General features: G+C 47.1%; 2 protein-coding genes across 4 annotated transcripts; one reads left to right on the top strand and one right to left on the bottom strand.

Moving 5' to 3' along the window:
- The first annotated feature begins 37,185 nt into the window (after positions 1–37,185).
- On the top strand, positions 37,186–169,546 carry SPNS2 (sphingolipid transporter 2). Of its 3 annotated transcripts, XM_032707477.1 has the most exons (13): positions 37,186–37,606; positions 73,298–73,363; positions 98,338–98,474; positions 118,339–118,490; positions 120,369–120,435; positions 122,989–123,131; positions 124,247–124,399; positions 126,035–126,224; positions 131,786–131,851; positions 139,023–139,121; positions 149,923–150,086; positions 164,607–164,653; positions 166,397–169,546. In XM_032707477.1, exons 1-12 carry the CDS (start codon positions 37,312–37,314, stop codon positions 164,647–164,649), a joined length of 1,575 nt encoding a protein of 524 aa, XP_032563368.1. In that variant the 5' UTR covers positions 37,186–37,311; the 3' UTR covers positions 164,650–164,653; positions 166,397–169,546. The 3 variants fall into 3 exon arrangements, with proteins under 3 accessions (XP_032563368.1, XP_032563369.1, XP_032563370.1); XM_032707478.1 differs by lacking the exon at positions 131,786–131,851; XM_032707479.1 differs by lacking the exons at positions 139,023–139,121; positions 149,923–150,086; positions 164,607–164,653; positions 166,397–169,546 and adding an exon at positions 132,395–132,492.
- A 3,952-nt stretch (positions 169,547–173,498) lies between these two features.
- MYBBP1A (MYB binding protein 1a) lies at positions 173,499–230,221 on the bottom strand. The gene is made up of 27 exons (XM_032707732.1): positions 229,876–230,221; positions 229,628–229,723; positions 228,425–228,508; positions 228,001–228,075; positions 227,473–227,580; positions 226,482–226,672; positions 226,022–226,189; positions 225,746–225,863; positions 223,036–223,325; positions 222,233–222,340; positions 221,507–221,632; positions 220,576–220,779; positions 219,829–219,937; positions 219,353–219,440; positions 218,177–218,328; positions 217,420–217,509; positions 216,628–216,756; positions 215,748–215,912; positions 214,569–214,726; positions 213,612–213,746; positions 212,291–212,396; positions 209,876–210,007; positions 207,965–208,033; positions 187,899–188,012; positions 176,530–176,631; positions 175,298–175,422; positions 173,499–174,151 (listed from the first exon to the last, which is right to left on the bottom strand). The coding sequence occupies exons 1-27, from the start codon at positions 230,074–230,076 to the stop codon at positions 173,620–173,622; spliced, it is 3,975 nt and encodes a 1,324-aa protein (XP_032563623.1). The 5' UTR covers positions 230,077–230,221; the 3' UTR covers positions 173,499–173,619.
- Between the last annotated feature and the right edge of the window lie 466 nt (positions 230,222–230,687).

Raw genomic sequence — 230,687 nt, 5'->3', positions numbered from 1 at the left:
TCTCCTTTTAAATGACCCTAACACATGAGGAGAACATGGATTTAACCACTGGAAAACCCACTGCACAATCCCCAGGAGCTACCTAAAGACATGCTGAGCCTTTCAGGATATTTTGTCTCTTCAGCTGAGATTGGTACACTTTTGGGCAGCATTCCTACAGGATGGATGTGCTGGAAAATCTGGTCACGTTAATTGGGGGCTGGTGGAGGAGGGAATTGAGTCTTGACTGTTGCTTCCAAACAGTTGGAGCTGGAGGGAATCAAACTCTTACTTGAGTTCTTGGTGGTGCTCAGACAGGCCATCTGTCCTTCTGTGACAGCAGCAGGGACACAGGGAAGGGTCAGGCAGAGCTCCTGCTTCTGAAAATCTCATCTGGTGAAAATCAGCCTTAGAAGTATTTTTGTAGAGCTTCAGTGGCAACAAGCCCATTTTCTGAACTATAGGATAAAACACACTGTAAAGGACATGTGTTGATTAATTTTAAAAATACATAGAGTGACCTGAAGGAGAAAAGGAATTACTTCAGTGGGAAGATGGAACAGGAATGAAGACTGATTTCCATATGAAGACTGATTTCCATAGGTGCTGGAGTGTGTCTCAGCCTGGCAGGAATAAAGGACCATCATCCCTGCAGGGAGACTGGCCAGGCCCAGGGTCACTCAACACCCTGCTTTAAAAAATGAAGAGTCTGGCTCTGCTCTGAGGTGGAAAGGCTTGGACTGATAGAGGCAAAGGGCAAATAAATCCTCCTGCTTTTAGACCCCTGACCTGCTGCAAGGGAGTGAAAGAGCTGCACACTCCCAGCAAGCCAAGGGGTGGTACTTTAACGTGGCTATGTGAGTCTGTCTGTCTGTCTGACTCTCTCCAGGGTCAGAATTCCTCACCCGTGTGGCAAAACCCTGGTTTAGCACTGCTGGAGTGGGAACTCTGGGTTCTCTGTGTCACTGGGAGGCTCCCCATGAGGGACTCAGGGGTGGCACTGTGTTTATTACTGTGCATTTAGCACAGGACATTCTCCTTAAAACAGCCTCTGAAAGTGCTGCCACACAGGGCAGTTAAACATGTCATTTAATTGCATTTCACCGCCAGAAAGTTCCATGAACATAATGTTACATTAGAAACCAGAGGGGGATGTTTTAAAACTCGTGTTTTAACATCCCAACCATTGCAGCATCTTGGTCTCCTTGGCTTAGGGATGTAGCAGGAATGTGCATTCAGCACTGATCTCTCTGCAGGGAAACTGCTGAAACCAGAAGTGCAGCTTTTTAATACATATATTACATATTTGACATAGCTGAAAACTGCACCTTGGGTGATGTATTTGCCTGCATTTAGTGCATCCGTCACTTTATGTTGCACTTGCATTACTCCAATTTCAAAATGTTATCAACCCCACCACCTTGTCCAGCCTTAACTTTGGAGTGGTTTATAAAGGCCCAGGTGCTCAGACAGCCTTATTGGTGTTTACAAGTGCTCTGAATGCCACAGGTGACTAATGGTGCTGATGACTCCTTTAACAGCAACCAGGTGTTCTCTCATTTTAAATTAGACCACTGCAACCTCACTTTGGTTTTGTCCCAGGTGTAGGTAGGTCTCTGAGTCTTATAAGAGCTCACAGTGGTTTAGCTTCCTTGTTGTTTTATGTCTGCCTTAGCAGAAGGGGTTTATTGTAAAGGACAAATACTCTAATACAGCTGTTGCTTCATTATGAATCCACTCAGGAAGTGTTTCTGGTTGGATCTCACTAACTGGAGTCTCCAGCAACAGGCATGTGTTGGGATGCTCAAGGCTGCTTTTAGATATACAAAAGTATTAAGACAGAAGTCTGTACCCATGGAGAAGTAGAAAGTCAAAGAGCTTCAAGCTCTCAGCCAGCTGTGGGAGATAGAAGGGGTAGGAAGTATTATGGCATGAGGAACAGTCCTGGGAAGGAAGAAGAAGAAAGCCTCTGTCAGGACATGCATCTCTCCAGCTGGGAGAAGGCACCGAAGGGACCCCGTGGTGATGCTGGTGAGTTTGTGTTTGTTGCCTGTGCTTTGGGAGGTGTTGGCCTGTGAGTGCTCCATCTGGGATACAAACCCTGCAGATGAAATGTGCAACTGCCTTTTGTGTGGGGGTGACCTTGGGTGGCTGTAAGAGTGCCCTGGTTCCTGTATAACCTCCACAGCTCCAGGAGTGCTCCTGGTGTCTGTCCCCACCACCCTGGAGGTTTGTCCCTGCTTGCAGGGGGCTTGGAGGAGCTTCCCTTTAGATGGAGGGAGCTGAGAGTTGGACACTGCTGGTGCTCTGTTCTGGTCTCTGTGTGGTGTAAAAGTAACCCCAGGTGAGCAGCACAGGGCAGAGGACAATTGATATCCCCAGAATGGGCACAGCCTGTTTGTCATTTGTCAATGAAAGGGTAAACTGTGCAGGGAATCTTTTGTCACCTCCGTGCTTTCAGTGCCCCCGTCCCCACCTGGGAAGGGGCTGTCTGGACATGCCTTGGCACCACTGGGGGTTTGCAGAGCACCCAGCATGTGTGGAGGTTGGAATATGTGTTCCTGAGGGACAGAACTAAATGTTGGCTCTGAGGAGACAAGTCCTGATGTCCTGTGAGAAATGACAATGTCAGTGCTGAACAAAGAGACTTGAAAATGTAGAGCCCAAGTAAATGTGGGGCTGGTAAATGGGGGGGGGGGGGTGTTGTATCCATGGCCTGGAGTGCATCCCTTGTGGGACTTACTCCTGAAAACTGCATTGGATCACTTATTCTTTGCTGGTGCCAGGTTGTTTCCTATAATCTTTTTTCCCTTAAACGTTGTGTCTGCTTATAACTTTTAATTCTCTTCGTTAAGTGTATCTGTGTGTTCATAAACAGCCTCGTGGATTTCCCCATAAATTTATTCTTTGTCTGATACTCATCCTTCTTAATGTTGTCATACAAACCCCACGTGTCAGCCTAAATATTTCCACATATACCTTTCAAACCCCTCATTCTCCCTTCCTAACCAATCCCTCCAGTCCTTTTAATTACAATTACAGTTTGCATATTTAGTTTGTCTCTGCTCTATAGAACTGTCGGAGCTTTCAATGGCAATCTTCCTTGGACTGCAGCTCTCCAAACAGCCTGCCAGCTTCCCATCTGCTCAGGAGCCTTTCTGTCACATGTAAATCATTGTCAATAGGCTGTGTTTGGGAACGAGGAGATTGCCTGCAATCCCTGTTTGCCTGACAGGCCCGTTTTCTGTAACATCTTGTTTAACTTGTGCCGTGTGTGACATTATCTCAGTGAGAATCCATCGTGTGGCTGAGATCACGTGCTGCAGCCTTGCTTTTATTCTGTTTGCTCCCCAAGCCACTTCACTAAAAATTGCAGGGCTGGTTGGGGTGTTTGGGGAATCTCTTCTCCTGCAGAATTTTTTTTCTCCACGTGGTTTACCAGAGACTTTCTCTGAGTATGGTTTTTGTAACATAATGCTTTTGCTTTTGAGGGACAGCAAGGTCCCTGGGGGTCAGGGAATGAACTGAGTTACATACAAAGAAAATAGGGTATTTCCCAGCCCCATAAGCTCCAGGTCCTCTGTGTACCTGGGTGGAGAGGCTGGACAAGGAGCTGGGATGTGCTTTCCCGTTGTGGAGCACCGTGGAGTGGCTGGTGGTGTGCTGGGCTCTGACTGCAGAGCAGTGTGAGGGGAAGATTAAAACGTGACAGCCCCTTCAGATCTGCTTCATCTTGCTGTGTAATGATCACTGCGAGGCTCTTCTTCCTCTAATGATGAATAACAACAGATAACTGGAGATTACACTGCTCTGCTTCGGCTGGAAACAGGTCTTGAAGCAGCTTTTCCCCAGTAATTCCTGATGGGCTCTGCTCTGGGTGTGCTGTCACTGAACAGCAGGAGGGGAGATGCTGCTGCTGGCTGGGGAAATGGGCTGGAATCCAGCATTCCTGGATGTTTTTGAGACAAGCTGCCAAGTTTATTGTGTTTTTGTCCCTTACTGGAGATAGATAATGCTCCCTGTTCAAATCACTGCACCTGCCTGGAGTTTGTTTGATAGTCCTTTGGTAGAAAGGGAATGGAGTCTCTCATGCTCTGGGTAAGGCAGGGCCTCTCCAGGTACAACTACCAGGGATGGATTTCCAGTTTTGGTTCTGTCACGGACAAACCTACACGAATATTCTACACATTGCCCAGCCTGTTGAAGGGGAAGATCGTTCTGTGCCCCACAGGAGCCCACAGCACTGCCGGGCTCTGCCTCTCCAGCTCTAACCCCAGGGTAAGATAACAGCTGGGTGCAACAACCCCAAACTTGTCCTAAAACGTTTGTCAGGTAATTACTGACAAGGGAATTGTAACGACCGTGCAGATGAAAACAAAGGACTGAAAAGGGCCGCTGTTGCCGGGCAGAGGGCACGGGCAGAGGGCAGCTGGAGCAGGGAGGAGGGTAAAGCCACCGGGCTTCACGAACCCTGTCACTGCACCCGCTCAGCTCCCAGCCAGGATCCCCGCAGGGAATGCCAGCGGAGGAACAAAGAGGTTCCTTTAGTATTCGTGTGGCTTTTGCAACTTCAAAGTCTCTAATCGTGCACTGCTGAGGGGGGTCCTGGTCCTGAATCCTGCAGGGAGAACACGGGAGTGTTTCCAGGGCAGATAAAGGTGCCTGAGGCAGGTGCCAGCAGGACCATTCCCCACTCGTGTTTTTCATTGCTTTGCCCTGCATCCAGCTTAATTTTGGCTCTTATCATAGCGCCCTAAATTAAATATTGGAGCTTTGACAACTCCCTACTGGTCACATTTGCACTGGTTTTAAAAACGGGGCAAAACAGGAGCTGCTGGCTCCTGAAATGAGCCCCAGATAAAACTTCACTGCTGACTCAAAGCTGGGGCTGGGGAAGGGACCTGGAATGTGCCAGTGATTCCTGGCACACAGGAGGGGAACTGATGGCTTCTCTGTTGATGAAGTATGAGCTGTTTTGGGGAGCAGAGCAGTACCAGTGCCCTCTTTATAGGAGTGCCCCCAGCACCTGGCAGGGAAGGGGATCAGCCCAGGCTGGGGCCTCAGGAGATCACTAGTGAATTTAAAACCTGACAGAGTTACTCTTGCATCCTTCCTCTAATGTTAGACTGGTCTCTCCAAAGAGAAAAATTAAATTTGCGTTCCAGACTTTGGTTAAAAGTGAAGAGACAGTTTTGTGTCACACACAAGTTTTTGCTGGCAAACACTGAAATGAAAACTGGATTAATCTCTTGATTTAACTTTGCAATTGAACAATTTCTGGAAGGCTGCAGGGCAGCTTCCTTTTCCTTTAGTGGACTTGTCCTCTCTGCAGTAGCTTCTTTTTACATGGTCAGTCAGTGGTGCTGCTGCAGCAATGAGCCAACTGCACTGCCTGGTTAATTAAAGGGTTTGTTCATCAGGGGATGAGATCACAAAAAAGAACTCATTTCTGAGCTGAGCTCTCAGGTGATACCTGGTGCTGCTGCCTGACAAAATGCTGGATGCTGCTTCGGAAGCAATCCAAACAACTCCACTCTCTGACATCAGCTTTAAATGTTATTTCCTGGACAACATTTGAGTAATTAAAAAAGAAATTAGATTTCAGGAATCTTCACTGCTATTGAAAAGCTCTGCTCAGGAAGGGAAGGGCTCTCTTCATTGTAGAGCACAGCCCAGCACATCGTGCTCGTGCATTTGGCTTTTGGATTTAACCAATACTTTTCCTATAGTTTTATTTTGTTTTGCTTTCTGAGATGAGCTCGCAGGTGAAAGCTGGTCTGAACCCCAGCACAAAGGGGACCTGGGGTCAAATCTATCACCCTTGGAACATTTGAGACCTTTAGAAGAATAACAACCTAGAGTTGCTGGTAATTTATTGTGCTAACAGTGATTGACTTTAGTGTCACAGTCTAAGTAACAATTCCTCTCACACATTGCAAGTATTCTCTTTGGTCTTGGTGTTCCAGCACTCTGGAAGTCCTGGGCTTTTCTCCCATTCCTATTAAACCTCTGCCTTCCTCAGAATCTGTGGTTGTGAGACACAAGACTTGGACAGGGACAGTCAGACCCTCCTCCAGCCAAGCTCCTCTCTGGGGGTGCCACTTGCTCCCTGGCAGATGGTTCCTGCTGGCCTGGGAGTGTTCAGAGTGCTGTCCTGAAGGGAACAGGATCCAATATAAACGAAGCAGATGGCCCAGCAGGAGCTGGGCTGAGGGCTGGAGATGTTCTGGGATGCTCTGGAGAGCTGCCTGAGGAACAGCTGAGCTGGGCAGGGAGGGACGGCTGCCCTGCCCTCCTCCAGAGCACTGAGGATTTACAGCTTCACACACACTCAAAGAACAAAGTGAGATAGAAATACCTCCTGTTCCCTTCTGAAATGGGCTTATCTGAGCCTGCCCCTGCTCCCCTCTCTGTGGGAAAGGCTGTGCTGCCAGGAGGGCACCACAGTGCCCAGAACTCCCCTTGAACCCTGTGGTGTGGGGAGTGCTGTGCCTCCAGCACCCCTCGCTCTGCACACTGGGGAAGGTTCAACACCCCCTCATGGCTTGTGTCTGCCTCGAGTGTTTAACCACTGAGGCACCAAGTTTAGTGCTTCATTCCTCTTTAACCACACCAGAGGGGCTTGGGGGTGTTTTGGCAGGGGAATGCTGCCTTGTCACATGCACAATACAGTGTTGGATCCAGCCTGGATTGCTGGACAAATTCACCTGTGCCAGGCTTGGGACATAAAGCTGCTGTTGTTATGGAAGAGAGAAACAACTACCTGTAAATCCTTCTGGTGCCTGGCAGAGCTTGCACACTGAGTCAGCAGCTGCTGGGGAGTGCACGGGGTGAGAGGATCATGGAAAGTGCAGGGGAGTCTTATTTGCCTGGCCAGGCCTGCACCCCAAATGTCTGCTTGTGCCTGCTCTGCAGCTCCAGTGTGGAAGCAAAATGGATCAGAGAGATCCCATGCCCTTCACTGGCATCAACTCTATTGGATAAAATGCTGGATGTGAGGCTGTTTTCCTTGGCTTTGGCCAGCAATGGGTCCATCTTGGAGCTGGCTGGGACGGGTTCCCTTGGACATGGGAAATCTCCAGTAGCTTCTCCCAGAAGTCACTCCTGTACCCTCCTGTTCCCAAAACCCTGCCATGCAAACCCAATACATTGTTAGGCATAAAGAGCCTTTTCCCTGTTTCTATAAAGAAAATGTTGGTGTTGAATCCTTAATAGTAAGTGGATTTAGGAAAAAACAAAACAAAACAAAAAACCAACAAGTTATTTTAAATGCTTTCATTTCACCACTGTTCTGGTGATTTGTAATTTTTTAGCCCCCACAATCTGTTGAGGTTCTGCCCTCCCTGTCACAGCGAAGGGTCACACACAGAATGTGTCAGACAAGCCTGTTCCTGCTGATGGCACCCATCCATCTTCCCTTTCCAGCAAAGTGCCCCCCTTGCACAGTTTTAATTTAAATCCAGGCAAAAGCCTTTCTCTCCTGAGGGATGTCAGAGGCCTCTCCACCTCTGGTTTTGTGTCTCTGTCCTCACCCTTCATTCTCTCACAGCACAGGTGTCTCCTTCCTTTTTGCTGTACAGAGTTTCAATGCCTTTGACCTGGGAATGAGGAGGGGAATAGAAACCTGATCTTCCATTGCAAAACACATCCCACTGCTCCTCACTTTTCCCCTTCAGACAGGGAACTGCATTTCCTACAGCTGTGCTTGTGTGGTGGAACAGCTTTGTGCTTTCTATGATTTCTTCAGTTCCTATTTTTTTTCTAATTTCATTGTTTTTATTGACTAGTTTGGTTAAGATTTGAAGCCTTGGCAAATCTTGCTTGCAAAGTTGGTTTGGTGCAAATGGAGAAAACAGTTTAGAAATCAAAGCTCTGGACAATTATATCCATATAAAGATTATGCTGGAATGACAATTGTGGAAAATCCTGGACGGTAAAGACACAGTGGGGTGTGTTCAAACACAGGAACCTTGAACCATTCCATGTCATTCCTCTGAAGTTCAGGCTTCTTAATCCTGTTGTGCTGACCAGAAGATTTAAAACAGACCAAACCAGGGATTGCAAGGGGCTCCTCAGATCCTGAGTGTTGGTAGACCTTGATAGCTTGAAAAATGTTAACAACACAGATGTGAAGGATGTGTCCTTGTCTGTGCCTTAACCCCAGAATGAGATGGGAATAAGAAACCCCATGGCTGTGACCCCGTGGCACATGCCTCACCAGCTCTCCTGCCATTTGAAGCAGTTTGCCAACAATTTTAGCTCAAAAGGACAAAGGGCAGCACTTTTAAAATACCAAAGTGTTTTTCTGCAAGACTGCCAGTTGAAAAACTGACTTTCATTTAAGAAATTTGAAGCTTGAAATGGGAAAAAAAATTAAGAGTTATGTAAGTCTTGCATCTTACAAAGGCAAAGGAAAAATACTTCATTTGGGCTGCAGAGATGCTCTTTGGTCAAAAGCTGAGGGCTCTTTCTGTGCACCTGGAAAACCTTGTTCACCCCAAAGCAAATCTGTCTCTCTGCTTCCCCACCCTAAAATTTCTCTCTCCCACCCCCCAAATTCATATGTATGTGCAATTCCACTGCTGGAGTAAAAGAAATCCTTAAGCTGCTCCTCTCTGGCTCTGTAGGACCTGCAGAAGTGACTCAGTTGGTGTGTCCTGCTGACAGATGGGACTGATCCCACTGCCAGGGTGGTGGGAGGTGTCCTGTGGATGGTTTGCCAAGGCCCTTCTCTGCCTGGTCCCATCTTCATTCTGGGAAGAACTACCAAGTCAGTGATGCCTAAAGATTCTGGTGGCCAAAACAACCCCACTTTGCTCTTGTCCTTTGCCTTTTCCTGGTCCTGTGCAGCTGGAAGGTTCCCTTTCATTTGCTGCTGCACAATGTGAGGACACTGTCACATTTCTGAGTGTTGCTGCCCTATGGAATCTTCAGGGGTGGAAGCACAGGGCTGGTTATTTACCAAGATCCCAGCAGCGCTGCACTTTTTCACCTTAAGGTGATTTTATAAATCATCCCTTTCCTGGATTGGTGCCATGGTTTGGGTGGATTTGCTTTCCTCCTATAATTTGTGCAGTTCTTTGGAGGAGGAAGTGTTGCCAAAGGAGTCAGGCTAACCCCCATGTGAACCCTGGAACATTTATTTCACAGGTTGCTGTGTTTGGAAGGTGCTGTCATGCTGAATTAAAATAAAGGTACTGCAGTTCTGGGAAATGGCTGTGGAGTGCTCAGCCCTGATCCCAGATCCCTGTGGCCTTGTCTAGACTGGCTGAGGGCACGGTGGCTGTGCTGGGTGGCTGAGGTGCATTAGCAGAGCAAATTTTCGTGCTTGTGTTCAAATGCACTTTCCTTTTCCGTGCTAATGTCAACAGCCCAGTTCCCACCCCAACATCTCTGTCTAGACAAGCTAATGGCACAGATTTGTGTGCCAGAGGCACTGGGGGAACCGGGAAAGGCTGGTGCATCCAACTGCTCCCTCACCTCGAAAAGAATTGGAGTTTTCTAAGTGAAGGCAAAGCCTTGGTGAACTGGACAGCAGGGAGAGGAGGGGTGAGGGCTTGGGCTTGGCTCTAAGTGGGTACCTGGAGCTCTGATCAGCCTCTGCCTTTTCTCCAACACAAACTGGCCCAGGAATGCAAAAAGGTCCCTCCTTGCTCTGAGCACAATGCTAAGGAGGGGTCTAGACTACCCTAAGAGATGTATCTAAAGCTCATTAGCTGAAATGACTTAATTAGCATATGAAGCAGGTGATGATCTGTGCTCCGAGGCTGCAGCCTGGGAAGGCTGGAGTGAGTCCTGGCAATGGGAACCTCGGGCTCTGCTTGGGTTGGAATGGCAATAGTGCTGTGCAGAGGCTGAAGCAGCTGGGCCTCACCAATCCTTGGGGAAATCCGAGGATACAGGATCACAGTGCTCTCCTTCAGAGCATCAGTTAAGAATGTAAATAGCTTTGTTTGTTCCCTGCCGTGGCAGGTTGTTGGGTCAAATGGCATTTTATGGCCTTAATGGCTTGTGAGCTTGCTTAATATGTCAGAATTGGTGGAACAGGCTGTGTTTAAAATTCAAATAATCCATTTTCCTATGAAATCTGTGTGGGATTTGAGCAGTGGCCAAATTAATGCATGGCACATTTGAATACCGACTAATTAGACTTAACAAATCAGTAAGAATTGAGCACTGGTGAGAACTAAACCTATTAAAGAAACAGAACAGCAGTTTATTAAAAAATAAAACCCAAGACAGACAAAAGCCCTGACATTTGATGTAGTGTTTTCCACTCCCAGAGATTTTGAAATGCTGATTAAAACAGTGACCTCTGGGATAGACCTTGGCTGTGATATGCAGAGCAACAAGGTAAAGGCTGAGTGAGGAAACAACAGAATTAGTCCTGACTGATGGAGCACAAAGCTCAGCTCTGTGGCTGCTGAGGGATTTGTTTTCCAGACAGTAACAAGAGAAATGAAGTAATTGCTTAAGTGACAGAGCCTGTGCTATTGATGTTTTGGAGTGGCCCTCTCCATCCTGCCAGGGCACGGGGAATATTGGATTCCGTGCTATGCCAGCCTGTTTCAAACATCTCAAAGGTGTGGGCCAGGGAGTTCCTGCTGTGTTTGCTCAGTCATTCCTGCAATGCTGAGATGCTCTTCTAATAGCAAATGCTCTGGGACCCAGGATAAAGTCTCACAGGGAGGGACCAATGGAAAAACACTTCGAGAAAGCCTCATTTTCTGTTATTAACAGTGTGGGCTTTAGAGCTGCTGTCAGAACGTGTCCTGTTCCCAGGATATGATGTGTCTGAGGCTGATTCACTCGGGCTTCCTTGGCAGCAGTTCTGTGGGAGAGGTTCTCTCTTTGGGGTTGGGCTGCTCCAAATCGTGACAAGGAAACTCTGCATCTTGGTGTCCTTGTCTTGTCCCAGTGCCCTGGGAGCAAAGCCTGGGAGCAGCCCAGTCCTCCCCTTCCAGCTGTTCCTCCTCTGCCAGGTGTGGCTTCTCTGCCATTGGGAGCAACCCCAGGCATTTGAGAATCCCTGCCTTGTGTCTGGAGCTGCAGTCTGGGCAGAGATTTTCGTGCTGTAGAAATGAACTCTCATTGTGCTGCTTTGTAAGTCAGCCCTTGCTGCCTCCTACGAGTTTGCCAACATTCAGTTCTTGTGAGTGGTTCATGTCCTGGCACGGGAACACTTCAGACTGGCACTGAGAGCATTCCTGGAGTAGGAACCACACTGAGGAGCTGACATGGAGTCCTCAGCAAGGCCTTTGCCTTCCCTGTGCTGAGGGACTTCTGTGCCTTCCCACAAAATATCAGAATGAGATGAGAGTAAACCTTTGGTGATATCACAGGGGCATTGCTTTGAATTAAGCTTTTTGTCTGCTTACTGTTGCTTTAAATGCTGGCATCCCTGGAGGATCCCAGCTGGCAGAGGCAAGGCAGGAGGCTGTTGGGTGCATCACATTTTAAAGGAAACAATCTCAGCAGGGACACAGGGGAGCTCTGCCAGAGGCCACTGGGACTTCCCAACACATAAAGCTGCAATGTTCACCCTGCTCCTGTGAGGGGGCAGCCCTGGGTGTGGAATGGGTGTTGGCATCGTTACAGGATGGCAGGAATAGGGTCCATCTGTACCTCCACCCCAAGGCTGGCTTCTCCTTCTGCCCTAGTGCCAGATGTGGGTGTTCTCCCTGTGCTCCCTGCTGGAGCCCTAATGGAGCAGAGGAGCAGATGCAGGTGCTGGGATGCAAAGAAAGAGCCTGAGTTGTGACCAGAATGTTCCACCTGCAAGGGAACCCTCAGGGGGACAGACCTGCTCAGCTCTTCTGCAAAGGAATCTAATTTTTGTCCCAGCAAAAAGAGAACCCTGGTGGGTTCCTCTCACCTGGGCACTGTTCTGGTTGTCTCAAGAGGAATTCATTTTGGCCTATATAGACCTACTGGTTTTTGTTAAATTCCTGTTAACTCTTTTGCCCCCCTGATCTCCCTGGGTGAGTCAGGTGATGTAAAGAAGCACTTTATGTCACTCTAAAGCAGGAGTGACTCCAAAGCTGCCCTTCAGCTTCAGTAAGGAGACACAATTTCAATGAGATTTCTGCCTTGACTATTTCCCCAAAGGCTAAACACAAACTCTTCCCAAACCTGAGCTGTAATCATGGTCAGTCCCTGCCTGTCAGGGGTCAGCACATGTGAGCAGCACCTGCAGGGAGTATTTTCACAAGCACAACCCCCTTACAAATCAGGGTTCTTTTCACAACCAGGCTCATTCCCAATACCCAGAGGATTGCTCCAGCTCAGGATGTGGAGATCCAGCTGAGGATGCTCATCCCAGAGGTCCTTTCTTTTGCACTAGACACAACTGAGCCCAATTCCAGAGGATAATTGTGCAGCTTTTGCTTTCTGCCTTGCACAGAACTTGCAATTGGAGCAGTGAGTGCAGTGAGGTTTGGAACACAGACTTGGAAAAGAAATGTCTCTATTGTATTTAACTCTGTTATGTGCCTGGCACTGCAGAGGAGATGCTACATGACATGCAAATAGGAGTTTTCAATTTTACCTTGGGTACATTTGTCTCGAAAGCACATGTCAACTAAGTGTTGGACCCCAGATGCCCTAATGAAAATAAAGATACTTTAGGATTAGGCAGGGAAAAAATAGAGGGTGAAAAATACAGCTTTACAAATTCAAATTATGGAAGAGAAGCAGGGCAGATACCAGCCAAGGTCGTGAGGATGCAGTGGAGGAATTTCATGTATTATGTATGTAAATAGCTTGTAATGGCTTTGTTTGGAACGGTTTGTATGCAAATCACACTGAAATAGGAGCAGTGAGAACTTGGTCATTTATAGACCTTGGCTTTAGAAATGCAGAGGCACTGGGGGAAATCTGTGCCCTAAAGCAGGTGTGATGCCACCCCACCCCTCAACTGGCATCTCCCCAAACCCAGCGGTGTGAGGGGAGCACGGGGGCCCTTCTGTGACCTGGGGCTGTCACCCCCCCACCCCTTGCTGTGGTTTCTGCTCATTCATTGCTTTGAGGCTGCTCCCGAAGGGTTGTGCCTTCATCCCTGAGGGCAGAACATGAATTTTGAATGAACAGGCACCGTGTGTTACTGCCTGGCTTCCCTGGCCCTGAGGGGAGTCTCCCACCCCCCAAGGGCACAGCAGGTTTGCACAGTTCCCAGGCTTCCTTCTTAGAAAGAGATGTTTGGGACACACTTTTCCTCGTACCAAGAAGTCACAGGATTCTGCTTTTGCAGTGAGGCACTTAGGTTGCATCTGGAGTTCAGTCAATCTGCTCTCATAAATAGTCACAGCCAGGAGATTTTGGCATCTTGTAGGATTTGCTTCTGCCTTCATCTAGTCATCCATCAGTGTGTCAAACTGCACACTTCCTAACTGTTTAAGGGCCTTTTCCTTATTTTTTCCAATCTGATACTTGCAGTTTAGAAAGAGCCTCGAGTCAATTTGCAGCTTCTGCCTAGGAGAAGCACAGTTACTGCAGACAAAGGGAATCAGAACTGCCTCTTCTCCTGGTTAATGACATTTATGCAGATATTTAAGGATTGTATTGTCCAAAATTACCTGAAGAAGTTACAGAGAAGTTACATTAGCTCAGGGTGATGATGCTTCTGCCAGGTCTACTTAGTCCCACAAACACTGACCCACTTCAGTGGGGTTTGTATCTCCAGACATTATTGATCTTAAGGGCTTTAATCCTTCCTATTGTAAAAGTGACACTGCTCATAAATCATAAATGGGCTCTGACAGTGACTGTGGGCAAGAAAAAGCCAAGTCAGCTTAATCATAACTCTACTCCTTCCCCATCCTGCAAGGACAACCCCTTTGGGATGGGCTTCATGGGGATGGAGCTCATGAGAAAGGGATCAAAAGCTGCCATTCTGCCCCAAAGTGTTTAAGAAAAGATGCCCAAGCTTCTCTCTGTGTGGGTAGAATCCTGTTGGTCCTAAGTGATAGAGGGTGGGCAGTGCTGGGAGAATGTCAGGGATCATCTGGACTCCTCTGGAATCTCAAAAGGCACAGCATCAGGGAGAGAGGGCAGGGTGTGCTGAGGGGGTAGTTCTGTCTAAATCTTTCCAGACAGCATAAGGGAAACTAAACAATAATTGGTTTAGAACCCTGAAACAACCTTTGTTTGACAAATTCTAAAGGATCCTGGTGTAAAGGAACTGTCAACCCACAGTGCCTTCCATCCTGGAAAAAGGGCAGGGAGGAGGAATTAGCACTTGTGCCTCCTGCCTGGCTCTAAGCCAGAGCTGCCCCCAGCCAGGGCACAGCCCGAGGGAGGCCTGAGAAGGGGGCAGGACTGTGGGGGGAAGTCCCTCAAGGTCTGGGACGGGGCAGCTGTGCCTGGCAGGGACCTGTGAGAGCTGGTTTAGCCTTGCTTTGGCCCCTCCTGGCAATTGGGGGCTGATGTGACGTGCCAGGAGCTGTGGCTCCCAGGAGCTGCCTGTCAGACTGGATTTGTGCACAGGAGGGTGAACCCCACCCTGTGTGGGGGATGGGGATGGCACAGGCAATGGAGCACTTGGAAACTTGCACCTGCTGTCACTTAATGTGCACTGACCCTCACCTGGTAAGAGACTGAACTACCCCCTGCAGATCTGTGCCAGGGGACTTCTGTAATTCCCTTGCACGGAAATCGAGGAGCTGAAGGGATTTTCAGTGTTGGAGTCTGGACTTTTGGCTCATAATGGTGAAAACAGTGTAAGCTCAGAAGCAATCCTAGGACTTCAACAGGGCCAGATGTGGAAAGGAACACCAAAGCTGATCAACATCTGCCAGGAGGGACAGAGCTGAGCACTCAATTCAGTGCCATGCAGAAGAGAGCCCTTGTGAAGCTCTATAGACTGCAGTCCTTTCCTGACAGGGCAGAATGAATTGGGACAGAGATGTATTTATATCACTTGATATTTTATTTAGTGCACATACATATTTTAGCAAACCCCTGATTAGCTCCTGGAGCATGTCCTCTGTAAACCTTTGCATTGGGCCCGTGTGAGGAACTCTTGCTAACCCTGTGCTGCTTGTGGAGCAAAAGGGGATCGTTTCTGCCTCAGCCTTCAGGGCAAACTGTCTTTCCTTTCCACTTCTTCACTAATTCCCTTGTCCTCCTGTGAAGTGCAGAGCACATGGAACACACCTCAGCACAGGGGCTGCACCTCCTGTCTGCCAGGCAGCTGCTCTTCACTGACCTCTTCCCCTGCTGCCCGCTCCTCTTTCCCTTGGAACAGCAAAAAAGACAACTACTGTGCTCATACTGTTCCTTATTCCCTGTTCCAGGTAGGAATTCTCTGTTCTGCCAGTGCAGACCACTGGTGCTGCCTTCCCTGTGCCCACCCAATTCAATGTCATTTATTAGACTTGCAGGGTTTTCTGTAGAAAGAGCAATATTCCTTGCTGGGTAAGTTGTGTTATTCTCTTCATAGCAAAACTGCATCCATGTCAGGATGGAATGGTGAGAAAATCCTATTGCTGGGCAGTGGTGAGGGATTTGGAAGTCTGGAATTCTACTGAGGGTAAGGTATCATTGCCACCTACACAAAATAGTTGCATTCTCTCTCAGACATCCCACAAATGAATGAAGAGGTTTGCAATCCCAGCTGTGATTTCTGGAGTTAAATGGGTGCAGTTCACACCTTGCAGCTGGTTTTGCTGAGTAGCTTCTCATTGTAAGCAGAAATAACCCCCCAAAAAACCCCAACACAGAAATCCATAACAAACAGTAAACTTTACTCTTGCCTTTCTGCTTTTTTCTGTGAAAACTTCTTGAGGAAGAGCTGTCAGATCTGTCACTGAGCACACAGGAGCTATCAAAACAAAATGCCAGGAGGAATGTGCTGTTGTCCCAGCCTCCCTCTGCACACTTTTTCAGAGCAAAGCTCCACGAGGGCAATGTTTCTATTTAGCTTTAGTGGGGTGAGAATGTGCTGGTAGACTCCAAATGAAGCTGGAATTGAATTGTGTGGGGGTTGTTTGCAACCAGCAAAAGTAAAAAGGGGGGGGAAAAAAGGAAAAGGTGAATTATTTTTTTGGTAAATGTCCCAATTCCATGGGCTGTCTGCACATGGGTTTTGGTGGAAGATGATGATGTTCAACTTCTGCAGAACCTCAAACACTGCAGCAGCCCCAATGTCTTGGCTGAAGTTCCATCAGATCTGAGTCCGAGGGGCATTTCTGCTCCAGCCTGGAATGTTCCTTTGCCCTGGGAGCAGATGGAGCAGCTCAGTGCATGGTCTGCCAGCTCGAGCCCAGACACTCAGTGGGCCAGCTCTGCTCTGGTAACTCTGCCAGTGAGGTCACACGTGGAAAGAAGCTTCTCATGTATTTCTTTTGCAATTATTATTTTTCGAAGAGTTCACCCCTGGTACCCCTGACTGGCCCCTGCTTTACTGAGGCCTTTTTCTTCCAGACAGCACCAGGATTATGAGCAGCTCTGAACTCCATCCAAAGCTTTAAAACAAAGCTGCCAAACTGCCTGCAGTGTCACCCTCAGTGGCCCATGTTCCATCTGGGAGTGGGATATCCCAGCCCTTTTTTAGCACTTGTGTGGATCCAGTAGCCCTATTTCACCTCACACCTTTTTTTTTCTATTATACTTTTTCTGCTGTGATAACAGAAAAGTCTCTCTGTGTCTTTGTAACCACCCTTTTATAGCACAGAAAATTGTGTCACGGGGTTGATTTCTGTCCCAAAGACATCCTGGCTGGGGTACTGTGATAAAGAAGGATTTCTTTAGATCTCCTCTGTCTTCATGATGATGATGCCACTTTGTGCATCTCCCTGTAAACATGAAGAAGTTCCACTTGTGGGAAGGTTGGGGACTGTGGCTGTGAGCAACAAAACTGAGGGGTAATAAAAATACTTCATGAACAGGGAAACTTGTTGAAATATGACCATGATAAGTTAAATAAGTTAATAACTGGTGCTGGAGTGTATTGTGTTGATGTAGATTCTATTAAGCAAGGGATGGTGAGCCAAGGCATCCTTTGGATAACAGCATTGCTGTTCTCTTCTCTCCCTTTCCACTACAGCTTGCCCAGGACAGAAAGAAAGGGGAGAATAGGCAGGGAGAGACTCCCAGATAGTTGCATTAACTATGGGTAATAAAAATCCAAAGTGTCTGGCACACAGAAGAGGTATCAGAAACAGATGGTGGAAAGAGAAATGAATGGGAATTGGCAGCTCACTGCGAGTAACCCCAGTCTCATGAAAACAGGGAAAGAGAAAGAAAAATAATCACCGTGTACCACATTGAAGTGACCACAGGGAATCTCTTCATTTGCTGGAAGGCTTCCCAAATCCAGTCTCTAGAAGCCTGGCATGTAAATTAACACTGCTGAGGATGCAATCTAGTCCAGGACCTTCTGGTGTAGAGTGAACACCTCTCTGGGGTGTGTATTATCAACACCAGTGCATGGAAGCCTCTTCCCTGACTGGTTTCCTTTATGGGAAAGGGGAGTGAAAAAGATTATTCCCTTCAAAATCTTTACATGTATCTATTATGATTTCAGAGGAAACAGCAAGATTGCAATTAAATTTATCCTTACTAGCATTAAACTCCAAAACAATCATGACAAAATAGATCTGAACAGGAGTCCCCCAGGACTATGACAAACGAGGAGGAAATGGTTCCTACATTCCTAATTGTGGCTGTTGGCTTTGGTCTCTCCTTCTGTGTCTCTGTGCTGAAGAACTGTACATGTTGAACAGCAGGATCCATCTCCTCCTGAAAAACTCCTCAATGCAGTTGGTAGGCCCTTCCCCCAGGTTATTTTTCTTTAAAGGAATTATGGTAGAGAGTTAAGTGGAGGGAGTCATTTGCATAGGTCTCAGAGGAGCCCTGCTCTGCTATAACCTTCCCATGGGATAGTGTTGAGTCTCTTAAAGCCAGTTCTAAGTTCCTGAGGCACCTCCCTCCCTCCCCAGTCCAGCAGAGCCATGCTCAGCATGGCTTGGGCCTCACTGCTGAACAGGGGGACACCAATGACACTGGGGAAATACCTCCAAGGACAGGGAAGAGAGAACCACAGAACACTCTGAGCTGGAAGGGACTCACAAGAGTCAGCAGAGCCCAACTCCTGGCCCTGCACAGGGACAGCCCCAAGAATCTCTCATGTGGTAAAGGTAATGAACCCTGTGTAAATAACAGGGAGAAAATGAGTTTAGTAACAAAACACAATGGGCTGTGAGAAGTGGCATTTTCTAAAGCATTAATGACCGAGACAGTGTTCCCATTATTAGGGGCATTTAGGAAAATCCCCTGATAAAGTCTTTGAGAATGTGTCTGACTGGGAAGAGGGAGGCCAGTGGGAGTCTTTCTGTAGCTGTGATGAGTGGATCAGACCCTGGGTCTCTATGGCAATTCACAGCAGTGAAATCTTACCAGCAGCATTAACTGAGCTAATTCTGCAGATCCTCTTTGTGAAATCAGGGTATCTGCTGCCTAGTTAAATGTGCACAGCCCACCCTAAACCTCCTGCAAAGGCTGCTGTGGGGGATGCTAAACCCTAATAGGTGTGGATGATGAACCCTGAATAGTCAGGGTTAAACTGATTCAGATTAGGAAGAGATTTTGATGTTCCCATTAAGTGGTGCCATTGGAGCTCATTGGGGTGGTGACATTTCTGTTTGTCCCTCACTCAGATATGTAAAAACTCATAGAAATAACCAATGCTACTTTTAACCCAAATGAATAATTTTCATTGTCTCAAAGCAGTGTCTTGAGGGGGGGAAAAAGGAGCAGAAAAGAAAATTGGGCTCATGTCAAAATCTCTCTTGGCCTTAAATCTGAGACTTGTTCCTCTCAAAAGGCACATGTGGCCAAAGCAGCCCTGCAACAACAAACCAGGGCAGGATGAATTTTAGGAACAGGATGTGCAGAATGTCAGGATTTCTGCACGTGATACAGGGCAGTTCTGAGAGGGAGTGGGGACTGATGAGCAGTTGCCAATTCCTGGATATCCAAATCCAAGAGCTGGGGAAAGCACAATCCAGGCTGGGACAGCATCATGACAGGGATGGACAATGTCAGCTGGAAATGCCTGGAAGGCTCTGGCTGTGCTTCCACTCTGCAAACCTGAGCTGAGGATCAGTTTGTGAGGAGGAAACTTCAGCTTTTAGGACAATGTGGTTGTTCTTACCCATCTGAATGGGTTGGGTAGAAGAGAGTTGAAAATAACAATTTCTTCTGGGAATGTTCATGGAGGAAGACAGGCTAATAAAATGCACTGCTGTCAAATTAACACTCTACTTCTGTTGAAAAGCTGGAATACTTTGTACTCCTCCATGCACCCCCTTTCTGTAGCTTGGATGATTTAGTTTTTCCATATCTGGGGTTCAGTGGTACCTGCCAAGCCCTGTGTGACACTGGATGTTCTGCAGCTGTGTGACTGATGTGCAGCTCCAAGCAAAGAGCCTGGCTGTGTCTCTTTTATTCTGATATCAGGCAATGTATTTTATAGTGGAAGATAATTTCTCTCTGCCTCGAGGAACTGTGTGGTGCCAGGAACAGGGAGTGGTTGAAAGACTGGCTGCAAAGAAATTTTGGTGAAAATCTTTGTCCTCTTTCCGTTCACAAATGGATCCTCATCCTGGCAAATGGGTTTATTCTTAGCATTACTGACAAGTGCAGGCAGGGCTCCTGCTGATACCCTGATGTTTTAGATATCACCTGGAAGGGCTCTGAAGGTAGTTTGGGATCTGTTTTTTGGCTGAAGCTCCAGACTTGAAGCTGGGAAGGAGAGCAGGTCCTTGGAGTTAAAAATAACAGGGAAGACCGGCTTTGTCTTTTACTGAGCAATAAAACATCTTTTCTAGGTTCTTTTTCCCACCTTTCTCTTGCTATTTAAAGCATCCTCTGTACAAGGAGATTATGGGAGATCCATTTTTAAGTCGATAGCAGATGATGAGCCATTGCCCACCTGGAATTATTCCTGGTTAGACAAAGCAGAGTCGATTCCTGCTGTAATCTTTCCCACATGTTGGCATGTCCATGTTTGTGTCACACAGCAATGGGAGCTGAGGCACAATGACCTTGCAGGTGTCTTTGTAAGCACTGCATCAATTCAGGACAGACACTGGATATTGGGCATGTTCTGCTTCAAGTCTTAGTGCTTCATAAAGCATCCAGACTTCCCCAGGTGTCCTGCACACTTGTGCAGCAGCAAACAGGGCTTTGTGTGTCTATGGCAGCCTCCTCCCAAAGCCCAAACCTAAAGCATGAGGTGCTTTTCTCCCATTACCCATGCAAGGATATTTCATAGGCACTCGTGGGTTACAGGAACAGGGATGTTTTAACTGGCTGCTGCTGTGCTGCTGCAGTCTCTGAGGACACTGGCCCAGGGCTGCTGCCCCTCTGCTGTCGGGGTTTGTAAGGCACCTCCTGAATTCCTCCCCTCCCATGTTTAGTCTGTGGAAGGAACAGACCAATCCCTTCCAAACCTGCATGTGCTTGAGCTCAGAAGGGCTAAGCCAAGGTTAATATTCCCTCTGAAAAACCTTCTTTGCTTTCTGCAGGAACAGGCTCGCAAATAGTAAAAACAAACCAGGCTTGCCTAGTTGCCAACATCATTTGGAGGCTGTCAGGATTCAGGTCCTGTTTACACACCTGTTCTCACCAGAGAAAGAAACTGCATTTTACTGGGCCAGAACTGGCAGAGTCACTTCTCACTTCGGCTCAGTCACTCTTCTCTTCGGACAAAGCCTAAGCCACTAGAGGTCAGGGGAGGGATGGACAGGAAGATCTGAAAAATGGAGCTAAGGAGAGAATTTGCCAGGGAAGGCGTTTTCTTCCATGCCTGCATCACGGGGGTGAATTTTTAGAGCCTGATTTTTAGACAGTCCCCTGGGGAAAGCAAGAAGTATTACTGGCATTTGACATCTTTGTTCTGCCCTTGGTTGTGCTACAGCCTTACAGTGACACCTTCAGTAGGTGATCTAATTGCTCTGTGCCACAGCCCCTGAGGATTCCTCCTGCACCTTGTGTTCTCTTAGTTCCCACAGAGCACCTTGTGGCAGTGATTGTGTTTCACCAGTTGGGAAGAAGGGCCCCCACCATCCACTGGGGCTGACTGAAACACAGACAACTCACCACCTCTTTTATCTCCAAGCATTTCCTTCACCTGGGAGGAGTATTTGCAAACTAACCTGGCCTGAGGTTGGGCTGAGGGTTGTCTGGCTTTGACGAAAGATTTACCACGTGCTGTCTTCTAATTTTTTCCTATTTTTGCTTTTCACGTGGAGCTTGTTGGCTACATGCAGAGGAGTCAGTCTGTGGTTGTCAGATGAGCTCCCACAGGACTGGGGAACTTGGTCCTCCTGGCGCTGTGTCCGCAGGTGAGCCGGGGGTGGCAGGTGACCCTCGACCAGGAGAGGGAGCTGCCTGCCCTCGGAAGGAGCAGGAGCGGCGCTGTGGATGGTTATACGGGAACGCGGGACCTGGGCAGTGCCCTGTCCCACCCTCCCTGCAGAAGGACACTTTGTCACCTGCACCTTCAAAGGCTGGAAGGAGGCCAAGAGGAAAGGGAAGCAGCGAATATGAACAGGTCTTGCACGGGCCTTTGTCAAGGCTGAGATAGGTGTTTGTTCCCACCATTGTCCTTGGAGCCAACGAGGCTCCAATGGAAGTGACTGGTGTTCTCTTTGCCTGCCTGGCATGGCCACAACAAAATCAGTGGGTACGGGATACTGCAGGGTATGAGCTTTGGGAACCCAGAAAACATGGGAAAGGAGTGCCAGCATTCACCAGGATACGCATTTAAACTGCTGAGACTGAGCTGATGTAACAAGTCTTCACTATACCAATACTTTCAAATTGCTCTGAGTAGTTTTCCCCCCTGTTTTCTGTTCTGACACTTTTTAGAAGGAATTTGGGCTGATCCAGGGAAGCCTGACTTGTGCTCCAGGCCGAGCACGGCCGTGAGGGCAGCGCAGGGTTCCACCCCGTGGCACATTCCCGGGGAAGGTTTGCTCTGCACCTGCTGCTGCCTCCCGGGCTGAGCACTCTGCTCCTGGATCATGGACAGGGTACATTCTCCAGGCCTCTTGGGGGCTGGGAAATGAAAGGTGAGGAAGCATCACAGGGGGTTTTAAGATGAGTCACGTGTGGTGAGGATCTGTGACTTCTAATACATCTGCTTGCTCACGCTATCCTGCCAGAAACAGAGCATTTCCTTGTTCCCACAAGGTGGTTTCATTACAATACTCAAAGCCTTCTTCCCCCTTCTCCCTGTTTCATGCTAATAGGACTGTGACCTGTCCCCTGGGGCTGGAGGAAAATACTTCACATATTTTTCCTCATCACTGCTCCTGTGCTGAAACTCTCAGCCCTGGTTGTGGCAGGAGGAGCCCCCTCCAGCTGCCCAGGGAGCTCTTGTGAAGGGTATTTTCTGGGCGGTTGTGCCAGGGAAGGACTCTGGCTGTTGCAGGACTGATGGTAAGCACACTTTTCAAGTAGTGATTGCTACTCAGAGGAGTATTAGGCACGTGTGAATGACTGCACCCACAGCTCAGCCTCAGTGCTGCTCATTCTCCATCTGCTCCGAGGAAGATCTAGGAAAGCCGCCAGGAAAACAGTGGTAAATAATGTTTCTATCGCACCTGCCATCAGCGACTTGCAAAGTGTTTTGCGAGCTCTGCTGAAGTCCTGCTGCCGCCAGGAAACGGGAGCCCGTTCTGGTGCTTTCTGGTAACGTGCAGAGCGGGAGGTGTGAGGAGCACGTTTAACCCCGGGCAGCACGGCCCCGCTGCAGTCTAGCTCCGCTTCCAGCCTTGCAGCGTGAGCCCGGCTACGGCAGGAGCATGGCAAATTAGCTGGATGCCTCCCGGCGATGTGAAGAATCTGGAAGTGCTACCAGACTGCTCAGTGAGGTAAAAACGCTGCAACGACAGAAATGTTTGTGCTCCTGGGCTTGTTCTACCCCGAACGCCCACGGGGCGGGACCCTGCGCCTTCCTCCCGGTGCCGGGAGGGTGGCACTGCTCCGGTGGGACCGGAGCCGCTCGCAGGGATCGCTTCCCGGGAGGGACCTTGTGACTTTGCGTGACTCTCCTATACTTTCTTTTATCAAACATCCAAATACTTTAACTGGAACTCCTTGCTACTTCTCTGCCCCTGCGTGTAAATCTGCAGCTGGAGAGTGTTTGGTCCTTGCAACAAGTCCCACGCAAGCGGCTTGCTTTGACTCGCTCCCAGTGCTTTGAAACAAAAGCCTCCCGACACAGCAGACCCGTGTCCCCGTGGGGCCACAAGCAGCATCCTGCACCCAAAGGTCAGGGAGTCAGCTCCTCGCCACGGTGCAGACCCTGCCTGTCCCCTAACAGAGAAATAATGATGAAACAAATAATACAGAAAAATGGAAGTGAAGCTCTTGATGTGAAAGGCCTCGACTAAGGAGCGTGGCACCAAAGGTGTGAGGAGCAGGGGCTGGCAGCAAGAAGCCTGTGGGTTCTGTGCTTTAGCCAAGCTCATGTCACAAGAGTTGGGCAGCAGCCTGTGGGGAGCTGGGTTCAGAGGGAATTCTCTCTCCTTCTGGATAGTAATATTATTTTTTAAGTTGCCTGTGAACAAGCAAGCCTTCCATAGGCTTACCTGTGCAAAGCCTTGCACTTGTCTGGCCTCATTTTTTGGCCACGTTTCCGCCAAAGTGGTGCTTCTTATCTCTTTGAGGACACTTTACTTTTATTGGGTGACTACTGAATGGAGGAAGAAAGGAGTGAAGTGCCTTGTCCAGGGACAGCCATGGAATCTGTCAGAACTGCTTTTATCTGTCTGGTATAATTTTTGCTGATGCTGTGCCAAAACCACACCTCTCCAGTGAGCTGGTTACACGGAGCAGGGCATTCTTATGGCCTGGAGTCAGCTCGGGGTTTGCTTCCTCTAAAACTCGTTTTTCCTCACCCTCTTGGTGGTAACTGACAAAAGCAAATCAGCTCTTACCTGTGAGACCCAAACAAGCTGGAAATCAGCGTGGGAGGAGGATGTTTCCAAGGGCTTGGGAGGAAAGCTGCAATTCAAGAAGTCAGTTACTTAAGGATGTTGTTTTTATGGCACACTCCTCCGTGGGCTGGATGTGGAGGGCAGGGCTATTCCCGTGGTGCTCAGATGTGAGAAAGTTCACTGCATTCCAACACCCATTCCTCAGGGAGTTCAGTCCACCAAAAATCAGGGAAAATCCACATGCTAAAAAGTATTTGTATGGAGAAGAAAACCCACAGCACATTCATGTGGTATCAAGGGCCAGCTGCTCTGTGGGGATAAAAGTGCTGTGGCTTGTGTATTGTGAAGGACTTTGCAGTTCAACAGGTTGTGGTTTCTTCAGAGAGAAAGATGTGGCAGCTTTGTTCAACAGTAATATTTCCAAGGCCTCGGTTTTGCTTTTATAAGCAAAAGCTGAAAATTTAGATTCAAGGGTATCACTGAGCCTATTTTTCATAGTGGTAGAAAGTGGATGGATCAACAGTGATGATAAAATCAGCTTTCTCAGCTTTTCCCTTCTGGCTGGGGCACAGTCTAACACTCATGCAAACAGAACTAAGGGCAGGCACTGTATTATTTGTTTATTCCAGCATAAAAGGTTGACTCTGTGGGGCAGTTTCAAACTTTTCAATCTTCTCTGCAACCTGAGTGTTGTGTCAATTATTTCTCTGAAATCTATTTGCATTATGAAAAGTCCAAGCATGACAACTGCTTTTCTGTCTTGTGCTCAGGACAAGGCAGGGGGTAAGGAACCAGGAGGGCCAGCATGGATAAAAGGTTCTGCTTCTCTCTTTAATTAGAATTATATCTGCATAACATCTCTGTGGTGTTATTAGGGAGCCATATATTACTGGGGGCTATCACACAAAGACAAACCTCCCAGATAATAGACTGGAGAGCAAATGCTCATTAATGCGAGGTCAGATAGCCCTGGATATAATATCTAATGGATTTTCCTCATCAAAATATGCCTGAATCAACAAGGGATGATATGACTTCAAAAATGATTCTTCCAAGTGTTAATGATATGGTAAAGAGGTTGCTGAAAAACATTCTGCTGGCTGGGGTGATCATAGATTGATTTTATTTAAATTAACTGAAAGGATAAACAAAAGTAGGTTTGCGATTCAGATTTTCTGTTTCAAAGGGAGAACTGATTAGGGGAACCAACACAGTTGAATATGGAAAAGGTCTGGAATATCTTTGTCAGCTGTTGTACAATTATTGCCAGGATCTTACCTGAGTACAGGACTCTCCACTCCAGCATTCTGAAAGAAGGGAATATAGGAAAAACTGTTTGAACAGATTTGCTCTTTGAGAGTAGAACCACACAGGTGGAGGAGAGGGACACAACCAGTGAAGTGAGCTGAGGGCAAAAAGTAATGATGTTCCTAACAATACATGAGATCTTATTCAATATTTGCAATGATTTACATTCATGGAGAATTGGAAAATGGAATTGAAATGGATAAAACTGAGCAAGACAAAACATGATGATGAGCCCACAGACCAAGAGGGATTTCTGCTGGACACAGCAGGAGGGGGCACTCCCATGAGGAGAAGGATGTGAGAGTCAGGCCAGGGCTGGATCTGACCTGCCAGGTGGGAAAAATGCAATTGCAGTTCTAATAGTCAGGAAGGATAAGGGGGTATTGATGATTGCACAAAACAGGAATGAAAACTTACCCAGTTTTGCAGGTTCTTAGCTCTGAAACAAGTGCAGTAAAAGTTTATCCATTTCCCAGTCGCCTCAGGAACTTGTCTGATGAGAGAAGGAAAGAGTTCTGCTATCTATAAATACACTGCAGGAATGAACATCAGGAAGAGAAACATATTTAAGCCAAAGGACAGCATTAGTCAAAGAGCCTGGGCCAGGCATGACCTTGGTCTGGAAACAAGATAAAAATTTATAACTCTCAGAACAGGGAAGCTTTAAAAGAGTCTCCAAATTGGAGCTGTTGGGGGAGAAGAAGCTTATTTTAGAAAATGGAGGTCTAGAAGGCCTTTCCAAAGCCATGTTTTAAGGAGAGAGTAATGCAGATACACCCAAGCTAGTTGACATTAAAAGCACCAGGTGCCATCAGGAGATAATAATTTTGTTGTAGGTGGCAGGAAACTGAACTATTATTTTAGGGGCAGCATTCAGGTGGAGTCTGGTTATCTCCACCAGTGTTTACCAAAGGCCACTCACCTCTATTTTTGTGATAACTTGGAAACTTTCTGGCCAATACACATTTTGCTACAGTGCTTTCAGACCTGCCTGTGACCCAGTGTTGAATATCTATACTCTGGTAGAACATGTGCTGCACCACCGTCCCCTCAGAGCAGAGAACACGTTTCCTGATTCTGCAACCTGGCCCCAATTCAATTAAAGGAACTGCTGGTGGCAGTTTGTGCAGCTTGTGAATGGCAGGAAAACCTGAGTTACAGTTGCATTGAACCAGAACCTCTATTGCAAGGCATGGACCTCACTTGCAAAGGGTTTACTTTTAATGTTCTTTACAGTGATACTGATGAATGTGTGGGATTTGTCAAATAAGCCATAGGATACATCTGTGTGAACATTGCTGCTTGAGTCATTTTAGGAAGTGATGCAGGTTGGAGACCTTGCAATATTCTTCCTGCTGGAGTGGGTTTTTCCAGTATCCAGCCCAGCCCTCTTTGCAGTGAAGTTGTCTGCCAGTGATCTCAGCAGTAAACTGGGATGGAGCAAGAACTGATCTGTCAGAACTGATCTGCACGACCCTGTGTCTGGGATCTGCTTGAAAGGGCAGTAGGACTCTTGCAGGTGTCCAGGCAGATGTTCCTGAGCAGCAGGAGAGCGGCAGTTTCCGGCGTTACAGGTGCAGACACAGAATTACCTTGTTCTTTTTACCTTGCAGGGTTGTGTGATTGGCCTTGCTGCAGGTTACACTGCAGGGTTACATTTCAGGGTGAGCTCAAATGAGCAGTAGCTATGCTGAGATGCATCTGAGAAGAATTAGGTGCTAAAAAGAGCTAGTTGGAAAGAGCAATCCTGAGAAATTTGTTCTATTCTTGAGAATTAAGCGCTTAAGCAATGCCCTCTAGCTTTGTTCTGACTTTGTAATTCTGTGTTATTTAGCAAAGCTTACAAACCTTGCCCTCTTGCCACGTATCAATTGTGGTTCATTATGTTTTGCAGCAATGAGCACAGAAATAGAGAAGTGATAAGAACAGTTGGTATTTAGGCTCTTCAGTAGCACCACTTGCCACTGCAGTTAAAGCCTTTTTTTCCTGTCTTTGCACTTGCTCAGAAAGAAAAAAGCATTAGAACAAACAGAAACGCTTGCCCTAAGATTTATTCTTATTATATATATATATATGTGTATGTGTGTGTGTATACATTTCAATTTGACTATATTTAAAAACAGACTGTCAGGGCAGATGAGATCTTTTCTGGCAGTTTAATCTGATAGTCTGTGTGGTTTAGATTTCTGTAAATTAGTTCCTGTTTGAACAGGTTTTGGAAAAATATCGAACTTGAATAATTTTTGGTAAAGTAGAACTGCTACAATTGCTGGTGAATTGCTCCAGCTAATTATCCTTGTTACTAATAAACGTGCACTTTGTTTGTTTGCATCCAGCTGGTCAGGGGTTTTTTGCAGTTTGGTCACAGAGACAACTGTAACAACTGAATTAGTTTTCCTATGTACATGCACAAACCCCTGTGCAAACCAGCCCTTGGCCTAAAAATCTGAAGCCACGTGTGCTCCTTGAATCTGCTGCTATCAAACATCACTCCCAGCCCCTTCATCTTTCTTGCAGCTGTTTCCTGAGTGCTCTTCTGTTTATCAACAGCCTTCTCGAGGGGGAGTCAACAAAGCTGCACTTGCTGTGTTGGGGTGGATGTGACACGGTGACAGCTCCCTCAGCCTGCTCCAGTTCAGAGGGGCTGAGAGCCCCTTTGCCCCAGGCATTGTCCTGGGAATTCCTGGGGTTTGGACTTCTCTCTGTGAGCCTAGTCACCTTTCCAGAGGCACTGCTTTCCAAAGTAAAATCATTTGGTCTGTAAGACCCGTGGTCTGTGTTCCTAGACATTAAACAGATCATTCCAACTCGCTGAGCAATCCCATCCCTGCAGCAGTGAGCTCTGCTGTCCCAATTCACTGACAGGGTAGCACTGGAACACGGCTGTTGATCGAGTTCTCCCCTGTCACTAACAATGTATTAAAGTAAACAGAGCTGAAATTCCTGAGGGACTCCTTCAGAAATATGCTTAGGAATATTTCCCCTCTCACACTGTGTGCCTTGTTACGTGGCCAGGCTGAATTCATTCGATGTGCCATGGTAAGGCTCAGCAGCATGGCACCTAACCCCACGTGTTGGGCACAAGTCCAGTGCAGTGACACTTTCAGCAGGCAAGCAAGCTTCTGATGCCATCAAAATAAAAACCAAATTCCTTTGGCAACTTGTACCTTTTTAATAAACTCTTGTTCATTGGTACTAATTATATGCCCCCCTGTTTTTCTATGAACTCAGTCCCACGTCAGCCCTCACACTGTTTCACTCAGGACTGTGCCAGGCTGGCAGGCCTTTGTGTTTAAAACATTGGCACAACATGAGCATCCTTCTGGGCCCCTGGAAGTTCTCTCTGGGGACACTTATCAGCGTGTCTCACGTCAGCACAGCAGAGCACCCTCGTCCAGCCTTTTTAACAACCTCTGAAGGTCTGGCTTAACAGTTTCCAGGCCTCAGTAGGCTCAGCCTGCTGCTGACAGCTCTGCCCCGTTAGCTAATGAGGAGGCAGGGTGCTGTCAGCAGTGCTCTTAGGGTAAAATGGACTGGGAAATGAAAATACTGCTTACAGAGTATTCTGTGTCCTTTTGCTGCGTTCTCAATTTGTTTTATTTCTATATTCCAAGTTACCAAAATTTTTTTCCTTCCTGTGGTAATAGTATGGGTTTCATAGCCTCTTTCTCAGGAAGTGAGTGGCTTCCTAATTGTGTAGCCCTTGTCTTGACTAATTGGACTCATGATTGTTCCAGCTTTGTGAAACAGTTCCTGTTCAGACACCAAGCACTATACAGCAGTCAGGTAATTACTCTGTGTTCTGTTTGCATACAAGAAAGATGACCCAGGTGTGAGCACACCTTCGTGAATCACAACCAACGTTAGTTATGTGATCTGTTCTCCTTCCAGCTGAAAATGAAGCCCAAGTTAAATCTTCTCTGACTGGGATACAGGAATATTTGAACTCAGAAACAGTAGTGGCTAATAGTGTCCAGAGTTGCAGGTAACTTTGTCACTGCTCGTGTCCCTTTACTCTGCATCTATCTTTATTTTATTTTTTTTTCCTTTTCCTTAACTCTCCATCCCAGCTTAGTAAGCTATCCAAACTTAAGAGATAAACTTAAGTGCAAATCTACCTACTCCCTACCCCGTGCTGTTTTCCCTAGGCAGTGGATTGAGAACCTCCTTCTTCCTCTTTTAAGACATGAATGATCCCAGAATAATTTGGATGTTCTTCTTCAAGTCACTCTTAAGTTCCCTGATCCTGACTCCATTCAAACTGTGATCCCTTCAAAGCATCTCACTAGTACCTGCAACCACTCCTGCCTTGGGTAGGAACCCTGCTCAGCTTTCTAATTTTGGAGTAGTGCTTTGGCTTTGAAAAATGACTGCCTTTCTTTTCCTTTCTTCTTGATTTTAATGCTCATGGTATAGAATTTGCTGTGATAGACAAAGAGCTCTTTGACCAGTGTTCTTGGGCTCCTTACAAGCTGGGCAGGGCAATCCACTAGTGAAGCAACCCCTGCATGGTCTGTTCTGTTTGATCAAGTGGATCAGTCACCAGTGTGGACTCGGAGCTTGAGACTGTTGAACTAAGTGTTGAAGCACTAGGAATAACTAGGATGGTTCCTTCCATCCTGCATATCTAGTTGTCGAATGCTGTCCCATAGAATTGCAGGCAATCATTCAGTCCCAGGGTGTAATTGCTGGTAGTCTAAAGAGTGCATTCCCAATGTCCCATCATAAACCAAATGGCTTCACTGTAAATGATGAAAAGGCACGAGCATTCTTGTGTCTGGAATAAAATAAACCCCTCTTCTGGAGGCACAGATCCACCCTTTGGGTGCTGAGGCTATAAATGTTTTGGTTTTTTTTTAAACTATAAATGCTTTGGTTCACTTGCAGCCCTATAAATTCCAGTGACCCTGATGATGTACTGACATAAATCACGTGACATTGTAATTTTGGGGGTGATGTCTGGGACAATGGATGCTCAGCCCTAATTACAGCTGCTGGTATTAGTCTGGAGTTTTCAAAGTTGCTCGAGGAAATTTGGTCTCGAAATGAGTTAAGTCAACTCGACTGCGAAAACCACACAGAGCTGCACAGTCCCAGCCTGTTCCACTTTGTGTGACCTCATCTTTTATCTGTCCCCATGTGGGCAAAACCAAACAGTGGAATCGTTCCTGTTACTGTTGTTTTTGCAAGGATCCCCTTCTCATGGCTTGAGCCCTTTTGTAAGATGCCAGGCAGCTGTTTATGAATTGGTAACTGCTGGGTCTGTCCTTATTGTTTTGGGATTCCTCTGCTCCCACATGGACCTGGCAGTCCCTTCCTAAAATGCTGGGGTAGTGCAAGAATGCTATTTCTGTAGCTACCCATTCCACACTGGCTTCTTAAATGCTGGTTAATCAGACCTCAAGAATGTGGCTGTTCTGAGAAGTGGGATGCTAAGGGCAAAGATGCATCTTATCCTCTGCAGAATCTCCAGTGGGTGGAGGCACTTCAGGCTCTACATCCTTTATTCAAACAGGGGACATAACTTGCCAAAAATGTGGCGTATTAGTAACTGTAGTCCCTGCTGGGACCTGAGGTGAGACCACAACCTCTGTTTATTTGGAGCATTGAGACTCCTCTGAATATAACAAAGGCCAGGACCTCTGGAGATGGACCATTGCATCCAACAATCCTGAACATCAAAGGCCATTCCCTAAGAAATCGCTAAGGACAGCGGTGGTGTTTGCCTGCTGTACCAACTGTTTGGGGAGAACAGGGTTCTTTGGAGGGTTTGGGGGTTTTTTTGGTGTGGGTTTTTTATTTTAATTTGGGTTTGGTTGGCACGAGCTATTCTATGCCAGGCAAGCTGGAACATTATACAAATGTTGTAACTGAAAAATTCACAAACAAATATTCAGGCACTTATGTAGGATTGTAGGGGAGGGTGAGAGCAGCTGCTTGTATTGTTGCAAAAGCTAAATGTTTTCATGGAAATACAGCTCCTTTTGCATCCAATTTGCACAACAGTGCAAGGATCAGGAAGGCACTGGGCCTTGGGATGCCAGCTTCTGTTCATGGATTTTTCCTCTGTCTCCACTGTGTTTCTGTTGAATTCAAGGATTAAAACACTACTATACTTTCAACATCAAGTCTGATTTGCCTTCTGAGAGATTTTTAAACTTCTGTGCATTTTAGGGGACTGTTCATGTCTTCCTTGCTTAATGAAATTGCTCTGGAGGTGACATGGTCAGTGCCCAGAGCTCTCAGTGAGATGGATCATATGTGAGTGTAGAGGGAAAAGGATGATGACCAGGGGCTGATTCACATCCCTGAGTGTTGAACACATTAAATAGCTAAATGCAGGGCTGGTCTCCATAGGTGGTTTAGGGTAGAGAGCCTAATTTGAGAGAGTGACTGCTGGAAAACATGGAGATCTGTGCTAATGGATACCCTCCTTCACTGGTTTGGAAGAGCTGCTTGATGCTCATCACATCTCCCTGGTCACACGTGTCCCAGGAACCCTCTGAGCTGGATGAGCTTGTAAATGCTGCTGTGTAAAATCAATTGGCAGTAACAGTTAATTCAGCTGAGAAGTTTGTGAAGAAAAAGGAAGCCAAGAGATAACAGTGGGGCATAATGGGAATGGAGGTGTGTAATTGCAGGGTTGGGATTCTTGTTCCACAGAGCTGCAATCTGTCTGAAGCCCAAGAATGCACAGGGCTGGACAGACTCCTGTCATTGTCCCGTGTTTTGCTCTCACAGCCTTGATCACCACCTGATGATAGGACCTTTCATGAAATGTGGCCAGTTTAAGGCTTATAACCCCAAATCTGGGGGTTTGTGATCCTGTAGTTTGGTGTTCTGTGTAGCTCTTTTTTTCCTAAACGAGAAGCTCTCTGTGTGTGTGTGTGTGTGTGTGTGTGTGTGTGTGTGTGTGTGTGTGTGTGTTTGAGTCCTAATTTTGAATCACATAAAGGAAAATCCTGGAAAAGGACAAAAGTAGCTTTGAGTCATAATTATTTACAGTTGAACATGTTAGATTATTGAAGGCACTCACTGCTCCTGATAATGGTAGTGGCTACACTGGTGCACATTTTGGCAAAACCTTATTTCAGGGAGACTCCAGTCCTTTGACAGTTACGGTTTAGAGATTATTGTGACTTTCTGAAGTACAAAATTAGGGTTTTTTTCCCCAAGATCTTTATTAACTGAAGAAGAAATCTGGATTTTAAATAAGCTGGGTTAGAGATAATTTCCTTTATTTCCAAAACAGCCATGTGATGTCCTCCTGATGGTCCAGTTCCTCAGGCTGTAGTAACTGCTAGGACTAGGTAAGGTCCAACCTGGTTAAAAACAGGACTCACATTTGGGTTTTCCCTTCTGTGGGTGGTTCAACCCCCTGTTCCCCTCTGCAAACAGAGGGGAGAGAAGGTGAGAGGCTGGTCATGAGCTTCCTGCAGGCCAGGTCTGGCCCATGGACCGGCTGGATTATGGCACTGAGTGAATATTGGTGCACTGCAAAGGTGGGTTTGTTTGCTCCAAGGTAAGTTATAGCTGTTGTCAGCCAGCAGCGCTTCTGCTCACACTGACCCTCTCTAGAACTCTGGAGGCGAGGGAAAATCAATAAGTGCAGACTAGGATAAACTAAAATAAACATTTTCAAGCTTTTAAGATACTAACAAAATAACGAAAGGAAGAAAATAATCCCTGAAGGGATAAGCTCTGTTGACTGCACTGGGAGAGAGCAGGGCCACCAACAACTGAGTCTGTTCTTGCCTCACTGAATATGCAGCCAAGTGCCTGCAAGGTCCCTCAGCAGAGCCTGGTTAAGGACCTGTGCCTGCAGTCCTTTGGTGTCACCCACACAGTGCATTGGGTTTGTGGCCACTGGGACCAGACAGTGATGGGGTCCGGGCTGAGGGGCTCTCAGGGACGTGCACAAGGCTGTGTCACTTCTCTGCAGGAAGGCTGCTGATTCTCTTAGCCCTTCTAATGCCTGTGAGTGGAATCTGCAGAGACTGGTCAGAGCTCCTCCTGGAGCAGAGATGACCTGCATAACCTGGAAGAAGCAGGAGGATGAGTTACCTAAGTTCAGATTTGCTTTTCGTTGTATCCACACACCTCCTGATGGTGATCCCAGCGTGAGGGAGCTTCCTAGCTTTTAGACAGACACAGTATCCCCAGTACCTGGGAAGATGCCACCCACCTTCATCACCAGGGCTGTGGGGACACTCCTCTTCCGTGACCACCATTTCAAGACTAGCTTGGTGTAATGTGCTTTCCCAGGGGCTCAGAGCCATCGAGCGACTGAAGCGAGTGCAGAAAATGTTGTGTGCTTGGTAAGCAGAGTAAGGACTCACATCTTCAGGTTTGGGACTTTAACCCACCCAGCCTGACCTCCTGTCTGATGAAATTACCCCCGTTCTCTCTGCAGGGAGTGCAACAGCTCATATTGAATTCAGTAACGCACTTTCTAGAAAGGCAATCAACCTGGATTGAAGGAGAGAGAGGGATAGAGGATACACCCCTTCTTTAGCATTTTGTTCCAGAGGATAATCACTCTGTAACAAATGTGAACCAGATGATTCATTAGGACTTTTCTAACTCCAGCTCTCAGCCATTGTTCTGGTTCTTGCTATGCCTTTTCCCTCTTGATTAGAGCTCTTAAAACTGGCATTTTTCTCCCCATGTTACAACTTGCACACTGTAATCAAATTGCCTCTCAACAACCTGTAACAGCCAAACCCAGCAATGTCTCTGAGCTAGAATCCACGCTGTTCCTCTTAAGAGGTGGTAACCAGTGATTTTAGCAGTTCAGTCATATGATTCATCCTGCCACTAAAGACAATTCTATCACGTTTTTTCCAGTTCCCTCTGTTTTTCCTTTATATAAATCTCATTATATGGATGCACTGGCATCTGCTGTGTTTGTGAGTTTTCCATGTACAGTTGAAGGTGTTAGGGTTGGCTGCAACACCCTGTGTGTCCATGTAACTCACTGCCCGAGCAGTGCCTCTTTGTGCTATATCTGTGGATGTCTCTGAGCTGGAACTCCTCTCTGTGTCAGAAATAAAAGGATGCTCTTGCGACCTTGGTCCTGCATTGCTCCACGTTCGATGGCCTGCTCGAACTCTGGAGCATATACACTGACCTTAAGTTGGTGTTTGGGATGGTTTTTCTTTTTGGGGGGATTTGCTGGATCAAGGGGACTTGGGGAAGTCACTCCCCAGCCTTCTTAGGCAGTTATTTTAACATACAGTAAACCACCTTGGCTTCAGTGTCACCTCTGTCTTTGTGCTTGGTACTGGTTAAATGGAAAGAAATAAAATTAAACTTCAGTTCCTTGAGAAAGCTCTGTTTTCTTAGCTGCTTTCAGGAGAACCACTAGATCCATAAGACTAAGGTCTTTAATTCTGCCTTGCCTTTTAATCTCATTAACATCTCCTGAACATTGCTTTCTGTGTGCAGAGCCCAGGGGCAGCCCAGGCAGTGAAAAAAGGAGAGTAGAACAGACAGTGGATCAGCCCATATGTGTCTGAGGGCTCCTGGACACTTTGGCTGGTCTCTCTGGAGCTCCTTGAACCTGCAGTTCAGCTCTGTTTAATGCCTGATATGTCTGGCTTAAAGAACACGGGAGTTTTGCCTCCACTGCTGGGCAAGTTGGGGGATCCTTGTGAAGGCATTTCACTCCTTTTCCCTCTTTCCTTCTTATTAATTCTACTGGTTTCTGTTCGGTTTTTGTTTTGGTTTTGTTTTTTGTTTCCTTTTGAGCTATCTAATACTCTGGGTGACCACTGTCACTTGCCCAAATTACGTACACCCCTAGAATAGTGGAATTAGTGGGGATGTGAACAAGCAGCTTTGCCAGTATAACCTCTCCCATACAGTCAGTCACATTTGAACTGCAGATGCTGCTATGGAGTAAAAAATTATTCCCCTAGACTTCAACAGGTCAACCTGAACATTATCATTAATCCAGATACGTTGTTTCTGTCACTGAAATGAGCTCTGGAACATCTGTGCAGGCCCACTCTCAGCACTAAAATGTCATTTACTGCTAGGGAGTGTCACACGTCACCAGGAAGGGTGTTTGCTCCTTTCTTCAGAGGCGTTGCTCAAACAGCCCTGAATTGCTGCTGACTCATCAAAAAGTGCCCTTTCACCCCAGCAGCATCCCCGGGGTTCCCTTGGTGGTATCTCTCCAGATTTCTGGCATAGTCTGTCCCTGGTGTCATCAGTGGCAGGGTGTGACACAGCCAGGTGTGCTGAGCACACACACGGGCTGAGCTGTGAGAGCTCCACGTTCCACAGAGGAAGGCGATGGGGGTTTGTTTAAATGTGTATCCTGGAGACAAAGACTTTAATCATGACACATTTTCTTAGGTAAGATCAACAGACTGAGAGAAATCCGAAATCCTAACGTGCTGTTCTTGGACAAGCGTGCGTTGGCTCTCCAGCAATCATTTTATTTCTCTGTTTTTAGTTGCCTTTTGTAGTTTTACGACAGGTATGACAGGCTGGAGCCACTCTGGTTCTGAACACTTTTATCTCTTTGAAGACTCTTCCTTTTGAAATGAAATGTCTCTTGGCCGTTCTTAGCTCAAAGGTGGAACTTTATAGGGAGCGGGATGGAACTGTTTGCAGTGAGGGGAGCTCTGGAGCAATTTTACTTCCTTTGAAGATGCATGTTGCTCCTGAAGCTACTTCTGTGCAATAGGAAAATCGTCTGGGGCCAGGCAGGGAGCTGCAAGGTTGGTGGCACATTCCAGGGAGCCTTTGCCTTGCCTCAAATCGTCCCTTCCCTGACAGCCCCTGTGCCTGGAGACAGCCCTGGGCGCTCAGAGTTTTTGTTTTTTCCAAGTAACTACACAGTTCTGCCCATCGGTGTGTTTGAAGCCCGCTGTGCAGTGCCGTAGAATAATAAAGGTAGAGAAAGGGAAGTCATTACTTGGTCCCACCGTGCTGGTGATGCCGGGCAGGTAAGACCCGGCTGCTCCCGGGCTGAGGGGGCCGGGCTGAGGTGAGCTGAGGGGGGGGATGCCCTCAGGGCCGGGCTGAGGTGAGCTGAGGGGGGGATGCCCTCAGGGCGAGGCTGAGGTGAGCTGAGGAACCGCCTTCATGGCTGGGCTGAGATGGGCTGAGGGGGAAGCCCTTGTGGCCGGTCTGAAGGGACCACCTGAGGGCCAGGCTGAGGCAGAATGTGGGGACCCCGTCACGGCCGGGCTGAGGCTGCTGAAGAACTGCCTTCATGGCTGGTCTGAGGTGAGCTGAAGGGCTATCCCCTCATGGCCGGGCTGAGGTGAGCTGAGGGGAGACCACCTCATGGCCGGGCTGAGGCTGCTGAGGAACCGCCTTCATGGCTGATCTGAGGTGACCTGAGGGGGAATCCCCTCAGGGCCGGGCTGAGGTGCCGAGGAACCGCCTTCATGGCCGGTCTGAGCCGCGCTGAGGGGCCGTCCAGAGGCGGGGTAACGGACCCCGTCACGGCAGCTGGGGCGGGCTGAGGGGGGCTGAGGGGGGACCCCTCAGGGCCGGACTGGGGCCGCCCTCAGGCGGGCTGCGGGGACCTCCTCATGCCTGGACTGAGGCGGGCTGAGGGACCCCCTTAAGGGCCGGTCTATGGGGGGCTGCGGGGCGGCTGACGAGCCGCCCTGAGGGGAGCCCCTTAAGGGCCGGTCTGTGGACGGCCGCGGCGGGCTGAGGGGACACTCTCGGGGCCCGTCTGAACACGGCTGACAAGCCGTCCTGCACCAGGCTGAGGGGCCGCGCTGAGGCGGACTGAGGAGACCCCCCAGGGGCTGGTCTGTCCCCGGCCGAGGAGCCGCCCCGCGGGGCCGCCCGGGGCGGGTCTGACGGACCCCTCGGGGCCGGTGGGGCGGGGCGCGCGCGGCGGGCGGGGCGGGAGGCGGAGTCTGCGCGCGGCCCCGCCCCTCAGCCCCAGCCCCGCCCGCGCTGTCAGAGGCGGCCGGTCCCGGGCAGGCTCGGGGCGGCCGCGGGGATGCGGCGCTGAGCGCTCCGGCTGCCCGTCGGTCTGTCCGTCCTTCCGTCCGTCACTCGGTCAGTCACCCCGCACGCCGAGATCCCCTTCCCGCAGCCCATGATGTGCCTGGAAAGCGACGGCTCCTCCGGCAGCAGCCCGGGCTGCGGCGGGCGGCTGCGAGCCGGCGACGAGGAGGAGGAGGAGGACGGCGAGCGGGGCTGCTGCGGCCGGGGCGCCGAGGGCGAGGTGCAGACCCTGTCGGGCAGGATGAACCCGCCGGCGGGCGGCAAGCACCCCGACCGCCCCGCCGCCCTCCGCAAGGCGCCGAGCCTCGGCCGGGCCCGGGTGGCGGCCGCCGGCATCCTCAGCGTGGGCAACGTGCTCAACTACCTGGACCGGTACACGGTGGCAGGTGAGCGCAGCCCCCGCCCTGCCCGTCCCCGGGGGCGGCCGCCGCCGTGCCCGGCGCTGTCCCGGCGCGGGGGGCGGCGGGGATGGAGCGGGGCCGGCGGGAGGGATGCGGTGCCCATTGTGCGGCCCCTCCGGTATTGTTCTCTAGTTTGTGAGAATTTTATCGAAAATAAGAGGAGAGTCCTTTGTTCGTGCGGGCTGGATGGCGGAGCCGGCGGGGTGCGGGAGGGGAGCGGCGGCGGGCAGAGGGTGCTCGGGGAGGTTCGGGGGGCGGTGGCAGCCGCGGTATCGATCCCGGCACAGGGTGACAGGTGCGGCCGCGGGGACACGGGCTGTGCGAAACGGGGATGCGAGCGTGTGTTCGGGGGCGAAAATCGCAGCGAGGCAGATCGCCCTTCGCTTTGTTCCTGCGGAGCGCCTGCAACACCCGGCTGTCCTTCAGCCCTGTGCCAAGGAGGGTCCCTTCCCTGCAGAACTCCCGGGCAGGTGACAGCAGAGCTGGCAGGAGCGGGCGCAGGAGGAGCCGCCAGGCAGCTGCAGTGCACTTTGCAAAGCTCGGTTTTCTGGAGGTAAACACTTTAATATGATGCGCTGAGGGATGCGTGACCAGCAGCGCTGCGTGAAGCGCTGTGTGCCTCGGTGGGTACTACTACTATGAGGCTCAGCTCCGAAATAAATGTGCATTGGGATGTTAACTGTGCCATCCCTAGAGAGGACTCCTCCTTCGTTCCTTCCCAGCAGGGAAGGAGATCATCACTAAACTTTTCCTGATTAGAAACGAAGTAGGCTTGTTGGTAATCAACTGTCTCATGTCATTAGAATATAATGCATATTCTGTGTTTGGCAATACTGATAGTTTTATCTTCAGAGTTTATAAAGGGGTTTGTGCATGTATAAATTTTGCTCTATGCATATATATGTTTTAATCACTAGGACTCGATGTGGTGTTAAGCAAATCAGATATTTGTTTATGCTGCATTAAAATAATGTATGTTTGTAGGGCAGTGATAGAGTGCAAGGGACATAAATCTAGTCACTGTTGTCAGAATAAGTTGGCCAGGCTGTATTTGTTTTGTCTGGAGTAGGGAGATGGGGAGGATTAGAAGGAAAATTTAGCTGGCACTGTTGTGGCTTTTTGTATTATTATTTGCAGACAGGGCTTGCTCCTTCAGGAAATGTAAAGGCCAGTATTGGGAGGTATTGAGTGCTCGGCTGGTAGTCAGTCTACTCCAGGAGGAAGCTTGAAGATACGAGGTTAACCTGTTATTATTGAAGGAAATCGTAGTTTGCTCCCTTGCCCTCAAATAGGAACCTCTCTAGCAGAGAGTTTTACTACAAAGCACCATTTTCCTTCAATGCACTGAAAGTTTCCTTTTTGGGAAGCTATTTCCCCCTCGTGCATGCTTGAAAAAAAAAATCATAACTCATTATCTAGTTCATCTATTTGCTGTAGTACTTTCAGCAAGACCTTTGTCATCTGATTTTTTTCCCCCTGCAAGAAATGAAAGCAGCATCTTTTCTGGGAAGGCTGGAAAGTGCCTGACCAAGCAGAAGATAAAAATGCCTGCCTACTGCAGTGTGGCATTGCCAGTCCCAGTGCTATGATTGCCAGTGTTTGCAGGATAAACTCTGCTTTTGCAGTGCTCAATAACTGCCCCGTGGAACTTATCTGTTAGCATTCAGCCTGATATCAAAGGTTTGAGATCTCAGACATCAGACTTGCCCCTGGGGACAGAATCAAACTTTGCATGGCCTTTTTGTCTTCTGTCAATTGGTGTTTACTTTTCAAACTGGTGTTTTATAAAGTGCTAATCCAAAACATGGAATAATTTAAATCCAGTCTAATAGGAGAGCCGTGGTAATAAAAATTATATGTTTTGAGCTCAAAACTGACTTGATTATAAAGTCTTCTCTGAAAGCAATCTTTGCTTTTGTGTTTTGACTCTTAGTGCATACCACATGCTTATGTGATGTGCACTTGCAGATGAATCAAGCTGGCACTTTGAATATTCAGCTCATGTCTCAAGACAGGTAATAATTAGTGAATACAACTCTCCAGACCTTCAAAGTACATTTCAAATATGAATTGTTGCAGCAACGTAATAAGGGATTTTAACACCAGCCACATTATGGCAGGGGAAGTAGCATCAGAAGTTATGATTTACCTGAGGCCAGTGAACTGCTGTGAGAACTGGAGTTAATTTCTGGTTCCAGCTCCATTTGAAACAAGTGTTAGAAGAGCATCAGTACCAATGGAAACAGGTTCCTGAGGATTTGTGTCTCAAGGGTGATCCCTCCTGTGGGTTCTCTGACGTCAAACAGGAGTTGACCTTTGTCATTAACCTTTCTCTTCTTGTCTTATGAGAGTCTCGCCTCTACCCAACCTTTTTTTTTTTTTTTGTAAATGGAAGTGTTGGGAGCTTTGGGACTTCTTCCTGCTGTCAAATTTAGTCAAAAGCAGGTCAGTGGCCTCAAAAGCAATTAGTAGGCAGCTGACAGACAGAAAAAAGCAAACAGAGAATCCAGTTGTATGGGCACAGTACTACAAGTACAATTTCTATTTTACCTGAGAACTTGACTGCAGTCATTTTGGCCTTCTAAAAATAAATGCAAGTATAAGAAAAAGTATATATTTAGTGTGTATGTATATATATAACAAGTGTATGCAAGTATATATTTAGTATATGTTTAGTCACTAGGAAAAAAAGATCATATACAGAGTTATTTGGTCCAAATGTAGTTCCCTGGGTACCTTCCACTATTTTTTAACATCTCCACACAGAAGCTGGATGATACATATCCAGTCAATGCAAGAGCATCTAATGTAAGAGAAAGAACTAGGCTGACCCCTGCTATAGCACATCTTGCTTTATTTAAAAATAAAAGCTTTTGCCTTGCTACAAAGCAAACAGCAAATGTGGTATTTTGCGGTGTTTGTGCTCTGGACACAAGAACATTGTGTATAATCAGTTGTTCTTGGGTGACCTTTTTTCAGGTACAAGACACAAGAAAGTGGCTGCCAGTTTTCCTGGTTTGGGCTTAATGACTTCCCAGTTTGGACTAAATGAGTTTAGGATGGGATGTGACTTCTGGTGTCTGGGGCAGAACTTGGGGGCAGTTTCTGAGACAGAGGACTTATCAGCTTCACACCTGACAGTGAGTTGCAGCTTTTTTGGGAATACATGGTGAAACTGGGCCTCCACCAAGGACTGGCCTGCTTCTTGTGGTTTAAGTTTATTCCAGTACTTTAAAAATAAAAAGCCTGCACTGTAGCAGTGGATATTTCAATAATGTCCTTATTTTTACATGGAGTTGGGAATTTCCTCTGTGTGTGGAGTATGTTAAAATACAATGATATTTGGGAGAAGCTGTCCCAGACAAAAAAGTGAGAGTGCCTCCACTGTGGCTCTTGGAAAGGAAAGATTAAAAACTGTGCTGAGCATTACCAACTCGAAGGGAAATGGTCCTCTGCAATTTTCTTAATAGGTCCCTGATCATCCTGAAAACAGTTGCCTGTGGAAGGAGCGTTCTTTCAAGAGCTGTGATGTTTTGCTGCTGTTAGGAAAGCCAGGAGTGAGGACAAGGGAGAACAAGCAGCAATGAAACCATTGTAGGTTTACCTGTGAAGCTGCAGCATTTCAGCCACCTGGCGATGCTGGGACGCATCTTCTTCCTTAATGAAGTTTTGGGAAAAGTCATCTTCCTTTCAGAAGCTTGGAATGCGGTTTCACAATTATTCCATGGGTGACCTTTTACTGGTGACGATGAAAATAGTGTTGCTTCATTAGGGTGTCACCTCCACCTTCTAATTCAGACGCTCCTTCCTGGCATTTCTGTAGTGCCTTTAATTTAAAGGTAACGATTTAATTAAGCTGGAGAACTACCCAGCTCAGTAAATGAGTCTTACTCTCCCACTACAGAAGGGGAAACCGAGTTGTAGAGCCATTTGCCTGTGGTGATGGAGTTAGTGGCAGAGCCTTGGCTGGTATCAGCTCATCCTTGAGGTTCTCCACTCCTGTCACACAGTAAGGCACAGGCTCTGGTCTGCTGGGTTTGTCCTTCAAGTGTCTGCAACTTGCTAATAGCCATATTTGTGTTAATTAGCCTCTCATTACAACACACAGTTGCAAATCAAATGCCATTCTTTGAAGATACACGCATGCAAATGATCGTTGAAAGTCGACAGTCGAGTTTCAAACTATGTTGTAGGAGCCCCAGCCGAAGGGTTAGGAAAGGTTCAGCACTAACTCTCAAGTGCCAAGACATTCAAGAGGTTATGAGCCAAAACTGCTTCTTTTTACTTGTGAACTCATGTTTGTGATAGTAACATATCACCTGAGAGTGTGCTTCCTACTGAATGAGCTTCGTGCAGCCTGAGATCCCACACGGAACGGGATAAAGAGAGCCTTGTAACAAGACTCAGTGCTTACAGCTTCAGGCAGGAAACCATGAAGTGGCAGTGCAAGCTCTTCATTCTTCTGTCTCTTGTTGAGCTAATCTCAGCCCAGGACTGAGCTGTGGAAGGACTTCAGTGCTGGAAAATATTAGAAAATAATATTGACAGAATGCACTCGAGCAGCAGTGCCAGCAGCTCACACATGGGAGAGCTTGTGAAAGGATGACAGTGTTTCACTTGGACAACAGGTACCTGTGACTGGCTCAAAATTCAACAAGTCCTGCACTGGGAGCAGAATTTAGGACTGAACCTCCTGCACTTCAAAAGCAGGTGACAAGAAGTGCTCAGCAGCACGATGAGGGGACTGTGTAGCAGCATCTAATTCCCTACTGCTGTGTTTTCCCTCTGTGATGGGCTTTATTGCAGAGTCTGCTCCTTCCTGTTTTCCAGTTCTTAAGTGAGTTGGCAGAATTTGTTCCAGAGTACTTTACATTTCAAGTGAAGTCTTATTATGTTTAATCACGGTATTTTTTCTTCCTTGTGCTGTAACTCTGCCAGATTGTGACTATCTTTGTTATTATGGGCAGATTTTCCTGTTTGACTCCGAGATCCTCTTTCATGCATGTTGATTAATTTTATCCCCAAAGCATCCAAGCCATCACAGCCAGTGAATGTGGCCCTTATTACATGGAGTTAAGATCCTCATAAATATTGAGGGTGTTCTTAAGAATAATGTGATGATCTTATTAGTCCCTTGATCTCCCCGACTGCCAGTATCAGAAGCTTTTTGGTCAAAAGTGTGGGAATTCTGTAATCATTCCTTCGGGACTTTTCAAATACCAAACCAAGCTGTAATAGGGTTAAATTCCATCAGCCAACTTGTATAATTAATAGGAACAACTGAAAATATTTAGTCTTTATTTCATCAGAAGCAAATGAGGTGCTGGTTAGGGAGCATGGTGGGTTACAAAATTTAGCAGATGTCGTTAAAAACTGGCAAATTTTCCCCTAATATGACATCTCATAGGTCTTCCCTGGGCTTTCAAGTGCTGAGGAACTTGTGATTGAAAGGTGTTATAACATTGTGTGAATGAAACAAGGTTTGTAAAGGTCTTGACGTTCCTTACAACTGTTGCTAAAAGCTCCTGGTACCTCCTAAGGAGATTCAACGGGAATTTTATTTTACAGATAGAGAGTAGGAAATTTGGAGACCTGAACTCTTGCTTGTTTGCATCATCATTGCTTGGTGTGTTTTATAGACCAGGACATGATTGTGCAGCTTCTACAGGAGCAGGTGGTGCAGCCAAAGTACTTCTGATCCACATCTCTCAGATACTGGAGAGCTGTAGGCCATGGATGGGAGAGTCTGAAGGAGACAGGAGGCAGCACTGGTTAGTGAGGGGCTCCAGGAGATGAGCAGATATGACTTATTTTGTGGGCAGCACAGCCAAAGGGTGAGGACGGATTCGAGGGAAGTGTTTGCATCTCCCAAGCACCATGAGCATCATAAAAACAAAGGATGGAGCTGTCTGCTGGGAATGGATAATGGAGGATGATGCCCTTCTGGCTGAGAGAGTTTTGTGGAAATTGGAATTATGGATGTAGGGTGATGAGTGTTCTGGCAAAAAAATCATGTGTGCTCGAAATGAGTTCCACAGAGGACCTGTGAAGTGCCTGAGGGGACATGGAAGCTAATAGGACTTGAGCAAAATGGGCTTGGGCTCAGAGCCCAGAGAGGTGTAAGTGAGGTGAACAACACCCCATGGTTTCCAGAGGACTTTGGCATGGCCATCTCTTGGAAACTGCATTTTTTAGGGAATTGATCTGAAAGTCAAGAGGCAAATCTGAGACAGGTACAGGTAAAATAAATAAAAAAACCCCTCAGACAATGCAAACCAAACAACAAACCCCCAAACCAAACCATTACTTGTGAGTCCTTAACTATTAGACCCCACTTTGAGCTTGGGGCTGTAAATCAGCTCACCCTGTTCCTGGACTGGACAAGTACTCACCCTGGAGTTGGTGAGCACAGCAGGCACCTCGCGCACCTTTCTCCTCGACACATCTGTTTGCATTGTTATTTTGTGGGTGTTTCTGTCTGATGTAACCCAGCTATTTCTGTAGGGTTGCAGGGAAAGGAAGTGAAAGGGAGGGAGCACTAATTTCCCCGCTCCTGGTTTTACAGCAGTACATAAATAATCAGGAAAGTGAGAATGTATGGGATCCTGGGAGACTGAAGGGAGATACAATCCAGCACTTCTGTGGCCATGACCTTGGACTTGTTGCCAGTCAGGAGTGGCTGAAGGTCACTTTTGGAGGGCTCTTGAATGAGCTGTTCAGGGTGCTCTGGTGGGCTCTCCCCGCTCCTCATGGTGCTGTGTTTCACAGAAGCCTCCACACAAGGCATGGCTGGGAATCCCCACGTTATCTCCCGCTGTGTAAAACCACAGAGTAAGGAATTGGGTCCTTCTGTCAGGCTGATCCTTCTGGACAGCAGTGGAGCATGTCATGAGAGCAGTGCAGGAGCTCCCACTATTCCCTGCTTCTGTTTTTTTAAGGGAATAAATGTCAATCAACCTTCTCCAGAACTCCTGATCTCCTACCACAACTGAAATCAGAGAGCAATTTCAACTGAAGAGAAGGGAGAGGAAATACAGAAGAAAAACTCAGCTTTATGCCTTGCCAGACCTAAATTTAGGCTTCAGAAATATGAACATACCAGGGTTATGTTGTTGGTGAATGATATTATCTCCTACAGAGCTTTTCTGTTTGTTTCTTTGTTTATGGGTTGTTTTTTTTTTTTTTAATACCTTTCTTATGCTTCTGCTGGTGGCCAGAACAGAAGAGCAGAGGGAAAAGCCCAGGGTTTATCCATGGAATAGCTGCAGTAGCAGCTTGGGGCTTGGCTGGCAGAATGAGAGAACCCTGTGCTGGAATGAAAATCCTTTCAGCCTTGGCATGTGATGATTTTTTTTTTCTTTATTATTATTATTTTAAGGCTGTGCTGAACCAAAACTGCAGTAATCCATCTTACTCCTTGTTCAGGCTTCTGCCAATAATTATGTAAATAACAGATCACAGTTAATTATTTGTTTCATAGCTTCCCATTTTCTGTATTTGTGTTAGAAACATGTCATTATTGTGTTAGGATGCCAGGCCTGGGTTCTTGGCCACATGGCAAACAACCAGAGTGGGTGAACTGACAGTGGCAAAGGGCCTCGTGTCGCTGTGAAACCTGCAGGGCCCGACTTGAACCTGCCTGAAGGTTGCCTCTGATTCCCTGCCTGTGCTGGGATTTGCTGATCTGAGCTCTCTGCATATTCCCCTTCCAGAGGAGGGATCCTTTGGGAGGCTTTGCCAGCACAGCAGTTGGGAGCTGGAAGGGGGGTCTTGCCCTGTTGCTGATTTGCAATTTTCCCTTCTTTCTGCCTGTCACCTTTTGCATTTCATGATTAGTGCCCGTGTGGTGGTGATGACCTTGGGTGTTCTGCATTTATCCTGGCTCAGGTAGTTGCTTTAGTCCAGCTTTGCCACCAGGAGGGTGGGTTGGGAAGCCCACAAATCACTGTGTGCTCTTGCTGTGTTCCTCTGCAGCGAGCCTTTTCATTTGGAAATGTGAGACCGAAAAGATTTCCTAATAATTTTCCTTAAGACACTGGATTTTCGTGTTTACATTGCCAGTTGGTTTTCTCCAACACACTTGTGCTTGTGAACTCTCTCCCAGCCAGAGCCACTGTGGATGGGCAGGGGGTAAATACTCTGATGTGACATCAGCTGCCCAAGTGCCACTGCTGTCCAGGCTTTGGTCCTGGGGCAGGTTGGTGTATGAAATGTCGGTTGAGAGACACTGAATCAGGGCTGCTGAAGTGCCTTGGGCCAGGCACTAATTTTGTGCAGTTTCAGGCCTGCTGTCGGTGCTAAATAATAATTAATATGGAATTGCAGCACTATTAATAAATTCCAACTGTGCAAACTATGCAATGAGGAGAAATTATTTCTATTGCACCAGCGTGGCTCATAAAGAGGGGTCATTGCCCGGGTTGGTGTGCTGAGCTGTTAGAACTCAGGTGCTGCTGCAGTTAGACCAGTGTGGAAGCATTTCTAATAGTCTTGTTATTTCCGTCTGGCAGCCTGAAATGCTGACTAACTTTCGGGATAACAATCTTTTTGTATATTCAGGAAACAAAATACCCAAGGGCCACTGGTGACTGACAGCTCCGGTGCTCTGATTAAAACTGACAGTTCCTGATCAGCTCCGTCTTGGATGTGTTAGTTCCTCCTCTCCTGGGGAGGAGAAGAGGGAGGACAAAAAATGATTTGATGTGGTAGTATTAGGATATGAGGCTTTTTTTCTTTTTTTTTTCCCCTTTGCAGTTTTTCAGGAATTTGTCAGTCAAAAGTACCCGAGCAAGGTACCTGAGTATTAGTGCTTGGAAGGGCAAACATTGATCTCTTGGTGATGACTTTCCTATAACAAAATACAGCAAATACAGAAATATTTTCCTATATATATTCCTATAACAAAATACAGAAAATATCTGCCCTTCTTCCCAACAGCGTTTCTTAGCTGTTGAGGGAATAACCAACTTTATTTCATTTACCTCTGTGTTTATTTAATCTAGTTTTTGTACACAAGCAGTGAGCAGCACTTCCCCAGCACGTGCTGCTGTGGGCTTGTGGGCTCTGTGGTGTGCTTTGAACTGTACTGAAGTGCTGCAAAAGCAATAAAATTAACGAGTTTTTCCTTCTCTTGCCTATTTCATTGTAGCAGGGTCTTGGTAGAACTGCTAAAGTTTGGTGTCACTCGCTGTTCCCTTCATAAAACTTGTATTTTTAGGGAGTGGAAATTTGCACCTCTTACGTGTTGGCAAATTCCAGCTTGGCATCAATGGGTGTTGCTCACAGTTATTTTGTAAGGTGGGATGTGTGACCAGCTCTGGAAGGTAGTGCACTGTTTATATGTGGTTTAACATATTGGGTAGACCTTTCAAGACTTAAGTAAGTTTTGGGTCATACTCTTAAGCCCCTGAGCTTGGGGGCACTGGAGAAGGGGGGGCTCTTAGAAGCTAAAACACCTTTTCAAGTAGAGTTAGAATTACCTGTGTTCTTAAAGGTGTGCTGAGATGCACGTGGTATTAAAGCACATTTTTATTAGCATTTTAAAAGTGTGGAATACTTTAAATTATTACAAAGCTACCAAAATTTTCTTGTACTGTGGACCAAGAGAGTTGCAACGGTAACTGAAGAAGAGAGAAGTAAATCACTTTTCCTCTGCATTTCATTGTGCTTTTAAAACTTCTGTTTGGAAGTGGCTCAAAATTATTAATGCTCCTGTAGTCCCATTATGTTCAAAAATATGTGATGGTTTAAATGTCAAACTGCACCTCACTGCAAGCTTACATTTGCCTCACAAGTGTGCATTTAAATCACTTGCATTGCTGAAAGCCACTTAACAAGAATAAATTAGCAGTGGAGCTGATGTTTGAATAAAAACAGGAGTTGTGTGAGTGGCTGGAGAGAGCTTTCTGTCTGTAAGCACACTCAGCACAGTCTGAATCAGGATTTAACATTCTTGATTTAAATATTTAGTCAGGCTCTACTTATACCATTTTCTGTGTGAATGGGAGATATGGTCACCCCCATTTAGGAATTCCTGGGCTTTGTAACCTGATGGAGTTTGGTTTTATTCGCTCAGACTTGAGCAAATGAAGCACAGGCAGCTTCAGTCCTGAGTGGGAGAGGTTTCCTGGGCCATCCCCCCCCGCAGCAGGAGGTTTGTGTGTTCAGCAGTGGGAGAGCTCGGATTGTCCAGGCAGTCAGAGATGTTCAGCCCCTGGTCTCGGTGCAGAGACTGCCAGAAAACAACAGGCAGGCTCAGCCATGGGCTGGCCATCACTAGGCAGTAGATTTGAATCACTGATCTGATAATTAAGCTGTTTGTAAATTCAATTAATCGCACTTTCAGCTGGCGAAACTGCCATTTTTCAGCGCTTCGGTTTTCTTGGTAGCTTAAGACAAATAAAACTTTTGCTTTAGTGAAAGAAGCCGTTGAGAAGAAAATTTTTTAACAGCACAGTTTTCCCACTGTTTTCAGGGCTTTCTTTATTCTGCAGGAGCAAGGTTTTTTTAGTTTTTTTATTTTTTTTTTTAATCAATGCCTTTGACATAATATAGAAGATCCCTGTTTGCAGCTTCCATTCAAACATGTGGACTCCAGTTGCCTCTGCTGGTGTTGAGTCATAAAGGCAGGAGACCTAAAACACAGCTCTTACAGTCGTGCAGGAAGTTTCTATTTTAAAAAATAGGTTCATAAGTGTGGTGTTTCTAAAATATATCGGCTCCTTTGTAATTACACACTTCGGATATTAATACATATAATTTTGAAAGTATAATTTAGACTCCGGTAGGTAGTGTCATGACAATTTTAAGGTAGATTTAAAAATATATCTAAATATCTCGAGAGAAATTTTTCTTCTTTAGTGATATTCTTGGGCTTAGTCTGGAGGACCTGATCTAGACCCTGGGTGGGTTTTTTTTTTGGTTTGGGTGTTTTTTTTTTTTGCAGAATGCAATAGAGACTGAATTGTTCTGTCTTTTAAAGGAACAGTCCCCGGGTGCTTCTATGAGATTTCAGGGCTAGAGGGAAGCAAGAGCACACTTTGGATAATTTTAGGTTACGAGTTCTGGTTGGAAAAGTCTCTTGGCAGTTGTTAAAAAGCCAGACAGTAAAAGACTTGGCTGGTGGGGAGCTGGAAGAGTGTGGCACCTACAAGTGCTGTGGGCAAAGTGTCAGAGTGTGTGTGTGTGTGTGTGTGTGTGTGTGTGTGTGTGTGTGTGTGTGTGTGTGTGTGTGTGTGTGTGTGTGTGTGTGTGTGTGTGTGTGTGTGTGTGTGTGTGGTGTTCACACCAACTCCAGACCCTCCTGCTCCAGGATCTATGGCTTTTAACAGATTGGTTTCTCTTTAAATTGAGAATAGTGTCCTTCCAGCCAGAGCTGCTCTGTGGTGTGTGGTTTGCTGAGGGGAAAGCGAGTCACTGTTTGTCTCCCAGAGGCCCAGGCCGTGTCAGAGTGCCCCTGTCATCTCGCTGGGGACCCTGCCCAGGGCCCTGTTCGTTCCACACGGGTGCCTGGGGGGTCCTGGCTCCTTCCCTGCCCTCCCTCCCCTCCCTCCCCCCGGGCTCTCACTCGTGTGTGATCCAATCAAGCAGTGGCACAGCCCCAGTGCAGAAGAGCTGCTCTGTTTGGAGCCGTCCCTCTCCCATGTGCACACGGGTTCCGTGCCGTGCACCTGCCGTTGCTGGCTGCTGCTCTGACCTCGTGTGCCAGCAGCCTGTGCTGATAAGCCTTCCCTGTTCCTTCTATCCCAATTAGTAGTTTTAAGGACATTTAATTCCTTGCCAGTCTTCTAAAGCTTGTCTTTGTCCACCAACGCTCTGCGTTATATTTGTAAGGGGGCTGGGGGCAGAGAGCTTTCAGAGCACAGAGCGAGGGCTGGAACAGGCAGTGTTAGGAGGTGTCCGTTAAATAGAGAAAGGCAGCAGCCCAAAACACCAGCAATTGCTGGGCAGTGCTAGCTGTGAGGCTGCTGTGTCATTGGAGCTGTAGCAGCCACTTGTGCAACGCTGCAGATTTCTCTTGGAAGGTCGGTTAAAGCCTTTCTTGCCGTTTCTGTTCGGCTCCTTGGGCATTGTGCCTTCTCTGGGGCACAGGGCTGCTGCCCTTCTCCTCTGTGCCAGCCCCTCCTGCCCGAGCAGCTGCACCCTGGGCAGGGTCGAGGGGCAGCCCCTGGGCTGTGGGACTTGCCAGGGCTGCCTGAGCCCTCCCTCTGTGCTCCTCACAGGCTGCTGAGTCCCTTGGAGTCACACCAGCTCTGAAACCACTGCCTGCATCACTGCCTACAGGGTGTCTCCTTATCTCACGAAGCCATCTCATTTAAACATTTTACACTTCAAAGTATTGACTTGTTTCAATCCAGAGTTGTTTGGTTCCACACAGACTTGTATCCACTCTCTTTCTAGCACTGAAGATTCCTGAGACAGCATTGGGCAGGGGAGCTTTATGAAAGCCCAGCTTAGATAAGCAGCAAACTGTGGAGTTTGGTTTCCTTTGGGGTTCATTGCTGCAGCCCCCTCACTGTGATGGATAATTTTCCCATGATGGATCATTTTCATGTGATGGACAATTTTCACATGATGGATAATTTCCATTTGGGCAGTGGATGATGCCCCTCTTGCTGGTGGGTGTTAGAGGTAACAGTACCCATGGAAGGGAGGATCTCTGCTGGAGTTGGAGAACACTGGTGGAACCAAGCAGGGTGCAGCCTCCCTCATTGCTTCTGCTCTTGCATTGTTAAAAACGTGATAATCTTTTTAGCTGCTCAATCTCTCCCATTGATAATTGCTAAATGCAGTTACTTATGTACAAGCAAGCTCAAACAATGGGAAATATATGAAATATGAAGCCTTTCTTTGTGCTGGGGTGGGAACATACATCTTGCTGTGGTGAGGAATGTTCACCTCTTGTTTCCGAACATTGTGTTCAGCAGATGAGCTGTTTCCTCCTTCTCCTTCAGGTTTTGGTCTCTCCATTGGAGGCAGGGGCTGAGAGGCTGTGCCTGGATGGGCTGTTAGAGTAATTATCCCAATGAACAGGCATGGCTTTAAAGATGCTGTGGTGTGATTTTATTGTTATTGAGTGGAGCAGGGTGGAAATTGGCTTGGTTCTTGTTTTGTTTTTCCATAGCTCAGTCTATTGACATGTAGATAAGGGAGAGTCACATTGAGAAAGAGCTGCCTTTTGACTCCAGCAGTGTCCCCAACTGGGGAGAAGGCTGAAGAATGCAAGGGAACCTAAAAAAAAAAATAATCCCATAGCTGACAGCCTCCTGTCAAGCAGCATGTTGGCAAAAATGATGGAGTTTTACCTCTGCTGGGTGACTCTATCACTGTTGAATAGTGAGAGAAACCCCCTGCACAGGCAGGGGCACGATTTTACACATCCTAAGGTACAGGAGTAAGTTATGGGGAAACTCTTGAAACAGAACTTCTTAAACAGTTACTCTCAGCCCAATTTCATGGAAACTTTACCAACAAAACAAATACAAAGTCTCTTTTTTAAAAAAAAGCCCTTAAAATAGAGACGAGGTTAAAAGGAGACCGTGTCTAATTTTGTTAGAGTTGTGGCCCTAATTTGTCGCTTCTGGTGACTTGAATTCCTCACAAATTGCAGGTTTGTCTGCAGCTCTGTAATTCCCACATGCTGTAATTTTGCCCTTGGAAACGCTGGCCAGGGGCAGCTCTCCCTTTCTGAGCTGGAATTTGGAAGGCTTTAGGCTCATCAGCGTGGTCTTCCTCCGTGCAGTGGAGGGAGGGGGGTGGCCTGGCAGGGAGGACTGAGCAGCTGTGGGTTGTGCTGGGACAGAAACCCCCCAGGATTCCCCTGGGAAGGCTGTGGGGAGGAGCAGGGCTCTGGGGTGCAGGAGGTGTGAGTGAAGGCAGCACCTGGGTTGGATGTTGGCTGTAAAGGTTGTGTTCTTTGGCAGCAGTGTAACCATCCAGCAGAAGGATGGCCTGGAGAACCAGGCTGTCTTCTTCTAGGACACCTCAAAATGTGACTCTGAGAGTTGCTGCAGGAACAATTCTGAGGTGTTTGCTATGATTAAAAAAAATCCAAGAATCTTCCAAATCATGTTTTCTGCTCTTTAATTCTTATCATTTTCACTCTTGTGACCAGAGACAGGACTCAAGGCAATGTGGGATGAAGCTGAGTCAGGGCAGGGTTAGGTTGGATATCAGGAAAAGCCTTTTTACCCAGAGGGTGGTTGGGCACTGCCCAGGCTCCCCAGGGCAGTGGGTACAGAACCAAGGCTGGCTGAGTTCAAGAAGTGTTTGGACAACACTCTCAGGCACAGGGTGGGATTGCTGGGGTGTCTGTGCAGGGCCAGGAGTTGGACTGGATGATCCTCGTGGATCCCTTCCAACTCAGCATATTCTGTGATTCTCTCAGCTGCTGGAAGGGTCAGATATTGCTGTGAGCCTTTGGCTGGTTTGGAATCACTAACCACATGCTTTGAGGTTGAGCTCGCACCCAGTCTCTTCATTTTAGGCTGTATGTTTAACTGTTGTGTCACAAACTGAAGGAATATATCATTTATTATCAGGTCTGGGAACTTGAAAAGCTGAGATGAAAGGAGGGATGGATCTCAGTTGCACTTTTGGGTTTCACCTTGGTTTGGAGTCCTGAGAAATTAAACCTTATTTTTTGTTGTTTGCTTTTTCCATCAGTTTTATCCTTTGGGCATCCCCTGTTTTAATGATCATTACTACACTTGGTATGGATCTCTCAAGTAAGAGGACATGGGGATATGAACTCCAGCTCAGCCAGAGCCAATACACCAGTAAATGGAATTAACCAATTATTCAGATCTTTAAGGGCTTATGATGTAACTGAACCTGTGGATGGAAGTCACTCCTGAAGTACAAAGATAATTTAAGCTCCAGATATTTTTCACTTTTTTACTCAGCTCTAAAATTTAACAGAGTGTTGATGCTTACTAAAGTAGTCACAGATGCTGCTTAAACAAATCTCAGAAGCCTAGGGAGGGCTTTTTGGTTACACACTAATTATGTATTATTTCCATTTACAGTTATTGCAATTAAGGACACAGTTTGTGCTGGTTATGAGCACACAAGTAACAGTCAGGACTGTCAGGAGGCTGGATCTCTCTGCACATGGATCACCTGTTCCATCCCTATGGGCACAGATTCCTTCACTGGCCTCTCCTTACCTGTAATCCCTGCTGTTGGCAGCCCTCAGCTGATAAGGGTCACCATCATTATCTCTGCTTCTCAACACTAATGGGGTTCTATGTTGTTTAATATGGAGCAGAATCTGGGCCTGCAGTGTGCTCCTGTGCAGCCCCAGGCATGGCAAAAAGGCAAAAACCACACTCTGGAATTTTAGGGAAGACTGTGTAATTTAAGCAAAATGCTCTGCCTGATAGGCTGCAACTGTTTATTTTTCAAATGTGCCGTGGAAATGTTAGTAGTGGGTTTGTATAAAGACATTTGATTGTGAAGGAGGAATGTTTATTTGGGGCTGAAAAGTTTCAGAAAGGAAAGGATACACATATCTTGATCAGAAAGGAAGATAGCTGGGCTCAAGTCTCTTCACGTTGGTGTGAATCCAGGGCAGTTGCAGAGTGTTTACACTGCACAGCTGAGGCCCAGGTTTTACACTTTATTTCCCTATGGTAGAAAGGATAGATGGAAGAAGGAAGAAAGAGCTCAGGCTTGGTTTGGGCACTGCCATGAAGTGTTGCTGTTCGTGTCATCACAGAGCAGGAGGGGATCCTATTGCAGAAGTCCCTGTGCTCTTCAGCTGCTGCACCCCCATCAGTGGTGCTGGGAGCAGGAGGGCAAGGAAAGAGGATTGGGAAGAGGCTCAGCCATGCCAGGCACACATGGGAACCACAGATGGCCCTTCTTCCAGAGCCACCATCCTGCAGACCTGCCCTATGCCCTGGGATAACTGGGCACAGCCTCTGCTTTCCCACCCAGCATAGCACATAAAAACTCCTCCCAAATAATCCCTGCTCACAGTGGAGCTGTGACTTAGTGGTTATTATTAATATCATAGTGTTGGGGAGGATGCTGATGGGCCTCATGCTTGGAATCCAGGAGCAGCAACCAGAAGGGGCCAATCCCAAAATGTCTTCTCAGAGAAACAAAGGGATCTTTTCATCTACCTGCTCCAGTGGTTTCCAGGCTGCTGGGAGAGCTCTGATGCTCCCCTTGCTGCCTGTTGTTTGGCAAGGCCTTCCAGTGTGTCAGAGCACCATGCCCCTACAAATGAATAGGCAGTTAATTTAGGAATGAGTTGACTTGAATGCCTTTTTTCCTTTCACACCTCTTGTTTGCAGTTGATCTTAGTGTGTACTAAAACATGGAGCTTTCCCTGCATTACTCTGAGAGAGTGTGTGTGAAAGGGAGAAAGAAATATGATGATGATCCAAAATATGATGATGGGGAGCTTTGAAATACCTGTACTGTGACAGAAATCGAGGATGTGATTCAGAACTTAACAGCTGATATGGACTCAAAGAGGAAATAAATGCAACTCAAAGAGCTGTAAGAGGCTCTGGAACCAGGTTTGGATCAGGACATGCTGCAGCTGGAATAACACCTTTGGTCATTTCTGGAGGCTCGCTTGGATATTTGTGGGCAGTAGCATTGTTAAGTTTGTCTTCTAAGGCAAATAAGTAGTAAATTGTTTTCTGAAGGGAGGAGAAAGTAAAGCAGAAGCACAGCTTCCCCTTTCCTTCCAGGTGCTCCCTTCCCGCTCCACTCCGGGCATGGCCACACAAGGAGCTGCTTTGGCAGGTGACTTGGGGAGCAGCAGCAAGTGGATCAGGGCAGGGCAGCTTTCTGGGAATAAGCAGCTGATAAGGGAGGTACTGGGACACTGCTCATTGCATAAGGAAGGTTAGGCAATTAAATTTTTGTGGGGGTAAAACCCCAGACAATGTCCTTAAGCCATTGGTAGTATTTTGGCAGCCAAGCAAAAGGCAGAGGATTTTATTTACTTGTAGTTTTACAGAGGGCTTGTTTCCCAGCAGTTACATGATAAAGAAGAGCATTGAGTTGGTCAGGATAGAACCTGGAAAAGCCCTCTAAGCTCCAGTTGCTCCCCAGCACTGCCAAGGCCATCACTAACCATGTTCCCAAGGGCCACATCTACATGTCTGTTAAACCCCTCCAGGGATGGGGACTCCAGCACTGCCCTGGGCACCTATTCCAAACCCTGACAACATTTTCAGTGAAGATACTTTCCCTAATATCCACTCTAAACCTCCAGATACCTGTCAGAGGGACAGAAATGATGCATTGCTTTCTTGTTCTCCTTTCTCTGTTAACCTGTGGCCTTGTTGTCTTATGACTGAGCGAGGTGTTTGTATGGGAAATCATCATTGTTCTGTTTGAAAAGAAATAAATAATAGTGTGGTGGCAATGTCTGATGGCAACTCACACCCTGCAGATAACAATTGCCACAACTGTGGCCACAATGATGAGTAGTTTGCCATGAGACTTAGAGCTAAGTAGCTTTTGGATGTGATTGAGTTGCATTCTGGATTTGGAGCCTGGCTTTTTTCTGTTTTGGGGGATTTTCTGCACAACCATGTGGTTTTGCAGAGTTTAGTCTTAAGGCATTCAATAGCAGCTGTTTTGAGGAGAATGCCAGATCTCCCAGGGGTAAACAAACCCCCAGGAGATGGCAGTTCTTAAATCCTCCTTCTTCAAAAGTTGGGACTGATTCCGTAAGCGTTTCCTCGTGGAATGAGGCAGAGCTTGTGCTGCTGTCAGATGGAAACTAAAGCACAACAAATGTCTGCTGAAGGCTCTGAAAGGATTTGCCTTCTGTGAAGCTTCTGCCTTCCTTGCTGAAGTTGGGGGGGATTTCTCAGAGAATCTCATAGGATTGTTTAGATTGGAAAAGACCTTTAAGACCATTGAGTCCAACCCTTAATCCAGCACTAACCATGTCACCAAATGCCACATCTACAGGTGACTCCCTCTACCTTCATTAACCTCCTTCCTTCAGTCCTACTTTCACTCGAGCTCATACTCTTTACCTTGAATTGGCCCAACTTCCTGCAAAAATAAGTACTTAAAAATTAGATAAGCATAAAGTTTATTAGAAAGTACATAGTGGGGGATGAAGAAATCCTTTGCATATGTTTAAACAGTGCTTGCAGTGTGACTGCCATTAGGCTTAGACTATTTTGTGGCTGCTGCTGCTCCACCACGGCAGAAATCTCATTCCAGCTGCGTGTGTGAAGGGTGTAAATATCAGAACCAGCAATTTTCCTCAAGCATTTTCTTTGCATTTGAATGGAGCCCAGGAAAAAAAAAAAGCATCTGATCTGACAAGCAAACCTGATGATAGCTCCGGGAAAACAGGGTTTTTGGTTTTTTTGTTTTCCAAGCAATTTCTGCAGTTTTTCCTCCACTCCTCTATTGCACCATTTAGCTGGATGGAGATATATTCTGCCTCTAGCACCCAGCAGGAGCCTTCTGTCTATAGATGTTTTATGCAGTCTTTTCTTTTTGCAGTATCCTAGGGTGCTGTGCCTGAGGTGAGTAATTTTTTTCCTCCTCGCTCTCCCCCAAAAGTGGCATTAATAACATAAAAGGAGGAAATGATACCAAAAAGAAGATAGGAGAGGGTGGAGCGTGTCTGCATTTGACAAATGTCTTTGTCATCTCCAACACCTGCATCTCTTAACATCTAACATCTCCTGTTGTCCCCAGATGTCTGCAGTCCTCCTGTGGGCCCTTAAAGAAGACAGGGAACAGCAGTTTGTGACCCCACAGGAGATGAATTAATGGTGTTCTCAGAAATCACAGGCCATTTTAAATGCATTTAATTGCAAGAGATTTCTCTCAGTCTCTGCCATTGCAGATATCAAGCTGTATTGCAGACACTGATATGGGCACAGCCAAGTGAAGAAAGAAATCTGAAGTTAGTTCCAGGGTGGACAAGGTTCAGTGTGTGTGTTTCAATAATGGCCATTTAAAGACAAACTGCTGGTCCTGTCTCTGAACACACAAGGAAAATCTGCTCTGTTTGGTTTTGGCTTCAGAGTGCAAGGAGCAGTTCTGATTCCTCAGAGTCAGTCCCATCACAAACCCGGAGTGAAATGAGCAGGAGACAAAACAAAAATCAAATCCATCGCTTGGGAATTTGAGTTGACACGAAAGGCAAGTTCCTTCATTTTGGGAGGAGCAGTCCAGCTTTCTAGCAGCAGGGGAAAAAAAAAAAAAAGTTAAGCTGATTTAGGGAACAATTTTCCTGAATATATATATATATAGATATAGATATAGATATATATAGATATATATATAGATATATATATATCTCCTGCAGTCCTGGTAAATATAGGATTTTAGGATTTGATTCTACTTACATGTAGAAATCTCTCATGGTTAAAACAGTGCCTTGAGGAAAGGGATGGTGGCAACTGTTTTTCCAGCCCAGCTTCTGCAGTGAATAAATGGGTGACTGTGGCCCTTCTGGCTCCTAGCAGGGAGATATATTAGGAGGCTGATATTTTCCATGTGTTTGCTGCATGTCTTGGATTTCATGCTACAAGTGCAGCACTGAGATAGGTGTTTAAAAGCAGCAGATATGTGACAGGCATTTCTCCAACCACTTCTGTTCTCTGTCCAACTTTTCAGGAACAACCAGCTATGTGACAGTTCCTCAAAACTGCACCAATTTCCATGGGGAATACCAGGTGCCCTCTGAGCTTGCCTGGAGTATTTAAGTGAGGTGTTAATCAGACTCATTTCCCAGGCAGCTCAGAGTTCCAGGGCTATTTGTGCATTAGCACAAATTATTTTCCCCTCGGTAAATTCCAGTTTTCTATACTTTTTTTTTTTTTTTTGATCCTTATGAAATTTGAGGCTGTGGTTGGGGGTTGCAGGAGTCTGAAGATGTATGAACAAGACTTTCAAGGTGATCTACTTGTGAGATTGTGCTCCTTGTTGTCATTGCTGTAATGAGCAGGTGTAGAGTGAGCAGGAGGAGCAGTTTTTAATTTTTCCCCAGATTGGATGGCAGGTAAAGAAAGTCTCCTGGCTTGTTTCCCTTCCCAAACCACTTCCATTTGGTCCTTCCTCACTTCCACTTTCTCTTCCCTGCCAAGCCAGGCAGAGCAGTGAGTGCTCAGCTTTGCACTTGTGCACAAAGCACTTCCAGCTTTGCCTGAGAGAGGAAGAAATTGGACAACATAAATGGAATTCTCTTTTGTTTTATTTCCTTCCTCATTGCTGCCGTCATGAACATGTGAAAATTACCTCTAGCAAAACACTTAAGCTGAGATATAATCTGCCAGGGGAATTTGGGCACACAGTACCTGCTTAAAATAACAATAAATTAGACAGTTGGATGCCCTATTCTCAGTGCAGCTTTGAAAGTCTCTGCCTTTAACTATAATTACAAATGAGACTTAAACAATGTCATTTATTTACACAAGCTGGCTGTGAGTCATGGATTGCATCTTCCTAAATTAATGAAAAGATTAATTTCCTCCTGTTTTCATTTCCATCCCCCCCAGAGCTCGCAGACCAAACCGCTCCTGGGGACCCCGGGTGGAAACCACCCCAGTGCGGAGGCTGGGCAGGAATGCTGCAGCTCCTTGGAGTGTGTTCCTGCTGGGAACACCTGGCTGCCTGTTCAGACCTGCTCCCAGCTATCTCCTGGTGGTTGGGTGGCACTCACCAGGGGTGTTGGACTCACTTGAAAGCGCCCTCGCCAGCTTGGCTTTGGCCTCTTGGAAAACAAAGCTCTTTGTGCTGGGGCAGCTCCCCTGTCTATCTTGTCAGGTCCCTGTGGATTTACCTGCCATCCATATGTGCTCCAACACGTTCAGTGGGGAGCTGGATCCCTGTGGTGTGTTCTCCACTCCTCCCCAGAGCAAACCTCTCTCTTGGGTCAGCGCTGGGGGACTGACACGAGCAGCAGGTGCCCTAGAGCCCAACTTCCCAAATACCCAGCCCCAAACACCTCCCACACCGTGAGAGTACTGGGATCAACACGATTCCAGCCAGTGCCACGAGCAGGACAAAGTCTCTGGGACATGGCACACTCACACAGGATCTCTGCCTGCTCTCCACCTGCAGTGTGTGTCCCCCCCCAGCCGAGTGCTTGTTTTATCTGGGAATCACTTTGTCAGATGGCACCGATCTTTGGAGTTATGACTTCAGTGCTTCCTGAATTTGCTGTAAATCCGTATCAGAATCATTTACTGTAAATTTACTGACCACACAGGCGTTTTGCAACACTCCTGTGCGTTGCTTTCAATACCCAGACAACACTGAGGTTTGTTTTCCCTTTTGCCTCAGACTGGCACCGCTTTTCTTTTATTTCATCCTCTCTATATTATGCAGCACTTTAATGGGCTTACAACTCAGGTGCTTTGTTTTCTGGTCAACATCTATATCAAGAATAAATGATCAAAGGGATTGACGTGTGTTCTGAAAGAAGAACCCGTGGTACCAGTGACTGAAGTGCAGGAGCAAAGAGTGGGGGTTACTGGCTGTCCAGAGTTAGGACTGAGTTGCCTTTTAATTTTGAAATGGATTTTTTTTCTTTTTCTTCTCTGTTCAGTGAGAAGGGATGTTCACAGGACCCTAACAGGCTGTTTCTTCAAAGTGCCTTGTGTTCCATACAAGCATGTTCTTCCTGACCCCATCTCTTCAGCTGTTTAGGTATTTCTATGCAAAAGCTGGGTGTGGGTAGGAGGGAAAGATAAATTCTCTTTGCTTTAGTTCAGTGATAGTCCCTTATGTGCAACACCTGTGGCTGATCTTGATTATCTCTGAAGATTTAACAGCTTTCCATTTCACACCTAACATCCTGAGATAAGGATTGGGAGTTAGGGACTATCCCAAAAGCCACGTTTTATTGGCCAGTTATGGAACTGCAGGTTATGAAAAATCATTGCAAGAAATTCTGTTAGGTCTGGTTTTCACCAAAGCTGTGGGGTGTTTTATCTTACAAAAAGACTGACAACGTTGATTAACAGAAGAGAGAGTTGTAAGAGACATGGATAGCACACACATTCCTGAGGTTATGGGTGCAGTGGGATAATGGTGCTGGATTGCTTCTGCTTGGAAAGGAGGAGCTGCTGTGGCTGGCTTTGGATCAGTAATTTCTGTTCTGAAACAGAAAGTCACTATGGCACAGAATGTGGCCACTATGACCAAAATACAAAAACTGCAGCAGTTCCAGTAACCGAAGACACGAATTGCAGTGGAAGCAGTTTCTTTTAAACAGAGGCTGTTTTGTAAGCCTTTAGGTTGTTCTTTATCCTCCTCCCCCCTGACTGTTTTAATCCATTGGCAATTTTGGCCACACTTGAAGAAGGAAGACTTCTCAAAGGTACTACACTGCTGGAGGTTTCACCGACGTTGGGAGCCAGGGAAACGAGGGAGTCCCTGTAACACGAGCTTCACGTTCATGAGGTGGGAAAGAAACCACGAAGGCAAAAGGTTTTGAACATCTGCCACCTCTGAAAAAGCTTCGGGAATGCTGTCTGGAGACAGAAAGCCATAGGAAAACAGGGATCATTAGCTCCACTTTTAGGAAATAACCTTTTGCTATAAACTTGCTGTGAACTGGCTGGTGGGACCTCGCCAAGGCTTTCCTTGAAAGAGATGTGGTTTCTCTGTTGTTGCCTCCTGATCTGGTGATTGCTGTCCTGACTCTGAGGTGCACCTGTCATTAAGGAATTAATGCACATTTCATGAGCAGAAGCTGAACAAATTAGAGCCTTTTGCTGTTTATAGTTGAGGGGTGAAACTCCTCCTTTAGCTGTATTGCAGTGTCTCCTGAAACAAGTGGAGGCTATGTCCTTTATTTCTTCTACTGCGTTGTTAATTATCACAAATTAAGGTGTAGGTGACTTGCTGGCAGCAATTTTTAAAGATCTGACTCTTTGAGAAATGAAGGATTCAATACCACCCTATTTTTTTAAAACCTGAAGACTTTCTGTGCAAGGTGAAAGTGAGGGGGTTTGTGTGTCCTGGAAAGAATGTGCAGTTACTAATTTTTTTTCCCCAGGTTCCTGTGCTCATCTATTTTTTAAGAAGTTCATTACTGAATGCCCCGGGGGAGATTTCATGGAATTTGTATCACTTTGAAATTCACACAAGGAAGTTGGAGTTGGAACTGTATTTGTCACTGGATGATGTTGAATTTTAAGTTTGAGATTCACTGAGGTCCTGGAGCGTGTCCAGAGAAGGGAATGGAGCTGAGGAAGGGGCTGGAGCAGCAGGAGCAGCTGAGGGAGCTAGGGGTGCTCAGCCTGGAGAAAAGGAGGCTCAGGGGGGACCTTCTCCCTCTCTCCAACTCCCTGACAGGAGGGGGGAGCTGGGGGGGATCAGGCTCTGCTCCCAGGGAACAAGGGACAGGACAAGAGGACACTGAAGCTGTGCCAGGGCAATTCAGGTTGGACATGAAGAAGAATTTCTTCCTGGAAAGGGTGGTCAGGCATTGGCAGGGGCTGCTCAGAGAGGTGGTGGAGTCCCCACCCCTGGAGGTGTCCAAGGAAGGCCTGGCCATGGCACTCAGTGCTCTGGGCTAGGGCACAAGGTGGGGATTGGGCACAGGGTGGACTGGATGATCCTGGAGCTCTTTTCCAACCTCAGTGATTCTGGGATGTAACACCCTCAGCACACTGTGGGAAGAGTGAGGCTTCCTCTTTGGCAGAGGAGGAAGCTGTTCCAGGGGAGAGCAGCCCAGGCTGAGGCTTGGGGAAAACTCAGTTAAATGTATGCTCAGATGTATCCCCTTGTGTTTCCCTGCATCCCTTTCCCCTTGTTTCAACAGGCAAAAGTTCCTAAATGAGAAATGCTTAGTACTTCCCAAGACAAAAAGCACTGTAGAAAAGATGTTTGCATTTGCACAAGTTTTTGTTAAATACCCAAGTGCTTGTTAACACAGTTTCATTGCAGTGTTTCTCACTATGTGCTCACTGTGGTGTGTTTATCCACAGGAAATGTTTCCTTTTCTTCCATCCTGGTCTTTCCTTCAGAATGGCGGTAAACTTTTGGTTCCTTGTTTTGCCTCAGAGGGGTAAAAAACACTGTCAGTTCTGTCATGGCACAGACACTGGTTCCTGTGAAATCAGACCTTTGATCAAAGGTCTGTCTGCAGTATCAGAGGTTCAGCAGCCTTTTTCACCTCCCCACAATCTACAAGTAAAGTTTGGACATGGAAAGTGGTTAAAATGGGTCTTCTTTACCAACAGAGAAATAAAAGCTGCCCTAAATCAGAGAGACTCTCCCCTAATAACAGCAACAACAGAAATGTCCCTGTCTGTTTTTATTTGGGATGCACGTCTTGTAATTAATCTTCCTTCTCCTAATTTCCCTTTCATCTGGGGCTCTTCTGAGCACTTCACAAGAACATAATAACCAAGCCCAACTGTATCTGTGACACACATGATTATTGTTATTATCTTCATTAGGCTAATGCAGACTCTGAAATTCTGCATGATCAAATAACTTACCCAAGGTTAAATAGTGATGTAGTGTCAGGACTGGGAACAGAGCAGCCCTGTCTCCTAAGCCTGGGTTAAATGCAGGTTCTGCTGTGTCATTTGGGAGTGTGCATCACTGTCCTGTTAGCACAGCCCTCCTCACAGAGGTCCTGTGGCAATGCAGCTTGGCCAAATCAAAAACCTTGCTGTGGAGGGTGTTTTAGCTCCAGAAATTGCTGCAACTTGCACTGAATAAAACATTCTGTGAATAAAACAGGACAAGCCCTGTTTGTGCTGTGAGGGCTTCCCAGTCTCACTGTAGCCTCGTGCCCACACCACTGAGCCCTTCCAGTTCTGGACAAGCCCGAGCTGTCATCCTTATTTTAGTGCTGCCTTTCTCACCTAAGCACACAACCTTGTGCAGCTATAAGGTTTTATCCACAGATTTTTGCTATATCACCTATGGGGCTATTGTAGAACATAGTAAATTCTTTACTTGGTCATTTTAAGAAGTTGGACTGATGCACTTAAATATCTCCTGTGATAACTGGTTGCTTTTCTTTTTTCCCTAATGGTGTTGTGGGTAAGCTATGGGTTCCATAACAAGCTTTTGTGCCCTACACAGATCATCTTTGAGTACCTGTGTGTCTTATAATTACCTGCACAAAGCCACTTTTCTTGTCAGCCAGATGAATTTAAAGACACACTTCTTAGAATAACTAATGTGGCCATGGACAGTTGAGCACTGTGATTGATCCATGGCCTGGCACAGGTTGACCAGGACCCAGAATGAAATAAAAACACTTAATGTGCTTCTGTGGGAGATGGATGGATGTGAGGAGGAGTTGTCCCATTGCTTTGTGCTCAGGGAAAGGTTTTTTCAATCCGTGGGCAGGGACAGAAGGACATTTCCACTCAGATTAAAAACACACAGAGTAAAAAATGGGCCCTGGTTAGAGCAGTACAGTGGCTGCTTTACACACTGATGGGAGGAAGCACAAGAGGAGGATGTTGGCAGTGTGTGATGTGTCCCGAGCCTCACGTGCAGCAAAAACGTCTCCCTCGGGTCATGTGAGGATAAACCAGGACCTGTGGATTTATTTACATCAGGCACACGGGAGGATCCTTGCACAGACCAGTGCACCTGGGTGGGAGAGTTCCCCAAATGAATACGGGAATGGAGAGAAGGAAGGAGGAAGGGAGTATGAGTTGGGTATGAGAAGCTGCTGAATGGATCTGCAGATGAGGAGATGGGGGAGGAGACCCAGAAAATCCTAATTATGGTGCTCTAGAGAGAGGAAAGGTGGCCTTGGAGCAGCTTTATCCTCCTTTCTCTCCTGGGGAGACAGGTTGTTCAGCCTGGAGAAGAGAAGGCTCCAGGGAGACCTGAGAGCCCCTTCCAGTGTCTAAAGGGGCTCCAGGAGAGCTGGAGAGGGACTTGGGACGAGGGATGGAGGGACAGGACAAGGGGGAATGGCTTCCCACTGCCAGAGGGCAGGGATAGATGGGATATTGGGAAGAAATATGAGGGTGGGGAGGCCCTGGCACAGGTTGCCCAGAGAAGCTGTGGCTGCCCCATCCCTGGAAGTGTCCAAGGCCAGGTTGGACGGGGCTTGGAGCAACCTGGGCTGGTGGAAGGTGTCCCTGCCCATGGCAGGGGGTGGAATGAGATGGTCTTTAAAGTCCATTCCATCCTGAACCATTCCATGATTCTTTATGGATCATGGACTGACAGACTCATGAACCTGCTTGCCATGTTCAGCAGCAGTGCCCAAAGGTGTTTAAAGATATGTCTGAGGGTAAGGGCCATTCTGGGATTACTAAAGTTAGGGTAGGTGTTTTTATCTGTCTCTAAAAGCTTTTTCATCTGGAATTTAAAACCAGGTTTAGGTTGCTACTCAAAACAGTAAAGTTTGGGTATTTTTATATATTTCCTGTCGTTTTAGAAGTGGGTGGCAGCACCAAGTTTGCATCACAGTTCTATCCAGGTTTTAATCTGTGGTAGAGATGCTATAGACAATTCCAGCTTTTCCAGCTTGTGCACTTAAAGCCTCATGAGCCTGTGCAGAGGGAGGTTTGTGTAGTGGACATTAACTCCCACTGCAGAGCCACCCATGAAAATCAGGGTGCAGGAGCACTGGAGGTGTGCTCAGACCCCCCGTGCTGGCACAAAGCTCCTCATCAGAGCTCTTTGTCAGCCCAGGACCACGAGAGGGGACGTGTCAGCCTTTGCCTGAGCATCTGGCACAGCAGAAACCTGCCTGGAATGTGCCTGACATTCCCTGATGGGCTGCTGTACTCCTGGGTGCTGCCCTTCTGTGCAGGGCACCTCTGCATCTGGCATCTCCCCTGTGTTTTATAAACATGGTAAAAAAGACTAGAAAGCTCCTTACAATTACAGACAATATACCAATGTGCCCTGGACAGCTTGTGATGTTCCAAAATAGCTCCAGGGCAAAATGCAAATGAGGGATGAGACGCAGTCACTTGGAAGTGTGTCCAATCTGAGTGCACATTTCTCCACATTTGATAGAAATCTTCCTAACTGGAGAAATTAGCTGTCATCTGCTGTAAATCATCAGTCACTAATTACCCCTGTTGTTCGCTCATATCTCAGTTTTCTGTGTCACAGAAAGTGTGTGTGGGGCTGTAAGAGAGGTGGGAGGGGGTGAAAAACCCTCACTTGCCCGAGTGTGATATCAGAGAACATTGAGCCTCCACAACCCCGAAATCTGTGAGCAAATCCCTGAACAGTTTCTTCAGTTTAACATTTTGAATTGAATTTTAGTCTCGTGACATAATATTGAGAGCCCCAGAGACACAGCTGCTTGAGCAGGAAATGCACCTGAAAGCCCAGGGGTTTTTTTTGGTGGGATTTCTGTTCCCAACCTGCCTGAAAATCTCGAGATAAGGTGGTCTCCAGCATTCAGTAGAGTGTGGCAGTGTTCTTCAAATGTGTTTGGTTAAAACATACCAAGAAGTTGTAAAAGTAAAGGGCTCACACTGAATCTGAGAACAAGAGCCAAATCATTATGTATTGTCTCTAGAACTCATAAATGGCTCTTTTCCTTTGTTGATCTTGTCTGGCCAGAAACCCATGAGATTAGAGCTGTGAAGCCCATAACCACATCCTTACCAAGCCAGCAAAAATCTCCAGAATCTCTCCAGAAAGAGATTTTGTAGATACTTATTTTAATTTCCTTGCAATTTGTGGCTCATGCCAGTTCCCTGACTCATCATCACCCCGGTGTGGTGATATGCCAAGTTTTCCAATAAGGAAAACAAGGGAGCAGTGAGTCACTGCCTGGATTCATATGCACTTGATTCGCTCTATCATTACCCAGGCTGGTTTTATTTATTTTAATTAGTTCATATACAAAGTCTCTGAGATATGTTTCACTGCATGAATTAGCTCGACTTGTTAGTCTTGTGTAAAGATTAGAAAGGCAGAAGATGAGGAGAGCTTTTGATGGCAGGCCCAATTTTTCCTGCCATCCACGAGGAGACTGTGAATGGGGGGAGTCTCTGAATTTCCGGAGATTTGAATAATTGAAATAATAACGTTATTTTTTGAGGCTCTCCTCTTTGATCTGAAAATCTGGTGAGGCTGCTGCTTAGATCTAAAATGTCCCAAGAGCAGCCTTTTCCCTCGGTGAAGGTTGTGTTTAATTCTGTGTTCGAGCAGAAGTGTTTGCATGAGATAAAAAAACTAGAAATTGGGTCTGAAGCGAGTCCTGAGCCAGAGGTGCTGAGTGTGGAGAAGGGTCTGGCCAGCATTGTCTGAAAGCTGTTCATGATTCCAGTCCTTTCAGATGACTAATAGAAACCTCAGCTACTACTTCTGGTTGTTTGTTGTTCAGAGTTGTAACAAGTTCTGATTCTTCCCATTCCACACAAAGGAACCGTTCCAAGTCTCAGTGAATAAGTTTGGGTTTAAGTTCAGGTCTAGGTGCCAATTCATTTGAGCCTGTCCTTTGAGCCAAATCCCCTCACTTATCTCTAATTGAAGTCTTCCCTTGGGTTGTAGGAATTGCCAGGCTGATTAGATTGGCTGAGCAGGAGTGAGATGAGGCAGGGGGGAAATTAGGGATCTCCTTGGAGGGAGCTGCCAGGGTGGAGAGGAGAGGGAAGGGACACTGAGCTTCTCCTCGGATTTGGCCCATGTAATTTTGCAGTCTTACTGCTGAGAGCTGTTGTTGAAATGGATAATCTTCCATGTTTTGGAATTTATTTAAGCTGTTGGGCCCACATTGCCCATGCTCCCCCTTTGACAAGGACATCCATCCCAGCCTTGGTCCTGGGAACAGACCTGCACTGTAATTAGGGAGATGGAGGATTTGATTAGGGTGTGGGTTTACCATGAAGCACCCAGCATTTGGCAGCCATGGTTGCATTCAAACTCCTATTTGTTTTGGTTTGATTTTTTATTTTTTTAATCCCAGCAGGCCCAGGTGTCCTGTGCTGCCCTCCCCAGACACCCTGACCCTGTGCTAATGATGCCTTGTGCTAATCGACCCCACACCTGATGAACATTTTTATCTCCTCCCAGTCTTGGAGGCAATTCTGTGCTCAGACTTTACATACCACATTACAGTGGAGTTTGAGCTGTGTTAGAGAAACCGTCATTTATTGCTGCCAGAGAGAGTGAGAAGTTGTTTTTTTTTAATATACATCTTCTCCAAGCCTTTGCTTTATTGCATTCCCTATTTTTTTTTCCTGATGCTTAATTACTTGTTACGTGCCGAGCAGGTAAACCAGCAGCCTTTGGGAATGAATGAATAGCTCAGATACTTCCCCACTGACATTAAAATAATGCCAAAAACATTGAATGGAAAAACTGGGTGTGACAGGTGGTGTGAGTCTCCAAGGATAACATTGGTTTTGATTTGGAATAGGAATGTCACCTCAAAGCAGAGAGGCATTTTGATTTCATTTTCAGAGCAGGAGTGTGCTTGGCAGAGCCCACAGCACCTCTCTTTCCAAAAACCCTCTGCAAAGGCTGCTCAGAGTGAACAGCAAGTCCCATGGTGTGTCAGAGCTCCAGGAGTGTGTCCCACAGTCCAGCAGATCCGTCTGACAGGAGCCTCCATCCCCTCACCTTTGGCATGTGCAGGGAATGGGAGGCTCCCAGTGTCTGTGAAGGCTTTGAACTCTCACACTGACCTGCTCTGGGGTTTGTTAGGGAACAGCTGGAGCTGTGCCAGGGCAGGGTTAGGTTGGATCTCAGGAAAAGGTTCTTCCCCCAGAGGGTGGTTGGGCACTGAGTGGGCACAGCACCAAGGCTGCCAGAGCTCCAGGAGCGTTTGGAGAACGCTCTGAGGGACAGGGTGGGATTGTTGGGGTGTCTGTGCAGGGCCAGGGGTTGGACTGGATGATCCTTGGGGGTCATTCCCAACTCAGGATATTCTGTGATTCTGTTCTATGATTTTTAAGCAGCTGTTTCATTCTGGGAGTGACACCACGCCCCTGCTCACTCTGACCTTGCCCCTGAGCTGCTGGGACTGCTCTTCCCAGCCCTCTGCTTTATTACCCAGGGAAACCCCTTCCTAAACCCTCTGCTGTGGGTGTTGGCCGTTGCTTTTCAGTGCTTTCTAGGTCACAAGTTTCATCCGTGCCAGCGTGAGCAGGTCTTGGGAAACCCTTGTTTTGATTTCTCTAATTGCTGGGTCTGTTTTGTTTGTTTCTTTTTAATCCTGCAGCACTATTTCAAAACCAAAGGCTGTTTCCCCAGTGCCTGTTGTCGTGTCAGGCAGCGGTGGGAACGAGTTTTGCAGAGGGAAACTCGGCGTTTGTGTCCCAAGGAAGCTCCTGGCAGTGTTTGCGAGCCAGACGTCACCACACATTTATCAATACTCCACCAGCAGGCAGGGAAGGCTTTCATGGCAATCCAGAGAAGGTGGTGCTTCGTTTATATTCTTCTAGACTTGCTAGTTCTGGCAGCAGTGGGAATTTATCTCGAGCTACAAACAATCAGCAGGGCCACCACGGTGGAATATTGAAACAGGGCCCGAGTGGTGACGCTGGTGTTTAATAGCAGTGGGTGGCTGAGCTGAAGGCAGCTCGTTTGAAGCTCAGGGCTCGGGGTGTGAAGTGCTGTCACACCTTGGGGTTGCAGGGAAGATGTAATCACAGAGACCTCAGAATAAACTTCTCTCCACCTAATCTTTTCTCATGTCTCTGAACAGACAGGTGTGTGCACTACTCCTCTGCCTCCCTAATGCTTTGTTTGAAGGAGGTTGGATATGGCTGCAGGCATGAGGAAGAGCCTGGTGGTAGGATGCCTTTAATGGTTAGAAGGCCAGGGCTTGGCTATCCCTGCTTAGTTACTTCCTCCTGGGAGAGCTGGTCCTGGAAGCACCAGGGGAACACAGTCTGGGAGGGAAAATGCCTTCCTGAGGAGGAGGGGAAGGTGGCAAGAGGTAGGGGAAGAAACAGAGCTGTGGGTACAGAGTCTGCTTGGGCTATCAGAGGGCTGAGTGAATCTGGGTTCTCCAGCACCTCCTTGGAGGCTTCCCCAGGGAGAGGTCCAGGCCTGCAGTGGGGCAGGAGGGAGGGTGCTGGGGGCACACAATTGCTGTCAGTGCCCGGCCTGCATCCTGTGGAAAACTCTGTGCTGGTTCCCTTCAAGCCACCATCATTTTTCCCCATTAAAAAATACCTTTAAAAATGCACATGCTTTTCAAGTAAGTGGTTAGGTTGGCCAGAGGTATTGCAGCACACGCACACTCAGTGCTTAAAGAATGTGCACTGGCTTTACTGAGGCAAGGCTGGCTGAGCTGAGAACCTGTGGCTTTGCTTCTGTAGCTCTTCACTCTGTGCACAGGCCAACTCTACATTTTACACCTGCTTTGAAACCAAATCATGATGTTTTGTTTTGGTGACTGGAAAATGGGTCTCTCCCAGGGAAGCTCTAAAGTCTTTTTGCTTTGAAAATGTGATTTCACTGTGGTTTAGCTTATGAACACTGTTTCTTACTCTGTATTCACATGTTCAGGCAGCAGTAAATGGGTGAAGAACCCCTGTTGAATCCTGCAGCTTTTGAGTTGTAGCTCTGGTCAGGAACACAGAACCTGTCTGGTCATGCCTTATCTGTACCACCTGCCCCCCTGTTCTAAGTATGAACCACACACTTCCAGGAAAATTTGCCTTTCCCAAAGTATTTCCCTTAAATCAGAGATAACTTGGGCCATTAAATGTGGATTTGCATACCAAAAGCCTCCGAATTAGGTCTTTTGTATTCAGTGAAATGGTCATTACCAATGTCAGCAGTACCCTGGACACCCTCTGACCCCGTGAGGGGATGAGGTCAGCCAGGTTCCTATTCCCATTTACTTGACGTGCCCTCCCTATCTCTAACACTCCACACCCCAAGCCCTTTTATCCTCCAAATTGCTCTTAAAAGTCCTCTTCGTGCCCAGTGCCCCCAAAAGTCCCGTAACTGCTGTGGTGTCTTTGTCAGGTCCTTGGACAGCAGGCCTAGAAAGGGCTGCAGGAACCAGTCCCTGCTCACTCTGGGTGTCCCAGGGAGCCCTGTCTCTGTGCCCATCTTGATCAGCACTCCTGGCTGGTGCTGCCCGGGTTTCATCTCGAGTTCCAAGCTCTACGTCAGCATTAACAGAGTCTGGCTCAGCTGCTGAGGTACTTTGGGAGAAAATACAGAATGTGCTTAAGAAATAATAGGTGCTCTCACACCCTGAGCCGTGTAATCACACAGACATCCCCGATGGCCAGCAGCCCTCTGGAGAGGTTGTCTGGGGGAAGGCTGGTGCCTGCTGGCTGCTCTGGGCTGTTCTGAGATCCTCCTGGGACACAGGGATGAGCTTTGATCCAAGCAAGGCCTTGCCAGCCACATGTGGAGGCTTGGCTTCCTCGGGTTGCGTCAGGTGCTGGGAGACACCTGGAGCACATCTCTGCAGGCAAAACATTGTCTGGGGCCTGGCTCCAGCCCTCTGCCTTCCCATCACAGACAAGCAGAAGGGAAAGTCAAAAGCTCTATCATTTTCCTGTATTCTCCCCTGGTCTATCATTGCTTAATTGCATCCCTAAATCTTATTAAAGTCTGGGCTGAGTCACTGCCACGGTGAGGTGGAAACAGAGCTGAGTAAATTTGAGGAAGGAGGAGGAGTGTCTTCCCACATGAGTGTGCTGAGCAGGAAAACTCCCACAGCAGAGGAATTACTATCACTTCATGGATGTGTTGCATCATCTGCCTGCTGCTGCCTCTAATTGAATGCTCTAAACCCAAATCAAAACACCTGTAGTCCAAAGAGAATATGAAGTAGCCTTGGAGAAGGAAGTCCATGCCAATTAGACATGCAGATCTCTCTTCATCTTCTGAGACCTTCTTCCAAGCTCACACAGGACTTATAATTGTGGTTCTTCGTTGTCCTGTTGCTCTGACTCTCCACGGAACCCACTTTCCACCACCAGAATGAGGTTGTAGGATTAACCCAAGGTGGCTGCTTGTCAGGGTCCTAAATGTGTTTTATTTGTGGTTCCAGGGGTTGAAGCTTGTAAGACACACAGTGGTCTGTTGTGTGAAGAATCACTGTAGGACTGTGAAGCTGTTGTCACTGGACAGATAATTTGTCACAGACTGGAAACCCTCCTCTGCTTTGCTGTGTAGGCATCATTATATTCTCCTGTACTTTCTGTTCTGGTTTATGATGCAAGTCCATAAAAATCTTCCTTCTGAGGCGATGTTTTCCATCGCATCCCAGGCTTCTGTTCCTCACAGTTTTTGTGGTTTAATGTGCCTCCTTGGCATTGTGGCATGGCTGGGAATATGTGCTGTAGGCAGGGTGGGCACCTTTCAGGGTGGTGGAGGGAGCTTTGGCCTTGTGTGTGTATATTCCACCATGGAATGTATTCCATCTAGTCCAACCCCCTTTCTCAGCTGCAGGGAGTGAAAAGGGTGTTTAGTTTCTCTGCACAACTGAGTGATGATAGGAGAGCATCAGAAAACACAGTATTCAATGTTTCTTCCTCCTTCCATGTTGTCCTTGATGGGTTTATTGTCCATAAAATTGGGATTATGGTGCCTACAAGTCGTTTTGACTTGCTGAGCTCCACCTGACGTGGGCAGTCTGGGACCCAGCAGGAAAGGAATACAAAGTGCAGGTGTTCAGAGCTGGTTAAGTCAAGTGAGGTTTACAGGTTGGGTTGCAAAAGAAACATTTTTTTTATTATTATTTTTGTTTTGTGGAAGAGTGGGACACCAAGGGGAGGAGGTAAGTCAGCTAAGCCATGGAGGGGTTTGCTAGGCAAATGCAAATTCATTTTTGTTCATCAGATATAACCTGGATAATGATATCCCAGTTATTAATGGAGCAAATGAGGGAAGCACAGCAAAGAAATGCCAGGGCACTTTGTAAATGGAGTTAAATCTGCCATGTGAGAGAAAGCAAAGAAATTCCTGTTGGAATTACAGTAGACAGCAATGCTCCAAAAAAGAAAAGAAGGGCCAGGGGGACACTGTGTCAGGCTGGAGGCAATCAGACACTTAATGCTTCAGGCAATTATAGAATCACAGAGTAATTGAAGTGGGGAGTGACCTCTGGAGCTCACCTAGACCAAGGCCCCTCCTCAAAGCAGGGCCAACTAGAGCAGGTTGCTCAGGACTGTGTCCTGTTGGGTTTTGAATATCTCCAGGGCTGGGAACCCACAGCTTCTCTGGACATCAGTGTTTGACCTCCCTCACAGTAAAAAGGTTTCTTTCTTATGTTTGAATGGAATGTCCTGGATTTCAGTTGGTTCCCTTTGCCTCCCTCACTGGGCAGCAGGGTGAGGAGCCTGGTCCTGCCCCTCTGCTATCAGCACTGTTGTACATTGATAAGATTCACACCCTTCCCCACCCTCAGCTTTGTCTGCTCTGGGCTAAACAGTCTGATGAGAGAGCAGGGAAGTTGGGGAATCTTGCAGGAGGTTGCACTGATGTTTCTGGGCAGATCCTGATGGTCTAAAGCCCACTTGAGTGCTGCCCTGAGTAAATGGTGAGGTACAAGTAGTACAGAATAGCTCAAACGAGCTTTCTTACTTTTTTTCCCTTCTCTCCATTTTTTTTCCCTTTAGTACCTTTAATTTATGACTGTTTTCTTGGCATTGTCCCACATGTCTTCTGGGAATAGTTATCTCTGGGTGTTTGTCATTAAGTGTGATCCTGCCAGTCCCAAAAGACAAGATATTTGTGGTGAGTGAGTTCAGGTTGATGCTCAGTTGATTCCTGTGACCTGCAGTGATGAGCAGGAGCACTTTGGATAAAGCCCTGGATCAGAATTTGAGCTGGAGGTGAAGTTAGAGTGTCGTTAGAGAATGATGTTTCTTGGCCTGTTTTTATTTGCATATCCTCAGGTTTGGGGAAGAACAGGAGCCTAAAGAAGGAAGTCCCAGATATTCAGAGAGCAACAGTGCCTGTTCCAGACCCAGGGAGTCAGATGCAGGTTATTTAGACCACAAACAGACATCCAGGCCTGTGGATCTGCATCTGAGACAAGTGGGCCATGAACAGCTTGGCAAATGTGGCCAAGGATGAGCTACCAAAGCTCTCCTGTGGGTTTTCCTTTAGTAATTGGTTACAAAAGCAGGGCTGTTCCTATATACCTGATGTTAAATGTGTTAATATGTTTGAAACAAAACCATCACATCTCACTGAAGGTGTGAATACTGCAAAACCTGTTGATTTTGCTTGTGCCAGTTAATATATTGGGGATTCAGGGAAGAGAGGACCCTGGTACTGGTTCTCTGTGTAGCTGCTTTAAAGTTAAACATTTGGTCACTTTTACTAAGCTCTTTTAAATTTAATTGCTGCATTTGTTTTGAAAGTAAGAACTCCCCAGAACTAGTTAAATATGAAAACTTCCATCATTGCTCCTATCAATGTGTCATATCTCCTTCCAGCAGAGATGTGTTAAAACTTGTCTTGGATTCAATCTGTCTTGTCAAACCATTTCAAGGTGCAGAATCAGTTTCTCTGGATTTCTGTCAAATAACAGAAGCAATGGGTCTGGATTCTGCAGAAAACACACGAAAAGAAAACCCTGCTCTTATTTAAGTAGAAAGGAAAGACCAGTTTCTCATTCATGAGAATTTAATTCCCCAACTCATTGTATGATCTTATATCTGCCTACCTGGATTTTTCTTGTAATAGCCCAAAATTACTGAGTGTGCATGTATAAGAAAGAAGCCAGTGTGCAAACTTTAGAAGTTATGTGTCTGAAATCCTGGTGTTTAAAGCTCTCTGTTTTCCTTGTAGGTGTGTTATTGGACATCCAGCAGCACTTCGGAGTCAAAGACAGCGGGGCTGGTTTGTTACAGACAGGTAAGAGTGAGTGTCCTCTTCTCCAAAGGGTGCTTGTGGATTCCTATTTGTGTCTCTTGGTTGTGGAATTTACTCTTACTAGGAAGGTGAATAAATACACTCTTACTAGGAATGTGAATGAACACGAGGGGTTTTTTTGGGCTTTGATTTGCTGCTGGGCAGGAGGTCGGGGCTCAGGATGACTTGAGTGTAGAATGGGCCAAAAGCAAACAAACCTAATGATATGGTTTGACAACTAAATTCAACTAGGAGATGGCTACTTCCCCTGGAAATGATAAACCAACAGTAGGATCCTGTTGTTCTCCCTGCTTTAGGCTGGTAAAAAGTGTGATATATGATGCCCTTCACGTGCTCTACAGAGAATCTGCTGAATGGACAGTGGCCTGAAAATGTAAAACTCATCAGGTCAAGTACCTGAGGCTGAAAGCTGCAGGCAGGGCTAACAGTCACTGCATCCATGGGAACTCATGGATTAACAACTGCCCTTGGGTACTGTTGCCTTCAGACATGTCTCTGGTTGTGGTCAAGGAAGGATTATTGCAGTTGTGATGTCCAGGGATTTTAATGTCCCAGAGCCCTGCAGACAGAGCTGCACAACCCCAGGACACACCCAGCTTCTCTGGCCTCTAGTGCTGAGGTGGCTTGGAGGAGTGGCTGTGTCCCTGTGCTGGGTGTGATGACACTGAGTGCTGTCTCTTGACAGCACATTTGATCCTTATGGAGAGCTGAAAGGAGTAGCCAGAGAGGAAATGCAGTATTTTAAGGAAACAGTCTGGTTTGGAAACCTCCTGCAGAATTATTAGTTGGAGTCTCAGATTTGTGGTGCTGTGGTTGTCTTGTCACTGTTGTCTGTCTGAGGGAACCACTCTGGAACAATTACATCTCTGAAAAAAAAGGAGAATTCAATCAGGTTTTGAACAGTGTGCCAGAAAGACACGTTTTCCATTGCTATCACAGTGGATACCAAATTCCTGTCAGGAGCTTGTCTGTGGCAAACACTGGACTGTATAAAATCCTTCATTCTTTAAGATCACACCGGAGGTGAGAAGGTTCTGGAGCTCCATCAATTGGTCTTTGATTTCAAGCTAAGGGAAGCACTGCAGCATCTCTTCCATGGCACAGCAGGGTCCTCATCTGTGGCTGCAGCTTCTTGGTAATGTTGGAACACAAGCAACTAATACCAGTTTGTATTAAACCTGCCCAAGTGCTGCCCCTGTGGGCAGAGCTCAGCTGAGCTGGTGTGTGCAGCACGTGGCCAGGATGGGCTGAGTTGTACAAGTGTCACTGATTATAAGGAGCATCAATCAGTTCTGCCCAAAGTGGCACTGCTTGTCTGTCAGGCTCCTTTCTGCAGCAATCACTGGTGTTTATTTATTGTGCTCAGAGGAAGGGGTCCTCAATGTAGCGTTAGACACAAAGTGCCTGCAAGAAAATATTCTGCTGGTAAAAGGACACTTGCCAAAGCTTGTATTTAATCTTCATTCCCCTCAGTGGATGAGGTGCTTCTGCAGATGATTTATGGACAGCTAGTAAAAGCTAAGCTTCAACAGGGCATTCATTTGTTAATTGCAAGAAATGTTATTTATTTCTCCAGCAAACACACAGGGCATCTGAAAACAGCATCACTGAGGTATTGCAGGATTGCTCCTGAGTGTGTCAAGAGTTTTCTGACTGATAATTGTTGCTTTAAGGAAAGCAGTATTTTCTCTTGATGGGTGGTTTTTTTTTTTCTGATCTGAAAACTGAGGGCTTGACTTTGCTCCTGCAATATAGATAATAATGCCCTAATCACAGTACCATCAGAGGAAAAGAGTGCTCACAAAATAAAGCACCATTTCACGTAAGAGTAAGGGTAGGGGCACATAGCTGAAAATGTGTTAAATATATTACTCAGCTTAGCAAATTTCTGTGTTGGCAGCTGGCCCATGGCCCAGGTCCCCTTAACCCTGGAGAAATAAAAGATGCTGCCCTACACCACCACAAACACTGCTTTTAATCTTTGCTCTGTACACTGCTTTTAATCTTTGCTCTGTTCTCCAAGTCCGACCTCTCTCAAAGTGCAAATCAGGGAAAATGGGTGCAGAGTGTAAAAGCACTTGCCCAGGGTGGCAGAGGGACCTGGAGCAGGGCTGGGGCCAGGACTGGTGTCTCCCACATCTCTGCCTTAACCTTGAGCAGCTCCTTTGCAAGCAGGGACACAAATACCATTTGCTTCCCCAGAGATGGTCCTGCTGAACTGAGTGATGTGAGATGAAACTCTGCTCATCCTGAGGATGCCCTCTGAATAAAGAGTGGGTGAGTCCTCAGGTTGTTAATCCTGCATCTAAATGAGTCCTAAATTAATTTACAATGTTAATGAGGGGGAGTGAAATGTAGTATTTGCTGGCAGTTCATACCATTCATCAAACAGGCTTTAAAATAAATAATTTAAAAAATCCTTTTAACCGAGAAACAAAGTTGCACCCGTTTTTTTAGGAGGAGATGATTCTGAAAAGTCAAACAGCAAGGGGGAAAGAAATCCCCAAAGGTAGTGTTTGACCCTCTGTTCATCCCATACCCCATTCCTTGCAGGTACAGCCAGTCTGGTACCTCTCTCCCTCCAAACATTCAAAAGCCAATCCGTATACTCTCAGCTCCTGATGCTTTCTGGAGAGCAAAGGGCACTGGTTCCTTAGGAATTGCAAAGACACAGTTTGAATTTTTGTCTTCTTTTTCACTAATCCTGAGATACAAGTGGCTCTTTGCCCAAGAGATATAATGAAAACTGGGTTGGAGGGACACTGTTAACTCCCTGTACAGAAAAGTCCCTGGACTCTCCAGCCTCATCCATAATGGAAAGGAGCAGGAGGTGGTGGTGTGAGCAGCAAGGATCCTGTGACAGCAGAGGACATGCTGACAGATGGAGCACAAGTGCTGCTTGCTCAGGAGCACTGTAGAGTAACACACACTGAATGTGTTGGTTCCAGCCTCACTCAGCTCTGGCTGATGCTGTAATTCTGTGCTGATCTTCCTTTTCAGAGCACTACATATGCAGTTATAGAAATACTGGTTTAGTTCACTGCCCTTCAGGTCTGCAGCCAAGCTTTTTTTATGCTTAGTGGATAATCCTGACTGATCTCAGAAGGTGATAGAGCATCTCCTTGCCTCCTTGAGCTGTAGGCAGTCAATATATTTATAAACCAGACCATCCAAAAAGCCTTTTCTATGTGTGGAGTTAGGTGGGAGCAGCTACAGAACTATAGGCCTCTAGGAACACAAAGACTGAGAAGGTGGACAACTGGATGTTGTAAAACTGCTTCAAAATAGTGTTATCCTTCCATAGATACTTAGGCCATGAGAGTAATATCCCAGTGCTGTACTCTGGTTTTCACTAGATTTTTTTCCCCTTCTTTCTTCATTTTTTTGTGCTTTATTGCTCTGTCTGCTCTCCTTGCCCTTGGATTTATGTTGCTTTTGTGTCTCTTGCCAGTGTCTCTGTGCCACCCCAGAGCTCTAATAACAGTAGTGCCTGGCTTGCAGTGCAGTTTGTCTTCCAAAGATCTCAGGATGGCAGGATGGGGGGTGGATAATGAGGCTGGCCCTTTTCTACAGATGGGGAAACCAAGAAAGCCAGAGGGGAGAAATGGCCCAAAGTGGCTCAGCAGGTGTGAGGCAGAGCCAGGGTGAGAACTGTGGGCCGGTTCCTGAACACGGAGCGTTCAGCCAGGTCAGTGCCCAGACCCAGGGGTTTGTCCTCCTTGGTGGGCACCTGAATCCTCCAGCTCAGGGACTTCAGCAAGTGGAAACTGGGAGGGCACAGCAGGGATTCCATGGAAATGCAGACAGAGAAAGTGTCTGTCTTCAGAAAGAGCAAAGGGGTGTCACCAGAGGAAACCCTGGTAAGCAAAAGTGTGTAGCACGAGGTCACACACCAGGAAAGGTCAGGAAGTGAGGGAGATGGGAGGACTCATTAAAGGTGAATAATCAGATAACGGGGCTCTGAAAGAACTTGTCTCTCCTCACAAGCAGAGATGGGCACTCCCCCAGATGCCTTTCAGCCCCTGGTTTCCCTGGAAGCCTCTCAATGCCAGGTACTTTCTTAAGTCTCGTTGGGAGCTCACTTTTCCTGTAAGGGTCAGTTCCAGCTAAAACCTCTGTGGATTTGAAAAGTGAAACCTTCTATCTCCCTGGGTTGCTCTGCCTCTTGAGCTGCCCTGGTGTAACCTTGTAGTAGATTGCAGCCCTGCAAATCAGACACCTGATGGGCTCTGGTGTGTTGTGGTTGTACCCACCGAGCTCGTGCAGTGAGAATGGGGCTTGAAATAATGGGAAGGCAGTGATGGGATAAATCAGACTTGCTGAATTCAATTCCTTTGACTCCCATCTTCTTGTCATTGGCTTATGATGCTCTAACATTTCTATTTATTCCACACAGACCACCCCCTCTGGGGGCTACCCTTGAGTTTGTGTAGATCAGAGTTGCAGGTGCTGCACATTTCTTTTCTACCATCTGCTTTTACCTGAATAGATGCTGCCTTGCTCCTCAGCTGTGCTGTGCAGAACTGAATCACATCTTCATCTCTCACTTCCTGCTTAACTTCTCGCTAGAACAGAGGAAATCATATTCTAGATACATTGTTTTCTATTTAAAATTCATGGGCTTTCATTCTGAGTGAATGAGTTCTTACCCCAGAGCACCTCCCAGGGTGCTGGTACCTCAGGTGTCCAGTCCAGGAGGGGAGACAGAATGCTTTGTGATTGCTCTTCTTGACTTTGGACTTCAGATGGTTTGGACCACCAGGTCCTACCCACTGTCATCTTCCCTCCTTCCGACTACACTCAGCATTCCTAAATCCAGGTTTCTTCTCTGGCAATCTGGGGCTCAGAATCCCAGGACAGGGTGGAGTCCTCTTTTTGCCAGGAGATCCTCTGAGTCATGTCAACCAAAAGCCTTTTTACCCAATTCTCTTTTTGTATCTGATTTTGTGTCATTTTTTTTCCTGAACTTCTTCAGCTTCCTGTAGGATGCTGCTGATCTAGGGATTAAAGAGGGACAGTTTAAACAATAAAGAAGAAAAAGCAGGGCTCTGTGTTCAGTGTGCCTTGATTAATCTTGTGACAAGTGTTGGCTTTTACCTATTTTGCTAGAGTGAGCTGAGATAGTCCAGAGCCTGATTATTTCCCACCTAAGTCCTTTGCAAGTTCCAACAGTCCTTTATTCCTGTGTACTAGAACAGTGTCTGATACACTAAGAGGTCACAGCAATCTGAGGGGCTGATTCATGAAAGCAGTTAAGCCTCTGCAATCAAGAGTGAAAGTATTTTCTTGAATCAGTGAGCAGGTCACAGGAAAATGTGTCTGTGCCTCAGCCCAGTCCCCCACGCACCAAGGACCAGACTGTAAAAGTGCCACTTGCATCCTGCACTCTCAGTGGGCAGCCCTGGATTGCCAAGGAAATCATCCTTGTGGGGGGAGAAGGGGCAGGGAAGGGAGGGAAGGTGTCCTTGCTTCCTGCTGAGGGGAGGGAAATGCTCCAGCCAGGGTTGCATTTTGTGTTTCCCGTGTCAGCAGGTGAGTGCAGGCTCAGCATCTACAGAACAGGGAAACTGCAGATTGCCTTGTCTTCAGCAATGCCTTCGTTTTATGATGCTGCATGGCCACTAACACAAGGTGACAATTCATTTTCCCGTCCCCTCTTCCTGCTTTGCAGAAGGAGGGTTTGTCCTTTTGGCCTTTCAGACAGGGCAGGGGCTTGGGTTGGTTGTGGCAAGTGAGCCTTGCACTTGTGCTGCCCGTGGCAGGTCTGTTCTGTCAGCAGACACTGGCCTGGTTCCCTTCAGGCTGTAGTTCAGGCACCTCTTGCCAAGGTCCTCTTCACTTCTGTAATTTATTATAATAACGAGGGGAAAGGTTTCCCACAGATTTTAGAGAAGTAGTTATTGTTCCAACAGTCTGAACAGCTTCTAACACAGCCTGTCCATCCCCCCAGACATGGTCCTCAAACTCAGAATTCCATTCAAGCTCTGTGTGGTGGAAGATGGCATTTTTGTTGGCATTGTGCAATTCTTTGAAGCAACACCTTCCTCTTCCTACCAGCTGTGCAGTCTCATGTAGTTGGTATCTGCACTGTGTTGTGTTTCATGCACAAATAGTTCAGAAGGGCTGCCTTGACTTTTTTCATTACCACTGTATTTGGAATATTGGATGAGGGATGTAACATTTGAGTTACATTATCAGTTATCAGATATTTAGTGACTACCAGTTTGTGGACGTGTGTACTTACCTTCAAAACCTTACAAGTACCTTACTTTTTTCCTCCTCCTCCTCTGCAGTGGCACTAAAAGCTTTTGGTAAGAAGTGGAAAACCTGCTTAGCTTTAATTCTTGCCTTTCACTGAGCCTGTTAAGTTTAATTTACAAGTGTGGTGACTAGGGGAGTGTTTGTGTGTGTTCTGAATCAGGAAGAGCCCTGGATTTCTCCTCTATACCCTGATCTAGATCTGTGCATACAGTTGCTACTGATACCCAATTCAAAGGTAAGTGTTAGCTCAGAGGGGAAGATTTTTTGCCTTTGCCCTTAAGGGAAGTTGGATCAGGGTCTTCTATGAACTAGGGGTGAGAAAACAGAACTAACTGTTATAGTACACTTTTATAGCATATTTAATATGCTTCATCCCAGGGGAGCCAGAAGGGTTCTCTCTTAGAAGATTTATTTTAAGCTTGCTTTGGTTTTGTCTTGCCTCCCACCCCTGAAGAACTCTCATTCTCTTAGAGCAGGGACCTGCAGTTGTGCAGGGCAACGTCCCACGTGAGAAGTGTGGGCAGCCCTGCTGGCACAGGGTGAGATCAAGTGATACAGAGACCAGGCTTGGTCTGTGTGCCCTGGGAGATTTCCAGGGTAACACAGGACTGTTGGAAGCACTGCTTGGAGGAGGTGTTGGATTTGAGAGAGAGAGATCATTTGGATAAACCAGATAGTCTTGACAGGGTGTGAAGAAGCTCTGGAGCACTGAAGGTGCTGTCTGGCAACGCAGGGAAGGTGCTGGGGTGAGTTGCTGTAAGAGAGGAAGTTTCCAGAAGACTTTGGAAGTACCCAGGGTGTTTTTGTAGTAGTGGGAATGTTGGGGTCCTGGACCAGTCCATGCTTCTCTGACATCCCATCTGGAGTTCCAGGTGGCTTTTCCTCCAAACCAGTGCTTCTCAAACGTTTTGTACCAGACTACTCTGCATCCCTACAAGCAAATTTGTACAGTGATTCATCATCAGACCACTAAAAAAGTAACACTGCTGCATGTCTGGCTGCAAAGAACTTGCTGTTACCTTGTGGACCACGATTTTGGGAACCACAGCCTTGGCAGAAGGAACAACATGTCAGCAGGGGCTGCAGTGATTCCCATATTTAGACCCACACACCCCTGAGCAGTGACTCATTTGTCACCTGGACCTGGCTTTGCAAATGAATTCCAGGGCATCACTTCTGTAAAAAGTGAACATTCCTCGTGGTGTTGGTAGGGTGAGCAGCCTGCAGAACTAGATTCCAATTAGCACAAGTAAGCCTGAGCTGCATGAATGGTGTATTGTTGCACCAGTTCAGAAGAGATCTCCCCTTGCCCCCAGTCCATGCACATATTCCAGGGTGTTTCCTCTGTGCTGATGTGAGATTGTAGAGCAAAGACCCGTTTTCTGCTTAAATTAAGCAGGGAACTTGGTTTTGGAGAGAAAATATTGCTGACCACAATCATTCCTTACCCCAGTTCAGAGTCAGTTCTATCACAAAATGTAAACACACATCAACAGTTTTTGCTAAAACTCTCTTTAGTTGTTCCAAGCTTTAGTCAAATGACTGAGGATGGCTCAGGTGTTTAAATCTCAGATGAAAACCAGTTATTTGACAGGATGGTAGAAGGAGGAGGGGTTCACACACATCCTTGTGTTCTTTGCTGCTGCAAGCAGGGAAGTGCTTTGGTTTTCAGTGGAAAGGATATTTCTAGGGAAAGCTCAGTCCTGACATCTTTTATCCCCCTGCTCAGTTAGACATCAGGCTATTCCTAATTAAACATTTGGGCAGTTTTAACCATTTCCTCCTTCCAACCTTTTCGTCCACTGATGTTTACAGAAGGAAGATTTATTTTACATATTCTCCTACTGCATCATTCTCCTCCTTCTTTGGAGTTGAGCTGAACTGGAGATGTGGCAACTCTAATTTATTCCCCTATGGGACAGTTGTGTTGAAGTGAGAACATTAATTTTAATACACCTTTCCTGCAAAGAGTTGCCTTAAAGAACTAAGGAGTTCCAATGACTTGCTTATTTGGAGCTGCACTAATTTTAAATGGATGGCTACAATAAATTACTATTGGGGTGAGCTTGGAAGTGAATTAGGGAGGCAGTGCAGGTAAAGCAGTTTGAGCTTTGATTTGTATTTACAACTCATAGAATTGCAGAGTGTCCTGAGCTGGAAAGGACCCACAAGGATCATCAGATCCAACTCCTGGCCCTGCACAGAACAACCCCAAGAATCCCCCTGTGTGCCTGAGAGTGTTCTGCTCCCAGCACTGGCCAGGGTGGGCTCTCCTCTGGCTCTTTTCCCTGCTCCCTTCCTTCTCTAGATCATCAGTTTGTAGAGGCAATATGATCCATCACCTACCCTGTGATGGATTCTTGTTAAAACCCACCTTGGTAAGAGTTACACAGTGACATTTCCAGCACAGGATTTGTCTGTCTGGGGTTGAGTTGGATTTGTTTTGTTTTCCTTGAAGGATGTTTGAAATATGCTCTCAAATACTTGTTTTTAATTCTGCTGTCATCACAGTTCCTGGGTTTGTGCACCCTGGGATGTGAGTGGTCCTGGTCACTCAGCAGTTGATGGTGTTAGTTGTGAGCTCTGTGCTTGTGTCTTCAGCATCCTGTGCTTTTTGTCCAACCTACCTGGCAACATAGATAACAATGAAATTTCCTTAGTACCCTTGGCCACACCTTTTGAGCACTGGAAATCATTGACAAGATCTGACAAAGGCACTATTTCATGGCAGCCTCTGTGACTGGAATGAGTCATGTGAGAAAGATGGGTGAGTTAAAGAATAACTTTACCACCAAAAAAAAAAAAAAAACCCAAAAAACCCCCAGAAAAGAAAAAGTAAGGTTTGACTGGGCTACATTCAATTTAAGCATATGGCCTGTTTTGAAAAGCAGCCTTCAATTTTACAGGTGTAGTTTGGGGTGTATAAATTCTCTAACTTACTAATCGTGCCTGCAAATCAAAGTAGTTAAGTGGCACTAATTCTACCAGAAAAAACTCCTCCTGGGGTGAATTGCAAGCTCAAAATTAGTGATTGAGTTGAGGATCTTTAAAAAACTTGATACTAAAAATACATATTAGTTCAGAAGGGCTGATGTAAAGAGCTGTTATGGTGAGAACCACGCAAGAGTTTGATCAGATAAACTCATTTCCTTGAAGGTAAAATTGCAGAAGAGGAGCGTGAAAATGGCTCATCATTTTTCCTGGTTTAGTTTTAGGGAAAACTATTAGAGAATGTGACACTTAAATATGTCATATTGGGAAGGAAGGCTGGCAATCAAAGAGAAAATATTAAAAGAACATATATTTCTGGAAAAAAATGAGAGGGAGAACAGATTTTCCTGAAAAGCAACTTGTCCAAAGTTGTCCTTGTTCTCACAGAGGATGTTTTATGGCAGCACAGTTAATAATACAGGATATTATACAATGGATGTTGAGTTTTCACTGAAAGCTCCCCAGTGAGATGTTCCTACCAGCTGCTGATGTGGCACCTCCCAGGGACTTGGACAGGGTATGGCACACAGAGCAGAGAGAATGTTTGCATTGCAAATAAAGGACATGGTAATTTTCATTGTTTGTACTTGACTGAACTTGTTCTTTATGGGATCAAAATCCAGAAACTGGACTTCCTTGTCGAGTCAGCAGACAAAATTCTGGCAGCACCATAAGTTTTCCCCCAAGGCTCAGTTTTCAGCTGTACAGGACTGCTGATGGCAAAGCTCAGCTGGTTCCCTGGGACATTTATGGTGGTGTGGTCCCTTGGGAGAGGAATGGAACAGCCACTGAACACAAGCCAATGTCAGATGGGCCACTGGTCACTCCTCAGTCTCACCTCCTGCATATTTAGAGCTGATTGAAATGGGCTTTTTTAATACCTTGACAGTGCCTGGATTTCCCAAACATTTTCTTTACTTCTTTCCATGGATGCCATCGATGGTGCAGGAAGGCAGGAAGGCATTGCATTTGCAAACCTTTGCACACTGCAGGATTCATTTGGGGATATTGTTTTCAATGGTACTCGTTCTCCCAGAAAGATCCTGGTCAGAAGACATTTAAACTAAGGGATTATTTAAACCAGGGTCCAGCTCCATGGCTGCTGAAACTGGGGTAAACCCTGGGATCTTTCACAGAGCTCGTGTTCTTTTACCCACAGGAGCAGGTTCAGTTGCAAAGCTCACTCTGGGAGCTGCAGCTCAGCTTGGCATTGGAGTGTTTTTCCAAGTCAGGAATGACACATGGGTGATAATCTCAGAAATAACAACTGTAAGACACACACAGATTCATTGTCCAGTGTAGTTATGATCCTTTTCCAAACCATGGCAAGTTAAACACTGGGATATGTCAGTATTCCAGCAATTTCCTGAAATGAATTTGTCCCTTTTTGAAGGCCACCCAGCCACTGTGAAACACTTGCTCTCTGTCTAAATTAACAAGTATAACAGCAAGAGGCAAAAATATTTCTAAATACTGCCAGTACCATTGAATTAGCAAATAATTTATGTCAAATAGCACTTACAGTGCTGTGAGAGGCTTCCCTACCTGCTGGGATGCCTCTTTGCTGTGGGATGAAGGCTGCTCCTCACTGTAGGTGTTTATTTGTGGTTGTTCAGCTCTTGTCCCAGTGGTCAGTACACAATAACAAATCACAGCTGATAGGGATGTTTCTTGGTATTTACTTTGTGGCACAAAAGCCTATTAAAATATTGCTGGCATTTGGAAAAATAGATGGATAAGCCCGTGGCTCCATTCCCTGGCAGAGTTGTTTAAGTGCTGATGTGGGGCATTGGAGAGGAAGTAGAAAGTATTTATGGCCCCTGTCCTGTGCTCAGACTTCTGGTGCTTAAATGATGGTGAGACTCCCTCTGTAGCCTAAAGCTGTGGGAGATGAGGGTATTCTGGATGTCCTAAGGTCACCTCCCAGATGCCTCTGGCTCGCTCGTGGATCTGGTTACTGTGGGGTTTGGTGGTTGTCTGGAAAGCCTGTTGTATTTTAAAACAAAACAAAACAAACAAACTATATAAATAAATATATCCATACATATATCCATATATATATATATATATATATAAAACTATGTTGTTGTTTTGGTACCAGACCCCACGAGGAGAATAGGTGGAGTTCCCTGTGTGCTTTAACAGGAGAAAGCAGCACAGCAGCTGCTGAGGGGCTGGAGCCGTGCTTTCTGCCAAAGGTAGCTCCTGCTGCCTGGTGGCTCCAGACTCCTGCCTGCCCCTGCCTGTGCTGGTCACCCAACTGGGGCAGCGCTTCAGCAGTTTGTTCCCCCTCCCTTGCAGTTGTTTGTGTCTAAACACAGGGTTGCCGTGGCTGTGTGAGTGTCATGGCTGGGGTAATAAATGAGAATCAGTAAGTGAGAGCTCAAACAGTTCCTTCCTTGCTTTTTTTGAGAATTGTGATTCATAATGAAACCAGACAGTGAGAGCCTTTACCCACACCCCACACTGGGCCAGCATGTCTGGTCCAGGCCAGCCCTGGCCCTGCTGCACTCACACTGTCCCACACACCCACCCTCCCCTTCCTCCTCGAAGGAGAAGGTTTAAGGATCACCTGTGTTATTAATTTGCTTGTCCTTAATAATAAGGGAGGGTAATGTAAAAGCACATGAAGTAATGAACACCCTGCAGAGGTGGGGGGGTGTTTCTCTGATGTTTTCCTCATGATGCAGAAACAATCAGCAGAGGCCGGTTGGCTGGAAAATGCTCCAAAAACTTCTCAGGGAAGAGTGGAAATGAATGTCACGAGGAGTGTTGTCAGGACCAGAGAGCTTGGAAGAGCAGGTCTTTATGTGGATAACACATTACAATTCTTGGGAGGGCTGAAGGCAGTCTGTGAGTGATTCAGCTGCCTGGGTAGGAATTCTGTGTACTTTCCTCGGAAGGATCTGGTTGCTGTCCCTGTCACAGACAGGATGCAAGACTACATGGTTTTCTGATCTGTTGTCATTGTTCTCCTGTTCTTATGAAGTGGTCTCCTGAGGCTACATGAAAGAGATTTTACTGGGGGACTTATTATTTATTCACTGGCAGTGCCTCGGGCAGAAAGATGGACACGGCTGTTAAGGAGAAACTGTGAGATTCCATCAAGGGATGATTTTTTTTCTCCTCCTTCTGCTGAATCGAAACCCAGTCAGCACTGCAGACATTTCCTCTGTAAAGTTTTGGTCCAGTCCCTAATGGGTGGCAGTGAGAGCTGCCATTGCATGAGACACGCTTGCATTTTACAGGCAACTCAGGAAAAAGTAGGTAATTGAGCAGGACAAAATACTGACATTCCCTGTGTGACCAGCAAACAGCTTTTTAGAAGTAAGGGTTGGGTGGGCAGTGCTACGAAATGTGTGTGTTTCCCACACAAACACATGTGTAGCTGTCAACAGCACTAACATTCCTGGGAGGGGGGAGGAGTTGGAGGAAAAACTTTGAGGGAAATAAGACAATCCCATGCTGTGGGATTAGCACCGAGCACCGAGCAAAAGCAATTACCTACAACTGCTTTTACATCCATACATTCTGTGGATTTTGGCATATTCCCATTCCAGGGTGATTTCTGGTCCTAAAAAATTGAATTAGCATAAGGCTGCAGATGGCAGGATTTTAAGAGCAGAACCCCTTGCTGGTGCTGCCTGAGTCTTAGAGAGAGTGAATAGCAACCAGATATTTCACGTGTCCTCTTGGAGATCTCGTGATGAGAAATAATATATTTGCACCCCTTAGAATTCAGTTTAATTTGACAAATGTTTGCTTTCCTCCAGATAACTAGAGGCAGACAGTGTGAGACCAGGGTGAAGTCAGTCTGTTTAGAAATTCAGAAAGCTCCGATCTGACCTCTGGGAAGGAATTTAGCTGCAGTACAGAGATGAATCTGTATTTTTCCCTTCAGATTGGTAATTTCCTTCGTTATTGAGTTTTACTGATTTTAAAAGATGGCATTTTACTGCTCAGCTAAAAGCACTCTTTGAGACATATGGCTCGAGTTGGAAAGGGAGCAATTTTGCAGAAGAGTGGTGTGGAAGGAGTTTGCTCCAAACCCTGACACACTTTTATCTGCACGTGCACAAACACCCGCTGGGAACAGGATCCCTTGTCCTTCCCTGTCCAGGCATCAGTGCCCTGCTCCTGTGCCTTAGTGATAACACCAGAGCAGGATCTGGGGTGCCCTGGGTGTCTCTCATTCACCCCAAAGTGTTTCCTGTCCATTTGCCTGTGTTTGTGCTCTGCCTGCTCCAGAAATTCCTCTGGAATCTGCAGAGATGTCTTTAGTTTTAACTCTCAGCAGGACAACTTTGGTGGCTGTCCATGATAGACATTAAAATTGAGAGCAAAGGCTCATTTCATACCTGTGTCCTGCCAGAGGAGATGTTTGTCCCGAGGCTGTTGGTGCTGGGACAGCTGAGAGCCAATTCCATCATTAAAAGCCAAGTGTGACCGTTTTCCCTTCCAAAGAGGGAGCTTGTGTTTGCCAAACCCTCTGTAGATGGTACAACGGCCCCCTAAAGCACTGTCATAACAATTAAAAAGAAATCAGTCAGTCCCACTGGCTGCCTGGAGAGAATGTCAGCCAAGAGCTGTGTTCCCCTCCCCATTCCCAAGGCAGAGCTCCCTGGATTTGCAAGGCTTTGATGCAGCTTTTCCTCGCCACCCTCAGCATCCCCCCTCAGGACTGGTAGCTCCAAAATCCCTCCCCCTGAGCTTGTGGCCCTGGTGGGAGGTGATGGCTGAGAGTCTCTTTCTGACCAAGACTGCTGGAAAAACCAGCATCTCTGCACCAGCCTTTCCCAAATCCCTCGCTCCGTAATGGAACCGTGAGCCAGTGCTCCTGAGCCCGGCTGTGTGTGGCTCCTTTGGGAAGTGTTGGGTTGGTTGCTGCAGTTTCTCCTGCTTTGTGAGTGCAACCAGCAGCCACTGGGGGCTGTGTGTAGAGCTCAGCGAGGCATTCCCACTCTGCAATTGTCATTTATTTGGGAATTTCATCTTAAAAACAAACCCAAACCAACCCGAAGTCTGGTGAAATCTCTGGGGTAAGAGTGTGTCAGATGAACATCTCCCTCAGCAAGTTTCCATGAGTACCATGGCTTGAGGAGCTCTTGATTCCATTCTTAGGAGAAGGGGAAGCACTCATTTCCTACTGCCTTGTTTTTCTTAGGAAGCTGCTGCTGTTGGTAAATAACACGTAACAAAGAATTTATTAGCAATACACCACACAAGAGTCTCCTCTCTCTTGTGTTCCCTATTGCTGCAGGAGGTGGGGTTTGAGATTCATTTCTCTTTGGAGACAGAAACTGCAACCACAGATAATTATTTGAAATTAAAACGTTGGTTGAGGAAGGATGCAGGATTAGTGGTGCAGTTGTAAAGAAGGGGTGGCCAAACCTCATTTTAGGATAAAAACACTCCTCTCAAATTGGAAACAAGGAACGCTCTGTCTCTTTATGCCAGATACAAATGATGCTTCATTCTATTATGGGAATAACAGATTTAACGTATTTTATTGCTCGTTAAATCTAATTCATGGTACTCAATGCAGATTTCAGGGATCAAGGGATTTAGATTATTCTGCATTACCGGCTTTGGGCTGTCGTTTCTCGGTGTGTTTAAGTGCACACTGGTTGGAAAGGCTTTGTGGGCAAAGGTGCACATCCCTGTTCCTGCCCTGAGGGAACTCCTGTTCTCCTGGCTGCAGGTCCCTGCTGCCTTCCCGGCTCTTGGGTCAGGGAACTTGCCAGAAGAGATGCAAGGTTAGTTTTCAGTCCTCAGCATCACCTGGATTTTGCTCTCCAGATGGTCACACGAGCTCTGTGCTGGCACAGGGGAAAGTCTGACCAGTCCTTTGAGGAGGTGCCACCTTTGCTTCCAAAGGCTCCTGCGGATGCGGTTTTGTGCGTGCCTGGTGTCATAATTGCAGTGGAAAAAGAAAGGGCTCAACTAAAGGAAGGGAATAGAACAAAATAAAGCTCTTTGTGTTTATTTAAATGCTTTTTTAAGACACCTTTCTCTGGCTGTGAGCCCTGGGTAAAGGTGGCTCATCCTCCTGGCAAACGGGAGCAGCCTCCTCCCAGCCGGAGGGTTATTTGTGACTGCGGCTCTTGGGAGGGGGTGGCACGTGGGCAGAACTTTGGAAAACTGCACGGGAAAGGGAAAAGCAAAACTGCTGTTTGTTCAGGCACACTTTGCTGAGCTCCAGGAGTGATTCCTGCCTGCCTCTGGAACAGCAGCCGGGAGGGTTTTGGGGGTGTTTCAGTCGCGCAAACCGAACCTCGGGGCAGCGCCGCTCCCGGGGCTGCAGAGCTGCTGACCAGCCTGTTCACCTCTAGGATCTCATGTGCAATTCAGGATTGACCAGAATGGATACAGATCCATCCTAATTGGCTAACTAAGTTAATGAACTTTCCCTGCAGCTGATTGCACGAACCGCCCCGTGTCACGCACTGTGTGAGCACCGAGGCCGTGGCCAGGCAGGGCTGGGACCAGCCAAGCTCTCAGTCACTCAGAGCTGCTCCAGCCAAATGGAGAAGAAACTGCAGGAGGACAAAGCTCTGACTGGGAAGTTATGATTTTACCCTGTGCTTTTAGGTGCAATTCAATAATGTGTTAATAAGCCATTGCCTAATCAAGCTGGTGGAGATGATGCAGATGCAATTTTGTCTTACTAATTTTTAATTTTTGGGGGGAATAATTGTACCAGTCCAGACCAGAGGTCCTTTTAGTATGTCTGTCTTAGGTTATGATCAATAGCACATATATATGGAAAAAAAAACCACATAAAAGAACATAAATGGACAAGATTATGGTGATAGTTCCCTGGTATGAACTGAATAGATGAGGACTTTCTGAACAAGAGGAGCTATCTTTAACAGTCTTTAAATTCATATTCTCCCAGGTCTTTGTCTAATTCTGTTTTGAAATAACATAAACTCTGAACTCCTGGGGCCTTTGTGATAAAATCCCAGTGTTTAGTTAAGTCTTGTGCATGAAACCTTTCTTTAATTTGCATTTTTCAGCTGCCAGTCTTATTTGATGCCACCTGGTCAGTCTTCTAAGTGAGGAGGTGATTCAGTTTTCCCCTTTTCCATGCTACTCATGGTGCTAGATCTCCCCTATATCCCACATCACCTGTTCCTTTTCCAATATGTTTAATGTTTTACTGTAAAAGGACTTGTTTTGTCCTTTTGACAGTTCTTTTCGATGTCCTCTGTGCTTTTCCCAGTACTAACCTTTAATGTTCCAGGGAGGCAGCAAAGTTACAGGCACTAAGGTGTGTTTGTTGGCCAAGAGGTTCTGATCTCTGCTGCCATTAGAAGTCACAAGCAGTTCTGTCTAAACAAAAAACTCAGCTCTAATGCCCAGTGAATCAAGGAATCAGCTTTGGCCAGGAGTCTAAATCAAACCACACAAAGCATTTTGCAGAAAAATAACTCCAAGTGGAAGTGGCTGTAAAACAGAAGTAGCCTTGGCTTATTTGTCCTTCACTTATGAATGGTAAGAAATGCAAAACCAGGGTTTAAACACTGCCAGACAAGCACATTGGCTTTGCTGCCAAGTGCCAGCAATCTGATGCTGTCCTGGGCAATAATCTGCTGGCTTTGGATGGCACTGCCACGGAAATCAAACTGTCACAGCCCCTTCCTCATGGAATGAACCAATTTGTGGAACCAACCCAGATGTGAAGATTATTTCTTTAATTGATGGGGGGGGGGGGGCCTGTCTGCTCCTCCTCAGATGTTCTCATGTGTGTGTTTTAATGCAGCCACAGAAGCCATTCTGCTACAAACACACTATCATTTCATTGGAAAAGCTGTTCACTGGGGCTGGATGGCTCCTGCTCTCCCAGAACCAGCTCAGTGCAGGGTCAGGCAAGCACCAGTTCAGGCCCAAGGGAAGGGATGGACTGGGAGCTGTTCCCTGGCCCCATCCCTTTGGATTGCTGCTGTGGTATGGAGCTCATCTCCAGGAACACACCACCTGCTTTATTGATGTTCAGGTTGCCCAAATCCCTTTAAAACAGCGGTAATGTGATCACTGTAATTCCCAACACGAAAAGCAGAAGAGGGGGAGTGTTTGGGTTTTTCCTCTTTTCTTTTTAAATGATGATGTCTGTGTGGACCTGTTCCAAATTGAATCTTGTAGCAAGTTAGCTCCTGCTCCGAGTAAATTTGCTGGACATCCAGAGAGATGGAACAGCACAGTAAAACAATGGCTTTTGCATGGTGCACTTAGATTAAAACATTTTGAAGTACAGCAGGATAGAATTGAACTTCAGTAGGTGTAGAAATAATAATTGTGAGTAACTATCTACTTATTGCTTTAGCAATAAGGAAGATCTGAACAGCTGAATCTTTAAATGCAGCTTCTTGGACATGATATAGGAAATTAATAAAAAACAGTAAAAAAATTGAGTGCTGGTTTTCTGGCTGCTCTTATCTGATTTTCTGTTTCCAGGCAGTGGATTTCCCAGCAATTCCCACTGAAGCAATTATTCCTGTTGGTTAAGGTGAACAAAGCAAGCTTCAGGATATCCTTTGCTGGGAATATAAGGGCGAACCCTTGGAAGAGTCTGCTCTCTGCAGCGAGGAAAAGGGCTGGAATTATCAGTGCTGTGTTCTTCCAAGGGCTGCATCTTGTGTATTGTTGAGTGAATTGTGAACTTGCCAGGCAAGCTGTGCTCAGGCCTTGTCTGGCTTCATCAGTGGGGTGTTTGTAACCAGGTTCTGACCCTGTCACAGCAAATGGAGCTGGGTGGTATCGAGCCTGCTCGATGTAAGTGTGTGTGTCAACTGTGTGTGTACATAGCCATCCCAAACATGTTGTTTACATTTTATATCAGTTTTGCTCTGAGGAGACAACTGGCACCTCATGGTGCAACATGCTCCCTATGGAGGAGATTGGAGCTTGAATACTGATGAGTGGCATCTGCAGGGAGGGAAACGCGGTCTCGAGTGTCCTGGCAAACAGACACTGGAGGAACACTGTGAGAGTAGTCAGGTCCACACCTTTAAAACACTGCTCTTCTCATTATTAATTTAGAATAACTGAATCATTAAGGTTGGAAAAGGCCTCCAAGATCATTGAGTCCAACCTTTGACCCATCCCCACCTTGTCAACCAGAGCAGAGCACTGAGTGCCACGTCCAGTCGTTCCTGGGACCCCTCCAGGGATGGGGACTCCACCACCTCCCTGGGCAGCCCCTTCCAATGCTTGACAACTGTTCCAGTGAAGAAATTCCTCCTGATGTCCAACCTGAACCTCCCCTGGTGCATCTTGAGGCAGTTTCCTCTTGTTCTGTCCCTTGTTCCCTGAGAGCAGAGCCTGACCCCCCACCCCCAGCTCCCCCCTCCTGTCAGGGAGTTGTAGAGAGTGAGATGGTCCCTCCTGAGCCTTCTTTTCTTCAGGGTGAGCCCCCCCCCAGCTCCCTCAGCTGCCCCTGGTGCTCCAGCCCCTTCCCCAGCTCCGTTCCCTTCTCTGGACACGTTCCAGCCTCTCAATGTCTTTTTTGCAGTGGGAGGCCCAAAAATAAACCCAGGATTCGAGGTGGGGCCTCACCAGTGCCCAGCACAAGGGGATGGTCACTGCCCTGCTCCTGCTGGCCACACTATTCCTGATCCAAGCCAGGTGCCATTGGCCTCTTGCCCACTGGCTCATCTTCAGCCACTGTTGACCAGCAACCCCAGTTCCCTTCCCAGCTTTCCAGCCACTCTGCCCCATCCTGGAGCATTCAGGGGGTTGTTGTGACCCGAGGGCAGGACTTTTCACTTTGCCTTGTCGAACCTGCGTTTGCTGAGGACACAAGCACGCAACGAGGCGTTTATGAAACTCTCTGTTCCATCTTGTCCCGTGTCTGTCCTCATGGGAGAGCACTTCAGACCAAGCCAACCCTTTGCACACCTCAGCCCAACCGATTTGGTGCTTTCTCGGGCCTTTTTTCCTTTAAAGCTCCCGCGCTCGACGCCGTCAGCGTGCGACAGCTTTGCGGGACATACGGAACTGATGGTGTGTTTCAAAGCTCCTCACACTTGTCAGAAACTCCCAATCTCTGTGATAGTCTGGAACCCTCTGATCCCGTGGTTTGCACTTGGCAAAGCGCAGTAACACGATCCATCTGCTGGCTGCTGAATTAGCAATGAAGTAAAACAAAGTCCCTGTAACAGGGGGGGTACCTACAGGAGAGCTTGTGACAGTGATGATCTTCAGGGCGATGTTTTGTAGAAACAATTGTATTCTAAGTCATCTCCATCAAAGGATGAGTGTTTTAAATCTCCATCAAAGGATGAGTGTTTTAAATCTCCATCAAAGGATGAGTGTTTTAAATCACGCTGCTGAGATTTCCCAGGGCCTTGGATTGTCCCACCACAGGGTACCCATTTCACCTTGGTCACCTTCTTACAGTTGTTAAAGTTGGAGAAGAACCTCTAAGATCATCAGGCTCAACCATTAACCCAGCACTGCCAACTCCACCACTAAACCATGTCCCTAAATGCCACATCTACACATTTTTTGAACCCTTCCAGTGATGGTGACTCCACTGCTGCCCTGGGCAAATTGTTCCAATGCTTGATCATCACAATGCTGTGCCTGAACTGTCAGTAGCACGAAAGGATCTTTGTTCTTTCTTGGCTTGAATGGTGCTGTAAGAAAAAAAAAAATCACTTTTAATTGTGATGGTAGACCTTCAGAAATCCCTTTAACATAGAGATGATGCTGTAAACAGGACACTGCTGAAGCTGGAAAACCTGTGTGGGTTCCAGAATTCTGTTGCTCATCACGGGCAGGTCACTTCCCTGTGTCTTAATTTCCTTAGCCCTGAAGTAGAAATTAATGTTTAACTTCCTTTCTAAATTGTCCCAAACCCCACTGTAATTAAATGTGCTGTGTTGTATGTGCTGATATTTATAGCATAAGACCATAGTGAAAATGAAAATTAAAAGTAGCATTGCAAAACCATGTCTTTGGAACAGAGGGGATGGTTGGGCTGTTGGAGAGTGTTTATTCACCATTGCAGGGAGATGGCAACTGGTCCCACAAGCAGCTTGGGAAACACGTGCACTCAGGCCTGACAGTCCCTGGAGTGGAAGTGGCTCAGCCAAATCCTTGTCTCACGCAGGCAGAGCAGGGCTGTGCTTGCACACACCCAGAAATTATCCCATCCACGGCGAGCTGCCTGCTCAGGTGTTCCCATTGTTTGGAAATTTGTTGTTGGGAAAATATTCCCAACCTCCCAGCACATAGTTCTCAGCCGTGTCTCCGTGGATTGCCAGTCCCTTGAGGCAGAGGCTGCCTGGCTTTGCCTCCCACTGTCAGCACTCAGTTAAATGGGTACCGACGGTTTCGTGCTGACTCAGAGCTCACAGAGAGCCACTAGTTTTTTTCTCATGGAGCATCCCTGTGTAGAAAGAGCTATTTTTACCTGAACCTTTCTAGCATTATTCCTGACAGGAAAAAAAATAAGCCCTTTGTGCTTCAAGTCAAACCCAAAAGAAGGGACCTTTCCTCGGAGGTGCCTGTGATCCTCTCAGCCTTCCAGGAACTGAGGAACGGCAGCCTCTGAATGTGCCTCTGTCAGTGCCTCTCTTCCTTCTTGGTTACACTGGGTGGTGACCTGCTGGCAGGAGAAACCCCTCTCTGAGGTACAAAGGGTTGGTGAGTCCATGTAAGAAAAGAGCAAGTGAGACGGAGGCAGTAGTATCTTCAGAATTGCCTTTTCAGGGAACAGTTGTAGGGTCAAGCTGGTAAATTTTTATTTGGAGGGAATGAAGAGAAAAATAAGAGCAGTGGAGTCTAGTTCCAATACTCAGGAGCTTCTTGTGGCTGTTAAGTACCAAGTCTACAGTTCTCCCCCTCCCCTCCTCTCCTTTGCCTCCACTGTTGGGGGATTTACTTTTCCACTGGATATACACAGGCAGCTCCTGAGCGTGGGAAGTGTGGTTTGAATAGCAGCTCCCTGGCCATAACCCCTGCCAGATGGCTGAACTGCAGGACATGCAGCAGCAATTGAGGCTGAGGAGGATGGTTTCCTCCTCTGGGGGGTGTTTGGGTGGGAAGCGCAAGGGTTTTTTATTTTTGTGCTGCTGAATTGTTGTAATTCCAGCCATGCACAGCAAAAGCTGGGCAGTGCTGGCTGTGAAGGTGCTTGTGCACCTGTGCAGGGTGGGACAGGCATCCAGAGGCAGGAATGGACACCAGGCCATCCTGTTTGGGCAATTCCACTCTTCCTGCCTCCTCACCGCAGTCGGCGTTTCAGCGGCTGAGCCACAAAGGGAGGAATAAAGACAAATGAGTTCTCCTTTTGAAAATACCTGTACTTAAAAGAGCCTCCCTCCTCCGTGTCTGTTTATTCATCCCTTGCTCACATGGTAATTTGCTCCTGCAGAAATGGATCTCAGCTCCACCCTGTGCTGGGACTGAGCCACCTCCGCTGGCCCTGCTGGAGGTCCTTTACCAGGAGAAATTATCTGTGCACATCCATAATGGGACTGCCAGAGCTACATCTGCCCACAGCTGCTCCTGGTGCCATCACTGCCTTTGCAGGAGCTCATCCCAAATCCCAGTGGGTCTCTAATTCTGCCCTGGCTTGTGCTCTCCACCTCTTCAAGAGCTGAAAATATTCTGAGATGTCCCCAGGTGAAAATGGGAAGAGGAGCTGTTGATTGGGAAGAGGCCAAAGCAGTGTCAGTGATCCTCTAATGTTAAACATTTGTGGCCGTGGGTTGAGCTGGAGCAGCAGCTGCTGTGGTGTCACTTTGGTGTTAACTGGGGAGTGGGTGAGTGCAAGGAACAGAAATTGCTGTGGAAGAGGGGAGAGAAGCCAGGGAGGAAGAGGCTGGCACAAGTGCCAGGCTCCTTCACTGCAATGCCTTGTGCTCAGCCCTCCTTCCTACAAACTAACCCCATTTCTGCTGCCCCTCTCTCCAGCTGAAGGTGCTGCAGGTTTGTGTCTCCTGGGCAAGGGGTCTCCTTTATGGTGTTTAGTTGTGCCAGAACCTCAGCTCCTGGTCTCAGGTAACTCAGGTTTCCATGCCCACCTGGAGCTGTGCCCTGCATTCATTCCCCTCTGTTGTGCCAGCCCAGGCTGGGGTTCAGGAGCCTGGGCTGTCACTGGCAGGAGTAATTGCAAAAATTGATTCCTGGGGAATGCCTGTAGCAGGCAAATCCCTTTGACAGACCACGCAGCCATCAGATTCTGCATTTATTTGAGTCAGTCAATGCTCTCATGCATATTTGGGTCATAACTGCTCTGATATAAATTGCATTTATTCTTGTGACAGCTGTGTTCCGTTACCTGTTATTTATTTGGCTCTGCTGTCCTTTGGTTTTACACCTTGTGGAGCTGTCAAGTCAGCTGCTCCCCACTGACAGAGCTCACAGCTCAGAGCCTTCCAAAAATAACCCCTCCAAAGGGATTTCAGCAGCAGCAGGGTGGACGTTGTTGGAAAGTCATTGGACGATCTTTTTTTGGGGTTGTTTTATTGGAAAGAGGAGCTTTGTGCTTTTTGCCTGCTTTTTTTTCCCAAATTCCAGAATTAGACTTTTCATTTACGATCCAGAGGTCATTGATGCTGATGATCCCACTGACTAATGTGAGTTTTGGATCACACCCCACGTGTCTCAAGGCTGAATTAATCAGGTTATTCAGCATTTGGAATGGTGGGATGCTGACTTGGACGTTCCCGATTTTCCCTTGGAAGCCTTTTTAGCTTCACATCTTTTCACATTGTAAAAATGGCAGAAGATGTGATTTGGAGATGAATGAACTGCAGTGTCCTTCCAAAGGAAAGGTCAAATTGCAATGGGCACAGTGCTCTGGGCGAGTCACAGGCATTTTCTGCCCCATACCCTTCATGCCAGGCTGCTGCACCAGCCTTGCAAGGTGCCAGTGGCTTTGGTGTTAATTCAGGAAAGCATTTAATCATGGAATTGATGGCTCTGAAGTGCCCAATACAAGCATGTGCTTAAGTGCCTTGTTGGAGCAGGGCCAGGGCAGATGTACCTTTGCAGAGCAGAGATTTGTGAGCCACTTCTGGTCTAGTTTCTGTGTAAAACAGAGATGGAAACACTCGTAGTTTTATTCAACAGGTTTTGTTTGCACAAGGATTTTGGGATGGATGCAGGCACTGAGTGTTCTGTCAATAGGGTTTATGTGTGAGCTAAACAGCAACACTGTCCATGGCATTACTGCTGAAATATGTGTGATATAAAGCTGCACGTGCTGCTTTTCAGGTATTACCATTTTTCTGTTATCTCCATTTATTTTACTCTAAATGGAAAAAGAGTGAATCTGTAATTTAGATCAAATATCACGGTGGAAAATAGAAACACACTCATATGGCTCACAAAGTATAGATACAAATGGGTATGTATTATTTATAAAGCAGCTTTGACATCTTAATATACTGAAAAAAGATGAGACATTTAGTCATAGTTCAGCATTCTACACGTTTTGGAACTACCTTAAATCATCATCCATGAAAAATTTGTAATTTGGATCTTACTTTAATTTTATGCTCACATTCCAATGGGGGGGGGTGTCCTTTGCTCTTGTCTTTTTTTTTAACCTATTCTATCCCCCCACCCTGTTTTGTACAATTAAAAGCAGACAGCTGGGGTTGGGCAATGCCAAAGGCCCACCCTGCCCTCCAAGAACTACCTGATAATTAATGAGAACCAGAACTCTGACTAAAGAGGGATCCCCAGGTGTTCTGGTGTCCCACCCAAGTCCTTCTGGGTTTGCTGAACACAGTGAAAGTTAGAAAGTTCGTGCTGCACAGCAGTAAAACCCATGTAGTTCCTCTAATGTGGACAGACAAAATCCAGGTATAAATCAGCTTAAAACCTGCCAAGTTGCAAATGAATCAGGAATGTGGTGTGAGTGCCCCCTTTCAGGAGTTCTCAGGGGTGTCAGTGCTCAGGTTGTTTTGAGCTGGGCTGGAGGAGTGAGCTCTGAATTGAGGTGATGCTGCAGAGGTCACTGTGTCAAGAGCCTCATTCCTACATGACAGAAGATCCTGGGTTTATGCTTTGGGGATTTTTTTGGGGGGAAGCAAAGGGAAAAGGTGAACTTGTAGTCCTTCAGCTGAGGCCATTCCTTTGTTGCTCAGTGATGGGTTTGGATACAAGCTCAGTGTTGGCAAAAGGACCTAATGAAGATATGGGAGTTTTTAACTACAGGGCTGATGCCAGTGGGGTGCCAGTGGTGTTTACTGGTTTCCCTCACTCTTTCATGGTTTCTTTAAAATACTGCTTGGAAGGATGAAAGAACCTCAGTGTCTGTAGCCCATTTCTCTCAGGTCTCTGCTGCAAGAGCCAACAGGGAGCCCTTGTTTTCTCATTGCTTGAAACTCCTTCCAACCTCCACTTCACCTTCTCAGTAAGGTTTAGGCAGAAGCTCTTGATTTATTCTGTCCTGGTTTCGCCCATCCCCAGATCCTGAGCTCACAGTGGACTCCCAGGGGGTGGTGCTTTCAAGTAATACAAGTTCATGGATCCGAAGTTTCTCTGGGAATGAAAGATCTGTTTGATTAAGGAAACACTGACTTCTGAAAGCCCATCAGCCTGTGCAGCTCCGTGAGGCAGGGCTGCAGAATGTCTAATTAAATGGAACTGCTCTCTGGAGGATTTGGTTTGCAGAAAATTAGTTTTCATGTTCTCGGTCTGATGTTTATTAAACGTTTCTTCCCTTTTTCTCTCCTGTGCAGTTTTCATCTGCAGTTTCATGGTGGCGGCGCCGATCTTTGGTTACCTCGGTGACCGTTTCAACAGGAAGATCATCCTCAGCTGTGGGATCTTCTTTTGGTCAGCTGTCACTTTTTCCAGCTCCTTCATCACTGAACAGGTAAGATCCTTTGCAAAGGCACCTTGTGTCCTGGAAAGGCGGACGGTGTGTTCCTGAAAAACTCCCCGTCCCGGAGCGCTCGAGGGGAACGTGTCCCCCTGGTGTGCGTTTAACATTTAGCACGTGGCATTATTGCATTAGCTGACCTTTTGTGGGTGAAGTGTGCTCTGTGTTACTGTGTTTGCTTAACTGTGAAAGCTGCTGTTCTTTGATCGTGCACATTCATAAAAAATAACAGATGAAGCGTATCCGAGCAAGAGTTTCTGTTGACATAAGGGCTTTGTTTTGAGGGAGATCCTAGAGAAGCTTTAAAAAGGCTTTACAGAAGTCCTGGGAAAAGAAGCCCAGGGCTGTAAGTGGTTCTTTTGTCTTCTGATGTGTAATAGAAGCCATTGGAGTTTTTTGGGGGGGAAGTCTGCTCGTGGTTGTGGAATAACAAAATGCAGCCAGCAGTGGTTTTACACGTGGACTTTGGCTCCTGTCCACAAAGGCAGAGAAGGTGGATGATAACACAGAGATTAGATGTAGTTTCAGCTCCTTTAACACTAGCTGATGGGTATATCTGGGGAGCTCCTGGTGGAATTGTCAGGCTCACTTAATTTGGCCAAGCTCTGCACAGCTCCTCTGCTGCTCCCAGGACAGCCCCAGGACCCCGTTCCCAGGACTCCTCACTGCATCCCTTTTCCTGCCTGTCAGAGCCACTCAGAGGAAACAATGATCTGGCGGTTTCTGGGGGAAAATATCCTCTTGTTTAAATCATATTATAGAGGAGATTTAATTGCTGCAGGTGGCAACATTCCTGGTGAGACAAATCACAGCTCCTGGCATCGTCAGCCTGGTTTCCCCCAGGGAGGGAGGGACATTCCTCATCCTTTCTGCCCAGCTGCGTTCCAGGGATTGCAGCGTTGTGGTCACGCCTAAGGAGTGACAACCTGGGACTGAACCTCCCCACCCTGGTTCCTCCTGCCCACCCACGGGCTCTGCAGGTTCTAATAAAAGACAATTGCCACCCAAAGCAGGCAGTGGCTCTCCCATGTAGGTCTGGCTTTCACCTTGGATTGGCTGGTGCTGCATTTCCAGAGCAAAATGCACGGTGGCCAAATGTGGAAGCCCTTAACTCAGTAAATTATTCTGGTTTATAGCTGACCAGGAAGCATCATTTCCAGAGGAAGAGAACCTCTCATATAAACCAGAGAGGCATTTTTGGGTTTCTTTCTTTTTTTCCCTTTTTTTTTTTTTTTTTTTAATTCTTTAAATGTCTCTCATAACATACTGCAAAAGCAGCTGTGATCAGAGCCCAGAGAGAGAAGCATCTGTGAAAGAACTGATAACCTGCTTATAAACACTTCTTATGTTATGGACCTACATCATGCTCAAGATTTCCTCAAGCTCTCTGCAGTGGACATGGTCCCACAGCTGGAAGTAGGGTGACACTGGAACTGGACTGATGTTTTCAGAGTTGAATTTCAGTTTAAGGATTTCAGGCTTAATACCTGAAGTAGTTCAGGGATTAATATATACAATTAATATATATAATATATATTAATATATATAATTAATATATAGGGTTGTTTGTATACAAGAGCTCAGGGTGGAAGTGCATACTGTTAGCCAAAGAAAGGAAGAATAATGCTTTTAAAGCTGGATTATGTTTGGAATCCAAACCCCAATGTTTTGGATGCCCTAAGAGAGACAAAATCAAAAGAGCCAGGCCTGTGTCAATTCATGCTGGATTTGCATCAGCACTAACTCTGGACCCAAACTACCATTTTGATAGAAACCAGCCTAATACTTAGAAAAATCCCATCCTGATTTTCCTGGGATCCTGAACTCCACCTGAAGACTTAGCTATTAATCCAGAGGTCTCATGCTCAGCTTTTGTAATCGACTCCAGGAGATGATGGAGAACTTTGCAGCTGCTGTAAGGATGTGCTTTACCCAGTGGTTCCAGCAGTTGATTAAGGTCATAGGAATAATCCCAACTTCCCATAGCATCCTTCCCAATTTGGTATCCATGTTGGAGGCCTGGTCTCTAGTGGGGAGGTCATGCTACGTTGAACAAGGTGAATTCCTGACACAGTGATGAGAAAAAGGGGTAGGGAAGAGCTGCTGCAGCTTTTTTCCTCCTGTAGTGACTAACTGGGCATCTCTCCTGATCTTTGTCCTCTGGGATTCATTTAGGGAGCAGAACACTGGCTATTCTCTCACATTTTTTCGTCCTTTCCTTTAAGGCTGTGTGTGTTTGTCAGGGAGGAGGGTTGGGAGCTGAAATATCAAAACCTTTGCTGGCACAAATAAAAGCAGTAGTAAAACCACTGTGGGTAGAGAAGTGCTCTCATCCAAGCCCACGTGAAAACAGTGCTGGAAGGAGCAGGTTGGCAGAGGCTGAGCCTGTTGAAGAGCTGCACAGCAAACTCCTTGATGTGGCAACACCAAAAATCCTGAATTAGGTGAGAAACAGAAGCCATTCAGCATAAACAGCAAACTGTCTTCAGGGATTGTCTTTCTTCAAATTTGGACAGTGGCTGGTGCCTCCTGCCTCCTGTCAGTGTGTAATTAGATAGAACACACAGCCACGCAGCTCAAATTTGGAGGGCAAATGGGAAGAGACAGCTTAACAAAGGCACAAAGCAGCTGCAGAGCTGCTGAACTCTGAAGGCACCCAATTTGTGAAGGTTTTTGGCAGCCTGTTGTTAATATTGGTTCCTGGCTAAAATTTGGACGCTAAAGGAAACCAACAGAAATGCTGTTATATTATGTGAGTAAATATGTACATTATTTGTAATTCATTGTGCAAACAAGTGCACAGCAAAGGACATGTTAATTATTATCTGTCCTGCTGCCTTCCCACAGCTTCCCATGGGCTCTGGAGTATCCCTTGGGTCACCTGTCCTGACTGTGCCCCCCAATTCCTGGTGCTCCCCAACCCCTCGCTGGGGGGATGAGGAGCAGAACAGACCCTGACTCTGTGTAGGCACCTGAGAACATCCCTGTGTTACCAACACTGTTCTCAGCACAAATCCAAATCATAGTCCCATAGAGCTGCTGGGGACAAAATTCACTCCATCCCAGCCAAAACCAGCACAAAAGGATTGCAGTTTAACAACAGTGCAGCTAAAGTACTGTCTAAATGCTGTTTTATGCTGTTTGGTTTAAAAAGAGTCACTGAAAACTGCCAGGTAAATCAGGAATTGGGTGTATGTGCTGTGCAGACATGTAGTTGCTAGAGAGCACTGCATTATTAAAATATCCTTAGTTATTTATTATCAAACATATCTTGGTTCTTAACATGGAATAAGGGCCATCAAATAAATGAAGAATGAATCTCTCATCTGCTGGCAGCTACTAAATAATAGGCTCTCACAGGGAAAAAAATGAAAATCAGGCCAAAATTTCAGGCTTGTTCCAGAGTATATAGGAGGTGATAGAGAAAACAGCAAAATAGAAACAGGACAATTACATGTTTGTAAGTTTGGTTACTGTTCATGAGGTCTTAAATTACATTTAAAACAAATCAAAATAAGAAACCAAATAAGCACTGTATCACAGGGTAATTCCATAAATACACCTGGTTCCATGGATAAAAATAGCTCATGGCAAATGTAGCTGAAGAATATCATCAGAAGTAACAAGGCTGAGACAATATCGAAAAGGTCACCTTTTATTCTGTCAAATAATGTGATCATTTATGTTAGTGCAGAATTCCTCTGTAGAAAAAAAAAGATGTGAGCCCTCCTTTCCACTCTATAACACTGTTTAGCACTTCCTAAAATAAAAGTTCCATCAAGAAATCATTAACAAACTTGTTAATTAGCCTAAAATTAGGTAAAGTTGGTACATATTTAGACATATCTGTAGATTAACTCCATTTATAGAAACATCAGTAAAGTATGTATATGTCTTAATTTGTATTTTGGAAGTACAAACACCTGCCTTTTAATCAGTCCTGCCTCTGCCAGCTCACGAATTTGGGCACTTTCACCTGCACATTTCTGAGTCAAAGGGTTGCTGGTTTACCCATGAGCAGAGGCTTCTGCTCAGGAGAGATGCTCTGTGAGGTTGGGACACCCAGGGTGCCTCAAAACCAGCCAGAGCAGGCTGTGGGAACGTGGGTTTGCTGGAGCTCCACATGCCAGAAAGTTGGGAAATGGCAAAACAAGGTAAACCAGGAATGTGCTTTTGAATCCTTCCATTCTTGGTCGATGTTTCTGTTCAAATGTTGATATAGTTAACAGGATAAAGCCTTTATGCTCCCACTGCAAGTGAGCCTGGATAGGTATTTCTTCTTGTGTTGTTTTCTTTTCCTTTCCTTTTGATTTATCTCTGAAAGAGGAAGCAAATAGTCCACTATGGAATTCCACTTAGCCTGCAGTGCTTGCTCATGTCCTGTCTTTCAGACTTGCCAGATGTATTTTTATTTCCAAAGCTTGTCTTTCGAGGGGAGCCTAAAAGAGAAGCACCAAATGACGTGCAGTGTGGAACAATTGGTTAGCTGGGTTAATTTTAAAAAACATAAACATAAACCAGCCACCCCCCTACACACAATGATTCACTCCAAGGGGGAAAAAAAGCCTTTAGTCTTAAGTGCCCTGGCAGAAGTTGTAACATAAAACACACTCCTGTGCCTGTGCTGAGATAAATCCACAGTTTGAAAAACAGAAGCAAACAACACTAAAATCCCCAGGCTGTCCTTTTGTGTGTAAGGAGGGCACTGGGTGTTTTCTTTGAAGTCACCATGAATTACTGGAATGTTTATATCCCACTCTTCCATCCTATTATTTTGGAGCAGAGCTCTCTTTTAGAAAGGAGGCAAAAGGGGTTCTCCCAGAGCTTTGAGCAGTCAGCACGTGTGTTCAGTGCAACTCAGGCAGCTCCTGACAGGTCCTGTGGCTGCTGCTGAAGTGGTGCTGGAGCTACCACAGGCTCTTTGTGGCCAGAGCTCTTGGTTGGCTCTGCTGTGCTTTGCCAGCCTTGGATGTGGCACTGGAACCCTGCAGACCAGCTGGTGCTGTTGGCATTTGGATTTCTTTGCCCTTTGCCAGTCTGCTCAGGAAAAACATTATCCACTGTGTCTCTCTGAGCAGAGAGGAGATGAGGTGGGTGATGCAGAGCTCCAGTGCTGCTGCTCTGCCAGCCAGAGGTGTCAGCTCCCAGATGAGTCAGGGCTGCAGTTATACCCCCCCTGCTCTGCCCCTGCTCTCTGAGGGGAGAGATGCAACCTGTGCATCTTCTCCCTGGTTATCAGAGCTCCAGGAGAGCTGCTGTGCTGGGGGGACTGGGAGCAGCAGGCACCAGGTGAAGGAGGTGCTGTGCTGGGTTAGGTGGCTCTGAAATCCCAGAAGAGGGAAAGAATGAGGGCTCTCATCTCTGCTCCACACTGCAGAGTGGAATTCTTTATGGACTGATTCTGCCTCGTGTCCCTCTCCCATATGTCTGGAAGCAGATGAAGAAAGATAATTCCTACAGCCCCCTTTAGAATTAAAGAATTGTTAAGTTTGGAAAAGTCCTCTGAGATCATCAAGTCCAGCCATCAACCCAGCACCACCACCATGTTCACCGCTAACCCACGTCCCCAAGTGCCACATCCACAGGTTTTTTCAAAGCTTCCAGGGATGGTGACTCTGTTCCTGCCCTGGGCAGCCTGTGCCAGTGCCTGACAACCCTTTCTGTGAAGGTTTTTTCCTGATATCCAACTTAAACCTCCCTGGTACAACTTGAGGCCATTTCCCCTCGTGCTGTCACTAGACCTGCACTAGGTGTTGTCCATCAGAAGAGATGGATCTCCCTCGAGTCTGGATGTACCTCCACCTGCTGGAGACGGGGCTGGGATCTCCAAAGATCTTTGGGTGTAGGAATTTTCAGGTTCCTGCAGCAGTTCTGCTGTGATACACTCCCTCATGGCTGTTTTAGTCTCCAGCTGCAGCCAGGACTAGACAAGACAACAAAATCCATGTGCCCCGGACAAGGAAGTGTGAGGGTTTCTATGGGAATTGAAAGGCACTATTTCTTTGACCCCTCTCCAGCAGAAAGGCTCCTGCTGCTCCTTCCCAGTGCTACTCCCCGTTCTCTTATAAGTTTTACTACCTTGCATTTTTTAATATGGATTATATGAGGTGTACAGTAAGAAAAAATACACTATTGCTTATTCATTTAATAATGAAGGACTGACTGAGCTGGTCTTAAGGGATACTGGGCATCTGTCAAGTCTGCTCTAATCTTCAGCACAGCTGATTCCAGATACTATGTGGGAAACTCTTTTCCTGCAAGAACAACATCTCTTGCACTGACAAGTGTAATGATTTGAACTCTTGGATCTTGGGTCCTCGTTGTTCCCTCAGATTTTGCTGACCCGGGACAGAAGAGTTGGGAAAAGATTTATATAGATGAAATAGTTGCAGAGTGCAGAATTACTGTCACATATTTGTCTCCTGGTTGCTTTATATTCCTACCTTGTCCCTTTGCACCTGTCACCCTTCCAAGGGAAACTATAAATGAAAACCAGATTAAGGTGTTCTCAGAGCAGCAGCCCCAAAAAAGCCAATCTATGAGAGGAGTCAGCTTTTCATAGGTGTTATCAGAAATTGGAACGTTGCATTTTGTGCTCAGAGTGTTGGGTTTTTTCCATCCACTATCTGTGCCTGTGTATCTGTGAAGCATTTGGGAAGAGTTATTGAAAACACAGCTGGTGATGAGCAGGAGAGAGACAGAGCACCGCTCCAAAGCTTACTCAGGAAGCTTATTCCTGTGATGAGAGAAATGAACTACAAGGAACTATCATAAGGAATATCTCTGCCATACATTGCATTTCCCACCTGCAGAGTGTCTGGAACAGGACTGGTTCTGTTCTGCCCTCTGGGACCTGAAAGCAGTCAAGATACAGCCCCCCCCAAATCCCACCTTGCCCACACAGGGTCAGTCTGGCACCAACCACATCCCATTCAGACTTCTCAAATCACCCCAGCTGCTGTGTCCATAAATGTGCCTCCTGCCCTCTGCCACCTCCTTTCAGGTCATTAATTGGTTTGAAGTCGTGCAATATCTGAATCAAACCCCGTGGATGCTGAAAGAGGAGCTGTTTCTCTCGCTGAGTGTCAGAGCTCAGCTGCACTGCCGTGTGCTGGCTGGAATGGAGGCAGGGGCTTGCACTGAAGTGCCAGTCCTGCCCCTCAGGCCTCAGGCATTTTCCAGAGCAGGTGGACGGAGCTTTGTGCTGGGACAGTGTCAAGAAACAGGCTCAAAGCTCAGTGCTGATTTGGCTCAAAGCTCAGTGCTGATTTGCAGAGGGTCTCAGTGAGGACCCCTGTAATCAGAGAGCTGTTGGTTATCTGGGTTACTGAAGATATTGAAATCATTATCACAGGGTCTGTGATTGTGGTTCTGATTCAGCTCCTTCTCTGGAAGTCTCTGGGAACCTTTTGTGGGAATTGAGTCAGACCCTGCTTCTCTTTAAATCAACACACATTTGGTGCATTTTCATCAGGTCATGAAAATGCTTGGTGACAGCAGCTGGGGGACTGTGGTGCAGGAAAGATCTTCACAGGCCAGAGACCTTTACAGGTTTGCCCCATTTTTATGCAGAAACCTGAATGTATTGTCTCTGTGTTGAAGAGTAGGAAAGCTCAGTTGCTGTGCCAGTTAATGGGTGGTGTGGAAGCAAAGCCTGCCTGTGACATCCCACCTGTCCTGCTTTTGTTGTGCCTGAGCAGGAAATCTCACTGGCACTGATTTGCTGAGGAGGCAGAGGGAAGAAGGCATATTTATTTTATTTCCAGGCTGTGTGTGTCTTGGAAACATTCCTTCTTGTTGTGTTGTCTATGAAAATGTGCGTTCTGATTGTCATGCTGCAGCAGAGGCCTAACCCCAGGGCATGCTGATGGAACACAAAAAATGTCTTCTTGCTTCAACCCTGTCTTATTGGAAGTCTCTATAATGCTTTAGCATTATGTTTTATAAATAATTATAACAGCATCTTAAGCTCAGCCTTGTTCAAGGCATCCAAGGAATGGAAGAAAGGGAAAACGCTCCTTAAATAGTCTGGGATTGAATCAGTTGGTGGGGGAAAAAAAAAAAAAAGAAAAAAGAAAACAAAAGAAAACAATAAAGTAGTAGTGCTGCATGTAAGTTTTCAAACAGTGCCTGGGTGGCACCACGTGGTCCTGATCCTTTGGAAAGAAGCTTTCCAGGTCGCTGTGTACTGAAAGCACCAAGTTGGTGGTGTAGAACATGTCCCTTCGTGCTTCACTGGGATGTTCAAATGTGGGTCTGGAGGCTGTTGAACTGGCACGTGTTTAGTGGGGGATATAATTGAGGCAGTTTATGGATTGTGTTCCTGGGGCTTTTGCCTTGGAAAAAAGCAGGATGCTCCAGGAGGGTTTGGTAATGATGCCTCCCAGACAAAGAAAAAAATCCATTCATCCCAGTTTTAGGCTCGTTGGGAGGCCTGGAAACAAATGGAAACTTTCTTTTAGCAGGGCCCTGGTGGCTCTTGAAGGTTGTGCTTATTGTCCTGAAAAACAGGATGCAGGAGAGAGACAATGTGTTATTCAGGCAGTGGATTGTGTTCAGATGCAAAAGTATGGATTTGAGCCTTTCTTTGGCTGTCCTGGTTGCCTGCTGATCCAAAAAGCTGGTCCAAAGGCATCAGTCACTGTAGGAAGTGTAAGTGCTTCCCAATGGCCACACAGTCTGTGGCCTCCTGGGTCCTGCATAAAGGCTGGAAAAAGAACCATTGTGTTCTGAGTCATGTGCAAATAGTGGGAAGATGGGAAATGTCTTACAGTACCAGGTGCTAAATTAGTCTTTTGAAGTGTTGACATGTCTTTTAAATGCATAAAGTTCCCAGGCTACACAAAACACTGCATTTGCAATGCAGATAACTCGAATTAGAGTACTAATCTCGACCCTGTGTAATAGATTTTGAGCTGGAAATCCCTGGGAGTGGTGCTGATCATGGAGTCTGAAAACATGATTGACGAAGTCTCGGGAGAAGACAGTCACAAAACATGCAAATGTGTTTAGTGTGGTTTAATAGGGTTGTCATTTTGTCAAACAGGCTGGGTTTGGAGAACAAAATGAAGCTGCAGCATGACAAAAACGTGTCAATTTAATAACACTTCCAAAAGGGACATGACAACTGTTCAAAGATGATCATGAATAAGAAGAAGCTCCTGGGTGCAAGGAATTGGTAGATGCATCAGTTCCTCTCTGGGAATCTGATGCTAAAAGTGAGGCATCTCTCAGATGTGGGACAACATCTTGCAAGGTCAGCCTTCCACACAGTTCTTGGAGGCTTCTGGGTCTTGATTGAGTCAGCAGGCCAGGGAAGCCTGAAAACAGAAAGCAGGAACAAAAAAATGCAGAGTTTGGAGTGATCTGGATGGTTCTTCAGCAGAGCTGCCTGGAAGGACTGACCTGCTGGTGCACTTGAATTTTTAGCATATGCAAAGTAAAATATGCCAAGAATCAGCAGAACCAGCAGCGTGGGGAAGGATGCTGGGACTGTAAGTTTGTGGTCATTTCATTTAAACCTTGAGGAATTCCATTAAAATGTGTCCTTCACGGCCTCTCAAAGCTTGTTCTACCCTTGAAAATGCATATAGTGAAGGCAGAGCACTCACACCTGGGTGTGTCATCAGCTGGCTGTTGCTTTTTCCAAAGAAATCACAGTTTCTGCAGTGGTTTCAGGAATAGGGACATGGGGTTGTGCTCTCCAAGAACCTCCAGTCCAACCTGTCCATTGGATTTGACTCAGCTTTGTGTTAGGAATTGGTCCAAACCAAAGAGTGTGAGCCAAGACAGCCCATGGGGTTGGATCTCACACATTCCTGTGGACATCACTGGAGGTGGAGATGTTGGTAGTGTTGGGTATCAATTCCTGCAAGTGTTTGTTCTGAAAAATCTGGGATCTCTTTACAGCTGGTTGCTTGGATTCAAGGCTTTGGAACAACAGTAGCCTGTTACTGCCCGTCAACATTTGGTTCTGTGTCCCCCAGCCCATATTCCAGCTGCATTTCTGAACCTGTGCTGTGTCAAGAACCTTGCAAAATTACACTGTATTTCTCCCAGTCCCTATTTTTGTGGTTATGGTCGTGTTTGCACATCTCAGGAAGGGAATTGGTGATAGTGCCTAATGCCAGAGATGTTTGTGGCAAGTGCTGGTAAGTGTGTCCCACCTGACAGATCTGGAACAAAAAGCAACAGTTTGCTTCCACCCCAGGACTGTTAAGGTTCTCAGGGGAGCAGTTTTGGAAGATCCACTCTGGCTGAGCTGTGTGTAATGGTTTTGTAACAGGGATAAATGACCACTATTTCAGCCACGTGAAGTGCCTGGACTCCTCTGGGCCTTACACCAGAGCCAGGAATGGAAAGAAGTGCTTTAACTCCGTGTTCCAGCAGGCACTGGGAACACAGGGCTCTTTATGATCCCTGGGATTTATTTAAAAACATCAGCCTTTTTCTTTGAGGTCTGTTTTACAGCAGTGATGCTGTAGCACCCCACGGGATGGGGCTCTGGTGAATAAGCAAAACAATCTGGTGTCTTCCTTCCAATTCCATCCCAGGCCCCTGTAATTAATGCACTATTAATGACCAAGGAATTGTGAAGAATGTAAATCCTCCCATTTGCATGCCATGTCATATTTTTACCACGGGTCAATGGGATGAGGAGCCCTTCAATTAGGGAGCTGAGGTGCTGCTTTGTCTCAGCTGAGTTTTTTGTCAGGACCTGGTGGAGCTGCCTCGTCACCCAGAGTCTTGTAATGGCATTTCCTAAGGGATGGAGAATGGGAATTGGGCTCATTCTCTCTTTGTGCCACCCAAAACCGACTGAAAAGTACCAGGAGGTTCCCTCAGGTGGGTTTTGGAGGGAGGGCAGTGATGGGAACCTGGATTTCGGAGCCTGCGGTTTTAGCGCTGGAGGGAAATTTCACCTTCGACATTTGCAAGTAGCTCAGAAAAATCTTGCTCCTGATTTTTTGTTCCTGCAAAGCACAAAACAGCTCCCTGCTGGCTCTGGGGAGTGCTGTGGGAGTCTTGCTACTTCCAGGGTGGTTTGGGGTTTGTGTTTTTCTCCAGAGCACTTAATTAGGTGCTTCACTTCAGAGCCTATCTGTGGGTATGCAGTTGTTAAACACTTTAGTTGCTGATTGAAGGGTTTGATGAGTGAAAAAAAGGAGTATCTTACAGCCTTTATTGGTTATTTTTATATATTAAATAATAATAAAATCTCATGCAATAAGGATGCTTTAATCAGCCAGATTCTTAAGTGCATTTCCAAATAAAACCCTCCATATTCAATTAAGTGTGTCTGAACAGGCCACCTGGGAGAGCTAAAGCCATTAACAAATACTAGAGACAATCAAAGGAGAGGTGAGTGGACTTTGCTTCATCTCCCTTGCTCATTTCTATATTTAAATATGTATTTTGGTCTCTTTCTGCTGGCTGTAGTCTCTCTTGTAGTCTCTCTTCTCCTTGCAGGGCTCCGAGTACCAGCTGAATTTTCCCAAAAGGGAATTGTTCAAAGGTGAGGTGTTTGGAGCTGAGAATCAGGGGGACACTTAATGCATCCAAATGAGCTGAAGTTTGTAAGTCTTTGACAAAGTGTAACTGGAGGCTGCAGAGGAATCAGAATAGGAGAATCAGACCTGCTTTAAAAGCTGTACCATAAGTCCATCCTAACTGCAACAGGGTTTCAATATTGACCCTTGAGCAAATGATTAATCAAATACTAAGGTTCAGTAACTCAGCAGCTTGCTATGAAATCTTGGTGTAGTGTAGTGGTCTCATCTGTAACCTGGTTATAACCTCCAGCCAGCACATAAACATATATAAATATATAAAAAATAAGCATTTGTGAATAAAACAAATGTGAATATGTGAATAAAATGTGTGAACACTTGAAGGCCCAGGGCATTTGCACTTCAATATTAGTGACTTGCCTGCCAGAGTTCAGAGGACCTTTGGGTCAGAGAAGCCTCCCTTGTTGGACACAAATATTTATACTTCCCATCCCAAGGAGGCTTAAAGGAAAGGGAGTGAAGAAAAACCTGGTTAGGGTGAATGCAGCAGGGACACAGCAAATGAGGTGGCATCTGCCCTGTGGATTTAACTGAGTTTAAATAGCTTACCTTTGCCAAAGTGGCATCATCACTGCAGAGCTGTGCTTCTGTCCCTGGAGAGCCTGTAGTGCTGCTTTGGTACCTGATGGGAGGTGTAAGGATGGAGCCAGACTCTTCTCAGAGGTACCCAGGGAAAAGATGAGGCAATGGCACCAACCAAAACACTAGAAATTCCAATTAAACATAAGAAGAAATATTTTTCCTGTGAGGGTGGTCAAACACTGCAACAGGTCATCCAGCAACAGGTTGTCCAGCACGGTTGTGGCTTCTCCATTGCTGGGGATATTCAGAACTCAACTGGATTTGATCCTGATCAACCTGTTGTAGTTGATCCCACTTTGAGCAGGGGCATAGACCAGACTATTTCCAAAACTCCCTCCCAGTCTCAGCTCTTCTCTGATCCTGTGACGGGCATGCAGAGGAGAAGAGCAGTTTGCAAATGGTGATGGAAGATGGACTTACCACCAGGAATTCAACTTGAAGGGAGGAGACTGTAAACTTAAATAGAATCCAGTGGTGATGGAAGTTACAGGGAATGTTGTGTGCAGTGGTGACTTAAAAGGCAGCTGGGATTGTAAAGAGATGGGGAGTGAAAGGTGGCTGTTGGGTGAGTGATGACGCAGATTGAGGGAAGAGGAGTCCAAACCCAACCACTTCCCTGCAGTGGGACAAGGGGCAGGAGAACCAGCAGCTGCAGTGAGTTCCCCAGGCTGCCCTGCCTGCTTGACTCAGGGCTGGTAAGGGGAGACCTCTTGTTGGGGGTGAGAAAGGGGGTTTACAGTTATATTTATCTGACTGGTAACTGTAGCATGAATTTCTAAGTGCACTCATCTCTACAGAAAATGGATAAAACACTGATAGCTCTCAGCACTGACTCAGACCTGATAACTTATCAACCTGTCTCCAACCAGACTCCCCCCCAGCCTGTACCCTGGGTGCTCCCTGAACAAAACCTACTCCTTTGGCTGTAGGAAATCCTGACACCAGTGCTTGCCCAACCTCTGAACAGGGGACAAATGTACTGGCCAACCAAACCCCCCAGGGCACTGTTCTGCCCCCGGGTTAGTTTGTGTTTTGGTCTCTCAGCTGGCAGTTCCCAGGAGGGATAAGATTACTTGTAGACCAAGATAAAGATATTAATCTTCCTTTGTTCCTGGACAGTAAAAAAACAATGGCCAAAATTTGGAATGAATATTCGAAATCCAGGCTGGACTTCACAGGTAGACATGTTCTTCAGGATTGATATGGAACAACTCACCAGTACTGACTACTGACTACCCTCTGTAGCTCTCTACAATATTTATTCTCCTTTTGTTAGAGAGGAGTTATATCCACCAGGTGCCTTGGTTATATATATTCAAAATTTGTAAAGCCTTAGGCATGCACAGAGGTGGAAGGTGTACTTAGGCTTATCTGTTCTGCTGTGGCCTTTGTCATCCATCCAGGCACAGAATGGAATTTAAAACATCAACATTATTGTTTAATGTCATCCTGTCTCTCATGCTACGCCGGTGTCCCTGTTTGACTTGGAAGCTTTGACATTCTTCAAGGTGACCCCCTCATTCCTGGGAGGGCTGAGGGAACTGGAGTGTTTGGTGTTTAAGCAAATATGTCCCCTGCTTTTGTAGTGTCATTCCATTGCTCAGCTCTTCCAGTGAGTCCCAGCTAATGAGCTGGAATTTGCAGTGTGAGTGTGCAGGAGCCAAAGCTCTTAGTCACCACCCCGATACTCCCAGCGTGGTCCTGCTTTGGGTGACATCATGGGAATGGGGCATCTTTTCCTACCTGTGTGAAAGGTGTGGTGTGACATTTCTAACCACTTAGATCCTGCAAAGCACTGCCACACCTGGGAAAACTTACTGCAATGGAAGGAGAGGTGTTTGCCTGGGCAGAAAATGCAGGCTGTGCTCAGGGAGGGCAAATGTTTGCACATGAGTGTAGCTGTCAAAGGGAACCACTGCTGAGCAGCCCTGGAACAGACTCTGGAGCCTGTGGGGTTTGCTCTGCTCATCTCACCCCCCCAGTGTGTCACATTTATCACTGATCACTTGTGACTGCCCTGCTACCCTGGATGCTGTAGAAACACAGCACAGCTCACCTGAGCTTGCTCCAGAAACTCAGGGAAATTAAATCAATCCCAGTGCTTTCTCCTTAGTTTATTGTCACTCCACACACGAGTCCTTGAGGCTCTGTGTGGCAGTCCTAGCTGCCTAGTGGCAGGAATGGCTTTATGCACATCTTCTTTCCAAGGGTGCAAACCCTGATTCTATACTCTTGGGTTTTGGCATAATGTGTATATGATAAAAGAAGGAAAATATGGCAAAACTCAGCTCAAATGTGGAATTTCATGATGCTGAGCCCTCTTTTACAGAAGCTAAATGTAGAATCCATAGGAGTTTAACTCAACATCCTCACAAAGACACAGGTGCAGGTGCTGTAGCAGTATACAAGATCCTTCTTTTAGACCAGCAGCACCAGTTCTAAGCATGGTTTGTCCTGGTGCTGTGCCCACACCAGGGATTTGTGCTGGGTTGGCTCTGTCTGTGGGATCTCATCGGTCCATGTGTCCCTCATCTGAAAGCAGCATCTGTTCAGCTTCTTTTGAGACCCTTACAAGCTATTCCACATTCAAATGCAAATACTTAATAACCAAAGCTTAGGGATCATATGATCCTTTAGACAGTAAATCTGGTGGTTCAGTTGTACACATATTTGGCAGATTATAGGTTTATCACTGGCAGCTAATCTTTTAAAGAACTGGGGCTTAACTCCTTTTGTTAACTAATTAAAAAAGAAGGAACTTGAAGCTGTAATTAGACCTATTAAAACATGTATTACTCACTCAATGGTCTATACAGCCAGGATAAATGTATAATTAGGAGGTTTCACCAAACATGATTAAAGCCAGTCATGTGTCCTAGGCCATCAAACATTTATGTGTGTGTGAGATTGAGAGTAAAGTCAGTGTGAGATACAAACCATAACATACATTCTAGAGAAAATACATGGACTACCTTGGACTTGATGTTCTTGGAGGTCTTTTCCAAGCTAAATGATTCTGTGATTCTGTATCATAAATATTTAACTCCAGTCATGAAAGCTTTTTTTTGGGTGTGAATTCTGGAAGGACTGTGTCACACCCATAACTTCTCGTGTGTGGTGACAGTGATGGGACCAGGTCCTTCTGAGCCCGTGATCTGTCACTGTTGTTCCCTACAGTCTGCTGATAACTTAAGAAATTTAGAAGTTAGTGAGTGGAGTATTCCTGTTCTTGATCAGCACATTCCTCAGGGCATAAGGATTTGCATCCCTTCCAAAACTCACGTCTGTTCTGGGAGATTGGGTTTGTTTTTTGTTTGGGTTGTTGGTCTTCAAATGACAAAGGAGTAAATTCTCCAGCTTTATGGTTAGAGGGTATTTTTCCTTCCACATATTTAGGAGATGGGAAGAAAGGCAGGTCCACTGACCTTTTGTGCCTCACATTCATAGGTGTGAGTGCTTTCTCCCTGCACTGGTTTCAGGTGATGTCATTCCTTGAAGGGGAATTCCCAGGAAGGCTGTGGCAGTTCTGGGTCTCTGCAGCCTTTGTTCTGTCCATGTGTGTGGATGGTTTATTGTATGTTGGAATCTTCCCTGGCTGGTGTCTCACCAGCCCTTTTGTGGCACAGGCAAGCTGGAGAGAAGGACTGGGAGCACTTTTGCATCCTGAGTTGCCACCAGTCACATTGTATGGCTCAGGTGTCCCTGTAATAACCCCTTCCCAGGGGTCCCATCCAGGCTGGTGCCTCGGAGCAGGGAGTGGGATTGATGCCATGAAGTCATTCCAAAAATCCCATTGCATCTCTCCAAACCAGGAGATGCTGACAGCTCTCGTGGAGGTGCAGACATCTCTGACATGACTGCTAACCAGAATTAAAGACATAAATAAATTGTTTGCTGTCATAGCTCTTTGTTTCAAAAAAACTTCGGTTTCAAGCACTTCATGTGAAGTGTTGAGGTTGCTGGGCTTAACCTGCAAGGAAGAAATTAGCTCTGGTCCTGAAAGCTGACTCAGATATTTCCAATTTTCTTGCCAGAGACCTATTTGCACTGATAAACAAATTACAGAAGAGTTTTCAAGTCATATAGACAGGAACAAGCTTCTTCAATATATATCAATTTCTGCTCAGGGAACAGTGAAATGCAGTTAAAGCCTGAGCTGCCTGTTCTGCTTTTCAGCACAGAGATACTGCAGAGAGAATTGGGCTGGTGTCAGCCCTTTTGGTGCCACTAAACTGCTGAGAACCCTGGGGTCAGACAGGGAGGAACGAGCAGTTGGGGGAAAAATCCAGTGCCGAGGAAATGGTGGAGGTGTCCTGGAACAGCTGTGGAGGAGAACGGAGCTTCCTCTGCGTGTGTCACATCTGCCTTTGCCATTTGTTTGTGCTGGTTGTCATGTCCACATCCACTTGGAGAGGAAGGGGGATGTTCCTATGGATGTATGTGCATAGATACACACAAAAATAGCAGTTGTCTGTCTTGCACACGTGGTGCTTTCAGGGCCAGTTTCTAAGCGGTTTGTGGTGTTCCCGTGGTCCAAGTGAGCAGCACCACAAGAGTTTTGCAGTCGTTTTGTTGTTTGTGGTTTTTTTCTTCCTGTATGAAAAGCAAAAAGACAAGGCCCCTCATGGAAAGGACCAGTTTTTGTCCCAGGGGGCTCCTCAGCTGTGCCTCTTCAGAGACAACTAAAATATAAGTTTTGAGTGCCTGACCAGGGATGGAAGATGGGGGGGTCTCATCTCACTGTAACAAATTACTGCTGACTTTTATTGTGTGGGTTCCAACAGGGTGATTGTTAGGCAAAGATCCTGAACAACTGGATAAGAAGAGGTATTAGCTCTTTAATCCTAGACCTAGAGCTCCAAAACCAGGCAGAAGAATTCCCTAAATTGTTTCAGGTTTTTGTATGTTTTTCCTGGTTGTCACACCTGAATGGCTGCACAGGCCATAACCCTGAATATCTGATCTCAGAAGGGCAATACCACTGAGGTCTTTATGTGGACTGTGCTTTTGAAGACTGTTTTTATTCCCAACTGCAGTCGGAATCTCATGACTTAAATTTGGACACCACTGCTGCAGAGAACATAGTTTAAATATTAAACAGATATGTGGAGTGTGTCAGCATGGGATAAGCCAGGGAGGAGGAGGATTTGAGGAGGAACTGGGAGAGAAGAGTGAATGTCTTACTTGTTGCAGATGATTTCATTGTATTGGGCATCTGATTCCGTGGTGTTGATGAACCGAGTCACTCTTTTACCACAAAAGGAATCCTTTGTGCAGTTTTCCTGCTTTACACAAGGATTGTAAGAGGAGCCTTCTAACAACGCTGTTTGGAGGAAATTCCTGTCCAGTGCATTCCCTGGGAGTGATGCTGGCTGGTGAGCACAAAAGGGTGTCATTTTTCTGTAGGTATTTCAAATTTGAGGAACATCCAGTGCATTTCCAAACCTGTCATTCTGCAGGTGTAAGGAGCGCTGTCCATACTCATCCCAGGCCTGGCAGGTGACTGTCACCCTCCCTGTGATGCACATCTGAACCTCTTTAGAAACCACAGTCAGCCTCCAGTTCCCTGCTTTCTAATTCTGCATGACTAAGCCTTTCAGCATGCAATAAGTACTGCTGCTCATCCCAAATGCATTGGTTACCTGTGCACCAATCACTGTCAGCATATTTCTGCACTGGGGTGGCTGAGTGTTGGGGAACTGGCATAAATTAAATTAATCTGAGTCACAGTATTGCCCTTTCTGTTCCACCCACGTGTGTGTCAGGTGTGGGAGATGTGTGAGCAGCACTGCACACGCCCTGCCAGCAAACAAGGAACTTGTGTTCCCTCAGAAAATGGGGACTGGGGCACAATTCACACCAAAATATGAGGAAGTGAAGAGTGCACACAAGTATTTGTTTCGTGTGACTGTAGGAATCCCAAAAGAATTCTTTTCAGCCGGGGGATTAGAGTGAGGAGAACAATGCACACACCTCACTGGCAGATTTGTGGCTGCTGCTGGATGTATTTATGAGCCAGGCACGTGGCTTGGTGTCTGCATGGCACTGTCCATGTTTGTGAGGGAGGGCTGGACTCTGGCTTGGCTTTGCTGAAGGGCACAAAGTCAGGCACTTCCCTTCACTCAGCTTTTTCCCATCTGAAGAAGGAGAATCAGTAATTGCTCATTATTCTCAAAGCACTTCCATGTTTAAGGACGTATCATAAGCACAGAATCATGGAATGGTTTGGGTAGGAAGGGATCATAAAGACCATTGAGTTCCACCCCCTGCCATGGGCAGGGACACCTTCCCCCCTAGCCCACGTTGCTCCAAGCCCCATCCAACCTGGCCTTGGACACTTCCAGGGATGGGGCAGCCACAGCTGCTCTGGGCAACCTGTGCCAGGGCCTCCCCACCCTCACAGGGAAGAATTTCTTCCTAATATCTAATCCAAACCTCCCCTCTCTCAGTTTAAATCCCTGCTGTTCTTCTCACAGATGATCTGTAGAATAACAACAGTAAGCTGAGGATTTGTAGAGGTTACATTTGTAGGAACAGATTGCCCTGTGCTTACAACTTTTTGCATTGACTGTTTAATTTCTGCCCCTGCAATTACTCCTGGGTGCAGCTCAGGCTGCTTGGATGGGCTGAGAACTTGGTTGTGCTCATGTATCAGGAATTTAGGCATCAAAGCATTGTGCCTTATTCCTGCACAGGGCAGCACCCAGAAAACTGCAGGTGCAGTGAAAGGTCAGGTTGAAAATCAGGTCTTTGCAGTTCACAAAAGTGTTGCTGAAATAGGGAAACGGGCCATGAAAAAAAAATCTGTTAGATGAACAATTCCTTTTGGTCCATTTTAGGCTGAGTTGTGCTGAATGTAAAGTATATCCTCGTCCTGTGGGATTGAGCTTTCCTCAGAAAGGCCTGGAATTCCCTGGGCAGCTCAATCCCTCCCTTGCCTTGTGTGGCTCTGAGTCGTTCACCTGCAGGTCCCGCTTACGGAGCACAGGGATGTTCCTGGGGCTCCCAGTGAAGCTCAGGTCTCCTCTTTGTGCAGCTGGAACTGGGACTGAGGCTTTTTAGGACTGTTCAGTGCCTCTTACTCTGCCTCCCTGCTGTGAGGGGAGGTGTCTGCTGCTGTTCCAGGCAAGTGGAGTGAGATGGGTGCTTAGCACCCTTGAAAGATTCCCTCATTCCGTGGCTTTTAATGAAGGAAAACATTTGTTTGGGGGATTGGGGGTTCAACTCTTTCCCAGCTTTGGGCTTTCACAGTCAGAGCGTGTCCCTTGGCACCCTGGGGAGGGTTGGATTGGCCTCAGCAGGTGTTGCTGTTTCTGGATTTCAGAGCAGGGTTTGTTAAACTCACCTGCCTCCCCAAACCTTCAAAACTTGGGCTTAGCAAGACTGAGCTGCATCCTGGGAACAGACTGAGGGTCTTCTGCCTCTTTTAAAATGTATTCTTGAGTGTCACCGAGTAAACATTTTATTATTACTTTTCTTTCATGCCTATAAATCTTCACAAAAATTATAGTCCCTTTTCCTCCCAGCAGGAGACAAATGAAACGAGTGTGAGGCTTTAAAAAATAAATGGGTACAAGAGGATCATTTTCCAGTCACGGGGCTTTGTATTTCCCTGTTTTCCCAGATTTTGCTGCCATCCATCTTGAATTTAAAAAAAAAAAAGAAGGCAAGGGGATAGCTGGTAATGTTTTTCTTTGTTTCCTCAGTATTTCTGGCTCCTGGTGCTCTCCCGGGGGTTGGTTGGCATCGGAGAGGCGAGTTACTCCACCATTGCCCCGACCATCATCGGAGACCTGTTCACCAAAAACACGAGGACCCTCATGCTCTCTGTCTTCTACTTTGCAATTCCTCTGGGCAGGTAAGTGGCACCAAAATTCCTGGGCCTGGTTTTGCCTTTTCACTTAAACAAACTCCCGCAGATCTGAAGTTGCTAATGATGATAGTTCTTGTCTTTGGTTGGAATGGTTTAGACAGGAAAATATTGTGAGCTGTGACTAATTAGTAGCAGGAATTAGATTCTTTTTCTGGCCCTGTTACTGGTTTGTGTGTGACTTTTGGGAATTAGTGGGAAGGATTTTTTTTTTCCCCTCTTTTTTTACAGCAGTGGGGTGGAAATGGAATCAAAATATTTTAGCTGACTGTTTCTTTCAGTTGTGTTTCCTTATCAGCCCAACACAGTATCTGATTGTTGGGACAGGAGGGAATCTGTCATTATTTTTATTTTTTTAAAAATAATGGCTGACCCTCTATTGTGAGGTTGTAAGCAGGGAGGGCTTGCATACTTTGCATTCCAGTTCCCAGAGTGGGACAACATCCTGTGCAAAAGGGGCATCAGGGGTTCATTTGCAGCAGGGAATACACGGGTAACATGTCCCAAACTCAGAGAAAAACCTCTGGTGGTGCATTTTACAAGTTAGAGCACTCATCCCTGAGACAAAACTCACAACCATCCCTTTGCTCTTGAGGAAAAAGAGAGAAACAGGTCCTTAATTGATGAAAAGAATATTTTGCCAAGAGGACCAAAGATTCCAAGTATTCACATAGAGAATTCAGTGAACTCTGGCTAGCAAGAAATCACAAATACTCATCCTGTCGAGCCTGATTCTGGCACTTAAATATCTCAATATCCAACAGTGACATGGATTACAGGGGCATGGAGTGATAGGGCAAGGCTGTAAACTGAAAGAGGGTAGGGTTAGATGGGATATTAGGAAGAAATTGCTCCCTGTGAGGGTGGGGAGGCCCTGGCACAGGTTGCCCAGAGAAGCTGTGGCTGCCCCATCCCTGGAAGTGTCCAAGGCCAGGTTGGAGCAACCTGGGCTAGTGGAAGGTGTCCCTGCCCATGGCAAGGGGTGGAACTCAATGGTCTTTATGATCCCTTCCAACCCAAACTATTCCATGATTCTGTGGTGATCCACAGTTTGATTTTGGGGCCTGTCTGTGTAAAAAGCTCAGTTTTGGGGTACTTATAACTGGCAACCCCCAAAGCTCAGCAGGCTTCAGTAAAGTCGGGTGAGGGCTCAGCTGCCCCACACCAATCCTGGCAACTTGTAGCCAAGGCCATCTCAGCCACAAATGCAGCAGTTTTGAAAAGGGATATTCACATTCTTTCAGCTCATGTGGAGAGAGGTGTGGCTGCATTCACCTCCAGTGTCTTTGAGCCACCTCCTGTCTTAGGGCTGAAGGTCCTGTTGCTTCTTAATCTCCAGATGTGACTTCACAGCTTCAGGTTTGATTTCTCCCACCCCACTGTCTTGCATGTTCTTCTTGGTTCTTCTTGCAGGCTTATGGGAAGTGGCCTCTTCCTGAGTAATTAGGACCAAGTACTGTTGAGTGACAAGAAAAAAATTAAATGATGGAATATGGTGTGTCCTTGAAGGGCACTTTTTAACTGAGAGCTTGAACATGAAATTGTTTAATATTCATATTAAACGGGAAGGCCTGATGTAGAAATTACACTGGGAAATACATTCCTTTTGAGGCTTTGCTTCCATGCACTGTAGATTGAAAGGTCAGCTATGAACTTCCAAATTTCCATTGGATTTGAGCATTTTTAGATCAGCAGTGCTGGGAAGAGTCACATATTGGCCACCATCTGCTTCAATCCCCATGTTCCTTCCTGCAGGAGAAGAGAGCCCAAGAGTTGGTTGTGCCTCTCTTTATCTTTGTCTAAGAACAGCTGTGACTGTGCCACTCCTAAAGCTCTGACCAACCCTCATCTTGGCATTTCTTGCAGTGGCTTGGGATACATCACTGGGTCCAGTGTGAAGCAGGTTGCTGGAGACTGGCACTGGGCCTTGAGGGTAAGTCCCTGGTAATCACATCTTAATGAGAGTTAATTGATTGATCTGTGTTAGGAAGAGCTCCATCACGCAGTTGTTCGACCTGTTATTATATCTGGAAGGTAAAGGACTGGAGATTACAGCCATGGATGTTCAGTGCATAGCAGATACACTCCCTAAGCAAAGGGGAAAGGTGTGTGGGCTTGGCTTGTGGTACTTGGTGTTTTCCTTGCCTGGGAGCAAGAATTTTCCAATCTCTTTATTATCAATCACCCGTGATTTCTTGATGGGGATGGGAAGATGAGGCATTGGCCTTAAATCAACTCCACAGTCTTTCAGTCCCCTGCTGTCAAGAAACTCCGAGAATGGCTTCCTGCTTTGAGGAAAAAACACTTTGTTCCAGTTTCCGCTTGTTTTTCTGCCCTGAGACAGTCGGTTTCCTTCTATTTTAACCTCTTGGGACCCTGATAAACGTGCTGAAAAGATAATCCACTCCAATCACATGCTCACAAACAGATCCTGCACACAAAGATGTCTTGAAAGAGCGGAGAGGAAGTGGCCCAGCAGAACTGGCTCCTGACCTTTGGTGGTGAGGGTGGCACGAGCCCACGTGAGGTGCATTCTCTGCCTCTGGCACTTCATCAATCCCCTGGAGCTCAGGCCAACACCATTTATACCAGCAGGTGATGAAATCCATGGGTTCCCACCTCGAGAAAATGTGCCCTCTGTGACACAGGCCATGCCCAGGGAAAGCAAAGCCAGAGCACGACCGGGAGGGTGGGAGGGCATTTCCCAGCTGGGAACCTGGAAAGGAAAGTGCAGTGTCCTACAGCTTCACAGCAGCAGGATGGCTACAGCATTCAGCAGCAGAAATACTTGAGGGTAAAATTAGCTTTTGAGCAGAGGCCAGCACAAGGAATGAGCTCCCCAAAGCCCCTCCTCCTGCTCAGGGGGCTCTAAGGAGGTTGAAGTATCAGAGTGCTCTTGTAAAACCCAAATCTGGCCGTAAAACCCAAGTGGGTAATTTGTGCAAAGGGATCCTCACCTGCATTTTTCTCTTCAGATGGTGTCTCCAGAGTTATCCTGAGAAATCCAGGCTATCTGCAAGACTGTACCCTTCTAGAGTCATGATTTCCACTGTAAATGACACACTGGTGCATGATTCCCTGAGTGTAAAATCATTGGGAATCTGATGAGCTGCACGTGCCTGGGGTGGTTGCTTTGGACAGCATTGCTCAGTTTTTGTAGTCACACAGCACACACTGAAAGCTTCCAGGCATCAGTGTAAAGCAGTTTTTTCATCCCTGTGGCAATTATTGTGCCTCTTGCAAGATGTGAATGATTGCCCAAGGTGATGCTTCCCTCTGTGATCTCCTGTGGGCTCCAAATGCAGGAGAGGTCAGGAATGATCTGTACTTCAGTGGGCTGAAGAAGACAGAAGGACATGTGGACAAGTGGCAGCTTTGTCTCTGGATGCAACAGTAATGTGGGTGTTTCCTGGGAGCATTACTGAGTGTCCATGGATGTTGACAGTGGATGTTGTCCTCGTGGGGGCTTAAGCCTTTAGATAAAAATCAAGGAGACTTGAAATTATCTGGCCCTAAAAACCAGCAGCAATTCTGGTTTTTTTACCAGTGCTACCTTGTGTTCAGCTGTCATAAGGAAATTGTATCAGCCTTCATTTATTCCTGGATGAGGGGTTTTCCTGACTTTCCAGTTCTGAAATACTTTTGTCTTCTCTTTCCTAGCAGAACTGTGATTTTGTCATCTTTGGACATGAAACACTGCTCAAAGTGTAAAAACCATTCTCAGGTTAATAATGGAAGCATATTTTTTGGAACAGGGATTTATTTTTAAAACAGCATGTCTAAATGGGATGATAGGTCAGTGAAAATCCATGTTCCTGTTTTCCTAACAGAGCTATTTTCCATTCTATCAATAGTGGAATTTCAGTGTCAAAACAAGAATAGTGTTTGTAGCTTGCAAAGCACTGTGGGATCTTTGTATTTTTGTCTAGTGCTTGGGAGAAGGGATTGGACACTGGGAAGCCTAATCCTTGAATGTGTCCTTTTCCTGCCTCCTGGCCTGAATTTTCAGTGTTTCTTGGTCTGCTGTACACTGAGGTTATCTGAGGAAGATGCCTGAAAATGGGAAGCCACTGTGGGTTGACTGGAAGAAGGAGGCATGCCAAGCAAGGGTTTTCAAAGCCAGAATGCTCCCTACATCCAGAAATCCTTCACCCTTGCCTTGAAAAGGTTTCTGCACTCACCCAAAAAGTCTCTCAGCCCAGCTGGGAGCAGCTTTCCAAAGAGCTCAACATCACTGAAGAACCAAAGAATCTTTGTAGTTATTAACACAACAGACTGCCTTAATCAGGGATTGTCAAAGCTGCATGTTTCCAGAGTGAGATAAGAGTCCAGGGAATGACAGGGAGGAAGGAAAGGAGTGGATGCCTCGGGTGCTCACAGATTCTGACTTGAACAGTCCCTGAAACCAAGCCAATGTAATCTGCTTCTCACTGACCAGTCAAACCCTCCTGGACTCCTGTGCTAATTCCCTGCCCCTTTCTTGCAGGTATCTCCACTCCTGGGAATGATAACAGGGACACTCATCTTGATATTTGTTCCTGCTGCTAAAAGAGGAAACGCTGAACAACTCGGGGGGCAGCTGAAGGCTCGGACCTCGTGGCTGAGAGACATGAAAGCACTGATTAGAAAGTAAGAGCACTTGTAAAAACCATGCTTTGCCTCTAGTGCTTAATTGGAACATCCAGTGGCCTGGATTTAGCACTGGAAAGTGATGACATGCAGGGAGTTGCAGAAAGTTTAGTCTGTGGACCTGGGAAAGAAAATGGTAGTTACATGAGGTATTGACTGCAGTGATGATGCTGCATTCCAACTTCTGCTCTAACCTTTCCAAGATTGACATCTAAGAAAGAGTCTGCTTTGTTTGGCTCGTACTTCACACAAATCAAGCCTTTTGAAGTGGAGAAATTGCTGTGCTCCTGTATTAATTGTTGTGGCACTGTTGTTCAGACACTTAGATCCTTTTTCTTCCTTAAAAGAGCTACTTTACCAGGGGGAAAAAAAGAGTTAAATGCCAGAAAAAAAATAAGAGGAGAAAATACACAAAAGCTTACACTACATGGCAAGTTTAAATATATGTTTACACAACCACTTGTGACTGAATCTGTGAGCATTGAATGTGTTTGGGTGCTTGTATATGTGCATAAAAGATCACATGCTCACCAGTGTTTAAGCAGCTGTGCTTCCCTCCAGAAAGCTGGGCTGTGAATGTGCAAGTACTTGCACTTGTGAATTCAGTGTTACATTGGAATTCTGATGGGAAACTGTGGTGTCCTTCATTTTTAGGACTGCTGGCTGGAATGCCTTCCTGGTATTGTCATCCAGTGTCAAAGGACTATGAGAAGCGATGACGGATAATTTGTCAATATTTCTGTGTTACTTCTTTTGGTAGTTTATGCAAGTGGCAATCACATGATGGCATGGGTGGGGAGGGGGAAGTGAAACAGGTCTTCCATTTAAACAAGTGACATTAGGGTGACAGCTCTGTAATTCACACATCATGACTAAGTACTGATTATCTTCTGAAATGGTCCCGTGAAAAATGGCCTCGGAAGAGTCCAGTGCATCACCTGTGAATATTCCATGCTTCTTATTCTCCACTGCTTTATACCTTGTGTTATCCCTGCCTTGGCAAAGGGAGGTGGCAGGTGTGGGGGGACACTGTTTTGTGAAGCCCTGGCTCCCGTGTGGGGCTCCTGCTTTTCTTCCTTTTCCCACTAAACCTTCCCTTGGCTTTGCCTCCGCAGCCGCAGCTACGTGTTCTCATCCCTGGCCACCTCAGCTGTCTCCTTTGCCACGGGGGCACTTGGCATGTGGATCCCTCTGTACCTGCACAGGGCACAGGTGGTGCAGAAGACAGCAGAGACCTGCAGCTCCCAGCCCTGCGGCACCAAAGATAGGTGAGAGGCAGACTCAGAGGGGGGAAAGGGGGATGGGGGCTTATTTACCAGAGGAAACAGGCAGGTCCCACAGAGTCAAGTCACTAGAATGTCTGTCATTTCCTCTAGGCCCTTGTAACAATGATAGGAAATGCTGAGATTGTAAACTAGGTTTTATTTCTCTTCTTCATTGCATGAAGTCAAACGCAGGGAGAAGCGATGACCTCAGCTCTCTTAGTTCCCAGGCTGGGGTGCAGGGTAGAAAAGAGACTTTTGTCTTTGCCTCAGAGGATGTTTGGAGAGCTGAGAACGTGGCTCCCTAAGACCCATCTGTGACAGAGCAGGTAACCCCAGTGGTGGCTGTAATTTGGAGGTTGGAATGGTTCCCCTGAAGCTGCAGGGACTAACCCTGGAGGCTTTTGTTTCTGTGTGAGGCAGGACTTCACTGTGTTCATTGCTCTGTAAACTGCTGTGCCTGCTGAGTTGTGCTGAAGAATGTCACAGAGATCTGGGACACTTTGGGCTGAAGTGCTTGATGCTGTGAAGTGGTTTGGGTTTTTGGTCCTGGTTATGTAATATCACTTGCAGCACATGAGCTATGAAAAGTAATCCTTCACTTTGTGCCCCAGCATGATGGCACAAACCAGAAAATGCTATAAAAGCATTTCTCCAGGTAAATAAAAGATAGGAAAAACTGCCTTTTGTCAGCTCTTTTGCTTTTTAGCTCGTGAGGGAAAATAATATTAGGGAAACCTTCTTGCTCTAGCTGAATAATCCCATCTCAATAAACTACTGAGTGGTTTGGAGTCCCATCAACCAGTGTCCAGCAGGCAGGCTCAGGCTGCTCTGCAAAAATGCAGTGAGCAAAAAACACAGCCCCAGTCTGCTATTTACAGAGAGTTTTCCCCTCCTTGATGACACCTCGATTTTGAGCTGCCCTGGAGCTACTCTAATGGAGTTGCCAAAGACTCTGTAATCCAAGTGCTGCACATACAGTACAGAGAATCCTTGACAGCTCCTGGCTCTTTAAATTGAAATTAACACATTTCAAGTGTGTAACCCAACAGCAAAAGGCTTCTTTGAAGTGGTCTGAAAGGAGCTATAAAGTCAAGGTGTGTTGAAAATCGTGGTATTTAAGAGTCTTATTTAGGTTTCCCTTCCCTTCAGCTTCCTGGTGCCTGTTCTGTCCATGATTTCCCATTACATGATCAATGTGCAGGTTATTAGTTAGTTCTGTGCATGCAAAATTAGCTGTACAGGGAACTCTGTGGGAAGCTCAGTTCCACCCAAAGAAGCAGCGTGAGCCCTTTGCCCAGGGATCAATTCCTGTGTACGAGGCTGAGTTTCATGTGCTTGGTTTTTCTGAATTACAGGGGAAGAGATCTAAACCCACCAGCACTCAGCAAGGGAGCTCTTCTAATTTCTGATTTTTTTTTAAAATCTACTTAAATACTTTTAAAACTTTAAATCTGATTTTTTTAAAATCTGCTTAAATTACTTTTAAAATCTTAAACCTCGTTTTTCAATCCGCGAAGCCGACGCGCGAGTTCCCGGTCGGCCGCTCACCCCAACGATTCGGCCGCGCCCGCTTTGGGCCCAAAACCCCACGCCTGCCTGTTGTTTTTATTTATTTATTTATTTATTTTGATTTCCTAGCTTGATCTTCGGGGCCATCACGTGCTTCACTGGCTTCCTGGGTGTCATCACGGGGGCGGGAGCGACCAAGTGGTGCCGGCTGAAGACGCAGCGGGCGGATCCGCTGGTGTGTGCCGTGGGCATGCTGGGCTCTGCCATCTTCATCTGCCTCATCTTCGTGGCTGCCAAGAGCAGCATCGTGGGAGCCTATGTAAGTGTGATCCTTCCCCTGTGCCAGTGCCCCCCAGACTCCCTTCGCTGTCCCCCTGCAGGAAGCCTGAGGTGTTGTCTTGCTTCTGCTTTTGGCATTTTGGCCCAGGCTGGGGGTGCCTGGTGGCTCAGCTGCTCATCCCTGCTGGCTGAACTGTCATCAGCCGTGGGAACCCACAGGTCTGTTCTCTCTGTAGCTCCACCCACACCTTTTTTATTGCTCTTACCCAATGTGTTGGTACAGGAAAATCGACCACTTGCCTTGCAATGAAGGTATTGTAGCTGCAGTGGTACCAGGTTATAATTACAGTGTCATTTGTTTGTGAGCATGCTTTTGGCTGCCTTTAAGTACCATTCATTTCCATAACTGGGTAGATTGCAGCAGACCAGTATTAATTACTGGGTGATTTCAGTTTGCTGTTATCTGTATCACCATAGCCCCAGTCATAGCCCAGGAACACACAGCCCTGGATGCTGCACAAATGCAGATTAAAATATGGCCCCTCCCTGAGCATTTCTAATTGAATTATACAAAAGGACAGCAGATAGATCCAGGCAAATAGAATCATAGAATGGTTTGGGTTGGAAGGGATCTTTAGAGGCCATTTAGTCCAACCCCCCTGCACTGTGCAGGGACACCTTCCACCAGACCAGGTTGCTGAGGGCCCTGTCCAACCCGGCCTTGAATGTTCCCAGGGATGAGGCAGCAGCAGCTTCCCTGGGCAACCTGTGCCAGTGCTTTACCACCTCCTTTGTAAAAAGCTCCTTCCTTATATCTAATCTAAATCAACCCTCTTTTAGACTGAAGGGAAAAGGAAAAGCTCAACTGTAATAATCCAGCCTCAGGTTAAAATCTTGCTTCCAGTAGGGAGTGGAAATCAGTCTCTGAAGAGGTCCTGGGTTCCCTTTTAATATCACAGAGAGAACATGTGGGGTTCTGGGAGAGTTCAGAGTTCTGGGGTTCAGGGACCCAGGAGAAGTTTCTGAAGGGAAAGCAGGAGGTGTTTGGAGTGGTGGGATCCCTTCTGAAAGCCCTCCCTCAGCCTCCACACAGCAGTGCACCCTCCACCCACAAGGAGAATTCACTTACAATTAACCAACCAACTGCTGTTCCTCCTTTCTCTGTGTTTCTGGCACTAGCCTGGCCATGGTTATTTGGTGAGTATTTCAGTAGCTGCCATTGTTGTGAGGAAGCACAAGAAGAAAGAGTCAAACTTCAACATGACTTAGACAGGACCCAGAATGTCCACTCTGGCTGTTTAGAAAGTGCCAGAAGGAGATTCAGGTCTCTGGTTTGTGGCCTGGGCTAGAACTGACCTTCGGTTCAGCAGAAAAATGATCACCTCAGACAACCTGTGAGAGGCTGTTACTGGTTGGTGAAGCATTAACATTTCACTGTCAGCTGTCTCTGAGTGAAGATCCATCACATCCCTCACCTGCTCCCCCCACCTCTGTGTGATTTTCTCCTTTCTCAGACCCAATGACATGTTCATTTGTGGTCCTCAGTCTCTTTATGCAGAAACCCCTCCATTTCTAAGCTGGAAATGCTCTTTTCAAAAATTGTGCAGCAAAAGGTGGCCATTGATCTCCTTTTTATCTTTTTTTTTCTATAGTCTATAGCCATATGACTATTCTGCATTGTATAAGCATGTAAATATAGATGGTATTATTTAACCAGTCTTTAAAACAATTTATTTTATTATGAATGGGCAGTAAATCTAATAAAGAGTCGATGATTTGCCAAGGGAGTTATAGCTGCATATGGGGGGAGTTTGAGGAACATGAGCCAGTTTGTGATGCTGTTAGGCTGAAGCAGGTAACACTGCCTGTCTGTAACCCTAAATGTGCTCTCTCTGCTGCTGGAAACCTGATCCTAAAAAGGGTGGACAGGTCTGTGTTGGAGCTACCAGTGTCTTGTAACACAAGGTATCACGTGGCAGTGCCATATATCAGTTGAACTGACTTTTCAAGGCAAGTTTCAAACACCAGCCCTTGTTTTTCTGTGCCATTCAAAGCTGTTTCAGTCTTCCAGAGTGTTTAATTCCCTTGTATTTCACTAGGAGACCTGTCTTGCAAGGTTGCTTGGTGTAGAAGTTTCTCCTTGCTCTCTCTTTTAAGTCTCATTGGTCTGAAAGGAAGGAGAGACTGTCCTGTGACTCTGGAGTTGGAACACTGAGCTATGCTGGACAGAATGGTGGACTGGGTTTCCCTTCCTTATCTCAAAATCCATGATAAAATCTCCTTCTGGAAACCATACAGGAAAACTTATGGGAAGATTTTCCCATCTCTCATATCTTCCTTCACAGCTCCTATCCTGACTTATATCCTTGAATTCTGTGTGTCTGTGAAAGGCAAGAGCAGTGTTCTGACCTGTCCGCCAGCATGGGGCTGTTTGCCAACCTTCTGTAGTGTGCCTGTCCTTAGACTGCTTTCATGGGTCACACCGTGTCAAAATTGACAGTTACTGGTTTTGGACCCCTCATTGGCTTTAAAATTCTTCCTTCCAAGCAGCTGGATGGCTCCCCATGAGATGGTGATCTCTGACACTGAGCTCTGGTGGCCCCCAGATCACCATCTCCCTCCCTGCTTTAGTTAACAGTTGAGAGTTTTTAATGTCAGCATCAGCTTAAATGAAGTGTTCAGCACTCCAGCAAGAACCTGCAGAGCTCTTGGATTTATAGGTTTTTATATTTCTGGAAAAAAACCTGCACATCCATGAGCATGATCCCCCTGGCCCTTACCTGCTCTCTGCTCTCTTCCTCCCCTGAACACATGTACTTTTTCTCCCTTGCTCACTCTTAGAGGTGCTTTTGGTCTCTGGGGGCAGCTGCTATTCCAGTTCTATAGCAGCCATTCCTACCTGGAGCAGGGAGACAAATTACTTTTTTCCATCCAGTCTTTTCATATTAATCCAGTCAATTATTGGCAGTGGTAGAAGTGGCTGGCAAGGTGGAACAAACCAGTTTTCTGTGTCACTTTGCTTCCCACACACTTGTATTTCTCTCTTTTACAATCTCGCTTGGCTGTATAGTTCAATCAGTTCTTATTCAGTTTTCCTTGCAGTGTGTGTTGTAATCCAGCTCCTTAAACCACCAATTTGCACATCTGTAGGTCCCACTCTTTCTGAAATATGTACTCTTTGGAACCTTGGTTTTCAAACCTGTCTCTGGAAACCCATTGTCTGTGTGGCATCATCATCTCACACAGCTCAGGCAATTCAGCTGCTGATTTTACACTCCTTTAAATCTCCAAATGACTGGAGAGAGATGCTTTGCTTCTCCTTCCCCTTGACACTCTTCCAAGTTCCTCAATTTCAGCATCTATTTCAATTCCTCAAAGACATTTTATGATCCTGCAGAAACAGCAAATCCCAGGGTAAAACCTTGCCATGGAGCAGCTCAGTCTCAGCTCCAGAGACTTCCTGGTGATGTGGTGTTGGTGACCTGCCTATTCCTGAGGCATCAGTGTTGCCCAGCACTGAGCTGGAGCTGGAATTGCTCCACATCCAAGAGATTATGAGGGTGTCTTACCCAGCATTTCAGAGCAAAATACAAATAATGAAGATGTTGACAGATACCACGGAAGGAGTTTATAACCTGCTTAGGTCTTGCTGTGAGATCTGCTGGTGGGACCACTCTGAAACCTACTTTGTTTATAATTTTTGGGAATCAGAATTTGCTAACTCACTTAAACAGAATGGCTCAAGGGGGACATAACTTCTGCCAGCTCAGCACAGGTGAGCAGCTGGACACCAAAGGGAGATGATGAGATATGACACAGCTGGAGTCAGAAGAGGATATTTTCACAGACCTGAAATCTCAGTGTAAAGTGAGGCTTCAAAAAGTGTGTGAGGAGTCAAACCCATGAGCATTTCAGGAGCTATTGATCTGTTCTGGAGCTGCCCTATTTGCACTAAGCATCCCTAGAGTTCTCTCTCCAGCAGTAACATCACATATCCTCATTTGCCCTTTGCAGTGCATGAACTCATTTTTAGAAGTCCCCATTAGCAGCTGAAGGACAGACATTTTTTTTAATGTATCTTTTGTCCTGCTTTTTGATCTTCCTCTTGTTCCTCTTCTCCTTTTACCAGTAGCCACACATCAAGCACATGGTTCATGGAATGGGTGAAATAACACATTCAGCCACTGAGAGCTGGTGCCCTCTGAAGTCTGGAGCATTTCAGTGATTTATTTATAGGACTTGATAGGAATATAGGACTTGATAGGAATATAGGACTTAATAGGAATATAGGAGTTATAGGAATTCAAGTGAATTCCTGCACAAGGGGCAGCAGTCTTGCTGCCTGTAACAATTCATACATGTGTGCACTTCACTCAGCCTCAAGGCAAGCAGTTGCCTGTTTGCAATGTGTATGAGCAGGCAGGGCTTGTTGATGCTGCATTTGGAAGTGTGATCCCATCTTTACCAAGCTCAATTTGATCCATCCAGCCACAGAACCCCCAGCAGCAGCAAAGCTGTGGCAGGACACATTTCAGAGCGGGTCTGAGAGCCCACCTGGGGCTCTGAGAAGTCCTTGCTGTGAGACATGTGGCTCCAGCTCCTGCCAGCACCTTGGTTCAGTGGATCTGTGTCCTGAGCTTGGCAGTTGGCATTTCCAAGTTCAGGGCAGACCAGTGGACAGTGGGAAGGTGGGAATGGAGATTTCCTTGCCCACACCATCACAGAGGAAGCAGATCCAGTCACAGAGAGAGGGGATAGGGAAGGAGAATGTGTGGGAAACAAAGGCAATTTTAGAAACAAATAGAGGAAGCTTCTGTAGGTTGGTGTGTAAGACTTGCTAAATAAAGCAAATTATTCCTGGCAGTGACATGATGGTCTGAGGGGTTTAGGGAACCTCAGCTGGTGTGTGGGAAAGACAGTGGCAGTGGCCACATCATGCCATCTTGCAGTTCCTTGGCTTTTAGTGTCTCTTGCTGACCATCTCCAAAGAGCCAGGGGTTATATTTCTCCCCAAGGCACTGATGTTGCCAAGCCCATACTTAATTCCTGTCTTGGCTGTACACAGATGTCACCCATGCTGTGCCACTGGGGAGGGAAGGGATCCTCCACCTCATCTGATGTGCTACAGAGTTCAACACATAACTGGGTTAACATTCCTGGTGATGAAAATGTCTGTGCTCTGGGGAGTTGGGGCCTTCTTGCCTTTTCTGACTGGCTTTTTGGAACAGAATGGTGCAAGTTGGACTTGATGGTCTTGAAGGCCTTTTCCAGCCTCAACAATTGTGATTGTAGGTATGGAAGCTGTCTCTTCTTTCTGCTTTCTCATATTCTACCATAACCAAATATGTCAGCCTTTGTTTTAGCTGCTCTGTAGTTCATAAACTTAGTTAGTTTACACTAACAGAATTGCAGGCCAACCCTCTAGAGCTCCGATACAAATCTATGGTTTGCTAATATTCAGGATAAACCACAACAGGAACAAGGAGTGTGTTGTGTAGGTAAGAGACAAATAAGCAACAAAGGCAAGTTTGAGACAGGTTATTTCCCCTTTGAATGTCAAGTGAATAAATCTTCTCCTTTTTGTGTGTTTTGTTACAACAGATTTGCATTTTTATCGGAGAAACTCTTCTGTTTTCAAACTGGGCTATCACAGCAGACATTCTGATGGTGAGTGCACTTTGGAACAGCATCTTTTGGTGTTCAGAACAGTTTATGAGCTTGCAAGAACAACCTGAAATTCACAATTTCTTCCAAATCCTGCTTCAGCCTATTCTGGTTTTTTTGTTACTAAGTGACATAGAGAGAGAGAGAAAAAAGATTCTTCTTGTCCTTTGTTCTGAGCACCAGGGAGAGGAGATGTCCAGAAAGGACAACATTTCTGAATTCAAATAATTTCCCCAAATTTGAAGTGTTTGTGCACAGAATTCAGCCAGAATTTCCTAACAGTCAGCACATTCATGGATTTTGTTGTCAATAACTCAGCTTTGTTCTGCCATAGGAAACCCTTCCCTCCCTCCCTCCCTTGTCTGACCACAAAGGCAGCCCATCTACCTACCATTCAACACATCCACAATAGAAACCCACCTCTGGGAGAGCAGAGAGGAAAAGAAAGTATAAAGAATTTTTGGATCATGTCCACTTTATCCAAGAGGAAACTGTCAGGGACTTTTCACCTCATGTCTTTAATTTTTGATTCTTTCTCCACCACAGAGCTTTTTAAGTCTTTCAAATCAGCAAGTTGACCTCAGCAGCCCCGTTTTCACATGAAATAGTGTGGACATTTGTTCAAGAGTCTTGTGTGTTTTGTAGAGGCTTCATCAGAGCTGCACAGAGCCCATCAAATATCACATGTTGAAACCCTGTTGTGAAGGAGGTGTTGCTTATTGTATGAAAAAGAAAGGCACTAAGGCACAGAACCATTACAGGACTTGCCCGAGGTCCTTTGCCAGCTTGTTGACAGAACTAAAAATACAATCAGTCTGGCATCAATAGCAAACTGCCTTGACTTGTATTTGTTGGTTATGCAAACATCAAGGAGGAAACAATCAGGCTGGGTACTCCTAGATGGAAAGATAATGGTGTTGATGTATTGATTCAGCAAAGAACTTCAAGCCTCTGCTTTAGCAGTGTTTGTGCTGGAGTTCAGGGTTGGTTTGTGTGTTGAAGCAGCTCAGCAGTTGCTATCAGGGATCAACTTTCCATCTTTAACTCCTTTGTGCGGGGAACGCTGGGGGTGGGGTGGGGGGTTAATTCCACTGCTCTCAGATGTGAGTAAACACGGAGAAATGAAGGTTTCAGGGTACTTTGGTAGCACTGGAGGGCTTTTAATTCCCGAGGCTCCTCCCTCCTGCTGTGTGCTGTGACAGAGCTCTGAGCGGAGCTTCCCGGTGCTTCCATGGGGTTTGCAGCTCCTGCTGAGCTCAGGGCTGCTCTGGCCATTTATGCAGCGGTATCTCAACACTTGGACAGATGTGCAGCCTCCAGACCAGCTGTGCTGAGGAAGAAATTATAGTGCAGTGTGTGTAGTTGCTCATTCCTGCCTCCTGCCAGAGCTTCCTGCCTCTGGCTGGGATGTTCCCTGGAGCGATCCCGGTTCTCTCCGCTCAGAATTCATGGATGGGTTTAAATGGCAGCTCTCTGTACCCTCACTAGCATTGGCTGGCTCAGGTAAGGGCTCAGCCACCAGCACATCTGCAGCTCTCAGAGCAGCTGGGGTGGTGTCTCTGCTCAGAGGGAGGGTCCTGTCGGACGTGTTCAAGGTCCTCCAGAAAGTCTGTGCCAGAGAGAGAGACCTGAAATGTGGCCTCTCTTGTCTCAGGCTAACCCCAAAAGATATTTTTCAACCAACTGCTCTGTTATATCAAGGGTATTAGGGCTGGATCATTGTCCTGTTTTAATTACTCAGATCTTTTTGTGTTGATTTCAATGTGACTTCAGTATCCCATGGCTTTTTAACAGCTTTTATAGGGTCTGCCATCTGCCTTACCAGCACCCTATAGTCGGTTGCATTTTGTAGGGATGCATTTGCTGTTATTTACTGTGCTTTAGTGCAAAAGAACTCCATAAGAAATGATTGGGAGCAATAGTTCCATTTTCCAAAACAAAGGAAAGAAATTAAAACCCTGTTAAAAACCGGATTTTGGTAATTGCTGCCAACTCTTCAGCTCACTGTTCTCTGGTCTGTTTAGAAAACTGAACTGAGTGTCATATATAATGCTCAGCTTGGGGCACTAACAGCACCAGTGGACCTGTGAAAGTGTTGAAGGAATAAATGTAAACATCATTTAGATGAGTGCAGGGCTGTAACCAGACAGGCTGAATGCAGTGGGATCACCCAGGGGGGGTTGAGAGGGTGTTTAGGCTGTCACTGGGTGAGAGCCAGGGCTGTAACCACCTTTGACAGACAGCTTTGTGGGAAGTCCTTGCCAGAGGAAGGTGTGGATATGCTTTAGCAAGATACACTTTAAATGTTTGGCAAATTAATTTCTACTGATTACTATTTATTTGGTGTAATCAGAAGTGTGCTGTTCTTGCCTGGGGCTGGGAAGGAGTTTAAAAGCATTATTAGCGTAAGCTTAACAACACTTTCATCCTATACATAAATATTACCCTGTTTTCATGGATAAAAGCTCTCAATACTGGCTGAACACTGTTCCTGCTGATCTCATTATGCCAGGAGTGAGGCTTTTTGGAAACTGCATCCCAAATGATTCCTCACAGCTCTCCCAAGATTTACAGATCTCATGACTGCTTAAGAACCCTATCGGGCAGGTTGTTAAGCACCTCCAGAGGTTTTACAAGTTTAATTTCCATGGCAAAACAAGGATGTTTGCTTATTATCTTCCAATTTAATTGTTGGCTCTCCCTGGCTTTGTGCTTCCCTTGCATCTGCTGTGCCTGCCCGTGGAAGGGTCGTCGTGTGGCTCCTTGTCTTGTCTGCAGTCCAAGGTGCCAAGTGCTGGCTCTGATAAACTGTCAGTGCTGCAGAATGTTCTGCACTGCCTGAGATTTTGAAAGGCTGATATTTGTTCCAAATGCAAATTTGTACAAAACAGGCCGTATTCTCCTGAGCACAACTCTCCATATCTCCTCCCAGGCACATGCTCAGACGGTGCTCGGGGAAAGGGGGGATGTTTTGTGTGGAGCATGCTAATTATGAAACAGGTTCCATCAGCCATCTCTGCAAATTGGCCTTAAAATTACCAGAACCCCAAAGTAGCATTAAAACTGCCTTGTAACAGCAATAATGGATGAGCTCCAGTGCAGCAGGCGAGTGTGTCGCAGGCTGAGGCGTGGGGAGTGCTTGGGACTTGGTGGAATCTGGTCCTGGTAGAGGGGTTTTCCCTCCACAGCACATCTCAAAAATAAAGATGATGGACAGAGGCTTGGTGGCATTTCTGTGTAAGAGCAATTTAAAGGCCCTTATCTATTTCCATCACAACCTCTTTAGGTCTTTGCTGAGAAAAGCCATCCCCCAGTTTATGCACAGTCCTGACACTCATGCAATGAAATTGCTCTGTGTATTTCTGTTTTCTTTTAAAGCATTAGTTCTTTTTACATGGTCATGACCTGCTGTGGAGGAGCTGCTCTGATGTTTTGTTGTAGAGTCAGAGTCTTCCTTCAGGCTGGAAACAGGCACAGACTGCTGCTCAGCTGTGCCATGGGCATGGAGGAATGTTGCTTTTGTCCTGATTACCTTCCCTATAAATAAACCCCAGTTATTTATTTAGTCCAAAATGCTGCCCTATTTTTAAAGCTGAAGATAAATTGCATTTCCAGAACCTCTTGCTGGTGCTTCTCTCAGTGCCTCCACTCAGCAGTGCCCAAAGTGCTGGGGATTGGATTTGAAGGCAGGATGAGAAGTGCCTGGGAATGAGGGTACAGCCCATTCCAAACCAGCCAAGGGCTGCAGGAGGGGGTGAACTGCCCCATGGTGTGTGGGAGCTGGAGACCAGGTCAGCCTCCTTTTACTTCCTTTAAGAGTATTTTATTAGACAGTGGCTGCCTGTTTTTTGTCTCAGGTTGCTCTCTCTGGATCCCAGCCTGAACACAGGTACAACAGGGACACTTGGGCTATTCCCAGGCTCAGGCAGTGGCTGGAACAGGGTTAGTGTGTGTTTTCTTTGCCTTCAGTGCTGAAAGTACGAATTGTCCTGCCCCAGAAAGTGCTTTAAAGAGTAGAGGTTCTATCAAAGCTTAGGTATAAACACCAGAACTCACCTCTCTGGCACATGGCCTTTTTCTGGGAGAAGGGTGATCTCCCGTTGGCTTTCCCAGTTAACTTATTTCAGACCAGCTTCCTGCTTCCATCCCAGGAAGGAGATGTCAGCAGCAATCCATGGCCTTTCTGAACCTCTATTTAAAGAGCAGAGGTTTCCAAAGCTGCTTGCTCAGCCTCCCTGCCCATCCTCTGTGCTGCCTGCCTCTGAACCTGGGATCAGGGATGAGCCAGGCCGATCCCACAGCCTTCCTCCTTGGCTGCTGTGGCTCTCCCACCTCCAGTTTCTGTGGGATGTCCAAACCAGGCCATGGATGGTTTGAATTTAGGTCTATTTTAGTATCAAAATGCCCATTTAGGGCTGTAATTTACTGCTGTCTGCCTAGAAGAGTAGACAATGTTTGCTACCAACTGCTTCCTGTCCATCAGGAGAAAATGCTTTTTAAGCAGGGATAGGGTGGAGTATTTTTGGTGTTTTGGAGATGCTGGTTTAAGCCTTGTTTTTTTAACTTCCACTATCTTTTTCGAGCAGGACAAAAAGTCTTGTGTTCATTGGCTTGACACACGTTGGGTTTTAGGTTTGAGTGGGCTGTTTGTCTCTTGAATTCCAGGCTAAATTTAATAAGTTTTGGCACTTCACATTGTTTCAGCTATCAATAAATTCTTCAGCTAAGCACACTGAGAACTTGCTGGAAATTGTACTGCTGCTTGCCAAATTATGTCTGCATAATACAGCTACACATGCAAAATTATGTCTAATGTAAGTGTGAGTGTGTATTTGTGTGTATAAATATATATATATATATATGTGGATATATGTGCACACAGACATATGATACAGGTATCATTCAGATTTCTTCCTCTAACTGGCACCAATTCACTGCCACTCCCTGGAAATGGTAAATTTTTAATAAATGTGCCATTTCCTTTGCCCTTTTGCTAAGAAAATTGATATAATACAGGGCCAGGCAGGCTTTCTTCTCCAGGTTTGCTGATGTAAACTTTACAGAAAGAGAAATGCTTTAGGTTTAAAATCCCCTGTTTCACAGATGCACACACAGCTCTGGACTCTTCAGTCAGGCAGAATTTCACTGTATCTTCTCAGATGCCTTTTCCCAGACAGCCTTTCCAGAATATTTCTCCATTGTCCCTGTGGGAACTGGGGCCAGGTGGGAAGAACAACAATAACTCACTCTTAATTTTTCCTTTTCTTCTGTCTAATCTCTCCAGTTTGCACCGATTTTCCTGCCTCTTTGGGGAGTGGGAATGAATTGTGGGGCTCTCCTACTGTTCACAGCCTGACCTTCAGCAGGCTTTTGTGTCTCCAATAAAGTCTGGAGCTAATTTTCCTCTCGGGATTTCCTTCTCTGAGCCGTGTTCTGAGCTCCTGGATGCAAAAGGAGGACAGGGTCTGACATCCCCAGCTGGGTGGCTGCTGTGGATCTGAACATCTTCTGCTCTTTTATTGCACAACAGGAGTTTAACAGGGTGCCTGTTTAATACATGGCATCAAAGTGCATTAACAGTGTGCATTTGCAGCTTTGTCAAAGCAGGGATGAAAGAGCTGGCAGGTCACTCTGAAAGCACGTGGCAAAACCCTAAGGAAAAGCATTTAATCTAATTTTACCCATCATTCGTAACTGTCTGTGCTTGGAACGAGGTGATCATTCCAAACAGGCAGCAGTTCTCTTCTAGGGTGGGTTTTCTCTGTGCTCTTTCTTTTCTTGCTGGTTTTTATGGCTCATTCTTTCCCCTGCAGACAGGGCAGATCCCCTTCCCTAAGAGGAGCTGTCAAAGCACTGGAAGGTGCTTCCCATCCCCTGCCCTGAGTGAGCTCTCCTGCTCAGGGAATGGATCTCTCTCTCTCTAGCTCTGGCCAGTCCTAAATGTCACATTTAATTAATGAATGACTGCAGGAAAGGATTGCAAGGATGAGCTGAAGCCCTGGCAAGGCACAGCTTCTAAAGAAAGACTGAAGGCAGCCCATCAGAGAGAAAGTGGACAAATAAAAGGGATCATGGTCCACAAATAGCTGAACAAGAGTCATTCCTGGCAGGGCACACAGCTCTCCAGAGCCACAGGAAAAGGCACAGTGAGATTCAGTGCTTAGAGGCAGAAACAAAGCTCACTTGGATTTAGAGACCTATTGAATTCTTCATTACATCCAGCCTTTAAATCAAGACAAGATCAATTTATAAACCGGGATTTGTGGACCTGATGCAGATGTCCTTAGCCAGCTTCTTTCACAATTTATGCTGGAGACAATTACTTTTTTTCTGCTTCTAGAGGTGTCTTATAAAATTAAGGTCATTCCAAATTAAGGACAGAGGGTGTCCTTTGTTTTTTTTTTTTTAAACTTTCATCCCTTTCCCTGGTTAGGACTCTGTTTTCTGTGAGCTCTGGTCCCTTTGTGGGGAAGTAATTTGTGTTTTCCACTGCTCCTGTGTAGTCTGACTGATTCTGCATGACCTGCCTAAGGGTGTCACGTCCTATTAGGGGAGTGGAGACCAAACTACAGTATCTTGGATATGGAAAATTTTCCTAATGTGACTTTGTCGCTTCCCACAAGCGGAATCACAGATTTTTGAGGGAAATACAAAGTGGCTGGAGGTGGAGTGGGAAGGGAGGATGTGACCTTTCATACTGATGTAGATTGCTGATGGTTTAGGAAACAAAATGATCACTTTGTAACATAAATACAATATACAGTATGAGTACAATATGAATATACAATACAATGTGAATAAAGCCAATATCCCAGGTTACAGCACAGTCCTTGTTTGAAGGCTGGTGGTGCTGAGCAACCTCGAGCTTCACTCTCCCCATCAGCAAAGCAAAATACAGGCTGAGGAGCAATAGCAGAGTGTGTCCTGGGCAAAGGGCTGCTGAGAGGACTGGACAGAGCTTCCTTCCCTCAGCACCTGCCATCAGGAGAACTCCAGAGCCAGGCAGGGAACCTGAGCTTCCCAGTTCCCATGGAGTGGCTCTGTCTGCCACCAGCATCTGGGGCAGCTGGTTCATTCTGTCCTGCCCTGGGCATAAACTGAGCAGTGCAGCACAGCTGGGCAGGTTCTTACTTCACTTCCCTTATCTCTCTTTGTTTCTTCCCCTCCTTTGCAGTACGTGGTGATCCCGACACGCCGGGCGACCGCAGTGGCCTTGCAGAGTTTCACTTCACACCTCCTGGGAGATGCTGGCAGTCCTTATCTCATTGGATTTGTAAGTGCTCACAGCAGGCTCTGGCAGGGCTGCCTGCCCGGGTTTGCTTCTGTTTACTAACTGCTCCTCTCAAGTGCCAGGTTAGACCCTGCTGGGAAGGGCTGTGCCTGTGAGCAGAATGGGACGTGGTGCAGAGCAGTGCAGCTGTTTCACGTGCTGCAGCTCGAACCTGGGAGGGCCACTTGGGGGGGGGAGAAACGAGCTTCTACATCTTTTTAGCCTCAGGCATTTATAAAGCTTATAGACAGCTCTGTAAAGGGAGAGTGTTGCTTCTGTGGTGTGGACAAGAGGCTGGGTGAGAGTCGTGTGTGTGTGTAACTGTTAATCTGATCCCTTAAATCAAATAACTACTTATGGGCAGCAACATGCAGCTGTCCTGCCCTGCTGATATTTTGTACCTGGTTTGTATGATGATAAATCATAGAATTACAGAATATCCTGAGGTGGAAGGGACCACAGGGATCATTAACATCCACAGGACAGCCCCAGCAATCCCACCCTGTCCCCAAGAGTGTTGTCCAAACATTCCCTGAGCTCTGGCAGCCTTGGTGCTGTGCCCACTGCCCTGGGGAGCCTGGTCAGTGCCCAACCAGCCTCTGGGGGAAGAACTTTTTCCTGAGATCCAACCTGAACCTCCCAGTGATGGTGTAAAATCCATGGCAGGAGGGATGTGTGTGTTTTGGGGGTTTTATTAGTGTTCCTTCTGGGGTGTTCCCTTCTGTGACTGCTGCAGTGATTGGCCTTGGTCTGTCTGGGAATCTCCCTTCCTATGCCACCATTATCCTGGTGCAGAGTGCAACAAAAGACCCAGCTCCAAAATCTGGCATCACAGTTGAAAATGTAAAGCCTGGGAAATTTCATGAGGAAAAAAAAAAATCTAGATATACCAGGGAAATTTCTTTTCCCTTCTGCAGAGTTTGATGCATTGAGAATGAGAGATCACAGATCATCATTCATAAAATACAGCAGCTTCCACACAAATCCCTGAGTGATTCTCAGGGTATGTTGAAGGTGCCACTGTTTTCCAGTGATGTAACTGGGATCTTCACTGGTCCCATCACCTGAGAGACAGGGCTTTGGTGTGCTCCTCCAGCTCAGGACTGTGTGACACAGCTGCTGGGTGCTGTGGGGCTTTTTTAGTTTTTAAAACCATCATTTCTCATCGATTCATCCTGTTGACACTGATGTGTGCACCTATACATACATATTTATATATATATTTAATTTTGTGAGTACATCTATATAAATATACATAAATATTTACTCTGGAATGGCAGCTCCCCACAATGCTGTAGCTGCTGTGTAGCCCTCTGCAACACACGTGAAAAGGCAGATAGAGATAAGGCTGAAAAGACCAAAGAAATGAGAAATGTCTCAAGAGAATAAAAATGCACAATTTAGCTTACTCTTTATTTACTTCAGTGTTCTGGGTACCCAGGGAGAAGGGATCTTATTTTAGAAATTATTTGAAGGTGGCAAGAACAAAGGAATTGCTGGAAGAGTGGGGAATGTGGAGGAGGAGGATGAAACAAGCAGGGCAGGGAGCTTTGAAGGCTGGGGATGAGGGCAGGGCTGGGGCAGGCCAGGCTGCCTCAGGTGACTCTGCTGTGTGTTCATCCTTTTTCTTACGTAAAAGGGATGTCCAGGAGGAATATCGAGGACCCTGAATGACTGCAATTAATCTTGAAAGTTGCCTAAGGCTCTTTAGTGTCATAGATTAAAAAAAAAAGGTCTTTGGTTGTAGAAATAATGTGCCTTGCCCTTCTGGTATTCAGAGATCAAGCAAGTTGTGTTACTTAAGGATGCCTGGCTGACACATGCACAACCCCAATTTAATGGCTGCCTTAGGCTTTCTTTAGGCTGGGAAAATATTAATTGTTATTTTGAATTATCCTTTTTTAATGCTGTAATTGTTGGGCAGTTGTGATTTGAGAGGAGACTCCTCAAGCACAAGGCTCTGGGGCAGGAGAGCAGGAGCAAAGCACTATTTCATGGAAGAATCCAGCATCCATTTGTGTGGCCTCTGCACTGGCTGGACTCATCCTCCCTCTGCTACAAGGACTGAAAGGTCCACTGCAGCTTCCACATGGCCCAGGGAAACAAATACTGGTTAAAGTGAAAGGACAAACAGCCAACTTCTCCAGCAGAGCTAAGGCCAGGAATCAACTGGAGTGTTAAAAACCACTGGAATTGTCCAGCTGCAGTGCAGGATGGAGACCATCCTGAGGGATTGAAACCTCACCTGGGCAGGCTGCAGAAGGGGCTTGGGTTCTGACCAGGATTTTCAAGGCAGTCTGTGAGGGCTGAGCAACCTACTGCTGTCGGCTTTAAGGGAAATTTGGGAACCCAGTTCCCACAGTCCTGGGAATCCCCAGCCTGAGGGCATCAGCTCCCACTGCTGTGACTGCAGAGTCACCACGAGGCAGGCCCAGAGCAGGGGGGAGGTTTTGAAGGGGAGCTGCAGAAGGCCCTGGAGGAGTTCAGGGACAGACAGGACGTGGCACTCAGTGCCATGCTCTGGTTGACACGGTGGTGTCTGTCCATAGGTTGGACTTGATGACCTTGGAGATCTTTTCCAACCCAAATCATTGTGTGATTCTGTGAACTGCACTGACAGGCAGGCTCAGAATGGGTGAAACTCAGCCTCCTGATCACTCGGGTTCACCTGAGATCCTGGAGCTCTGCTGTGTCTTCTGACTGCTCATAGAATCCATCTGAAGCTCCCTCGCTGAATGATCAGGGTTTTAATCTAATATGGGTGGGATCTTACATGGTCTTGGTGAGTTCATAGTGAGGTTCCCTCTAAGAGTGCTCTTAATAAAGAACCAGATCCCCGTGGCCTTGCAGGACTGAGCTGTGGCAGGCAGTGGTCTCTGCTGAATGCCAATAAATGTTGTACTGACCTTAAAATCCTGGTGTGGAGCACAGAAGGTGCTGATCAGCTGCAGCCTCAGGGGTGTGATTGCTGCCATACTCTGGGGTGTGCTCAGAGAGCTCAAGGTCAGACTCAGACTTTCTGTAACTTCCCCCATTCCACATCTCACAGTGCAGCTCCTTACAACCACCCAAAGCCCCAAATACCCATTGGTGATTAAAAGCTAAGAGGCAGGGAGCACAGATATGTGGCTATTTTTCATGTCTCTTTAAATATTGATAACTTTTATTATGGTAAAAAGGCTTAAGAGTGACTTACAAAAAAGGAGTTATGCAAATGCAGCTTTGGGGTGGCAGCTGTGATTTGCATAAGGCTTTGCTACCTGCCAAGCACTGAGATCAGTTACTGTAAATCAGCACTGCCTGTTCATTCACAAATAAGAATAAGCATTGCTGTGCTATTTCATTAGAGGAGACAGCTTTTATTCCTAGAGAACTGTCGCTTTTTTCAGGACCTTTGTGCTAACCAACCTGCAGAGTTTAAATAGTTTCTGTTTCCCAGCTCAGAGTTGTCACTCCGTGCTTTATTCCTGAGGCAGTCGGTGAGAACACTCACCTGCTCAGGGCATTACACCCAAACATCTCTAGTACTTTTCTGTCTTTGACAGCTCCCACTATGCACAGAAGAGTTAAGGGAAATGCCCCAAATCCCACCACTCACGTTGAGTATCAGATAAAGGTCTTCAACTGCTCTCTCTGTGCCCTGGACAGCAATTCAGACTCGGAAGAGCTGAGTGGAGGGAGGCAGCAGCACACATGAAATAGTTCCCTCTTCTCAGGCTGCACCTCAGCTCCAGCTCCTTGTGTTACTAATTCTGGTTAGATCTTTGGTGCCCTTTAAAATTAGACAGCTGTAAGACATGCCAGTGAGTCCCTGCTCCTGTGTCCACCCCTGCACATGGATGAACCTGTCGTCCCTACTGAGGGTTTGCATTATCCTTCACGCTGCTGCTCCACTCCCTGACACTCTCTTTTCCTTCAGGAACACCAAGTACAGGCAGAGTTTGTTTTTTATTTCGAGGCTGTGACCTGAGGCTTTTTTTTTTTTCCTTCCTCCAAATTCATCATTTGCTTCCAACCTGAGCACAGCAGTGCTTTCCTCTTCCACCCTTGCCTTGCCTGTGGCTGTGATGAGAAATGGGCACCTGCTGCAGGCACTGCTCTCTCTACACTGCCAGGGCAGTTGCTGTGTGGGCACACACTGTCCTCACTGCCCTGGTGCTCTTGGCTCTCCTGTCTGCTTAAATTCTCTCTCATCTTCTCTGTGCAACCATCCATCAGGTCTAGGGATAGGAGCTTATCTGTATCCACTTGTCACCTGGCAACATCAGCCTGTGAGGAGGGTGTTTTAAAGTGCCAGAGATCAGCTCTCCTCCACCTTTTGATGGGCTAAAAGCTGCTCCCTGGGCTCCTGTGATGGTGCTTCCCACCTGTCCTGACCTCCTTGGCTCCTGCTGTTTCAGTTTTACTGGAGGGACACCACCTCCAGCCGCTCCAGGATGGAATTCCAGTCTGGCAGCTGGGCTGTGGGAGCCTTTCACCCTTCACTTTTCTCCCTTCCCCAACTCTCCTATGTGAGAAGGCTGATAAACTAGATCTAATGAGCTACTTAAGCAGCAAGAATGCTAATGACCTTCCTTTAGCAAGTAGTTAGTAGAGCAGTGTTAATTATCCCTGGTGCAGAGTATCAGGGCAGGGAGATCAGCTTCTCATTAGGGGCAACCAAGGAAAACTGTGGTAAATGCAGCAATTAAGACACTTTTTAATGAAAGTTATAAGTGGAGGTGCAGATTTTACAGCACCTTGTCCCAGTTTGAGACAGCCCTTTTTGGTGATTTGGTTTGCAGGTGTTTACCCAACCAGGTACAGAAAGTAGTTCTGTGTGTAAAGGCTTCCCTGCCTGAGGAAGCAGAATTCACTTTTTATGGTTTAGAATTCGTATTTTATGGTTTAAAATGCTATGGCTGCTTCAGAGTAGGACATGCTTACTCTGGGAGAATGTTTTGTTTCCAGTTCAGTTTGCTAGATTAAAACAGGCCACAGCCCACTGGGACTCAAATCCACTACTGTCTGACTTGCAAGCAGGGCAGTGGAATAAAGTGGCTCGTTGGGGTGTGATGCTGCAGTCTGGGTGCTCTGTCCCTGTCTGACCTGTGCAACCATTCCTCAAATACAGCCCATGAGGTGCTTGCTGGTGGTTCCACAGCACTGTCCCTCCTGCCAGAGCAGGGTGAGAGGTGAACCTGAGGCCAAAAAGGCAATCATGTACTGTAACAAAAATGTGCAAAATATTCTCCTGGCATCACTCTCTGTTTCGTGGACCATCAGGAGATATTCCATTGCTGTTGGGGGCCTAAAGAGGGGACAGAGGTCTCTGTCTTGTTGCCTTTGGCAGCATGCTTTATTATTTATAGTGTACATGAGTGTGTACAGGCAGCATCTCCCATCATCTGGAGGGGTTGGTAGATGAAATGTGATACACATTTATGGTTTTCATTGTTCTTTCTTTACCAAATCCCAGCTGCTTGGCAGGTGTGCTGTAGCCCTGATGGTATCACTCCTCCTGTAGAGATCTTCCCCCACATTTGGGCTTGTGTATGACCCAAAATGTGGGGGGTAAAATGGGACTTGCCCTTGCAAGTCTGAACACCTGGTGTGCCTGTGTCAGGGAAATACTGGGAGGAAGAGAACCCCCCCTGCCCCTCAGCCTCATTACCTGTTTCTTCAAGCAGTAACTTTAAGTTGAGGATTTCTCTGGTCCAGGCTGAGCTGAGTAATTAAAAGCCTTTTTCATAGTGTACTGAAAGGCCAAATCTTTGACATGGCTGTCAGCTGCAAAATAAGGGGAGAATTAACCACCTGGAGACCAGCCCTCATGGGATTTATCTCCTCATTGCAACGAGCTAACAAGCTTCCCACTTCTGATGACTCAGCAACAGACAAGATTTAAGTCTGCCCTAAAATCCCAAATGACTTCCCATCTATAAAACGCTCTTTGCCAAGGGTTCACAGCCTACTCTGGTGTCTTTCCAGAGCTCTGTGCACCTCTCATGTCCATGACTTTGATTAGATGTGCAGGTTCTCAGTATTTTTGATAAACATTCCATGCATGTGAGAGTCTCTCATTAGAGAGAAGCCCAAAAATCCAGAGTGGGTCGTTGTTGCACTTGAGTATTTCAGGTTCTGTCTCATCTGCTCTGTCACTCCTCCTGTGCACTGAAAACCTCATTAAATAAGTGGTTTGTTCCTCTGAGCTGCCAGGGACCCTGTGTGCTCCCAGCAGGGACAGTTTTCATAGGGCTGAGCACCTTTCAGAACGAGGTGTCCCAGTTCTGCAGCACAGGGAATTCCTTCCTTCTCCTGGGACACACAGCCAGGGAAGGGGCCTGTGCTGCAGGGAGAGGTGAGGGACAGGGATGCTGCTAAAGGAGGTGCTCCCAAATCATGGTCCTGTGCCACAAACCTATTTCTTTGTGGGCTTGGGCACCCCCATCCCCACACACGTGAGTTCCTCCACATTCCCCTGGGGTGAGGCATCTCCTGCTGGGACAGGAGGAAGCCCAGTGTTAACTTAGAAAACCCCTGGGCAGACCAGCCCTGGAGAGAAAGGCAATGAAAGACACAAAGAAAATAGATTTACAACCCTCTCCAGAGGGTTGCAGAGGAGGCAGATGTTGCTCTGCCCCCCACATGTACCAAGTCCACGTGTTGGCATCGCAGCAGAACCCCTGATGGAGGATCTGCATCTGCTGCAGCCTTTGCACTTCTGCTTTTTCAGCACCTATTCCATGCAGCCTGGTCATCCTGGGAGGGCAACAAGGGCATAACCACAGGAACCTGCCATGGGGGAAGCAGTGCAGAGATCCTTGCTGTGGGTATTTCTGGGGCAAACTGGGGTGCCACATATTAATGCAGGATATTGATATTGTCACTGGCCAAGTATGAAATCTGTTTGCAATCTCAAAAGGATGCAATTAAGATTAACAGAATTTTTTTGCCTTTTTTTCGATTCAACATCGAAACATGCCAAGGTTAAAACTGAAATAGCTTTTAGACCATAATTGCTTTTACCTTTCCGTAGTTGTCTGAACAAATATCATTAAAAAAATCAGGTTTACTTCCTCTTATTATAAAGTGTTTCTCGTGCCATTTAGCACAGTATAAATGCTTGTGCTCCCCCACAGGCCCAGCAAATTGTTTACTTTATAAAATCCCTTATTTTTGCTTTCTCATCTTCATTTGCATTCATATTAGATTTAAAAAAAAAAAAAGAAATCAAAGAAACCTTTCACATGCATCTCTGACTTGGGAGTGGGTGCACCCCAAACCATTTTGGTGACACTGTGGGGCTACAGGGAATACTGTGTTAAGGAACTGTACTGAAGAGAGCAGCCAGGGAGAACCTGGCTTGTATCAAACTGGTAATCATGAAAATCAGGTATTTGTGCCAGAAATAGCCTTTTATGCAGCAGGATTTGTGCCCAAGTGGCAATGTCAGAAAAACCAAGCAATTACAGAGGAATTGAGATATTGGCTTGGTAATGAGAGGGAAGGAAATGGTGATTGCAGAGATGTTGTTACCATTCAGTGCCTAATTAATAAATCAGTTCTAATTAATAAATCAGTTCATTTCCCCACCCTGTTCAGGAGGGACAGAACAGAGTCCGAACGCCTTCCCTGGGCTCAGCCCACCTCGGCTTCTACTGCATCCACAGCCTGTCCCATGTTCCAAAACACACCCCACATGCTTCCCAAGGAACTAGTGAAGTTTCCCTTTGTTCCTGCATTGTCTTCTGCCCTCGGATGGAGGCACAGCCAGGGGTTTGGGGGTTGGGACCGTGCCTGCTGCGGCTGCGCTGTCCCTTCTCCGGGAAGGGGGCACTTTGTCCAGCTGGACTCCATCCAGCTGGCTGGGCACACACCACCCCTGTGCTGCTGCAGGAATGCCACGAGCTGAAGTTCATTTGGCAAAGTCATTCCTCTTGCTCTGAGATCTGCAGGGCGAGGGAGGAGACAGGAGCTTTCATCCTTAGGTTGGCATCAAAGCCCTATGTCAGACTGCAGAGCAGCAACAGGACTCCCCCTGCTTGATTTCCCCCCCCTGCACTTTGGGTAAATGTTCTGAAGCTTTTGCCACCCCCCAACTGGCAGAACAAAGGAAGGAATCCCACACATGACTCCAAGCTGCAGCTCTGGCACCGACCGTGCACCAACCCCTGTGGTCTGGTACTCATGTTGGAGAGGAGACCCCAAAAACGATGCTCCATTTGGGTCCTGCCAAATCACACTTGGACAGCTTGGGATGCTGTCATGGTGAGGAGTCTGGAAAGCCCAAAACTGGCAATACAGAGCAGACCATTTGGCAAATGGTGTGTCATTCTTGGAGCCCAAGTCTGTAATTATGTCCTGTGTCCTCTCGAGAGGAGATGCCAAAGTTCCAGCCTTAGCAGGTGGCTCGTAACCGAGTGGAACAAAACAGCAGGGAGCAGTGACTGTTTACAGCAAAAACGTCTATGTGGGCCTTGATAAAGTTCTAGAGTTGCAGGCATGGGTGAGGGGATTATGTGGAACCTGCATAAGAAATCCCAGCTGGCCTGATGGGAAGAATTATCCCTTAGATGGGAGGAAACACGGCTTTTCCTAAACTCTGCACTTACAGGATGTGTTGGGTTAAAAACGAAAAGTACAGCAGGTTTAATATTAACATGATTTGTTGGTACAGAAGGTCAACATAATGTGTTAGAAGGAAAAGTATGGGACAAGCTGCATTGGGAATTTTACTTGTTGGAGACTTTACATTTTCAAAGCTGGTTTTAGCCTAGAATGCTGTGTCATCCATAAGAGAAAGCAGGCAGGAGCACATGCCTGGTTTTTCATCCTCTGCTGCTGATTTATCATGTCAATTTGTCAAGTGATTTATTGTCTGGTCCTTTTGGAGAATAATTATATCCATTCCCAAAAATGAAAAGTGGTTTAGAATGTCTAGATTTCTTAGAATAGCCTCGATTCTGGCTATTGCAGCCTGACAGTGAGGCTGACTCGGTGCCAAATTCTGGTTCATAATGAAGAGTAAGGGAAATGTTGGGAATTAAGGTGTCTGGATACAAAAGGGAATTAATGACCAGCTGATGTCCCTGTCCCCTGGGTGCAGAGCACATTCTGCTACTTTCCTGTGGGTGCTTTCTTTTCACATTCAAGTCCTGTTGCTGATTTTTAATAAATCTCTCAGACTGACGGCCGCTGTTGCTTGGCTTCAGTCTAAGGGCGCTGTAACCATCAGTTCTCACATGAGACTTGTTGGTAACACCCTTGTTTTCCTTTGTGTGTTTTACACTGTGAACAAAGTTCTCTTTGAGGGGACAGGAACTCTTCCTTAGCCGTGTCCCAGTGCTGTCACCTGCAGCATCAGGCTGCTCCTCCTTTCCATCCCTCCAGTGGGAGCCAGGAGGAGCTGTAAGGAGCTCTGGTGTTGATCCAGAGACCACCAGTGCTCCAGTGTCTCCCTGCTAAAACACACTCAGTGACCTGTTTGAGTCCCCATGAGCATCATCCTTCTGTGACCTTCTGTTGTGCTTGGCCTGTGCTGAGGCTTCTCCCCACACACATTTACCTTCCAGGTCACTGCAGGGCTGTGAGTTGGTGATTCCTCCTGCATGTGACATTTCCTCACTTGACTGTCAAGATTTAAGCCTTGAATGTCAGAACTTGCTCGTAGGTTGTTTCTGGCTCCACCTTTTCCATCACTGGTAATGTGGCAGCTTGGAAGTTGCTGCACAAGCTTTGACTATTTCTGGAGCTGATTTGCGTGTGTGCACAGCAGTAGGATTTTATGTTGCAAATTCCCTGCAGTCTTTTGGTATAAACTGGTGTTTCTGCCTTCACAAAAGGTCACGGATAAAAACAGAGCTGGACATTTAAATGCCCAATGCCTTTGAGACCCACCCCAGCTGCTGCTACCACCCTGTGGGATTTATGGAGAGTAAGGTTGTTTGCTGGACAGTAAATATTAAAATGTGATAGTTTTAGCTACAGATAGGCATTAAATTTTGCTGTGCTTTAGCAAAAGCATTTCATAATGAAGTAAATAATGCCATTGCATGTCACAGCTCCTTTGTGTAGGTGCAAATTTGTGTTCACTTCCAAGTAGTTATGCTTTTTGGCTGTTGGAAGGGGCAGGTTGCCTTAGCTCATAAATCTGGTGGTGTGTGGTTCTTTGGTGTGAGTGAGCCTGGGGCAGAGCCACATCTTGCACACACTGGCACTTCAAGCTTGGGAGGCTGGAAGAGGGAATGAGCCCCACACCCCAGACACGGGCACAAAACCCCACGTTCAAGTTCTGTTTCTGCAAATCGAACGGGATCTCCGTTTTTTTGTTCTGTGGGAAACATTTCCCCCTTCCCACTCAATACACAGAAATGCAATTTAATACCTCCTCTTGCCCAAAGGTATGTCAGGTGTGGGAGTGAGCAGGACTTGATAGGAGTTGCAGAAGATTGATCACTCCCTCAGTGCCAGCGTGGCCCTGCTGGCAATCCCGGGGGCTCAGCCAAGGCTGGACACCCCCGGATGCAGCCAGTGCTGCAGCCCAGGAGAGCGTGAGAGGGCTGTGGGAAGAATACTGGATCAGGCCAGAAAAGTGACAGGGAGAGCAGAACCCCTGCCAAGCTGCTCCCAGCACGAGCTGCCCAGGCTCCAGCGCGGAAGGCTGGAGTGGGCAGGGGACACTGAGCTCTTGCTGAACACACTGTTCCCTTCCAAACCTCAGGCACGTGCTCGGTGGGCGGTTGTTCGGGGCACCGTGTTCCCTCCGCTGTCACCACGTCTCTTTTTCATCTGAGTGACTCATTTTCATGCCCCTCTCTCCTAGATCTCAGACCTGATACGACAAAGCACAAAGGAGTCCCCGGTGTGGGAGTTCCTCAGCCTGGGTTACGCCCTCATGCTCTGCCCCTTCGTCGTCGTCCTGGGAGGGATGTTCTTCCTGGCCACAGCCCTGTTCTTCCTCAGTGACCGAGCCAAAGCTGAACAACAGTGAGTAACCTGGCCATTGCACATGGGGAGCTACCACAGCCTGTTTTCTCTCCTGAACGTTGTGCTTGTACTCTTTCCCTGGCCTTGGTCCTTCCAGGTAAAGGATGTGGGGTTGTGTGGAGAACCTGGGCTCAGCAGAGTGCATGAGGCTGCACGAAGCACAGGGGCTTGGGTCGTGCTGGCTGGGCATCCTTTACACGCTTCTGCTCTGGTGGATCTCAGATGTTGGCCGTGTGGCCTGGAGGGGAGCACAGTACTGGGGGGCACAGGCCCCTTTTCACCCTTGCCTGAGCATGTCACAGCCCAGGCCACCCGTGGTGAGGGGCTGCTGTGCTGGAACCGTTGGACTGCGAGGTGAGGAGCAGGAGATGCTTCACAGAGCTCGGTGGTCAACGTGGCACCCGCGTCTCAGTGCCCAGTGCCCTGCTCTCCACCTCCAGTAGACAGGAACGTGAGGCCAGAAGGGAGCAAAGCTGTGTGTGGGGTCCTGCGTGCTCGAGGGGCGCTGTGACAAAGAGGCTTTCCCAGTCCCTCCCTGCAGCCTGTACAAAGAAAGCTACTGTTTTTCAGTAAAGAAACCGATTCGGATCAACTCACGGTTGGCAACTACAGTAATTCAGAAGACGCTTCCACATGACATACAAACTTCTGGGGTTAGTCTCTTTCTCATAATTGTCAAAAAATAAGAGTTACTGTGTGCAATGTCATGCTGAATATGTGGGTAGGTGACTAGTCTGCTGTTGACTGTAAGTTGCCTTTTTCTTTCCCCCGCTGGAGAACGGGAGCCTTGGTGTACCTTAAGGAGAGGGGCCCTGGAATGTCACTCTTTCTAGGCATAGTACAACTAGGAGCAAAATAAGGTGTTTGGAGGTTGACATAAGTGTGTGAACAGTTTGGGTGATGCTTTCTGGCTCACACTTTCATATCAGATGGATGCAAGGGATTTGGAAGCAGTGCCACAGATGGTGCTGTGGCCCTGTAAGAGCAGTTCCACCTTCCTTTTACTATCACACATAAACCCCAGAGAAAGGAGAAGTTTTCTGCCTCCTGGCGCCTTTAAAAATATACATTCCCCTATAATGAGGTGTTTAAATATTGTGGAAAAACAAGACCTCATCTGGTAAGGAGGTGAAGTCCTGCAGAGCTGAACCTCAGCGTGACTTTGGGGACGTGATGTGTGTGTGCCTGGTTTGTTATCTGCAGAGAAAGGGCTTTAAATGGCAGGAAGGGAAATTGGGGATGAGATGTTAGGAAGGACTTCCTAAGAGAAAAAAAGAGGTAAATGTTACAGCAGAATCTTTGGAGAAGACATGAAAGCTGTCCCATGTTTCTGAAGGCCTTCCTGGCTTGGCATGAGGTGGGAAGAGGGAAAGACTCTCCGTCTGCCTCCCTGTTCCTGTGCTTGTGCACACGTGAGTCCATGCAGGATGAACATAAGTTTCTGGGTGCTTACCTGGTCCTAGGAAAGCTTCAGTGTTTGTCTTTACTGTGTTCAGAGAGGAGGGTGCTCGTTCCACCTTTAACTGTGGTGGAGATCCGTGTCCCTTGGCACCTCAGGTGGTGAAGGAGGGGCTCAGGATTTCAGGTGCTAATGAATTCCACATCACTCCCATCTTTGTATCACCATTTCAAGCCCACTTGGACCTTTATGCTGGCCAAGGCACTGTGGTAGCCAGCTGGAGTTCTCAAGGAAGAGAGCTTTGTCTTGCTCAGGAGGCACTGCAGGTCACAGGCTGGTCACTCACAGGGTGCCAGTGCTGGTGTGTCTTATAGAAGTGTTTTACCAAAACCCCAACTTTGCAGTAGTGTTACTGTTGGGAGGGAGATCACACCCCACAGCTCTGCTTGCTCCTGCACAGAAGGGTTTGTTTCTCTGTTGCTGTCTACCCTGAGCAGCTCTGGTTGTGCTCTGTCCATGTCCAGAGCCCACCAACCTCCCAAACAGCCACTGCTCCACTCTCTGAAGAAACATGTGCAGGTGTCAGACCTGGCTTTGTTGCTCTCTCTCCTTCAGCATCTTTCCCTTTCCTTATCAGTCTGACTCACATTTGTTTATGAATTTTGTATTATTCAGCCACAGATCTTACATGCTACAAACCGGGGAGAACAACTGTCATAAATAATGGTTAACAAGATAATTTCCCTCAAATGACTCCTAGTGCACTGTTTCTGGGGATGTGCCCACTCCCATGTTAAAAATACCCTGGCATCCTGCAGAGAGATTCCTGGAAAGAGCAACTTCATTCAAGTTCCTGAGAAGTCAGGCAGTATCTGTAGTAAGGCTGGAGGCTGTGGGAGGACTCACCTGCAGCGGGGTCGGTGCTGGACCGGGTCCTGGCTGCCATTGCCAACAGGTTCAGTGTTCTCCTCAGTGTTTATAGGGCAGGATTTATTTGTTAGTAGCTCCATGCTTGCATGGGAGAGGAAAGACAACAGAGCATTTTGCTGTCAGCAGCTGAAAGCTCCGTGCTGGACCCCAAATCCACCATCCAGCTCCCACCTCCCTACCAGGCCATCTGCCCTTGGCATCGCACACCTTCCTGCCAGCCCTCCCCTCTCTCCTACCTATTTCTTGCTGGGTACAGAGGAATTTCTATTTCAAGATGCCTTGTTTTCCCTCTCCAGCCAGTCCTGCTGCTCAGACACCGGGTCTTGGAAAGGTGCTTTGCCAAAAGAAATCAATTAACCTGCGGGAATCGCGGGCGCCGGAGATTAAACCCATCCATCACCCCCGGGGTCGGGGCACGCGGGGCAGTGTCACCGACCTCCCTAACGAGCTGATGTGGGGGCAGAGAACTGGAACACTGCTCTCTGCAACCTCTGGAAACTGAGCTTTTCCCCTGCTTTCATTTTCACACTTCTGTGAAAACCGGTTCAGGGTTTTATTGCTGGGATTTCTGTGTTTGTTCGTTCCTTTGTGTAACAGTCTCCGGGCATTTGCTTAGAGATAATTTCTCCTTCCGGGCAGGGCAGATACCAGGATAGCAACCTCTCTTTCCTGTAAAGCTTCCTCCAGCTTCCACCACACTTCCTTTCAAAAACAGAATTTCCAGGCTTTCACACTACTTTTATCATTGCCACAATTCCTGGCATATTTTGTAGATGACTTTTTTAGCACAGGAATTCCAGTCAACAAGGCTGCCCCTCTCACAAAAACACTCGTGAAAAAAAATTGCTTTCTACAGCAATTCCTTTTTTTTTTTTTTTAACACAATTCTTTTATAACTATTGTCATGCTGCTTCAGAAGTCTGACAGCTTAAAGAGGCTTTTAGTAAATGTAGGACTAGCAGAGAACAGGACAGAGTACATCACTGTGCTTTAATCCAATCATTTCGGGGGCAATTTTTATAACACAAATTTAATCCCACCCTTCCAAAGTGATAAGAGAGGGAAAACTGTTAAGAATGGGTTCTGTAAGAGCTCTTAGGCACTAGTAATGATAAATACTTCAATTCTTTTTTCAAACCACTCAAATGCAATTCCTGCTGTGATTTCACTTGACTCGTTCCTTGCCCGCTCTGTACCTCTGCAGAGGAGGGTTAAAGCAGTTGTATTTTATTTCCAAACATGACTGCACTCTGTACTGGATTTTTCTTACTTGCTTAAGGAAAATTGGTGAGGCCCAAGGTAGATTTTAGGAAGATGATATGTCCAGTCTTGCCCTGGCAGAGCCCTCAGAAATGGATCAGAAATCTGATAGCTGCGCTTTTATCCCAGGTACCTGTTCAGCCCTGGCACAGAGCAGCTTCCAAGGTTAGGAGCACTCCAGGTGCTTCATTCAGTGGAATTAGAAGCTCAGCACTGCTGAGAATTGTGTCTGTGGTTTGTGTGTGTCTCCTTCCTCACTCACAGTGCACATAACTGGGAAAAACAGAGCTACACCCTGGAGAGCCGCAGGAGAAATGCCCACAGTGGGACTTCCTGGGAGCTTCACCAGTGACAGGGAACAGTGTGCTCCTTTTGTTATGAAAAGGAGTTTTAAAAAGTCCTTTTCCCAAGCTGTGACAACTTCTGGTGCCAGGGATATAAATCACTGTAATTGGTGTGTGTCAGGATCCTTTCCTGGCAGTGAGTGTTCACCCCAGGAGCTGTGCTGGGCAGGGATCCTGTCCCCAACCACAGGTCATTCCAGCTGCTCCTGAGGAAAACCAAGCTCACCTGGATTCTTCCTGAGAAACACCTCGTGCAGGTGTAGCATAATCTACTCCTTTGAGGATTTTTAATTTTTTTTTTTAATTTTTAATATTTTTTTACTTAAGCCCTGGTTTTATACCCGGAAACACGAGATTTTTCTGAGTGTTTTTCCAGAGGTATGAAAAGATGCTCTGGATGGATATCCAGGTTTGCTAATTGCTCAGTCCCTCTCTGCAATCCTGGATGTCTTCTCTGAGGATACAGCAATGCAGATCAGGCAGCAGGATGCAACTGCAGTGTGTGTCCCTGCCAGAGCAGGGAAAAACAACTGCACAGATGCAGCTGGTCAGGACAGAGGAATTTACAGTGTTAAACCATCGACCACTCAGCACCTGAGAGCCCTGCAAGCCTGAATCCTTCACCCATTTGTTTACATGACAAGAATCAGGTTATTTAAGCAGCTCCAGCAGGTTTTTCTTTTCCCGTAAAATTAAAATTAAACGTTTAATAAGAAAACAGTTTTACTCTTAATGCCTTGGATCAGGTGTGGCAGCTCTTGCTGGGCAGCAGTGCTGATGGATGGTTCATTTTAAAAGTGGTGGCTACAAACACTAGGAGGAAAATATTCTTTACAGAGGAGAGAGCACAAGCCACAAAAAGAACCATTCCTAGTCTAGACACCTCTTCTGCTGTCTTAAACACAGCACATCTGCAAATTGCATTACAGGAAAAATGAGAATAATCCATTTTCAGGCTCTTTCTTCTGCCTCACATCGGGCTTATTTTTAGCCTTTTGCAGAACTAGATATAAAATGATCTCCCAGCTCTCCTGTTGCAGCAATTTGAAAGTGTCTGACCTTATTTTTGCTTTGCAGATCCTATTATGTGGGGCAGGGGAAGGACTGGCAGAGTTGTCAGCCCTCCTTTTTCTCTGATTTCTCTGTGGCAGCAGAGACAGAAAGGACCCACCAGGTGACCTGTTGTTGCCAGCAAAGCCCAGAGTCCCCTCCATTCCCAGTGCCACAGGTATTAGGGTGGCAGCTGGACTGGCACAGAGTGTGCTCCCCTCTGGTGGTTTGCATTGCCAGAAATAATATTTCTTCTCTGAAACAGTTGAAAATGTTTCACAAAGGGTTTTTAAGAGGCTGGAGTCTTCGTTTAGAGAGATGTCTCAGTCCTGCACTGAAGCAGGGTTTGGATTTGAGGATTTTAGAGGCAGCAAGTGGATTTTAACAACTCCCCCAGAGGGATATTTGAGCAGTTCACTGGCTGTTGATACTCGGCTGCTTAGGGGGAGGAATGTCATCACTTTGTTTATTTTTCACTTCACAAAAGAACAATAATTAAACATTTCCTGCAGAGCTAGAAACCCACAGTGCTTTTTTAGCCCAGATAAGATGACCTTGGCCTTTAAAGCCATGTGAATTTACAGCAGAAAGCCTGGATTAGGATGCAGAGGATCTGTGATGGTGGAAGGAGAGAGGCAAAGAGTGTGTTTTGAGTATCCAGGAGTGGCATGATAAACACACAGACTGCATGTGGAACAAAATTAGACCATTAGATGGTTCATATGGAATCAGAGTGTTGAGAGTATGAAGGGAAGAGGTGGTGAAAGTGTAAGTAGTTTTATTATTGGTGGAAAAAGCTGCTTGTAGAGCTGCTGGTTGTTCTCCCCTGTTTACTGGCTGAGTTTGTAACTCCATAAAGAGAGTCAACAAATACAAGAGTGTAGCAGCTTGGGACTGGCTGAACTTTAATGCTGGTTTGTTGCTCCAGTTGGGAGCTGCTGGTGTCATGCACATGGAAAATACAGTCTCACACAGAACAAATTCTGATTTGTTCTGTCACTTCAGTCACCCTGTGGGTTTCCTGCAGGTTGGGAACATGTCAGAGGCCAGTTTGGTTGTTCACAGCCAGCTCAGCTCATTGTGGTCCTTACATGGAATGCCCCTGGTGTTTGAAATATGCTGTTGGAGTTAATTGTTGGCAGCAGGAGCTTTGCTTAAGCACAGGCAGAAGGACAGAACCAGCTGGTGCTGGCACAGCTCTGGGCACCCTTCAATTCCCCACCATACTGACCTTCCAAGGTTAATCCCCTGTGCCATGGAGGAAGGAAAACAATATTCCTAGACTACCCCAGCTGCTTCAGTGCTGTCCCACAGCAAGAATGGAATTTCTCCATGTGCCTGAAGTTGCAGGAAGGCAAAGCTCACTTCTCCAGGAGCTCCAGATCAAAAACTGCTGGGGAGTCCTGCTGCTGCCTTGGCTGCTGACTGTGTGCTGTGAGCTGTCCTGAGGTGCTCCTCAGCTGTGGAACAGGACTGAAGGCCCACAAGGTACAAGGGGCACTGGACTCATGTGCTACCAATGGGTTCAGCATGTCCATTGGCATTGCAAAGGAGGGCTCTTGGCATGGAGGGACTTTGCCATGCAGGAGATTTTAAACTCTCACTGAGACAGATTCTTTGCTCAGGCTGCCCTGGCCCAGGGACAAAACCTGATCAGATCCCAGGCAGGTGACTGGAGCATTGAGCAGGGGGTGGCAGCTTTCCAAGCCAGAAACAATCTCTGACACGAGGAAATGGAAGAAATAATGAAAAATTCAGCCCTCCTCTGTGTTTCCTGAAGCCTGTCACAATCACAGAGCATTTTACAAAGGTATTGGCTTTTATCAGCAGCAATGAGCCCTTCTTGTGGAGCAATCTGCAAGGCAGATTTTTGGCAAGCTGTGACTGTGGGTGTGTTAGAGCAATTTAATTGTGCTTGGGTCAGGGTTTAACCCCACCAAGCCCCTCACAGCCCCTCACTCATCCCCCAACCAGTGGATCAGAGAGATAATCAGCTGGAAAACTCTGGGCTGAGATACAGCCAGCTTAATAGGGCAAGCAAAAGCTGAGCACACAAGCAAAGCAAAACAAAACAAGAAATGAAGTCACTGCTTCCCATGGGCAGGCAGGTGCTCATCCACCTCCAGGAGAGCAGGGCCCCAACACAGGTGACCTGGGAAGACAAACTCCATCACTCCCAAAATCCCACCCCCTTCCTCCTTCTTCCTCCCACTTTCTGTACTGAGCATGATGTTCCATGGTCTGGGATATCCCTTTGGTCAGTTGGGGTCACCTGTCCTGGCTGTGCCCCCTCCCTGGTGTGGCACTGTGAGGGGCAGGAAAGGCCTTGGCTTGTCAAGAGCAGGAACATCTCTGCATTATCAGCCCTGTGTTCAGCACAAATCCAAAGCACAGCCCCAAACCAGCCACTGGGAGGGAAAATAACTCCACCCCAGGCAAACCCAGCACAGCCTGAACAGCATCTCCTGGAGAAACAGGAACTAAACAGTTGGAGTGTTACTTGCAGTGCTCCAGTAAGGAGTGTTTAAGTGCTCTGGCTTGGTCTTTCCCAAAGGTGCTGCCAGACCATCATCACATGGCAGAGAGGGCTTGTGAAACATGGGGATGGTTCCTTGAGGCCTCAAGGGCAGGTTGGACGAGGTTTGGAGCAGCCTGGGCTAGTGGAAGGTACAGGGTGTTGGAACAAGATGAGCTTTAATATCCCTTCCCACCCAAACCATTCCATGGTTCTGTGATTTCCCACACCTGGGAGCTCAGAGGCTGATGAAAGAGCTGTATCATGAGGCAGTTATTGTGGAGGGTAAGAATTATGTTTCTAATCAAGTGGCAAAAGGAAGTTCCACAGGATTTTCTGTTTCAAGATTTAATTAGATCATAACCTGCTTTGTATGTCATGTTTTCCCCCCTTTCACTTTCAATCATGCCAAGGAAAAAGCGAGACCCTCCACTTCCTCCTTCCTCCATTATTTCAGTGGGCATAAGAGTATGATGTTATCCACATCTTCCATGGCACTGGAAATCCCCCCACCTTAATTCTGAGCCCGTCAAGTTTTGAGACCCACATCTTCCCAGAGTTCATTTCCACCCAGGTCCTTGGGACCCTGATTTGTGCTGTTAACTGCTCGTTTTCACATCTGTTCTGCTGCAGCTGCCTGGGAAAATAGCAGGACAGGTTATTGATTTTTCCTTTATGCCAGTTTTCTGCTCTGTCAAGACCTGCCAAAGAGGAAAAAGAGGAGCTGCCCCACGATTCTTCCTCTGGAGGCAAATCAGCACCTCGATGAAAGGAGCAGATGGAAAACACTCCCATTGTCTGCGCAGCTTTAAGGGGCTGAGCCAGACAGAGGGGAAGCTGTATTTGCTGTCCACGATGATCATATTGCCTTTGCTAAAGCCACTGATGTGCAGGAGGAAAAGGGGATTTGAGCCAATTCATTTCCTCCTGCAGCTGCTGGAGCAGCTGCCACCCCCAGCACGGGGCTCCCGCCGGGCACAGCCCGGGCAGCGGCACCGCCCCGCAGGGAAGGGCAGCTCTGCCAGGGGGGCTGGGCACGACCAGCTCCCCTCTGAGCCTTGGCACGGGGGGCTGGAGGGGCACAAAGCCCCAGGCCCCTCCCTGGGTGGGAGTGGGTGGGCACAGGTGGCAGCAGCAGTGGGCAGTGGTTTCCTGCTCCAAACTCCTGTGCTGGATTCTCTGCTGGATTTTGTTACGTGTTCTCTTGGCATCCTGCCCAGGCTCCCCAGGGCAGTGGGCACAGCACCAAGGCTGCCAGAGCTCAGGGAGGGTTTGGATGATCCTCTGGGGCACAGGATGTGACTTGTGAGGATGGACCTGTGCAGGGCCAGGAGTTGGACTTGGTGATCCTTGTGAATCCCTTCCAGCTCAGCACATTCTGTGACTCTTTCCCTTGAGCACACTGACCTCAGCTCCAGTGACAGCCCACTCCTGGGAGGCTGGATAACCTGTCAGGATGCATCAGGAAGCTCAGTGCATGGGCTATTTTTAGCTGTGCTGCCCTGTCCCTGTGCCACTCAGTGGGACCTCTCCAGGCTGATGTATCACTGCTGCTCACCTTTCATGCACCTCCCCTTTCAATCCCTGTTTCCAGCTGCTCTGATCCCAAGGTTCTGCAGGAATTCATGAGTTGTGTCCCAGAGTTATTGAATTCATGATCAAACCAGCTTGAGGTGGGTCAGAGCAGGAGCTGCTCTCTGGGAGCAATCCTTGGTTTGGCTGTTCCTACAGGAGGTAACAGATTGTCCTAAGGGTTGATGTTGTGCAGCTGTGTTTTAGGGAGGAGTTGGAGGCACAAATACACCTGGCAGCTTGTTCAGCATCCCAGGAATTCTGCTGTGGAGCAGGGAACCAAAGCCATCTCCTTCCAGCTGCAGGACAGCAGTGGCTCCCACAGGTACCTTCTGCTCTGCTTGATCAAAAACCCTGCAGTGAAGGGTGTAAAAGGTACACACTTGACCTGGAGTCCCCAGCCTGCTGGGTTTGCTCCCTGTGAAGTGTCTGGTGCAAAAGTGGTGCTGGGCTGGGAGCAGTGTGTGGCATCAGGAGTGTGGCAGAGCCCAGGTGAGAGATCTCTGCAGGTTCCTGCAGGGAGGGAAGGGAGAAGAGCCATGGACTTTGTTTCAGGGGCACAAATCTCTGCACCAGCTCAGCCCCACAGCGTTCCCCTGATGGCACTGGGCAGGACTGGGTGGAGTTTGACTGATGCAAAGACCTCAAGGGAAATGTGGAAAAATCCCAGTGAAATGCAGTTCTAAATCTCTCCACAGTGAGATAAAGCAGGAGGGTCTGTGGAGAGCACGAGAGAGGTGTGATAATGTCTGAGGGGTGTGATAATGTGTTCTTAAGGTGTTTCCTGGTCCTGAGTTACCTGTTTATTGGTGGCAGGTCGCTGCAATGAGCGTTCTATCCCCCCGAAGTTGACTGTGTTGATGAGGGTGTTGACAGTGATGGAAAATAGGAGTGGGATGGGCTGTTAAGCTCGGCTCCACTTCCCTCCTTTGTGCACTAAAACGTGTGTGTGTTTTGGCAATTGGCTTCAGCCAGGGTTTATTCAGGGCGATTGATCTCTGCAGTAACAAGGCAATGGGTAAAACAAACACCTCCTGACACTTCCCCCTGTCCCAACCACAGCTGGAATTCAGAGGGGGATCTGGTGCAGTGCCTAAATTCACTTTATGCTCCTCTGCCCGAGTGGTCTCTGCTCCTTCCAGCTGCAGCTGCCCTTGTGCTCTCGTGTCAGGGAGGGCACGTTGACAGCATCACTCCTGCCCTGGGATCTTAACTTCCCTGGTGGAGTTTGAAACCCCTCCTGGAGCTCTCCCAGCTCTCCTGCTCCACGACTGTTTGGTCGGTTGCCTGCAGGAATTACAGTGACAACAGCAGCAGTGCCCTCCTGTGCAAGTAGCTTCCTGGGTTCATTTATCAGCAGATAAAATTCCCTCTTACAGCTGCAAGTCAGACGGGTGTGGAGGTGCCAGTGATTCTCCTTGGCCTCTGTTCTCCCAGCACAGGCTCAGGCACCAACATTGGATGGGAATGCTGCTGTTTCAGCAGCTGGAGTTGCACAGAACTGCACCTGGCTGGGCTGCTCATCATCCCTGGGCACACGTGGAGGGTGGCATTGCCCCTCATTCCTTAATGCCAAAAAAAACCCCCACCTTGAACTCCCTGTATTTGAAAAGGAAATCTGTTTTTCACAGGTTAAGGCCATAAAGCCTTGTTACTTTTCAGGGATGTCAGTCCGAGTAAACATTTGATTACCTAAAATTTCAGGTTTCAGTGTGTTCACAGGGCCTTTTGGAGAGGTTTAGCCCCCCAGAAACATCTGAGGAAGTTCAGACAGGGAGGAATCTGCTGGAGGCTGGTCCACCTGAATCCCTTCCTAAAGTTCTGCTTATAACAGGCATTTGATGTTTGCACAACACATCAGAAACACAGAATTCTCTCCAGTGAAATGAAGAGGGATCCTTAATCACAGGCAGGAATTGCTGAGTCCAGTGGTCCAGCTGCCCCTGTAGCCCCAACACTCCTGTCTGCTGAACGAGCCCCTGCTCAGAAAGTCAATACTCAAAAACTCCTGCTCAGTAATTCAAAAAATGAGTTCTTTTCAGGCCAGAAGGACCCCACCAAAGCATTTTACAGCCAGCCGTAAAAGTTAAGTGATGTTAAGTACAGCAGGCTGTAAAAATCAGGACATTATTTCCTAATATGCTTCTCAGTTACAAAATCCAGAGCCTGGCTTGTTTAGATAGCAGGAAAAGCGGGCTCTGGGAAAATACAGGTGGTGTTTAACTTGGGTGTGAAACGTGACTTTTTCACCGGGCTGGCAACATTCCCAACAGCTCTCTGGAAGCACAGCCTTTCTCCTGGAGCCCTGGGCATGGTGGTGCTGCACACACTGGGGTGTGTCCTCCTTCCTGGCCTGTTCCTGGCTGGGGTTGGAGCTCATGGACAGAGGTGACACATCCCTGGGGCTCAGACTCCACATCCCACTGCTGCTCCCCACAGCTTCCCCCTGACCTGCTGGAGCTGCAGGTGAGAAGGGAGATTTGGGGTTCCCCCTTGCTGGCCCAGCTGGAGCAGAACATTCTTGCACTGGATGTGGCCACAAAACCTCTTTAAAGTCCCAGGGGGCTGCCCAGCAGTGCTGGAACCTCCATCAGCTGTTGGCTGAAAGGGACAGAGCATTCGGAGAATAATCCTGCCCAGATCCTGAAATAGAGCAGAGCTGACCTGTAAAAGATTCTGGCCACTCATCTGTTATCTTAAATTTGCTGTCTTTTCCTCCTGCAGGTCTCTGACTGGCCGAGGTGCTGTGGAATTAGATCCATTTTACATAGCATAAATATTTAACAGCTCTGGAGCATGTAGTTTAATATTAAACAGACAGGCTTATAAATACTTCAGAATTATAGGTGCTGTCACACTACATGGAAATGGTTTGATAGGATCTAGGAGAAATATTTAGGTTTGACAGGAGAGGAAGTGATGAGGGTTAGAGGGAATCAGCCACATTTTTAACCGCTGGAGGAGCCCATAAAAAAAAAAAAACGCCAAGAAAAGTTGTGCAGCTTCTGTTCTTGAAAGGCAATTTGGGTGAGTTTCCTCCCCCTCAGGAAACAACAGACTGGTTCCCACCCTGGTCTCTTCAAGGAACGAAAACATTCACAATCTTAAGAAAACACTGCAGAGAAAACAGAACAATTCAGTAGCCAGTGCTCAGTGAGATCTCACTGGTTGGAAGTGGGTCCATTCAGTGGGGGATTATCTTGATTAGAAAGACAAGTGGGACTTAATCAGGGATTTAGATGCTCTTGAGCCTTGTTAGTTTAAGCCCATGTACTACATTTTGCCACCTAAGAGAGTTTAAAGTTTATTATTGGTGGGTTTGCTTTAAGAAAATAAACAAAATCCCCACCTGCCCCGCTGGGACCGGCTGTGCCTGAGCCAGGAGCAGCTCGGCCCTCACAGGGGATGGGGACAGCACTGACCAAAACCTGGGGACTGTTTCAGTTCTCCCTTCTGCCCACCAGCTTCCTGTGTGATCCCTCAAAGTCATTTCTCTCCCCAGCAGGTTCTCCAGGCACGTGGGCTCCAATTTCCCGTGAAATCTTCCAAATGCATTTCAGGATTAGCCCCTCCAGGCCTCTGTTCCCATCTGTGAGACAGAGATAAAGCAGAACTCGAGAGAAATGTGTTAAAATAAAAGGGAGGTACATTTTATCCCATAGGAGGCTGAACTATAAGTAATAAAAGCAGGGAAGTTGTGTGTATTTCTGGTTCACCCATCAGCAGTGCAGGTGGGTTCTCTGTGCCAAAATCATGGCAAAACTAACTTTTTCTGTGTATATTCTGTAGCCTGTAAGAATGTGGAATGACATGCTAAGGGACGTGACTTCCAAACATTCTGGCACATTCAAACCTCTGGAGTTTTAGTATTCTGTGACAGTTTCATGACACACCACAGCTTGCTTCCTACCTCTGAAGCTGGCTGTAGCATTCCTAGGTAATGTGTTTTGTCTCTGATGAATTCTGCTACCAAAGCACAGTTACAATGTTCAATGCAATGTGATTTTCCAATGCAGTGGGGTTACCAGGAATGGTGTTTGTACAAAGGAACTTGAGTCAGCTCTTCCATCAGAAATATTTCAGTTTATGGCCTGGAAAGGCAGAGAAGGCACCTTGGAGACAAATTTCCTGTGGGGTTGGTGTGGAGTTGGGAGCTGTGGGCTGAGCTGGGCCAATCCCTGATGCAGAGATTTCTTGGAAGGTGTGCCCTGAGCACTGGTTAATTTTTATCCTGGAACATGTGTCTGAATCCAGCATCAGACCTTTTCAGCCAAAAAACAGTGTCCAGGGTCAGTACAAAGTGTGGTGAAGAGCCCCAGGTGAGTTTCAGTGAACCAGCCTTTCAAAGAAGGCTGATGTTTCCTGAGTTCCCACCTGGCAGGGCCTCAGGCAGTGATGGTCTCTGTGATGTTCCCTGTCCACCTGCCCAAGTGTTTCACTGACTGAGAGAGAAGCTGCTTTGGCACGTGACAGCAAAGCTCTAACACACTGCTGGCTCAGTTTGGTTCCTATTTCAACTTGGCAGAGCCAAATGTCAGAAGACTCTCCCTTTGTGCCTCAGATTTATGCTCCTTTTGCCCAAGGGGAGCCTTTGGGTCAAGCCCTTGGACGGTCAAAGGCGAGGCAGGTCCATGAGCAAGGTGGGGTTTTCCAGTGCTGTTGTAAGAATCCAGGTGTTCCCACTGAGGTCAGTGAGCATCCCAGACAGAGAGCAGGCCCCAAAGGCCTCGGAGTCCGAGGGTGACGTGTCTGTCACAGCCCCACCAGGGCCCTCTGTGTTCACCAAAGGGCTCCTGTCCCTGAGTTACCGCCCGGGGAGGGACGAGCAGCGTGGGGAGGGGAGGTGTTTGCTGCAGAGGAAGGCTGGACTTTCCAGGGCCTGTACTGCAAGGAGAAGGAGCAGGTCCAAGGGATGGACTTTGCAGGACTATTGCTGCTGTGCCTGGGTCCCACAGAGCAGACAGGAGCTGTCCCTGGGGTGACACCACAGACCCCGCCGGGCGCCGTCCATCACCCGGGAGCTGGTGTCCAGAACAGCAGCAGGTCTTCAGGAGCTAAAAACTGACAGCTCCTTTTCTCCTAATTTAATTTAATTTTTATCAGTGGTGACTGTTTACATTTGTGCTGTCAGGCTGAAGGACAGCACCAGCCACTGCACAAACATTCTTGTTCTGGCTCGGGGAAACAGTCGCTACATTTGGATGCCTTTGGGACCTTCCCAAATCCTTGTCAATTAGTGTCAGCAGTGTCAACTTCCATGTTCCAGGACTGCTGTCAGACAGCCCTGTGTGACAGGGTTTCAGCTTTATACCACTGTGCAGGACAGTTGTTCATGTCCCACTCCTTTAGACACTGTTAAGCAACTGAAACCTGGATCCCCCAGGTTATTGGGCACCTGTTTCTTTGCTGATTGCAGCTCTCACACGACACTTTTGTTTTCCCTTCACCAGGGTGAACCAACTTGTGATGCCACCAGCCTCTGTGAAAGTCTGAGACGGTGAGTGACCCAAACCAGCAACAGGTTTCAAGCTGCTCCTGTGCCCCAAGCCCCCTGCCCACCCATTCCTTTCCTCATTATTGGAGAGAAGTTTCCTTAGCCAGCCCTGGTCTGCACCTTTGCCCCCTTCAAACCAGAGGAAATAAGAATGGGAAACCCAGGGGTCACCTCAAATGTCCTTTGTGGTATCAAGCTGCTTCCAGAACCTGGTGCTCCCTTCTTTGAGCAGGTGAGACCAGGTAACCCCTGTCCCCCTGACCAGCAGCAGGTGTGACTGTCCCAGCCAGAACTGAGAACATCCCTGGTGTTCACAAACCTCCTGCTGCCCTGCCTTGGGTCCAGCACCAGCTGCCCTCAAACCACCATTCTTAACTTCTCCCAAACCTTTGTTTTCTGGCAGCACCTGATCTTTCATGTTGTTGCTGGACTGTCCCCACTGCCACCCTCGATCCAGGGTGACAACTCTGAGGCAGGGGGACCATCCCCTTCCTGCTGCCCTCCCTTCTCCCTCGTGTCCATGTTGTCCTTATCACTCCCCCACAGCCACGAGTCACAAACACTTCCCAGCACTTCGCTGGAGCCAGAATTAATTAAAGCAACTTTTTGAAGAGGAGGTTTCTTTCCCCATAAATTAAATGCACTGAAGGACTAATCAGAAAATCAGAACTCAGTAAGACACTTAAGAATGGCCTTTTGAGGGAAAAGATTTCAGACAATCTCTAGCACAGCAGATGTGTTATTTCCACAGAGGGGAGTGGATTCTGGGATAGGGCTGCCAGGAGCTTGCAGGCTCTGGGCTGGATGTGTGCTCACACATTATTATTTATCAGTAGCTCTGAGATAAAAGTTTGGGGTTTGGTTCTTTTATGATTGTTTTGGGTTTTTTTAGAAAACAAAATGCTCAACAAATCTGAGAGTAAATACAAGATGGTGTTGCTGAGACTTGCCTTATAAAAGTGACCACTTGGGTCCTGGGCACAGCAAGGCTTTTCACTGCATTATCTTCTTTTTTTGGTCTAGTTTTGTACAGATTGAGATAAATCAAGCCACTGTCATAAGGAATTGTTCTGTAACTGAGCAGTCACTGATTTTTAAGGTCAGGGGCAATTTCTTGCATAACATGGAGCACAGACCCTCTGACAGGAAATCCTGTAGTGAGAGGACAGGTTATCCCTGCCCTGTTACCTTGGAAAGCTGCTGGAGAGGCCCCAGTGTGCACGAGTGGCTCCTCAAAGCCAACCTTGGCCACCAGCAGTGCCTGCTCTACCCTGGCAGCAGCCAGAGCTGGGCTGTGCTGCTGGGTCCTCCAAGGGACAGCAGGTTGGAAAATGACAATTTAAGGCACGAGGCAGTGTCTCTTTTCTTTAATAAACTGAGGGGGTTAAAAACAGCCTAACAAAAATATCCCTGTAATCTGCTGAGCTGCTTCATCAGGAACAGTTGTACTGACACACCTGGCAAACAGGACATGGTTGATGCCCCAAAATACTGCAGACAGGAGCTACACCTGCTGCTGGTCACCTCCTGGAGGAGGCTGTGCCTGGATCACAGGGCATTTGTTTCCCATTCCAAACAGCTACAGCACATCCCAAAGTGCTGCCTCCACCCTGGGCAGGCTTTGTTGGCCCCCCTTGCACAGAGACAAAGGGTCTCTGAGCTGGCCCTGCCCCAAAGCTGGGATACACCTTTACCAATCCATCCCTGTGACCTCCCCATAACCCCCCTTCCCTTCCCTGTTTCCAGGTGCCACCGAAGGAAAGGACACGTGGACTCTGCTCCCACCACACCAATCTCGAGCTCGAAGCCCTTCCGTGCTGGATACCAGTGGATCCTCCAGCTCCACACCACCCTGAGGGGTTCTCCAGCACCAAATCCATCCCCCCACTCCAGCCTGCAGGGTCAGGCACCAGGAGATGGAGCAGGGCAGTGGGAACACGGGACCTGCTGCAGCACAAGGACATCTGTTCCTCTGAGCATCAGCAACTGGCCCCCGGACCCAAAACGTGCTGCCCAAGTGAGTGACTGTAGATTGTGTACATGGTTCTAGTTGTAGCCAATGAAGTCCACATGGTTTGTAGGACTGGTGTCCTATGGAATGCTGCTCTGCCAGCACTCCCACACCCACCGACTGCACTAGCTGGGGACCTGTTCTGTACATCACCTTTGCTTTGACACTGAAGGCTCAACTCAGATTATTATTTTTTATTTAAATATGTCATAAGATGCTTTATCTCTGCTGAAGACATTAGATGAGATATATATATATATATATTTAGATAGACAGTTTTTATTTAAACGTTTAAAACCTGGAGCTGCCTGTGCAACCACAGCAGACATGAGTAACGTCCACAGCTCTCCTTTGGCTCAGTGCCCTGCAAGAGTTCCAGTGGGTGACCTCCCTGTCACCTGAGGCTGAGCAATGGGCAGAGGAGAGAGAGTCTCACTGCACTGGGAATGCTGGTGGTTGTCACAGAAAGGCCCAGTACGTTGGACAGAAATCCCTACGGGCTCTGGAGTTTTCAAATTCAGCCTCGCCTGGGAGGTTCACAGGCTTTTAAAATACCAAAATCCACCTGGCTGAATCGCTGAACCTTGGGCCTGGGAGTGCAATACTGCTGTGCCAGTGACCTCGTGCTTTGTTTACATGATGCCATATCACACGGACTGTCGATGCTAATTCTCCCTGTCAGTGTTCCAAAGCAGTGGCTGATACTCTGTTTCCTGGGAGCAGCGTTTGGGCTCCTGCACACCCAACCCTGCCCAGTCCAAGTGCTCTCCCTGGGGTGTCACCTGTACCTTCAGAAAGGTGCATTTGAGACCTTTCAGACAAGGCCAGTGTCTGAACTGGGCGAGTCTCAACTGCAGGGACGTGTCACGGGGCCGCTTCACTGGGGTTTTGTTTCCTTGTTCCCTGCACTTGGCCTCCAGGAGCCAAAGTGATGCTGTGCCAGGTGGGTGCTGCAGCAGTGTGGGGGAGGAAGGAGAGCACAGAGAGCACAGGCCCTGCCCAGCCAGGCTGCCTCACAGGGGGCTCCATGAGCTCCCCACCCCCTGTCCCTGCTCCCCCCTGTCCCACAGGTCAGATCCCCCTCAGCTCACACCTCGAGCAGGGGAAGGCCCCTCCTGTGCTCGTGGCTCACCAGGGGCTGCAGTTGGGCTCCAAGCAGGATTAAATCAGCTCAGGAAATGCCAGACTGGGACTGGATGCAGGATAAGACTGGAAGCTGCTGTCCTGGCTGTGCCACAAGGTTGCCCAGAGACACAGGAAGGTCCTGTTGGTAAATCTGGGTTTACCTCCCATTCCCTTCCAGGATGTGCTGGGACCTACAGCACAGCCTTGCAGTGGGGATGGTTGTGTTTCCAGGTGCTCACCCCACAGCCAGTCCCTGCCCAGGCAGGTTCCAGAGGTGGCTCCTGTCACCCCGTGAGCCTTTTCCCCTCCTCAGACCCCACAGGACTCCTCTGCAAAGGCTCTGTCACCTAAAATACCTTAACAACAGCTCTAAGATTTAGCTAAAGAACCAGAGCCAGAAGTGTTCCTCGAGTGCCTGGGCACCCTCTGGAGAACAGCAAGTGGGTGCTAGAAATAACAAAGCAAAGCAAATCCCAAACAATGCTTCACTTCCCACCTCGTGCCACTGTTTACATTGGTAGGGGAAACACGCTCTCTGCAGTGTGGGAGCCAAACTCTTGGCTTTAAAGGCACGTGAATTTCTGATTCCTGTTAAGAAATTCCTTGTTAAGCTGTTTAAAAAGAAACAAAAAGCAACCCAACAATCAGTCATTTCATCTCAGAGACCAAAGAAGATTAACCACATTTCCGAAATTGCTTTTCCAATAGGCTCCCTCTGTTGTAGCATTTACTGTCAACAAAATGAAACATTCCTGCTAAGGTTCAGAGATTAGGAATTCTCCTCAAACTCAGTTCTCTGGAGTCAGCCATGACAAGGGAACTGGTTTGTAGTGTCCCTGTCTGTGACAGGCCCTGGTCCCTGTCAGAGCTGGGTGCTGTCAGGGGCTGGTTTTATCTTCTGAAGGAAATGCTGTGGGCTCTGTTGAACGAGAGGGAAGGGAGCAAGCAAGGGAGTGAGAAATGAGTCTTACCTGCACCAAGGGATCCCTGAATCCCAGCTCCCACATGTTCCAGGCTAGGAGAGAGAGGCTCAGGCTCCTCCCAGTTCCCCAGGGTCTGTGGGACCCACAATGTCAGGTCCTTGCTGTGTTCACTCACCAGGGTCTGTGCAGTGCCCAGAGGGCACCAGGGAGGCTCCAGGCTGCCCTCAGTGACCCACGAGGGTTTTCTTCTCCCCCACTTCATAAAGGGGATTTTCTAAAGCATTAACTGCCCCCTCCCAGCTGATCCTGCACTGGCACCGCTGCCCAAGCAATGGTTGGTACACAGGGAGGGGAACTGAGGCAGCAGGAACTGCCCAGAGAGGCAAGAAAATAACCCAAAAGGCAGCAAAGTGCCAACCCAAGTGGCTCCAGCTGCCATCGCTCCCAGGGCAGGTCTGGGTGGCCCCAGGAGCCTCTCCCCTTTCAGACTGGCCAAGGGAGACCCTCAGGGTGAGACTAAACCCCCCAAATGACTGGCTGTGCTCTGGGAAGCAGAGTTCTCTCAGCACCCTCCGTCCCAGCTGCTTGATTTCTTCCCCATTTGCTTTATTGTTTGGTAAACCAGCACTTACAATCACTTTTACTATGTGATGTATGGGAGTATTAGTATATTTTTCTTGTTATACAAGGGAGGAGTATAAAATAGTTTTCTGATTTCTTTCAGAAGCAAATGACTATTTTATTTTTTAAGAGCAATTGATTGTGAATCTCAGAGTATTAAAAAAAAAAAAGATAAATAAGCCAAATATATACCTTTATGTAAATTAAGAAATAAAAGTATTTAAAATGTACCTCCTGGCTCCTTTTCTTGTGTCACCTCTTGGTTGTGGTTGCTGGGCTGATCCCTGGGACAAGGCTGCTCCACACAGCACCCCCCCTCCAGTGTCCTTTTCCTTCAGCACAGGGCAAGTGTCCAGGCCAGGACACCCCTAAAGCAAAGGACCTGTGGCTGAAACCACCACCCCTTTTGGCAGCACCATCTCAGGGCTTTCAGCTCAATCATTCTGTGTCAGTGACTTGATTAAGCATAATTTTATAAATTGTGATGTTCCAGCAGATGGGCTCTGAGGCTCAGCAGCTTTAGCTGGGTTTGGGTCATGGACATACCCACGTGTGTGCACCCACATCCCTCCCCTTCATGAACCCTGGCTCTGCAGAGCCACCAAGGCCACTCAAGCTCTGACAAACAACAGCCTCGTGGGCTGGCACAGGGTGAGCACCCTGACCCTCTCCAGCACCTGCTGTGCAGCACCTCATGGAGCCCAAGCTGGCACTGTTGTGTCCTGCTGTCTCTGGTGCCTTTACCATGGTTGTAGCAGAGGGGCTGACTGCATGGCAACCTCTCCTGAGCAACCACTGCACCCATCTCCCAGTGCCCCTGGCAAGATCTCTGTATGACACATAGGACACTACTTAAAAAATCACAGACTCACAGAATGGGTTGGAGGGACCTTAAAGCTCATCCCATTCCCCCCCCTGCCATGGGCAGGGACACCTTCCACTAGCCCAGGTTGCTCCAAACCCTGTCCAGCCTGGCCTTGGACACATCCAGGGATGGGGCAGCCACAGCTTCTCTGGGCAACCTGTGCCAGGGCCTCACCACCCTCTCAGGACTCCACATCCCTCCCTGGAGCTCACTGCCCAGGGCCTGTGGCTGTTTTCTTGCATCCAGAAGAACCCTCGAGCTCTTCTCACTGCCAAAGAGCTCTGGACAGCTGAAAAGAAAAGGCTTCATTAAAATCAAAGCATGCCCTGTCCCCTGAAGTCCTGAAGGTCGAGCGACAGACAGGACATGAAATCAAGTAAAATGAAACCTTTGTGATTGTTAAAAGGCACAAATAAGTGCTGGTGCAACAGGATTTGACTCAGTGGATTAGTGACTGCTTTCTCTAAGCTGTGCATCAAAGCCAGCCTGCAGCCAGGTAATTTAATTGGCAAGAGAGTTGTTAGTGAAGCAGGACTCTCACCGTGCCCTGCAGCTCTCCTGTCCCCTCTCCCCTTGCCTGTTCCACGGGCACTGGAGACTGAGCACCCCATGGCCACGGTGAGGCAGAGCTCCAGCTCAGCCACTGACATCTGGCACTGCCCAGCTGCCACCCCTCTGTCACAAACAACAGCTGGCACTGCTTTAACCTTGTGCTTTGCCCTTCCCAGAGCGAGCGATGAGCTGATCCACATGAACTCTTCACCGCAGTGACCCTGGCAGGTATCCCAGAGCAGCTCAGCCCAGCTCCGTGGCCTCAGCTCACTCATGTGGGCAAGGACCTGCCCAGAGCAGTGGCCACAGCAGGAGTGTGGTGGCTCTGGGTGCCACACACGTGCTCTCTGGAAGCAGGTGAAGGTTCCCTCCCTGAGCTGCCTGGAGAGAGCCCTCTCATCCAGCTCCCTCCCCTGCTTCCCACCCCCACCCCTGCCTGCTGTTCCTCCTCTAGTTCTGCACAGCAGTGGCACAAAGTCCCGGGATGTCCTACTTAGAGGCACAGAGAAGGAAAGGGATCATCAGTGAGAGTGTTCAGATCTGAGCCCCCTGCTCTCCTCTGGATCACTGAACACAGGCAGCCCTGACCTGCAGCCTCCAGTGCACTTCATTTGCACAACACAGGGAAAGGCATCACTCTGGGGACAGCTGGAGGGGCTGAGCTGGTGAGGTTTTAACCAGGTAATGAACCAGCTCTCAACAGTAAATGGCAGAGGCAGGGCAGCATCCCCAGTGCCCACAGGCCCCTTTGGAGCAGAGGGTCTTTTTCCTGGAGACAGGATTGGCAATAATTGCCAACATCTGCCTGGGAACAAAGACCTGCAGCTCTTCTGCAGGCTGCAACAGCAGCTCTTGCAGTCAAGATCCTTCAGCCACCTCCACAGGAGTAAGTGGTTTGGGAAAAAAGGTTCAGCAGGAGGAGTCCAGACCTAAACTGCTCTGTTGGAGCACCACAGAGATGCAGGGACCAGGCACCCCCCTGAGAGTCTGGTCTGCATTGCCCTGGTCACACCCCAGCAGCCCAAGTCTCCATCCTGTTTGGGGACCTCTGCGAACCCTCCTGAGGTTGGAGGCCAACAGTGAGCAGGGTGAGGCTGCCCTTCACCTCCTGCCAACAGTGAGCAGGGTGAGGCTGCCCTTCACCTCCTGCCAACAGTGAGCAGGGTGAGGCTGCCCTTCACCTCCTGCCAACAGTGAGCAGGGTGAGGCTGCCCTTCACCTCCTGCCCCAATCTGTGCCACTACCTGAAGAGTGCTTGACTTGCAGGGTCCAGAACCTCCAATTCCTCCTCTCCCAGGAGCTGCATCCTCACAGGCAACACCACAGAGCTCCTCAGTCCTGCCTGCCCCGAGAGCTGGAGGGAGCTGGCTGTGGGGGCAGGAAGGACATTCTCTGCTGAACCCTGCCAGCCAGTGGGCACAGAACTCCAGCCCTCACCTGCTGCCCACAGGAGCCAGTGCACTCCTTGGATGTGCAGCAGAGCCTGTGGGATCTCTGCTGGGACAGGGAAATGGGAAGCTGCACCTATCTGTGGCCTGCAATGGGCAGTGCCCGTGTCCCTGCCAGCTGCTGTGTCACAGGGACTCCCCTGCCATTTGAGAAGAGAATCATTGCAAAGGCAGATAAATAGCCACAGGCAAACACAGCTCTTTGCAGCTCTTCTCTCACTCCCTCCAAAAGCAACATGACATTTCCAGTGCCCTTATCTCTGCCTGGTGGTACAGACCCACCTGCGGGGCAAGAGCTGAAGGCACAGCAGGCACAGCCCTGCTCCAGGCCCTTCCCTCTGCCAGGAGCCAGCACCAAACTCCTCTGCAGGAGGGAGGAGAGCACTGGGGCCTTCACAGAATCACTGAGGTTGGGAAAGAGTTTTGGGATCATCAAGTCCAACCACTGACCCAGCCCTGCTCCCTCAGATGCTGGGAGAGGAGTCAGGGCCAGGCCTCCAGGAGCAGGGGGGGGCAAGGAAGGGAGGGAGGAGGCAACTACAATATAAACAGTGTTTCAAACACTTTGAGACTCAGCTCTCAACAAGAACCAGGTACCCAACACATGGGAGAACTTGCTCCTGGTGCTCTCCAAAGGGGTGACAGCATTCCAGCAGTCAGGAGCCTGGGGATAAATAAGCAGATGCAATTCCAAGCAGCCACCTTCCCAGACTGTTTGTTGTAAGCCTGCTGTTCCAGGTGCCCTGCATGGCTGCACACAGGCTGCTGGCCTGGCAGAGGGGCCAATCAATCAACCATTTCAATTGTTTCACTGATTTATTGATGTCCCTGCTCTACCATAGGGGCCATGACCCCTCCTGCACCCAGGAGCAAACAGGCAAGAAAACCAGATCATGGTAGTTACTGACAACACCAGAGTGGCCAAACTGGGAATATCTGAACCCTGAGTTTGCTTGTGCAAACCCCTTTAAGCCCAGACATTTCAGAGGCTGCATCTCCCAGAATGGAAAAGCTGTGAGCCCTGCTGAGCCCAGGCAGGACAGGAATGAGCCTTTAGGAGCTGCTTCTGAACCCGACACACGGCTTGACCACAAGACTCAGCAGTGCCAGCACACCTACCCAGCTCCCCAGGGAATCCAAACCAGCCTCTCACTTCTGCCTTTGGAAATCATGGAGACAGGGGACAGGCTGTTTGGCACTGCCAGAGAAGAGAGTGGGCATCTCCAGGAGCCTGAAGGATATTCAACCTCCTGAAGCTCCCCGTGCTCTAGGCTGAACCCTCCACACAAGCCAGACCCGCAGCTTTAGAGCTCAGAATTGTGGAAGGTTTATTTAAAAGTCATGGAGGGCATAAAAACTATAGTTAAAAAAAGATATTACAACAGTCTACTGAGCCATGCCAGGCCTGGGTGAGTCCATGGAGTTTACTCCTGCAGCACTGCAGTTTTTTTCTCTTTTCTTTTCTTCTTGGCTTTGTCCTGCTTCTGCTGGTTGGCTTTGCCCTGCTTCTGCTGGGTCTCCTGGAGGACACTCCCCTTGGGTTTCTTTGCAGCTGGAACCTGCTCAGCTTCATCACCTGCATCCTGTTTTCTTTTTCTGTTTTTGTTTTTCCTCTTCTTCTTCTTCTTGTCAGCCACAGCATCTCCTCCATTAACAGCGGGGAGGGTCCCACCGCCCGCCTTTGCCACTCCGTTCTCCCTGACCCCTTTGTTGGGATTCTTGTGTTTGCTGCCGCCAGGCACGAGGCCTTTCTTCTGCTTGGGGGTCTCTGTTCCCAGGGGCTGCTCCTCTGGGGCTGCTGGTTCTCCATCTCCAGCCGGTGCTACCCCGTTCTCCTGGGTGCCTTTCTTGCGATTCTTGCGTTTCTTGGTCTCTGGCAGGAAGCCTTTCTTCTTCCTCTTCAGCGGCTCCGTGTCCTGCACAGGCTTACTGGCTGTCTTGTCCTTCTTGGGCTTCCTGCAGAGAGAATGCCAAAAATCAAGAGCAACTCAATTTACAGCCAGGGAAGAGTGTGATCCATGTGACAGGCAGTCCGTGAAGCACAGCAGAGGTGTGGGAAGCACGGGAAGCTGCGAGGATGAGTGTTATCCCTGGAGCTGTTCCTGAGCCTGCACAGGGACTGAAAGGAACAGCAGGAGCTGGACCAGGACTGACCAAAGCATGTGGAGATGTGAGGAAGAACCCCCATTCCATGGTCATGTTGTACTTACTCCAGCACACCTGCCTGTGGCCCCGTGCAAGGCTACTGAGACACTGTCTGTCTGTCTGTCCGTCTGTCCGAGGTGACAGCCCAGCAAGGCCTTCGCTGTGCTACACAGTCCCAAGAGATTGTCCAGCAAGAACCTCCAAGAGCCCATTCCAGTTCCACCAGGGCAGCCTATGTGTGCCTGCATGGCAGCCACTGCTGCTGCTCTTCTGACAGCAACTGCCCCAGCACCCAGCCTGTGCTGCTCTGCACCAGAGAGGGGCCCAAAAAGGATCCAGGCTCTAATTCCACAGCCTGGTTTTCAGTGTGAAGCACTGAAGCATAATCACTGAATGCTCCTCAGCTTCCAGAGCTGCAAGGCACCCACTCAAAGAGCCAGGCTGGGGATCCCTGGAGGGGACTGAAGGTTCTGGCATATACTCTCTGGTATCCAGTCACTTCCCAAGGCAGCCTCACATCTGCAGAATTAATCCACTGTAATGTGATGGGAGCTTAGTGACTCGTCCTGGCCTAGAAATTTCTCTGCAGCTTTGGCTCTTAAGCCAGGCTGCCATGTGGGACAGCTGCAAAGCAGGGACTGTCCTTGGGTCATCAGCTGTCTCACTCTGTTGGCAGGTATCAAACATACCACACATGCTCACAATCCCTTTCCCAAAAAGGACCGATCCTAAGCATGTAAGCACATGGAATAATGAGCCCAGTATTATTCCAAACAAGTAAAACAAGAAGCATCTCTACCCCACCAGCCCAGGAGCTCCATTTAACTCAAAACTCCAGCCTGAGCTCCCTGCCTTGACTTCCTCTCTCTTCCCACCTGCCCACACCAGTGGACACAAGCAGGACAGACAGGGAGGCCCCCAGACAAGCCCAAAAGCTGGAATTCCCAGCACACGTACGTGTGATTGAGCCAGCGCATCACGTTCCAGTAGAGAGAGTCGAGCCGGGGCGAATTCCCGATGTCTTCCAGCTGGTTCAGGGACAGCAGCACCTTCTCCACCTCCGTCAGCTTCACATTCAGCTTCTGCAAGAGGCAAGGAGAGACAAGTGAGCTCAGGAAGGGCACTCACAGCAGCAGGAAGGGCACAGGAGATCCTTAGGGAGGGGCTATGGCAGAAGAACCAATCCCGCCCGGCTTCTCCGAGCCACAGCTCTGAGCCCACCTGCAACACCAGCTTGGGAGCACAAACTGAAGGCACCATCAGGTACCAGGGTTTGACTGAAAACTGAGTCTCTAGCACGAGAGGCATGAGTCTAACAGGCCTCTAACATGCCAGGTAGAACTGCAGTGGCATAAAAGGGACCAGAGGGTCCTTTGGTTCTGTTTCCTTTCCAGTCCGTGGCTGGGAGCAGTGGAAATAAGATACATGACCATGCACCCAACCAAGAGAAAAGCAGCAGCACTTTCAGTCTGGTTTCTAAAGGTCTGGCAGCCTCTTCTGTAACCCACTGGGTAATTTCAGCAAAACCTGGCAGAAAAGGGTGTCTCAAAGGCAATTCAGCTCCTACAAGAGCCTTGGAAATAATCTCTCTTCTCCACCCACTTTCCTATTAGGTCTTCACAAAGAAACAGGCTGTGGTCAGAACTCAGGGCTTATCAGTAGGAAACTGGGCTTCAGCAATTCTGCTGCTTGGGGTATTTTGCTCCAGTAAGTAAAACCATATTTGAGACACATCTTGTCACCTATAGAAAATCCTCTCGTGTTCAAAAAAGTCGTTTTCCATCAGGGAAACAAAGCCCCAGAACAAAGCTTCACTCCCACTCATAAAGCTACTGAGTAAGTCTCAGTTTTTGGGAATCAGAATCTCTGGGGTTCAGTGGAGAGGACAGAGCAATCACCTGGGACAAAATCCACCCTCCCTGTACCCCAGGTTTTATTTCTGCTGGTAAGAAAGGAGGTGCCACGTGTGTTTGCTGAACATGGCACAAATCCTTCAGCAAGCCCTTGGAGATCAGCTCCTTCAGACAGGAGGGCTTTTTCTGTCCTCAGATCCAACCAGGCATCCCCTCTGGGGGTACCTTTGGTAGGAAATGAGGTGGGATGGAGCAGTCACAAGGCAAAATCCAAGTGTGACATTTAAAAGATACTCAGAAAACAGCTGTTTGCCACACACTGGGTCACACACTCACCTGCTCTGTCACAGTTCTGAGGAGAAAGTTCAACAGCTCCAAGCTCTTGGCAACTTTCTCTTTCTCAGCCTTCATGATGGGTTTTCCAAGTGTTTTCAAACACTGCAAATTAAATGGGAAGATCGAGAAGAAACACACGTTAAATGGGGAAACAAATCACACTTCTCAGGAGAAAGCAGAAAACAAGTAATTAATGGTAGGATTCACCTCTCAACAAAATAACTCTGGAACACAAAACCCACCAAACTCTGGAAAAGCTCAGGAGGGCACATGGTGGAAGCTGCTGATGCCCAGGTTAATTCAGAAACAGCTGGACAACATAAGAGCAAGCAATACCACAGAGGTACCACCCTGCTGCTCTCCCTAAAGCTAAAGCAGAACTGGAGACATGTTGCTGCTTCCTGGAGAAAAAGAGCTAAAATAATCTCTGCCCCTGCTCTGGCAAGGCCAGGAGGCTGCCAGACAACAGACTCACCTGAGGGACCACAGCTACTCAGCTGCAGGAGCTGAGTAAAGCACTGCTGCAAAAATCCATTACAGCTTATGCCCAGGAAATCCCAAGTGCCAGCCTAGAACAGGCCTTGTCAAGCTTAAATTCACAGAAATAACTGAGGGAAAGATCTCCCCTGTGTTCCCTTTATGTGCTGTGGGGTTTCTGAGCCAGTGAAAGGTCTGGCTTAGAGGAAAATCACTCCAAAGATAGGTCAAATAAAAGCCAGTTATTTACGAGTGGAAAAGGGCAGAAAATAGCCATAAAAAGGCAGCTGGATCAAAGAGGCTGCCCAGTGGCTCAGGGGCACTGATCCTCTGCCTGCAGCTGGGCCTGCAGCCCTGCTTACATGGTTGTGTTCTCCCCCACTCAGCTTGTGTGTGGACACACTCAGCACAGCAAACCCCACGTGGATTACACCAACATGAAATGGGATTTCCAGGACAAGTGTATCGTAGACAGAGCCATGTCCCATCACAGCCTGTCCCTCTTGAGAAGGCTGCCCTTGTGGCCAAGCCCTTCTCTGCTTGGAATTTGGACCTTCCAAACCAGCCAAGGGGCAAAGTCCACCCCAGGCTCAGCATCCTCAGGCTGAAAAGTTCCTGCCCCAAACCTTTACCCAGCAGTGGGAGGTCGTCGTTCTCTCCCAAACCACGTATTGCTTTTGCTTCAGTGAGACTGCAAGTAATTTTAAGGACTCTGAGCAAACTGTTCTCCATTTATATCAGCAGAAAGTTGGCAAAAAAAGTAAAAAATCCTTGCAGACACTGGGAGAAATAAGAAATCTATTCCCCAAAGCAAGTTGTTTCAGTAATGACACCCACAACAGACAAATAATGATGCCCAGCAAGAGCGTAGGGAACACTTCCAGCTGAAAAAGTGGGGAGACCAGATAATGTATCTGCAGAAACAGCAACCTTCAAGTAGAATTATTTACTGTCTGTGCAGGTTCCACACCCTGGGAGTATCTTTTTTTAAGAAATAAAGATACAGTTATTTCCTGTCCAGAATGGTCCACTCAAGCCCTGTATTAGAAAGCAACCACGTCCTGCTGGCTGGAGTTCAAGCTGCAACTTCATCTGACTATCAATAACTGGCTAATTACTCTCTCCTGATATAGGCAGATGCACTGCAACTCTATTCCAGAGCTGTCATTAAGCTACAAGGTCACACAATTCAACAGCTCTAATGTCTCTCAGGTAAAACAACAAATATAGGGGGTGTGATTGGAAAAAAATAATAAATATTCATAGGTAGGATATAACACCCCATGGCCCAGGCACGCTCTGTTTATTAGGCTTAATAATAATAACAATAAACAAAAAAAAATCTGAGTTGCATAAATATTTTCTTTGCAGTTTCAAGAACAAAATATTGCAAGCTAGCAGTCATTCCTTGTGGTTAAATTAGCTTTCAGGGAGGCTACTGAGATCCTTATCTTGCTAAGTTGTGCACAAGTTCACAGCGAGAGAAAATCAGTATGGACTGTCAGCTCCTCAGGACAAGAGGAATCAGGGCAGTGCTCAGATGGAGCCACAGTGAAGTCAGCTATCATTTCATCTTTTCCATATACAAACACTTTAGAACTAAAAAGGTGTTAAAAATAAATTGCATTTTCTCTTCGCTGTAGATGAGTGATGTAGACGACTGCATTTAAATCGTGCTGGTTTGACTCTGCCTGTTCTTGCTGCCCCTGATGCATTGAAGGGTTTGAAACAAATCCTACTGAAGTAACAGAAAAGTCCTGTAGCTCTGAGCAACATCTGAGGGGCTGATTTTCAGCAGTCTGGAAGCCAGTTTTCAGGTGCTCAGGAGACTGGGATGTGCATCTAGTTTGGGGTGCCCAACCAAACTCATGCAGAGCTGTGGGATGAAAAGGGTGGCTGGCCCAGCTGGAGATGGAAAATATCACTGGTCTAGTGACTAAATATCTATTAAAAGCAGTGTTTTGCATGAGTCTGGAAGCACAAGCAGAGTTCCACCAATGTAAATAGCCAGAAGCAATCCAGCACAATTTAGATGCTCTGCAAACAAATAGCTCCCTACTGAAATGGATCACTTTAAAACAGCTCTCAAAGAGCAGGAAGGAACAAGGAAGAGAGGGAGGGTGACTGGAGAGGAGCAGCAAGGAAGCAGCAGATAATTCATTCCTACAGAATGCTCAATTTTCTCTAGTCCAGAATCAGAATGGATTGGCTTTGGGGAAGCTGGATTTACATAAAGCTTTACTATTTCTCAACATGGGTCTTCTTCTCCCTTTCGTTTCTGCTGCAAAGTGTGTAAAAGAAATTTACTCCTAAGACCACAAAGACACCAGCACCTCTCTATGTGGCATGGTTTAGACAGTCAAACCTCCTTAAAGACTCCCAATTCCTGCTCAGCCCAGTGCCACTCATTATCCTGATCTCACCACTCAGGGCACTTCCCCATCAGCATTCCATGAGATGGTATCTCCTGCTGGGCATTGCTTCACTCTCCTCCTCCCACACCAGGGAGTGCACACAGTGGAGGGTTTGCTCCCATGGGATTTGTGTTATTTGTGTTAGCATGAGACACCAACACAAACATCCTCACTCTGGTTATGTAAAAAAAGCTGACTTTGGGCTGGGACTGCTGGCAAGCCTTGGGGAATGAAATCCCAAGTCTCCTCAATGGGAACTGGGTCCAGACCTCAAAAGCAGCTGTCCCAAACTTAATCCCAAGTATCTGTCATAACTTCTTGTTACTTAAGGTACCAAGCACTGCTCCCTCACTCAGCTCCCCCAGAGGTGAAATCAGCTCTGCCACCCCAGTTGCAGAGGTCAGTCACTTTACAGGCCCGTGGTGATTTCATTTTGGGAATCTATACAATACAATCATAACATTAAAGCAGAGGCTATTATGTAACAGATGGCAAAGTGCAACACATGGCAAACATGCCTTAAAAAGAGAAGCAGTGTTTCAGTCCTCTGCAGCACCCTTGGGAGAGCCCCAAACACTGATCAGATCACAGAGACTTGCACAAGGATCTGTTTTACATAGCAAGGCTGAGGCACAAAGCAGGGGTTTGCTTCCAGCTATGCTACAGGTCAGTGGTGGAGTGTTAAGGGAAAACCCAGAAGAACTCGTCTAACCACCTGTTCTGTGATTCTCTGCCATGTGCTGTTCCAAAGGTATCCAAATCTCCCTTTCCCTGTCCTCTGAAAGCATTACCAACCCAAGGGTCACACAAGCCAATCACTCAATACTAAAAGCAGAGAGACCACAAGATTTATACCCAACAGCTACACTTGCATCACCTGCTGATTTATGTTGCTTTCCTCTCACTTTCTGCTTTTCTTACTCTGCTCCTTCAGTAACAGCCAGTCCCACTTCACAGGGAATCTCAGTTCCAGTTCCAGCTCAGCAATACCTGCGATGGTTAATCATGCCCATACATCTGAGCTGTCAGCAGATCTGGGCAGGTCATTTTCCAAAAAGAGAAACTATGGAGGCAGTTTTCACAGCTGGAACTCCCATCTCATCTCAAGCCAATACAGCAGTACAGCTCCTGCCTCACCCTACAAGGATTCAGCTGGCAGAGATGGTTTTGCCTTGTTGTGTCAGACACGTTGCTTCCAAAACCCTCCGGCTCTTTCTGGAGGAGGGCACTCCTGGATCCAAAGTTCTCTGCCTCTTGGACCTCTAGAGAACAGCACACCCTCAGCATCTTAACAATCAGTGCTTTTTCTTATATTCCATATGACACATGGAGGTATCCCAACCACTGCAGAATCCATCTCTCACTGCACTTCACAGCATTCCTCCGTCTTCACAAAGTATAAAACAAGTTTGTCAGAGCACAGGAGGTGAATATCCACAGTGATTCAGTCACACAAGTAGGACAGAGGGCTTGCAAGCAGTTAACCACATAGATCCATGCCTCTGTTTCCCAGGTAAGATTTTAGTCTAAGCTCAAAACACTCCTGAAACCAGCCACACAGCAAGAAGTGGTGCATGGGCACCTACAGACAAAGTCAGCATCCCAACCCCTGCCCAACTCCCTGCAGGGGAATTTGGAAGCTGTTACACAGAGCCAGGCGATGTTTCTGGAAGTCTCCACATCCACACCTTCCTGCACTTCTGTCCCTTTCACAGGGACCAGTGGGGGACACTCAGCCCAGACTTACAAACCACAGCAGCACCTTGAGTGCCAGGGACTGTCCTGCTACCAGAGACGAGCACATTTCCCAGCTGGAAGTTTGAACTCCATTCAGTATTTATGCATTCCCAGCACATCCTTCAGCCTATTCCACTGTTCACAACAAACAGCCCTTGCCCTCCGTGGGCTCAGCCCGACAGATCCATCACTGCTCTGGGAGCTGGAGAAGCCTGGCCAACCTGCATTCCTTCCACACACTGTGCTATCTCCATCCATCCCCCTCCTCCCCCACCCCAGACCTGATGCTGATGGATAAATGTGCAGATTCATGGATATACACAGTGCCAAGTCCTTCCACAGAACACATGGCCTTACCCCCCAGCACAGCCTGGGGTTGCTCAGGTAGACAAACTCTCTTCTCCAGCAGCAGAGTTCAGCACAATTCCCACCTCATGGAATGCCCACAGTCCTGATCAGGAAGCACCAAGGAGGTCTGAGCTCCAAATGCCAAGATCCAAGCTTTTCCCTGGCTCTGTGCTGCCTGCAGGGTCCCAGAGCACAACCTGGGATTTTGGTGTTGATGTGGCTCAGGCCCCTGTGGTGGAATCACATCCTGCAAGTGCATTTGAGGCCCTGCAAGTGCATTTCCATTTCCTGAGCCAAAGCACAAGATTTCCCACACTGACACACAGGAGAGGTTTGGGAGGGGCACAGCCTTCCCCTGCTACTGAGAGGTTAACGACAAACTGACAATCAAAGGAAGGATTTTGGTATTGTGCTGCTTGTAGCTCCTGTTATTATCTGATGTGAGCACCCTCACCTCACCTGTAATTATGCTCACATTTCTCCTGAGAGGGAGGAGGGGAAGCAGCATCCTTCCCTCTACCTCACAGAGGCTCAGAGAGACCAAGTAACATGACTGACACAGACCACAACAGGGCCAGGAATCAGCTCTGAGCTTCCCAAACCCAGGACGTGCCCAGCCCCAAATACTTCCTTTCATGACAATACTCACTATACAGTAGAATCAAACTCAGAACTTAGGGCTAAATCATGCAAGACAAAGAAGAGATGAGGGAAGAGTCTGCCTCTTCAGTTTCCATCTATCCACAGAGCCACATCCATTTCCAACTCCATGTGCACAAGGTACACAAGGAGAAGTTCTCACACCACTCACCTGCACAGAGCAGCAGCTGCTGCCAAGGGCACTTAAAGAGGAAAAGAAGCACTGACAGTCCCTCCTCCCTCTGCTCTCTCTAAGTTTCTGAAGACTGAAAGTATAAATGTTAAAAACTTATTTCCTTGCATCTGTAACAGAAACAAGTCATCAAGATGTGCCTACAAAGGGAAGGAACCACTAAGTCTCTGCTTGTCCCTGACTGAAAGAAAGGAGGAAGGCAGGGGACTAAGCAGACCCACACACTGAAGGGTGTAACTAAGGGGCATTTTTGGTTATGTTTATTTTGGTTGAGGGCATTTTTGGTGATGTTTATTTTGGCTGTTATTAGAGGGAGGAACCAAAAAAATCCAGGAGCCATTATCACAGAAAATGCCAATGCTTCCCCCAGTTTAATGATCTGATTTTTTTTTCCCCAAAGACCATATGAAAACGCAGCAGGGAAAAACCACACAGGAGAGCTGAGGGAATGGAGGAGAAGGAATTCTCCACAGAGAAATCCAGTATTCTGAATGCACATCGAAGATATCAGTTAAATCACTACTGGCCTCATTTTACAAGCTAAGAGGCTGAGAAAGGGCAATGAATTAAGAATTCATGAAGATGGACAGATAAAAGTTGAGGCAATCTTCAAGAAAAAAAAAATTGAAGAATGGCTTTTTTAGAGATTTGATGAAGTCACTGTTAATAATTTATCTCCCTACAAATTAAGACACAGATCATCAAATGTGATGCCCTTCAGAAATTAAGGGCATGTCTACACTGGAAGGCCAGATAGTACATCCCTCTCTCCCCCACACATCCTCAGTGGCTCCAGCTTGTTGTTTTAAATCCCTCACTGAACAACACAACAGCAACAAAACCCTGGAATGCCAGACAACAGAGGTCTGCAGGGAGCACACAGTAACTCCCAAATGATATGGAAAAACAGGTCTTGGGTTATCCACACCATCCCTTCCCAGGCCATGTAGTTCCCTGTCTGCCTACATTCATGCCTTGCTGCCTGCCCAGTCCAAGCCTAAGCAACCACCTGTGTGGAAGGAGGCACCACATGGATCTCACTGGGATTGTGTATTTATCTGAAAGCCTCCAGTTTGGTGACTGGGAGTGCTTTGGTCTTGCACTGAGCTTTGGTATCAGACTGCTGTCAGCAGTTTTCCATTCCAGGATGCCTCGATCCCATTTGGGTTTCAAACAGCCAACCTGAACACTGCTGTCCATCCCTTATGGCACTGACACAACATGCAAAGGGAAAAACAGTAGTAAAGTTGGGCCCTTCCTATGATGTACTTACTGCAGGGGAGAGGCAAAGGAAACCCTCAGGAAACCTCTGTGTATAAGCCAGAGAAAGCAGTTTTAACAACAGTTTTCTGAGGGCTGTTCTCTTAAGGTTTACAGCTATAAAATATGCATTTTCTGGACTATCCCTCAAAATCCACTCCTGGTCCCTTTGACTTTCACATCATAACTGGGAGTTTCAGCACAAGCTAGGAGTTACACAAAGCAACTCAGTTCAGGAGGGCAAGCTGGTTCCTTGGAAAAGGATGACAGAAAGGAGTCATAAAATGATGTATTCTGAACGTGGAGCTTCCCGCCCCAAATCTGTCAGTGAGCCACTAAAAAACTGGCACAGGTTCAAGATCACTCCAAAGCCAAGACAGCAATTTTGTAACACATGAGAAAGGAACCAGAAATATATCTAACAAGGGGAACGAACACCAAAATGTGCCCACACTGACAACTGGGAGAGCTGAAAGATCAAACTGAGATGTGCTTGATAGAGTCAAAGAGAGTGTATGAGATCCCTCACCAAAACTGGCTGAGAGCTTCCTGCATGGAATGGGGAACTTGGACCTCTCAGGCTCTGCCACTACCTCACTGCCTTACTCCAGGCAGTTTGAACTCACAACAAGCAGCACAGATGACCCTGGGACAGAGCTGGTTGGGGCTGTTCTGAAGCCAAGTTTAGAGACAGTCAGATTGTCCATGCACAGAGAGGGTCTCTGGGATGACTCAGGAGACCAGAGTTTGATTGCTGGCTCAGCTCCCAGCCAAGCGTGGCACCTGTAAAACAGGGTGAACAACTCCAGCAAACCAAATCCATTAACTCGTGGGTTTCTGCAAAATATTTTCTCAATTACATCAACAACTCACTGGTTTGAATTTCCTTTGTAAAGCACTTTGAGACCTACTGATAAAGAACAAAGCTCTCAGAGAAGTTTCTGTCAGATGTTCCAGCATCTCAGGTGAGCTCTGTCATTTACAATGTGAAGCAACTCTTTCTTTACACCACGAACACAACCGAGCCATCCACACTCCCAACGTTAGAACAGACTTGAACAACCACAGCAAGGTTCTGCTTTGTGTAAAGTAACTATTTAGGACTTGGGATGCAACAAAATCGTGCCAGAGCTATTTCTCTGCTCCCTCACCTTTTGCAGTCCCGGGGCTGTGGAGGAGACTTTCTGCCCAGCTGAGCCAGCAGCACGAGCCAAGAGCCCCAAGAGCAAGCAGGGCTCTCCCAAGAAGGAGACAACTCCAAAGTACCTGCTGGGATATCGAGACCTGCCTCACTCTCAGTAAGGAGATGGCAAACATGAATCCCTCATGGCTGGGATGTATGTTTTATAAGCATGCTTAAACAATGTGGGAACAAATAAGGTCAAGTTGGCTTATGTAAGCACAAGAGCCACTGCCTCGCAGCGGCCGGGGCTATTTTGGGAAGCTGTCTCTTCACTTAACGTTCCTGGCCATTGATTCTCCCTCATCTGCCTCGTAGCTTTGCCTGCATAATTCAATGATATCCAAGACTGCACTTTTCTCCCACTGCTTCTTCCCCAGTTCCAGCACATATCAGTGCCTAAACCCATCCCAGGCTCCCCGGGTGAGGATGCTCCTCACTAAGGGATCTCTGCAGGAAGGCAATGCAGTCCCTGAGGGGGGACAGGGCAAGCAGGCAGGCACCAGGAGATAACCTCCCATCCCCTCTCCCAGCCTTACACCTGCCATGGCAATCCTGCAGCCCCAGAGCTGCAAAACTGACCCAGGACACAGTGTAGCAAAGCCTTCAGGTGACAGTCTCCTTGTGACCAACAAGGAGACATCAGTTAAAGAGTTGCAGACTTCTCCAGTGGGACAAAGAAAGGTATAAAATTCTACATTACCATTTTTTGCTCTTAAAACAGCTATTTGTGAGGGACAGTGGCAGGAATGACCAATGACAACAAATGCAGATGTTGCCACTAGAGGTAGGGCAGTAGAACTCCATTATTTTCCACAGCATCACCCAGCTCTCAGTCCAGGTTCTCACTGGAAAGCACTCACATGTCAACACCTATTTGCTTACACTCTCACCTCTGAAATCATGGCTGACCTGGAATGGCCCATGGAGACAAGTCTTGGATGAAAAGGGATGAGACTGAGCTGCAGGAGAAACTCACAGTCCTGCACATGCCCTCTGGCTAAGCAGGAGAGTGTGTGGCTATCAGGGACAGAAAGGGCTATTGTTCAGCCCAAGCTCTTGCCAAACAAACTCACCTCAAAACTTCAACATCAGCCCTGGAACTCCCACCCAACCTGCAGCTTCTCTTTCAGTCAAGCACACAGCTTCCACCTGGAGGTTCAGGGCTAATAAACTCTCTAGCGAATTATTTTAATGGTGGAATAATCTTTGACAAACACATACTTTCTACAGATTCTACATCTACTCAGTATCAGTAGTAGTAACAAGTAGTAAGTAATCTTACTTCTGCTAGAAGGGATTTTATACCATCTCCAGAGGAGATCACTGACAGTACCAGTATTGTTCTACCACACCACAGAGACACTGCATGTTTTTACAGCTATTACCAATTAAATGAGCGTTTCTGCACCACCAAAAAGAGACAAGAATACATTTTGCAGCTTTGCAGAAAGTTTTGCAGCACAAGTGCCAGCTTTTGGCTATGAATCAAAAATGTTATGTGGAATATAAAGACCTTGATCCCTCCTAATTACAACAACATTTAAAGACATGCAGCTGCCCCAGCCCCATGGCCAGCACTGGGTTAGTGCAGGGGAGGAGCAGCAGGAAGGGAGGCAAAACCCAGTACATGCATGAACACCAACAGCACTGTGTAAAAATGTTATCTCAGGGCTTTTTCAGGCCAAAAAAAGAACCAGCACCTACATGCCACTGCCAGTTAACAGTAGGGGAGGCCCTCCTGCCCACAGGGTAAACCTTGGACAACCCAAACAAACTGACAGTATTTCTCAGGAATTTTTCTTTAAACACACATGACCACAGAAATGAGAGGCACTGAGGAAGCTTTGGTAGCAAAGCTCATTAAAATCCTGGCTGGGCTGCAAGATGTTAAACTTTCCCTGACAAGAACAACATAAAGGCATTGTAAATATTTGTGGTTTCCCAGTGCATCACCAAGTCCTGCAGGTATTCAGCTTCTAGAGAGACACATGGAGATGACCAGGCTGGGAGGAGTGGCACGTTTTATGTAGCTGAGTAACAAAATCATGCCTAACTCCACCCATTGGGTTCCTGATGCAATCATTAAATAAAAACTATGTAATGAAACCCAGGATTACCCAATTCCTCAAGAATTATAAACAGCACCTTTAAATTCCTTGATTTAGATTTGCTTAGATTTTGTCCCTCCTTGACCAAAGGAAACAGATCTTATTGTTCTGTTCCAATACAGCAAATTACAGCACAGCCTAAATTACCACATAACCAGCATCTGAGGAAGTAAGTAGAGGATGAAAGCTACTTAGAAAGAGATCATTATTACAGTTACACAGGAACTCCAAGACTGGAATCTCCCATGTCATCAAGTTTAGTCACCACCTCACAACATTAATTTGGCTGCCTGGTTCACCCCACGTCAGTCCCCAAGAACACAAATGAATGGCATTTGCTTCTTCCATCTCCTGTCCCACAGACCATGTCCCAGGTAACAGCTGCACCTAAGAACTCTCCTCCGGTACAATCTGCCCTTGCCATGACTCAGGAGCCAGCCCTGCAAATTCTGTCACTGTTTTTTCTGTCCAAATTTATTTTCCAATGTATTTTAAGGTTTCCCTGATAAACAATATGAGCACAGGAGTCTGGTCCAGAAGGCCTGCAGAGCACCAGGAGCCAAAGGTCTAGTGCACCTCAGCTCTACCTCTTTGGCCCTAAAGTTCATTCTGATACAGAACCTCCATGACATGTCCTGAAATTAATGCTCCCAATACCTTCACATTCAATTAAAAAAAAAAATAAAAGAAAAAAGAAAAACACCCTAAATTGATCTGTATGAGTGTATCCCTAAAACTTGAGCTCTGTCTACTGGATCCAGACACAGGTGCCACTGAGCTGCACCAGGCACACCTCTTGCACTCTGTGAAAATCCACCTGATCAGTGATGTTACAATAATTCTGCCATCCTGGTGGGCACTGCTCACACCTGCTGCAAGCAGGCACAAGGCCCCTAAGACCACTTAAGCTGACACAGGCCCAGACTGCAGCTCTGAGGCCGAGCAGCACAGCAGTGAAAGCAGCACCCGTTACACGCTGTCGGCACATGTGGCACGTCAGAGCTCGTTACCTCTGTCACTTGGCTGATGCTTCTGCTGATCAACTCCTCCCACTCCTCCTCTGTCACGAAGAGCTTCAGTTCATGAAGTAGCAGAACCTTGTGGAGAAGCAAACAAGCCATGGCCTGAAAGAGAAAGGGGAGAGGAGAACATGACACTCTGTACTCTCTAGGGAAGGTCTTAGCAACGTAAATACTCTGCTAAAGCAAGGAGCCAAGCCCAGCACCCAGGGGATGCCACGTTACAAATGCTGCATATCCTCACCAACAGGTATGGCATGGAATGGTTTGGGCTGGAGGAACCTTAAAGCTCATCTTGTTCCACCCCCTGCCACGGGCAGGGACACCTTCCACCAGCTCAGGTTGCTCCAAGCCCCGTCCAACCTGACCTTGGACACTTCCAGGGATGGGGCAGCCACAGCTTCTCTGGGCAACCTGTGCCAGGACCTCACCACCCTCACAAGGAATAACTTCTTCCCATATCCCATCTAAACCCACCCTCCATCAGCTTAAGGCTCTGTTAGAAAACATTCTCTGTTCCCTCACAGAGTCATTCCTCAGGAGACAGGGTGGTGGTTTTGGTTTAAAGCACATACATAAAACAGGAGGTCAAAGGGCAGCAGAGGGATCGTGCCACTTCTAGATTTAGGCATTAATATCCAAAACATGCTTTGGTAGCTGCTCCAAGTGCATCACTATCGGTCCCCCCAAGTTTCCAGGCAGCACCTTTGTGTGGCTGCACCCTTTACCGTGCCCTGATGAACACAGGAGGCACCAATAACAAAAAATAAAAGCTGGCAGGTTCACAGATGCTTCATTTCAAAGGAATCCTGATGGAAACTGCTGTTCAGAGCAGCCTCGGCCTTGCCCTGGAGTCAAACTTGCTCATTAAGCCTCCACAGTAACAGCAAGGAAAAGAACAGCCACTAGAAAACCAAGTTATCTGCAATCTTCTAACATGGCCTTTTCCATGCCAGAACTTGTATTTTAAGGCTTTCTAAGGTACAAGAGAAAAATGCAGCAATAGGCAAAAGCAAATTATACAAATGCACAAAATACAGTAATGAGGATTAATGCAAATAGCTTAGAGGATTTAAAAGGGAATTTTTTGTAGCAGCATGGAGTTAGTGAGCAAATTCTACTTATATATAAAGAAAAACTGTTGCCTCCAGCTGCCATCCACAGCTCAAACTGAATGCAGGCACAAATACCAAAATCACAGGGAATAACAATAAGAGCTAATCTAATCCAAAGAAAGCAAGGGTTGCTGTTCTTAAACCACATTTCACAGTCTGTAAAGCTCCTTATCAAAGACATCATTGAGATCAAAAGTCTAAGAGACCTCAAGAATAAAAGCAGCCTGGTGATACCCAACCTGGCCTCCTGGTACCCCTTGGGTCCAAAGAAACCTGAAAAACATGGAGCAGGAGGCTAAAAACAGACCATATGGTACCAGCACTTCCTACTGAAATGTTTTTAGGGAACTATTTTCTGAATAATTCAAAGTGAGCAAAGAAATCCCTGGATCTCCTGAGAGCAGTAAGACCATCCAGAGTTGTAGGCAGTCAAACAAGAACACCTCACAAGCTCAAGGAGGTCTGTGCTTCCTATACAACACACTCCAGGCTTCTGGAAGAGACAGGACACTGAACACAGATCCCTCACTGGGTAATACCAGCACAGAGTAAGATCACACATCCTTGTAATCTCACCTCCAGTTTGCACCAGTGTGGCCAATGAAAAGAATTATCCAAATAGAGAGAGCTCTCACTCACACACAGAAATTCTGCTCTTTACTGGAGGGCAAGAAATGCAGCAGGGAACCAATGAGACCACGTCAAGATTTATGCTGATTTAATGAGAGAGAACACCCTAATGCCATCTCCAAGGCAGGCAGGCTCACATATTCCTTGTAATTATGGAGAGACTGTGTCTTACAGAACAAATTATGGCATGTCTGCATGCATGTACCAAATGTAGTGGAAAGTCACTTCAGTGCAATTACAAAGGGAACGTGACCCTCGGAGTAGATGAAAGACCATAATTCATTCTGAAAGGCTCAGGCAGGGTCACAGAGCTCCAGGCACTGGCTGCTCTCTGACAATTACAAACACATTCAGACTGCAAGTGGGTGCAAAGCTGAGAGAAGGGTCCTGTTAAGGTGCCCTGATGTACCTCAGCACTACAGATTTACTCCAGAGGAACCAGTGACAAGGGCCTGCTCCGGTCAGCAGTGGGTGGGAGCACTGCAAGTCAAGCAGGAAAAGAACTGGAAGGGAATCAAAGCCATCCAAAGGAACTGGAGACCTAAGACTCAAAGGGTTCACTGAGAACAGAACAGTTGCTGAACATGACCTAGTCCTCAGTAAGCACTAAGCTTGAAAACAATTTTAAAAGAAAGGAAAAAAAACCGCCCACCACGGAACATTCCCTTCTGTGTGTCATAGATGAGGAAGTCAGAACACCCAGTCACCTGAGGATCCTGACTGGTGCTACCACTCTTTAGTAATTTTGTCACACTCAGAGCTTTCACACCTCCAGACTGTGTTTTAAGATTCCAGCAAAGTGAAAATATGGGTTTTGAGCTTCACATAATTAAAACGTCGCTATTGCTCTGCTCAACATTATCTTGTTTCCTGACTGTTTTTTAACCCAATGATAATTTTAGTACTAAGTGTGAACAACTTTTCTCATTTGAAACAATGAAAATAAATACTTATTTATTGGTTGGCCAGCAGCAATCTGAAGTTTGAAAAGCACTCCCACAAAATCCAGCACAGACCTGGAGCTCAGCAACTACCCAGCTGCCCCTCTCCCTTCCTCCTCTCCCCAACAACACTCATATTTTGGACTGTCTAACAAGCATTTGGCAATTTTGGAGGCTGTTCCTGAAACTATCAGAGTACTCTTTGCATTTTCTCAGTGCCAAATCAAGCCTGCTGTGCTCCTGACAGCCCTATGAGAGAGCCAAGTATTATCAACACTTCACAAATGGGCAACAATAGCAGAAGATTCAAGAGTCCCAGCTACCAAACTCCAGTCCAGTTGAGAAGGTTGTCATCCCCCCACACGCACAGTCTCTGGAATGGAAGGTGTGAGAACAGTTACAAGCAGTTGACAGCAACATTAGAGCTTTTTACAAAGGGAGGAGAATGCTGCAGTGTATTCCTGTGCACCAGAAGCCACCCAGTTACCTAATCAAATATTTTCTGCTTAATGTCAGTTTTTAAAGAGAAAAGCCATAAAACAGTAAAAAATAAATACAAGGGAAGTCTATCCAAGCAGAGATAGTAGATACACATATACACTCCCACATATATCTATCAGGCATATGACTAAATGAGGCAGAAAGGCTCATTATCAGCCCACGTGGGAGCAGAGAACAAACAATAACTAAGGGCAGTGCTGATCCCGGGGTTTTCTGTGGCTTTGGTAATTTCTTTCTTATCTACAATGATTACACAAAATCCCATTCAGTGTAAAGGCTTGAAGATTTCTTTCTGGAATAGGAGACGTGCTCCCTGCAGTAACCAAGGAGTGCTGGTAACTCCCAGGTGTGCTCACACACCTTAGCTGGATGCCAAAAAGGAACGTGAGCTGGGGTTGCTGGGTTATACAACTCACCTTTACCCTGCACAGGAAAGGACAGGATATGTGGCCTGACTATGAAATGTGGCAATGGATTAACCCCCTACCCATCCAGCCACTGTTTTCCTACTGAAAGCAGGTATCAAGCACAGGTAGGTCAGAAGTTGCTCTCCCCAGTCACCATCTGGGTGAAGTGGATGGAGGGAACACATAAAGATGTCTTTCAACTCCTGCAGTTGGGAAAGAGAAAAAGAACAAAACCAAACAAGCCTTTGCAATGCTGCAGAGATTCTGTTTGCAGTCCTGAAGAGATGAAGGCATGACCTAAATTCAGGGGTTGTTTTTTCAAAGAAAAGCACGCTCTTAATAGGAGGGCATTTGTTTCTGATGCAAAAAGAAACACTTTTCAGTCCCAAGTGCTCCAGGAGGCTGGCTGGAGGTGGCTTTGCAAGCAAGTGAAAAGAGATACCACACTGGCACAGTCCCATGAGAAAAGACACTGAAATCAGCAGTAACACTGCCACCATCAGAGGAGCAAGAACCTGAGATGTGCCTGCACTGCAACACTCCAAACACCAACTCTTGAGTTTCACGCAGCTCTTCTGCTGCCTGAGCTCAAAGCAGTTTTCAAGCCACAGCTGACTGACCCTTCCAAACTCCCTGATGGCATTTCCAGCTTCCAGGAGAGGGGGCCAAGTTTGCCTGGCTTGTCTGAAGCACATGGCAGGCAAGAAACTCTCAGTAGATACAACCCAGGACAATGTCTGAACAACATCAGACCTCCCTGCACACTGTAACAGAAGCAGTGGGGAGTCTAAATGCTTACCAAAGATATCAAGATGGATAAGATGGATTTTCCCCATCTTTGGCCTACTTTTTTGCAGCATGGACAAAATTTGTCAACATGAAACTTGTCATCTGTTTGCCTTTATATATATATATATATATATAAATATACATATTTATGTATATTTATGAAGAAACATTACCTGGAAAATTAACTGCTTGTGCAACTCAGATACTGTTTAGAAGTGAAGAAGCATCAGGAGTTTTAGTGCTATCAACATTTCACTGCTCTTGGAAGTCCAGGAGACAAAATGGTATCACACCACAGGGGCTCCCGGTATTTCAGAGCACTGGTGTTTCCCTTCTGGCTCCCAGGCTGCTGCAGCAGAGCTCCAGCACCTCTGACTCAGTGGTATAAAACAGCAGCTCGCAGTGTACAATCCTCAGCATCAAGATTATTCTACAGCCACAGGATATGGCATAAATAATTGCACTTGTAGAAATTCTCTCCTCCCAAGCCCTCTGAGACTGCAATCGTATGAATCACACGCTGCCTTCGTGACAAACATCACCAGGAGAGCTGGGGAGAGAGCACAGGCCAAGGATACGGGAAATGCTAAAGGAGCTTTCTTTGAATGTCAAGGAATAATCAAACTGACATCAATTCCTCAGCTGTCTGCGATTTGTTATGTGTTTAAAACACCAACCAACCCCCTCCAGAACCCAAGCCCACCACAAGCTCCAGCCCACAGGACTGTTGGTTACAGGAGAAAACCTGTCATTTACTACTGCAGGGCAGGAGATCCAGAGCACCACAGCAAAAGTCTCTTCCAATTACTGTCAAAGCTTTTTTAAGAAGAAAACAAAAAGCATGCAAAGCCATGAAGTAAGTGCCAACCTACCCTCATTTTTGCTCCTACAGCCAAATTACTTTATTTTTGCATTTACACTGGATGTGGGGTGGAGACAAAGGCTCCAACAGAGCACTCCTGAGTTTCAGGACTTAACTTCTCTCCCACATTTGTTTCATGCATTTGAGCACTTCTGAATGTATGAACTGTTTGATAACAGATTGGCAGGCAGGGTTCAAGTTAGGAACAGCCTCAAAGCTTATTCAAAAGGACAAAGTATGAGTGGGATGGGAGAATAAGGCCCACAATGATGGACCTGTTCTGTACAGCAAACTCCCAGCAGGCTGTTGGAGGCAATGGCAGTTCAGTGTTTGCTGAATATACCAGAGACTCCCAGAATGGTTTGGGTTCGAACGGACCTTAAAGATCATCTTGTTCTACCCCCTGCCACAGGCAGGGACACCTTCCACTAGCCCAGGTTGCTCCAAGCCCTGTCCAACATGGCCTTGGACACTTGCAGGGATGGGGCAGCCACAGCTTCTCTGGGCAACCTGTGCCAGGGCCTCCCCACCCTCACAGCCAAGAATTCCTTCCCAATATCCCATCCAACCCTGCCCTCTGGCAGTGGGAAGCCATTCCCCTTGTCCTGTCCCTCCATCCCTCGTCCCAAGTCCTTCTCCATCTCTCCTGGAGCCCCTTTAGGCACTGGAAGGGGCTCTCAGCTCTCCCTGGATCCTTCTCTTCTCCAGGTGAACACCCCCAGCTCTCCCAGCCTGGTTCCAGAGCAGAGGGGCTCCAGCCCTGGGAGCATCTCCATGGCCTCCTCCTCAGAGGGAGGTGAGAAGAGGGGCAAACCAGGATTTTCTAAATTCAAGGACAAACAAGAAATTATCCTTCAAGATCCTTAACATGTATACTCATTGAACAAGGATCAAACACCAACTATCTGCTTAAGCTTATTTAAAGGCTTTAGATATGAAAAGTGAAAACCTGAGGTGATTAAGAAACATTTGGCAAATCACTTTTCCTCAATCCCCAAGCTGTATCTGCAGTATTTCACACATGGCACATGCACACACACACACACCACACACACATTCCATATATACTTTCAAATTGAAGGGGGAGGGAGGATAAGGCAAAGCCCTGGCTGTGGCTTAAGAAAGCTATTTTGAGAACAAAAATTAATTTTTAACTTCCTCACCACCACTGAAACTAGGTGCACATGATCAGTGGAGCCAAGACTGTCATTTAGCAGGTGTTTTAAAAGGTTTCAGAGTGGAAAGTGCTTGTGCCTTCTGGGATAAGTAGGGGTGTTGGGAGAACATGGCTGGCAGATCTGACTGTGCAGACCTGTCCATGCCAGGACACCTGAGCATCTTCATGACTATTTCTTGGTTTAAAAATGTGCTGCCAGTGCTCCAAGGCAGCATCATAAATCAGACATCAAGTTTTACCCCAATTTTACACAGTTATCCCTCTGACAAGGGACCCGGAAAGTGCCTTTCCTGCACCCTGTTCCTGGCTGCCTCCTCTGTCCTGCCTGCCCAGAGACACTGCCAGTCTCCAGACAGACTCCTGGTGCCTGAAAGCACAGTCAGAGAGAGCCCACACTGCCCAGGAAGAGCATGAAAATGTCTTCTGTATGATCACCAGACTCAGGAGCTGAATTCAGTAATTCCTGCTACAACCCAGTGTCCTCAGACTAATCAAATGGCTTTTGCAAGACGTTCCCTCAGCAGCCCTGACAAGGTGTGATATTGCTGTCTGAGGCAGGCAGAACACAAGCAGGATACAATTTGGGCAGCACAGAAGCTGTCAGACTGTCAGGTGCCCGTTTCCAGGTCTGCCCTCCTGCTCCCAGGAACAGAGAAGGCACAAAAATGCAGGAGAAGTAAACACTGAACAGAACCCCCCACCCCCCCCATCCACCACCCCCTGCTCCCACACCCTCCCCGTGCCCCAAACATCACGTTCTGGGCCAGAAGACAGGTTCCTCCTCACCCTCCCTCAGTCTGGCATTGCCAAAAACCCACCCAAACAGGAGATTTACGAGCCCAGGAATAAAACTCTCCTTGCCAAAAAGTGATGAAAACAAATGATGTTTACAGCTTAAATAAGTTCCTGCGACAAATGGATGAGAAAAATTTTGCAAGGCTGGTTAATTACAACATGTAAGCATTTAAGTGACACCTAAATCACATTTACAACCTTGGACGAGCAAAGCAATCTCCCTCAGTGTACTCCACCAAACATCCTACGTCATCAGGCCCTTGCAATGTGGTTTAGAACAAGCCAACCCCCACTGCTCCCCAGCTTCAGGGCAAAGCTGCCTGTACCTGGTTCTTCCTTCCCAATAAAAAAAGCATATTTCCACAGTTCTGGCAGGATACTTTCCATCCAGGAACCTTTAAACCACTCACAACAGCTTGCATATTAGCACACTGAAAATAATTGTCACACGAGACACATTCTGCTCCTTCGATCATCATTGTGCAGATGATCTGTTTAGGCCTCCCCAAGGGCAGAAATTATCAATGAACCCTGGTGGGTTTATGGTTTTTTTATGTAACTTTTATTTCTAGACCTCTGAACAACCCAACATCCCCCTATGGCTGGTTTCTAAACAAGGTGAACAGTCTAGTTTGCAAAACACAAGGGGTTGTTTGTCCTCTTAAGCTGCTGGAACGTAGCCCAGTAATTCCCAGTGTGGGCCAAATTCCCAGCCACTACCTCAGCAATGGAAAAAATGGAATAGCAATCACCTGCTCACCTGCTTTGTAGCAGGGTGAACTGGATCTCTCACCTCCAGAGAGAGGCTCAAGAGCCATGGCCTTGGGGTTGGTGGAAATCTGTTGCTAAAATGCCAGCACGCAGAGGAAAAGCCAAATGCCACGGATTCTTGGTCTCCACTTTGGATACTCTAATTTGGATTCCCGGTTTTGCGCTTTGCTTCTGAAAAAGAACAAAGTCCCTGGAAGACAGCAGCTGAGACAAACTGGCTGAAGAAACCTCCATCTTCCTACCCCCTCTGCTGACCCCCCTCTCCTCTTAATTGTCATTATCCTTGATAAACCCCTTCACCCGTGGCTCAGATGTCCTGCTCCAGCAGCAGCAAGGAGAAGTTAAGCAATCTATACAATTCCACTGCTATTCCCAAGGCTCTGAGGAGCAGCTGTTGATTGATCAGACTGGCTGTTCAGTTCATTCTGCAGCAGCCAAGGACTTGTCCATACCACAGGAGGTTTATCCCATTAGCTACACTGACACATCCTCTTCCACAACCTGAAAACAGCTATTTCAAGACACGAGCACTTAAACCACCACTGCTCAACCTGGCTGAAATGTGGGATGAGCTACACCTGATAGAAATTACCTTTATATAATGCAGATGCCCTACATGAGTTGTGTCAGTCTTGACCCCAGAGGTAAAAATACTCATTGATTCACTGACAGAGTCACCCAGGATGGGTTTTAAACGTACTTGAGGCAGCAGAAATCCCAGGACCAGCAGTCAGCCTGCCTGCAGACCATATATACAGCACTTACACTTCATGCCCTAAACCATCAAGGCTTTGTTTAACCAGGGACTCTGCAAATCATGTTCTCTCCACTGCTGTTGAGAAGTGAATTTTTTTCCATGCTTGGTTTCACATCAAACAGTGCTCTGGAGGATGTTTTTGTCAGTGCAAAAGCCTCATCTTGTACTTGCCTAACCAGAGGAGCCCATTTGGGAGAGTCTGCTCACTGCAACAGGACATTTGTGCCCAATACAAGTGTGCACACGTACAGCTGCTTCCTTCAGGTGGGAAAGGAGGGGAGAAAAAATCATTAAATAATCATTTAAAAATTAATAATCAAAGCTCCCTCCTATGGTCACCACAATTTAACAAGAAGTAGTGACAGAAATAAGCCGCTGCTGGATTTTAAAGGCAGTAGAGATGAGTCAGTGCACACAGGGAGGAGATCTGACAGTGCAGTTTTCCAGGATACCTGCACGTTAAACACTGGGCTTCACTGGCAGGATTTCTGCCTCAGAGGAAGGGTCTGCAGGACATGTGGGCAGTCAAAACAATGAACATATAAAACAACACACTGGACCCCTGGGCCAGACCTGGCTGTTGGTGTTGGACACCAGCTCTGAGTATTTTATTTGCATATAACAAAGATACAGCTGGTGAGCACTCAGGGCTGGGGAAACCTTGTGCTCTTCTTCCACTAGAGGCCAACAGGCAGACCCTTGGGACACAGCAATCCATCCAGCACAATCCATATATTGGTCTGCTGCTTTGGTCAACACAGAGATTCATTTCTCCCTGGGGTAACCACGTACCATATCAGAAAGGCCAATCAGTCTTAATGTTTCTCTCCAAAAAAAAAAAAAACAAACAAACAACCAAGTCAATACTTATTATCCTAAATTCTTGAAAAATGAAAGGATGCCATAATTAAGTGAGCCATGAGGACACAAGATAAATCAGCAGCAGAACACAGATTAGCAACCATGAGCTCTGATGTTTTCTTGCTCTTTCTGTAATGCCCAATTACAGGATTGAAACATTGCTGGGAAATCCTGGTACCACGGGGCATGGAGAGCAGGGGAGAAAAGAACAGCACTGGATTCTGTGCTATGTACCCAAGCCTCTCGCTTCTCACATTAAAAAATAATAATCACAACTATGCCCATTTCCCTTTTCTCTCCCAAATACACTTCACTCCCAAGCTAAGAACGCAGCCACAATTTAAAAAAAAAAAATAATTATCTAAGATAATTTGGTTTCTTAATATGACCCTGTTAGTTTGGGAGATTTCTACTTTGCTTTTACAAGCTCCTCACCGTAAACGTCAGAGCAAAAATGTTCTTTTGTAAGAAATCAGAGCAAAAAATGTTCTTTTGTTAAGAAATCAGAGCAAAAATGTTCTTTTGTTAAGAAATCAAAGCAAAGACTCTCACAGGACATCCCAGCAGCTGAGGCTCAAAGAATCCTGACCAAGTACCAAGAAACCTCTGGGGAAATCGTCCAGGACTCTCGTGTCTCTCGACCCTGGCTTTCCTCTTGGGAAAAATAAACAACCCAAACTAACTTATCTCCAAAGCTTTCACTTTGTCAGTTTTTATGTAACACACTTATATTACCAATCACCAAGAGGCTCCACTGACACCTCAAGTTACTCACACACAGTAGTAAGACCAAACCAGCACCATCCCCTCCAGTCCCTCATGCAGCTGCTCCTCCCAACACTTTCCTTTCCAAGCCAGATGTCCCCTCTGTACAACAAAGCCCATTTTCCTCAACTCAGGAGAGACTTGCAATAGGATTTTCTTGAGGCAATTCAGAAGGCAGCTACAGCATAATGCAGCCTATTTAAGGAGACTTTGCTGAAGTCAAATTTAATAATTTAGGAGATTTAAGAGCAGTACACGTTCCAAAAGAGCCCATGTTGCCTAGACACTGTGTGCTTTTAGCTGCTGCCCCCGATTCAGTAGACCAGGCTTGATGTTGCAAGGACAAAGGTTTTCATCTTTTGAGAACATTATCAGCAGATAATGAGAAATTAGAATTCCAATTCACTCAACGCCGACCGTTGAAGTTTAGCTTTCAAGCAGCCAAAAAAAAAAAAAAAGAGTACTCACACGTCAGTAATTTTGTTAGCTTGGAATATTGAAATAAAAAGCACTGCTAAGCAAAAAAAAAAAAAAAAAAAAAAAAAAAAAGAAAAGAAGCTGGAAATTGTACTGGGTTGAACTTTGAGATTCATTTTTTTTTGGACCTCTTTTCATTTTGCGGAATCCACCGAGAGAAGCACCATGAGAAGAGAGTGCACAGTGCCCCTGGGGAGAGGGATGGGGCTGGAGACCCTGCTCTGCTTGGAGGTCGCTGAGAAATCCTGCAGAGGAACCCAAACTCCTTTCTTGTGCTTTAACTCTTGCAAAGTGGCCTCTTCATACACGCCAAGGGAAAGCAGAAAGAGAAGCAGCCCAACCCCACTCCTCCCACCCCCCCAAACTACAACAAAAATGGACCTACCACCTCCTACACGAACCCTCCAGAACACCCTGGTCAGTGAGAAGAGCCCAGGGTGACATTTCATTTCACGCTGCAGAAGCCCTAATCCTTCTTCACTCGCCAACAAAACACCCTTCCAACACACCTGCTTCTGTTCCCACACCCAGATCCGACAGCCCCCTGTAAACACAGCAGAAATTACCCCCCAAAACTTCAATGGGATTCAATCCTGATGGTTTTGTCGTATTTTGTAACACGAACATAACTCAAGTCCCCATGACTGAGAGAGTCACCAATGTCATCACACCACAGTCACTTCTTCCCCTCTGGTTTTGCTTTGCTGTTATTAAATACATGGCAATGACCTTGTCTCCGTTTGCTCTACACAAACATCTACTCCTCCAACTGTGGAGGGGCTGTATTTGGCAGGCTGAGCACAACACACTTGGGTGGTTCACTCTCTTTTTAAAAATTATCAACTCTCTTCTTAAAAACTATCAGCTCCCCATGTGTCAGATGGCAAGTTTAATTTAGTAGGCCAGGAAATCACTCAGACTTGGAAAATCACTGCAATCTGGTGTAGATCTAACTCAGCAAGTCCACCCAACATGCAGGGCTGTTAATGCTCCTGAGCAGTTCCCTCCTTGGGCAGCTCTTGCCAGCAGCTGTGTCTACAGTAAGAACTAAAGTGTATGTGACCTTTTAATTTTCTTATTTCTTCCCAGTAACAGCCTAGAATATTTCCTCCACTACTGAGGATTTGCTACATGATCATCAACACAATCAGGAGTGAGCAGAGCAAACACAGATCTCCAGCATCAGAATAAAGAGGCAAGCAAGAGCTTTTTCATGTTCTGTCTGTGCTGCACTGAGTATGGTGGAATATAAAGACTGAGACTGATAACAGGGCAGTGTCTCTGTGCCAGTCAATTAATGCCTGGTATCACTATGGATTTGTTTGTGGGCAATGCAGGCATTTGTCTGCTAGACATTCTTGGTAAAAGAACAGAGGCCATTAAAAGCACCAAGAAATACAACAAAAAAAAAAAACTATAGGAAGGAAAAATTAAACAAGCAAACACCTCACAACGTGCACAATGCTCCCAAGAGACCCTGCAGGCTCAGTGACAGGGGTCCCATGTTCGAGTGAAACACACCACGAGCACACAAAGTTCTCAGTGCAAATACAAGGGAAAACTCTGCCATGGGGTTTTCAATTAAATGCAGTTCAGAAGGACCTGAAAAATTTAAACAGACCTTTTTAAATTTTTCATCATCTCACACAAGTGAGAGAAACACGGCTTAGACAGCAGTTCATCCGGGAGACTCGTTTTGCTGTGGCATCAGACACCTTTCCAAAGACCATCAGGGACTATTTGGAGATGCTGTCAATTTGTCCTCCAGCTCACCAAAGGAAAATGGATTCTTTGAGCAATCCCAACGCAACAGACACTCTCAAAAATGAAAGGTTAGGATGCAATATTCCAAATCCACAACCATCCTAAAGGGAATGAAAAATCTCTGCACAAAAATGTAAGAGCAACCTGGCCCTGACCCAGCAAAGCACTTTAACATTCAGCTGCTTCCCCTTCGACTTCAGAGGGACAGTTTACATACCCACAGCTAGTTCATGTCACAGGGCTTTGCTGGCTTGTGATGAAATAGCTCAAAAATGCTCGAGAGCCCACCCATAGTTCAGCCTCACCTTGCAAAACAGGGGCTCTCCTTGACCATAACCTTACACGAAACACAAACAGGAACAGGACGCTGACTGGAGCCAAAGCATGTCACTTTGGCACAGATTTTCCAGCTGCAGATGATTTCTCTTCCTGGAGGAGAGGGCGCATTCTGAACCGAGGAAGATGGAAAGGTGAAGTCTGCAGGCAGCAGCCGCTCCAGCACTGCACTGTGTGGGAAGATCTCACTGCCTGTGCACAACTCACCCTCTGAAGGTCTGCTCAGCAAAACTGGACCCTGGGATGAGCCCTCCCCAGTGAGACTCTGTGGGGGACACAGACACAGGGTGTCCCACCTCTGCCGAGGGATGGAGGATTCTCCAAAGGAATGGTGCCTTTCACTCGTGGCATGTTGCTCCACTACCCCCAGCTGCCCGGGGGTCATTCCTGATGCAAAGGAGCTGAAATGGGGCTGGTTCTTATCTGGGGAGGTTTATTTTGCTTCATTATTAGTAACAGCTTATGCAAAATGTTCCACAAGAAGTTCTTCCTCTACCACCTGCTGGGAGCTGTCCGTGAGCACGCAGGCAGGGCACAGAGCATGAACGTAGGGATCCATTCATCTGTCCCAGCATGAGGTGAAATACCCCCAAACACACACACAGAGGGGTGCTGGCTTCTGAGGCTTTGCAGTGCCTTTACTGCTCTTGCTGTATTAAAGTTTAATTACTTTTTAACTTAGATATTTACACAGAACATAAACTGTTCAGAAGGATAACTGTCAACCAGCCAAGACCTCTCTGGCAGGACTCTGGGGTCATATTTTACTCTTGTGGTGATGGCAGCTCTGGCACAGACCTGTTTCAGTTCTGTAAAATTATGTCTATATATGTTTGATCCCTTTGGGGAGACTGCCAAAGCACCAAGATTAATTAGCAACTTACCTAAAATACACTCTCTATTAGATAGATCTTAAAGGGTTCCTTGTCACAGACAGCTTTATAAAAACACATTCTGAAATAGTAATGAATCTATATGACATAAGATGACATTTTGAACTCTGTCTCAGTGCCCATTCTCATCTCCACACTAAGTAAAACGACTTTTATTCGTTTCATGACAGCTCTGCACTTACATCAGCTCTGCAGAGTTCCAGCCAAATCACAGAAAATAAACTCACTTGATGGACAAATACAGCCTCATTATGCTCCCAGCTACTGCAACATCCTCAATCAATATAGCTTTGAATGTAAATAAGAAGACAGGAATATATTCAAACTGATGTGTGACCACAGTGCAAAAGTAATTGCAGAGGCTCTTAGCAATTGTGTTGATGTGTACATTGCCAGTGCCTTTCCCAAAGGAAAAGAACAAGGGACAGATATCAAATCATTTGCTAAATCCTAGGAAAAAGTTACAGTAGAAGAGGTTTAAGTGTCTGCCACAAGCGAGATGGGGACACCACCCTACTCCTGGTAGCAGTGGTGTTTCATTTACCAGTCCTCCTTTCCAAACTGGTTCCAATACCACTGGCCAACAAAAGCTGGACTTCTCAGGGAACAGCACAGTTGTTCCAGGCCAGGCTTCCAGAGAGGCTGTGCTTCAGCCTGTTTCCAGTTGGGAGCTGGCAGGTGGATATGCCCTTGCCTGAAGGATCCTGCATCAGCTGTGAGCTGGGTACTGCAGTGCAACCAGCCCCACCTTTTCCCTCTTCACATGATCCTCAGACTTGCAGAGGGAGTTTTTAGGGTAGGAGCATGAGTTCATGGACTCATCCAGTCCTCATGTATGAGAATGGGGGGCACTGCAGACAGAACCTCACCACAACTACCAGTGCAGGCATTTGTGCTGCAACAGCACCAGAGGGACAGCCCAGGACTGCACAATTACAGAATTAGATGTTACTGTAGCTCTGCTCATCAGACCGATACAGCTAAAAATAAACCAGGAAGACAGTCCTCACCTAAGGCTCAGGAGGGTTCTGGTATGTAGCTGAGTCACACAATAATCGTTAAATTAAACACATCTTGATCCCTGGTTTATGCTCCATCAGCACAAACCAAAAAACCAAGCTTTTGTGCATATTGAAAAAAGCAACGCTGCACCCACTGAAACAAGGCACAGGGAAGTAATTTGAAGGTCAAGGACTCCTGAAAACAATTCCAGTAGTAAGAATGAATTGAATTAAGAAAGGAGGTAGTGAGGACAAGTTCACACAGATTTTTTTTTTTTCCAAACAGAATTTGAGAGAATGTGTTTAGTGCTTGTGGAAGACGTGGCTGACAGCAACATCCTTTGTCAAGGAAACAGCACAAGCCTCCCCCACCTGTGAGCACCACACACGTTCTGCTGGCTAATTGCAAGGCTTTGCACTGCCAATGGCATCATCTGTGCCAGACACTTATCACAGCTCATTAGCAGCAGGACAACCCAAAGGGATAACACAGGTTCCATTTGTGATGACTTGTCATTTTCCCACACCAGTCTCATCTCTGAGGACTCTCATCCCCAGCTGTCCCTGGTACCTGAGCCACTCTGAGCACCTCTGTGTGTGCAGGAATGTGTGTGGGTGCTGCACTCTAGAAATGTCAGCTACACTCTACTCAGGTGTGAGCACCTGAGAAGAGAAAGCTCTCAGACCTGCCTGTATGTACCAAAAGGTTGTGATGTGTGCACTGGCCCCATTTTCCTACCACTGAAGACATTCCTGCTGGCCATTACAGCAAGGACAAGGTCAGATTCTCAGGACCTCAGTCCACAGAACCACATCCTGGATTAGATTGCACAAAACTGTCATTCTTTACCACCTTCTTTCTTTTTTTTTTTTTTACTTTAACTTGTAGCACTTCCCCCACACTAAAGGTCCTCTTGAAAAGCTTCACAGCAGCTGCTTACAATCAAGTGATTTCAAATAGTTTCTAGTCACTTCTTTTAAAGTAGACAACAGTGCAAGGACACAAGGCAGTCAGGAGGCAGGCCAGACTCTGAGAAGACAGTGCAGCTTTAAGTCTGAGTTTGTCTAAGTTTAAGTGTGGTTTAACTTATACATATGGAAAGGCAAGGATCAAAAAGAGTTTGAGAAAAAGATCCTGACAGCTACTGTAGAAAAAAAAACAAAACAAAAGAAAAAAAAAAACCACAAACCAAATTAAAAAAAAAAAAAAAACAAACCACCCTAGATCACCACAAAACCCACCAGGTTTCTCAGTTCAATAAATGAATGACATCCAAACATTAGTATGTTCATTTTTTTAAACCCTGAAGCATTTTAACTTACACAGAGGCATGTCTGGGACTTGAGCTCCACACTTCAAAAAAATGCAGAGTTTGAAACCAGGCCAGCCAACAGGTAACACTGGGCATTCAGAGCTGCCAGGGTCACAAGGCATCTGAAGTGGCAGAATATGATTCATGGAGTCCTGCAGTCAGTGTGGTCTCACAAGAAGTGAGAAGTCCAGTTCAGATGCATGAGCTGCCTGAAACAAAGTGGTTTTGCAGGTCCATTGTCACACAGATCCTCACCTTGTATCTTCTGATATATAGGTTAAAATGGGTCCTGAAAGAATTCAGTGTGGGATGACAACCCCCCTTCCCTGGTCAAGCACTCCTTGCCTCTGTTCCCCCACTCACAAATGACATCAATCTCTCCACCTCTTTCCTTTTCCAGGAAAACTGCTGTATTTCCAGGATAACTGCTGTCTCCTGCAGGTATCTGAGCTCCAGGAGTAACATCAGAGGAGCAGAACTTGGCCATGTGCACAAGCTTCAGTCTCCAGTTCGGTCTCAGGAAGACCATTGCAAATTCACCTTTCCAGTTTAAAACTTGTTATACAGGTTGAGCTTAGTGCTAAGAAAACCTATCAACCCAAACACTGGGAGCCACACTTAAAACTGCCTTAAGAGCTCTCACCCCTCAAAGTGCTGTTCGTATTATCTCACAAATTAACTTCAACATGGAGCTGAACAACCTCCCAGCTGCCTTAGGCATGTAGGAACAGTGGCAGAGGAAAAGGGCTGGCCATGTCAGTCACACTATGTAAAGTTTTTATGCTAAAGCTTCCTTTTTTCAAAGTTCTGCATCAAGATACACCCTTGGGATATCTCCAAAATACCCTTCTCTGCAGCAATCACCCAGGCCAAAGAAATGCACCTCCCAGAAAAACGTGCAACACCCATCCAATAGCTACAAACACCTCTGTCTTTACAGGCACAGCGCTGCTGCTGAGGGTTTGGTGTTCTCCAGGTTCTAGAGGTGAGCAGCTGGGGGAGACAGGATGCACAGAAAGGCTGCAGCAGTGCAGGACCCAGTTGCCAAAGTCAACAGCGACAGCCGAGAGTCCACAGGCAACCTCTGCTTTCCAATATTCTCACACTGACTTCACAGAAGCCACAATTTCACGTTAATGAGCACTGCCTCTGAAGAAATAAATCACAGCTTTCTCCCAGCCACTCCTGCCCTGAACTGACTATCCCTGTGCCCTGAGCAAGACCAGTGAATTGATTAAAGTTAACTTTAACACAGCAAAAGGGAGAGGAATAAGTGTGTGTGAAAGAGGAAGGTTAAGTTTTCAGCCAAATCATCCCTGTGACCATTTTGTGACGTAAATGCACAAACACCTGGGCAGCAGGCAGACAGTGAGGTCCCCAGGGCCAGGACAAATGGCTGGGGCTGGAGAGGCCAGACTGCTTCTCTCCAAGCCAGTGCCAGCTGAGCAGCATCTGAACAGCTCCTGCATTTCCTAGAGGAGCCTCTCTCAGTTACAACTGCCCAGAAATTGAGTTTGACAGACCTGCAGCAGCCAACAACAGAGGGCACAGGAACAACGTTGCACATACAGTTCAGGTTTGCTACTTCTTAACAAGAGCCCAGGCAGGTCCAGGCCTCGCTGTACACTGTGCTCTGCAAATCACCTCAGCCAAGCTGTCCAGGGTGATCTCTCAGTGATCAAGTTTGACTTTATACTAGAGGCCCCAGCAAGAGCACAGCCCCCTGAAGTAGAAGCTGGGCAGGTATGCCAGTGGCCACAAGATCTTGCCTTAAAGGCCTTAAAAACTTAGGGACCATTCTAGCTGAGAGAAGACATGACCAAGACCCCCTGCCCCCATGCTGCTCCCACAAACCCCCAGGTATATGGGGTGAGGAGGAAGGAACACCCTCCTTACATCTTCTTCATGAACCACTTTTCTTTTTGCTCCTAACTACCTAAACAACCTGAAGGTGCATCTCCTTCTCCCCCAGGCTGGCTGGGACAGTGGCCAGCAGCCCCAGGGTTCATAACAGGCCAACAGGAGACACCTGCCCAGAGCTGAGCCTCCACCTCCCCGTGCAGAACACGGCCCTCCCCACCCAGCACAGCCCCAAGGATGCCCTGCCAAAGGGATCTGCAGAGCCAAGTCAGGATCACAGTGGGATCAGCTGTCCATACAGATGCAGCAGGCACAGCCAGAACGATCAGCACCAATAACAGGACTGTCAGAAGGGACATTAAACCTCCTGTCCCTGGGACTAAGCTACTTTAATGACCAGAAGCCAATATTCAGGGCTGACAATGGGAGACTAGCCCACTTGCCCCTCAACCATCAGGGCTGGCCAAATTCAGGGTATCATGAGATCTTTGGTGTCTTCAGGACTGAGTTAGGACAGCCCTTCTGGTAGTTGACTCTCTCCACCTCATTCCTCCAGAGGCTGCCAGGGAGAAGTTATCTCCCTGCTTTACCCACACCACTTTGCCACATACACCCACCTAGCATGAGTCCTACCCTACTCTTTGGGATATCACCAAAGCACATTTGCATTGAGAATCAGTAGGAAAATTTAGTTGAAGACCTGTCAAATCAGACATTTGACAACAGGAAGCCAGAATTCCTGAAAAGGAAGCAGTGTGCAAGAAATGTAGAGCTGCAACTCCAGGCTCCACAGGCTTTGCAGAGCTCACCCTCCACACTGCCTGTGTTTGAACAGCAGTATATCCATGTTCTGTACCCAGCTCCCACACACCCCACACGTCCTCCCCTACTCCTCCCACCCACAGATAAACAGGCTCTGCAAACAAAGCTTGAGCAGATAACTGTGGAAGCCCTGGAAGAAGGACAATGCTTTTCCCTGTGGAGAAGCAAAGATACCCACATAATGAAGCTGTCTGCTTAGGATGCTGTTCTGGTCTCTTGAGGATGGGATCAATTATGTGCTTTACAATTAATTTGTTTGTTATTTGTGTAACACATCCTTATTTCTATCCACTGAAATTATTAATAGCTTAATTCACTCTTTTTTTCCCCTTTAAATCAAAGCCATTCCTGTTGGGTAAAACAGTCTAAAATGCAATTTACACTGACAATGTAAAGCAGCCTCACTGTAAACACATACCTACCCCTTCACATTCCCTCCAATGATCAGAAACAATAAAACAGCTATTTATGAAACAGAAAGATCAATCCAGGATGCACTCCTGCAGGGGACAGACAGGGTACAGCTGGGGGGTGGGAAAGTGTGAGACAGTGCTACTGGCCTAAAGGGGTTTTGGTTATTAACTGTGTGGAAGGCCCCCCCACTGCAGGGAAAATCCAGACAGGCCTCATTCCCTGCTCCAGCAACACTGAGCTGTGCACTCACCCTGCAATGTTTTATTGATAAGGCTCCACTAATTTTGTGTTAGTCAGGCACATGCAATCAACCATCAAAAATCGGATCTGTGGTACAGGTGGTTTTAAACTAAACACAGCAGCACATGGCCTAGAAAATGCAGGACAGCTGGCAAGGCACAGGCCAGGCTCCAGAACCTGACCTCGGGGTAGCACGGGGAGGCAGGGATTACAACACGCTCCATTTACACAGAGGAACATCTTCCCAAGAAGGAAGTAATCAAGGAATCAGCAATTGGAGTCAACCCCTACCACAATCAGGCCTCAACAGGCAATTCTGAAAGGAGGTGCTACCAAAGGACCCCCGTGACTGTGAATATACAAGGCACTTCCACAACTTCAGTCACACACCTGAAGCAGCAAGGCAGCATTTGCCAAAGTTCCTCCCCCCATGGAAGCCACTTCCAAAACTGGGCAGCCTTAGGGACGTATAATAAGCATATTAAGAACCATCTGAGCTGCCACGATGAAGTGACTCCTCTGACTGACTGTTTAATACAGCTTTGTCTGTTTACTTTCGTTCTTACCTGCTGATGTTGCCTGGCTGCCGCTGTGATAAACTCGACAAGGGTGTCTACTAATGGCTTACACATGATCTGTAACAAAGACAAAGTCTGTTATTAATGGTTTGCTGACAGACAGGTTTGTTTTTCAAGCAAAACAGTCTATATTTTACACAGCTTCTTGAGTAAGAAGAAAATGCCACGAGAAATATGCCCAGAGATCAGCAACAGCTTATTAGAAAATTAACAGCTTTGCTCACACCAGCCCTGGGAGAAATCTTGATCACAACAAAAATCAGCAGCAAAAGTCTTCACTTGATAAAATGAGGCGAGTATTTCACCTCCTGTGTTCTGCCTGGTGATGACTAAAGTCTGCATCTGCCTGACACTTTATGCAGTGTCAGTTCACTTTGTGCACAGTCCCAGGCAAAGGAGAAGATGCCAAGTTGGACTAGAGAACCTCAGTGTCTGGTAAACACCTAAAACCACCCGCTACAGTGGCCAGAAACAACTGTGTCAGGAGGAAAGCCTCCCTGGAGACAGGTTATCTATCCCTAAGTTGTTCCTTTATGATAGGACAAGAGCAGTAATCATCCTCCTGTACTCACTGCTGAGGCCACACCTTGAATCCTGGGGTCGAGTTTGGGCCCCTCATGACAAGAAAGACATTCTGGTGCTGGAGTGTGTCCAGAGAAGGGAACAGAGCTGGGGAAGGGTCTGGAGCACAAGTCTGAGGAGGAGCTGAGGGAGCTCGGGGGGCTCAGCCTGGAGAAAAAGAGGCTCAGGGGGGACTTTCTCCCTCCCTCCAACTCCTTGACAGGAGGGTGGAGCCAGGGGGGGTCGGGCTCTGCTCCCAGGGAACAAAGGACAGGACAAGAAGAAACGGGTTCAAGTTGTGCCAGGGAGTTTAGGCTGGATATTGGGGAAATTGCTTCACTGAAAGGGTTGTCAGGCATTGGAACAGACTCCCCAGGGAAGTGGCTGAGTCACCGTCTCTGGCGGTATTTCAAAGATGTGTGGATGTAGTGATTTTAAAAGACATTTCTTCAAGGAACAGTCACATGGGATCCTAAGCTTGCTGTCCACGTGGGCAGCACCCAACCCTGCCCTTCCCCCATTTCACAAACTTACATGGGTGGCATTGTGGGCTGGTGTCCTAAGAAACCCGGTAAGCAGAAGAATTCTGTCCTGGATGGATTCCCTCAGAGTCTGAAAGCATCTTCCCTCAGTTACACAAACCTACATCTCCTCCCACCTAGGTCAGACATCAATCCTAAAAGGTTTTCAGAAAGGGCTTCTGGCAACTGCCTCTGGCTCACTCTGACCTAAAAATCCCCGAAGGACTGTAGGACATTCAGGTCCAAGGCCTGTTTCTTAAAAACTGGCTGTCCTCATAGTGGAGACCAGCCCTGGGCATGGGTCAAGTTTGCAGGAAATACCTCAAACGTTTCAGACACTGACACTGTCTGAACATCCAGCTTGCAGATTAGATTCCAATTAGTCTCTACACTCCTCTGCCTTCCTGGAAGAAAACTGAGAAACTGAGCATGCAGACAGAGCAGAGCTGGACAGGAGCTACACTGGCTGTTTGAACAAGCTGGCCCATTTTGCCTTTGTGCAAAATTTGTTCATCCATGTTGTCTTGAATATTGGTAAAAAATTAGAGCTTCTTATGCTATGCTTTAAAGAGCAGCTTTCTGTTCACTTGCATTCTCCATGTAGAATCCCAGTCCAAACCATAAATGAGATCTTGGACTTCTGCAGTGCTGCTGTTAAAACACACAGTATTAAGAGTCTGAGCAGGTGAAGATCCACTAAAGCCTCACAGCAGTTTAAAAGCCCACAATAAAGTAGAGAAGCTTCTCTCCCTACTTCCCCCAGAATTACAAGCACAGCCAGCAGAAGACAGTCAGCACACAAGTCAGCAAGACTTACTGGGAAGCGTTTGAAGAGATCATGGAACATGGAGCACGTGAGGGGACTGTTCCGTTTGCTCAGGAACTGGGTCAGTGCCTGGCGGTAGGTAACAGCCACCCTCATCACGTCCAAACAGCCTGGGTTCAACAGCTGTGGGGAAAAACCACAACAAAAACATTCCCAGTGAAACACAAGGATGAACCACTAGCAACGAAGAAATTCATTTTTATCAGTGCACAGAGATTTTTCCGACAACTGCTCTTGAGTAGTTTATATCACAGAGGCCTACGAGACACGACACAGAACCACGGAGGAACAACCAAGTGGGCCCCAAACCTGCTCTCCCAAGCACCACCAGCAGTATGACTGTGTCAGTGAAGGGCAGCACAGCTTTCTAGTAAGACTACACACAGTGCAGGCAGGGTAGTGTGGGGGCTGTGCTCTAGGTTTGTGCTGGGCATGTCTAACACACAAGGCTCACAGAGCACTCCCAGACCATCCTGCAGCAGCTGGGCTGGGCTGTGCACATGGTGTTCTCAGCTGGGGAGCTACTGGGACCTGTAGATATTAGTGTATGTGGGTATCTAGATCTCCACACACTTGGAGCTATGTCCAGGACTCCCAGGGACTCAGCAGACAAGCCCTAGGTGCGATCAGGGATCCAGCAATCCCAGGACACTGTCCATGCTCCAATATCTCCCTCTGGTGGGGAACAAGGATCCCAAACACAGCAAACAGCCAAGACCTGCACAGGCCATGTGGATCTAAGCAAACACAGGAGTGAACAGAGATCCAAGTGTGGAGCATCACATTCCATCGTTCCTGACCTCATATTGTCAGGGAAGCTACAGCTCTTTGGGAAGAAAGATCTTCCCAAAGCTGTGATTTTCACAACAGTGGAAGGGCCTTTTGTGAACCTGTGCCCAAGGAATTTTTCCATGGCCCCATGGCAAGTTAATGTGGTGTCCCATTGTCAGGGCAAACTCCCAGTGCTACTGCAGCTGAACACAGGCTAAAGTGGGACAGGATGGATCTTGAAGCATGTGACCACAGTTTCCTAACTGAGTGTCTCTATTTAGTATTTGTTTGACAGACACATCTGTAGGGGGAAAAAACTGATTCCTCCTGCCATGCATATGTTTACCACAAAAAAACTCTTCTACAATCTTTCCATAAATTTGACCAGTTTTTCCATAAATTGGGCCAGTGCACCCTAAGCTCTGCTCTAGTTCCACTTTCCTGATCACTGAAAAGCTCCAAATTATGCTCACAAAGCACAGCTCACTGGAAACACACCACACCTTTGTCTCTGCTTTCCCCACTGCAAAACTCTCCTGGCCTCAACACAACGTCAGCACCAGCAACATCACACAAACTGAACTGTCATTTCCCTCAGACATCAGCTGCTGGCTCTGTCCTTGCCCAGACAGGACCACAGCTCTGCTCCTGCAGGAATAAGAGCCTTCCCTGTGAAGCTGCACAAGGATGCTGTGGAGCACGTCTCACTCCAGCCTCAACATCAAGTACGTTGTTTACATCCCCCACAGATCTCCCACTTTGTTTCCAGAAAGGCCCAGCACAGCACAAGAGCTGCTTGGATTAACACTCTCAGCCTCTCACTAAGCCCTAGAAACACTGGCTGCCTTTTCAGCCTCCAATAATACCTCAGTGTGTGTGATTTCCAGGCCCTCCCCTGGCATGAGGTAGCCCTGTTTATTTTTCTCCCCCACAAGATGTCAACAGGATTAAGGCATTAATTCCTGCACTCAATTTGAGAGGTTCAGAGGCAAGTATCAGGTCAGCTGGTGAAACACTACTTTGCTGGGTTTCCAGTGGAGGTGACTGCAATGGGCTGCACAGTATAAAGGGTCACTATGCTCTGAGACCTGTGAAATGCAGCAGAGACAACAGGTGAAAGGGGGCCAGGCATTAAGGCTCCCTGAGTAATAGCCACAACTAGAGGAAGAGTCTCCTTGCAAACAACTACCACTGAAATCAGGGCTGCTCCACACACTCTTCACCCAGATATAACTCAGCCCAAACCTCAGGGAGACAGGAGTTCACTCTCATCCACCACTGTCCTGTGCCTCTCTGCTCCTCTGGACAAGAACTCAGAGTGACTGCCAAGAGGTTAATGGAAAAACCAGCAAATCAGGGAGGAGAGCAGCACAAATACACATCAGGCTTCTTCAGCCATTAACCTGGATCCACTGGGCATCAGCAGCCCTGGTGGCTATGGGCAAGCAGGCACTGAAAGGCAGGAGGGTGAGAGCCAGAAGGGGATAAGGAACTCAGCTTTATGGAAATCATGTAGACAGGTACCTGCAGGCAGCAGGCCCAGGAACACTGAACAAGCAAGGCCCACTCAGCAAAATCAGGTCACGCAACCTTACTGGCAAAAAACACATCCTCAGGAGCAGCCTCATGGCCTACCTGACACTCCTGCTTTGCTCTGCTGTTGCTCTGCTTCTCTGGCTGAGGGGGAGGAACAGCTGATGACGTGTTTCCTTTCAACACTTTGAGCAGGTATAATGAGGCACTAAAAAAGAAAAGGGGAGAACATACCAGTTACCACAGTGCCACAGCACCACTGCAAAGCCACCTGAGGGCAGAGGCAAAGCGGTGCAGGCAGCTTATTCTGTAACAAAGAGGGTTATAGAGTCTGAGAGAGCCCCTTCCCTCAGTCTAACCCACTTTTGCCAGACGTACAGACAAATAAATCTTAGGAGGCTGCATGTTTCATTAGCTATCACCACAGTCAGACATCCTCACTATCAGCCTGGTTTCCTCAAGCTCATGCTTTTGACTGGCATTTGAGGACTCCTGCATTCACCCAGGATTTTGGAGCCTGCACATCTCAGCCAGTGCTGCAGTGCAGCCTCTCAGCCCAGGCTGCTGTGTGCTGGAGAACTGGGGCACGTCAACTGGGAGACCAGGGAGACACTGCTGCTTTTGGAAAATGAATGAACTGGGCACAGCTCCACCCAGGACTGCCAGTGCTGGGAAGCTGTCAGGGAGCCATGCAGAACACACAGACAGCCCTGTGTTGCCAGAAGTACCATGGTTCCTGTACAGCCACGAGGCAGGTGTGCTGAGAGCCAACACTGCCCCATGGCACTGGGCTGACCATGCAACACGGTACCCACTGCACACACAGCTGAGTTGAGAAATCCCAGACTGAGTATGAAAGTCCTCCTGAAACTGCCTGCATGGCACAAGAGAGCCTGCTGGTAAATAGCACTCCAATTTGCACCAAAGAACAGCAAGATCACTCATGTTTCCTAACAAATACACATCTGGCTTATCTTCATTTTTCTGTATTCGGCAACAAAGGAGAGAACACTGATATGTACAGTCAGGATTCATAATCATTAACGTCCTCATTGTGCTATCATGGAGACAGTAAACACTGTATTCACAGAATGATCATCACAGCTTGCCTAGAAATTACACTCATCCCCCGCTGAAGGCACACACTGCATTACTCCCAGAGGAAGCCTCAAAGAAGCGCTTCCCACCACCACCAGCAAAGCTGTATCAGACCATTTCTGTATTACAGAGCCCATATAGCATGATCACCAAAAAACAGACATGGTTGACAATGTTTCAGCCTGCCAGGACTGACCAGTCCTCATGTAAGATGCAGATACTGGCACCAAGCCTTCAGGGATTCTCTTGCTTCTCAGACCTTCTTTAACATACAACATCACACCTGCTCACAGCACCAGCAGAGATGCTCCTGGAGGACACTCACCTGAAGTAATAGAGAGCCACTGCAGAGTCAGTGTGCTTGCAGGCTTTCTTCACCAGCCTCTGCACTAAGGTGTGCACGTGTTCCTGCAGGGTGTCCACTCTCTTGCAGTACTGCTTATTGCGGCACAGCGAGTTCCTGCAGGGCACCACAAACAGACCCATTACCCACAGAGAGAGCTCTGGGATCACCTGATCAGGAACCCTCATCACCTTATCAAACAAACCCAACACGCAGGGAGTGATAGCATCAACAACAGTAAGCTGGGAGCAGCACCTTGCTGTGGCAAGAAGGATGAGGACACTTAATCTTCACCTTCAAGCACCTATTTAGGCACCACAGTTGACTCTCCTTCAGAGCTCCCACAAAGGGGAGCCTCAAACCTTGTTACTTCACAACTGTTTCTCAACTGGGGGGAGAGAGCAGCACTAAAAATGCTTTAGAGCAGCAGTGAGGTTGCCAGGGAGCGGTGCACAGACAACAACTCATGACACACACCAGGCATTATGTCTGTTTAGCTGGTATCATCCCTCACTTCTGGCTGTGAACAGAGAATTTCCACTCTGTCTCAATAAAAACATGTGGGGAGTTTTGCTCCAGCCACTCTTTAAGCCTTGGGAGTTGTTTCATGGTCTGACTCGGAGGTCAGAGGCCTGTGGAGATATTCAGTGACGTGGCACCGTGCCTGCAGTACCAGTGTTTGTTCTCGAGGTTTCCACCTGGTTTGACAGGTCTGACACTTGAAGTCCCTCAGCCTAGAAACCCCAGATCCTAATTCCTTTCCTGCAGGTTATGACTAAGCATTGTGTGTATGTGTGGTGCTGATAATCTAATCCTACACGACCTATAAACACAGCAACTGCCTTCATTGTTAGAAAGACCAACTCCTGGGGTTCACCCAACACCAGTGCTGTTGATGAAAAGCCATTGTGTATTATCTGGAAGTCTAAGGACACTCACTTGAAGATACTGGCTGTTTTCCGGAGGAAGTCAACCTCCTGCTTGTCAGAGCCTGAGCTCATGCACTGTTCAATCAACTGAAGCAGGGGCTCAATGACATCAAACACCAAGGGGTTCTCTGCTTGCTTCATCAGGAACACATCAATCAGATCCAGCACCTGCAAACACGGGAGTTACTGGTATGAGAACCAATGCAGGCAGGGAAACAAGATGGATCTACCCAGAGCACCTCCTTCAGACTGGCATGGGCTGAAGAAAGCAATTTGCACCTGAGATTTGTACACCTTCTGCTATCATTTGTCCTGTTAGAGCACGAGAAACTGAAAATTAAGAATCTGCAACCAAAGATTAAAGGTTGTCTGCTGGTTGCAGCTCTATTTTGTGCAGTGACACCACCTAGAAAGAGCAGTTATGAGAATCACTGTCACCTGGCCAGACCTGCAGTCACTATAACCTGGCACAGGTCTCTGTTAGCACCAACTCCAAGCTCCTCTTGACTCCCACAAAGTGCATTGCATAAAATCAGCCCTTTTACACAACAGCATCCATGGAAGTGCAGTAAAGCCACTGGCTCACTCCACTGTTCAGCTTTCACCTTGGTTGACCTGACTAGACACTTCTGCCTGGGAGCAGCTGGAGCTGTCCCTGGATGCTGGAATATCCCAGGCGGTCTATGCTGACACCAGGTGGCCTGAACTCAGCATTACAGTCAAAACCAACCCGGGGGTTCATCACAATCCCCCTGATTTTACCGACAAAACAAGCCAAAAAAAAAAGCTTATGTTGCAAAATTACCCGAGGAATTTCATGCAAGTCCCACCAAGGAACATCAAGCCTGTCCAGTTTACAAAAACCAACAGACACCACTGGGGAGGGGTGGGGAAGGAACTAACAAACTGAAGCATTTCAGATCAGCAAATGGCAACCATGGTCCACTTTTTGAAAGCACAGCACTGTTTTTTTTTTTTTTGAAGAAGGTCTGTGAAGCTCCAGTCACTGACCACAACAGTGTTGTGCTGGTGCTGTACCAAGCCAGAACAATCCAGTCCCAGCCTCCAGGAGCTCATGACATACATAAATGACCAAGTTGTTCAGTGTCAGATAGCTCATGGCATGCTGTAGGCTTCAACTAAGGTGCTACTAAGCCAGAGGTCTTCACATCAAACACATCTCTCCCACCTTAGTCTTGAAATCTCTCCGTAGGATCTTCTCTTTCCTGATCTTGTCTTTCTCATCCTTCTTTGCCTGGATCCGTTTCTGCTGCTCCGCAAAAAGGGCTGAGATGTTCTTGTCAAGAGCCATCATAGCCTCATCATCCAGCTCTTCATCACTCCCACCTCCACCCTTTGGTTTTTAGAATACAAAAACAACACGTCAACTCGTGTACTTCAAAAAGACAGCAGAGAGAAAAGCACAGCCAAGACCAGACTCAAGGAGGGATGTAAATACCTCAAAACCCAGAACAACAAAGGGAACACAGATTCTCAGGCCCATGAGAAATCCTGCTTGTATTTCTGATCAGGTAGCCCTGGCTGCACAGCACTAACAGGTAGACTAAAGGATTCAGGAGAGGGAAGAGGCTGAGGTTTTGACCCTGAGACCCTCTGTGCTGTTGCTTCTTCAGTAAAGAGGTTCATATCTTGGTATGTCTGCAGCCTTTATCAGAAACATTAAACCAAACTCTACTGCTGCTTCAAGAAGTCTCCAGAGTGGCCTTCTGGGATCACTCCTTCACACAGGCCAGCCAATGCAGTCATCATGAACAGTATCTTAGTGTTTCAGCTCACATCAATCTCATTTATTACAGCCAGGAGCACAAGCTGTGTCAGGCTAGACTAGACAAGCTAAAGTGCTCAGGACATTTTAACAATAAATAAAAGAACAAGTGACTTGTTCCCACAGCTCACTTAAAGGTCTTGACCTCCTGCTTCAAGTGCCATACAGAGATGGCTGCCAGGGCTGTCACTGCACGAGTTCAGCCAGGATGTGGGTTATTAGATCATCTTTCACCACCCCAAACCTCCTGGTATCTGTACCAAGGTAGGCAGTGAAAACATACCAGTGCATTCCCCGCTTGCAGAACATTCATCAGCTGACTGCGAAAATCATCATCGACTTCTTCGTTCTCCTCCTCATCTCCACTGTCAGTGTCGTCTTCATCCGAGGAGTCCTCGCTCCCTTCCTCGTCCTGAGGATGAGAAGTTCATCTCCTGACCCCACCATTCCTCAAGCCCTACTCCATTCTCAGTGTGTCACTGTTCACAAATAAAACCTCGAGCCTCCCCTACCCCCTGCCTTTCTTCCAGCCCTTAGATCCAAGTAAAGACAGCTCAGATATCGGATAACAGGTCTTCACAAGAGCTAAAAGCAGAACATAATACAGACTTCTCTGTCATATTAAGTAAGTATCAAAGAGAAGCTTCCAAGGAACATCTGAGGTAACAGCCCCATCTGACTCTCTCCTCTCTGCTAATGCCTGTAATGCTTTGTGGCTGGAATCTCTGTGGTTCTTAAAACGTGAGACCTGGAATTCAGCTGGCTGTTCATCACAGCCACAATTCAGCCTGTGGCTGCAAAAAGGAGAGGCCTGTGCTGATTCCAGGAGAAAGCCAATTCTTCTCTGAAAGCATCTATTCAACCAGCCACACCTAGACCAGCAACCCAAGAGACTCAAATGTGCACTTCCAACAAGCCATCCATGTGCTGCACCTTTAAAACAAACTTCAGCAGAGCAACAGCCTTTTTCCTCAGACAGAGAAATGCAATTAAGTCTATCACCACGGATCAGGTATGATTTTTAAACAGTGAAGATCTAAAGAGTATTTGTCACTGGCAATGGTACAAAAGTTACCGTGTCCTTCGCTAATTTGGTCTTTTTGTTCGATTCTTCCATCACGACGATGGCACTTTCTTCATTTTCCTCTTGGTTTGGGTCAAAAACCTACAAAAAAAAGGCACTTGTGTGTTTTCAGCGTTTTGTTTTGACAGGTTTCTTGTGTGCAACAGACAGAGATTTCAGCCCAGTAAACCAGCTGAATAATGAAACAGCACATAAGGGCATTCACTTTCTGTTCATTAATGTGCCAAGTTCTTTCTGTAAGTTACAAAAAAGGTGGAGAAAACTGAAGAGGGCTGGTGACATTGCACATCTTGGTTTGTCACAAATGAAGTATTAGGTTAATATCACATAAAGTACCTGACAGCCCCTCTTTGCAATCCACATTATTACTCTCCCAGAAGACCCCACCTTACTCAGTGATATGACCAATTCAGACTTTTAGTGTCACTTATTTTTAGCACCTCTAAGATTAACCTTCCTCGAAAAAGGTTGTTACCATTTATACTCACATATAAAATCTAGTTATATAAACTGACCCAGGAATTTCTTCAGCCTAAAACCACCAAAGAGCACAGATCTCAGGCTCCCATAAAAACCCCACAACAGAACAAAGAAAACCCAAAAACTGTCTCTAAGATAATTTCAAATTCAGTAGCAAACGCTGTCAGACATTTTCAATCAAGTAGACTTTAATTTAATCCCAAAACAGAGACATGCTTGTATATCTGTTAGGGACAAGACAGACAAATAGTATTAGTGCCTCACTTACATCCAGGATCAGTTGCAAGCCCCTCTTGGTCAGATTTGGGCAAATCCACACAAACACACTCTTGGAAATCCGCCGTAAGAGTAGGCTGGGCTGGGCAAGGAGGGAGAGAAGGATTTCCACCATCACCTCAACCCATCCTGGCTCCGAGTTGTCTGCACAGGAACAAACAAACAATGACAGGAAGAGGCTCTGGCACATCAATAAGAAACTACAGAAAAATTCACCAAGGAAAAAAGGATTGTTCTTCTAGCTGACTCTTAAAAGTATCCACTCAGCAACACAGACCAGAAGACTACAAACCAGAGGGAGAAACATGGTTGAAATGGTCTTCTGGCCACTGCAAAGCAACAAAAGCTACTATTTGTTAAACCCTTATGTAGATTAGTAGTTCTGCAAGTCGTGTGACACCTTTTTAGTCACATTAAAGCAATCAGCAGCTAGTCAGCAAAATATATAGTGTTTCCAATGAAATCAGGAGTCACAGCAGCCCATGAAAAGTGATGGCATTTGAAACTTGTCCACTAGTCCAAAAGTTTGGGAATGCTGATCTACAAATGACCAAGCCACCGTAAAATTAGAGCTTTTATTTTTACAGTACCCTCGAATTGATTTAGACAGACTTCAGGAGAACAACACCACAGTTAAGAGAGGAAGTCAAAAGACGAAGCCAAGTTCTTTCCTGGTCAAGTTCCAGCCTAGGGGCTCTGGAGGCCCTAAACAAGGACCAGCCTCAATCAGCAAATAGGTTGTATCTACACAGAGGACCCATTTACTTTGCCCAGAGCCTGAGCTGTGAAATAATCATGTTTCAGGCCTGCCAGGGATTAGGAGAGTCCACAGCTTTGCTCGGGCAGATCCACCACTTCGGTCAAGTTCTTGGCCAGAACAGAACAAGAACTACCTTGGACACTGCTCATCTGAACAAGGGCCAGCTGTGGAGCTCAGCAATCCCTTCCAGAACACACAGGAACACAGCCCAGTGAGGGTGCAGACAGAGAGGAGCAAGAGACTCAGAAAGGCAAGGAAACACAACGAAGGAGAGGGGATTCTCCCGGGGGTACGTGCATCAAGCCAGAACCAATGCAGTCAGAATCACTAATGCAGAACTGCCACCTTCTGCCTTTTCACAGACCACTAACAATCCCACTCCCTTTCTTTCTTGCAGGAAAGACTCACCAGTCTTTTTCTTCTTGGCTTCTTTGCTGAAGGCTCTCTCTGTGCAGTTCAGGAGGTCGCTCAGAACATCCACTGTTTCAGGCTGATTCTGTTTGATCACAAGCAGACAATAAACACTCTCAGAATTCCCCACTACCACCAGCAACAGAGGGAACTTACTCCAAACCTAAGGACCACCCTAAATAGGTACAGATATTACAACCAGCCACTACAACCGTTTTGCAGAAGAAAACATGAAATCAAGTAAAAATTGCTCCACTCAGCAACAAATCAAGGGCAAAACTAATGCTCAGGTCAAGCTTTGCCCCCTACATGTCTGCAGTCAGTATAAGAATCACAGTTTAATAGCTGCCAGTTGCCCATTTTCAGAAGCCAGAGGCTGTAAAAAAAACCCAGAGAAACCCTCCAGCTCAGTGTTCAGAAAGCCCAACCATCACCCCATTTTATACCACAGAAATATTCTTCAGAGGTCTTACCTTGAAAAGATGAATGGCCATCGAAAGCAGAAGCTGCTGGAAAGCACCAACTTTGGCACTGTCTGATTTATTTTCCTTCTTCTGCAGATTCTTCACAGACTGAAGTGTTCTGAAGAAAGAAAGCTCTCTTTAGTTTCTCACAATTACAACAGTAAACCTTCTCTTATGATCAGACTAAAAACATGACATGTAGTACTGTTTTGAGTACTTAATATTTAATTTATTGAAACTGGACATACTTACAGCACACAACCTTAACCCAACAATAGTATCTTACTGAGTGTGGCTTATAAAAAACTGCACTTGGGCACAGGCTTGATTCCTAATACCACAGCCAAGGCCTAGACTTTTATGGAAAATGAACCTCAGAAAAGAGTCACTGAGAAGTTTGTAGAGTCATTATTAGGAGAAAAGCTAAGCAGAGTTACAACAGTGTTTGGAGAGGGACTACAAGCAAAAATAGAAAAGGACATGATTATCACATAGTTAACACACAGAAGGAACAGGAAGAAAGGAATGTGGTGATGAGAAACAGAAAGGCCTTCTGAAACCCAGACACTAGTGCAGGATACTCAAAGGAAAGAAAAAGAACTGCCACTGCCTGTGAAATGGCTCTGCTACAGCAGCCAGAACAGGAGAGGATGAGAGAAAACACTCTCTTTTACTGGCCTGAAGAAAGACCAAGACTAGGGCTTTTCCACCTTGCTCACATCACCAAACCCACACCCAGCCTCCCGAGCCTCTCACCTCTCCCAGATATCCCTCTGTTCCTTGGTAAAAGGTTTCACAGCTTTGACATGCTCACTGGAGAGCAGCTTGTTGGCATACTCAACCAGGAGGAAGATCCACAGCTTCCCATCTGCAGTCACACCATGGACGTGCTTCTCCCTCAAGGCTGCAGCTTTTGCTGTATCCCCCAAAACAGGCAGGGTGTTCAAAGTCTGAAGTAACCTGAAAATTAGAACAGCCAGCATGTTACTGTCAGAGGAACCAGCCTGCCTTCTCCCACTTTCCAAAATAATGCCCACCAGCACAGCACTCTCATCCCAGAGCTCTGGTCACTCACTGCAGCCCAGATTCACAGGGCCAAGTTTCAATCCCCCCATGCATCCAAGCTCAGCAGTGCAAAGCTCCTGGTCTTGGTGGTCCCAAGCACATCTGCTGTTCCCAAGAACATGACTATTATTGTCAGCTCTTTCCCATGCTGTGTCTCACCATGTCCTCTGCTTTCCCTCCCAGCTAAAAACATCTATTATTACCAATTCCATCTCCCTTAGTATGGGGAGGACTGTGGAGCCATCAGCAGCTCACACACAGAACTGACAGAAAGCCAACATTCACCAGCATAACCCCACCACCTCTCTGGGCTCCTTCTCCTTCCAGCTTGCAACAAAGGCCATGGAAATCTTATGGGGAAAAGTAGTCTGAGCTCAGCTCCACATTCACCTGATCACCACACAGATACTCAGCAGGCTTGGCATGAACAAAACATGGATCTTTGAAAAATCCATCCAGGACCTCCTTAAAAAAAGCCATCCCTGGCTGTTGGAGTCAAAGAAATGCTCCAGTAGCAGCTTACAATTCCATACCTTTTGCCCTGCCATTCACAGGCTGATCTTACACTCAGGAAAAAAAAATGATAAATTTGCAGGCATAAAGCACACAAGCAAATCCTTACCCAAAGAAGTAGTTTTCTGTCTCTGTATGATCCCGTTCATCCAGGGGCTCTGATGGAAGGACACTCGCCTCACCTATCTGGGAGGTCTTTTTCTTAGCAACAAAGAAAGCATGGAAGAAGCAAAACCTGGAATAGATGGAGACAGGAACAAAATGAAGACCCAGCTTGGTCATCACAAAGCAACACCAGACCCTGTGTGCAAACCAAACAGTGCCACATATTTACCATAATCTTATTCAAGGGAGCCCAAATGGTGAAAAAAGCCATTATTTACAATAAGACCCTTTCCTTGAGGTACACAGGGGAGAGAAGAGAGAAAAAGACTTGGAACTTCACAAAGTGAAGCACCAGCACTTGAAGCCACACAATACTCAGACAGTCAGATTTGGGTCATATTCTCTAAGACATTCTAAATGACAGATAAATACTTATTAAGACCTGATATTACAAGTAATATCTTCAAGCAGCTTAGGCAAGTAGGAATGGAAAATTTACTTAAATGGGACTAAAGTAATTTTAAGTGCCAACTACTTATGACACAGGTTACTCCAAGTTTGCAGAAGGTATTTTGAAAACAAAACCCAGCCAAAAGTGGTTTATGTTATGGAGTATTTCCACTACTGAATTTGCTTGGTGTCATGGGGATTGGTGGTGTCATTACTTGGAATACTGCTGTCAAGCTGAACAGAATTATCCCAAGCACATGTGTCTTTAAACCACTCTCACCTGGCAATGTCCATCACAAGGTTCTCCTCTTTTTTTGTTGCACTTTCAGTGATGTTCACCAGTCTGTGCATGATCCACCTTCTCAATCGAGCAATCTTGTGTTGTGCTCTTGGAATAAGGAAGGGGACACAATCAGTAGTTTGAAAACTACCCCAAAATAAACACAAACCACACAATCCACTACAGCAAGAGGTGATTTTCAGATATTTGGAGGCTTTACACTAAAGATGGACAATTATGTAGTACGAGAGCACCAGGTACTACAGGAGATATAATCTTCCCAAGTTTGCTTTTTACTATGCAAAAAAACCAGTCTATTTACCCACTGAGGGACTGCAGGTGAGCAAAAAGTTCTTCAAGAACTGCAGCAGTCAGTGGAGTGAGGTTATAGGCACACAGGTAACACACAGACACAGTGGCACTCAGGCCAGTTTAAATTCACAGGTAAAAGAGAAGCACAGTTTCTACAAAGACCTGAGAAGCTGTAGTGAAAGAGGAAGCTACTGGACATCTTTGCCAAGGCAGTTGTCAGGGCTAGAAAAAGAAGAGAAAAGGCTCTTTTGGTGATCCAGCCTGCTTTGGTCAGGCTGGCTGGTTCTCACTGTGTTTGCTATTTGCAGAATTGAATCCCAGCAAAAGAGTCAGCTGCTGGGGCTAAACCCTCTGGGACAGAGGAAATAACCACTAATTGTCAGCTCACGGCAAGGGAACCAGCAAACATTGTCTGTCCAAGGCAGACTTCACACAGGCAAGTGCTGTCCCCACAGAGCAGAGGGAGGGAGGGGCAGCACCCACATACTCACCCGGCTGCGTTTTCCCGGTTCTGTTTTTGCCGGTTACTTGAGAAGTCTAAACAACAGTCCAAGTCTGGCCTGAGGAACATATCTTTGAGCCAGCTGACGTATTTTTGCAAGGCCACTGCCTGCAGGTGTCTGACTACCTTGGAAGCGCTCAGCCACACTGGCTTCCCCTGATGGGTAAGGGTAGAGAAGCCCATCATCACAGCCAGCTGCCTCTCCGGGTCTTCGCAGTCACTCAGGAATTTATCTATGTAGCCTTCCATCTCTGCAGCAAACTTAAACCCCTGTGGAAGCTGAAAAACACAGTCAAACAAGCAGGTTAGGAACTTCACACTCAGCCTGAGTGGCTCTGTAAGGACTTATCACAGAATCACAGAATGGCCTGGGTTGGAAGGGACCTTAAACCTCATCTCATTCCACCCGCTGCCATGGGCAGGGAGACCTTCCACTAGACCAGGTTGCTCCGAGCCCTGTGCAGCCTGGCCTTGGACACTTCCCTTGTAATCACTTTAAAGAATTTGGTAGCAGTAAGTAAATTAAAGTCACATGCCTGCACATTTGTCCTAAGGCTTACAGTAGGCCATCAATTCCAGCTCATGGTCTTCCTCTCAAAGGAGCAACCACTGTGAGCAACCACAGATTCCTGTCATGTACCAACCCCAACCCTTTCATTTGCACCTTCCAAAACAGCGAAGCTTCAGTGGGCTGGACCAGCTCTTATTTGGGGTGAAAGTCCAGGGTGTTTCTCACATCATCTGCCTTGCACTTTCCTTAGCTGTGGAAGTTCCTCACTACCAGTTCTGGTCTCATCCAGCAGCCCTGGAGCCTGCTGACCTACAGAGGGTAGAACAAATGCCACCTCCTCTCCCTGGTGCCTCAGAAGTGTTGAGGAACTCTGAAATGAGGGGGAGTTGACATGTTTAACCTAAAAACCATATTCTGAGGTGTGGCTGTTTTGTGCTAAGTCCTACCTTCAGTCCTGCACTGACTCACAAGGCACAAAGCTGGCAGCCTGCTGGCCTTGGAACACTGTCCAGCAGCATGCAGACCACCAGGACACGTCCCATCTCACCACACCCCCCATTCCCTTATGGTCTTTCACAGCCCACAGTGTTGAATCCCACTATTTGAAAAAAAAAATCCAAATGCATAACTGGAGAAACCTCAAAGAGGGGATTTCACTAAAAAGTGCAACCCATCTTTAGTAAATTACTAAAACAACTTGTTTGGTCTAGGGTCACATCCAATAAAATGACCTGGTGGGAGCAAAAATATGGCTATAAATTTGTAATTAACTACAAATCCATCCAATTATAACATAAATACCCCTGCAAGAAATCTCACAGAGCACACAGCTTAATAAGCTCCTGCTTCCACTGCTGGAGAACTCAATACTTGTGCATCAATACGAAAACTGGGAGAAAAACTCCAGGAGATACATTGTAAACAGGCTAATAGCTCACAACAGGGGGTTCATCAATCACCTCTCAACAACAGCAAAACAAGTAGATTTGCTCCCCCTTTGATAAAGTGGAATCATGAGGATAACTATCAGTAAATATCAGGCTCAAGCTTTGTCTAGTTCCATCTCCAACAAACACAGAATCCCATAAGGAAGTACAAAGTAACAGTATTCGCATTCCAAAATAAACAACTCCTGTCAAGGAACAAAACAAAACAAACCCACAAAACCAAAACCGAATTCAAACTAAGATAGTTTCTATTTTCTCATCATCAACAATATTAGGAGTTTCTCCTTCCACTCAGTCAATCACTGTCCTCAGGGGATTTGCACGTTTCAGTCAGGAACTAAATTAATGTATTTTTTCTGATAGAAGAACAGAGTCTTAATTCACTGTGCAATGAGAATAAAAAGCAAGAAGCAGGAAAACGAGTAAGTCAGTGGAGAAATAAGGGCCATGCAGGGAGGCACCATGGTAAGCATTATTCTCAGAGCAAACCCACACATCTGCTGCTGCTTTGGTATCAGAAGAGAAAGACTGCACAGTCCTGTTTCTCCCAACTGACAGCAATGATGTTGAGGCCCACAGAGGAGGTCTGGGATTATGTTACTACAAAAAGTTGAGCTAAAGCCTGGTTTTATCAATATTCCCCTTTTTTTCTTCTTCCCTTTATAGCAGGGCTGTGTTGTTTGCTGGCTTCCCGGGAGGGAAGAAGGAAGAGTTGTTCCAAAATCCAATTCCAGATCAATGTTGTGCTTAAACTTCAGCTGTGCTTATGGAAACAAGCACTAACAAACAAAAGCACGAGTTGTCCCTTTTTGTCTTTGCCTTCAAACATTCATGCAACCCCCAGCACAATGACAGACAAAAAGGAGCTTCTGGACACACAAAATCAAAGGGACTGCTAAAGGATGACATCTGACACTGTCAATATGCTGAGGGCTGCCCTTCCTCTGCTCCCTCCATCACTAGAGCTTTCTCAGCAGCAGCAATGAAAGCAGGTGGGGCAGTGCTGAACAGCTCCCAAACCCTTAAAAAAGGAACTTATAATTAAACAATTACAATTATATTACAATTATATTCAGTCCACTGCAACCAGTGGTCGCCCAATAACCTTGCTTTTAGTAAGAGTTCAAGGTCTAAAATGACATAAACCTTTTTTTATCCGGGATGATGTGAAACTAGGAGGGGGGGCAGAGACGACTCCTGCTCAGGACAAGCTTGAACACAAGCACATTCAGAAGACCTACCTGAGTTGCTATCACATGTTCTCCATAGTGCAGCATCACCTTCCCTTTGAGAACCACCTGCAGCTGCTCCAGGGACAGCACGGGGAGAGCACTGCCCAGCAACCGGTAGCACATGTAACTGGGTGGGAACAAAGCAGATTCCCTCAGGCTGAGGCACAGCAGTAAATCCACACACAGGGCTAAGACAGAGAGGGAGTGGTGGAGCAGCCAAAAATTCTGGGTCGAGAAAGAGAAGGGTAATACAGCAAACAGCAAACAGGGTATGTTAAAACAAACCTCACGGGTCCTGGTTTCTCCTTCAACAGCCCGTTCTCCACAGCTTCATTCCAGAAGAGCTCAAAGGCACCTTCCTTCAGGGCAACTTGCAGCAAATCAAACACTACACTGGGCAATTTCTTGTCCTCCTTCTCAGACTTGGCAGCACTTTTCAGAAGCTCTACAAGTCTAGGAGAAGAAACAAAATAACGTGAGAGATCTGGCCTGGAAGGGGAATTGCTGAAGGCCAAATTCATCCTGCTGAAGGACACAGAACATTTCCTGAGCACTGCAGGCTGTGTCTCCTGGGAGAAATGACAAAGCCATAATTCAGAAACCTGCATAACAATTAACACCTAGCCCTTAACAGCACCTGCAGTGGCAAATGCAGGCAGGTATCAGAATCAGAGTCACATTTCTCTCACTGCTAGCCAAAGAGGACAAGAGTGTTGGATTTAATGCTCCTTATTTAAGAATTTACCTGGGAATATTCTCCTCATTTACAACTGTAGGTGAGCCAAACAGCTTCTTCAGCTTTTTAGGTTTCAGTACACCAGGGAATTTCCTCATGCCCACAAGCAAAAGGTGCAGGTTCTCTGGAGATGTGAAGGCTGAAGAGAGGTCACCTTGCAAGATGTCAAACAGTACCTCCTCAAACACACTTTCAGGAACCTAGACAGGAATGAGGGTGAGAGCATATGAGAACATCTGAGGGTATTTCACTAATTTGCAGTGCAGTATCTGCATTGCAGGGCGTTTTACTAAGAGCTTGCAGTGTTCTGGAAACTTTAGAAAGTCTACACGGTGACACAACCAAAAATAAATAACGGTTGTGTCCAGCAGTGCCAGACAGTCTCAGGTGCTTAACCATGGGGAGTAGGACAATATGTTGTCATCAGACAGCAATTCTGGTCACCTGACTCCAGCTGCAATTGTTCTCCTGCTGTCTGACTGCTCCTGCCTGTCCAGCCGTGCAGCCCACGCAGGAGGAAACTCTGTTTTGATTTAACACTGGGAGTCTTCATATCTACAAACAATACCCACTTGAAAGATGGAAATAAACAAACTCTTTCTTTCACTGTGTCTTCAGAGCTCCTTTACTCCCTGTCACAACATTATTTCTCTCCAAAAAGCTCAAAATTCAAGCTTTGGCTCAGGCTTGGTGCATAAAAACAAAGTTTGTTGATCAGAGCTTTCAACTTTCAAAAGAGCAGATGGTCTGATGTAATATCCCAGCAAGTAAATGGGAAAAAACAGGCTATGGGTTTGTCCATGAAATCAGACTAAGCTAAACCAGAGCATCCTTCCCAGAATACAAGCATCTGCTCACAAGCAGTACAGGAGACAGCTCCCACAGTTTAAACTCACTCTTCCACATCCCTTTTAACTTCCAGCTGTGAACAAACTAAGGGAAAATCTCACCTCAAAGCCAAGCCCTCCTTTCTCCCACCCACCACGTGCTGTGCCTGTACCTCAGAGGTGATGTCGATGAGAGTTCTGCGTGGGAGATCTCGGAGGTGTGTTTGGTGGTTTGTCAGCTGCTGCAGAAGCTGGATGCTCTCCAGCAGAGCTTTCCGGTCCTAGGAAGGAAAGATAAGCCAAAACCAGAGGATGTGTACCAGAGATTAAGCTGAAGGCTCAGGTAATAATCCACTCTTGAGATGCTTATGCCTACTGGTAATAAAAACACAGACAATTGTTTCCTGATAGGCCACTCCTCTTTTCCCAAATTTGTGTTTTCTGGCAATATACAAACAACAGATCCCTTCCTTCCAGGAGAGGTAGGAACCTCCTGTACTACTTGACACAGTTCCTACATTCTAGTCACGAACAGACACTTAAAAGGCACAAAAAGTCCACGAGTAACGCAACAGAAAAGAACTGAACTCGATGCTTCAAGTCCTGCTGCATCGATGAGCCAATGACCCTTTCTCTGTGGATCCTCTTTCCCCAGCAGACAGCCCCAGAACCAGAACTGACACACCCAGCAGCAGCGCTACCTTCACAAGCCGCCCAGACTGGAACAGAGCCATAACTCCAAAAAAGTTCCCAAAAGCAGCATTTCTCACAAGTTTCTGAAAAGAAAAAAAAAAAACAAAACAGAAAAGGATTAAGAAAACCCTTCAGTTAGATTTCACATCCAGCTACAGCTCTGCCATAGGGAGGGAACACACTGAAAAGCAACTCCCTGCATGGTATTTAAGAACTGTCCTAGATTAACTTTTCATCACACAGGCAAATCTCAGCTAAAACAGGGCCAAATGACAATGTCATCCACCTCCAGTTTTCACAAATATTTCTGTTATTTCATTAGAGTCGTTTGCTTTACCAAGAATTCCAAAACTACAGTATACACCAAGACTTCAAAGAATAGAAAACAATTAGTTTGAAGCAGCAGTTGGCAAATGCCATGAGCTGACTCACCTTCTTCACTTTTTCCAGATTGTGCTTTTCTTTTATCTGTTTCAGGACACTGCACAGTGGAATTTCCTCAAAAGTCTGTAAAACCTGAGGAGAGAGATGGAATAGCTCATTTTGCAACTCTTCCATTTCGTGAAGTTTTATTGGGTTCAGCTAAAATAGAGCTGAACAGTTGTTCAGCACAGCAGCAGATGTGCTGCTTTATTGGGCCAGAATAGAGACAACCAGATCAGTAAAGATGTGTCAGAACAGGAACTGGGCTGGGAGAGCTGGGGGGGTTCACCTGGAGAAGAGAAGGATCCAGGGAGGCCTGAGAGCCCCTTCCAGTGCCTAAAGCGGCTCCAAGAGAGCTGGAGAGGGACTTGGGACAAAGGCCTGAGGGGACAGAACAAGGGGGAATGGCTTCCCACTGCCAGAGGACAGGATTAGATGGGATACTGGGAAGGAATTCTTGGCTGCGAGGGTGGGCAAGCCCTGGCACAGGTTGCCCAGAGAAGCTGTGGCTGCCCCATCCCTGCAAGTGTCCAAGGCCAGGTTGGATGGGGCTTTAAGGTCCCTTCCAACCCAAGCCATTCTGTGATTCTGTGCAGACACAAATACACATGCTGATATTCCTTTTTGTTTGTTTCCCTCTACATGACATGACAGATGAATAATGAGCACATTTTACTGCAACTGCCAGATCCTGTAACAGAAGCAATGAAACTTTTCGGCATGGGCAAGGCCCCGATGGAAGTGGGAAGAACACAGGCTTTTCTGCTTTATGAACTTCTCAGGTCAGAAATTCTTAGCTGAGGTCGGATCTCACTGGTGACCCCAACTCCTGGGACTCTTTGTCATGTTACAGACTCCACCAGCACAGAGGAAAAAAACCAAACTCTGAAATGTTTGTTAAAGGGTTGTCTTTTCAGATCTCCCATAGAAACAGCCAAAAGCTAATCAGTTTTAAGAAATCACAGTAGCACTAAATGCAGCATATTTGAAAACCTGGTCAAAGTTTGCAAATTGGGGATGGCTCTTGAAGCAGGACAGAATTCTGTGAAACGAATATGCTACTGGTATAGTTTATAAGTTCATACGTGCGTTGTTCCTAGAGCGGACTAGGACCATTTAAAACCAGTTTTCTACTACGAGAGCCTTTTTCTGCCATGGCAGAGGGGACCCCAGGAACCGACCGGGGGCTGCAGAGCGCTGGGAAACACTGACCTGCGCCAGGGCCAGGCTGAAGCCAGGGCGGGCGGCCTCGCGGGTGGCTCCCAGTCCCTCCACCAGCCGCTTCAGGGTGTACTTCAGCTCATCGTCCTGCAAAAGAGACCCAGCTGAGCTGACGGCTGCCCGCGCCCGGCCCGACCGGGGCCGCCCGCACTGATGCGCTCGCAGGCGGGAGCGGAGGGACGAGCCGGGCTCGGGGGTACCCACCCGCACCCCCGCAGCCCCCCGGGCCGCCGCCTCACCTTCTTGCCCTGCCGCAGGTGCTGCAGGAGGTTCTCGGTGGCCGCCAGCCGCACCTCCTGCTCCGGCTTGGCGATGTCCCAGAAGAAGTCGAGGAAGGCGCGGCCCTGCCGCAGCACCCCGCGGGGGTCGGTCACCCCGCCGCCCCGCTCCTCCATCCCCTCCATCCCCTCTATCTCCTCCATCTCCTCCGTCCCCGCCATCCCGGCCACGCCGCCGCCGCTGCCGCACGTGGGGCCGCCCGCCCGCTCCGCCTCTTCCGGGGCAGCAGCGGGACGGGCCCGGCCGCCGTGTGAGCCGCGGCCTCACGGGCCCGGCAGCTCCGCTCTGCCCTCACAGCCCGCTCCCCTCATGGGCACCCCTCACAGCCCGCTCCCCTCATGGCCGCCCCTCACAGCCCGCTCCCCTCATGGCCGCCCCTCACAGCCCGCTCCCCTCATCGGCACCCCTCACAGCCCGCTCCCCTCATGGCCGCCCGTCAGCCCCGCTGCTCTCACAGCCCGCTCCCTCATGGCCGCCCCTCACAGCCCACTCCCCTCACAGCCCGCTCCCCTCACAGCCCGCTCCCCTCACAGCCCGCTGCCCTCACAGCCTGCTCTCCTCATGGCCACCCCTCAGCCCCGCTCCCCTGAGCGAGCCCCGCTCCCCTGAGCGAGCCCCGCTCCCCTGAGCGAGCCCCGCTCCCCTGAGCGAGCCCCGCTCCCCTGAGCGAGCCCCGCTCCCCGCACGCCCCGCTCCCTTCAGCCCCTCATCCCACAAAACCAACTTCGTTTCCCCGCTGTGCAACAAGCCAATAACGACACAACTTGACAGA

This window comes from Chiroxiphia lanceolata, chromosome 20, assembly GCF_009829145.1.
Source record: "Chiroxiphia lanceolata isolate bChiLan1 chromosome 20, bChiLan1.pri, whole genome shotgun sequence".
Lineage (NCBI taxonomy): Eukaryota > Metazoa > Chordata > Aves > Passeriformes > Pipridae > Chiroxiphia > Chiroxiphia lanceolata.
The sequence above is the reverse complement of the archived record's forward strand: the minus strand, read 5'-3'. Positions and strand labels throughout refer to the sequence as shown.

Excerpts from the sequence above, each read along its gene's own strand:
- SPNS2 (XM_032707477.1), top strand. The coding sequence starts at position 37,312 with ATGATGTGCCTGGAAAGCGACGGCTCCTCCGGCAGCAGCCCGGGCTGC. Across the intron at positions 118,491-120,368 it reads TTTGCAATTCCTCTGGGCAG|TGGCTTGGGATACATCACTG; the intron begins GTAAGTGGCACC and ends CATTTCTTGCAG. Across the intron at positions 120,436-122,988 it reads ACTGGCACTGGGCCTTGAGG|GTATCTCCACTCCTGGGAAT; the intron begins GTAAGTCCCTGG and ends CCTTTCTTGCAG.
- MYBBP1A (XM_032707732.1), bottom strand. The coding sequence starts at position 230,076 with ATGGCGGGGACGGAGGAGATGGAGGAGATAGAGGGGATGGAGGGGATG. Across the intron at positions 220,780-221,506 it reads ACAGAAAACTACTTCTTTGG|GTTACTTCAGACTTTGAACA; the intron begins GTAAGGATTTGC and ends TCTAATTTTCAG. Across the intron at positions 176,632-187,898 it reads GCATCAGCCAAGTGACAGAG|TGTTTGAAAACACTTGGAAA; the intron begins GTAACGAGCTCT and ends TTTAATTTGCAG.